This window comes from Myotis daubentonii, chromosome 2 (genome assembly GCF_963259705.1).
Source record: "Myotis daubentonii chromosome 2, mMyoDau2.1, whole genome shotgun sequence".
In the NCBI taxonomy this organism is placed as follows: domain Eukaryota; kingdom Metazoa; phylum Chordata; class Mammalia; order Chiroptera; family Vespertilionidae; genus Myotis; species Myotis daubentonii.
In genome coordinates, this window is record NC_081841.1 from 136,991,056 (window position 1) to 137,279,413 (window position 288,358).

General features: G+C 39.8%; 2 protein-coding genes and 1 pseudogene across 3 annotated transcripts; 2 read left to right on the plus strand and 1 right to left on the minus strand.

Annotated features, from left to right (window-relative positions):
• Positions 1-13,210: 13,210 nt before the first annotated feature.
• EPSTI1 (epithelial stromal interaction 1) lies at positions 13,211-130,117 on the plus strand. Of its 2 annotated transcripts, XM_059684709.1 has the most exons (12): positions 13,211-13,511; positions 36,302-36,360; positions 38,476-38,559; positions 43,452-43,525; positions 44,192-44,275; positions 58,229-58,302; positions 85,757-85,850; positions 93,336-93,368; positions 95,916-95,999; positions 117,888-117,961; positions 122,562-122,661; positions 129,551-130,117. In XM_059684709.1, the coding sequence occupies exons 1-12, from the start codon at positions 13,345-13,347 to the stop codon at positions 129,557-129,559; spliced, it is 936 nt and encodes a 311-aa protein (XP_059540692.1). In that variant the 5' UTR covers positions 13,211-13,344; the 3' UTR covers positions 129,560-130,117. The 2 variants fall into 2 exon arrangements, with proteins under 2 accessions (XP_059540692.1, XP_059540693.1); XM_059684710.1 differs by lacking the exon at positions 93,336-93,368 and having other exon boundaries at positions 129,551-130,114.
• LOC132225904 (COX assembly mitochondrial protein homolog) lies at positions 29,425-29,704 on the plus strand (annotated as a pseudogene).
• Positions 130,118-204,787: 74,670 nt separating the features above from the next.
• Positions 204,788-216,515, minus strand: FAM216B (family with sequence similarity 216 member B). The gene is made up of 3 exons (XM_059681077.1): positions 216,417-216,515; positions 213,800-213,920; positions 204,788-205,030 (listed from the first exon to the last, which is right to left on the minus strand). Exons 1-3 carry the CDS (start codon positions 216,513-216,515, stop codon positions 204,846-204,848), a joined length of 405 nt encoding a protein of 134 aa, XP_059537060.1. The 3' UTR covers positions 204,788-204,845.
• Between the last annotated feature and the right edge of the window lie 71,843 nt (positions 216,516-288,358).

Sequence of the window (288,358 nt, forward strand, 5' to 3'; positions counted from 1 at the left end):
GCCACCATCTTTGCAACAGTGTGAGGGCCAATTAGCATATTCCCTCTTTATTAGATAGGATTATTGACTATGCTAGAGGCCCGGTGTGCAGATTCGTACAGCAGTAGGGTCCTTCAGCCAGGCCTGCAGGGATTGGGCCGAAGCTGGCTCTCCTGAGTGGTCCCAGATTGCGAAAGGGTGCAGGCCAGGCCGAGGGACCCCAGCATTGCACAATTGGGGCCAGGGAGGAACCACAGGAGGACTCCAGGGTATGTCCGGCTCATCTCTCCCAGTCCCGATTGGCCAGACCTCAGCAGCAAGCTAACCTACTGGTTGGAGTGTCTGCCCCCTGGTGGTCACTGTGCATCATAGTGACTAGTCGAATGGTTGAAGGGTTGGAGGGACAATTAGAATATTAGGCTTTTATATAGATAGATTCCCAATGCTGTACTTTACATCCCTATGACTATTCTGCAGCTACCAATTTGTACTTCTTAATGCCTTCATCTTTTTCATCCATCTCTCAAATCTGCTCCCATCTGGCAACCATCACAATGTTCTATCTATGAGTTTGTTTCTGTTGTGCTTGTTAGTTTATTTTGTTTTTTTAGATTCCACATATAGGTGTAATCATTGCATTTGTCTTCCTCTGTCTGACTTATTTTACTCAGTACAAAACCCTCTAGGACCATCCACATTGCTGCAGATGACAGGATTTTATTCATTTTTATGGCTCAGTCATATTGCATTGTATATGTGCACCACTTCTTCTTATCCACTCATCTATTGATGGACACTTAGATTGCTTGTATAACTTGTCTATTGTAAATAATGCTGCAATGAACATATTGATGCATATGTTTCTTCAATTTCATGCTTATGTTTTTTTTGGATAAATACCAGAAGTGAAATTGCTGGATCCTTCTTTGTCTCTTATTATATAGCTTTTATCTATTTTATCTGATATAAGTATTGCTATCCCAGCTTTTGTTTGTTTGTTTGTTTCCACTTTCATAAAATATCGTTTCCTACCCCTTTAGTTTCAGTCGGTGTGTCTTTCAATCTGAAGTAAATATCTTGTAGACTGCATATGTAAGGTTCTTGTTTTTTGTGTTGTTGTTTTTTTTTAAATCTACTCAGCCTCCATATCTTTTGATTGGAACACTTAATCCATTTTCATTTAAAGTAATTGTTGATAGATATGTATTGATTGCCATTTGATTATTCATAGTTTTGATCTTTCTTTTTCTTCTTCTTCTTAAAGAAGATCCATTAACACTTCATATAATACTGGTTTGGTGCTGAACTTCTTTAGCTTTTTTTTTTTTCTGGGAAGTTCTTTATATGTTCTTTGATTCTAAATGATAGCTTTTCTGGGTAAAGTAATCTTGATTATATAGACCCTTGCTTTTCATCATTTTGAATATCTTGTGCCAATCTCTTCTGGCCTTCAAAGTTTCTGTTGAGAAAACAGTGAAAGGAACTCCCTTATAGTCAACTAACTGCTTTTTTCTTGCAGCTTTTAAGATTCTCTTTGATTTAATCTTTTGCATGTAAATTATGTGTCCTGAAGAGAGCCTCTTGAGTTTATCTTGTTTGGGACTCTCTGTGTGTGCTTCCTAGATTTGTATGTCTATTTCCTTCACCAGGTTAGGGATGTTTTCTGTCATTATTTTTTCAAATAGGTTTTCAATCCTTGCTCTCACTCTTCTCCTGATGTAAATGTTTGTACCCTTGAAATTGTCCAAGTGGTCCCTTATACTATCCTCATTTGTTTGGATTCTTTTTTCTTTTTGCTGTACTGATTAGATATTTTCTGCTTCCTTATCTTCCAAATCTCTGATTTGATCCTCTGCTTCATCTACTCAACTATTGATTCCCTTAAATGTATTCTTTATTTCAGTTAATGTATTCTTCATTTTTGACAAGTTCTTTTTTTAAGTTTTCTCTCTTTATTATATATATCTATACAATTTTATCACAATTATACAAATGAAGTTAGTGTGTGGGAAATTGAAATGAAACAGTATGGTAAAAATAGCAGAGAACTGAAAAATCTAAAAAGGAAGTACACCTAAATCATGAGAATTTGACATTCATTAGTGTTTCATCTTCAGTTTTGATTGATTCTTGATGCTTTCAAATTTCAAAACTAACTTTGAAATCAGGATGACTATTCTGAAGAGATTGCAGCACCAGCATTAAGATTTGTACATTCAGCTGGTTTGTGATTATGTTTCCTATCTTTTCGTTGAAGTTCTCACTAAGTTATCCACTCTTCCCCTAAATTGATTGAGCATCCTTATAACCAGTGTTTTGAACTCTGCATCTGGTAGACTGTCTTGTATCTTGTCTTCATTTTGTTTAGTTCTTTTTCTGGAGTTTTGTCCTGCCTTTTTTTTTTCCCATTTGGGACCTGTTTCTTTGTCTCTTCATTTTTGTCAACCTCCCTTGTTTGTTTCTATGTATTAGAACTCCTGGGCTTAGAGTGGCCTTATGTAGTAGGTGTCCTGTAGGCCCAATGGAAAAGCATCTCTGATTACCTGAGCTGGTCACTCCAGATGAGTCCCCCAGTGGGAAATAAACCCTCCTATTGTAGTTGAGCCTTGATTGCTGTTAGTATCTCAGTGGGATTGTTTACCCCCAGGCTGATTGGCTTCAAGGATTTGCTATGACCACCATGGAGGTTCAGATGGGTAGGGGCCAACACTATAGAACAGGACTTACATTATTGGGACTCTGGTACCTGGCATGAGCTACAAAAAGAACTTCAGATGGCTGCTTCTTATGCTGCGCTTAGATGTACCCAGAAGAGGCCAAGCTGTGAACCAAGGCCATCTGCCACGAGTGCTGGATCTGGGGCCACTTAGAGAGTACTATGGGGCATGTTGAGGCCAGAGGCTGCTTGTTTTTATTTGTTTGTTTGTTTGTTTTGGTGGGTTGTGTGCATGTGTCTATGTGTGTGTGTGTGTTTTCAACCACAGTTTATATTCAATACCATTCTGTACCAGTTTCAGATGTACATCAAATTGGTTGGACCATGAACTCTACAGAGTGTTCCCCTACTGCCCCAAGCTCTCATCTAGCCCTGTTATCTTGACATTATTGACTATATTATCCACACAGTAGATGGAATGTCTGTGGCTATTCTGCAACTACCAATTTGTACTGCTTAATCCTTTAATTTTTTTCACCCAGTCCTCGAACTTCCTTCCCGTCTGACAGTTGTCAGCCTGTTCTCTGTATCTATGAATCTGCTTCTACTTTGTTTGTTTATTTTGATCATTAGATTACACATATAAGTAAAATCATATGGTATTTGTTTTTCTCCGACTTGACTGCCTGCTTGTTTGAGAGATTTTAGGACAGTCTGAAGCATGAGTCATGACAGGCCATTTGTATGGAAAAGCCACTGGAAATGGCTTGGGTAGGCCCATAACTTGGGTTGGGTGAGTCTCCGGGTGGGGCAAATAGTGTGAGACAGTTTGATGGAGACTCAGATATGGTGTCAACCAGCTGGCTGGGTTGGGGTGGGCTCAGCAAAGGGACAATGCCAGCACTTCTATCTGGGAGAAATCCAGTCCCCCAGCTGTCACCCTGATGCCAGATAATTCAACTCCTCCAAGAATGTCCCCAGTGCTTTTTGAGCTGCTCTCCTAGCACTGGAGCTCCGAGCAAGTGACTCCAAGTAAGTCTGTGTATGGGCCCTTTAAGAGAAATGCCTGATTCTCCAGCTACACATCATTTCACATAGCCACATTCCCTGCCAGTCTTTACAGCCAGAAGCTATGGGGACTTCTCTTTCTGACATTGGAACCCTGTGCTGGTCTGTTATTGGGCTGGGATCTCTCACTCCTTAGCAGGAGCCTTCTCAATCAAGATACCTCTTCTGATCATTAACTACCACACACGGGTGTGGAACTTGCCCGTTGCATTTCTCTGCCTCGCTTACCAGTCTTAATGCAGCTTCTTCTTTATATCCTTAGTTGTAGAATTTTTTCAGCTAAATTTCAGGGCTCTGAATGATGGTTGTTCTGTAGTTTACTTGTAATTTCTATGTGGTTCTGGGAGGATTTGAGTACTGCATGTACCTACACTGCTATTTTGACCAGAACCTTCCTCAGTCTATTCTAAAGAGTCATTGGAGGCCACCTTGGAAGCCAGTTAACACAGTATGCCTCCTGGTCCTGAAAGACTCTTATCTCTCCCACATGCAAATATACTAACCTTCTCCCAAGGCTCCATGAGTCTCATCCTGTTAGAGCATCATCGAGGCTCCTCACATGTATCCAACATAAAATGATGAGATATGCATAGGACAACCAATATAGATACTATATTCAAAGGGGGGAAATGGGAGGCAAATAGGTGCCACTGTATAGCAATTCTGAAATCCATCAAGGTACAGACCGGCATTTCCTTGATTAGTACTCAGGGCCTGGGAATAATTCTTTGTGGCATTTGGTTACCAATCTGGGCTTTAAGTTCTGCCCTTTGAGTCATTTTTCTCCTTTCACGAAAGGTAGCCCCTTTGTGCAGTTGTACAGTTTTCTAGACTGATTTCTGTCAGTGCAGCTTTCTGTTTATTTTGTAATGTAGCACACTTTTATTCCAAACTGGTGGTGTTTCTACAAATACAATTCTCTTAAGAAGTCTGAGGGTACTTTTATGAATCTCATTTGAGTTTTTCTATTGAATAAAACACACCTAGACTTTTGTATACTTTGGGCTCCTGCTGACACTGTTGAAGGAAAGCTTCTGAAAATTTTATTCTTTGATTGATTCCCTGAGATACTTATTTCCTTATATCATTCTGTCTTAACAAATGAATTAGCAGCCACTTTTTTTTAGCTTCCTCTTTAGATAAGGCTTTCTTGATGGTGCTCTGAATTTATCTCTTCCAGAAGCTATTTTTTTTTAATTATTATTTTTAGCATAGTTTGCCACTTAGAGAAGTTGGGAACTTTTAAATGGAGTAAGTCTGGCTCTGTTTTAAAGAATAGTCTTTCATTTAGGTTATCCCTCCCCTTTCACATTTTATTACATGCAGCAAGCACAAATTAGGAAGGATCTTCAACATTCTGCCTGGAAATCTCTTTAGTTAGTTCACTCAGTTCATTAGGTACTCCTTCCTTCCTTCCTTCCTTCCTTCCTTCCTTCCTTCCTTCCTTCCTTCCTTCCTTCCTTCCTTCTTTCCTTCCTCCCTTTTCTTTTTCATTTTTCAAGTTATACTTTATTCTATTTTTTGTGTGATTTTTAAAAAAGTTTTACTTTTTAAAAAAATTTTATTTTCAATTACAGTTTACATTCAATATTATTTTGTATTAGTAGGTATTTTTCTATATTACCATAGGTAGTGTTGCTAACACAGATCCCTTACTCTTCAGTTCCTGATAAAATTTTCTCTAATCTTTCATGGGCAGCCCCCTCAAAGACTAATAGGTTTCTACTAACAATCTCTTTAATATTCTTAAACTTGTGTCAACATTATCCTCAAAGTTCTTCCTGCTTCTGCCCTCTGATCAGTTCCAAAGCCTAGCCCATATTTCTTTTTTCAAAAAATATTTATTTTTATTGATTTCAGAGAGGAAGGAAGAGTGAGAGAGAGATAGAAACATCAATGATGAAAGAGAATCATTGATTGGCTGCCTCTTGCAAGGCTCCTACTGGAGATCAAGCCTACAACCTGGGCATGTGCTCTGACCAGGAATCGAACCAGGATCTCTTGACTCATACATAAGTTGATGCTCAACCACTGAGCCACAACGACGGGTGCCCATATTTCTTTTTTGTTAGTCTGCACCACACTTCCAGGTTATAAAATCTTTCTTAGTTGTCTACTGCTACTTTACAATTTACTCCAGATTTGGGGTAGGAAACAAGAATCACGGGAGGTCATCTTGAAATCTGACTACCACAGAACTTGACAATATCTAACACACTACACATTGTACTTATTTACTTTGTTAATTACCCATCTAGAATGAAAGCTTCATTGTGTCAGAGCTTTTTGATGGGTTTATTCACTACTATAGCCCCAGTGCCTGGAACAGTGCCTGGTATATTCTAGGTATTCAATGAATATGTTTTAAATGACTGAATTAAGATTATATTTCTTGGCCTTTATGTAATTAGTTTGGCCATGTAAATTTTGACCAGTGAAATGTGATCAAAAGTGATGAGTGCAATCTCTAGGTTGTGCACTTAAAGAAAATGGACTTGTCTTCCAGCTTCCTTTTCTCCCTGCTCATTTGCTAGATTATTTATACATTAGGTGCAAATAAGGGAAACACCCTAGAGAAGTAACAATAACATATGGAAGCCTGGACCCTTGACACCAAACAGTCACTATGCTAGCCATGGCCTGCATATGCCAGGAGTGGTAACAGAGAAAATTTCCAAGCTGCTTAAACCACAGTCACTATGAGTCTCTGCCATTGTAGATTAGTTACACATATAGTTTAAGTAGAATAAGTTACATAAGTGAGGGGGGCATAAATAGAAATACAATAATACCTGAAAATAGCTCGAGAAACTAAAATAGTGGCCAACTAGTACCTAGAGAATAACAAATATAGGTCTCCTCATATATAATCTCACATTGTAGGGTATACTACAATTTATTCATCTATTGCTGATAGGCATGTGAGTAGTTTCTAGTTTTATACTCCTATGAATTAATGCTCATATAAACATTATTGCGCATGACTTGGTGAACACATTTACTGTGGATTGGCTGGATATGTAAAGGTTCAGCTTTAGAAGATTGTGCCCAACAGTTTTCCAAAAAGGCTGCACTGCTTTACAAGCCCTCTAGCAGACCACAGAATTTTACTTGTTTTCTTCTCTTTCACTTTATACATTCTGTTAAGTGTGTAAAGGTATCTCATTGCAATTTGCATTTCCCCCATGACAAATGAAGTGGAGCTCCTTTTTATATATTTATTAGCCACTTAAATATTTTTCTTTCTGTAAAGTTCTTGTCCAGCTATTTTGCCCAGTTCAATTTATTTTTTTGAGTTTAAATAATAATGATTACTATGTTCATTGAGTATACCATGTTGGTTATGTGCTACTAAGCAGTTTGTACTTAATGTATACAACAACAGTATTCAATAGGTCTTATTACTCTTATTCCCATCTTACAGTTGAAGACTGAGCCCCTGAAATGTTCAGTAATTCACCCAAATTATCAGTTGTAAGTTGTAGAGCCAAGATCTAAACATAGGCCTATATGTCAGCCTAAAGTTTGAATGGCAAACCCTTGGTAGAAAACATACAACTCACTCCCTTTCCATAGATTGCAAGTAACTTCATTATCTTAACAATTTTAAGGGATTCTCTTACTGGCATCGTAAGAAAAGTAGCCACATAGTTGATGGGCTGCTGAGGACTACTCAGAAGAATCTAGAACTCTAGCCTATGGTGTCTGTGGGGGAATTCCCACCCTAATCACACTCCTGGAGGCATTCAAAGGCCATGGGAATTTCAATATGACTCCTTCCCCAAGTCAAATGAAGTAGAACCCCAGGTTTTAGTAGTAGAAATGAAACTCTTGTCAGCTTCCAGAAGATATTAGGGTTGAAACAGTGTTCCAAAATGTCTATGGAGTGCTCAGTGCCTTCTAGTTATGCCCAAAGAATCCCAGCTTCCCTGGGGACTGCACTCCTAGGTATTTATATGTTGGTAGGAGGAACTATAAATATTGCGCTTTTTTTCTATTCCGAAATGGATTTCAAGAAAAAACACACTAAGGATATAACTCTGTAATGTTTTAGCAATTGAAAGCCAAGAGCTGCTGAAATTGAAGTTAAGAACTCTTTTAGGACAAATTTAAGTATTATTAGAAAACATATATAAAGCTCTCCCATTTCTTGGCATCAAGGTACAATTTATGATCCACTTTCACATGTTATCTCATTTGGTGCTCACAGACCCCTACAGGGAAATTGGACAGGTGGTGTTATTATGATTAATATTTCCATCTCACAAATGAAGCCACCAGAGCTCAGAGAGTTTCAGTGGTTGCCTGAGCTCACAAAACTCTTAAATGGCTCTTCCAGGGCTCAAGGTCAGGTCTACCTTTTTCTTCTACACCACATATTCTCTTACATACCTGGTGACATTTAGAAAAGACTGAATGCTCACAAAAGAGTTGGCTTAGAGATAAAACATCACAACAATTAGGAGTTCCCTAAGAGGGGGAATTTTTGGAAAAGGCACAGTGGTTGGGTAAAACATGAGCAGCACTGTGGAGAGTTTTTGTTTGACTCATTTATCACCGCTAAAGAAACCATTCAGGGGAATCTGACAGTCTTCAGAAGTTTTTCCAAACTCAAGGGAAATTTCTTTTATCCCTGCAGCCAGCAGAGATCTGTGACAGCAACTCCGCAGTGCTAGAACCCAGAGATGGAAGCATCTGTCTATCCCTCAGATGTGAATTTACAAACAAAGAGATTGAGTCACCTTCCAGAGTATAGGAAGTATCATTGGAAGCACATTTCTACATTCGTCATGTCCCCAAGTGACAGTACACATTGTCATCAGGAAAATAGAGGGAACAAATGGACATCTTAAGTAGAATTCTTTATCCAATGCTATAAAGCTTACTATTTTAGCACTATTAAAGAAAAAAATTCTAACCAAATTAGTGTTCGCTATTTATGAAAATTTGACAAAATCATTTGATCATGTAATTATGGAGAAGAATATTGCAATGTTAATGTTGATTCGATAGGTTTAGAAACTTTGACATACTGTTTTGGAAAATAATATATGGCTGCTCATTGTGAAACTTGTAATAAATGAAAAGCATTCCAAATCCTGAATTTTTTTAAAAATATATTTGTCAAAATGATCTTTCAAAATGTGAATTTGGACTCAGACCTAAATTCAAGTTCTGGCTCTGCCACTAATTTGTTAGACAATGCTGGCAAGTCACTTGACTTTGATCAGTTTTTGATTTTCCATGTCTAAGATGAGTAGCTAGATGAACTTAAACATGGATTTAGAATAACCAGGTTCTGTCTGTTTCCCATTTTGGCTGTAGGGTCTGAAAGAGTGAGTGGCATGTGCTTATCATTCACTAAATATTTCTTGCATGAATTTAAGGAGACTTATAGTTATAGTATCCCAAGGTTTTATGTTATAAATTTGAAGAATTTCTAAAGAATATGAAATTTTCAAGATACAAATATGCACACACACATACACAAACACTTAAAATTAGACGATGTCAAGTATTAGGGGAATTTTACTTTACTCCTTTGTTAGAAGAGGAAAAAAAGCTTTAAAATAACTGCTATCCTTAATCTGCTGGATTAGTCTAACTTTTCACTGCAGAATCAAATTTAAGGAGGCATGACTTAGAATTCTCAGAAACTGTTTTCATTGAGATACTTCATTCATACTAATGAAGGAGTAATTTAAGGCAAATAATATACATTTACTTCCTTGAAAGATAAGACACACTTGGATATGTTAACCTTAGACCAAACTGATAAAAGTTTGTTTGTTTTTGTTTTGTTTGTTTGTTTATTTATTTATTTTTATTTTAGCTTAGCTCACTGGGCTAGCTGAAATTGGTCATTGTTGTCCTGAATACATTGTAGCCATTTTCCATCAATGTCTCATTTTACACTTTCCTTTGCACATCTTTTTAAATCATTTTCTTTAAAAAAATGTTTTTATTGATTTTTAGAGAGAGAGGAAAGGAAAGACATAGAGAAAAATATCGATGAGGGATTGGAGCCTGCAACCTGGGCATGTGCCCTGATCAAGAATTGAACCAGGGAACTCTTGGTTCATGGACTGACGCTCAACCACTGCACCACATTGGCCAGGCTTTGAATCCTTTTCACTCAGCTTCCCTCTTCCTTAACCAAATTGTTTTTGCTCAGATTACACTCCTTTACCTAAAGGAATGAATACATGGTTAATTCCTAAAGGTAGTTATAACTTAAAAGAAAACCAGTTCTTAAACTAATCTCCAATTGACCAAATTTCAGGCAATTTAACAATCTCACTGGATTACAGGTGTTTCTCATATCCCATATAACATTTAGGCAATAGTCTGCTACAGTGGCTCTTCAAACTTGTGAAGCCATGCAACGCCTGTTTTAAACAAAACCAGGCAGTAGTCTAGTTGATAGAGGAGATTCAGATTAAAGTACTTTGGTGGAAGCAGGGGTGGGAATCCAGAACCTTCCCCACTCATTCTACTTCTTTCTCAGCCATTGCTGTATAGTGCTCCCCCTCCCCACCACCCCAACAACTCTGGTAAAAGGCCAGCCTGTGCTCTCACATCAATGCACACACCAAGTGAGAGAATGGGTGAGTGATATGTAAGTAGGCAACTTTCCATCAGCCTAAAGGACACTTTAGATGCCTACTGCAATAATAAATCACATTCACATTTTTTATCACTTTGAGAATGTGGTGAAAGGAGAAGTGAACAGAATAAGCAACTTAGTTTTTGCCTATTATTCTCTATTTCTGTCTTATGTTTTCAAGTTTGGTGTATTACATGGTTGTGTTGTAAGATAAATATGGACAACTAAGTGTATTCCTGAAGTCAGTGATACTATTACTAGCTCCTTTAATATGAATGGTTTTCCCTTAATTTGGGTTTTCCCTTACCGGTATTTTGAATTTAATCCAACCACCAAAGCAATTGCAAAACTTCCAGTGGTGTTTTCCCAGCAGTAAAGATTTTGAAGATGGCCTCCGGAAAGACCACCCCGATCCAGTTCTTTTACATTTCTCACCCTGCAGGCACCTCTAACCTAATAGTTTCCAAACCGAACTCTTTCATCTTCCCCCAAAACCTGTCCCTCCTCTTGGTTCTGCCAATGATCCATTCACAAAACTAAAACTTTAAAAGCGCCATAAAGACAGCACCATTAAATTATAGGGGCTCTAATATAGGCATATTAGCTGTCAATCAGAATTTTTCACTTCAGCACCATTGATGTTTGAGGCAGGAGGATTCTCTGTTGTGGGGGCTGCCCGGTGCATTGTGGGTGTTTCACAGCATTCCCAGCAGTCTCCTCTAGGCTGCTGGAAAGTTACCCACTTATATATCACTCACCCATTCTCTCACATGGTGAGTACATTGATGTGAGAGCACGGGCTAACCTTTTACCAGGCTTCTTGGGGGGCGAGTGGCAGGGGGGGGGGCAATATACAGCAATGGCTGGGGAAAGAAGTAGGGTGAGTGGGGAAGTAGGGTGAGTGAAGCAGCCTGACCTCCAACCCCTTCTAGGCTTCAGGATAGAAAATGCTTCCAGGCATTGTCAAATGTCTGCTGGAGACAAAATAAACTCTATTTGAGAACCACTAATGTGGATTGTGTCTTTATTCTTCACAGTACCCAACAAAGGAAGTATTGTAACTTCATTCCACATTATAGAGATGTGGAAACTGGGTCTCTAAGAAATTAAGAGACTTAGCCTTGGTCATGTGTCTAGCATGTGGCAAAGCTGGATCAAAGTACTGTACAAATGGTCTCCCCTTCCCTCTGGGCCTCTGTTGCTCAGTTCTCCTTTGCATCTACTTTTTTCTTTTCTTTTTATTTTTTTATTTAATTGTGCTAATTTTTTGCTGGGAATGTCTTGATTTTGCCCCATTCTTTCTATTTCCCTTAGCCCAGACCTGTATTTTTATTACCTAGATTACAATAACTGGGCTCTTTATTTATCTCCCAGATTTCACTTTTAGTTTCAATCTCCCTTTTACATTGCTAGCAGACAGATATTATTACATAGCTGCCCCATTGAAAACCTTCCCTGTCTTCCACAGTGCCTATAGCAGTGGTCTTAAAGGCAGTGCTGGCACCAGCAGCATCCCCTGGAATCTTGTTAGAAATGCAAATCCTTGGGCCTCATCCCAAACCTACTGAATCAAAAACTCAAGGGTTAGGGCCCAGAAGTCTGTTATAACACACCCTCCAGGTGGTTCTGATGCTTGTCAAAGTTTGAGAACCCCTGGCCTACTTGATAGAGCTCTAATGCCTTAAGTGCCATGCAAACCTTTGACTTCCTCCCTCCCTTCCTACCACCCCCCCGCCCCGCCCGCCCTGCCCCCTGTTCCTTGCCACTACCTTCTCTCCTCCTGTCCTACCCATACATTTACCCTGCCTGTGCTTCAATTTCATTCTGTCATCAGCTATCAAACATGTATTTCTATTCTAAGCACCATAATATAACAAGGCAATCCAGCTCCTGAATGGCTTGCAGCTGTGCTGGGGTGCTCCAGCTACACTACTCACGTGGAGTTAGGTATACATCCTGCCATTTTAAGCCACAACCCTCTGCCATTGTGTCTCTTTCCTGGTGAACTCCTATGTCTTTCATGGCTCATTCTCAAATGTCCCTTTTTCTTGAATTACTCAGGCTAATCCACCGTTTCCTTGAGCGCTCACTAGCTTCACCACATCCTCTTGTTATTTCACTTGTTCCCTGGTGGCATTAGCTTCTGTTTGCCTGTCCCCTAGAATACAGGTTATGTGAGGGAAGAGCCTCCTCTCATCTGTGTATAGCCAGCTTTATGACCAGGGTGATCAATGCAGCACACATCAGAATTCTCTGAGAGCTTCGTAAAAATGCCTCAATGTCTACAGGTGCAGAATCTTGCAAATCCATATGTTAAAAAATCCCCACACCGTAGTTGAATCACTGCACAATGTCTTGCACAGAGCAGGTAGCGAATCAACATTTATTGATGTCTAATCAATTACTTAGCAAGCTTGCCTGGAGAATCATCTCTGCCCTACCCCTCAGCTTGCTTTTCCCATTGTGTGTTTTCTCTGCTTTTGATTTCAGTTTCCATTTCCTTTAACTTCCAAGTACTTGCACAACAACCAAAGAGCAGCCACCACTGATACAGAGGCAAATCTTTGCTTAGATGATTGTAAATACTGACCTAATTTCCGGCATCTCAAGGTCTGCAGTCTCAAATACCCAGCAGTAACCTCAAATTAGGGTAACCTGTTTAATAGTCCCTCAAGTATCTCAGGATTCTAGCCACCTTGCGGCTACTCACTCACAGACGAGTTACCTTTATTACCCTTTCAGGTTGGTTGTGAGACTTTAACCAGACTCCCCCATAGAGGCCAAGTCAGCTCAACTCAGCACCCGGGGCGGGCGCGGCCAGAGCTGGTACCTGTGATAAGTAAGGTTGGGGGTGCCAGACTGGAGCACGAAAGGGGAAGGAAATCCCCGGGGCGGGCGCAGTTTGCAGCTGGTAGCAAGAAATCGAAACTCAGCTGTTAAAACCGCTGCCCCTGCTCTTCGGAATCGCAGCTCGAGACTCGCTTAGCGTCCCGGCACGCATCCCTCCTGCAGCGGGCCGGCCGCGGACGGAGCCATGTACACCCACAGCCGGGAGCTGGGCACCTCCCCCGCCTCCCGCCCGGCCCGGGACCCCTCTGTGCGGCGTCGGGAGCCGGACCTGCTGCCAGGCCCGCGGCAGGTTTTGGAGTCGACTCCGGAGTCCCCTTCGCGGGACGGACCGGGGCAGGCGGACCGGGGGCTGTAAGTATTTCACAACACCCCTTGGAGGGCGGAGGGGGCAGGAACCTGACCCCAAACTTACCCACCGCAGACACCTACCTTCTTCATCAGTACAGTTTGAAACCACAGGGGCCCAATAACAGGGCTTTTGAGAGAAAGGAAGTTCATTTGCCTAAACAAAAGCACATGTAAATGGAATGTGTGAGTTCTTTACATATTTATCTGAGCCCCTATTCCTTCCAAGACCAACAGTCTCCTGATTCTGGCGACTGGCTCCAGGATTGAAATACTGGGCGTGGAAAAACTGCCTTGGCTTCTTCCTAATTTCCAGGTATCTTCGGAACTCATACTCGTTAGAAAAAAATGTCTTACTGTATCAAACATCGGTGCCCTAAATGCTGTCTCCACATCAGCTGCAAGGTCAGGGAGAAAGGGGCATGCGCTAGGGGGTTGCTCCAAATGCTGCCTCCCAACGAAACTCGAAACTCGCAGATAAATTAGCCACGTAGGACCAGAGGAGTTGAGGGAGAGAGTGCGGAAGTGACTGCAGTTCCTGTCCCTGACATTGATAAGTGCTCTTCATATTTACTCTTGATCTTTGGTTCAGGGACTGCAGTTGGTATCCTGGAAACATTTGTTATGCAAAGTGTCAGCGGTTCTCTCTTTCTGCCCAATAAAATGAGCTTCTGTAACTCAACAGTATGATTTGTAAAGACATTATTGCTTTTGAAGTGCTGCCTCTGTGAATTGGAACTGTCCAAATGGCTTCATTGCTAGTTCCCTCTTTTCATCAACTTACGACTGCTGGTTGCTAAGGAACAACATATAACCTTATGACCAATAAGCAGATTTTCTTTCATCCCTTAACTTTAGGGAGAATTCCTAAGTACCAGGCTTTTAATATTATTCAGTTTAGGGTTAACCTTAGTTGAGGTAGATGAGCTAGGTGGTTTCAATGCGAGATTGCTACATTTTTCTCCTCAAATAGAAGCTCATTAATTTCAAGTAACCCATATCTCCTTAAGCTGTAGCATTTAATGTATCAGAGGTCATGGGCATTTAGTTTCAGGTTGATGATAAATACCCTCTACATGCTTCATTTTCTATTAAAAATCATCTACTTAGGTACAAAGCAAATAAATATCCAGTAAAATATTGGGTGTTGATGGCCTTATGTTCATTGAACATGTTTATTGACCAAGTGCTATGCTCTTATCCTGAGGTGGAGTGTTTGTGCCTTGTAAAAGGATACTGACTTAAAACACCCACATATAAATATAAATAAATAGGTTTTAAGGTAGTCTCTTAAAATGATTCCTGAGGACCGTTACTAGTAGACTCCAAGGCAAGGCTGAGTTCTTGACTGTATTTGGATTTAAATAGTTGCAAGTATATTTACTAATTCATATTGGCTTTCCCACTTATTTTTAGTTGGTAATTTTATCTTGTCTTTAAATATCATAAGCTAGCTACACAGAACTAAAGAGAAAAAAGTTCCCACAAACTTCTAACCCAAAATAATTTTTTACCCTTCCTTTCAGTAGTTTGCTTGTTTGTAAACATCTTACTCACTTATTCATAGCTACATAAGTATAAGACTAGGGCCTGGGTTTTTCTGGAAGGGATTGTTACCTCGCTTTACCCAATTCTCGGCAATAGGCTCTTACCTGTGATCGTAACATAGGCAGGCTCACTTCTTTCAGGTACTTGAACTACACCTGGAAGTGGCCTTTTGATGCTGTTTGAACAAAAGACTTAGTGAAAATGAACCCATACTTTGGAATTTTACTAAACAGTTAACTTTAACATATGTATGTACAAATTCAGTTTACCTTAACATATTTGTAGCCTGCTTTATACTACAGGAGTTTAAGAATTGTAGAGAGTTAGAGATGAGCAGTATTAATAGCAAACACATGTTGTGCTTAGTATGTGAAAGTGCATGACATATATTAACTCTTTCAGTCCTCACGGCAACCCTATAATAAGAGAGGATTTCTAACTCTGGATATTTAATTAAAAATATAGGGACAGATAACTACTCAGCAAAAGACAGGCACTAAGAAGCTTATAGTCTAACTGTTGGGGCAGACACTTATCAGATAATTACATGAATAATTCTTTGCATGTGTTATAAAGGAAATCCAGGGCCTGAGCTAGACTTGGGAGCAGTAGGTGATGTTTCATTGGCAAGTCCACAGTATAATTAGGAGTTGTGTGGGGTTTTTTTTCTTACTAATAGTCATTCCAACAACAAATAACTACAATTCAATTCAATCCTGACTCTAACTGCTCAGAGTTAGAACAGATGCCACAAATTAAGGGTTTACTGCCCTAAGTCTGCCCCCACTTTAGGAGCAAGCCACAAGTGGGGTCCCCGGGCTACCAACATTTCTTCCCAGCTGACTACAAATTTGGGGTTCCCATCACTTTTCTCTACCTCTAGGTTCAATAATTCACTAGAATGAATTACAGAAATCATGGAAACTACAATATTTATGATTACAGTTTTATTATAAAGCATATAACTCAGGAACAGTCAAATGGAAGAGATTCATGGGGCAAATATATGTACAGCTTCTATACCTTCTCGGGGTGGGTCACCCTCCTAGCACCTTGTGTGTTCAAGCTCCCCAAGCCTCATTTTTCATTCAAGAATTTTTATTCAGGCTCCACTGCAGCATGACTGATTGATTATATCAGTGGGTAGTGTGATTGAGCTCAATGCCCCAGAGGTGGAGGTGGGGTGGGGAGTGGACTTGGAACTTCTAACTGTTAAATCACATGTTTGGTTTTTCTGGCAAACAGCTCCCATCCTGAAGCTATTTAGAAGCCCCCACCAGGAGTCATCTATTCATTAGCATATAATCCAGGCTTTTGTTAACGTGAAAAAAACACACATTCAAACCCGTAAATAATTTTTGTGAGTTTATTTGAGTCAATCTGTTGACAATTGCCGGGAAGCAGAACGCTGAGATAATGCTCCAGAGAATGACAGGTTACATCTATATTTATACATTGCAATCAAAGGAAGGATGTAGGTGGGTTACATGAAATCCATTGGTGATAGACTAGAGAGGTGGGAGAAAGGAAAGTGGGGGTGGGGGTGGGGGGTATGGGGGGAACCCCTGGGATTGGATAAAAAGTAAAATGATAGACACATACTTAGGTGGGTGCAGGAACAATTAACATGACAACAATGAAGGAATTTGTGGTATCTGTCCTGGAGTCCAGGCACATTAGGTTGTGCCCCAAGAGGTCCAGCAAAAGGGAAGTTACAAGTTACCCAGACATTTCAAGGGTGTGTTATTTTAGATGCAAAAAGACAGATAGGCTCAGTTAAGGTAAAGGTTGACCTTGTCAGTGAAGATCCCGGCCTAGAATGTTACTACCCACCATAACTGCTTTGAGTTAAAGCTTACTTTCAGACCATCCTTTGTGGTTACTTTAGGGCTCTGAGTTTGCAAGACTGCCATGCAGACCTCCCCTGAGCTGTCAGGTTAGCATGTGGCCCCTTTCGTCCACACTTTTATCATTTGTAATTCCAATGATTTTAGGAGCTCTGTGCCAGGAACCAGGAACAAAGACTAAAATATTTATTTATTTTTATTAACAACAGGAGTTTAAGTAGCTTCTGTGACAGCCAGGGAAGCTTGCTATGCAGGTCCCCATCAAAAGGACTTACTGTGAAGGGCATAGCCAATTGACAGCCTCTGCCACCACCCTTTTGGATCCATTACATCAGTGGTTCTCAACCTTCCTAATGCCACGACCCTTTAATACAGTTCCTCATGTTGTGGTGACCCCCAACCATAAAATTATTTTTGTTGCTACTTCATAACTGTAATTTTGCTACTATTATGAATCGTAATGTAAATATCTGATATGCAGGATGTATTTTCATTGTTACAAACTGAACATAATTAAAGCATAGTGATTAATGACAAAAACAATATGTAATTATATATGTAATTATCTATATGTTTTCCGATGGTCTTAGGTGACCCCTGTGAAGGGGTCATTCAACCCCCAAAGAGGTCGCGACCCACAGGTTGAGAACCGCTGCATTACACCCTTTGCCCTGAGAGCACACTTATTCTGCACTCTTCCCAGCCAGTGACTGAGCATTCCAGGGTATTAGTAACAGCCCATTCCTGCCCATGTGGAACTCCTCTATTGGTCAGCTTTTGCCAGAAGACTCACCATTGACCTACCCAAGATCCTCAGAACTGTATAGCAGCAGTGTGAGGCTCTTCTCAATCTCCCCTCTCTCCTTTCATAGATGTTAGACCTGCTCATGTTCTCAAGGCTTTCCCTGCCTTCTCCTGCTTATTCCCCTTTTATCTTTCACAGGCATCCCCGCCCTCCCCCCCCCCCCCCCCGGAAATCTCTCATGTCTAATCCCATCTTGATGTATCTTTGATGTCGGCTTCTGGGAGAACCCAAGCAGACAGAGTCTTTAAGATGCACCTACCCCTGACCACACAGCTTCCACACTGTGTCTGATGGACTGCTTTATATGTGTACTGGGGAAACCCACTCCTTTTTCTCATTTCCTGCCTTGGAACTCAGGGGACATTCCCTAGCTTTCTTTAATTTCAGTACCTGTTTTTGGTTAATCCTCACCCGAGGATATTTTATCTCATAGATTTTTTGGAGAGAGTGGAAAGAAGGGGGAAAGAAAGAGAGAAACATTGATGTGAGAGATAATCTACTGGTTGCCTCCTGCATGTGCCCTGATCAGGGCTGGGGATTGAGCCTGCAACTGAGGTATGTGCTCTTGACTGGAATCGCACCTGTGACCCTTCAGTCCATGGGCCGATGCTCTACCCACTGAGTAACCTAACTAGGGCCAACACTTTACACAGCTCATTGTGCTGCTGGAAAGGAAATAACCCTGGTAACTAATACTCTAACCAATGAGCCACACAAGCCAGGGCTCTCATGGATGTTTCTATCTCTCTGTCTCCCTTCTTCGCTCTCTAAAATCAATAAAAACATTTTAAACTAGCCACATAAAATAGTCTTAGAGTTCAAGCTTCTACAAATTTATGAGAGTCAATAAGAACCGTTTACTGTTTCTCCTTCACTGCAATGCTCCAGATTTCTCTACAGCCTCTTCATATGACTGAGAGAATAAGCTTTGCCTATAGATGCTAAGTAGCATAAAAGCATCAGGTTATCCCTTTTCCCTGGGAATGGAGAGCTGAATAATGCCAGTGTTCCTTTAGTGCTCTGAAACAATAATACACAAGGAGAGAAACATCTGTGATTGGTTCTGATGAGTACACTTCTTCTTCTTTTTTTAAATCCTCACCTGAGGATATGTTTTCATGAATTTTCAGAGACAGGAAAGGAGAGAGAAAAAAAACATTGGTCAGTTTCCGCCCATACACACCCTGACCAGGGATTGAACCCACAACCTAGGTATGTGCCCTGAGTTGAATCAAACCTGCAACCTTTTGGTTTAGGGCACAACACTCCAACCAACGAAGCCACCCCGCCAGCTGAAGAGTACTCTTCTAGATGGCTCAATATAGGTGGCTATTTATTAGGGGGCTATTTAACCCAGTCTCCACGTAGGACTCATAAGTATTCAGGAAGTTTGTAAGATAACAGGTAGTATTTAACAATACTATTTAATGATTTTCGAACTTTATGATAATGATATGGCTCAACGATTACCAGACTCTACTACCAAACTAATCAGTGGAGCTCTGCCTGTTTAACTTATTTTTGAAATGAGAAATGCGACAAAGCATTGCGATACTGTGGTAGCATAGAGTGAATTAGCAGTGACCTGAAATAGTTAAACTGAGTACCTTGAAATGAGTTGCAACCTGAAAGAGTTAAACTGAGAGACTAAAAACCAAAATAACAATCAATAACGTAAACTTTTATGTCTGGAACTCTTAATCATGTGCTAGACCTTGTGCTAATCATATTATATACTTTTTTAAATTTTTCTCTTCACAATAAAGACATTGTTACTTTTTAGATGAATAAACTGAGTTTTGAGAGATTAATTGATGTCCCAAGTCTCAGAACCAGCATTCAAACAGGAGTCCACCCACCACAGGCTGGATCCTGAACATGTTGTAGAGCTGGAGAAAGGAGTGAAGTGCAACTAGTTAATTTCCTATCAATTGTCATATGTTCACATCAAGAAAATAGAACTCTTATAGGCTAGGGGTGCTATAGAAACAGTAATGTGACGTTTGTTTACAGCTTTACAATGATTTGGGTAGAGAAGCAGTTTATAAGAGCAAATTTTCTGTGGGATTCTTGCTGTATGTGGTAAATTCTTGACATTTTTTCTTTTTCTTCATTAAAAATAAATTTCCCTTTAGTGGGTTACTACCTACAGTTTGAAAAGCACAGTTCTATGCATGGCAGAAGAGATTATTGGAGTGAATGGAAATAAAAGCCATTTTTGTTTGATTAGATCAAATTTACTTTCCTGTTTATGCGGGAGGGTAGAAATCATGGTCCTGCTTAGAATGAATTTCCAACTCTCTTGCACTAGATTCCACTCCTCAGTATGGTATGAAATTGCAGCCTGCCAAGTCTTAGGGAGTAATCATTTTTATTCAAATACAATATCACCAAAAATGAGTGGGCATTTCTCACAAAGCCTTTGACAGCTGAAACAGTGAAACAATAAATCAACAGGATGATGAAAGCTTGAAAATATGTAACACCTATAATAATCAGTAGATGTGTAGCAGAAATGAGAAAAAGAGAAACAGTTCAATTACACAGTAGGTTGCTTACTTCAAAGTCAGTACAGTGCTGTAAGGTTACACATATTGTTAAGGTTAATTGCATCTATTCAGAGTGTATTTGAATCTGAAACAAAAGCTTTACAGGAAAAAAAAAATCAAAGGCAGAAGACCGCATTTGAAGTGTCTGTTGTATATCAGAGAATCAACAGATGATGGTTCCTTTGTTCTGTAATGTTTGTAATCCCCCCACCCCCATATAAACACTTAAAAGGCAATCCATTACAGTCTTGAAAAACTGAAGACATCTGCCATCATTAAAACTCTAGGGCTAGTATTGCCCAGTGATTGTTTTACTATGGAACCAGTGAGAGCAGAAATTCTGTGCTACCTAATCTTGTAAGAAAATGTGAGCCCTAAATCTTTAAATGTATTTTTCATTTCAAAATCTTTGGAATACTTTTTTCTTGATTATAGAAGTGAAGTCATATCTGCATGTTACAATCACTCAAACATTGTAAAAATAATATAAAGTCCTCTGCAATTCTAATCCTTAGAAATCAACACTTCAAACATTTTCATACAAAGACATTTTTATTTTTAATGTGTAGGTTGTGCTTTTTGACTCTTTTATGCCAAGTAGGAAGTCTTAGGACCATTATACCCTTTGATTTCTACTGCCAATAGGAGGTGACAGGTATAAGAAGATATGTTCCCTTTATAATCTTTATTTTAAAATGTGATTGCTCTATATCATATAGGCAGATACTGTTTTTTACATTGGTTTATTGTTTATTTGCACGAGGAAACAACTCTAGTTCTAACAGTAGAATCTTGGATAATATCTCCTATGTGGTACTATTTCCAAAAATGTTTAACCTAAATATTTAATTGTGTGGGAAATCATTTCTCAAATTCAGATTGTGAGGCATTTTATAAATTCTGTAAGACAATTTACCTGGTGTATTGGTCAGGGTTTTTCAGCAAAATGGAACTAATAGTGTATATATATATATATATATATATATATATATATATATATATATATACATACATACTAGGGGCCCGGTGCACGAAATTCGTGCACTGGGTGTGTGTGGGGGGGGAGTGTCCCTCAGCCCAGCCTGCCCCCTCTCACATACTGGGAGCCCTCAGGCGTTAACCCCCATCACCCTCCAATCGCAGGATCGGCCCCTTGCCCAGGCCTGATGTCTCATTTCCCCCCATCACTGGTTCTGCCCCCAGTCCAGGCCTGATGCCTCTGGCCCAGGCATCAGGCCTGGGCAGGGGACCCCCAGACCCCTCCGATTGCTGGCTCTGCCCCTTGCCCAGGCCTGATGACTCAGCCAGAGGCGTAGACCCCCATCACCCTCTGATCACCTGATCGGCCCCTTGCCCAGGCCTGACGCCTCCGCCAGAGGTGTCAGGCTTGGACAGGGGACCCCCATGTCCCCCTGATCACTGGCTCTGGCCCCCGCTCAGGCCTGAGGCCTCTGGCCCAGGAATCATGCCTGGGCAGGGGACCCCCATCTCCCTCTGATCGCTTGCTCCACCCCCCGCCTAAGCCTGATGCCTCTGACCCAGGCTTCAGACCTGGGCAAGAGGACCATCATATCCCCCCAATCCCCGGCTCAGCCCTCCGCCCAGGCCTGATGGCTCGGCCAGAGGAGTTGACCCTCATCACCCTCCGATCACCAATCACCGGATCGGCCCCTTGACCAGGCCTGAGGCCTCCGGCAGAGGTGTCAGGCCTGGGCAGGGGACCCCCAGCTCCCCGCGGTTGCAGGCTCCGCCCCTGCCCAGGCCTAAGGCCTCTGGCTGAGGCTTCCGGCCCGAGCAGCGGGGACCCGCAGCTGCAGCGGCCCCGCGATCATGGGCTCCACTTTAGGCCCAGGCAAGGGACCCCTAGCTCCCGGGACTGCCAGCTTCGACCGTGTCCAGCTCCCATCGCTGGCTCCACCCCTACTTCCTGCTATCACTGGCCAGGGAGGCAAAGGCGCCTGATTCTCCGATGATGGCTGGGGGGCAGGGCAAAGGCGACCTTTGCCCTGCCCCCCAGCTCTTGGCTCCCCCCTGGGTTTCAGATCACTGTCAGTGGCAGGGGGCTTCTTCCTGCTTTCCCTTTCGCCTCCCTGCATTGTGCCTACATATGCAAATTAGCCGCCATCTTGTTGGCAGTTAACTGCCAATCATAGTTGGCAGTTAATTTGCATATAGCCCTGATTAGCCAATGAAAAGGGTATCGTCGTACGCCAATTACCATTTTTCTCTTTTATTAGTGTAGATATATATATATACATACACACACACACACATTCATACTAGAGGCCCGGTGCACAAAAATTTGTGCACTTGGGGGGGTCTCTCAGCCTGGCCTGTGCCCTCTCTCAGTCTGGGACCCCTCAGAGGATGTCCACCTGCTGGTTTAGGCCTGCTCCCCGGGGGATTGGGCCTAAGCTGGCAGTCAGACATCCCTCTGGCAGCCCAAGAGCCCTCAGGGGATGTCCGCTTGCCAGCAGGGAGCAGGCCTAAGCTTCAGTTGGACATCCTTAGTGCTGCTGAGGAGGCAGGAGAGGCTCCCGCCATCACCACTGTGCTGGCAGCCATCAGCCTGGCTTGTGGCTGAGCAGAGCTCCCCCTGTGGGAGTGCACTGACCACCAGGAGGCAGCTCCTGTGTTAAGCATCTGCCTCCTGGTGGTCAGTGTGTGTCATAGTGATCACTGATTCCCAGTCGCTCTGCTGTTAGGGTCAGTTTGCATATTACCCTTTTATTATATAGGATAGAGGCCTGGTGCATGGGTGGGGGCCGGCTGGTTTGCCTTGAAGGGTGTCCTGGATCAGGGTGGGGGTCCCGCTGGGGTGCCTGGCCAGCCTGGGTGAGGGGCTGATGGCTGTTTTCAGGCTGGTCACAGCCCCTTCAGGGTGGGGGGCCCTACTGGGGTGCCTGGCCACCCTGGGTGAGGGGCTGATGGCCATTTTCAGGCTGGCCACAGCCGTGGGCTGGAAGCAGGTATCTGGGATTTATTTATCTTCTATAATTGAAACTTTGTAGCCTTGAGTGGAGTTCAGGGCCGGCAGGGCAGGTGGGAAGCTTGGCTTCCTCCATTAATGGGGGCAACCCAAGCCTCCTGTTTGCTCCAGCTCTGTGGCCGCCGCCATCTTAGTTGGGTTAATTTGCATATTTGCTCCTGATTGGTTGATGGGTGTGGCTGGTCGGCATGGCTTGTGGTGTAGCAGAGGTACGGTCAATTTGCATGTTTCTCTTTGATTAGAAAAAAAATATATATATGATTTATTGTAAGGTGTTGGCTCAGTGATGGAGGCTAAGAAGTCCCACGACCTGCCATCTGCAGGCGGAAGACCCAGGAAGGTGCAAGGCGCAAGCTTGAAGGCATAAATGCCAGAGAATGAAGGTGCCTCCCACTCCAAGTCTCAAGGCTCAAGAGCCTAGAGCAGTGGTCGGCAAACTCATTAGTGAACAGAGCCAAATATCAACAGTACAATGATTGAAATTTCTTTTGAGAGCCAAATTTTTTAAACTTAAACTATATAGGTAGGTACATTGTTATTAACTTAATTAGGGTACTCCTAAGGCTTAGGAAGAGCCACACTCAAGAGGCCAAAGAGCCGCATTTGGCTTGCGAGCTGCTGTTTGTCGACCACGGGCCTAGAGCACTGAGGGTGGGTGAGGATCTTTGTGTCAGCTCGACAGGCAGGCAGAATGGTTTCCACCTTCCTCTGCCTTTTATTTTTTCTATCCCTGAAGGCCCTCAGTGGATTGGATGACGTCTACCCAAATTAAAGAGGGGCGTTTACTTTACTCAGTTTATCAGTTCAAATGGTTATATCTTCCAGGTAAATCCTCACAGACACATGTGACCCAGTTAAGTTGACATATAAAATTAATTATTACACCTGTACTCTTCAAAAATAAAAGTGATTAGATTGTAGGAGTCTAAAAGGCATGCCAAACCATAGGAGTGCATATTTCATGATTGGATCTGGGATGCAGTAGGAGTAGGGAAGAATATAAAAAAAATTGGAGCAAGTTAGAAATTTAAATATAGACTGAATACTAAAATTCCTGGGGTATGATAGTTCTATCATGTTTAAGGAGAACTCTTTGTTCCCAGGAGATGCATGCTGAAGTATTTAGGGGTGATGTGTCATGACTCTGCAACTTACAATCATATGGTTCAGGAAAAAAAAAAAAACAAATGAAGAAGAGGAAAGAGAAAAAGCAATGTAACAAAACATTAACAATTGGTAAATATAGATAATAGATATGAGTTTTTATTTTCCACAATACTTTAATTTTGCTTATAGGCTTAAAATTTAAGATTAAAAGGTGGGGGAAAGTAACTTAGATAATATCCTAAAGTTCATGGTACCTCTCCCTCTTTTGCCATTATTCTTTTGGAATCTGGATAAGTTAAAAGAAGGGTTGTCATGGAGCTGTATATTTAAAATTTGTACAGTTTACCCTGGGATCAGAACTGTGCTATTTTAAAAAATATATATTTTTATTGATTTTTAGAGAGAGAGAGAGAGGAAGGGAGAGGGAGAGAGAAACATTAATTGCCTGCCTCTTGCACACCCCTCACTGGAGATTGAGCTCACAACCCGGGCATGTGTCCTGACCAGGAATCAAACTGGCAACTTTATGGTGCACATGGCAATGCCCAACCAACTAAGCCACACTGGCCAGGGCAGAATCATACTATTTTTTATAGTAGAAAATTGTTTAATAATCTTTAATGAGATATTATTTATCAATACCATTTTGTTTCAGTGATTCTTATTACTCCTGGGACACAACAAAGAAAAGGAAAGAATCAGGAAACAGGATATAGATGTGAGAGTGAAGAGCCAGACCTAGGGATGTAAAAAAATAATCTTAAAAACTATATATATAAAACCCTAATATGCAAATAGACCGAACAGCTGAACAACCAAATAACCGGTCATTATGATGTGTGTTGACCACCAGAGAGCACGTGCAGAACATGGCGGGCGTCAGCCGTGGCGGGATGGTGGAGCAGGGGTGCCAGACCAAGGCAGGGCACCGGTTGCTGTCATCAGGGCAAGCCTCTGGTGGTTACTGAAAATTCTTTGCTCACATGCACCATGGTCCCACCTGGCATGCGCACCCACTGCCAGCACTGGAGCTGCCACTCGCACCTGCTGCCATCGACTTCCCCACTCACACCTGCCATTAGCGGGGCCAACACCATCAGCGCATGGGAGTGCGCGGCAGTGGGAGCAGGGCTGCCGGCAGACAAGGGACTGGGGGCTGCAGTGGGAGGGGTTGGGCAGGGGCATGGAGGATGGGCCAAGACTCACCACTGTGCCCACTGCAGCCTTGTGGCCCACAATTCCTTTCAAAGTGCATGAATTCATGCACTGGGCCCCTAGTATTACATATATTGTAGAAGAAGAAGCAAAGGATCAGTCACAGCATGAAAAAGGAGATGTATTAGGTGATTCAGGTCCAGGGTCTATACCAGGGGTGGGCAAACTTTTTGACTCGAGGGCACAATGGGTTCTTAAATTGGACTCTGAAGAAGAAGGAGCTGCGGCCGTGTTTCCTGACGTTGCCATGTTAACACTGCTGCTGGTGAAAGAGCGGAGGGGAGAGCAAGAGCACCCTCCGCTCTTTTGGCTCCGCAGGCCAGATAGAACAGCCGAACAGGCCGGATCCGGCCCGCAGGCCGTAGTTTGCCCATGGCTGGTCTATACTGTATCTATAATAATAAAGGCATAATATGCTAATTAGACCGGACAGCCAAACTACCTTCGAGACATCATTCCAGATGTCCTTCTGGATGAAGCTGTGGTGGTGGGGGCCAAGGCAGAGGCAGTTAGGGGTGATCAGGCAAGCAGGCGAGTGGTTAGGGGCGATCAGGCAGGCAGGCAGCGAGCAGTTAGGGGTTATTGGGCAGGTAGGCAGAGTGGTTAAGGGTAATGAGGCAGGCATGCAGAGTGGTTAGGGGCGATAAGGCAGGCAGTCAGAGTGGTTAGGTGCGATCAGGCAGGCAGGCGAGTGGTTAGGGGTGATGAGGCAGGCAGGCAGAGTGGTTAGGGGCAATGAGGCAGGCAGGCGAGTGGTTGGGTCTATCAGGCAGGCAGGCGAGCAGTTAGGGGCGATGAGGCAGGCAGGTGAGTGGTTAGGGGTGACCAGGCAGGCAGGCGAGTGGTTGGGGGCAATCAGGCAGGCAAGAGAGTGGTTAGGGGTGATCAGGCAGGCAGGTGAGTGGTTAGGGGCAATCAGGCAGGAAAGCAGTTATGAGCCAGTGGTTCCGAATTGTGAGAGGGATGTTCGACTTCTGGTTTAGGCCTGATCCCTGCAGCAGTCGGACATCCCCTGAGAAGTCCCAGATTGCAAGAGGGTGCAGGCCGGGCTGAGGAACACCCCTCCCCCATGCATGAATTTCACGCACCAGGCCTCTCGTGTATAAAATAAAAGTCTATTAAATTATATATGTTATATATAATGATTATAATTACATACAATAGAACTTATATCCTCAAATAGGTGTCTTAATAGATAGCTGTATTTATTTGTTTCTCTCCTATAAAGTAAGTCTGAAAATAGTAGTCTAGGGCTGATATAGTACAATTGGTAGGCAACCATAATAGAACATTTATTTCCAAGCACTGTTTTAGTTTAAGAATTGAGGAGTGTTAGGCATAAGAGCAGAAATTAATTATGTGATCACATTGTCTCTGGATTTTGGAAATGTAAATGGGATATTTAAATGTAATCCATATTCCTGTAGAGGACTGATTTTAGAGAACTATTCGAGTTTTCTTCTAGATATTGTGCTATGCAAAGCTTTATGTTTTACACTTTGTACATCCTGCAAGATTGTTTATAATAGTTAACAATTGACACAACTGAAATGGTAAAGTGAATAATTATGTTATGATACATCTATGTCATGAAATATTATGAAGCCATTTAATATTAAGCTTGTTGCATGTATAATTGGGAAACCACTTATAAATGAAAGCAGAATATAGAATTGAACTTAAGATTTGATTACAACTGTACAATAACTTGTACAGAATATGGATTGGGCTGAAATGTACCCAAATAAAACTGTAATTGAGATCTCTAAGGGGTGGGATTATGAGTGACTTTTAAATGTTTTAAGAATATGCATTATTTTCTATGAGCTTATGTTTCTTTTTTAAAAAAATATGTTTTTATTAATTTCAAAGAGAGGAAGGGAGATGGAGAGAGAGATAGAAACATCAACGATGAGAGAGAATCATCAGAATTATCCATCAGCTGCCTCCTGCATGCCCCTTATTAGGGATTGAGCCTGAAATCCAGGCATGTGCCCTGACCCCTGACTGGGAATTGAACCATGACCTCCTGGCTCATGGATTGACACTCAACTACTGAGCCACACCACTGGGTCATATGTTTCTTTTAAAATCAGAAATAAATGATGAATATCATTTTAAAATGTTCTATGCAAAAATTAGATATAATTTTCTATGTCTTGAAGTTCCAATTTTTTCCTTTAAGTTACAGATAAAATTGAGGAGCTTTGCTTTAAGTTATAGATAACCTTGAGGAGGCTATAATGTAATTTGCATACATAATTAGATCATAGCCTTTTACTATAATAAAAAAGAAAATATATAGCCCAGGTTTTTATGGAAATGCCAATTTCCTTTTCATTCAGCTATCCTTAAAAAGAATGTTAATCCTGCCCTGACTGGTTTGGCTCAGTGGATAGAGCATCGGCCTGCGGACTGAAGGGTCCCAGGTTCGATTCCGGCCAAGGGCATGTACCTTGGTTGCGGGCACATCCCCACTGGGGAGTGTGCAGGAGGCAGCTGATTGATGTTTCTCTCTCATCGATGTTTCTAACTCTTTATCCCTTTCCCCTCCTCCCTGTAAAAAATCAATAAAATATATTTTAAAAAAAAGAATGTTAATCCTAAATATTCTGTTGGAAAAGACAGCCTTTCTTAGACTTCTTTCACTTTGATATGTCTTTCTGGGTGTGTGCCAGGACTGCATCCCTGACCTTTATTTATTTATTTATTTATTTATTTATTTATTTATTATTATTATTATTATTATTATTATTCTTTTTACAGAGAGGAAGGGAGAGGAATAGAGAGTTAGAAACGTCGATGAGAGAGAAACATCAATCAGCTGCCTCCTGCACACTCCCCAGTGGGGGTGTGCCCGCAACCAAGGTACATGCCCTTGACCGGAATTGAACCCAGGACCCTTGAGTCCGCAGGCTGATACTCTATCCACTGAGCCAAACCGGTTAGGGCTCCTGACCATTTTTTAATCTGAACAATTTCTCGGAGTTGTTATGCAGCTGGGAACTTTGAAAGATGAACCATACTATTCCCCAGGACAAGGACCAGTCTTGCTTACTTAGTTGGTATATAAATGGTAGATCCCCCAACTCAGTTTTCCTCAGCTGTAACGCAATCACAATGTTGCCTCCGTAAGACTTGGGGCCAGAGAGAACAAATGTAAATATGCTGGTGTTCATGTTGCCTGCTATGCCATGAGTATTAAGGTCCTTTGTTTCTGACCTAGGAGTCTCATGACTTCTGCCAGCATCCCAGTTAGTTTTTTGGGTTAAGATTATTTTGTCAGTAAGGTCAAATCAAATCTCCAGACCTATATTGATATATTCTGAAAATATGGATTTCTTGTAGTTATTTATACTGAGGGAGCAAGTTTATGCATTTTGCAAGTATAACTATCAGTTGGTCCCCATCTCTACTTCCATCCTTGATTGGCTTCTGATGTCTAAAAGATGATGAATCTCTATAATATTGTATTTTATATACATTCTTTTTATCCTTAGAGTGAATCTTTCTTTTTTTTTCATAGCTTTTATCACTTATGTGTTTTAAGTGAAGAAATTTGACATTGTTCAGATCCACCCTGTAAAATTGTGCAGGCTGCTAACTGCACAAACTTGCTTGGCTAGGGTGGTAATTTGGAGCTGAAATACTGTTGACCCTTCAAGAAGAAATCCACATAAAACTTTTGACTCTATAGTCAGCCCTGTGCATTCATGGATTCAACCAATCATGGACCAAAAAACAGTATTTTCGGCCTTTCTTTGTCACCGAGATGGCACTTGACCTGGTAGGATAAATCCTGAGAAGTGTGTTTGCTGGGTCACATGAGAAGCATCTCAGTCATGTCAAAAAATATATTTTGATATCTAAAATAATGAGAGAAAAGGCCCAAGAGAGATGTTCTGAAGAAGTTCAAGATTTGACCAAATGTTGCAAGGAGTGTGAAATCCTATGGTAGTAAAATGTTGGAAAGAAATTCTGCATTGAAAGGATGTCTAGTGGCTTACTGTAATGATCCTGCCTTTTATGAGGAATGCAAAATGGAATACCTTAAGGAAAGGGAAGAATTCAGAAAAACTGGCATTCCTACGAAGAAAAGGCTACAGAAATGTGCAACAAGCATGTCGGCAAATATTTAAATGATAGATACCCAGTATCTCTGTTCATAGAAACTATAATTACCTAAAATAATGGACACAAGGAAGTGTGCTTGCTTTGTTCTAAATTATGAACATATTATTTTAATCTGAAATAAAGATTTTCTAGTTAAAGCAAAACAAAACAAACAACAACAGCAGTCTTTTCAGTTAGAGGTGGGGTTCCATGCTTGGGAGTGCAAAAATACTGTTTTTTATCTGTGATTGGTTGAATTTGTGGATGCCAAGGGCTGACTGTTTTTATTGAAAAACAACAGTAACGACAACCATATATAAGTTGGCCCATGCAGTTCAAACCATTGTTGCTCAAGGTTCAACTGTACACCAAACCCTGTGTGCGACATATTTTTCTCATTTGTCTAAGTTTACTGTGTCTCATGAAGCCATGGACCTGCATAGGAGCCCTGCTATGGATATGTCTCTGTGTGTGGACTTCTTTCTAGTTTCCACAAAGGCACCCCATCTACAGAAGCTCTGATGGCCTGATGATCCCTTGTTTGTTTATCTTTTCCCTTTGGGTATCTATTCAGCTCTTGAACAGAAGCTGTGAGTTATAGAACTAACCAGCTTCACGTCAGCCTCTTGGGTGTGCAGACAATGTTTTCGACTCTGTGCCTTCTGAAACCAAAGAGCATTCATGAGTCCTTCCACACGGGTGATGTGGAGTGCTGGATCAGGGCTGGTGTAACAGACTTAGGGGTCAAGGATGATTTACTCGGCCTGATCTTGTTATTTTATGTTTCTTTTGGGAATATGATGTGCTTATAAAAGAACTTTTGGAAGCCTGAATGCTTCAAGTTTTGACTGATGCTGGCTAAAAACAGTAAGGTTCAGATTCCTGTATTGAAGATCATTTAGTAAAAACCAATATGGAAAGCCTTATCTAGAAAATAAGTCTCTATCCAGTACCTTTGATTAACCAAATCCTTCTTTTTTACAATTTCATCCAAGGATAAGATTTTCTTAAACTATGAAAACCTCAAACCAATTGTGTATAGGACAGCAGGCTATGTCTATTCATCTGTGTGAAATTATGTTTGTAACACAGTCTTCTACCTCTTTCTGAATTTTTGCTCTTGGCTGTGTGTGTGTGTGTGTGTGTGTGTGTGTGTGTGTGTGTGTGTGTTTAAGTCACCCAGTATTGTTCTTAATTAGAAATTTAAATTACATCTGCAGTTTCTACACACCAGGATATATATTTATGTAATACTGTTAGACAGCCAGGATATTTTTCATAATTTCAACATGACATTTTTTCATAGAGTGCTTATTGATGAGGCTTCATAAAAATTGTGCAAGAATGTATGCAGGAGAAGCAGTTGTGTAGCTCAGGAGAGACCTCACAAAGAAAACATTTCTTGAATATATTTATTTATTTTTTTATGGTGCAGGAAAAAATTTTTTCTTTTGTGCTATTCTTTTAGATATTCTCCCTTAATATATGTCACTGATATGTGCTGTTGGAAAGTGAAAACAACCTTACAAATTGAGAAATTCCATTAAATTTCAATGAGGTAATTAAGGAAACTCATTTTCAAAGATATACATTTATTTCAGTAGCTTGAATGTTGCTTAATCAGGAAATGACCGGAATACTAAACACTGAAAGGTTGGTTGTGCTTGTGTAGATCAGTCGCTTCGAGAGTCAGACGGTTGAAAGGGATGACATGGAGGTTAAAACAGCAGAGGCCCTTGTTGTGGGTGGAAACTAATTGGCTGAAAGCATGAATAAGTTATATGTTATTCATGTCAAGGAAAAGCTAGGAGAAAAGGGATGAATATTTGTATCTACCAAGGCATTACGCTCTGCCATATGATATAAAAAAATAAAAAGCAGATCCTTAGATTTATGCTCTTCTTCCTATAGGAAGTAAGAGGAACAGAAGCTCAATTCATCGGCAGTGCTTTCTTCTGAATAATACGTTTTAGACTTGGCATTTTCAGCCAATAAAATATTACTAAGACGGTTGCTAAGAAATTCACTAACATAAAACATTTATTACTAGGACCATTGTCCTTGATCCTGGGATTATGTTTAAGTGCTTTCAATTAAAAACCTCTGATTTGTGGCTAGACAATTCTTTTCCTCTTTTCACAGCCCTCTACCATGTCTGGGTATCTGTAGCCTACACATTGGCCACAGATTGACCATAGTCCTACTTCTAAGACTAAAGATTCTAATATGATGTTATTAGACTTGAACTTAATCAGATTAGATATTGTAGAATGAAATCTTTAAAAATCATATTAATTTTACTTCCCAAATATTTTGCAAAATTTTTATGAGAGAGACCCATGGAGCTTGGAAAATTCTCTACGAAGCTGCTCTTAGCAAACAAACTTTTTTTGTTGTTGCCATTTTTAGAGCCTATCTTTTAAGCCTCAATTTGCTATTCTTCTCTGCAGTTTTCTACCCCTCTGGGATCTCTGACTCTCCTCCACCTTGGATCTCTCACTACTTCTTTCATCTCACTTTGATGGTTGTTTGGATATCCTTATGGTGTGTTCTCGTGGTTTCATTAATTGTTCTTGACTAAAGCATAAGCTCTGTTAAAGTGGTTGGCGTTTGTGTTTTGGTATTGTCCCTAACACGACAAGTCTATAGGTGCTCAGTTAAATTAAGTACACTACTTTGTTTGGAAATCTATCAAGAGGCTGAAGTTATGCTTTCTACATTGAGCTGAAGAGTTAGCTGCACACACCTGACCGGTCTGAGTCAAAAGTCCTGGGTTTGCATCTCTGCACTATTGCTTAAATAACCCGTGCTCTTTAACATATGGTCTTTATCAGTGGTTTCTTCATCCCTAAAATCCTTTTAGTGCAGATGTTCAAAGTTAGCTTGACTGATCTATAGCAGTGGCTCTCAAAGTGTGGTCCCTAGACCGAGAACACCAGCATGACCCAGAACTGTTAAAAATGCAAGTTATCAGACCCCACCCCAGACCTACTGAATCAGAAACTCTGCACTTTAACAAATCTTCCAGGTGATTCTGCTGTGCACTAAAGTTTAAGTATGACTGATTTGCAGTATAGTCAAATCCCTGGTATGATGAGAAGCTCCGTACTACAATCTTAATGAACATTGAGGATTGTGCCATCATTTCATGGTTGGTGTATAAATCCATTATGTCATGTTTCATCTTTAAGACTCTGCAGAATGGCTCACTTTTGTGTCATATTCAAGTCCGCAAGGTACTATCCACAGAATTGTAGCTCTCAGGCTCCTATAAAGTGTTGGCAATTGAGGAGTGAAAAATCTTTCTTAGGGTGAACAAAGAATATGCTGTGGACAAGGGATTAATTTTCAGCAGCAGCAGCAGCCTCCTAATTTTGTATTCATAACATTGCATGTATGCTAGGCTACACATGCAACATCTGCTGATATACATTAGGTAATTGGGCATCCAGCAGCCCCATTTGTATGCAAAGGTGGTTGCACACCTCCACTTACAAGTCTAAAATTAAAGGCCAGTTTGAAGCTGGCTGAAGGCTCGCTGCTAGGAACAGAAATAGATAAGGAAGAAATGGCTTCTGTTAATCAGTGCTTTTGGCCTCTCCTGTTCAATCTTTGCTAATTTGTCCTTTGAAATTGTACATTCTGTGTTGAAGAGAGAGACTTCTAAGATTACCTGTTTTTGTTGTTTTTCTTTAAAGAAAACCTACATTTATAAACTGGTTGTGTTTACACATAGCATTTTCCCTAACACTGTAACCACATGTATGCTACAGTCTGTTGCTGCGCTATATTTTTGCTATATGAACTACTCGTGCTCTTGTGGAACCACATGGATCATCTCAAAGAAGAGACACCCAGCACAGACTCACAGACTGGGTGTTGGCATAATTTCATTTTAATTCAGCCCACATCCGTCAAGTAGCTACATTGTATTAGCGTTTTGCCAGAGGCTGGGCATAAACATATCAATCAAGCAGTTTTTGCCCTCAAAAGCTCACAATATTTTAACATCTTCTTGATATCCCAGAGTTGAATATTTTTGCATAAATGAAGTCTTCTCTGATAATCTCATGAATTGAAGTGACTCCTTACTTCTCTGAGCTCCTGATTATGCTCAACCAGTGTCCCAAGAAGAATGAGGGATCCATGCCTGAAAGACTCAGAGTTCAAGCACAAGACTGTGGCCAGTGACCACTGAGATGGGTCATCAAGAAGAGATGGCTGCACTAATTCACGCCCTTATGTTCATTACAATGTTATTTACAGTAGCCAAGATTTGGAAGCAGTCCAAGTGCACATTAGAGGATGAGTGGGTAAAAAAGCTGTTGTACATTTACACAGTGGAATGCTACTCGGCAGTAAAAAAGAAGGAAATCTTACCTTTTGCAATAGCATAGATGGACATGGAGAGTATTATGCTAAGCAAAATAAGCCAGTCACAGAAAGACAAGTACCATATGATTTCACTTACATGTGAAATCTAATGAATAAAACATACTAACAACAAACTAGTAACAGGCTTATAGATACATAGACAGACAGCTGTCAGAGGGGAGTTGAGTTGAAGGGCTCAGTAAAAAAGGTGAAGGGATTAAGCAAAAATTAAAAATGAAAAAACAAAACCCTCATAGACACAGACAACAATATGGTGATTACCAGAGGGAAAGGGGGTGAGGAGTGGTAGAAGATGATAAAGAGGGGGGATAAATGATGATAAAAGGAGACTTGACTTGGGGTGGTGAACACAATACAATATACAAATGGTGTATTATAGGATGTACACTTGAAACCTATGTAATTTTATTAACCAACGTCACCCCAATCTAATCTAATAAAAGAGAAACATGCTAAGCCCCAAGCCACGTCCACCAGCCAATCAGAGCGACTATATGCAAATTAACCCAACCAAGATGGCGGCCAGTAGCCACTGAGCTGGAGCGAACAGGAGGCTTGGTTGCCCCAGTGATGGAGGAAGCCAAGCCTCCCGCCTGCCCTGGTGGCTGCAGCCTCCACTCAAGGCAACAAAGTTTCAATTATAGAAGATAAATAAATCCCAGATACCTGCTTTTAGCCAGCCTCCACTGGGAGCTTGGGTGGCTGGGGGCCATGGTCAGCCTGCAAACAGCCACCAGCCCCTCATCCAGGATGGCCACACACTCATAGGGTGAGGGTCCCCGCTGGGGGGCTTAGCCAGCCTGCAAATGGCCCTCAGCCCCTCACCCAGGATGGCCAGGCACCCCAGTGGGGACCCCCACCCTGAAGGGGCTGTGGCCAGCCTGCAAACAGCCATCAGCTCCTCACCCAGGCTGGCCAGGCACCCCAGTAGGGACCCCCACCCTGAAGGGGTGTGACCAGCCTGAAAATGGCCCTCAGCCCTTCACCCAGGCTGGCCAGGCAACCCAGTGGGACCCCCACCCTGATCCAGGACACCCTTCAAGGCAAACCAGCCGGCCCCCAACCCATGCACCAGGCCTCTATCCTATATAATAAAAGGGTAATATGCAAATTGACCCTAACAGCAGAGCAACTGGGAATCATTGGTCACTATGACACACATTGACCACCAGGGGGCAGATGCTCAATGCAGGAGCTGCCCCCTGGTGGTCAGTGTGCTCCCACAGGGGGAGCTCTACTCAGCCACAAGCCAGGCTGACGACTGCCAGTACAGCAATGGTGGTGGGAGCCTCTCCTGCCTCCTCAGCAGTGCTAAGGATGTCCAACTGCAGCTTAGGCCTGCTCCCTGCTGGCAAGTGGACATCCCCAAGAGTTTCCGGGCTGCCAGACGGATGCCTGACTGCCAGGGAGCGGTCCTAAGCCAGCAGAAGGACATCCTTCGAGGGGTTCCCAGACTGGGAGAGGGCACAGGCCGGGCTGAGGAATCCCCCTGAGTGCACAAATTTTTGTGGACCGGGCCTCAAGTCATAATAATAAAAGGCTAGAGGCATCATGACCAAAATGACCAAACAACTGGTCACCATGAAGTGCGTGGAGCACCTCTCGGTCCCTCCCCCATGGCCCACAGGCTCCAATCACAGCAAGGCTGGCAGCTGGTGGGCAGGTGGGGCAGCAGGTGGGTGGGACAATAAGGCAGGTGTGGCAAGACGAGAATGGGTAGGTGGGGCACGACTGTGGCAGGGTGGCGGGTGGGTGGGGCTGCATGATTTCGTGTGCTGGGCCTCTAGGAAATTCAATAAAATTAATGTTAAAAGAGATGGCTGCATTGCAAATGGCCCATATTCACAGTTTGTGGGAACAAAGAATGCATGAGTGTTTCTTTTCCTCCCAATATGGGCCAGTCGTGTGGACAAGGATGCCCATCTAAAGCCACCTCAAAGAGATTTGCTCATGAGCATCACCAGGAGGAGCGGTGGGTCCCTGCAAATAGAGTTTACCAGGAGCCAACAGCGAAGCAGTCACTTGTCACTCTGCATTTGTTTTCCTTTGACAACAAGATTGTAAAGCTTCTGGAGAACAGACCTGGGTCTTAATAGGAAGAGTACCTTCCAAAGCACATATTTGATGGTGATGATAGTAAATAGTGTATCAGCAGGAAAAATGTTTGGTGGTTTATAGGCATTAGTAGTTTCTCATGATAATAAACAATTTTTCCCTCTTCATTCTAGCATAGGTGCCTACACCTTGATAGCACCAAATGAAAACCGAAGAAAGCAGTTACAAAGGAGTATGTATATTTATTTAACATTCAGAAAGCTTCTCATGTTCTTATAGAGTATAATTGATTTGTTTTGGTCTAAAGTATTTTTATTTTCTGATTTGAATGTACTCACTAGATTTCATCAATTTTTTTTCTTTAACTTTAGCAGTTTTAATTCTACCTTTTAAAATTATATACTGTTAATGCTTCTAAACTTGTTTCTCTAGGTTAAAAGCAGAACTCATTGCATGATTATAAATCTTAGATTTCTATTGAGCTTAAACAGTTTGCCAATAGACCTTTTTCTCATTCCTGTAAAGTTGGGCTGACTGCAGATATTTTTATAGGACTACTAGAGGCCCAATGCATGAAATTCGAGCAAGGGTAGGCCTTTGCAGCCCTGGCTGCCTCTTGGCCCCTGCCCCCTGCCTGCACCCACCTTGGCCTGGCACTGCTTGCGTCTGCCACCACACAAGTTCCCCAGTTCTGTGGAGCCTCCCGATTGATCGCCCCCACCAATCACCCCCCAGCTGGTGGCCTGGGCCTCCCTCTGTGGGGCTATCATGGGGCGATAGCGGGCCCCCCGACCAATTGCATTGCACCCACCTTGGCTGGCCTGGCACCAGTGCGTGTCATAGCATGGTCGTCCGGAAGGTTGTCCAGACGATCTTTCTGCTGTTCGGTCGTTGGGTCGATTTGCATATTGTGCTTTTATTATTACAGATGACTACTTTTGAGATAGACAAGTTGTATACGTAAAATAATTATGTACTTGAAATAACTTTTCTCTTTCTTGATATGTTTTATCCCTTCATAATGGAATTATTTTTAAGCTTCTGTGCTCCCATACTTTTGTAACTATCACAGTCTACTCTGTTATTTTTATTTGTGTAAAGTAAGTATATTCAATTCATATTGTTTATAGGTTCTGCAACTTCAAGTGAAACAATGTATAATAAAACCAATTTTACCATAGGCTACTTGATATAAACAAAAGCTAAGTTCCCATGGCATCTCATCAACATTATAATAAAACAACATATTGGAGGACCTGCTGTAGTTTAATTTTTTTTTTTTTTTTTAGATTACCGCATCTTTGAGGAAGGGACCACACTCTACTCATTTTTGTGGATATTAAGATATTTAATTGAATTGTACAGCAAAATAAGTGCTGTCATTTAAAATTATAGCATTATACACTCGAGTTGGAAGAAGAACTAAAATTTAGTTCACAAAGAAGTTACGAAACTTGTTCAAGTCAATTGTGGGACTATCTCCTTTATTAGATCTTTGTAGGAAATTTAATTTTATGATTAATGATGGACATAAGAGCACAACAGGAAAGCAAACTTGTGGTAAAACTGGAGGTTTCCTTTTAATAATCAGTGCAGAATATGACAAATGCTGCTATGTAGTGAGTGGGCACTGCCAACAGTTGACCAACAGAATTCCAAATGTTTTGGCATCTCACAAGCGTTTGATTTAAATACTTAAGTCTCAGTGTGCTCTGGATTTTTGAGGTGTTTCAGAAAGTTTTTTCTCTAATAGTTAAAAAATGTTATAAATGGACATTTGGAACCTTCAGGTCTAAGTGGAGATTCGGGCCTGCATTGGAAGTACTGAACGAGTATCTCTGGCGCCCCCTGCTGTCACTGAGTGTATTTTGGGGAATGAGCACTGCTCTCCCAAGTGCCAGAAACCAGAGCAGGGTTGCCCACCTGCAGTGCAGAGCTCTCACATTGTATAGTTGCAGTAAGATTTGGGAACACTTAAAATAAAGAATGTGGGCATCAGAATTACTTGGGAATATACATTTACCTATGTGTGAAAAGCTCTTATTGACATGATTATTCTAGTTTTGCACACATTCTCTAGAATGGGAAGAAAAATCTTTTATTTTAATAGGCGTTCAGGTTCTTTTCCATATTTGAACCTCCCATGCAGAGACATTGCCACAGGGGTGGGCTCAGGGTGACTTCAAGGGGTTAGTACTGAATGGTTTCTTCCTTTCCCGGATATCTCATCCACCCATGCCTGCATATATTTAATTGCCCTCTAATGGTTGTTTTGAATGCCTTAAAGGGACAAGTTTCCTTTTAACATTCTAATGATTGATGACTTTATATTTCTCACTTGGTTTAGTTGCTGAGAAAGAGCTGGAGAACCTGGAGAAGTGGAAGGAGCAACATAGAGCGAAGCCAGTTAACCTGGTACCAAGGAGGCTAGGTAAGCAAGCAAAGTGGTCATCTGGATAGAGGAGGACAGGGCATGTATCAATCCTGTTAGCACCTTGCCTAGGTCTGTCTTTCACTGTATCTTACAGGTGGTTGGGTCACTGTGCTTCTTGGAATGGACTGCATTTAAAATTGAAACAAATATGCAGATATATTGTTGTTTCTAATTTTCTGCAAGTAGCAAACATATGATGCCACACAGTTATGTGGGAATAAAGTGATGACTTAATTGCCAAACAATTTAGAGCCTCTTAGATGATCAACTCCGAAGAAATCTTACCTGGGGCGCTGCGTATGCCCCATCACAGCACTAGTCAGGATGGGAGTACAAGCTATCATAAGTATATGAATCGTGGCTCGATGCTAATGGGGAAAAATGAATGGAGAGTCAATTCCAAAACTAAGACAGGAGTAAGCTGGGGGCCCAGTGGTCGGCATAAAGGGAAGCATCCCTTCTGTTTGTATTCTACAGATAGAGACCTTTTGGTCTCTGACACATGCTGCCAGTGTGATGAATTGTCTTGGCTGCCTTTGCCAGTGTTTGAATCTTCCAATGGGGAGGCCACCTAATGGGAATCATTCAGTCCATTCTTCCCTTTTCTTTTCTAGCGGCAGCTAAGAACTTAGAGGGCTGGGTACAGTGTCCACAGATTTTGTTAATACAAATGTGTCAAGCAACAAGGGCCACTTATTGTCACAATAGTTTCAGAGAAATTTTTTTTCCAGGATATAGGTAAAAATAAGCTAATTTGGAAATCATTAATGGATGAAAGTAATCGTAACCATACCCCCACTATGTTTCATGAAAAAGGTTAATCTTAAGTGTAACCTGTACACTGAATAAGCCAGATGTGAGAGGTACAACCAGGAAACAGCTTTGTCCCTCCTAAGTGATGACCTCAAACCAGCTCTGTGGGACTAGTTTGTCCCTTTAATATTTGGATTAGATTGGCTCTTTTTGATCTTTCTCAACTAATAAAGTTGTTCAGCTAATTCTAGGTATAAAACAGTGTCATTTCAGTAATTAATCTTCAGTCCTAGCTACTGGGAAAAATTGTTACTAATAAAGATTAGAACTTCCTCCACGCTCAGCCCAGGTATATTTGGGGTAGAAAGATAGCAAAAGAATTGGGGCATAACGGAATTTTTCTCTCCAGACTGCCCTGTTTCCATATTCTGATCCCTCCAGAGTCAAAGGGAGAAGGGGAGGGAAGGGTGATAGGGGTCTATGGTGCACTGATCCTGGTTTCTTAGTCTTGGTATATACTTACTGTGCATCTCCCCCACTCCTCCCGGGGTCCTTGGAGTTCTTCAGATACCCTCCTTGCCTTCGTTCATCTTTGACCTAGATTTCCCTGGTAGAGATGATAAACGTTCCTTCTGTCACCGTGGCTTCACCATTGGCTCTTGGTAGGTAGACTCTCTCTGTAGGGCTGCATTTGTTTCTCCAGGTGGCTCACATGGGCAAGTCCCTTTAGGACAGCTTCAGGTGAACATTCTCCTTCATGACAACTCAGATTGGGAGTACAGGAAACAGAAACTCTTGGAAAACAGGCCATTTGCCATGCAGCCACCTCTTGTTGATGACCCATTGAGTAGACAACTGACAACAGCCTTTGGGCTCTGACTTTTCTAGGCATGGGTCCACTAGGTCCCGCAGTCTCTTGGGAAATGCATTCAGATCATCAAGTGATTTTTCATTCAATGTCTCTTGTTCATCTTTACGTGAAGAATCCTCCTTCCCCAAAGGCACAGAGAAGATGAATCCACAAAGACATCCTCTGATTTCTACCTCCCTTTGACGTATTCAACCTTTTTTATAGGCTGAAGGTAGTTGTTACTACAAGTTTTCTAAACTTGTTCAGTTACCTCCTTGAAGATCCTGCTTAGGGATCCAAGTACCTTGTTTTGGATTTTGGAATGGTTGGCTACTATTATCTTCAGACCTTAGTTAAAAAAGGTCAGAATCTCATTTTTGACATATCTAGAAATGGCCACAGATATCTGTGTGGAAAGAGGCTAGGGGGTAGAAAAAAAAAGTTCTAGAGTGTATTAAACTTTATGATGATTTTTGAACAAAACCTGTAAATGCTTTGTATATATCTGACTATCTTCATTTATTTTTATTCTTAGCTCTTCCCCTATTCCCCTACTCTTTAAAATATTGGCATAGTTTGAGGAGATTCTGAAAGTGGCTGAAACATTATATAAAAGCTTTAATAGCCCTCACTTTTTCTTTCCCTTTCCTCCATCCCCCACAACAAAGACGAAAGGGCCCAAACCAGACAGGCTTTACATATCTTTTGGGATTCAGATGAGAAGTCCCTATGGTGTCTTTATCAGTTCAATTATAAAAACAATTAGAGGCCCGGTGCACAAAAATTTGTGCACTCCCGGGGGGGGGGGGGGGGTTCCCTCAGCCCGGCCTGTGCCCTTTCGCAGTCTGGGACCCCTCGGGAGATAACGACCTGCTGGCTTAGGCCTGCTCCCTGGTGGCAGAGGGCAGGCCCAATCCCTAGGTGCAGCCCCTGGTCGGGCTCAGAGCAGGGCCGATTGGGGAGTTGGGGCGCTGCCCCCTGTCATGCACAGAGCAGGGTGGATTGGGATGTTGCGATGCCACCCTTAGTCACGCTCAGGGTAGGGCCGATTGGGGGGTTGGGGCACCGCCCCCTGTCACACTCAAGGCAGGGTCCATGGGGAGGTTGCGGCGCCACCCCCTGTCATGCACAGAGCAGGGCCAATCAGGGGGTTGGGGCGCTGCCCCCTGTCACGCACACAGCAGGGCCAATCAGGAGGTTGGGGCGTCACCCCCTGTCATGCACAGAGCAGGGCCCATCAGGGGGTTGAGGAGCTCTCCCTGTCACTCAGAGAGTAGGGCTGATAGGCGAGTTGGGGCACCATCCCCTGTCACACACAGAGCAGGGCGGATCAGCAGGTTGGGGCACCACCCTCTATCACCTACAGAGCAGGGCCAATCAGGGGGTTGGGGTGCCGCCACTGTCACACTCAGGGCAGGGCTGATGGGGAGGTTATGGCTCTACCCCGTCACACACAGAGCAGGGCCCATGGGAGGGCGGGAGGGGGGGCGTTGGGGCACCGCCCTCTATCACCCACAGAGCAGGGCCAATCAGGGCCCGTGGGGGGGGGGCGGTTGGGGTGCCGCACCCTGTCACACACAGAGCCGCAGGGCGATCAGGGGGTTTGGGCGCTGCCCCCTGTCATGCTGATCCCGGTGCCAGGAGGCCTCGCGGCTCCGCTGATCCCGGTGCTTGGAGGCATATTACCCTTTTACTATATAGGATAGAGGCCTGGTGCATGGGTGGGGGCCGGCTGGTTTGCCCTGAAGGGTGTCCTGGATCAGGGTGGGGGTCCCCACTGGCGTGCCTGGCCAGCCTGGGTGAGGGAATGATGGCTGTTTGCAGCTGGTCACACACCCTTCAGGGTGGGGGTCCCCACTGGGGTGCCTGGCCAGCCTGGGTGAGGGGCTGAGGGCTGTTTGCAGCTGGTCACACATCCTTCAGGGTGGGGGTCCCCACTGGGGTGCCTGGCCAGCCTGGGTGAGGGGATGATGGCTGTTTGCAGCTGGTCACACACCCTTTAGGGTGGGGGTCCCCACTGGGGTGCCTGGCCAGTCTGGGTGAGGAGCTGAGGGCTGTTTTCAGGCAAGGGGTGACTGAAGCTCCCAACTGCTCCCTTTTTCCTTTTTTTTTTTTTTTTAATTCTGGGCCAGCTTTAGCTTGAGGCTTGGCTCCAGCTCTTAGGCCTCCGCTGCCTTTGCATACAATGTTGCGATCCTGCTGGCTGAAGTCCAGCGGTATTTGTTACAATGTTTGAAACTGCAGGCTCAGAGGCCTGCAGTTGCAGGCAGGGAACGTTGGTTTCCTCCATCACTGAGGCAAGCAAGCCTCATGTTAGTTTCAAGCTGCCTGGCTGCTGGCCGCCATCTTGGCTGACAGTTAATTTGCATATCTCGCTGATTAGCCAATGAAAAGGGTAGTGGTCGTATGCCAATTACCATGTTTCTCTTTTATTAGTGTAGATGGTGATGCAATTTGTTTTAATGCATCTTCTGTGAGAGGGAATCAGAGAACTGACACATTTAGTGACCAAAACACCAGAGAATTATTTCGAAGGGATTTTTATAATACACATATTATGCTTGCATAAACACTAAGAAATCCTTAAATAGCAATTCTTACTAGTAGATGATTATCAAGCTGCATTCTGGCTCCTAATTATTTTAGGTTTAAAGAGGGAGCAGGCAAATAATCTAACATTCATATATTTTTCATGAATACCTACAGAAAGAACAATAAATAGTATAGATTGACAATCAATTACGAATAATAATATTTCTACTGTACTTTTAAAAACTGGGTTATAAAGACCCCATATTTGTTTAGTGGCAAGAGCCCTGAGGGTTTCCTGAGCTTTGCCACTTGAATCAGGACAATTGGGTCAGAAGAAGAAAAGCAAGTGAAGCATCATTGATAATAATCCTTATCATGGTTAAGAAATGGTCATACTTAAGCAGGAGGAATGTTCTAGAATTTCCAAAACAAGCAGTATTTCTTATTATTTAGTATGGAACTTGCGGCATGATTTCCATCTAAAGGAAAACTTGAATGTTGGCACAACTGGAAAACTCAAGTAGGATTGTCCTGTTCTTTTAGGAATATGGTCTATCTGTCTAGCTCTGTCTATCTTTTAAGTGATGGCCATTATTTAATGTCTTATTAAGAAAACTGGTTATGTCCTTATTTCTAGAGGTATAAAATGTTAAAGAAATTCATTGTGTAGTCATATCATGTATTAATTAGTTTTTGATGGCTGACATTTCAGGTTAACATTCAAGTTTCAACTTTGTGACTTTTTTTTCCTTAGGTGGAAGCCAATCAGAGGCTGAAGTGAGGCAGAAACAACAACTTCAACTGATGCAATCTAAATACCAGCAAAAGGTCAGAATCCATCTCTTTTAGTTTAATTTTGGCAAGGAATTTGAGCACCAGCACTTTCTAGTAACTATGAAATAACACAGTAACTTACCAGAAACATAAAACCTTTCAAGCAATTGCAAAAGGGAACTCTCAAAGGCAAAGAAATCAGGAGCCGAAGAGAGATACATCTAGAATTTCCATCCACGCCATACATTAGTCAACAGCACCCCTGGTTCAGGGATTTTTTTCCTAGTTTAACTCTACTGTGTTTTGAATATTTTGCTTTCAACAACATGGATTTGTTTACTGGATAGCAGTCATGAAAGTATTAAAAAAAGAAAATATTTAAGGCACTTAGTGATTTTTGACAAGGCACGTCTTGAGTTTTATAATCAGGGAAAATTATCTGCCCACCCTTTTTCCTCCCCAACCCAGATTGGGGAAGGCGGGGTGGTGGGAGAAGACAGACAGAGACCAAGGAAGAAATACAAAGAGAAATTTCATAGGCAGGAGAAGTAGCCTGGCCAGTCTCTGTGCTCTAAGTACTTGAAATACCAACCTATAATCATGGTGAGGTAGAGCACAAACAATACTGTAATTTGCCTTTCATCATAATTTTGTGTTCCAGAGATTCAGACTGAAAAATAGTAACTGTTTTCTGTCCTCTGTAATCTCAATACATTTTAGCTAAAAAGAGAAGAATCTATAAGAATCAAGAAGGAAGCTGAAGAAGCTGAAATCCAAAAAATGAAGGCAATTCAGAGAGAGAAGGTAAGATAGCGGGGAAGATGATTAGTTAATGTTGACTGAGGGTATTTTATGTGCCAGGTTCTCTTCTAGACATGGTCATGTACAAACTCATTTAATCCTCACAATACGGTAATCCTACGAAGTACACATTATTCTTATTAGCCAAGTTCACAAATGAGGAAACTGACACAGAGAGGGTAGATAATTTGCCCAGGGCTCACAGCTGGTAAATAGAAGTAGGATTCAAATCCAGGCGGATGGGCCTCAGAGCTAGAGTTCTTAGTCACAACACTATCTTGACTCTCAGGCAAGTGATCAAAGTAGTCACTGTATATTTGTCTATAAGCAAAGCAGTTAGTAATAATGGCAATTAGCAGTGGACCACCATATTTATATCCAAACTAGAGGCCTGGTGCATGAATTTGCGCACAGGTGGGGTCCCTCAGCCAGGCCAGTGATCAGGGCCAATTGGGACCAGCCGGGAGCAGGGGGTGTGGGGAGGGGACACGGGAGGTTGGCTGGCTGTGGGAGGTTGGCTGTGGGAGCGCACTGACCATCAGGGGGTAGCTCCTGCATTGAGCAGATGCCCCCTGGTGGTCAGTGCACATCATAGCTATGTCCAGTCATCCGGTCGTCCGGTTGTAATGGTAGCTTACACTTTTATATATATAGATACTGACTTTTCCAGGGTGAATGCCAAATAGGTGAACATACTCTCTTACTGATAGAAGAGAAAGTGTACATTTGCATTTCAGTATTAGGGATATGATCCAAACCTCAAAGTGTTTTTAGTGTTGATACTTATTCTGGGTTTGGGGAAATAAACCTCCTAAACTTGTTCATTTGCTAGAGAAGAAGGAAGAATGTAGTGTTATTCCCCCTTATGCCTGTCTCCTACTGTCATTCCTCACAAAGCCCTAAGGTGTAGTAGGTTTTAAGTGCTGAAGGTTTAGGGGAAAGGGGTTGACTCATGATACTGACTACCAAGTATAACACCTGCTGCGGGTGTAAGTCATGGAAGCACAAGCGCTATTCCTGCTGTCTGTGTCTCTCTCCCCCTCCTTCTTTTCTCTTTTTCTTTTAAAGATTGAGTGTTGGTCAAGATCTAAACCTGGTTACCAAACAATAAATATTTTTACCAGTTAGAGTTCATGAAGCCAAAAGCTGATGACTTAGAGAATGTGTGAGAGAATATGAGCCTTTTCTTCCCCTGAGGACCTTCTACCTGCTGGGGAGCAGACTGAGATTTTCTTGGAAGTGTCCTGTTGTGCTGTGTGACCTTGAGCATGCTGTACCCCTCCCTCAACTATTCCTGTAAAATGAGTCTATAAGCCCCACCTCCTCTTCTCCCAAGGCCCAGTAGCATCTGTAGATTTCAATGCTATATCTGTAGAGGTGTTGGCGCCGGGGAGGAGATAAGACTGGACTTATGCATGTGGAACTGTAGTGAAATGCTGGAGGTATAAGAAAAAAACATATAGGAACTTGGTTTACAAAATTTGATTCAGTAATCTATTTCCAACTGATCAGCCATTATACCTTCACTGAAAACATCTTTATTACAATAACATTTTTAACCCATCTTTCTCTTTCTACTTCTCTATTTCCTACTCTTTTTTTTATATCCAACTCCCCTCCCCAATTTCCTCCTTCAAAGGAAGGTTCACACACTGGTCTTGTGCTTGTAGAGGAGTGTCCCCTCACATAGAACAAGTCTATGTGCATTGCAGGCAGAACTAAAAAATCATTAAATCATTACCAGGAACTGAATGAAGAGATCCTGAAGAATTATTGTGTCGCAACCTCTTAACCTAAAAGTCATTTATTAGTTGTCATTTAATATTCAGAACCGACTGGCTTGTGGGTCATTTATAGCTCATTTCTTCACGGCTCAAGTAATGTATACAATTTAGAAATGTTAGTGGCTGAAATGGTTTCCTTTAAAATTGAGTAAAAGCAGCATTTTCCTACTTCCAAGTTATACCATAACACTAGCTGTCCAGCAATCACTAATTGTAGAAATTTTAATTGGGTTGGCTTTTATACTATGACTAGAGGCCCGGTACATGAAATTTGTGCACTGGAGGTTGTCCCTCAGCCCAGCCTGCACCCTCTCCAATCTGGGACCCCTCAGGGGACATCCCTCTCACAATCTGGGACTACTGGCTCCTAACTACTAGCCTGTCTGCCTGCCTGATCACCCCCTAACCACTCCCCTGCCGGCCTGATTGATGCCTAACTGCTCCCCTGCTGGCCTGATCACCCCCAACTGCTCTCCCCTGCAGCCTGATCACTCCCAACTGCCCTCCCCTGCCGGCCATCTTGTGACAATGTGGGGTGGCCATCTTGTGACAACATGGGGGTGGCCACCTTGTGACAATGTGGGGGTGGCCATGTTTTGACAACTTGGGGGTGGCCATCTTGTGATGATGTGGGGCGGCCATATTTTGACAATGTGGGGGTGGCCATCTTGAGATGTGAGGGCATGAGGGTTAATTTGCATATCACCTCTTTATTATATAGAATAACTGTAGTAATTATTAGTATAAATTTGCCTGAAAGTGTGAGAAGGGAAGACAAGAGTTGATATGTAGGTCCTTTCCATTCAAAATGTGGTCCCAACTAGCAGCACTGGCATCACTAGTGAGAAATGCAGAATCTCGAGCCCCACCCCAGACCCTCTGACTCAGGACCTGCACTTTCACAGGCTCTCCAGCTGATCCTCATGCACATAAACATTTGGGGAGCATTAATCTAAACTACCTTACAAGAGAATGAGCAGCACACCCAGGTCCTTGCACAGACTTGTTTTCCTGGCTAATTGGCCTAGTGTTTCTTGTTGTATATAAATCTGTGGCTTTCATACTGAATGTGAGCCTATTCAGCAGCTTGCCTCAGATGAAAGAAAAATGGACATTAGCCATCTAGAAATGGCGTACTTCACATTGCCGTGTGAAAATGGCCAAGGGAAGTGATAATGGCTGTACTTACGGAGCATTTGTTTTTAAAAATGCACAAAAAACACACTCCTAGACACCAGCCTGCAAAATACTGTCCTCCTCCCCTGGCAAATGGCTGCTGTCCAGGAACTCTGAGCCAAGTAGAATCCAAGAAGCCCATGGCCACCTGAAAGCCTCTAGCTTGGCCTCCGGTCTTCACACCCTTCCATTCCTCCTGGGTCTCTTTCTGATTGGTCAGCATCTGTGAGCGAATGAGGGGAGAGTAAACTGCAGTCTCTGCCAACACATGTGGGTGTCCTTTGGTCCTTAATAAGCACAGGGGTGTGATTGGCAGCCAGATCTTTAGCAAGTGGGCCCAGGTAGGTGGGGCCCAGGAGAAGTTAATTCTAAGGGTGAAGGGGGGACTTGCAGAGACGTTAGTATGCTTCAAACGCATGTTCCCTATACTAGAGTATGCTGGTGCTGTGTAGTCTTCCCAGGTGTGCTGGAGCCTCCTCGTTCTGGTTCAAGAGAGTGGATAGTTACATTCTCAGAATTTTTTTGAACTAGTGGGCTTTATATTGGGAGCTTGAAACTAACCATGTGGGAGTATTTTCACCACAAAAAAGCAGTAAATAACTTTTCTCAGACTTTCATAATGCCCACAATCCACCTGCCTTCCTCCTCCCTGCTAGAGCCAGTTGTTAAGTTTATCAGCACACCACTGCTTAGTCCTAAATGAAACAAGTTCTCTCTACCCTCCCCTACCACCCACATTTCAAAGCCAACTTTCAGAGGGCTAAGGAGGGCAAGGATTTTGTGAAGTATCTGCCACATTATGTGTCTAATACTTATTTATTTAACAATAGATTTAACCCATGTGGTAGGCAGGATATTGCCCCCTTCCTGTCCCTCCACATTCTGATCCCTGGAACCTAGGACTGTGTCATGTTACATAGCAAAAGGGGATTAAATTTGCAGGTGGAATTAATTTTGATAATTGACTTACCTTCAAATAGGGAGAGTATCCTGCTTTATCTAGGTAGGTCCAATGTAACCACGAGGGTCCTTAAATTGGAAGAGGGAAGCAGATGATTGAGAGCATGGAAGGAGGGGAGCAGAAGAAAGGTTTAGCCTGCCATTGCTGGCTCTAAAGAGGGAGGGAGAGTCTCTCTAAGAAGGTGGAAAAGGCAAGGAAACAGATTCTCCTTCAGAAGGAAGGCAGACCTGCAGGCAGCTTGATTTTAGCCCAGTGAGACCCATTTTGGACTTCTGACCTCTAGAACTGTATGATAGTATGATATTAATAATGTCTGTTACTTTAAGGCACTATTTGTGGTGAATTGTTCCAGCAGCAATAGGAAGTTAATACAACTCGTGTGGTTTTATAATGATGTATTAATGTCTCTTCCTGGAAATCTGTAAAGCAAGAGAAAATATCTCTAAAATATTTAGAGCATCAGAGTGGAAGAAAGTTATTAAAAATAATAAAACGGCAGCATACCAGATGCAACTGCTTTCTTTGCCACTGGATTTTACAGCACAAATAGACGAGTTTTCATAAATCCTCGCAGCAGCGTTTCACTAGAATTTAGTGCTGTGGGAGTGAACCTCCACCATGCTTTCCCCTCATGATAACCCCTCATTTTTCTCAACTTTTATATTGCCCACAAACTTAAAAGTGAAAATCTTTCAATTCTATGTAAAAGACACTCCCTACCTCCTGGGTTCATCTTATTCTGCCTTCAAGCTACTTGTGCTTGAAATAAATTATAAAGTGCTATATGGTTTACAAATACTTTCCCTTAATTCTCCAAACCTCTTGGGGTATCATAACCTCAAAAAGGGCAAGAAAACAGGGAGAGATCTTAGTGGCATCCAAAGCCTTTTCTTGTTCTTTCCAATAAACCATGAAGTCATATTTGGAGCACAGGAGGTCACAGTGTTTTATGAAGACAGTAGGAACTGTTATTATTTTTAATGCTATAAAGGGAACGCACCAGTAAAAAATAAGGTGTACATATCAGATGCAGAGATGCATGCATATACATATTTTTAAGGAACCACATTTGCTATTTATGTCTAGGAAACTAGTAGTCACAAGGGCTAAAGGTTTAAGAACCATTTTAGGGGTAAAATTCAAATTTAGAAAATTATTTTAACATTGTTTTTATAAACTAGGAAAACCAGCAGTTCCCAGAAATATGGTTCCTACATCATGTATTCCTTTGTGGTGCATTGGTGTGGACATTAAGCCTCTGGTTGTTGAAATTCTGTAGGACCCCATTAATTAACCTCATAGAGTTGGGATGTTAATATCTCTAAAATGCAGATATAGTACTAAGAGGGCAAGCTGTTAGCTTCTTTGTGCGTCCCTTTCCTTATCTGTACAATGGGTATAATAATAATAATGGGTATAATAATAATAATAATATAACAATGGGACCAGTTGGCTTAAAGGATACAATGACTAGCACTTAGTAAACACTCAATGAGGGTACTCTAACCTAATTAATTATGCCTGTGAAGATCCCACTACTAGGAATATAACCCAAAAGACTAGAAATATCAATCAGAAAGGATATATGCACCCCTATGTTCATAGCAGCACAATTTACAATAGCTAAGATTTGGAAACAGCCTAAGAGCCCATCAGCAGATGAATGGATTAATAGACTGTGGTACATCTACACAATGGAATACTACGCTGCTATAAAAAGGAAGGTATTCCTACCATTTGCAACAGCATGGATGGACCTGGAGAGCATTATGCTAAGTGAAATAAGCCAGTCAGAGAAAGATAAATATCACATGATCTCACTCATTTGTGGAATATAATGAACAACATAAATTGATGAACAAAAACAGATCCAGAAACAGAGAAGCATGGATCAGACTGTCAAACCTCAGAGGGAAGGCAGGAGAGGGTGGGGTGGGGAGAGGGGAGAGATCAACCAAAGGACTTGTATGCATGCATATAAGCATAACCAATGGACACAGACACTAGGGCGGTGAGGGCACAAGGTGGGGAGGAAATGGGAGGGGGGAATAAGGACACATATGTAATACCTTAATCAATAAAGAAAACAAATAAAAAGGAAAAAAACCCAGTGGTACATCTACACAATGGAATACTATGCTGCTATAAAAAAGAAAAACTCTTACCATTTGCAACAGCATGAATGGACCTGTAGAGCATTATGCTAAGTGAAATAAGCCAGTCAGAGAACAATAAATATCACATTATCTCACTCATTTGTGGAATATAATGAACAACATAAACTGATGAACAAAAATAGATCCAGAGACAGAGAAGCATCGAACAGACCGTCAAACCTCAGAGGAAAGGCAGGGGAGGGTGTGGGGAAGGGTAAGAGATCAACCAAAGGACTTGTATTACGTGCATATAAGCCTAACCAATGGACACAGATAGTAGGGGGGCAAGGGCACATGCTGGAGTGGGGGCAGCTAGGGAGAGGTCAATGGGGGAAAAAGGAGACATATGAAATACTTTCAACAATAAAAATTTTAAATTAAAAAAATAAAGAAGTGGTTTAACACTACAGCAGTTGACTTTAGTATATCAACCTCCTGTGTTGAACCTCATGTGAATTAATTGGCTCAAGTTTTTCATTTCCACCAAGCTCATGTGAATAAGGTTGCTGGAGAAAAGAAACAAATAAACAAAATACTCATGGATTTTTTTTTTCACACCAGACTTCTAGGCTTCCTTCTCATTTAGGTCTTTAACAATGCCTAATGCCTGGCATTTTTAGGTTTTTTTTTTTTTTTTTTTTTTGTTTTTTTTTTTTTACCAGTATTTATCTTTTTATTTTTATTTATTTATTTTTTTGAGAATGACTTGGGTAAGCTTTATTTTTTTTATTTTTTTTATTGCTTAAAGTATTACAAAGGGTATTACATATGTGTCCTTTTTTTTCCCCCACGCCCTTGACAGTCCCCTAGCCTCCCCTATCCCCCAGTGTCTTATGTCCATTGGTTATGCTTATATGCATGCATACAAATCCTTCGGTTGATCTCTTACCCCCCTCCCTCCTGCCCCCCAACCCTCCCTGGCCTAGGCTCATTTCTAATTACCAAGGTTTTTCTCCCTTTTTAAAAATCCTCTTTTTTCATGCTCATCTCATCACTTACCTTCTAGGAAGTAAAGGCCATCCGGTCATAAGTACCTTTATTTTTCCATTTTCTTACTCTTTGTTATTTCTACCCCTGCCTCATCTCAGGAGGAATAAGAAAGTGATTTTCCTTGCTGCTATAATGAATTCTGCCTCCCCGTGCTTACCATCTCATCTGCCCTTCCATCTTCTCAGGAACCTTGCTGCTCTATCAGTTAAGCCCCCCTTTCCCCTGTCACTTGTTTTTTTATTTATTTTTGGGATCTCAGAATAATTCAAGTCTCTCATCTTTAAAACAAAGTGTCTCTTTCTATTCTGTTTTGATTTCAACTCCTCTATCCCAATCACCAAGGCTCAACTTCTGAAAGCTTCTCTACCACATGTGGTTTCCACCTGCCAGTCTGTGGACTGACCCTAACAGTCACCTGTTAGTGTTCCCAGGTGATGCTGAGCTTAGCTGGCTCAGGAACTCAGCTTCTTTGAGTCTTCACCTTTACTTATCCCTTGGTGGGCTGAATTTACCTTCTGTCTCTAGTACTTCATTGGTATTTATCTAGTCAAGATCACCAATGGTGCTCTAATTTGAAAAACCCAATGGAAACTCTTTAATTTCCTAACTTATTTAAACTCTTTGTAATATTGTAATTATAAAATACTCTGTACTTTAAATTCCACCCCTCTAAAATGCTTCTGGATCCTTTTCTTTCACTTGTTTTTCTACTATTGTGGTTCCACCAGGTCCATCCCCTGATCTTCTCTAATGTACCTGTGCCTATGCCACCCTATCCTTAAGTGGAAATCCCTACATTTCCACATATAAGGATTTAGTTATTGCTTGTGCTGATGATTTCTGAACTCCATTATCTTCAGGCCAAACCATATTCTTGAATCCCAGGACCAGATATTTTACTGGATGCTTGATATTTCTCTCTAGTTGTTCTATAAGTATATCTCAAATCCAATAGCTTTAAAACTGACTTCATATATTCACTCTGATGCTCTTAAATGATATTCATCTGGTACTATTCCCTTTTCTTTACTCATCTTATATTAATACTAGAGGCCCGGGGTCCCTCAGCCTGGCCTGTGGGGATCAGGCCGAAACTAGCTCTCTGACATCCCCAGAGGGGTCCCAGATTTCAAGAGGGCAGTTCTCGAGTGACGCACCCTGGAATTGGGCTCCCTCTTCTCTGGTTCTGGGTGCGTCACCCGAGAACCGCAACTGCCAAATCACCGCAGCTCGGCAGTTCCTGTGTTGAGCATCTGCCCCCTGGTGGTCAGTGTGCATTATAGCTACCTGTTGGAGTGTCTGCCCTCTGGTGGTCATTGCACGTCATAGCTACCGGTTGGATGGTCAAATGGTTGGATGGTCGCTTAGGCTTTTATATATATAGATAGTCATACTTTATATTATTTCATTTTTTCCCTCATATTGTTTCTATCTACATTTTTTTTTTTTTTTTAGAGTTTGTCCTTTCTTTTCTATCCTGGCTGCCTTAATCTGGGACTCATTATTTATGGCCTGGATTACTGTGAAAGTCATTCTACTGGTTTATATATTTGTGGTCCATTCTCTGTGATGCTTTCAGAGTGAGCTGCGTAGTTTCCTGCTTAAAATAACATAATGGCTTATCTGCTTTTAATGAAGTTCAGACTTTTTTTTTTACTTGGCATACAAATCCCTCTATAATTATCCATTTTTACTTTCTCAACCTTATCTTTCACCCATCACATTACAAAAACCTTTAAATTTATCCAGGAGCACCTTGGAGTTCCCTGAACTGGCATATTCTCTCGTGCATTTGTACATTGAAAAGACTATAAACCAGTGGTTCTCAACCTTCTGGCCCTTTAAATACAGTTCCTCATGTTGTGACCCAACCATAAAATTATTTTTGTTGCTACTTCATAACTGTAATGTTGCTACTGTTATGAATCATAATGTAAATATCTGGTATGCAGGATGGTCTTAGGCGACCCCTGTGAAAGGGTCATTCGACCGCCAAAGGGGTCGCGACCCACAGGTTGAGAACCACTGCCTGTGGGAATGCCCTTTTTCTATTCAGGGCCACTCCCAGCCCAGCATTGCCTTTGTGCAAATTAGAAGTGATCCGCCTTCAGACAGTCAGGTCTGCAGGTGCTCAGATTGGTGATAGAAGGCACCTTTGTGAAAAATGGAAAGACACCTCTGCTGCACTGAAGCACCCCATGCTGTGGTGCTAGATGTGGTGAGTGTAAAGCTGCCTCTTTTTCAGCCTTTCCAACCTTCTCCACTTGGCCCCCTCAGACAGTGTGTAACCCATACAATAGAGTACAATAGCCCTACTCCCATCATCCCCTTCTCTTGGAAAGCTCTTGTTTGTTTAAGATTGGTCTCTATCAAGAATTTCTAGCTTTCATTAGACCCATGGTTCTCATCCTCTTATCCTATATAATAAAAGGCTAATATGCAAATCAACCGAACAGTGGAATGACCAGTTGCTATGATGTGCACTGACCACCAGGGGGAAGACGCTCAACACAGGAGCTGCCCCCTGATGGTCAGTGCGTCCCCACAGTGGGAGCACCACTCAGCCAGAAGCAGGCTCATGGCTGGTGAGCACAGCGGCAGTGGTGGGAGCCGCTGCTGCCTCCACAGCAGCGCTTAGGACCACTTGGGGGATTTCTGCCTGCTGGCTTAGGCCCATTCCCCGTCAGGCCTAAGCCGGCAGTCGGACATTTCCCAAGGGGTCCAGGACTGGGAGAAGGTGCAAGTCGGGCAGAGGGACCCCCCAGTGTGCAAATGTTGTGACCTGGGCCTCTGTATGATCACAAGTCCCTTGGGGAATCAGAAGAAGGCTATGAGCCCACTCTGTAAAAACGAGCATTCTCCTAACCCACAGTTCATCCATGCACCTGAGGTTAGAAAGCATATTCCGAGTGTTATTCAACTACATAGTAGTCCAGCATGGGGTCTGCTACTTAGTAGGCACTGAAAGCATGTTTTGGGAACTGTTGAAAGCATTTCCTGATGACCCACTTCTGTGCTTTTTCTATGTGTTTGTATTACATTATTTGTAAACCTCTATCTTCTCATGTATTTTACATACTGCCATCATTGCTTTCTTGTCTACGTCCCCAGCAACTTCTGAAATTTTTCAGAGTAGGCACTGTTCTGTTCATATCTGCATTCCCAGCATCTAACATAGTACAGGGATATAGGCATTTGGTAAGTGTTCGTTGAGATTCAGTGGTATTAAATGACTTATGGTCAGTGATAATGAACCTAAAACTGATTCCATAATTTTTTCTTCTGGATCTCATGTTCTTAGATATTTTACATTTCTGCATTTGTGTATATATGTGTAAATATTTTGGGGTGATTCCTCAACTCATTGTAAAACTGAAAGAAATAATCAGTCTAATGAGGTCCAAGTATTTGGGTACCTATACACTGGTAGGTATTGTATACAATTTTTCAAATACTTCGGTACTTTGCAAAATACTTCTCCTATAAACTTCTGAGGAGTAAACAGATCTTTTTTTAAAAAAATATATTTTATTGATTTTTTACAGAGAGGAAGGGAGAGGGATAGAGAGTCAGAAACATCGATGAGAGAGAAACATTGACCAGCTGCCTCCTGCACACCCCCCACTAGGGATGTGCCCGCAACCAAGATACATGCCCTTGACTGGAGTTGAACCTGGGACCCTTCAGTCCGCAGGCCGACACTCTATCCACTGAGCCAAACCGGTCAGGGCGACAGATCTTTGTTGGATGGAATTTAGCTACTGTTTTTTTTTGTGTGTGTGTGAGATGAATTCAATAATAATCTATTAATGAAGAGATTAAACAATTTTTAAATTTCTGATTTAGCTAAAGGAACCCAGCCTTGGTCTCTAGATGCTTGTGGTTCTTCTTCACTATTCTCAAAGTAGCATTGCCAATACTAGTTTAATCAATACCTACTGCTTGCTTGATGTCTTTTACCTTCCCCCCCCCCCCCTCAGAGATGTAGGAAGTTCATCACAATTGACCACTTTGGGTTTCATGAGTCAGGACTATTTTATAGATTGGGATCGTATTTATTCGGTTTTATAATTCTCTATTAGTTTTTTCCCTAGAACTATGTTTCATTAATAACCCAATTGCCTTGTATTATAATTGATTTGTATTGGCTGTAGTAAGTTTCCTTTGTTTTTTTTCTGAAACTGAAATCATCCACTTCACCTTTTAAAATGGGACTAGTAAATTGTTCTGCGTGAATGAAGAGTTTTATGGAAATGAACAATATGAATATTTCTACCTCTTTGAAAGGTGAAGCCAAACTGACGTTGGGGTTTGGAAGTGATGATTTCTATCAGTTCCCTTTTCCAGGTCCTGCTGCTGGGCAAACCCAACTCTTTATATTAAAGCAAACACAGCTGCTCACGTCTCCCTTGGATTCATTTAAAACTTCAAGTCTCTCCTGTGTTATAGAACTTGTTTCAACTCCCTATTAACTTTGTTGTCTAGGAATTTTACTTGTTCATAGGCAAGATTTTTTTTTTATTGCTTAAAGTATTACAAAGGGTATTACATATGTGTCCTTTCCCTCCCCCCCGCCCTTGACAGTCCCCTAGCCTCCCCTATCCCCCAGTGTCTTATGTCCATTGGTTATGCTTATATGCATGCATACAAGTCCTTAGGTTGATCTCTTACCCCCCTCCCTCCTGCCCCCCAACCCTCCCCGGCCTTCCCACTGCAGTTTGACAGTCTGTTTGAGGCAGCTCTGCCTCTGTATCTATTATTGTTCAAAAGTTTATAATGGTCTCTATTATCCATGAATGAGTGAGATCATGTGGTATTTTTCCTTCATTGACTGGCTTATTTCACTTAGCATAATGCTCTCCAGTTCCATCCATGCCGTTGCAAATGGTAAGAGTTCCTTCCTTTTTACAGCAGCATAGTATTCCATCATGTAGATGTACCACAGTTTTCTAATCCATTCATCTACTGATGGGCACTTAGGCTGTTTCCAGATCTTAGCTATGGTGAATTGTGCTGCTATGAACAAAGGGGTGCATATATCCTTTCTGATTGGTGCTTCTGGTTTCTTGGGATATATTCCTAGAAGTGGGATCACAGGGTCAAATGGGAGTTCCATTTTCAGTTTTTTGAGGAAACTCCATACTGTCTTCCATAGTGGCTGCACCAGTCTGCATTCCCACCAGCAGTGCACAAGTGTTCAATAGGCAAGATATTTTTTTAAAGACAGTTGTGTCATAGCAACCAAAAACAACAACAGTTCTTAGTTATTTAAGTTGGATTAAAAATGTCAGAGCCATAGTGACAATAATATCAAATATAAAGTTCTTTGTCTCTAGACTCTCCAAGCAACCACTTTATTTATTTACTAGGGGCCCAGTGCACGAATTTGTGTACCTTGAAAGGAACTGTGGGTTGTGAGGCAGCGGTAGCACAGGGGCGGGTCTTGGCCCATCTTCTGTGCCCCTGTCTGGCTCCTCCCGCTGCAGTGCCCCCATCCTCTGTCTGCTGGCAGCTCCATTCCCTCCACCGCCGCTCCCACGTGCTGCAGGTGCCAGCCCTGCTCACACCTGCTGACTGCACAGAGTGACTGGGGCCGATGCCAGCAGTGGTTGCAAGCGGGGCTGGCACCGTCAGCAGGTGTGAGTGGCAGGTGCTGCCCCGATCACCCCTCAGGAGCAGGGAGAGGTAGAGAAGCCCTCAGGGATGATCAGGGCTGGCAACTGCTGCTCACACTGCTGATGGTGCCGAGTGATCGGGACTGGCACCAGGCACTGGCAGTGGTTGTGAGCGGCGGCTCCGGCGCTGGCAGCGGGTGAGAGCACCAAGTGGGACTGCAGCATGGGAGCAAAGGATTTTCAGTAACCATCAGAGGCTCACCCCGATGACAGCGACTGGTGCCTGCCTTGGTCTGGCACCCCTGCTCACCTGCTCCACCATCCCTCCATGGCCGACACCCGCCATGTTCCACACATGCCCCCTGGTGGCCAGCGCACATCATAGTGATGGGTTGTTCGGTTGTTCCAGTTGTTCTGCTGTTCGGTCTATTTGCGTATTAGCCTTTATTATATAGGATTTATTTATTTATTTATTTATTTATTTATTTATTTATTTATTTATTTATGTTTAATTTTTTATTGATATCAGAGATAAGGGGGAAGAAGAGAGAGATAGAAACATCAATGATGAGAGAGAATCATTGATCGGCTGCCTCCTGCACACTCCACACTGGGGATCAAGGCTGCAACCCAGGCATGTGCCCTGATTGGGAATCAAACTGTGGCCTCCTGGTTCATGGGTTGATGCTGAACCAGTGAGCCACACTGGCCAGGTACCAAACAACCAGTTTATAAAAAGAATTCGTTTCTATTTAAGTGATGGCTTTTTAATGGCATTTTTTCTGTTGAGTCTCTCAGCAGCTTTAAGTGTCTGATTCTAAGTCAGAAGGGAGTTGGGTTGACTCACTGAAAATCTTTTTCTGAATGTTTTAGTATATGTAAATGTTGTCTGAACTATTTAACCAATTATTATAATTTTAATTTAACATACTTGGTGTGGAAATTTCATGTTTCCCTTAGAACATTTTAAAAACACTGCTTAAAATATAAATGTTGTTGTCATTTAAACTAAGGAATAAAAATTTGAAATACTGATTGTGTAATTATACCAATCAGGTTGAAAGAGGGGGAGCCAATGAAAGAACTGGCTTCTCCTGGCTTTCAGTGTAGTACCCATGGGCCGTAGGAGGGATGCCATCTTGGAAGCCCTGGTAGTACCGTATTAGACTATTGAGGCCGCTAAAGCCTAATGATTTTGGCCACTGGGTAACGTGAACATCATGATTCTGTTTAAGTTTCTCTAATAGATTACATTTTTATATTTATAATTTCAGAGCAAAAAACTAGAGGAGAATAAAAGACTTCAAGAAAACCTCAGAAGAGAAGCATTTAGAGAGGATCAGCAATAGTAAGTTTATGCTTTCAGAACTTTGTGCCTTTATGACCATATTATTCATTCTGCTAGGTGGTGGTAACTTTTCAAAACATCTGGTATTTGATTATTGGCTGTTATATTAATTATGTAATTGAACTTCTTCATTATGTAAGCGAGGTCCTAAGGTTGGAAATATCTATACTCACCAAAGTATTAAAAAATACTACTAAAAAGTAGTCATTTGATTAGAAATATTACTGCTAACGCTAAGGAATTCTTCATTATAAATAACTTGGAGGGCTTTATTTTTTGGTGACTTGGGGTACTTCTGATTATATTGAATTCCAAGACACTGACATAAGGAAGCGGGTGTTTGAAAAAAAGAACCAACACAGAATCTAAACTAACTAGGCATTTATCTGATGGATTGAGGACTATCACACATGGGTATTTTTGTAGACAAGAATTGAGAAATTAATTAGCAATTATTGGCAAAACTGCCAATTGGTGGTCATACACTAAGGTACTTTTTCCGGTGTGATTTGTGAATAACAGCAGCTAACACGTACAGGACTACTAACTACTGTGCTGTATGATGTAGATAATCTACTCTGTTATATAGGCTTTAAAGATAGGCTTGTATGCTAACTCTATGTAGTTAGGTTACCTGCATACTGCTTAAAAGAGTAGACAAAACCAAAGGAACATATTTCCTTTGGTTAATGCCAAATGTGGTAGAATTCAAACCAAGCTGATCTGGGTTCAAAGTCCTAGTGCTGTTTCCAAGATAGGACCCTGGACAAAACTACTAAACCTCTTTGAACTTCATTTGAAAAAAATTAAGTAGGTTTGATAATCTCCCTACATAGGCCTATCTGTGAGGATTAAATAAAATATCTTCTGTAAAGGGCATAAAAGTGCCTGTATATTTTAGGGACTTGAAACTTTTTATAGAGGTCCTTGTTGAATGGGATCAGACAACTTTGATTTTGCCAGGACTGTGCAGAGATTTTTGGCCCATGAGACCTAGTCATTGGCCTAGTACACTTTTACATGGATTGCTCTCTGACTCCCTCCTCTCTTCTCTTCCCATCATTGTACCTCCTTTGCAGAATTTAAGGTTATTCTGGTGTTGGGGTGAGCATATATAACACCCTAAATCATGCTGCTCTTATAAGTACAGCGTGTTCTTGTTTTCTCATTTCACTGAAATTATTCTGCCTCTACGGTAAGCAGCTCCTCCTTGCTTTAAGACTCAAGAGGTAGGAACTGGGAAAGAACATTGTCAGTGTTTCACTTTGCCCCTAAGCAAGTTAGGTACTTGGCCTCCAGTACCCAGGCTAGAAAATGAGTGGGGGATGAAATGGGGTTGGGTGGAAGTACTAATGAATGACATTATCTTCTCTAAGTTAAAATAGGCATTGCCGCCTTAGCCGGTTTGGCTCAGTGGATAGAGCGTCGGCCTGCAGACTGAAAGGTCCCAGGTTCGATTCCGGTCAAGGGCACATGCCTGGGTTGCGAGCTCGATCCTCAGTGGGGGGCGTGCAGAAGGTAGCCAATCAATGATTCTCTCTCATCATTGATGTTTCTATCTCTCTCTCCCCCTCCCTTCCTTTCTGAAATCAATAAAAATGTATTTAAAAAAATAAAAAATAAAATAAAATAAAATAGGCATTGTCCTCATTTGAGACATAGAATTCACACCTTGTCTTTCCCTACTCTTCTTCTAAGGTAGGCATGTGGGGTGAGGGAGCTGGTAGAAAGCTAAACACCAGAAATTTTCTGTCTTAGAGAGATGGCAGGAGAGAGGCAATAAATGAAGGGCTCTATTATTGAGCTCTATTTATGGGTAGAGAATAGATGAGAGTTGTAGCCTAGAGATACAATAAGAACAAATATATTTATCCTGTGGCATCCTAGTTTTACACTAGAAAAAGGGGAGGCCTGCTTACCAATGTGGGGTTGTAGGTAAGGACTGGGAAGTTGAATGAGTCCTTTTCCTAGAGAGTTTTAACATGGTAAGGTGAAGGATGAGCGATAGTTTCAAAGGACATGGAGACTGTGTCACCCAATTCCTTTCTTTCATAGTCTTCCAGCTTCTTGAATTTGCTTTACTGAATGCCAGAGATCAATCATCCTTTTTCTTTGAAGAAAAATGTTATACCTGCAGCCACCTCACAACCATCAGTGGAGCTGAATTCAATTACACGCACATTTCACTCTTGATCTTTCTTCTGCTTATTGTGAGAGTCCCAGTTAACCAAGGAAAAGAGAAGTTGGCTAAAAATGTGAAGTATCTCAAATTGATTTTTAAAGCCTATTGAGAAGCACAAGGAGTGTATATTTATAAGTTTTTTAAAGAGTATTTTTAACTATTTTGACATTAAAAAGACCAATAGTTCATGAAAGGGATGACTATTATAATAACTAAAAATATGAAAGGGACTTCTTAGAAAAGATGGAAACTCTGTATGAGAAATCTTGGTAATACCTTCTTAGAGTCAGTTTGTGGGGAAAATTTGTCTAGGAGAGCTGTTAGAATTTTAATAGTGCAGAGATTTCATCTGCTGTTCTTCATCTTTCCCCCCACCTTTCTACCCCAAAATTAGATTCTCATAAAACTGTCAAACCAAAAAACACAAAGTAGAAACACAAGTAAGAAATTCTTTCAAACTAGTCAATACCTCATGTCCTTACCATTTTCAGTGTGCTGTGATATGTGGTTCAAATAGCAAACAAGGAACGTTTTTGTTGTTGTCCTTGTTTTTTCTGTAGAGAAGGGTGATCATGGACTTGAGAAGACTGTAAATCCAAGTTGCTAGCGAAAAAGCTCATGATGGCATCTTGGGGCACCACCACGGGAATCTTAATGTGCTCTTTCTTAACACCTTGTTCCTGACTTCGTTCATTTGCTCCTGATTATTTTTAGTGTTGTCAATTATTTAGCTAACAGGCAGAAAACTAGGCTTTTATTGACATCCAAAGGGACTCTCCTGAGTGTAATAATGAAGGCAGTTTATTGAATGCCTGTGAGGTTGCTTTCTAATTGTATGCATTAATCTGCCCAGGCAAGCTGGCTGAAAATACCCCAGCAGATTGCACGTGCAGATGGAGCACACAGGATGGTTTTTATGAAAAGACCTCTGGAATGTACTTCTGCAGTACTCTCCTTTCCTTAAAAATCAAATGACTGTGAAAATTTCAATTGGCAGCTGAGAACAGACCAGATTAATGGTGCATTAAGTCTGCTACTGTGGCTGGGACAAACTCAAATTTCACAATTTAGCATTAGTTCTAAGATTCGTGAGCATGAAAGTGAAGGGTAGAAATTGACATTTAACCTTGGTGTAGTTTTCACTATTATTTTTACTCTCTGTATATATTTACTACTTATAAAAGGTCAAATGTGGTACTTTTCAGCATGGCCTTTTCTATTATCAGTATTACTAGATTTAAGGTTTTGAAGCAACAGTTAATGAAACTTTTGTTGTGGATCTTTTTTTATATATCAAGGGAGGATATTGTGATTTAGGTTATTTAAAACATTAAGTAAAACCTTAGTGTTAAAAGTTTTAAATGGAATTTATATTGAGGATTAGAGTCATCTTTTAATCATTTTTTGATGGATGTAGAGAAAGTTTAAATTTTGAGCCTATTTAACCAATAGTGGGGTCTCAGGTAGGATTTGTGGGGAGTAGTCAGATGCATTTTGTATGTGAGTGTTAGGAAAAACAATGTTTTCTTAGGGATTTGCTGAAAACATGAGAATTGTGCATCTTTTAAAATGTTAATTCACATCTAATAACCATTAAATGTAATAGGTTATACATTTGTGTAGTTTTTTTGCAAGTATAAAGTACTGCCCTGGGCAGGTGGCTCAATTAGTTGGAGCATTGTCCCATACACCAAAAGGTTGTGGGTTGGATTCCTGGCTAAGGCACATACCTAGGCTGTGGGTTCCATCCCCGGTCAGAGTGCATGTGAGAGGCAACTGATAGATGTTTCTCTCTCTCTCCCTTTCTCTCTCTAAAATCAATAAACATATCCTTGGGTGAGGTTTTTTGCTTTTTGTTTTTTAAGTGCTTGGCTTAGTTAATTTAAATAACCAAAGTAATAATAAGCTGCTGCTGTATCATTAGGGACCTGTGGAGTGTCAGGTATACTATGCATAACATATATATTTTTCATTCAATTTTTAGATTAGCCCTACTAGGGCTATATCATCTTTATTTTACAGGTAGAGGATTGGGTAATTTAAATTGCTCAAAGTCGCAGAGACAGTAAGCAATGTAGCCAAATCTTGGTCTAGAGAGGTGAAGGGTTAGGGAAGAGAGGTAATAACATCTGCCCAGGGTGGGGCGATAAGCACTGTAGCCACATGAGGGACCTGTGGAGAAGACTTTAGGGTAGGTCAGTGCAGAGAGAAAAACTTGGGCAAAGTTGACTTCTGTTTCTTCCTACCAAGATCTAAATTTTATCTAGCCAAAGGAAAACTGAAGAAGCATGTCTTTTCTGATTTTTCTTATATGTAAATAAAATCCTCTTCCAGATCCAACTGGGTTAGTACCACAACTAAACTTACTTGTAGGACACATGAGTTTTTGTGACTTCCCTGCCTATGCTCTACTCCTAGGTACAGTTTCCAATATTTCTAGGGGGGAAGGAGCTCAGTTCTTAAAAGCCAAGTTTGAAAAAATCTTGGAATTGAGCTCATTTCAAAATAGTTCCTATTTCTAAACTGCCAAGTACCCCCTTGTGCTGAGCCTGTGGATTGTAATGTGGGAAGTTTTCTGCCATTGGAGCCATGCATTTCTTTTATTTCCATTTGAATAATAGTGTGATTAATTCCTAGGAGGCACATCTTCATCTATTTTAGTTTCTTAGAGCAGAGGAGCTAGACAGGTCTGCTGAATATGCATAACTAGGCCTCAAGTTTGCCTTCTAGTATGCTCACAAACTTCTAATGCCTTTCATGGGAGCTTCCAAAAGACACTTAAGGGCTAAATTGATCCCTTATCCATATGGTAGGCTTAAATCCAACCTCACATTTTATAATCCAAGTAAGGTGAATCAAAAGTCATGCTTTTCATAACTATCTTATGCTAATGAAGTGAACTTATAGATACAAGAATTTTCTATTTTGCTCAGTATAAGACTGAACTTTTTATGGGAAATCTGATCTGCGAGAGTCTCTGCCTCCTGAATGTTAAATCATGTTGATGGTAAGATAGTATCAAAATTTTCACCCACTCTCAGTCTTCCTGCTAATGTCCTAGTGCACCTGACCTCATTTTCATTCTGCTGCCACCACCTTCACATAGGTATTTATCACATGCCGCTTGCATTGTGGCTTCTGTGTCCTCGTCATCCTTTGGACTACGGGAACAGAGTCAGAACTGTCATCGTCAAGAGTCTCCTCCTCTTCTCATGATTGTCTTAAATGTTTTGTCAGATTTCATTCCCTAAAGCACAACTTTGGTCATGTCCCTACCCTACTCTAAAAGCCTCGATTATTTCCCATTGCTCATAAAATGAATTCTCAATGCCTTAGCCCCACGTGGGCCACCTTAGTAAGAAGATGTCATGGTCACTGTAGTAAAGATGTATTAGAAATGACTGATAAGACAGAGCTGGCCCTGGGTCAGGCGATGTGGAGGGAGGGTTTGAGGCAGCAGGGCTTTGCTCAGGAAGCAAGGGTAATTCTCTTTTGGTATCTTAATCAATTTTACCTAAAGGGAGGGGGAAGACGTGAGTGAGATTAATTCTGTAATTGATACAGAGGCAGTAGTCACTCATATTAGTCAGAATTTTGGGGTGTTCGGTCACTATTGTGGTTAAGAAAGGTTCATTTTGTTGTTGTTGTTGTTTTTTTGTTGCTCGCTCAGACATGTGATGGAATAGTCTTATTTTTCTCATGACCCATCACAGTCACAGAGTAACCTCTTTGGATGTTGCTATTGTATGAAATTACTTTCAACAGGAGAGCATGAGGGCCAAGCTCTGAGTGCCTGGCTGTCAGGGATTGTTTCTGTCTTTCTCAGTATGTAGTGAATAAATGGTAAAAGATAAAAGTTTATTTCAAAATTATTTCACTTAATTATCTCATCACTGGAACCTGGTATCAGTGCTACCCCCTTGGGAGGGCAGATCTGGGATTAGACTGCCTATTTGGGTTCAAATTTTAACCTCTCTGCTTACTAGTTGAAGAACATTATTTAACTTCTGTGAACCTCTGTTTCCTCTTGTTTAGCATGGGGTGAGGCTAGAAATTGTTGCTAGTGCAAAAGAAGGTTAATCAATATAACCCATGTTAGAAATCTAGCATAGTGCTTGGAGGGCAAAGTGAAGAGAAGTATGAAGGGATCCAAACAGGCCAGCAGAGGAAGTGAGAGAGAGGGATCAGCTGACTCTGGCCCTTGCCCCCAAGGACAGAGCCTAAGAACTTGTGGACACAAGATCATTCACTAAGAAGGCCCCGGGGCACTGAAAGTGCTCCTGATAAACATACTGTCCCTGGGGAAATATGTTTCCCCCTGCCCCCAACACAAGCTATCTGCATCACCACGTTTATCAGTTGTATGTGAGTTCTAAGATCCTTACTGAAAAACAAACAAACAAAAATACCACAAAAGGAACTCTGGTCAAACAAATAATGCATCCAAGAAGGAGGAGGAGATAACATACCAGAACAATTCTGAACAAAAAAGGCAGTGACAGTTCTGACCAGTGTTGCTCAGAGGTTGGAGCATCTGCCCGCACACTGAAGTATGGAGGGTATGATTCCAGGTCCAGGGCACCTACCTGGGTTGCAGATTTCATCCCCAGCCCAGGTTGGGGTGCACACAGGAAGCAACCAATCGATGTGTCTCTCTTTTTCTCTCTCTCCCTCCTTGCCTCTTTTTCACTCTCTCCAAAAATCAGTAGAAGAAATATCCTTGAGTGAGGATTAACAATAAAAAATAGTGATTAAAAAAAGAAAGACAGCAACATTTATGGTCAAGTATATGATTGTTTTATATATTTTTTTAAAAAAAATTAAGAATCAAGATTAGGTAAAATTAAAATCATGGAAGATTTTAGTCCTAGAAGAGGCAGAAGGAAGAGAGGGGCATAGAAAGTAAATATTTGTTTCTTTGCATGAATGAATGCTTGTAAATTGTAGATATTGATATAAAAACATATATAATTACGTATTTTTATGTTTAATTATATATGTATAAACAGGATATATAAAATAAAGACTTTAGGAGAAAAAATACAACAAATGAAAATTTGATCATTACAACAAAGGCAACAAGGTGGGTGGACCTTTTATACGCAATAGTCAACAATCACATAAAAGGCATATAGGCTAGCTTTCTTGTTAAAAGAAAAGCTCTTAGATTACATTAAATAAAACTAGCTATATGCATAGAAAATAAATATCTAGCTATAAGCTATGATAGGAGTTATATATAAAACAAAATAGTTGAAAATAAAGGTATGGTCCCTATGTTCATAGCAGTGCTATTTACAATGGCTAAGATCTGGAAGCAGGCCAAGTGCTCATCAGTAGATGAATGGATAAAAACAGCTGTGGTACATTGACACCATAGAATACTATGTAGCAGTAAAAAAAGAAAATGATCTCTTACCCTTTGAGACAGCATGGAGGGACCTGGAGAGTACTGTGCTAAGTGAAATAAGACAGTCAGAGAAAGACAAGTATCACATGATGTCACTCATATGTGGACAAAATGCAAAATAGATCCAGAGACATTGAAGCATGGGACAGACTGTGGAACCTCAGAGGGAAGGCTGGTGTGGGTGGGTGGGAAGAGATCAACCGAAGAACTTGTGTGCATATATATGCATAAACCATGGACACAAATAATAGTGTGGGGAAGGTGGGATAGATGGGGTCAAAGGGAAAAAAGGGGACATATATAATACTTTCAATAATAAAGATTAAAAATAATAATAAGTAACACACTAAAAAAAGGTATGGAATATATATCCATAAATGCTAACAAAAGGAGGCAGATGTAGCAATATTAATGAGACAAAATTGAATTCAAGGTGAAAAGCAATAGGATAAAGGATATTTTATGTAGATAAAATATATAATCCAAAAGATAATGTGAATTATAAATCTTTATCAATATAGATTTTAAATATATAAAATAAAACTGCTGAAGTCTATAATATAGATGGGTTTTCCAGATTTCCCTTTTATTTAACTAATTCTCCATAGAAATAAATAGATTAAAATGAATTAAAAGGAATTGCTTAAGGAATATGTGATTTAAATAACAATAATTCCACAGTATTAGGTAGACACAGTTACAGTGTTGTAACCAGTATGTGAAAATGCATATTCCTTACAAATACCGACTTAACTACCATACTACCATTGGCCATAACTAAGTCCTCAGACTCTCTTTAAATCCCAGAAAAAAACCCAAATCCTAGAAAGTCACCATTCTTAAGAAAAAATGTAATAAAATTAGATATTATGCAATAAGAAATTTAACTCTATCCACTTAAAATATTTTTTGAATTACCTTCTGAAATGAGCTTTAGGGTAAAAAAAAAAAATGAAACCAAAAATTAAATTACAAATTACTTCGATATAAAAGAATATAAAATTTAAAATATCCCATGCTAAAGTGATAGACTGTGGCTATAAAGTGATTTACAAAAAGTAGGTTTTTAAAAGTATTTAGTAAAAATGAGAATAAAAGAAAAAGCTCTTTACTAAAATAGCATTATAACCATAAAATAAATACAAATAAATAAAAGGAAGGAATAAATAGAGAAATTTTTAAAAACATGATGAAATAGAAACATTTTTATGATCTATAAATTAAACTAAGCTTTTTGTTTCTTTGTTTGTTTTGAAAATTCTGATAGAAGAAACAAATTTTGATTTATCTGAGTAAGGGATAGAGAAGAATTCCAAAGACACAAAAGGAAGCATAACCAAGATTCTGGAAGAGAAAAATACTATGCTCATTTCTAACTGTTTAATTAGGAAATGTGGGTGCAAAAATTATTTCCTGGAAAAATATATACAACTAGATTTGATGTCTGATTACAATAAAAACTATAAATGGAAGAGAAAATGTAGTTTGACCCTACCTAAAAAAGATGCTAGACCAGTTGGTTTTATCCGTGAGTTCTACCAAACCTTCAAAGAAAGTGATAGATTTTGTTTGAAATCATAAAGAAGGCAGCTTTCCAGTGTAGTCTGGAACAGGATGGCATGAGTGCTTGCTGTTACTGACCCTGATTTTTAGATAGATAATTAGAGACAGTTTCTATTTCTAAGAATGAAATAAAGAACTAAATATTGGAAAAGAAGAAAGTGCCTCTGATTTTCTTTCTAAAACTATCCCAAAGGGATCAACTAAAGAATTATTAAAACTAATACAAATAATTCAACTCAAATGAATTAATCTCAACTTATATTCAGACATTTCTGTCTTTCCTATATGCCATAAAAAGTCCATTATGAAATGTAATTGAAAGAAAAATTTTATTTACAATAACCATGCACACTATAAGACAGGGGCATATAAGTCTAATACATAATGCATATAAAATAAAATACCTAAAAGAAGGTGAAAATAAATATATACCATCTATTTACTATAAAGGGTGGATCAAATCAAGGATGATATTTCCCTTCTTGTTAATGTTTAAATTAAACAGGACTTCTTGTGGAATTTGATAAACCACTTTTAAAGAGAAAATATTCAAAAATAGACAAACTTAAACATGAAAAATTGAAGTGACATGAGAGAGGCTTGTTGTACTAGGTGTTATATATGCTGTATAAAGATATGATAGTAACAAAGTGTTCTTGGCATTGTAATAAGTAGATTTATTAAATGAGAGTCTATAAACAGACCCCAACAATGGGAATTTAGTATTTAAGTTATTGTTAAAAGGTCAAATCCATTTCAAAAGGACTGACAATTTGACAAGTTGTATTGAGTCAACACAATCAAATATAATGAAGAATGTGTAGAAACTTTTTGCTAAGCCTTATCTATAACTCAGAAGCCATAAAGAAAAAGTACAGATTTGACTATAGAATAACTTAGGATAGACATCACAGTGAACAAGGGTACAAGTAAGTGATTGACTAGGAGAAAATATTTGCCTCAAAAGTAATAGACAAAGGCTTACTTTCACAAAGAACTTTTACAAATTAATAAAGAAAAAGACAACTCTAGAAACCTTGGCAAAGGGCTTGAAAAAGCAGTTAAGAGAGAATAAATATAAATCAATGAAAATATTCAGCCTCACCAATTACCAGAGAAACACAAATACAATTTTTATTTCTTTACACTGACAAAAACACAAATGAGTTGGTAATAGTTAGCATTAGGAAATATGGTTTCATTTATTCAACAATGAGCACCTGGCATGTGGTTAGCACTGCATTAGCTTAGTAGGTTCTAGGCGTGTGTTGTGAATAGAGAAAACATGGCTCCATGATCAAATGTGGAAATTCTGATAATAAACAAGCTAACAAAGAAATACACAGCATAACAGACTATGATAATTCCTATGAGGAAGCATAGTGGTAGAGATCAAGAACAATGGGACCGGGAAGGGAGAATCTCTGTAGGATGATAGGGAAGTCCTAACTCTGAGAAAATGGCATTTGAACTGGAGGTAGAAGCATGAGAAGGGACCAACCATGCTGAGAATCAAGGAAGGGAGCACTGGGCAGAGGCACCAGAGGAAAGCTGGTGCCGGCAGCCAGGGGAAGGAAGGCCTACTCTTGTACGAATTTTGTGCATCGGGCCTCTAATATTTCATAACCTGAAAGAAAGTTGGCATATGTGAGTTGAAGTGGGAAAAGAAAAGAGAAAACATGAAGTTGACAACTTAGAAAGGTGTCAGACATCATTCAGGCTGTGGTGCAGGGTTGAGCCTAGATTTTATTCAAGCCACAAGGATAAACCTTCAGAAGCTTTTTATTCTTTTAAAAGAAATGACTACTCTATTTTGCTGTGTTGAGAATAGGTTTGAGGAGACAAAAATGAAAATGGAGGAGCCAGTACAGGCATAGCTTGTTCTATTGTGCTTTCCTTTATTGCATTTCACATATATTGCGTTTTCATCAACATTCAGGCAAGACCCTCCACCAACAAAAAGATTACAACTTGCTGAAGATTATGGTTAGCATTTTTTAGGAATAAAGCATTTTTAAATCCAGGTATGCACTTGTTTTATTTTTTAATCCTCACCTGAGGATATGCTTTTATTGATTTTTAGAGAGAGAGAAAGGGAGAGAGAGGAAACATCGATGTGAGAGAGGAACATCATCAGTTGCCTTCTATACACACCCCTACCAGGGATCTAACCTACAACCTAGGTATGTGCCCTGACCAGAAATCAAACCCATAATCTTTTTGTGCACAAGACAATGGCCCAACCATCTGAGCCACTGGTCCAGGGCTGCACATTTAAAAAAATATTTTTATTGATTTCAGAGAGGAACAGAGAGGGAGAGAGATAGAAACATCAATGATGAGAAAGAATCATTGGTGGGCTGCCTCCTACATGACACCACTGGGGATAGAGCCCAAAACCTGGGCATGTGCCCTGACTGGGAATTGAACCATGACCTCCTGATTCCTTGGTCGACATCCAACCACTGAGCTACACCGGCTCAGCTGGCTGAAAATTTTTTATACATAATGCTATTGCACACATAATAATCTGCAGTATAATGTAAACATAACTTTTATAAGCACTTGAGAGCCAAAATAGTTTGCCTAACTCACTTTATTGTGGTGGTTTGGAACCAAACTCACAATATCTCTAAGGTATGCCTGTACAAACATCCCTGCAGTAGTCAGGTAAGAGTTGGCGGTAGTTCAGATTAGGGCAATGTCAATGCGGAGAAGAGTAATACAGCAGTCTCTCCTTATCTTCAGTTTTTCTTTCCTGCAATTTTGGAACCATGGTCCAAATTTTCAGAAATAAACAATTTGTGAGTTTTAAATTGCACACCATTCTGAGTAGCGGGATGAAATTTGGTATTATCCTGTTTCATTTGGCCTTAGATGTGAATCATCCCTTTGTCCAGCATATTCATGCTGATTATGTTACCTGCCCATTAATCACTTAATAGCTGTATAGATGATCAGAGAGAGACCACATTCATGTAACTTATATTATACTATAGTATATTTTATAATAGTTCTATTTTATTATTAGTTATTGTTTTTTAATCTTTTACTGTGCCTAATTTATAAGTTAAACTTTATTGCAGGTATGTATGTTCAGGAACAAACATAGTATGTGTGAAGTTGATAGTATCCATAGCTTCAGGCATCCATTGAGGATCTTGGAATATCCCCCATGGATTGGGGGGGGGGGGCGCTATGGTGTATTTTGCATGAAAATCAATAAGACATTTTTGAGGATGAGGAAGAAGGAAGAATCACAGATAACTCCTAAATTTCTGATTTGATGTACTGGATGTATAATGGTGCCGTGTGCTGAGATGAGGACTATTAGAAGATCAAGTTTTGGGAAGAAAAATATCAAAGGTTTGCCCTTGTCAGTTGGTTGGGCATCTTCCCATACACCGAAAGGTTGCTGGTTGCTGGTTCCATTCCCAGTCAGGGTACATGCCCGGGTTATGGCTAGAAGGTGTGCAGGAGGCAGCCAATCATGTGATGCTCTCACATTGATATTTCTATCTTCTCCCTTCCTCTCTCTCTAAAAATCAATAAAGTATTCTTTTAAAAAGAGAAACATGTCAAAAATTTGCTTTTTAAGATGCTACATTTGAGATGCCAGGGAGATAGCAAATGGGAAGTTGTACATATGAATTTGGTGCTTGGGTGAGTAGGTAAGTGGGAGGTAGAAGTTTAGAAATTCTGAGCATGTAAATATAAAGCCATGAAAATGAATAAAATCACTTAAGCTGTGGTACATATATATAATGGAGTATTACTTAGCCATAAAGAAAATAAATCTTGCCATTTGGGACAATATAAGTATTATCCTATCTAATAAAAGAGAAACATGGTAATTGGCGTACGACTGCTACCCTTCCCATTGGCTAATAAGGGTGATATGCAAATTAACTGCCAGACAAGATGGCGGCCGGCAGCCAGGCAGCTTGAAACTAACATGAGGCTTGCTTGCTTCAGTGACAGAGGACTCCAACGTTCCCCGCCTGCCTTGCCGGCCTCTGAGCCTGCAGTTTCAAACATTGTAACAAATATAGAAGCTAAACAAAACCCCAGAAACCTGCTTTCAGCGAGCCAGGATCTCAGAGCTGGAGTTATACATTGTTTCGATTATAGAACCCAAACAAACCAGATACCTGCTTTCAGCAGCGGAGGCCTAAGAGCTGGATCCTCAGAGCTAAAGCTGGCCCAGAATAAAAAAGAAAAAAAAAGAAAAAAAGGAGCAGTTGGGAGCTTCCATCACCCGCCAGCCTGAAAACAGCCCTCAGCCCCTCACCCAGACTGGCCAGGCACCCCAGTGGGGACACCCACCCTGATCCAGGACACCCTTCAGGGCAAACCAACAGGCCCCCACCCGTGCACCAGGCCTCTATCCTATATAGTAAAAGGGTAATATGCCTCCCAGCACCGGGATCAGCGGAGCCTCGAGGCCTCCCGGCACCGGGATCAGCATGACAGGGGGCAGTGCCCAAACCCCCTGATCGCCCTGCGGCTCTGTGTGTGACAGTGGGTGGGGCCACAACCTCCCTATCAGCCCTGCTCTGTTCGTGACAGGGGAAGGCGCCCCAACCCCCTGATCAGCCCTGCTCTGTGCCTGATAGGGGGGAGCTCCTCAGCCCCCTGATCGCCCTGCGGCTCTGTGTGTGACAGGCTGCGGCACCCCAACCCCCCCACACCCACACGGGCCCTGCTCTGTGTGTGACGGGGTAGAGCCATAACCTCCCCATCGGCCCTGCCCTGAGTGTGACAGGGTGCAGCACCCCAACCCCCTGATCTGCCCTGCTCTGTGTGTGACAGGGGGCGGTGCCCCAACTCCCCTATTGGCCCTACTCTGTGAGTGACAGGGGGGAGCTCCCCAACCCCCTGATCGGCCCTGCTCTGTGTGTGACAGGGGGAGCTCCCCAACCCCCTTATGGGCCCTGCTCTGTGAGTGACAGGGGGTGGTGCCACAACCTCCCCATCGACCCTGCCTTGAGTGTGACAGGGGGTGGTGCCCCAACCCCCCAATCAACCCTACCCTGAGCGTGACTGAGGGTGGCATTGCAACCTCCCGATCTGCCCTGCTCTGTGCATGACAGGGGCGGTGCCCCAACTCCTCAATCGGCCCTGCTCTGAGCCCGACCAGGGGCTGCACCTAGGGATTGGGCCTGCCCTGTGCCACCTGGGAGCAGGCCTAAGCCAGCAGGTCGTTATCTCCCGAGGGGTCCCAGACTGCGGAGGGCACAGGCCGGGCTGAGGAAACCTCCTTCCCCTGAGTGCACAAATTTTTGTGCACCGGGCCTCTAGTAGTAAATAAAATAAAATAAGATAGACAGAAAAAGACAAATATCATAGTATTTTGCTTATATGTATCATCTAAAAACAAAATAAATGAATGAAAGAGAAACAAACTCATAGATACAGAGAACAAACTGATGGTTTCCAGATAGAAGGGAGGTTGAGGGAATGGGTAAAATAGGTGAAAGGGATTAATAAGTACAAATTGCCAGTTATAAAAATAGTAATGGGCCGAAACCGGTTTGGCTCAGTGGATGGAGCGTCGGCCTGTGGACTGAAAGGTCCCAGGTTCAATTCCGGTCAAGGGCATGTACCTGGGTTGCGGGCACACCCCCAGTAGGAGATGTGCAGGAGGTGGCTGATCGATCTTTCTCTCCCATCGATGTTTCTGACTCTCTATCTCTCTCCCTTCCTCTCTGTAAAAAAAAATCAATAAAATATATTAAAAAAATAGTTATGGGAATATAGTCAATATAGTACAACACAGGGAATATAGTCAATATATTGTAAATCCTATGTATTATGCCAGATGGGTGCTATACTTATTGTGGTGACCATGTCATAAGGTGTATGTATACTTGGCTAATCGCTATATTGTATACCTGAAACTAATATGATATTGTATATTAGCTATAGTTGAAAAAAGTTGTTTTAGTATTTAAAAAAGAAAAGAAGAAGTTGTGAATTTAAGAGGCCCACCAAGTGCAGAGGAGTTCCACAAATTAGAGTTTAGATAGATATGAAAGAACAACTGAGAGGTAGGGTAAATGAAGAGTGTGGTGTCATGGAAATCAAGACAGATGTGTTTCCAAAATGAGAGATGAGTCAATTCTCCATGGCCACTGAAAGGTCATAGGAGAAGAGGACCAGTGAATATAGCTGTAAGGATGTCATTTGTGATCCTGACAGGAATAACTTGGGCATGATGGTGGGGATGGAACCTTATTAGAACAGATTCAGAAGTAGAAGGAGATATGGAAATAGAGATGGCATTTATCAACTAACTATTGTTTTAAGTAATCTGAGAAGGTGGGCAATGAAATGAGGCAGCAGCTGGATGGGGTTGTGGGATCAAGGGAATTTCCTTTTCTTTTTTCTTTTTTTTTACTTTTTCAATTGAATTTATTGGGGTGACATTGGTTAATAAAATTATATATGTTCAGGTACAATTCTATAATACACTATCTGTATATTATATTATGTGTTCAACACCCAAAATCAAGAAGGCAGAGTTTTCTTACACCGGGTGTGCATGGTACTGATAGAAATAAATCAGTAGAGGAGGGAGAGGCTGGACAGAATGGAAATGGCAGAAGTAATAAAGACCTTGAAAAGATATGTGTGGATATGTTCCTGTGCATATGCAATCAGTGGATTAGCTAACAGTTAAAAAGAGATCACTTCCCTCACTTTCAGGGAGGAAGTACTCTTTTATACTTGTGTTTTTAAAAGAAAATGGATGCAGAAACAGGGAGACTTGAAGACTTGGTTTGGGGAAGATAAAAGACCGTGCTTTCGTTGTTCTCACTGACGTATGAGGGGATTGTCAGATGAGAGTACATTGTCAGGTGGAACAGATACGATATTGAGTAGAATTCATAAGTGAAATAGAATATAATTATTGGGTGAAGCTGGAGTTCATGAATTTCATGTGAAAACAATTTGCCACAGTACTTCTCCACCCCGCTTCATACCTATCATGCCAAACTCCTGCTACGTTATTTTCCCCAAGTTTGATTCACTTGCTTTGGGGCAAACCCAGAGGAGGCAGGCCGGAAGCCGGTCCATCCTTGCTGCTTGACACAGTCGCTGCAGGAAAGAAACATCTGCACAGCATATGTTTCAAGGGACCTGGCGTATATAGCATATTGTTCTTAATATGTTTGCTCCCCTTAGCGCTGTGTGTTTTAACCAAGGTCACCTCTCTGAGAAAGGTTGTTTCCCCAGGTAGGGATTTTTCCCTGAAGTCAGGGAGGGGATAAAACTCCTTAACTAAGTGCCAGGCGGGTAGTTAATCACTTTAACTACAAACAATCATGCTTAAGCTAAATAATCTTTACTCCCTGGAATGGAGATAAGAAACGCCCTAACCTTTGCAATAGAAATTGACAGGATTAAAATCAACTGGTATAAATAAGGATGTAACAAGACAATAAAAAGCAGAACTTTGCTGGAGATCCAGACCAGAACTTGGCTGGCGATCCTGGCTAGAGATCCTGGCTAGGCTGCTGATCAACTGAACGCTGTCTCCATGTCATTCCTTCTTCACCGACTCCGTCCACGCCTTTGGGGACCCCTGGACCCGCTGGGGTTGGACCTCAGCAGAGGCAGACAATTGACTTTATCTGGTTTGTTTTTTTTTCCAGGCAAATATGATAGAGAGAGAGAAAAGAGGGAGAGAATTGAAGGCATTTGTAAAGGAAAGATTGTGAGAATGGACTACACTATCTAAATTGTACAATGGGTAAAGAAAGGTGGGAAAGAGGAGGAAACAATGGTTTGGAAAATTGTTGTGGTGAGGTGTTTGTATAAAGAACATGAATGCTAGGAAGTTCTGTCCAAGAGAAGGATTTTTCACTGTATATTTTGCAGGGAGGACATTTGTTAAAGACAGAGAAGTCTATGGTGTGACCTCTAGGAGTGTGGCTCAGGCAAAGTGAAGAGCTATTAAAGATGAGGCTATCAGGACATAGCCTAGGGCTGACAGGCAGGAGGAGGTGGAGCATGTCCCTGTTGATGACTGTAAAGACAGAGGGGAAGTAGGAACAGTAGTTGACCAGATGGTTGGGAGATGACAACAGCAAAGAGGATGGTGCATACTGATGTCTGGAATGATATAGGCACATACATTTTTTGCAGGTGATGGGGGAACAAGTAATGGTGTAGAAGCAGCATGGGGAGCAAATAGGATGTCTGCTTCACCTGTAGGCACTGAGGAATATGTGTAGCGTGAGAAGAAAATAGCTCCTTTTAGGGAACTATTTTAAGGAGATTTTTCTCTTTTACTTTTGGAATAATTTTCTGCTTAGAGAAAAGTTGCTAAATAGTACAGTGTTTTCCAGTAAACTTTTCACCTAGCTTCCCCTAATGTTATTATCTTATGTAACCATAGTACAATTATAAAAACCAGGAAATTATCATTGGTAAAACATTGCAAACTACAGGCTTTATTAGAATTTCACCAATTTCTCCCCAGAGCTCTTTTCCTATTTCAGGATCCAATTCAGGAGCACATAATATATGTAGTGGCCATGACTCAGTCTCCTCCAATTTATGACATTTTTTCCTCATCTTCTAATCTTTTGTGACCTTGACACTCTGGTTAGTTACTTTGTAGAATGTACCTCAAATTCGGGTTTGTCTAATGTGTTCTCATGATTAGATTGAGGTTTAAAATTTCAGAACACTAAGAAGTGATTCTGTGTCCTCAGTATCATATCAGAGGGTACGTGATGTTAATATCCTTATTACTGGTGATGTTAACTTTGTTTGGTTAAGGCACTCTCTATTGTAACATTTTTGTTTTTCCCTTTGTAATTGATACTTTGTAATTGGGGAAGATACTTTAAGACTATTATTATTATTCTAATATCCTGTTATCCTCAAACTTTTCTCTATGGATTTTAGCATCCATAAGATCTTGCCTGCAACAATTTTTATCTTAGAGTTTGCCTAATAGTGATTTTGTATTTTAGGAAGACTTTCTGAAATGAGATTGGGATATAGAATTGTTGGCTCTTTTCATATCAAGAGTTTGCTGTCCCTGTGGAAGAATTTGGGAGGGTAGATGAGGGTGTGGACTACAGAATGGCAAATGTATGAGGTGGTACACAATAGAAAGACAGTGATGATGGGTGAGGTGGGACACTTGGAGGTGATTGAGATAAGCAGAAATGTGTGGGACAGGATGGGATTAATACTCAGAGGAGGCAGGCTGTGGTTCTGAATTGTACTTTCATATAGTTAATTTTTGGTGAGAATATAAATTTGTATAGAACAGCTTGGCACTCACCATCATGCATAGCTTAAACATATGCATATATTTATAAGTACATCTACTAGAAGACAATTCTATTTATAGGTATATATCCTAGAAAATTACTCATACATGTTCACAAAGATGTATATACCAGAATATATTTTTGGAAACAATATAACTATCCATTAGTAGGAGTGTTTTAAATATATTGTTTTTATCCATATTATAGAATGCTATACAGCTGCCAAATCAATAAGGTAGCTTATAGTACAGCCGTGGGCAAACTACGGCCCGCAGGCCGGATCCGGCATGTTTGAAATGAATAAAACTAAAAAAAAAAAAAAGACCGTACCCTTTTATGTAATGATGTTTACTTTGAATTTATATTAGTTCACACAAACACTCCATCCATGCTTTGGTTCTGGCCCTCCGGTCCAGTTTAAGAACCCATTGTGGCTCTCGAGTCAAAAAGTTTGCCCACCCCTGTTATAGAGTAACTAGAGGCCCGGTGCACAAAAATTTGTGCACCCGGGGGGGGGGGTCCCCTCAGCTTGGCCTGTGCCCTCTCGCAGTCTGGGACACCTCGGGAGATAACGATCTGCTGTCTTAGGCCCGCTCCCGGGTGGCAGAGGGCAGGCCCAATCCCTAGGTGCAGCCCCTGGTTGGGCTCAGAGCAGGGCTGATTGGGAAGTTGGGGTGCCGCCCCCTGTCGTGCACAGAGCAGGGCGGATCGGGAGGTTGCAATGCCACCCTCAGTCACGCTCAGGGTAGGGCTGATTGGGGGGTTGGGGCACTGCCCCCTGTCACACTCAAGGCAGGGTCGATGGGGAGGTTGCGGTGCCACCCCCTATCACGCACAGAGCAGGGCCCATCAGGGGGTTGGGGAGCTCCCCCCTGTCACACACAGAGCAGGGCCCATCAGGGGGTTGAGGAGCTCCCCCCCTGTCACTCACAGAGTAAGGCCAATAGGGGAGTTGGGGCACCGACCCCTGTCACACTCAGGGCAGGGCCGATGGGGAGGTTATGGCTTTACCCCGTCTCTGTGTGTGACCGGGGGGCGGTTGGGGCACTGCCCTCTATCACCCACAGAGCAGGGCTGATCAGGGGGTTGGGGCGCCGCCACTGTCAAACTCAGGGCAGGGCCAATGGGGAGGTTATGGCTCTACCCCGTCACACACAGAGCAGGGCCTATGCAGGGGGGTGGTGGGGGGGGTTGGGGTGCCGCACCCTGTCACACACAGAGCCGCAGGGCGATCAGGGGGTTTGGGCACTGCCCCCTGTCACGCTGATCCCGGTGCCGGGAGGAATGTTACCCTTTTACTATATAGGATAGAGGCCTATATACGGGTGGGGGCCAGCTGGTTTGCCCTGAAGGGTGTCCTGGATCAGGGTGGGGGTCCCCACTGGGGTGCCTGGCCAGCCTGGATGAGGGGATGATGGCTGTTTGCAGCTGGTCACACACCCTTCAGGGTGGGGGTCCCCACTGGGGTGCCTGGCCAGTCTGGGTGAGGGGCTGAGGGCTGTTTTCAGGCTGGCAGGTGACTGAAGCTCCCAACCACTCCTTTTTTTCTTTTTTTTTTTTTATTCTGGACCAGCTTTAGCTCTGAGGCTTGGCTCCAGCTCTTAGGCCTCAGCTGCTGAAAGCAGGTATCTGGTTTGTTTGGGTTCTGTAATCGAAACACTGTTTCAACTCCAGCTCTGATATCCCGGCTGGCTGAAAGCAGGTTTCTGGGGTTTTGTTTAGCTTCTATATTTGTAACAGTGTTTCAAACTGCAAGCTCAGAGGCCGGCAGCGACAGGTGGGAAACATTGGAGTCCTCCGTCACTGAAGCAAGCAAGCCTCATGTTCGCTTCAAGCTGCCTGGCTGCCGGCGGCCATCTTGGCTGGCAGTTAATTTGCATATCGCCCTGATTAGCCAATGGGAAGGGTAGCGGAGGTATGGCTAATTACCATGTTTCTCTTTTATTAGATAGGATGTGGGAAAATCTCAAGGATTTTGTTAAATAAAAAAGCAGTTTTGCAGAACCAAAAAATTATGGTATGCCAGTTATGAAAAAAATTCTATTAGGGTAGAAAAGGCTGTGGCTTAAAAAGAAACACATTGAATTTTAAGTAACTTAAGTAGCAAGAGGTTTATGTCTTTCTTGTGGGATGGTCCAAGAACAGTGTTTGAGCCAGCAGCTGGCTTTCTCTCCTCCCCAGGCAATAAGCAACTTAAAGTGCAAGTAACTTCCAAGCTCATTTTAGGAGCTGCCATCAGACAGAAGGTGGGAACAGCTTTAAGAATCATGGGTAAGTTACTGATGTGTGTCACTTCAGGGTTGGCTTATACTTCTGCTTACATTTCATTAGCTAGAATTTAGATAGGAGGCCACATATAATTGCAAGGGAGGCTGGGAAATGTAGTTCAGTTATATGTCCAGGAAGTTGAAAAATACATTTTGGAGAACAGTCTCTGCTTTACCTTATTTACTTCTGCCCCCATTCCAAAAGTGAAACACCATTCATCATTCTTAATAGATTCTTGACAATTAATGGAAGACAGTCTGGAGGAATACATACCTGACAAGTCATGGTATTCACCTCTGGGGAAAGGAGGAAGGTTGAGAGGGATGTTAGTAGAACTTTCACTTTTTATTCTTTACACTTTCCTATTCCTATTTTCTGACTCCATAATTATATTTAGGAATTACTTTTGTGATTAAAAATTAAAGCATTAAAGTCCAATTAAACAAGGGGGAAAGAATTATTTAAAGTACTATGATTAAGTATACAACTTAGCTCTCCCAATGTTACTACCTCACATTTATGTCATGTTTCATACCTCTCATTCTTGTGATCTTTTAAATGGAACTCATGTATCTATTCATTTTCTCTCACCTTGCTAACTAAGGTCTTTTGTTCACATCCAGTATATGAAACTGACATAGGCAAAGTAGTACCTATTTAGATTATTCTATAACATGTATTTTAAAATATAAAGCAGAGACTGAGGGAATTATTTTTTACCTGCATGAATGCATGTGCAAGTGTAAGAAGGGTTATTGTTCACCTAAACCTCATGGTGGCAAAGTTCATGTTTGTGAAGCTATGCAAAATACAGGAAGAATGTACTGTTTGATAATACTTACACGGAAGATTCCTAAGACATGCTGAGGTTTTGTTTTGAAATGTATTGTATGATAAGAATTATTCATAAATCAGAACAATGTGGACCTGAGGTACTTATGCATATTAAATATCCATATGTACTACCATAATAGTTCTCAGGATCGCCAGGAGTGCTTTTAAAAAACATTCCCAGATCTCACTGCAGACATTGAATTAGAAAGACCAAGTCTGGAGTCCAGTGACATCTCAGAAGCGCCACGGATGATTCTCATGCTGCCAGCCCCCCAAAAGTCTTCCTCCTGGTGTTTTGGACATTATTGTTCTTTGGAACCCAGAATGGCATATGCTGAGCCTTACGCTAGTAAACACCACAGTTATTATTAGTGAGGTTAAATATCTTTTCACATGGTTATTGCTCATGAGAAGCAATTAAGTATAGTGACCAAAAGCATGGACTCTGGAGCCAGTCTGCCCAGATCTGATCCTGGCTGTGACATTTAATTTATTATGTGTATTGTATGATTTTGAGCATTATATTAGTACCTTCACAAGGTTGTCATGAAGTTAATGTGTATAATGTGATTATAACAGGCTTGACACATAATAAGCACCATACACATCCTAAGCTATTATTGTTGTTGTTTTTATTACTGCTAGTAATTGGGCTTCTTCCTCTGTGAATTCGGTTTCTACCTTTTGCCCACTTTTCTATTGGTCATCTTTTTCTAATTAATTTATTAGATCTTTATATATTGTTCACATTAATAATTTTATTATTTTTATTTGTTTATAAATATTTTGGGAGTTTTTGCATTTCATAGTGTCCCACCATTTCTTTTCATGATTAACACAAATATTTTCATGCAGTTATAAACTATAAATGAAATAATATTCTTTAGTGATTGAAATAAATATGAAATATGCTATTAGCTGATATACATAAACCAGTATAGCAACTATCTCTTCAATACTAGAAACCAACCTTGCTTGTCTTTTCCTTTTTTTAAAATGAATATAAAGAATATGTAATTAAGAAATGCACAAGCCTGGACATGCAGAAATAAAATCACCTGCTCACAGACAGGTGGCCTTTGGGGCCACATTTGACCTACAGAGTTTTTGTGTGTGTTGTTTGTTTGTTTTTGTTTTTTGCTTGGCACAGTGTTAGCCCACAGTGTTTCAAAAATTTTTGTTTTAATTGCCAACCTATTTCACATTAAAAGTTGTTAGCATTTTTATTCTACCTACAAAAACTAGGATCTGGCAATGCCGGCTGTGTCCCCCTGGGGCAGTGACAGCCTGGAGCTGAGTAGCAGATGACCCCTTTCTAGGGAAAATCATGCTCTAGTTTGTTAAAATCCTCTCTTCTCTCTCTGGTCGCTCCAACACTGACCTGAGTGGCAGCTGCTATTTATCATTGAGTCCGAGCTCCTGTGCCTCACTCCTGGCCCACTTCACTCCCTTACATCCCCTGGCCACACCCTGCAGACTTCTGAGGCACTTGAGATGAAAGAAGGTAAAAATGCCCCATCTACTCCTAACAAGACAGAAGTACCAGGGTTTGTAACTGGCTTTTTTTTTCCCCCAGAGAGGGAGCTTTTCTAATTACGACTGTTTAGCTTTAACATTTTTATTAGAAATTTTTTATGTGCCCAGTTGTGGTGCAAAGTTGCCAGATAAACAGAGCAGCTAGAGAAAGGTGCTTAGCCCTGAGGTGTGGAGTGTGGCAGGTGCCTGACTCATAACCTCCTAAAGGTCTAAGTTAATTTTTTATTCCTTCTTGAACACTAAAACCCTAATGTTCTTTTCTAACCACAAAAAAATAGCCTTATAGGAATTGTCTTTTGCAATTCTGTTCTAGTCAAATGATCCACAGACACACAATCCACACTCTGTGGCCTTTTCTATATTTTTTGTCCTTTCAAAAAGGTCAAAATTTTTTTCATTGATGAATCTCCATTAACAGATTTTACATCTTATGGAATACTAGAGGCCCGGTGCATGGACGAGGGGATAACAACACATATGTAATACCTTAATCAATAAAGAAAAGAAAAGAAAATTTTTTAAAAATCACATTTTCTTCTTGGAAAAAACACCACCACCACACCAAAACATAATCACAAAACTTCTCACACTTAGAAAAAGTCAACAATTCCTTAATATCATTAAATGTTTAAATGTCTAAAAGTCATCCTATCTAATAATAGACAAACATGGTAATTAACTGTTCCTCCAACACGCTTCCCATTGGCTAATCAGGGTGATATGCAAATTAACTGACAATCAAGATGGTGGTTAACCGCCAATAAAGATGTCGGCTAATTTGCATACTACAGGCAGGGCGGGACAGCGCCATCCCGCCTGCCCCCCTGCCATTCGGGCCAGCTATCTGCAACTGGGGTGGCAGGCAGCCCATATGGGACCTGACCCAGGGCTGGCCAGCGGGACCACAGCGATCCGCCACCGGGCACGCCCCCAAATGGACCTGTCACAGGGATGCGTGGCTGGCAGGTCCTAATGCACCGATCCGCCACTGGCCATGCCCACAACCGGCCTTCCTGTGGGGATCCCGGCTTGCCAGGAGCTAATGCACCAATTGCCACTGGCCACGCCCACAAACGGCCTTCCCATGGGGATCCCGGGTTGGCAGGTGCTAATGCACCGATCAGACACCAGCTGCGCCCACAAACGGCCTTCCCGTGGGGATCCTTGGCTGACAGGTGCTAATGCACCGATCAGACACCGGCTGCGCCCACAAACGGCCTTCCCGTGGGGATCCTTGGCTGACAGGTGCTAATGCACCCATCGTCACTGGCCACGCCCACAAACGGCCTTCCTGTGGGGATCCCGGGTTGGCAGGTGCTAATGCACCAATCCGCCAATGGCCACGCCCACAAACGGCCCTCCACAGGGATTCATGGCTGGCAGGTGGTAATGCACCCATCTGCCACCGGCTACGCCCACAAACAGCCCTCCCGCGGGGGTCCCAGGTTGGCGGGTGCTAATGCACCGATCTGCCAACATGCACACCCGGGCCGCCTTTGCCCTGCGCATACTATGCAGCTGGGAGAGTGGAGTGGGACCACTGGGAGCAGGGCGGGAACTGCCCAGGGTTTGCGTCAGGCAGCCCAGAGTGAAGTGCGAACTATCCCAACAGGTAGCTGCTTGCTCATTCACTTACTCGCTCATTCATTCACTCATTCACTCACTCAGCAAACCCTCTCAGGTCCCTGACACCAGGCCAGGCACTGAAGGTGAAGTAGGATAAGACAGAGCTATGACCTCAAGATGTTAGTAATTCAGCAGGGCGAAGCAGGCACATGAACGAGGCAGTTGTATGCACAGATGCACTGTACTGGTTCAGTGAGGGCTGTAACTAACACCTACTTTGTTCTCTTGATAAAATGGGGCCTCGGGAGCCAGGCCACCCCAAGCCTGTAGGCCTGTGCCTAGGCCAGGAGTGGCCGGGGTCCCGGAACATGACAGAGGGTGCAGGTCGGGCTGAGGGGTCTGGCCCCACCTCTCACCCTCACCCCCGAGTGCACAAATTTTTGTGCACTGGGCTACTAGTATATATATATATATATATATATATATATATATATATATATATATATATATATATATGACTTTAAAGTTTGTGCTGGGGTTGTCTCTTTCACAGGCAACCAGTAGGGGGAAAATGTATGGAGGTGCATGCCTGGGAAGTTTACAGTTATTTGGTCCTGGAAGTGGTGGTGTGCATCACTTCCTTTCACTTTCCATTGGTCAACACTCAACCACCTGACACTGTACTAATAGTAGAACAATACCAGTTAGTTTGGTAACTTGGAACTTGTCTTGTTTGCATAGTTACTTACTTGGGAGTAATCCACACTCTCCAGAGATTTCTCACATTTCTGTGACAGTCCTGTGGCCCTGTCATTGTGATTTAATCTTGTGGCACAAGTGGGGAGGTGACATTGGCACAAGGGCCAACCTGGTGGTTAGATACCCAGCAAGCTTCGTGCTGGAATTGGCAGATAAAATGTAACCATCAGAACACAGTGCAGGGCTGCCAGTCAACTTGATCTGATGTTTCTTCCTTGCTTGTCATGGTGTTTCTTTTTCACTGCTTTCTCCTGTGGTTTGCACTCAGCTAACGATATTCAGAAATCTCATCCAAACTTGTAGCAACTCTCTTCTCTTTATACTTTTGACTGATGATTTCATAAAGCTCCAGACACTGGGGCAGCTCCCAGACTCTGAGACTTCATTAGTCTCCTTGTCTACTCTTGGCAAGATAAGCAATCCTAGACAAATAGGAAGGCTGCTTGTCTCAACTGCCGAAGCCTTATGTTTGTTAGGGTTATGTACATTATTGAACTTTGAGCTCTTTCTTTCCCAGCTCAAGCTTCTGAACTTGTTCAAATGACATGCTCTACTCAAATAATTATTTGAAATGATGTTGGCATCTCTGTTTAATTTCTAATTCCTTGTTTTGATTTTCAGCCCACTAGATATCATTCATTTTTGCCAGGCCATTTGTGTTTTCTCTGATGTCCATGCCCTAAGTGCTTGGTGAATTGGATCTTAGCATTAGACCTAAAATATTCGGGGAAAGCAGAGGGATACCAGAAGGAAGGAAGCAGATAGGGAGCAGGCAGGAAAGATCTGATGCACTATACATCAGGCCTTGATGAGATATTTTGTTGCGAATATGGAATAAAGGGGTAACAAATCCCATAGATAATATGGGGAAGGGACAAAGGAATGTAAATAAATCAATGGTAGGTAGAATGGTAGGTAGGATCAATGGCCAGTTATGGAAGTAAGGGCCAGGAAACAATTTCAGTATTCTATGAGTGATGTACATGAGAGGCAAAATCAGGGTGATGGTTTGAATTTTCTCCCCATTACCATTGATCCCCTCTATGTCCTCTTCCACTTCCACGCATTCACACTCAAACCCTCCCGCCCCAATCACCACACTGTTATTCATATCCATGAGTTTTCTCTGCCTTTTTTTCTTTTTTGCTATATCCCTTTCCCCACCTCCAGCCCCTGAGCTGTCTGCCCGCTCTCAATGTATGAGTATGTCTCTATTTTGCTTGGTAGTTTCGTTTATTCATTAGCTTCCACATGTAAGTGAAATCATGTGGTATTTGTTTTCTCTGACCAGCTTATTTCGCTGAGCATAATGTTCTCCAGATCTATCCATGCTGTCAAAGAACCTCTCACTTACTCTGAGGACATGTCTAGGCCAATCTTTCATGTCAGAAATGCAGACCAGAACCACAGCACTTCTTACAAATCAACTGCAAGTGTGTGTGTGTGTGTGTGTGTGTGTGTGTGTGTGTGTGTGTGTGTAAACAGAGGATCTATTTCCACTTTCAGAATCCCAAAGAGGTCCATGATCGATAAATGGCTAAGAGTTACTGGATTAGAGGGTCTGTGCATCCTGAAAGTAGTTAAAACCATGCTGGAAATGAGATGACCAGGGAAAAGAAGGTGAAGGGCTCATGTAAAACCAGTGTGAAATGAGATATTATGAGGGATTAATGTTTCATTTCATAGTGAAGTCTGAGTGTCAAGCTTTAAATGTGCAGATAGGAAATTAGGGCCCCGTACTTTAGAATCTGAGAGAGCATTTATTTCCATGTCAAAGTACCGGAAGTAGAAAAATAAAATCATAGGTTCAGAATCTATTCCTATAGGTTCAGTTTTAGGACTTATACTTTTCAAACTAATGTTCTTCAATAATGCAGTTTTGTAATAGCATTTTGTTTTGATTTTCTACTGCACTCAAACTGTTCTACCTATGACACTTTTAGGTATCACCTAATACAAGCCTAGGCTAGTTTCCAAAGGCACAATAAATAATGATGTTTCTATTTTTATGAAGACACTAACACTGACTTGTGTTTCTGCTAGCAAAACTGCTGAGTTCTTGAGCAGACTGGAGACAGAGTTGCCAAACAGAAGTACCTATCCAACTGCTTGCCATAACCTACAATCTTCAGCTTGGGTAAGTGGAATGCCATGCAGGATGCTGTCTGGCATTGCAAAAGAGGCATTTAGTGAATGAAGATTAAGAGCATAGATTGACCTGTGAAACATAGAATATTGGAACTAAAGGCAGATGGCCTAATCTGAAACGTCAATTGTTGCAAGAAAACAGTGCACTTATTACCTATACTATGGGCACCTGGACTAAGTATACATCAGCCTTATAAAAGCCTTTGATCTCACCCAGTCATCCAATCATCTACCCATCTCTCAAAGTTTTTTGTTTTGTTTATATACAGTCTACTGAGTGTCTACAATTTATGCCTAGAAGGACCTTAGTCAGGTGAAGAGAAAATCATTGAATGCAAAGTAGTGAGTGTAGAGCATATAACAATTAGAAAGCTGAAGTTTTAAGATAAGTCAATAAAGTGAAGAGTCATTCCAGGTGTCAAGTGAAATTAATCCAAACAGAAGCAAGAATTAAGGTATAATATCAAGAAAAGGCATGGTTGTGTTAGGGAAGAGGAGTTTTGTGTAGCTGCAGTCTACGAGAGTACAAGTCTAGAAGAGCTGCAGTCTAGCAGGCTGGGGAGGTAGGCAGGGCCCATGAGCAGAGTTTCTCCACAGTGGCATTCTGGGTGCGATGGTTCATTGTGTGAGCTGTCTTGGACACTACAGGATGTTCAGCATTCCTGACCCCTAGGCACAAAATACTACTACCATCCCCTAGACATTGAGACATCCAGAAATGCCCCACACAGGAAGCTGGTGGTACTCCTGGTGGAACACCACTGCAGAAATATTCATGTCACATTGGAGAACTTGGATCTCATTCCATGAGGACTAAAGCTTTAAACAAGGAGGGTTCAAGGTCAGATATGTACTTTAGCTGAATCATACTGGTAACCATGTGAAGGATGGATCTAAAGAAATAGGAAGGCAGAGAGGCCTCTGAGAGTCTTCTGTATTAGTCTAGATGAGGAATGATGAAGACTTGAAGTAGAGTGGTGGGTGAGAGGATGGAGATGAGAGTGAAGTCAGAGAACTGCTTAGCAGGTGAAATTGGCAGGGCTTGGATATTGACTGGCTAATTGTGGACAACAAAGTAAGTGTAATTAAGGATGAGTCTGGGAAAGGGTTATAGTTCAAAGAAAAGATGGGTTTAAGTTTTAAAAGGTCATTGTTTCCAGAATTTGGGCAGGTAAATAATGCATTGTTAGAGAAACCTGATCTTCATCTTCTCACCCACCCCCTTTCTGGTTAGTGACCACATTTTAAAAATGCCAGGAACACATTATGACACTCCTTGGGAAAAGGCCATTTTACTCTTTCCCATTAACCTTTGTTTGATTGTTATTTTTTTTCTGTTGCTAATGTGATGTTTCAAAGTGCAAATTTGCTAGTGTGGGCTCCTCAAGTCATATCAAATCTGTCATCCTCTCCCCTCATTGCAGGGCTCTGGGGGAGAGGGCTGAGAGGCTGTGGGTAGTAGAGTTAAATCCTGTGGAGGGGCAGTCGTTGGCATCTGTCCAGACACCCTGTGGCAGTGAGGCAGGGGAGGGAAAACAGGAGTGTGGAGCCTTACCAAGTGGGTATTTAGCTGTGAGGCGGTCTTGGTTTCAGAGCTTCCTGACCCCTATGGTTTGAAACACCTGGCGGAGCACTGTGTGTGCTTGTTCTGTTGATTTTGGCTCAATTCTTCAATTTAACAAGAGCATCCTGAATTTTAAAACTGTTGTCCAAAGTATCAGTAATGTTTTGTCATCCAGAGCCTCATGTTTTGTGTATTGATGAGTGCATTAGTCACACGGTCCTGAGAAAATTGTCTTTCTTATGCTATTTACAAGTGGATCTGTCACGGGCAGGTAGGAATTTAATACATTACTATAGAATTATGTCAGGGAAAAAGACTGCAAGAAAATTCCTTTAGATGTTATACAAGAGAATTTCAGACAAAAGGTTGCACAGTAAATTGTTTCCAGGCTCTGGTTTGATGTCCCCTGCTTCCTCCTCTTCTAAAGAGAATAATAATTGTTAAAACTCTCATCCTGTTGTTCCACTGTCCAGTGGCCTCTATATCTTTAAAGATAAAGTCAAAATACCGTAACTTAATCAAAAAGCCCTACCTGCTTTCTGCTCTCTTCCCTTCCTACCCGGCTCTCTCTGCAGTCCTAAAATCTAGGTCTTTGTCACTCCTGGTATGGTCCATGGACCATGAGCATCACCTGGAGCTTATAGAAATCTAGACAAATCTCAAGCCCCACTGCAGACCTAAATCAGAACCTGCATTTTTAACACGGTCTGTGGGTGGCTTGTGTGCACATTAATGCTTGCGGAGCACTTTCTCAATCACTTATGTCTTTATGGCCATATATTTTCACTACTTTAAACACTGAATGAAGCTTGGTTACTTTAATTTTTATCCATGTGTCACGTTCTTTAAAAAGTCAACACTTAAGGGTATATGTCCCCTGTTAGGCCTTCAATCCTACTTTCACTCCAACACTTTAAACTCTGTATTAATTTCCAATTGCTTATAAAATAAGTCAAGAAATTTAATGTGAGGCATGGTGACTATAGTGAATACTCTGTCATATATTTGGAAGTTGCTAAAGAATAGATCTTAAAAGTTCACATCACAAGAAGATGTTTTATAACAATGTATGGTGACAGATGGATGTGAATTAGACTTACTGTGGAGATTATTTCCCAATATATACAAATATTGAATTATTATGTTGTAGACCTGAAACTAATATGATGTGATATGTCAATTATAACTCAATAAAAAATTTTCCATTGTTGCAGTAACAAATTACTGTATGTTAGTGGCTAAAAAACAACACACATTTATTGTGACAGTCCTGGAATCAGAAGTCAGAAATGAGTATGAATCATTGTCAGCAGGGCAGGTTCCTCCGGCGACTTTAGCCAGGAATCTGGTCCGTGCTCTTCCAGCTTCTCTTGGTCACCACCATCCTTTGGCTCCTCAGCATGTGGCTACATCACTCTGATCTCTGCTTCCATTCCCACGTCACCTGCTCTGCACTATTTTACTTTGCTTTCCTCTTAAAGGGCCCTTGTGATTATATTAGGCCCACCTGGATCATCCAGGCTCATCGCCTCATCTCAAGACCCATAATTTCTGCAAATTCCCTTTTGCCATAGAAGGTAATATTCACAGCTTCCAGAGATTAGGACATGGACATTATTCATCCCACCATATTCCCCTAGCTGTTTCTTTTGTTATTTGACTCTATATATCTGTTAATATGTATATTGCTATCTCATGACCAATCAATTTTCATTCTTAATAATAATTTATTTCCCCTATTCTCATAATATAACTATTCAGTATTTCATGTGTTCCCTTATTAGGACGATGTAAATATATTCTCGCTGCCAAGCCAGTTACATTTTCTCTTTTTAAAAATTTCGCTTTATCTTTGCATTTTCTTAGTTTCCTTTGAACATTTGAATGCCTTCAGTTCTTGTTCTGAAACTTTCCTTTCACAGAATTCTCAGCCTTGTCTGCACATTGGAGTCACCTGGGGGGCTTTAAAATTCACTGATGTGTTGGTCATACCCTCAGAGATTGTTGCTCCGTGGCCCTGACTTCAGGGCTTTTAAAGTTCCCCAGGTGATTCTAATGTGCAGTCAATGATAAGAATCACTGCTTTAAAGTCACCTGGGGCAGCAGTCGCCAACCTGTGATCCATGGACCACTGGTGGTCCGTGAGATCCGAAAGGTGGGCAACCGCTGATCTGAGGAGTTACTGCTATTGCTTTCCTAGGTCGGGTCCCCCGGTTTCTGGGTCTCATCTACATTCTTGCTTTATTTTGTTTGTTTTGGTAGATATTATTTAGTATCTTCTTAAGAGAAGATGCATGTTCAGGTCCTTGCATGTCTGAAATTATCTTTATTCACCCCTCATTCTTAGCTTGCAATTTTCTGGTAAGAATTCCAGATTGGAAATAGTTTTCCTTCAGAATTTTGAAGGCATTGCTCTTCTAACCTTGAGTATTAGTTCCTGGGAACTCCAAGGCCATCCCAATATCAGTCCTCACAAGCAGGTTTTCCCCTACTTTTCTTGGAAACACTTTAATATCTTATTTTTTTTCCTGGTATTCTGCAATTTCATAGAGATTTGTCTTAGCGCGGGATCATTTTTATTCCTTTTAAAGAATAAAGGAAACTCATTTCTAGTTCTAAACGATTTTCTTGTGTTATTTCTTTGATTTATTTATCTTCATTTTCTCTTAATGGAATTTTTATTATTCAAAACCTAGGCCTCCTAGATTTATCTTCTAACATTTTGTAAAAAATATCTTTCTCCTCTAATTTATCTTTGACTAATTCCCTCCTCCTCTTCTTGGCATATTGAGTTAGAAAAAACCCCAGTTCTTTCTCTTCCTTGTGTCTCATTTGCTCTTACACCACCACACTCTCAATGCTTCTGACCCCAGACGTGTAGGTTTTTTCTCTCACAGTAAGCAATGCTGGGACACCAGCTAGGTGCCCTACAATTAAACGCAACTGTGACACTACCTACCTGGATATAGTGTTAATTCCCACAGGTTAAGGGCTCAGTCCTACAAGCCTGCCTCCACTTCAGGTGCCAGTTGCAACTAGTAGGGCTCCAGGTTCCTCACAACTTTGGTCCAGCATGGCTACAAATTGGAGGTTCCTTGAGCTTGCTTAATTTGCTACTGCAGCTTGCAGAACTCCAGTTAACACATTTTCCTGTTAATTAAGGATATAATAAAAATAAACAGCCCGATGAAGAGATACATAGGAAAGGTCTGGGAGGGTCCTGAACACAGGAGCTTCGGTTCCCATGGAGTTGGGGTGTGGCTACCCTCCTGGTATATGGATATGTTCGCCTACCTAGAAGTTCCCGAATCCCCTTGCTTTTGAGATTTTTAGAGAGGCTTCCCCACATAGGTGCCGGGGTCCAACCCCAGCAGGTCCAGGGGTCCCCAAAGGTGTGGACGGAGTCGGCGAAGAAGGAATGACACGGAGACAGTGTTCAGTTGATCAGCAGCCTAGCCAGGATCTCCAGCCAGGATCTCCAGCCAAGTTCTGGTCTCGATCTCCAGAGAGGTTCTGCTTAGGATCTCCAGCCAGGTTCTGTCCAGGTTCTAGTCAGGTTCAGTCACCAGGTTCTAGTCAGGTTCTCTTGCCAATTTCTGTAGTCAGGTTCAGTCCAGGATCTTTTGCCATGTTCTCTCCAGCGAAGTCCCTCCATCTCCTGGTTCCCTGTAGGTTCTGTCTCTCTTGGTCCTGTCTTCTGAGTTCTGACTTCTAAGTTCTGTGTTCTAAGTTCTGTCTGTTGTTGTCTTGTTTCATCTGTATTTATACCAGTTGATTCTAATCCTGTCAATCTCTATTCCAAAGGTTAGGGCGTTTCTCATCTCCATTCCAGGGAGTAAAGATTATGTAGCTTAAGCATGATTGTTCGTAGTTAAAGTGATTAATTACCCACCTGGCACTTACTTAAAGGGTTTTATTCCCTCCCTAACTTCAGGGGAAAATCCCTACCTGGGGAAACAACCTTTCTCAGAGAGGAGACCTTGGTTAAAACACAGCGCCAAGAAGGTGAGCAAACATATTAAGAACCGTATGCCATATATGCCAGGTCCCTTGAAACAGCAAGGATGGACCGGCTCCTGGCACATAGGCATTCCCAATTTAGTAGATCCATATCCAGCTCCTCTGCCTTCTCTTAAGGACAGGGGGAGGTGGGACTGAAGATTCCAAGCTTCTAATTATGGCTTGGTTTCTCTGGTGACCAGCCTCCACCCGGAGCCCTCCCAGAGTTGCCTCATTAGAACAAAAGATGCTCCTACTGCTCTTATCACTTAGAAAACTATAATGATTTTAGGAGCTCTGTTTAAGAAATTTGGAGCAGATATAAGAAAATACATGTGAGATAAGAAAAAAATATATTATCTTCTAAATATTTTACTGGTTTGTCTTTTGTGGAGGGAGAGGAGATATTTTTAATCGCCAAGAGCTTCTTTTTCTGCATTACTATTTAAAAATAATATTTTCTTGTTTCATGGATAAAATATCCACTTTCTGCCTCTCAGAGGAAAGTGCAGAGAGCATGAGCGGCTCACTGCTCAGTATGCTGGATTTCACAGAATCATTTCATTCTCAACGAGGTATCTGACCACTGCTGCCTCGGTTCCAGGCCTGCCTTGCTTAGTTCATGCAGAGAATACACTTTTGATTTCCTGTCAGGATTGCGAGAATGAGTACATGAATTTTCAGGTGGGAGCAGGCATAGGCATCTTCCCAGCATCCTTCAACCTTCCCTAATAACTGGTCCAGATACTGGCTCCTCACATCGATCTATGGAGAAGACTGGCTCCTTATGGGTGTCCTCTATCCCCGGCCAGCAAGTCTTCAGCCATGCTCTCGTCCGCTCTTAGTCACTTACCATTTCTCCATCTACTCTGTCTTTATAGATTGTTGTCTGGGACTACAGCTGTCTCTCAGTTTTCAAAGACAGAGTTTGTTTGCTTTATTTCCTCTTCTATTTAGGGTAATTTTTGAGAGAAGAAAGGAGCATAAACATTTTTATTCCACCATCTTGAAACAGGAATTTAATGCTTGTCATGGGGTGAATTGTGTCCTCCTCACCCCCCAATTTAAATTTAAAACCTCAAGCACCTCAGAATGTGACATAATTTGGATATTGGGCCTTTACAGTGGTAATCTAGTGAAAGTGAGGTCATGAGGGTGGGTTCTAATTCAATAGTAGAGGTGGCCTTCTAAAGGGGGAAATTTGGCCGTGGAGACGGGCACAGAGGGAAGATGATGTAAAGGACACAGGGAGAAGACACATCTCCAAGCCAAAGGGAGAGGCCTAGATCCTTACCTCATGCAACCAACCTTGCAGATACCTTGGTTTTGGACTTCCGGCCTCTAAAACTGGGAGACACCAAATTTTTATTGTTTAAGCCACCCAGACTATGATACTTTGTCATGGCAGCCCTAGAAAACCAATACAATGTTATTTTCCATTTGTTCAAATTCCCTTCCCCCCACTCAGTCTTATTCTAATTCACTCTTTAAGACACAACTTAGTGTCATCTACTTTGAGAAGGTGTCCTTGATCCAGTTTAATTAAATGTCCTTCTTTATAGCTTCCTCTTTCACAATACCTATCATGATGTACTATAATGATTGATCTTGTCTGACTTCCACCCTAGGCTTTAAACACTTGAGGTCTGGGATTATGTCTTAACCATAGTGCTTGCACATACGAGGATTAAATATTGTTTACTGAATACCTATATTATAAGCATAGCTTTGGGAGAGGATGAGTCAAACTGTGTATTGTAGTTGAGTAACAAAAATTTAAGTTTTAATATTACGTTAAATTCATATTTAATGTTAGAAAAAATATCTGAATACAATGATATAGAAATTTCTGGGATTTAAAGCTAAGAAAAAATAGTGATCAAAACTGATTCCTCCCTTGTTTTTGAACAGAAACTTCCTGTCCTGCCTAGGGATCACAGCTGGGTAAGCACGCATGAGGATTACAAGTAACTTTGAAGTCTTCATAGTTAAGGTGCCAGGTGACTTCCCAGTTTTAAATGACACTTTATGTGTCTAACCATTTTTTTTTTCTGAATCCAAAACCAGGAGCCATATTCTGGTAAATGAACAAGTGGTTAAGTGTGTTTTTTTGTTTATTTTAAATATATTTTTATTGATTTTTGAAGGGAATGGAATGAGGAGGGATAGAGAAATAGAAACATCAACGAGAGAGGAACATCATGCATTGGCTGCCTCCTGAGTGCACCCCTACTGGGGATTGAGCACACAACCTGGGGAATGTGCCCTGGCCGGAAATCAAACCGGCGACCTCTTATCAATGCTCAACCACTGGGCCACACCAGCTGGGCATCAAGTGGTTAAGTTTCAAAGGAAGGTATACAAACAGAATTTAGATTTCCCACTCAAATCATAATATCTGTTTTAACTAAACATTTTACTCCTTCTTTTAATCTCTTGAGTAGATGTACTCCCTTATCCCCTCCCCTCAGCCCTGTTAGGTTTTCTGTGGAATATTTGTGATGAGGACTAGCTTTCTCTAAAAAGAAGAACCACTCCCACCTTCTGCTTATCACAGTCCCCTGGTGTTTAGGAGACATACAAGAGAAAGTCATAGGATGTTTGCCCATCTGATGTAGCAGGTTTGCATATACAAGGGCTTTCTGAACACATCCAGAGTGCCACTATTCTAATTAGTAGTGTTTTAGATGATACAATCCCGCTCTGGCAAGTATGTCTTCTTATTTGATGCAATATGGGTTCTATAGTGACAGATATGGGGGAATGAATTAAGAAGTGCTTGAGAAAAATTATAGTAAGGGGGAAGGGGGGCCCAGCCTACATAAGCTTTATGGATTGTTAGTCCAAAGAACAAGTCCTGAAATATGCAGCCTGCTGCCATGATGCTGCTGGTGCTTTTATGAGAAAAATGAAATTTCCTGCACATTAGCTTACCAGGCTGGCCTCTCTGCCTTACAGAGGCTGGGCTACAAATCAATGTGTGAGAGAGAAAGTATATGACCAATGAACAGACAGAACACTTGATATCTCATAAATTCCAGAGTATACGGTCTCGATGCCAGTGTGTGGAAGGAAGCCTGACGTGGTGGGTCCGTGGGCCTACAGACACCCTGCTGTGGGTGCTGGCTCTCCTAAGGCTCGCCAGGGGGTGCTAATTCAGCCAGATTTACGACTTCTGTGCTCCTTAACAGGCCTTGTGTTTCTGCTCAGAAATAGAAATATGCTTCAGGTACAGACTGGGGATGCAAAGACTTAGAAAGAAATACATCTCTGGAATCCTGTGGTAGCAGTTGCCAGTTGACAGGCTTTTTAACAGGATCCATTAATGAGCAGTAGACATGCCAGTGCTTCTAAACTCAGCGTCACTATGGCTTGTCTCTGATATTAACTAATCAGCTGGTTGGAATATTCTTGAAAAATATTTAACTTTCTTCTATTTCAAAGCCTTCTCATTAGAAAAAATATACACTTTGTTGACTATCTCTGAGGGGATGTATGTATATATGTATGTGTGAATTTGTTTTGCGTGGGGTAATTTTGAGAAATAGAAGTTTAGTTTGAGCTGAGGAAAGTCATAGGGAATAGGCTAGGGAGGATAATTGGAAGCCATCTGATCGTAACATGAATGTCAGACCAAAGAGGTTAGACAGCCGTGAGTTATATGTCTCTGAAAGGGGTGATATTTACTTTTGGCAATGACTAAGAATTCGACAAGAAGGCTGTGCCCCAGCCTCTGTTGCTCAAAAAGAAAAATGGTCCCTTATCTTTGCATCTAGTTACATTTCATGGTGGACAATTTCTCTCTTTTTTTCATTCCCTTAGTAGTAGCAGTTTTCAGGAAAAGTGGCCCAACACAGTTCTTGGTTAGCAGTTCTAAAGAAGCAATACAGATTTTTTTTTTAATTTTTATTTCTGCAACAACTTTTTCTCCCTTAACTTTCTAACAGGAAGGTGTAGCATTATTCACTTTCACAAAAGTGTTCTCAATGATTTATTAGCTGAGTTTCACAACTGTTCATTGAGAAAGCGAATTTGCCATTTTGAAACTTTAAATAAATTATTTTCTTTTACATTCTTTTTCTATCTCCCTTTCACCCTTGCAACTTTCTTTTTTTAATTTTTATTAAATTTATTGGGGTGACATTGGTTAAAAAGGTTATGTAGGTTTCAAGTGTAGATTTCTATCTGACATCATCTATATATTGCATTGTGTGCCCACCACCTAAAGTCAAATTTGAGGGGATATTTTTAAAACCCAAATTAAACAAGTATTTAGATCATATAAAATGTGCTTATACTAGCATTCTTTTTTATATATCCCAAGGGACATCTTCAGACACACACATAAATAATTCAATAGTTAAGTCTATATGAAGAGTTTGCTGAATGCTTAGTACAAAAGTTGAGTTATTAAAACCAGGTCCATGGTAGGCAGACTAGTATATTGTGGCGATGCTTTTTCTTCTGAATTTTCCCCCAATATCTTTACAGGCCAGAAGACAGGCTTATAAGGATTCTCTAAAGGAAGAAGAAAATCGAAAACTACAGAGGATGAAGGAAGAACAACACCAGAAGGTATTCCCAAGACCCTACTGGTCATTGCTAATTATTATTGACTTCTGACAATAGATCATTTCAAAGGGTTTCTGAACAGAAATATTTATATACATGAAAATCTTGAAAAATAACACAATCATTAATACTGAAAGGTGGATGTGGGGATGTTTTAAGAGTATGGTGGTGTGGTGGTGTGGTGGCTAATGCTAGTAAAATCTATCAGGATACTTTATCTCACAGGGCTACAGTGTGTCTGCTATAATTGATACCAGCAGTTCATGGAGATGATGGAACACTTGTGAAATTCTCACTTACAGAACATAACCAATGACACTGATATTTAAAAAAAATGATTTTAGAAATAGAGGAAAGAAGGGAGAGAAAACAACAACATCAATGTGAGAGAAAAACATTGATCTGCATGCGCCCTATCTGGGGATCAAACTCACAACCTGGATATGTGGCCTGACTGGGAATTGAACCTGGAACCTTTTGCTGTATGGGATGACACTCTAACCTACTGAACCACACTAGCCAGGGCAATATTGACAGTTTTTAAACTGAAGATATACATACGGTATTACAAATAGTGTCCAGATAATTTTATAATGCACAGCAGAGTAGGTATACACATTCATGAAAATGGCTTGAATATTCACTTAAAATGCACATATAATAAAACACAGAGATACTCTACACATGTATACAAATATGTGAGGCAGTCCAAAATTTTTGAGCCATAGGAATAAAGTGCAATGAATGCAGAACATCCTAAGAAGAGTGGTGGAAAGGGCAATCCTCATTAGAATATGAAATCTCTGGCATGGTCACTGGAAACATCCAGTGTTCGGACTTGATGGTCAACCCTGCCTTTGATACATAGGCTTTGAAGGCCAGCAGCTCCTCAGCATGGGCTCAGAAGGACCAGGAACACCAGTGGTGAGCTCCAAGGTGCCACTGCATTCCAGATCCTTTAAAAAAGCAAAATAAATTATTCAGCTAGTTGGAGACCATTATCTTCCCCATAATTCTTATTTTCCAACTTTTATTCTTACCGTATTGGTGATTGGTATATCCTATCACTTCTTCCAGGATATCTCTCAAATCCATTTCTTCAATTATACAATGAACTTGGATTCCTATTTTGATTTCCTTAATTTGGTTTAATTTGTTTCCATCCTTGTATCTTTACCACACAAAATAATTTATTATAGTAATTGTGTGTGAAAATCACATTATGAAATAGACTATATGTACTAATTATTGTTGCTATAATTTGACTCCTTCCAACAGTGATCAATCCCTTACTCATTCGGTTTCACCCACCTCTTTTGTGTCACTGACCTCTTTTGTGCATGGTACGCAGTAATTAAATTGTTGAAAGAATAATGTAAATTGTAAATTTAGCTTCTATATAAGCTATGAAGAAACCATAAAACTTTTTTATTCCCTAATGTTTTTTTTAAAAAACCCAAACATATTTTTCTTTTGACAAAGGTCATATTGAAATGCACAATAAAATAAGCAACATTATAGTAATACTAGAGGCCAGGTGCACAGATTCATGCACCCGAGGAGTCCTTTGGCCTGGCCTGCAGGGATTGGGCCGAAACCAACTCTCTGACATCCCCTGAGGGGTCCTAGGTTGCGAGAGGGCAGTTCTCAGGTGATGCACCCCAGAATTGGGCTCCCTCCTCTCTGGTTCCAGGTGCGTCACCCAAGAACTGCAGCTGCCAAGTCACTGCAGCTCAGCAGCTCCTGCATTGAGCATCTGTCCTCTGTTGGTCAGCGCACATAATAGCTACTGGTCGGCTGGTCTCTTAGGCTTTTATATATATAGACTAGAGGCCTGGTGCACAAAAATTTGTGCACTTGGGGGGGAAGGAGGGTCCCTCAGCCCGGCCTGTGCCCTCTCGCAGTCTGGGACCCTTCGGGAGATAACGACCTGCTGGCTTAGGCCTGCTCCCGGGTGGCAGAGGGCAGGCCAAATCCCTAGGTGCAGCCCCTGGTCGGGCTCAAAGCAGGGCCGATTGGGGACTTGGGGCACCGCCCCCTGTCATGCACAGAGCAGGGCGGATCAGGGGGTTGGGGCGCTGCCCTCTAGCACCCACAGAGCAGGGCCGATCAGGGGGTTGGGGCGCCACCATTGTCACACTCAGAGCAGGGCTGATGGGGAGGTTATGGCTCAACCCCGTCACACACAGAGCAGGGCCGATCAGGGGGTTGGGGCACTGCCCCCTGTCACACACAGAGCCGCAGGGCGACCAGGGGATTTGGGCGCTGCCCCCTGTCACACTAATCCCGGTGCCAGGAGGCCTCTCGGCTCCGCTGATCCCGGTGCTGGGAGGCATATTACCCTTTTACTATATAGGATAGAGGCCTGGTGCACGTGTGGGGGCCTGCTGGTTTTCCCTGAAGGGTGTCCTGGATCAGGGTGGGGGTCCCCACTGGGTTGCCTGGCCAGTCTGGGTGAGAGGCTGAGGGCTGTTTTCAGGCTGACGGTTGACGGAAGCTCCCAACCACTCCTTTTTTTCTTTTTTCTTTTTTTTTTTTTTATTCTGGGCCAACTTTAGCTTTGAGGCTTGGCTCCAGCTCTTAGGTCTCTGCTGCTGAAAGCAGGTTTCTGGCCTTTGTTTACCTTCTGTATTTGAAACAATTTTGCTATCCTGCTGGCTGAAGCCCGGTGACTAAAGCAGGTTTCTGGGGTTTTGTTTAGCTTCTATATTTGTAACATAGTTGCTTAGAGTTGCAGCTCAGAGGCCTGCAGCGGCAGGCGGGGAACGTTGGAGTCTTCTGTCACTGAAGCAAGCAAGCCTCATGTTTGCTTTAAGCTGCCTGGCTGCCGGCCACCATCTTGGCTGGCAGTTAATTTGCATATTGCCCTGATTAGCCAATGGGAAGGGTAGCGGTCGTATGCTAATTACCATGTTTCTCTTTTATTAGATAGGGTATAAATTCTAGTAGTTAGCAAGTGAAAGCTAACTAATATTTTCAATGCCTGTCAAGTGATACAAAAGTGTTCATCTGTTTCTGTGATCTTTTAACTTAGTAACAAGTTCTGAAGTTGGAGCAGAGGAGAGTGTTATAAAGTCAGTGTACATATGATTTATTTTAAAGTAACTTCTAGTGAATTTTAAATAGTTTTTTTATACAGTTTAGTGTATATTTTTGGAATGTGAAAACCATTAAAAATAGAACATTTTATAAAGAGAATGCTCAACAGATTAGAAAATTAGATCTGGGATTTAATTTTCAGGTTGAACAATTATTTTAAACAGTAAAAATTAAACTTTTTATTTCTTAATCTTGTTTTTTCTTCTGGAGTTAGACAAATATTGATACATACATATTTTTCTGGTTCTTGATTGAACATATATTTTTCTTTGACATAAACTTTTTCTTTACTTACTGTTGCTTTCAGTCAAATGAATAATGTTAGCACATAGATAATTCCATCATTAGGGATTTAAATAACGGTAGAATGCATAAGGGTATTCATCATATTTTTGTTCAATCTGTTGTTAAAAAATGTTCACTAAAGGTGTTCCCTGATTGGTACAATCTGTCATTCCTTATCACATCAATGATTTAGCTTAAGAAATTATGAAAAATCATGTCTATGGTAAGAAGATACAGAAAACAACACATTTATATCATTGCATCTATTCATTTGTCTGTTCATCCCATTCATTTAACAAATATTTATTGAATACCTGCTCTGGAGTAACTTGCAAATAGATCATCTAGGGTAAGTTGAGGTTACAGCACATTTATTTGGTTCTCTATGTCCCTTACTTGCACATTTTCCCATTACTCTAATCTCTGGGGACAGTAGATTCTTTCTTACGCTTATATGTGATTAAGTTGCCTCTTCTAGAAATGTATTTATAATTCCCCTTTTCCCTCTATACCTTCAACATATTTTTATCCACTGACTGATACTTGTATTTTTCTAACTAATATGCTCACTCTTGCTATTTTAAAATGAAGAAACCAACAAACCCCTTTCTTGATTCTGTTATCCTCACATATGTATATCACCTATTCTATTTCCACCAAAGTAATAAAAATAAAGACAAAGGCAATCTTACTGTAATCATATCTTTATTACCTACTTCATCCTTAATTCTTTATGTTCTGGTTTATATTCAGTGAAAAATCTGGTTTATATGCTTACTAGAACAACTCTCTAAAGATAAAATCCCTTCTGAACATTCAATTCAGTGGACTTTTCGGACTTCCTGTAACTCTGTAACAGTATCTAACACCACTTTAAAGCTTTCCTTTTCTGGCTTTTTATACTGCATTATTTTGATTGAATCACCTCAGAATAATCTATTTCTGTATTCATTCACCTATCTATCCATTCATTCATTCTATCAACAAACATATATTGAACTCCCATTATATGTGCTGAGCCTTGTGTAGAATGCTAGAGCTTCAATTAAGAACAGATAGTCTCCACATACAAACATTAACTCAAAATGGATCAAAGATCTAATTATAAGACCTGAAACAATCCTATATAATAAAACCCTAATATGCAAATCAACCAAAAGACAGAAAGATGGGCAGAATGACTGGTTGCTATGATTCACACTGACCACTGAGAGGGAGGTGATCTGTGGCAGTGATTGGGGGCAAGACTGGCCAGGGGCAGCGCCAGGCCATCAGCCAAGGCAGGTGCCAACCAGGTCCCCCCCGCCCTTCCCGATTGCCCTGCCTGCCGGTCTCTTCACAGATCGGCACTGATCGCTGTCCAGGCCTAGTGACCTACCCTGTATATTGGGAACAGTCTCTTAGATTTAAAAATTAAAACCTGACAAGGCTATTCTAACACTGAAAAAACAGGATGATGCAGCGATGACATGCATGGACTCTGGCCTGCACATTTTGTGGTCAGCCCTTATTCTGACACTTATAACTGTGTGACAAAGCCAGTTACCTAATTTCTCTCTGCTTCAGTTTTTCCACCCATAGGATGGGGAAAATGGTACTACTGCCTCAGAAGGATCATGTTATGTACTACTTTTTATAATCAGGGCAAAAAAATGTAGCTGCCCTTACAACAGCAAGATGTCTTTCACCTGTATGAAAAGTATGGTCACTGGTGCATGCAGCATCCAGGATTGCAAGAGGGATGTCCAACTGCTGGTTAGGCACATGCCAGGCTGAGAAATCCCTCCCAACCCCCAGGTTTGTGCACCAGGCCTCTAGTAAACTATATAAAAGAAAACATAGGTACTAAACTTATAAACCTTGGTTGTAGAGAAGATTTTATGAATTTGACCCTAAAGGCAAGGGAAATAAAGGCAAAAATAAATGAATGGGATTATATCAAACTAAAAAGCTTCTACACAGCAAAAGAAACTACCAACAAAATAAAAAGGCAACCAACCAAATAGGAGAAGATATTTGCAAACAACAGCTCTGAAAAGGGGTTCAATATCCAAAATACAGGGTAGGGCAAAAGTAGATTTTGTATGCAAATAATACAATAATAATACAAGAATAAATTCTGTGTTTTGCATACTCAGAATTGTAAACCTACACCCTGCCACACCCTGTATATAAAGAACACATAAATCTCAACACCAAACAAACAGATGGCTTGAGAACTTTGAACAGACACTTCTCCCAAGAAGACATACAAATGGCCAACAGATATATGAAAATATGCTCAACTTCACTAACTATTAGGGAAATGCTAATCAAAAACTACAATGAAATACAACCTCACACCTGTTAGAATGGCTGTTATTAACAAGCAAGTAATAAGTGTTGGAAAGGTCTAATAAATTACCTAACACTACAACTAAAAAGAATTAGAAAGAGAACAACAAGAAAGCCCAGAGTAAGTAGAAGGAAAGAAATAATAAAGATCAGAGTAGAAATACTTTACATGGAAACAAAAATAACACAAGCCCAGTTGGTGTTGCTCAGTGGTTGAGCAATGACCTATGAAACAGGAGGTCATGGCTTGATTCCCAGTCAAGGCACATGCCTGGGTTAGGCTCGATCCCCAGTGGGAGGCATGGAGGAGGCAGTTGATCAAAATTCTCTCTCATCATTGATTTTTCTACCTCTCTCTCTCTTCTTCCTCTCTGAAATCAACAAAAATATATTTTAAATAAAGCAATACAAAAGATCAATAAATCCAAGAGCTGGTTCTTTGAAAAGATAAACAAAATTGATGAACCTTTAGCCAGACCCATCAAGAAAAAGAGAGAGGACCCAAATAAATAAAATTAGAAATGAAATAGGTGAGGTTACAACTGACAGCACAGAAATACAAAGGCTTGTAAGAAAATACTTTGAATGACTATATGCCAATAAGCTGGACAACCTGGATGAAATTGACAAATTCCTAGAAAAATACAATCTTCCAAAACTGAATCAGGAAGAAACAGAAAGCCTGAATAGGCCAATAAAAATTGATGAAATTGAAGCAGTAATTAAAAAACAAACAAACCTCCCGGCAAACAAAAGTCCTGGTCCAGATGGCTTCACGAGGGAGTTTTACCAAACATTCAAATAACTAACACCTATCCTCCTCAAACTATTCCAAAAAATCCAAGGAAAAGGAATACTTCCAAGATATTTTCACAAATCCTGTATTATCCTAATCCCAAAACCAGATTGATTATTGCAGGCCAATATTCCTGATTAACCCAGATGCTAAAATCTTCAACAAAATATATTAAAAAGGCCATGTTCCATGACCAAGTGGGATTTATTCCAGGAATGAAAGGCTGATATAATATTGCCAAATCAATAAATGTGATACATCACATAAATAAATTGAAAGACGAAAATCATATGGTCATATTAATAGATACAGAAAAAGCATTTGACAAAATCCAACACACATTTTAAATTAAAACTCTCAGCAAAGTGGGAATAGAGGGGTCATACCTCAACATAATAAAGGTCATCTATGACAATCCTACAGCCAACATCATACTCAATGGGCAAAAACTAAGACCATTCCCCTAAGAACAGGAACAAGATACTGATGTCTGCTTTCACCACTCTTTTTCAACATAGTACTGGAAATCCACAGTGATCAGACAAGAAGAAAAAATAAAAGGCATCAAAATTGGAAAGGAGAAGTAAAACTGTCATTATTCATAGATGACATGATATTATACATATAAAACCCTAAAGACTCCACCAAAAAACTACTAGATTTAATAAATGAATTTGGCAATGGAGCAGGATACAAAATTAACACCATTTTTTATACACCAATAACAATCTTTCAGGAAAAGAAACTTAAAAAATCTCATTTACCACTGCAACAAAAGTTAAGATACTTTGGAATAAAATTAATCAAGGAGTTAAAAGTGCTTTATTAGGAAAACTGCAGAAGGTTGAAAAAGAGGCAGAAGATATAAACAAGTGGAGGAATATACCATGATCATTAATTGTTAGAATTAACATCATTAAAATGTCCATACTGTCCAAAGTAATTTATAGATTCAATGCAATCCTATTAAAATACCAATGGCATATTTCAGATATCTAGAACAAATACTTCAAAAACTTATATGGCACCAAAAAAAAAAAAAAGACTCTGAATAGCTGCAGCAATCTTGAGAAATAAGAACAAAATACCAGATATCAAGCTATACTACAAGCCACTGTACTCAAAATAGCCTGGTATTGGCACAAGAACAGGCATATTTATCAATGGAACAGAACAGAGACCCCAGAAATTGACCCAAGCCATTACGCTCAATTAATATTTGACAATGGAGGCAAGAGTATACCATGTAGTAAAGACAGTCTCTTCAATAAATGGTGTTGGGAAAATTGGCCAGATACCTGAGAAAAAAGAAACTAGACCACCAACTTACACCATACACAAAAATAAACTCAAAATAAATAAAAGACTTAAATGTAAGTCACAAAATCATAAAAATCCTAGAAAAAAACATGGAAAGAAAAATATCAGCTATCTCATGTAGCAAAATTTTCTAAGACACATCACCAAGGGCAAGAGAAACAAAGGAAAAATAAACAAATGGGACTGCATCAAATTAAAAAGCTTCTGCACAGCAAAATGCCAACAACAAACAAACCAAAAGAAAACACAAAAACAAAAAACACAAACAACAATAACAAAAAAAAACCACACAGCATCAAAATGAAAAGGGAACCCACTGTATGGGAGATCATATTTGGCAATGATACATCTGATAAGGGGTTAATTTTCAAAATATATAAAATACTCACACAACTCAACATAAGGAAGACAAACAACCCAATTAATAAATGGGCAAAGGACCTGAATAGACACTTCTCCAAAGAGGACATACAGATGGCCAAGAGATATGAAAAAATGCTCAGCATCTCTAATTATCAGAGTGATCCAAATTAGAACAACGAGATACCACATCATACCTGCCAGAATGGCTATCATCAATAAATCAACAAACAACAAGAGCAGGTGAGGATGTGGTAAAAAAGGAGCCTTAGTACACTGTCGGTAAGAATGCAGACTGGTACAAGCATTATGGAAAAGTATAGATTTTTTTAAAAAGAAAAGAAAAAAGGAATTGCCATTTGACCCAATGATCCCACTTCTGGGAATATATCATAAGAATCCCGAAACACCAATCAGAAAGAATAAATGCACACCTATGTTCATAGCAGTGCAATTTACCATAGCTAAAATCTGGAAACTGCCCAAGTGCCCATCAGTAGATGAGTGGATAAAAAACCATGATACTTTTACGCAATGGATTACTATGCAGCTGTAAAAAAGAAGGATCTCTTACCCTTTGAGACCGCATGGAGGGACCTGGAGCGTATTATGCTAAGTGAAATAAGCCAGTTACTGAAAGAAAAGTATCACACGATCTCACTTATATGTGGAATCTAATGAACAAAATAAACTGATGAACAAAATAGATTCAGAGACATTGAAGCATGGAACAGACTGATGTGTTTCAGAGGGAAAGGGTTGTGGGGGGGGGAGGCAGGAAGAGATTAACTAAAGAACCTATATGCATAACCCATGAACAGACACTAGTGCAGTGAAGGCCTAGGGAGGGTGCAGGAGTGAGGTAGAGGGGGTCAAATGAGGAGGGGGGGGGGGAGAGGGACATCTGTAATACTTTCAACAATAAAGATAAATTTAAAAAATAAGAAAGACAAGTGTTGGAGAGGTTGTGGAGAAAAGGGAGCCCTCATTCAGTGCTGGTTGGAATGTAAACTGGTACAGAATAGAGTTACTGGAATAAGAATAGAGTTGCTGCCCTGGCCCCAGTGTTGATCAGGGTTAGAGCATAAGCCCACGAACTGAGGGGTCTCAGATTCAATTCCAAGTCAAGGGCAGGTACCTGGGTTGCACATTCCATCCCAGGCCCCTATTGGGGCTTGTGCAGGAGGCAACCAATAGATGTGTCTCTCTTGCATCAATGTTTCTATCTATATCTATATCTATCTATCTATCTATCTATCTATCTATCTATCTATCTATCTACCTATCTATCTATCTCTCTGTCTCTCCTTTTCTCTCTCGCTTCCACTCTCTCTAAATCAAATCAAAACAAACAAACAAACAAACAAACAAACAAAAAACAATGGAAAAATATTCTAGGGTGAGGATTAACAACAACAAAAGAATAGAGTTACTATATGACCCAGAAACCCCTCTTCTGGGTATCTACTGAAAAATTTGAAAACATTTATGTGCAAAGATATGTGCACCCCCTATGTTCATTGCAGCATTATTTACCGTGGCCAAGACATGGAAGCAACAAAAGTGTCCTTCACTAGACAATTGGATAAAGAAGATGTGGTTCATATATAATGAAATACTACTCAGCCATAAGGAAAGATTAAATACTGCCATTTGTAACAACATAGGTGAATCTTGAGAATAACATGCTAAATGAAATAAGCCAGACAAAAAAGTTAGGAACCATATGATTTCACTCATATGTAGGATATAAAACTGAAAGCTACAAATGAACAAATAAGAAAATTAAATAAACAAAAAAGTCATAGACACAGACAATACAGTGGTTACCAGAGGGAAAGGGGTTTGGGAGTTAGTGAAGGGTAAAGGGGGTCAAGTATATGGGAATAAAAGATGATTTGACTTTGGGTGGTGGGCATATAATGCAATATATAGATCATATATCATAGAAATGTGCACTTAAAACCTATATAATCTTATTAACCAATGTCAGTCCAATAAATTTAATTAAAAAAAAATAAAAACAAACAACCAGAATAGAGGAGGTTCCTGCCCTCCTGAAGTTTACTTTTTAATGAAGGATAGAGACAATTAAAAAGAGATGAAATAAAACATTGCACTTTTAATTCCATAGCAATTAATCACTTTGCAATAATTCTGCAAAAGAAATAAATTGTGTCTTGTGATAACTTTAGAGTAGTGTATAAACTATTGTAGGTTGCCTAGCTTTCTCTTAAAATCCTATTTTTTTGTTCATGTATCCATCCTAGTTAGCATGACCTGTGTTTCAGAGAAGACAGACACCACCCAAGTCCCAGGGATCCAACCCCATTGGAATTCCAGTTTCCTTGACTGTGATTGGTTCAGCCATGATAAGGGAAGTAATTCCAACCAATGAAATTTATTGGAAGCCTGCCCTTTCAGTACAAATTTTTTTTTTAAATGTATTTTATTGATTTTTTACAGACAGGAAGGGAGAGAGATAGAGAGTTAGAAACATCGATGGGAGAGAAACATCGATCAGCTGCCTCCTGCACATCTCCCACTGGGGATGTGCCCGCAACCCAGGTACATGCCCTTGACCGGAATTGAACCTGGGACCTTTCAGTCCGCAGGCCGACGCTCTATCCACTGAGCCAAACCGGTTTTGGCCAGTACAAATTTTTATGAATATGAAATATACTACTTTTCCCATTTAAAGATTTTCAGCTGGATTTCTTTTTGTCTTTCTATTTTATCTGACTCCAGGATTTTCTCTGCTAGCTTATTTTATTAGAATGTATGTGACAATTTTGATTTCCATCACTTAATATTAACCTCTCTGTGTCACTTGGCTTAAATTAAATTTCAAGTGACAAAAATGGCTGATTTTTTCCCCCTAATTTTACAGTCTCTTAATAGGTAAATTTTATAAAGTCTCATTTATTGTGACTACCAGTATATTTACACATATTCTTGCTACATAATTTATTCTTTAACTATGTATTTTGGTTTTTATTTTCTTGGTTCCTTGAATTTTCTCTGTTCCACTTATTTTCTTTTGCTATTTTCTCTCACCTCACCTCCTCATGATAATAAATTTCAGTGTTTGTGTTTTTAATCTCGTATGACCTATTTAATCTTAAAATATATATTTCCAGTTCCAGAAAATTTCTATTTTCTTTTTACATTTCTTCCTGTATATTGTCTCTGGTCCCCATTTCTGGGATAGGTATCAAATAGACTTTGGACATTGTAGATCTGTTTTCTATATCTCTTCATTGTTTTCCTTACACTTCCTGTTTCCTTGGATTTTTCATTACATTCTGGGAGAAACCTGTAGATAGATCATCCTGCTTACTAAATAATTTCATATAGTCTCATTCATCTTATTTGGCACATGTATTGAATTTGTTTATTTACCATTATTGCTGATTTACTTTTTCATAGCAATGTTCTGCATTATGAGTTCAATATTCATCCTGATTTCTTTATTCATAGTAATTATACGGACATTACATTTTCTATTTACTATTTCCATTTTAAGTTTTATTTCTCATGGTTTTCTTTTTTGCTGTTGTTGTCATTTTAATTCATCTTTATTGTTGAAATTATTACAACTATCCCCTTTGAGTTTTTTTCCCATTGACCCACTCCACTCTGTACCTGCCCCTCCCAAGCCTTCACCACACTATTGTCTGTGTCCTTGGGCTATGAATATGTGCATATAAGTTTCCCAGTTAATCTCTCCCCACCCTCCATGCCCTCTGAAATTTGTCAGTCTGTTCCATAGTTGTATGTCTCTGGATCTATTTTGTTCATCCATTTATTTTGTTCGTTAGATTCCACATATGAGTGATAATCATGTTCTCATGGTTTTCTTAAATGTTTGGTGATTCTTGGTTATTGTCTAATAGTTCTTTGGGCGTTCTGCTAAGTGAGGTATGCAAGAGCTTGTCTTCTGGATATGGCAGCCTCTTGTTTTCCTGTAGTCACTAGGTTCCTGGGACATTGTCCTCTTTCTCTGAGCACAGACATCCCTTCTCCATTCATTGTTCACCTTGTGGGCCATGTCAGTGCTATCTCACGTGTAGTGTAGAGTGAAGAGAGCCCACTGCTAAACTGCTTTCAGTGAAGTTCTCCAGCTGATCATCTAAAAAACCACATCATTTGGAGCTCATTTGGAAGCACTGCTAACTCAGCAGCAGTTTATCCCACATATTTGTTTCTCGGTACAATTTGTCCTGTCTCCTTTCTATCTTTCAGGGATTAAAAAAAAACTTCTGGTAGGCTGATTCCACTCACTGGTTTTTGCATGGTTATTGATTTTATATAGTCATTTGAAAAATATAAATAAGCCAAAAAATAAAAAATATTATAGAACTCATAACAAATTATTGTGAGGGCACCATATGAAGAATGTGTGCAAAGCTGTAGTCTGAGACATTGTATTCAGAAAGATCATAATTTTAAATCAAATCAGTACTAAAAAAAGAAATGGATTAAATATCCAGTCCAATAATTTAGAACAGGAACAACAAACAGTTACTGAAAGAAGTAATTAAGATAAGAACAGAAATTAATAACAAAACTTCAAGAAACAGCTGTTATAAAAATCCAACAGTTTGTTTTTTGATAAGGTCAACAAAATGAGCAAGTCACTGGCAATTCTAATTAATAAAAGATTAATAAAAATGCAAATACACAACATTAGAAATGAGGGACTGAAACCATAGATTTATAAAATATTTAACTCTATATGACTATAGATAATACTATGCTAACAAGTTAAATATGTGAATTAAGTAAATTATTTTATAAGAACATATAAAACTCCAAAATAACTCAAATAATTAAAATATATAAAAACAAATAAAAATGCAAGTAATTTCTAAAGTTTTCTGAGAATTACGTTTCCCTAACAAGCTAAACCTGGGTCATTTTACAGTCAAGTTCATTGGAATTTACAAGGAACAGATTTTTTTCCTATGCTTTACAAATTGTTTTATGGGGAGGAAAAGACAAAATAATTTAGAATCAATATTATTTAGCTATCATCCCCATGATGTCACAACCAGATAAAGGGAGAAACTTATAGAGAATAACAGAAAAAAATTAATTAATGGTACTTTTCTCTTAATTTATTATAGTAAAGTAAGGTTTATTCGAGGAATGCAAAGATCACTAACTATATAACTTTTTATATCTTATTGCAATAAGATAGGTCATGAGAGAAAAAAGTATTTGACTACCTCTTTAATTGTAAAAAAAGATTTTGATAAATTTTAACCTGTACTATCAATTTAAAAAAACTAGTGAATTAGGAATAAAAACTTTTCTTAGCATTCATATAGTCTTCCAATCCAATAACCAACAGTGGACTCAGTGGTGAAACTAGAACAGTGGATAACACAAGACTAACTGCAGCACCTCCACACAGCCAGTATTGTTCTGGAAATTCAAACTCTCAAAATTATTTGACGAAAAAAATCTTTTCAGCTAAAAAAAAACCCTCTTAATATAAAATGGAACAAAGTTGAGGAAATGTTTTAGCCAACTTGATAAGATAAAAATTAGAAAGGAGCTTTTCTAGTTATTGGAACTAAGTATAGTTATCTATGGATGAGAGCCATTTGCTTGCACAATCCAAGAGAATCAACTGAAAAGTGATTAGAACAAATGGAGTTAAATAAGCAGGAGTTGGTTATAAAATATATATACAAAAATCAACAACTTTCTCACATATCAGCAAAAATTAATTAGACAGGAGAAACCAAGATGGCGGCACAGGTAAACACCGGAGATTGCTGCCTTGCACAACCACTTCAAAAATACAACTAAAAGACAGAAAGGACATCACCCAGAACCACAGGAAGGCTGGCTGAGGGGAAATTCTACAACTAGAAGGAAAGAGAAAAGCATACTGAGACTCAGAGGAAGTGCGGTGCTGAAGTAAAATACAAAGGTGCAGAGGTGCGTGCAGAGCGGGCTGGCTGCTGAGGGCACGGTTGTCTGTTTCAATTGGGAGGGAGTCTCAGGCTCTGGGCTCCAGTTCCAGGTGAGTCTCTGGGGACCCTGACTCAAATGGGAGAAGCAGGACTGTCTGGCATTGGTCGGAACTCGAGGGCAGCTTTCTCTCTGAGGTACTTGCAGTGGTTGCTGGGACACTGAGAGGCAGAGCCTCTGGGGACAGGACTGAGAGCAGCCATAACTGTTCACTCCGCCAGCCCTGTTGATCCCCTGGGACCCGCCCTGCCGGAGCCTTGCACGCAGGCATTTGCTGGTTAGCCTCAGGGAGAGGCTAGATTAGCACCACCCTAGAGATCCAGGACAGAAGTTCTCCCACTGCAGACACAGCTGATTCTCACAGTCAATTGGCCTGGAGGTCAAATCCCTCCCAGTGTTACCTACAACAATCAAGGCTTAGCTACAACAAGACTGCACAAAAAGACCACAAGGGGGTGCACCAAGAGTGTCTACCTCAGGTAATTGGGACATTTAGCACAGAAAGCCACTCTATCGACACAGCGAAGCATGAAAAATGCCGAGACAAAGAAACAGGACACAAATGACAGAAATGGAGGAAAGCAGGCTGCTGGATATAGAATTCAAAACCACACTTTTGAGGTCTTTCAAGAGTCTTCTAGAGACTGCCGAGAAACCTAATGAGATGTACAAGAAATCTAATGAGACCCTCGATGTTGTGATAAAGGACCAACTAGAAATTAAGCATACACTGACTGAAATAAAGAATATTATACAGACTCCCAACAGCAGACCAGAGGATCGCAAGATTCAAGTCAAAGATTTGAAATACGAAGAAGCAAAAAACACCCAACCAGAAAAGCAAAATGAAAAAAGAATCCGAAAATACTAAGATAGTGTAAGGAGCCTCTGGGACAGCTTCAAGCGTACCAATATCCAAATTATAGGGGTGCCAGAAGATGAGAGAGAGCAAGATATTGAAAACCTATTTGAAGAAATAATGACAGAAAACTTCTCCTACCTGGTGAAAGAAATAGACTTACAAGTCCTGGGAGCACAGAGAACCCCAAACAAAAGGAATCCAAAGAGGACCACACCAAGACACATCATCATTAAAATGCCAAGAGCAAAAGACAAAGAGAGAATCTTAAAAGCAGCAAGAGAAAGAAACTCAGTTGCCTACAAGGGAATACCCATATGACTGTCAGCTGATTTCTCAACAGAAACTTTGCAGGCCAGAAGGGAGTGGCAAGAAATATTCAAAGTGATGAATACGAAGAACCTGCAACCAAGATTACTTTATCCAGCAAAGCTATCATTCAGAATTGAAGGTCAGATAAAAAGCTTCACAGATAAGGAAAAGCTAAAGGAGTTCATCACCACCAAACCAGTATTATATGAAATGCTGAAAGGTATCCTTTAAGAAGAGGAAGAAGAAGAAAAAGGTAAAGATACAAATTATGAACAACAAATACGCATCTATCAACAAGTGAATCTAAGAATCAAGTGAATAAATAATCTGATGGACAGAATGAACTGGTGATTATAATAGAATCAGGGACATAGAAAGGGAATGGACTGACTATTCTTGGGGGGGAAAGGGGTGTGGGGGATGTGGGAAGAGACTGGACAAACATCGTGCACCTATGGATGAGGACAGTGGGTGGGGAGTGAGGGCAGAGGGTGGGGTGGGAACTGGGAGGAGGGGAGTTATGGGGGGGAAAAAGAGGAACAAATGTAATAATCTGAACAATAAAGATTTAATTAAAAAAATTAATTAGACAATATAATGGGATAGAAAGATCTCATGAAAAAGCCACTATGTAAAAATTTGCCTAAAACAAAAGAAAACAAAACCCCTGAAGTTTCCTGCAATCCATGACTGTCAATTTGAATAAAGTAAAGATGGATGATGCACCAGAGTGGTAAAATTCAATATTATAATTACTACAGTTCTATCCAAATTAACTTGTGAGTTTAATGCAAATCCAATAAAAATTTCAATGGAATTTGAGGCAATTTGAAAAAATCTTTCTACATTTCAACTGGGAGAATAATCATGAGATTATAAACAAGAGGCTTTTGAAAAATATGGATAATAATTTGTGTGTTTGCTGGGGCGAACAGACCTGACATGATTAGCTATTAAAGTATTTCACACTTCCCTGTACTGCTTCTGGTGAGAGGTGAACTGAAGGGCTTTTTGACAACATCAAATTCTGAAGCATTTCCTAAAAGTATTAGATCTTAAAGATGTATGTTTATTCTGAGGAATTAATGAGGTATCACATAAGATGCATGTACAAGGTGGTTTATTTTTTAAAATGATAGTAAGTGGAAAGTTTGAAACCATTTGGTCAGCAATAGAGGATTTAGAGATGACATGTGGAATATTGTGCAGCAATTAATGCCATGTTTTAGTGACATGGGAATATGCCCACCTATATTAAAATGAAAAAATAAAATAAAAATTCTGGGGGAGTTTGGAAATCTACCTCTTCTTACTGAACTGGTATAAATTACTTCATCTCTAAGCTTCATTTGTATGTCTGATAGTGATGTTATTACCTCATGACATCACTTCTAGAGTTATATGAGAGAAAGTATGTATAGAATTTCTACTAATGCCTAGCACATGGTAGCTCTGTAGATATGACCTGAAGTGATGGTAAAGTATAATCTATGTGTATAAATTAAGACATAAAGGAAGTTTGATGACATGTTAAAGAGCTTATCTCTGGGTAGAGAGTTTTTAATGAGTGATTACTGTTTACTTTTATAGTTATTATACTTTATACATTTTCCCTGCCGTGTGCGCGACCCGGGGAGGCGGGGCAGGCACCGAGGGATCGGGCCTGCCATCTGCCACCCGGGGAGCAGGCCTAAGCCAGCAGGTGGTTATCTCCCGAGGGGTCCCAGACTGTGAGAGGGCACAAGTGGGGCTGAAGGACACCCCCACCTCCCCTCCCCGCCAGTGCACAAATTTTTGTGCACCAGGCCTCTAGTCCTATATAATAAAAGGCTAATATGCAAATTGATGGAACAGCAGAATGATCGGTTGCTATGATGCGCACTAATCACCAGAGGGCAGACTCTCAACACAGGAGCTGTCCCCTGGTGGTCAGTGTGTTCCCACAGGGGGAGCACCGCTCAGACAGAAGCCAGCCTCTTCCACCCCCTGGGGGAGTGGGCCTAAGCCGGTAGGAGGACATCTCCCGAGGGGTCCTGGACCATGAGAGGTTGCAGGCCCAGCTGAGGGACCCCTCTCCCCCAGGGTATGAATGTTGTGTACTGGGCCTCTAGTATATTATAGATGCTAATTTTGACTCTCCTACTTTACCCATTAGTATTTATTTTCTTTGATTTGGTAGATCTTCCTAGTTTGGGGGGTAGTTTCTAATTTTTCTCATAGCCAAGGACACCTTTGTCCTTCTGGGTGAAGGCATTACTGTGGGGAGCAGCAGAACCTAGACTTCTCTAAACTGTCTCCTCTCCCCTCAAAACTCTCCTCTATTTAAAAAACAACAACAAAACATTCAAAGGAGGAGTTCTTTAACTCCCTGTCTCCACTGTCCTTTTCCCCTTGTAGAGTTGAGAGGACATCCTCTCCTGGGAGAAGTGTGTCCTTCCCGGGTGATGACACTTTAATGCTTACATAAAGCATCAAGCTGAACCATATCAGAACACGCCTCGCTGGGATTCAGACATAATTATAAAATGACCCTATCCTGGTCTTCAATTACTGCACCACAGCCTTGCTGTGGAGCATGCCTTTCACTCTAGCTAGCCTCATCTGGTTTCTCAAGCGTCCAGCCCTGCACACACCTGTCTGTTGTATATTTAACCTTTGGGTAAATGGGAACACAGAAGCGATTTCTACAACTTCTAGCAGGAAATGGTGACCCCTTTACTTCTTGCTGTCAGCTGGGGCCCCAGCACTGACTCTTGGTGCCCACCTGCAGCTCCCCTGCACAGCTGCCTTTCCTCTGGCGAGGGCAGCCCCCGCGGGGCACACACAGGCAGCAGCAACAGTTGCAGTGTTGTCCTCATTTACCACATACTACTGGCCAATGTTTACAGGAAGGTTGGTGTTTGGCATCTCCAGGATGATATTCTGCTTATCAAATTAAGTACTCTCTTTGAGTGGCACCCCTTCTGAAGGTAGGGAGTTGTGTAGAGCAGTGAGAAGACTCTCTTTCTTCTGGAAGTCTTCAGGGGCACACTTAAAATATCAAGCAACACACAAAAACATTTGCTCCTTATTTCTCTTGTTTGTCTTCCTTCATATTCCTGTGTCACACTGCTTGAAATTGTGTTCAGCAATGCATTTCTTTCTGTCTTATATCGTGGTTGTTTCTGGGTCTGTCTCCCTCACTAAACTGTGATTTCCTTCAGGGTGGAGTTGTGTGTATTTGCATCTGTACCTTTAGCATGAACCTAGGTGTCTGAAAATGACTGGTGCTTATCAAGTGTGTGTAGAATGGGAAAGGACTTGACAGTGTCTCGGATGCTGTATGTCATGTCCCTCCTGCTCAGAGCATTTTGATTTTCTTAATGTCCAAAGCTCAGTCCTTGGAACAGAAACAACTTATTTTGTATCTGTCCAACCAGGTAGTGCAGTTCTGTATGAGAATCCAGTAAATGAACCAGAAATATGCTCATAAGGCATGTGAATGCATCTGTAGAGGCAATTCAGCAGAACAAATCCATTAGTTGAAATTATCCTTCATGGTACCAAACGAAAGCCACCCTGTCCCTAGTAAATGTGCTTTGCTAGTTGTAGATTAATAATCCTGAGTGCAGCAGATCCACAGCTTCTCCTTCTGCCATCTGGAGCAATGTTCTTGCATGACGAGGACGCATCAGCTCCCCATCCGCATTTCTCTCCTGCCCTGGGTGTTTTCCCGGCACCCGCCCTTGGCCTCTGTCACAGGGTAGTACTGCACGCCTCTCTCTCCAGTCCTCTTTTTTCCTCCCTGACAGTTCTTAGCATCATAATGCAGTGCTTTGGTCTTTTACATCTTTAAGTATTAAACACAATCCTTGTTAGGATTTTTAAACAAAGGAAAGCATAAAGAAACAGAAATGGTGTCCCACACAGATAAACCTCTGTTGATAGTATGAGGAACTACTATATTCATGTGGTTTCAAGAGATAAAATGATATATGATGTTTAAATTTCCTACCCTGCCCATCTACCTTCCATGTTTCTTTCCCCAGTGGTAATTCCAGTTAATATGTTAGGTGTGTTTTCCCATAAATATGTTTTAAATATGCACACCAACATTAAACTTGAAATGGATTTATGTGTATCTTTTCTGTTTACATAAAACAATCCCAAGAAAGCTGCTCTGAATCTATCTTTTATCATTTAATATATTGTATATTATTTATATGTCTCTATTGCTGCCTCCTCTCTCCCCATCTACCTTATTTTTATAACTGATGCATAGTATCCCAGTGTGTGGATGGTCTAAGTTATTGCACCAGTTCCTTATTAATGGGTATTATGACTTGTACTTGAATTTTTACTATTTTAGTAGTACAACTGTGATGGTCTTTATACAGACATCTTTGAACACTTCTTCAAAGGATGTGTACATTTTACATGTTGATGTTATTGCTATATTGTCCTCCAAAGACCTTTCTTGAGCCTCTATCTAAAATAGTAACTGAGCCACTGAGCCTCACGTGGCTGGGTTGATTGACACATCTTCCAGAATAGGGAAAAGGCTGTGGGCTTAATTCCCCGTCAGGGCACATACCTAGGTTGCTGGTTTGATCTCTGGTGGGGTGTGTGCAACCAATAGATGTTTTTCTCTCACATCGATGTTTCCCTCTCTCACCTCCTACCTCAAATCAATAAACATCCTCTGGTGAGGATAAGAGAGAAAGGCATAAGCCAATAAGAACAAACAGTTCAGGAAACTGCCATAAAGAAAAGATATCAGCAATTTTGGAAGCTGAAACCTAGAGAAGGAAAAGTCAGAACTCATTTGCAAGAAGTAATCCCAAGGCAAGTCAGGAATTATAGGCACCTGGCACCTCTGATGGCTGGCATTGAAAAGAGGAGGGTGAATTGGATGTCTAAAAGAGGAGCTCCTCCCACCACATTGTAAGTTAAAAAAATATATAGAGAGAGAATTGTAAGGGTGAGGAAGGAGTATGGTGATGTACTGGGAGGGAAAGTTGGGGTTCGGATGGAGGTAGTAATAGAGCCATAAATCTTCCTCCATAGTAGGAATTCAAAAGATGATACAATTGAAAAATAAGAGATAGAAGAATATGCATGCGATTAAAGAGGTAATTGAACATGAAACCATCCACAGTACTGAAGTGATTGTGGGGGCCAGGGTGAGGACTGTAGTAGTACTGTAACCTGGCAGACTTTTAAAAGTATGTACATATATTATAGTGACAGAAATTAAGATGAAAGAGCCTTTAAGCTACTGTGTAAAAGTAAGTCTCCCTAGGACAAGAGTTGGCATTTGGTATTTCGTGAATGTGTGTGGAATGGTTGAATGAATATCATTCAATTATTTAGAAAACTCTTTAATTTTCCCTTATTGTCGGTGATATATTGGAATTAGAATTAAATAATCTACTTTAAGGATTGATGAGTAATGTATTTGTAATATCACCATATAAGAAACCAGTTTTTTTATTTTGGGAGCTATAGAATGTTGGAAGATCTTTGAATAAAGTTTTAAAAAGATGTAAATTTGGACTTTGAACTTATTATATACTTTTCATCAAGGAAATTTGGAGGTTAAAAAATACATGTTGAAGGGGACTGTCTAGGGCGGGGGGGATAAAATGGATACATATGTAATACCCTTTGTAATACTTTAAGCAATAAAAAAAAAAAATACATGTTGGTATATGTTTATCAAAACATGGCAGTATTTTCTATACCAGACAATCTCTCTGGCTCAGGCACTAACATAGGACAGGAGCTTATAATCCTTCCCTGTGCCTTTTTTTTTGAAATGAGGTTAAAACTCAGTCTACCTCCAGGTAGGTAGTTGAGTATTAGAGAAACCCTGGCACGTAGTTCTTTGGATTAATACTGTAAATATAATAACTGAGTTTGGAAATTGTACCTCTTGCAAGAGGATAATCAGAATGTCAGAAGCTAGAGATTAAGTTGTAGTAAGGTGATCTCCTTTTCAAAGCACAGTATCTCCTACAGAAAGTTCAAAGTTCTAATATTAGAAGTAACTTGTCAATGATAGGTTGAGTGATTATTCTCTAGGATGGATAACATTTTACTAATGGAATTGCACTATAGAATTGAATCCAATATTTATTTGTAAGTTCCTTCAGCTTTGTTAGGAAAGAAATGCTAGAGAAATGACCAATAAATAGTATTGTATGGCATTATTTAAGGAAAAAAATTGATTTCTTTTACTTTGTAAGACACAGGTAAGTTTGACTCACATTGTGATTCCCTCTGTGTGTGTTGTAATATCTTGATCTAATATCTCGAACATGCACATTTGGCTTTTTAATCTCACTATTTTATACTTGGAGAGCTATTGTTTGATTAAAGCATAATTATTTTTTGCTACCTAGTCATATAAGAAAATACTTTCACATGGAAATGGTACTTAAATAAAAGTTTCAAAAATGAAATATTGCATCTGCTAAGGTTAAACATGTAATTGATTTGGCTGTCTTCTGTGTAACCAAGTGAATTGAAAACCATATTTTAAAACTTTTCTTGTTCCTAGAGTGAATTACTGGAATTTAAGCGACAACAACAGGAGGAAGAAAGAATCAGAACCCAGCAGGATGAGCACAGGAGGTATAAATGGCTCATAGTTTAGCATCTTTGGTTAAAAACATTACCTATAAATTGCTTGCAATGTTTTAGGCAAGCACTATAGTAATATTGAATGCAGTTTTGAAATGCATATTATCTTTTATGTGAGGATGACAGCTGCTACACATTTGTGTACGTACACATACAATACCCATTTTTTGTTCTGGATAGGTGGCATATATTTACACTAGAAAGCTGAATTGTGCTTTCAAGCTATATGTTTATTTAGATTATATTTCATTTGCTTACCATGGAAGAAAGTATATTTTTTGAGATGATGCATGGTCATTTGTAGTATTGATGGTGAAATACCTATCCTTGAATACAAAAGCTTGGACAAAAACTGACATAAAGTTATTTTATATTGACTAACATATTAGGAAAAAACTTAAAATAGAACCAGTAAGGACTTTTTAATAGTGTAGGTATTCTCTATACAGTACCCATTAAAATATCATGTTGGTGTTGGGACAGTGTTAATAGCCACCATATCTGTCATTATTGTGTTATTTTCCTGAGGGGCACTTGGGTTATTGGAGTTTATTGCAATGAGCTTGAGTGTCTTGGAATAATTTAATGCAAAGGCTCTCATGATTTAAAGGAGTAAATTCTTCTTTTGAAACTTAGTAGCTTCTTTTATATGTTTAAATTCTCCCACTAAGGTGTATTTTTAACTGTGGCAGTTTCATTTTGTAAATGAGACTTTAAAAGGTATTAAGAGAAGCTTCCAATACTGTAGCCACTGTGGATGGTGCGCCTATCCTTTTGACTGGATTATGTTGCTTCTGTCGTACAGTCAAAATAATTGTAAAATGTCAAATGTGAATCCATGCATTCTCCTCTGCTTATAATAAGACATCAAAACTCTGATATATTGGTTAGACTATTTTGTTGGGTAAGGGGACACCATTACTGCTGCCTATTTTTATAAAATAGGCCACAAATTAGTTTAGTCTTTTATAGGTTAATCTCATTTTTCTCTTTAAACATCTTTCTATTAAAAAACCTGATATTATATAACACCAGTTGTTAGTATAACCAGTTATTTTTTTGGATTTTTGAGGATTAATTGGGTTGTAAAGCTTTAAGCATCTTAAAGATAGCAGTATGTCACATTAATAAATGCTGTTGCTAAGAAATTAATCTTCAATAGGCATCCAATAAAAATGCAAGTTATTTGATTAGAGGTGGAAAGGATTACTTTTTTTTTTTCTTTTTTGTTATGGGAACCTTGATCCTCATTCTTTAGATTTAGTTCCATACCGCTGACTACTTAAATATTGAGGGGTATTCATTTTCTACATCTTATTTTCTCTTTCAATTGATTCTAGTTAAGTGTGGATCTAAATTCAATCCATGAAGAAATATCTCTGAATAATAAACTTAATAATCAGTTTAGAAATAATTGATTGAGTCTTCAACCACATTTTTAAAATATTCTGAATCAATTTCTGAAAATAGTTGATATTAATTTTGTCTTTTAGAGTTTATGGTGAGCTTTTCCATGTTATCATATGAAAATACTCATTTAGTAATGTCTTTATGAATAAAATAGCTGTGCTCATTCCTGCCGTGGACAGCAACACAAGCTGCATGGTCTGTGTGGAGGGGACATGTTAGCTTTTCTCCATGGGCATTCATTCTATTAGAGTAAAAAAGACAATGTGCTTTCTACTGTTTAGAAGTTCACAAAAAAGCCAAAACTCAGGCCTGACTTTAATAATAGAAAGCTTGTGGGATTCCTCACAGGCTTTCAATGAATCCTGTCATGATTGGGCTTGAGTGCACGTACCTGCATCTGATTCGGTGTAACTTTTTGAGTAAGAGAGGGAAGTTTAAACTCCAGAGAGAAAAGATGGAGACCATGGAGGTCAAGGACTTGAAAGGAACTGGACTGTAAGCTGAAAACTGGAATGAACTGAATTGATTTATTGAAACTTGAACCATCCTTGAATGACATTTTTTTTTTTTTTATCAAATTTAACCCTGAGAAGAAAATCTAGAGCATGAGTTTGAGAGCAATAAAATGTATGCACTTTCTAACATTAGTAAATAAAAATATATACTGGTACTTTTTTTTTCCTATTTGAATTCTCAATAGAAATTGAGAAAAATAATATCTTTACCACCCGTGATCTCTGGTTGACTGCCTCTGCTGTCCTAGTAACAGGTGCTCAATTGCATCACTTTGCATGGATGACAAGCCATCAGTCTGCACAGTGCTTGAACGAAGTGAGAGCAGTGGACAGTGAGCAGTTTTGCAGCCTGCCTTCACCACCATTGGTAGTTTCATGATGCAGCTGCAGCCACAGAAGCAGGCATAGATGAGGACCATGCACCTGGATAAATTATTCATTTACCTTTAACATATTAGAGCATGTGAAAGCTTTGTTCTCAGCACTGGGAATAGACTAAGCAAGGCAGAGGTCCCTGACTGCTTGGAAATTACAATCTGGAGGAAAGAAATAGAAGTCAACAATTTAACAGTAAGATTACTTTACACAATGATGCATACCATGAGGACCACACCGTAGTGTGATGTTGGAGAGATTGGAGGTGATAATTCCTCAAAAGAGAGGTGACATCACAGGACAAGAGCTAGTCATGCAGAGACAAAACATATGGATGCCCCATATTCAGGCATAGGAGCAAATGCAAAGGTCCTAAAGGGGGAATGAGCTTGGACTTTTTGAGTTCCCAATCACTGGAAGAGAATAATATAAAATAGGGTAGAAAACATAGGCAGGAGCCAGAAGATACAAGATTTTTTAAGCCAGTGATTTTATTTTAAGACTAATGGAAAGTCACAGGACGGTTTTAAGCAAAAGGAAGGCATGATCCCTTTTATGATTTAGTAAGCTGGTTATATGGAGAATGGATCACAGAGGGCAGGAGTAGAAGCAGAAGCAGGGTGAGAGAGGATAGTGGTTTGGACTAGAATAGTGGTCACGGAAGAAATGGGTGAATTCTGGATGTGTTTAGTGGGTAGAGCCAACAGTCCTTCTAGTGGTTTGGATATGGGGTGGGATGGGGATGTTGACAGAAAGCCCATCTTTGTTACTGGCAAAAAGACTGGATAAAAACAGTCCTAGGTGCCTGTGCAGGCCAGAATATCATTGGTTGTGTTGTTTAAAGGGGAGCAGGGGAAGCTTTCATTTTCTTAATATGTGCATCTCCAGCTCAGTAAGATACTATTCGATCTGTGTGCTGAGAGGTCCTGTAAAGGTGATTTAAACTTGAGCTCTGCAGTGAGCCAGGCTTTCCAGAATATGACTTGGGTAGATATTATGGTGAAAAGAAAAAACTTTTCTAATAACTAAGATGTAACCAGTGCTTGGTGGGACTTGAAGTTGTTGAGAAAAAAGCAACCTAATAATCCAGAGATCCAACTGGGTCAACATGCAGTTGGCATTTTAGCTAGTTAGCCCTGAGCAAGCACAGACAAGTAACCCTCCCCAACCCACCCCAAGAGGCCAGCCTCTGACTTTGCCACCCTGCAGTCATCATCTTCAAAGTTCCCAAACCTCCCACAGTCATGGACTTACAGCACCCACCATGTCCACATTCTCCTAATCTTCATGACAGAAAAGGAGGTTATTGTGATGGGCCAATCTGCCTTTCCTCCCATAAATATGAATTGAGTAGCTGCTATGCACCAGGCATTGTGTTGCTAACAAGAAGCTTATAGTCTTAATGACACTATTCCTCAGTAATTTGCTGACCAGGGTACCTGTCACAATGTTTCTCCAGCCATCACCTCCCTGATTCAACTCATCCATACCAAGGCAACTCAGAACAGGATGTTGTCTTTAATTTATTTTTTTTTAATTAAAAAATTTTTTAATTACATTTTTTAGTAGAGCAGGAATATCCAAGCCCATGAAACAAATATTTAGAATGATTATTTGTAAAGTGAACAACCAGGTAACCAGCTCTAGAAATAGAATATAACTATTACCCTACAGTTAACTTATATTCTGACCTTTATGGAAACCACTTGCCTTTCTTCATGATTTTGCCTCCTATGTGTTAAATTTAATTTCTGGAATTGGTTGCTGCAAGCATGTCTGAACATCAGTGAAAGATGTACCCATTCCCTCTTGAAAGTTCGGGTTCCCCCTTTCCCATACACTTGTCCCATTTTTCTTCTATTTTTCACTTGTGGGATTTACGTTAGCAAGACTGACAATGGGGTAAGGGCATATGGGAGGGATGTCTTTCTTGCAACAACTGTGTCGCAGAGCTATTTTGATTTCTCTTCATGTTTTAGTTTTTGTGAGTTCTATCTTTTCCCAGTCTCTGGGGCCAAGAAAGATCTTGATGAACTGGTAGAAGATGGACCAGTGAAACTGAAATTAAGAACTGTGTCCCTCTGGCCTGAGCCACAACTGGCACCAGGTCCAGCAAAGGGCTGTTAACAGCATGGCATGTGGTTAATGTGAAAAGAAGTTTCTGTAGATTTCTTCTAAACTGAAGGGAGGAAGCAATCCCCATGGGCAGTCATACAGCACAATAGGCTCTCAAAAATCGCTCAACCCTGCAGCAAGCTTTTTACTTACACACATTTTTCATTGTTTTAAAGGGTAAATAATGCTTTTCTGGACCGACTCCAAGGCAGAAGTCAACCAGGTGGCCTGGAGCACTTTGGAGGCTATTGGAATATGAATGGTGGTAACAGCTGGGTGAGTTTTTCGTTTTCTCTTTAAAAATATCTTTCAAATTTGAAGGATAAAAACAATGAGAATTTAAAAAATATGCTGTGGCCTTCTCCCCAGATATTTTTTTGTGCACTGTTCAGCTGTGTGATGGGCAGTCAGCCAGGGTGATTGCTGCAAATTCCACAATAGCCTCCGAGAGAGGGAGAAAGTCCTGACTTCAGCTCTGGCCAATTACAATAAAAAATGACACCTGCCTTGTTCTCACCCTGATTGCCTGGACTTCAGGCTTTTTATCACCCCTGGCCCAGACCCACAACACAAACAAATGAACTTTTTGTCTCAGGAAGATTTTAACTGAAATATGGTTATACAAATAGTAAGCATTCTCCAGTAATACAGTTTTTCAGTGAAACTAGCATATCAAAGAAACTAAAGTTTATTTTTTCACTGTAAAATGATGTTTTTAAAAACCCTACAGCAAAAGGCACTTTTTGCAAATGAAATGTCCTTATAGATTTCTGTGAAGAAAACCTTGCCACTTGTAATACGTATTTAATGTGTTTTGTGTGCACCATATATTATTAAACCAGCACCAGGACTTTGGAATGCTGGACTACATATGTTTATGGGGTTTACAATGTGTATAGAACCAAAACTAACTACACTAAGCTTAACAAGTACAATTTAATTGAAGCCCAGATACATATGTATCTATTTTTTTTAAAGGAACAGATAGAAATCTTTAAACTGGTAAAATACAGCAAAATAATCAAGTGCTTGCTGTAATGGGGTGACCCGCGGAGATGACCACCAGGACTCAGATCAAAATTTAGGAGCCTTTATTAAGCTGGCCAGCGACTACAGTTACAGCACCCTGCCAAAGCAGAGGCTGAACTGAAGCGCTAACTGCAGGAGTTACAGCGTTTTTATTTGCAAAAACCACAAAGTTACAAAACCTTAGTTCCTGACACAGTACAGCATCATTACAGTGATTACCTTCCTATCTATGTGTTCTAGGAACAGAGAGCACAGCATGCTGGGAAGGGGCCATGAGACCATATCTCAAGGCCTGGCCTGATGTCAGCACATTCCTATCTATGTGTTTTAGGAACAGAAAGCAGAGAGCGCCCCATCTGGCCCAAGCGCCAGATATGCAGCCCAGCACACTTGCTGACTTGGAAACTCTAGAGAAGATCCCTCTTTAATGAATACCTGATGGACAAAAGATCATTTTGAAAAGATAAGCTGTTAGGAATGTTACATACATGTTTTCTTAAAAAGCATCTAGTAGTTAAAATTGATAGATAGATTTCAAAAACGTATATATAGTGAAGAGAGCTGAAATCAGGCAAATTTGCAGAGAATGCATAGCAGTTGTATCTATTTACCCATAATGTATGCTCATGTGTATCACTGTAGCATTCAGAAAAGAGGTAATATGGAAGAGAGAAAATAATCTAAACACACTGTTTTTGCATCATGTGTTGCAATTTACAAACTATTGACTTCTACAAATATGTGAGGAGGAATCATGTGGAAAATGGGGCACAGTGAGTTTAAGACATTATCCACGTTCATGGAATTTATGTTATGAAACGTGATTGAAACTCAGGTTTTTTTTTTTTTCTATTTGAAACTCAGATTTTGGATAGGACTTAGAAACTTGCTGCAGATTTTCTCCTCTACTCAACCATTCCCCAAATTTAGAAAGAACCTAGAAAAATAGCTGAGATTGAGGGGAAGATGATGGGAAAGTAAATTAATGCTGCATGGGCTGCTCCTAAGAGAATAAGCATTGGGCTTACCAATGACTATTGATAGGCCTTCTGTAAGTGAGCTATGAACCTTTGCTTAAGTTCCTCACTGATTAAAAAGCTAGGAACACACCCTGGTCGGTGTTGCTCAGGGGTGGAGTGCCGAACCACGAGGAAGGGTTGTGCGTTTGATTCCAGTCAAGGGCATGTACCTGGGTTACAGGTTTGTTCCCCAGTCCCGGTTGGGGCACATGGATGTTTTTTCAGTGGGGCAGGCATATCCAAGTCCAAAATGGTTATTGGCTCTTCCCACATCCGAAAGAAATGTGACAGAAAGGTGAGAACTTCCTCAGGCTCCCAGCTCTAACTCCACCTGCCCTTCCTTTGGACCACTTTCTGTCTTCTCCACTGTCTGGGCAACAGTCATCAGGTGTTCCATCTCAACCAAAAAATTTCCATCAGCATAAAACATTAATAAATTATATTGTTAACACCTTTCCTCTTGATATTTCTTTGTTCCCCTTTAAAGCAACACTTTAAGAGGTGTCTATCATTGCTGTCTCTAATTTCTCTCCTCCCACTTCTCTTATACCCACTCTAATCAGGTTTTAGACTTTACCAATCCAACAAAAATGCTCTTGTCATGGTCATTAACAATGTCCACATTGCAAAATTCAATGTTTATTTCTCAAACTTTATTTTTTGACCTGTCAGCATCATTCGTCATGGCGAATCACTTCCTCCTTTTTGAAACTTTCTTTACTTGGCTTCTGGGACCCTATGCTCTCCTGGGTTCCTACCTATTTCGTCAGCCAAATCTTTCATTCTCCTTTGCTGAATTCTTGCATCTTTTTGTCCTCTCAACATTGGAGTGCCTCAGGGATCTACTGTGGACCACCTTCTGAACTTTATGTTTATTTAATATCTTGGTGGCCTCATTTATTTTCATAATATTACACATACTACATGCTTATTATTCCCAAATTTTAATTTCCAGCCTACACCTCTTCCTTCAAACTCTAGTCTTGTATATCCATTTATCTACCCAACATCTCTACTTGCATATCTAATATATATTTCAACCTTAACATATCTAAAACTTAACATTTAATCCCTTTACCTTAATGTTCTCTCGGCACTTTTTTCTGTTTGCATAGTGATGCAGCCCATTTCTCATATCCCCCCCACAGATGATACAGCAGGAAATATTCTTGAATCTTCCTTCAAAATATATCCAACCCAACAGCTTCTCACCACTTTCACCACTATCATCCTGCTTCCAACCTCTATCCATGCTCATCTAGATTCTTGAAATAGTCTCTCGGTGGTTTCATTGCTTCCACATTTCACCATCTAGAGTCTGTTCTCTATATGAGAATGACCCCTTTGAAACAGATCAGATCCCGTCACTCTTCTGCTTAAAGCTCTCCAATGTGGCTCCCAAGACTCTCCTAATGTCTTGGAATAAAAGCCAAAGTCCTTACAGGAACCTACCAGGTGCTACATGATCTAGACTCCACTTTACCCTCTGGTGCTCTCCTACGCTGCCTTTCCTCATTCTTCCTAGGCAGGCTTCCTTCTTGCTGTTCTTTGAAAAGTTGAGAACCTAGTGCTCTCACCTTATGGCCTTCACATTGGCTGCTCCACTCTTCTCCAAAGTATCCATATTAATTGTTCTCCTTCATGTATTTCTTGAATTCCACCTCAGTGAGGATTCTTTATTCGTTTATTTAGTGCTGCCACCTGTGCCTTTACACCTTTTTCCCATAGCATTCTGTCATTTCTAACATAATTTTCCAACATCATTAATTTATGTGTTGTTGGATATTTACTCTCACTCTCTCCCTGTGGTGATTTATGTTCCATATGCCATCAGAGCAGGGCCCTTTGGTTGTATTCCAAACATAAAACAGTGACTAGAACTTACCACATGCGCAAGGAAACAGGTGGCTGTGATTGAGGGTCAACAAAACAACAAAGATTTCGAACTAAATGATGTGATATAGTAAATTGCATTTTAAAAAGCTATGTATTAAACATTTGATGAAATAAATGTTGGATTTAAGACAATGAGCCAAAACAAGAGACAATGCCAACCAAGCAGATTTGAAAAAAGAACAAAACAACTTTTAAGAACAAAAAACATAGTCTTTGAAATTAAAGCACTCAGTGAACTTATCATAATAAAAGGAAAACAAATTAAGAACTAAACCATAATACTATTTCTCATCTATTATTTGGCGACTCTCCCCGTCCCCAGATCAAAGATTGACAATATATTCTGTTCTCTCACGCATTGTTGGTACAAATTCAAAATGATGCAAACACTATGTAGGTTAATTTATTACTGTCTTCCCATAAAATAGACATATTATAGCAGTTCTACTAAATTTTCTAGGAACAGATGATTTCAAATGTCTGAAAAGATTTTGCAGATAAATGAAAAGGAGGAAATATTCCCCAAAACTATTAAGCAGGTAAATGTAACTTTCAATCAAATTCTGGCAAAGACTATACAAAAAAAAAAATGATAGAACAGTCTCACTTATAAACATGGATTTAAAAAATCACAAAATTTCGATGGATTAATAGTGAAGTTTTTAAAAGGGATAATTTGCCCTTATCAAATTGAATTTATTAAAAAATGCAAACTTAGCTTATCATAAACAACTAAACAATATAAAAATAAAATAAACAACAAAAATTCACCTCATAAATTAGAAAAAACACCATATAATCAATCACATCAATAGTTACTGAGAAAGCATTTGATAAATTTCAATACTTATTATGGTAAAAACTTCAAGAAAACTAGGAATGAGTCACCAAAAATCTATAATAAAGTATATCAATAATATTTTTATATCATACTAAGGATTGAAAAAAGTTTATAAATCACAGATGATACAGAATATTGACACTGATAATATCCATTGATCTTATTTAGTTTTTCCCAGTTTTAGTTTGTTGTGTGTGTCTCTCTCTGTGTGTGTACTTAGTTCTATCACATATGTAGGTCCCTGTATCCACCAGAGTAGGGAAGATTCTAAACAATTCTATCAACACAATAGTCTTTCTCAATATTAGCATTTTATAACCACACTTATCTCCTTTTTTAGAATGAGTACCCATACACAACTACTGGGAACTACAAGACTGTCTTCATTTCTAAAATTTATCATTTCAAAAATATTAATATAAATGGAATCATATAGTATGTAAATTTGGGGATTGGCTTTCTTTCACTTGAAATAATTCCATGGAGCCCTAGCCAGTTTGGCTCAGTGGATAGAGCATTGGCCTGTGGACTGAAGGGTTCCAGGTTCGATTCTGGCCAAGAGCACATGCCTGGGTTGCAGGCTCAATCCCCAGTGGACATGCAGGAGGCAGCCTATCAGTATTCTCTCTCATCATTGATGTTTCTCTCTCTCTATCCCTTTCCCTTCCTCTCTAAAATCAATAAAAATTTATATATATATATATATATATATATATATATATATATATATATAATAATTCCATGGAAATCCACCAAAGTTTTATCATATGTCAAGAGTTTATTACTTTTTATTGGTGAGTAGTATTCCATAATATGGATATACCACAGTTTGTTTAACCATTGACCCATTTGAGGACATATGGGTTTTTCAGTTGCTGACTAGTACAAATAAAGGTGCTATGAGCAATTGTGGAAAATAAAATAATAAAATAAATAAACCACAGATGATACAATTATCTGCTTAGGAAATACAAAATATATACATCCAAATTTTTAGAGTAAATAGGAGCTCAGAAATGAATATTTTTTTAAATAAAAAGTCAACAAATGGTTAGTATGTAGAATATATTAAAAGTGTGTTACTTATTTAGAAGTTTATAGATGATGACTGAATTTCCCTGAGGAATGAGAGGAGGAAATAATGAAACCAGTAAAAAGACAAAGACAAAAGGAAAGGGAGAAGGCAGAAAATATCATGAAAACCAAGGAAAGAAAAAATAGTTTCTTGAAACATCATATAGACCAGTGATGGTGAACCTTTTGAGCTCGATGTGTCAGCATTTTGAAAAACCCTAACTTAACTCTGGTGCTGTGTCACATATAGAAATTTTTTGATATTTGCAACCATAGTAAAACAACGACTTATATTTTTGATATTTATTTTATATATTTAAATGCCATTTAACAAAAAAAATCAACCAAAAAAATTAGTTCGCGTGTCACTTCTGACACGCGTGTCATAGGTTCGCCATCACTGATGTAGACACTTAAGCAGCAGGCCTCTGATAAATGTATGCTGGTAGACCAATTAGATTGATCTTTATTTTGAAATATTTTAAAATTTAAATCACATTCTTCTCACATTACTTAATATATATTTATTATTTGATAATTTAAAATTCCTCTTGTATTAAGAAATGCACTTTTTTTTGAGTTCTCTATTAGTATTCATGATACACCTAGGGTGGGACATTTAAAGAAACACTTCAAGTGATCTTTTCTCTGATACCAGTAGGCGAGACCCTTTTGAATATGATAAAAATTCTAAATCCTTTGCCTTCAAGGACAGTTAAGTATTTGCCATGACCTATGAGACAACCTGAGATTTTAGTGTCCCAGAGTGTTAGAACAGTGCTAGTCTGAATCCCAGCTATAACTTGGTCCAACTCTCTGGATGGCTTGGTGGAGATTTCTTGACCTTTGCACACAGTTGGCAGGGAGGGGACTCATTTAATCAATCCCCTTTCTCATAGTCTTCTTAGAAGTCACCTTCCTACTGCCTAATACCATGCAAATATACTCCATATTTTTCCATTTAAATTGCTCTGCTCCACACTATTAATCCTGTCCTTGCTGTAACTGGAGGTGGGTGACAATATTTGTGAACATCATTATTTGGACCCATGTTAGCCTATCTCTAAGAACACAGACGATGAGCTATCACTCAACAAGCCATTACATTGTTGACAGAGACTATTTTGTGAATTGGATGAATGGGACTCTAAAATTAAGTCATTTCATTGGGACTTTAAATCATTAACAAATAGTCACCTAAGCCTGAGGTAGTAAGAGTATTCTTCATAGGAACTTTGTTGTGGTTTACAAAGGCTTTGAATTTTGTTTTGCTGCTTGTAGTAATTTTGTTTTCTTTTTCTTTCAGGATTTATGAGAAATGTTTACTTACATCCGACCTTTGTCAACTGACCTTGAAAACTGCCATGAGATGCTTTTTTAGAACTCGGTTTTATTCACCTTCAGTGCTTTTACCTCGGCTTCAACTGCCCGCCCACACAGCTGAGCTGCCGGGATGACAGGGTCTCCCTGTCATTGTTTATGTGTGTTTGCAGGAGCTGATTATTGAACTCATATTTAATCTCTACTGTCAGTGAAATGTTACACTATTTTTCTAATTGGTTTTGCCTCTTATTGGAAGTATAATTACAGCAATGTTAATAAGAGAGAAAATGAGAGGATCATTTGATGCTTTTAGGTTGCTGGGAGCTATGGGTGGGTGCTGTATGATTGTCTCTCTAAGCAGCTAATTCTCAGATCAGGTTTGGGGAAGCTTTGGCATCTTTTTTGGATTTTAATTCCTACTTTCTTAATTCATTGTATAAACATGAGTAAAAGACAAAAATAAATCTTTTAATCTCTTTTAAACAAATTTATAAATAAATTTTGAACTACCTTTGCATACATGGTTTGGTTTGCTTTTATTTTTAATGAAAAGCTCTTGAGTTTTTCTCTCTTGAGGGGGTCTCACTTTTATATTCTCCTTTATAATCCATATAGATAAAATATAATATCGTAATCACTATGAGATTGGCTTTGATCTTGAGCTATTTACTAATAACTGTTCCTCTGGTTTTTCAGAGTGGGATAGTTAATTTCCTGAAAGGCCAATGTTTTCCTAAAAAGCAACTAGACAAAAATGTTGACACCACATGTATGGTGTTTTGGACACTTGTCTTTGCTGTTTACAACCTATTTTCTATTGCTTAGTCAGCTTTAAAAAAAAAATCTTTATTGTTGAAAGTATTTCATATGTCCCCCTTTTCCTCTCATTGACCCCTTTTGGCCCACCTGCCCCGGGCCTTCACTACCCTACGTCTGTGTCCATGGGTTATGTATCTATGCATACAAGTTCTTTGGTTGATCACCTCCCCCTCCCCCACCCACCCCCACCTTCCCTCTGAGATTCCACAGTCTGTTCCATGCTTCTGTGTCTCTGGATCTATTTTGTTCATCAGTTTATTTTGTTCATTAAATTACACATGTGAGTGAGATCATGTGATACTTGTCTTTCTCTGACTTTCAGTCCGCTTTTTTATTCTACTTTACAACCTTGAACCAGTTTGTAGACCCCTAAAGTACAAAACCCCAAGAATATTGATTTTCCATGCGGTATATTCCAGCCCCCTCCATATTATATAGAGAAAACATTGCATTAAGTCTTGGAATGAAGGTTGGATAAATGAATAATTTTTGCAGCTGGATAACTAATAATACTTTGCAGCATTAAGAGATCTTTTGTGTGTTCCAATTGCTCTGTTGAAATTAACTTTCCATATCTCTGTATTCAGGGAAACATTGGGATTTGAGATTCTTGGGCCAAGACTAGGGAGCGGGAGCTCTCAGAAACAGGACAAGTTATAGAAAGGACCGCGTTCAGTGGGAGTGGTGGTAGCAGAGGACAGATGGTTCACAGCTAGTTTCTCTGGAGTAAACAATGCCGATGCCCGTGGTTTCCCTCTCTCCTGCCAGCTGAAGCCACGTTAGTGCTGTTGACACTAATATCAAATGTTTGGTCCATTTGAAATCCTTGCCAATTCCTTATCCTGGGTTGGAAGCGCCTCCTAACTGATTATAAATGTGTGACTGTTGTGGGCATTTTACTGTTGTGGCGTGTGGCCACCTCAGTCCTGCGCCTGCCAATCTGGCTGCCTCACAAGCCACTGTGGTGTTCAGGTGTTTGTGTCTAGGTTCAGCATTCCTTACTTACTGCTGTTTTCCTGTGTGCCACCAGGAACTATGTAAGGGAAAAGGATGCTTTCTTATTTCGGGGGCTCTTGGGAAAGTTGGAGTCAATTTCTCTTCCACCACCTGCTATATCCTGTGTTCCCTAACGAAGATATTTTGTTCAGGTATCCTTTTTCATTTTTAGAAACAGTTACATTGTGCTTCTATGGAGAATTATGACTTCATGGCCAAAATTATCTAGAATGTGAATGGGGTTGTAAACATCTTCCTTGAATAATTCTCTATGTAGGTGAAGTAACCAGAAAAGAATCAAGAGTTTTTTTGTGTGTAAGGGAGCGAACTATTTTGTTTTTCACATTTCATTTGCCCTGTTGAATCACTTAAAATAAAATTTGACTTGAGGGTAACTCTAGATAGGAACCCCAAATTCCAGTCACTATCTATCTCTATGCTTTTAAAGTTCTTTCTTTTTCTGAAAAAGAAAATATAAGCAAGACACATTGTTACAAAAGTAATAGATGTTTGTTATAGAAACACACAATGATAAATAATTAAAAGAAAAAACTAGTGATTTTTTCATTTTTTTTCTGTAGACAATCAGCATTAATATTTTGGTATGCATTCTTCTAGATATTTTTCTATCTGTATGTGTGTCAAAATCCCTGCAATAAAAATCATTATATACACTTTCTACTGATCAGATGAGGACAAACACCTAGAATTAGAACTTACAGTTCTAATTGAAAACCTGTTTAGAGGAATTTTGATATATATAGTCAAATTACTTCCTAAAAGATGTCACCAATATCTATTACCACCATAAGTATGCCCTACTCTCCCCAATACTATTAGTGGCTATGCTGAGTGAAAAATGTCATTTGGAGAAATTAGAAATACATAACCATAGAGATAGTGGATATAAGCTTAATCTTAATTTCTAGGATATTCAACAGATGGGTCATGATTAGTTGGACCTTTTCCTATGAAAGGGTGTGTTTGGAAGTGTGGCTGCCAGAGGAGGTAGCAGAGATGTGTTAGAACTGCTAATAGGGATAAGAAAATAGTAAAATTGTGGGTTTATTTATTTATTTATTTTTACTTAGTGAGCTGGAGCATATAGTAGCTAGCTCTTTGCCGACGTGCATGAAATAAGATTGAAGTACCAGTAATCTATAATTCATGTATATGATGAAAAAGTATGCCTTTCAGTTACTGTAGGATTACAGAGAAAGTCTGTTAGGCATTTTTTTCAGGAAGAGGCTCTGTGTTGAAACGCTTTCCTTTTTAAATATTTCATTGTTTAACAATGGAGTTTAAAACGGATCATAAAAAGAGAATTTATTTTCTCTCATAATTATATGCCCAAAGTAAGGGTTTTCATAGGCATAGCAAGGCAAATGGAGGGAAATTGTATTACATTTATTGCCATGCCATTGTGCCACCTGCTGGGGCAGAGGACACCAGGAGACCTGTGCTGCGACAGTCACATCCCCTAGGAGGCTGATTATTACAAGCCCCTTGCTTTGCTGCTCAGAGCTGGATGCAAGTGCCCATCGCCTCCCTCCTATATCCTCCCCCGCAGAGCACTGCCTATAGCTGTGCTGTATGATTTGTTCAGTCATCAGAGGGAAGACATTTTATTCTACACAAAATGTTATATGAGTGATCAACATTGGATTACTAACTGATTAGACATTTTAATTTATATATTTTAGAAACCATAATAGTTCCAAAAAGGATCAGAAATTGTGCTTTAATAATGAGATAGAACAGATAAGAGAGAAATATTTGAAATCAGACATTATGAACTAGGAGAAATCAGAAATAAAAATTTAAACATAACATTTTTATTCTTCTCTGTTTTGAATATGCACTATGGAGGCACAAAGATAAGTGGCACAGTTCCTGTCCTTAGGGAACAGAGCGATCAGGATTGCAATAAACAATCCCTCTATCCCAATGGATGGTAATGTTTGTATCTTGCTTATGCCCACATCATGCACAGATCAGCAGAAAATTCTGCTTATCCTTGTCGCTCAAGAACCCAGGCTGATGGGTGCTCAGTTTCTTCTTGTGTTTTCCATATAGCAAGGGGGGAAGATAGTGGCAGTATCTTACACTGGGTGATTAAATGCTTTCACCTTGGAAATGGCACATGCTATTTCTGTTTATATTTTATTGGCCAGGACAAATCACATGACTATCTCTCACTATAAAGGGAAATAGAATTCTACAATTTTCCCAGAAGAGAATTGGAATATTTGTAAATAGCCCTAAGGACTACCCCCAAGAATGTATTTCTAGGTTAAAGAATCAAGACACAGGCACATAAAAGCTTAAGATTAAAGATGCACATATAAATTCAAACAATAGTAGAAGCCCAGTTCAGTTCAAAATTTATTAAGGGGATAACATATCCCAGCCACTGTGCTAGGCATGGAGACTACAAAGATGTGAAAATCTGCCACAAAAGAATTCTATTTTAGGATAGGGATATACACAGAGATAACCTAAGAGAAATATGACACAGCAATGAGGTAAGAGATGTAAAACACAGACTGATCACATGGGGCTTTGGGCCATATCAAGTAGCTTGGACCTTTGAAGGGTTTGAGCAGGGAATGGACCTGATTAGATTTTTGTTTTAAATAAATCATGAGTAATCCATGGAAGATGGATCTAAGGAAGGCAGGGCCAGAGACAGAGCAGCTAGTTGGAGGTGATCACATCAGTCCTAGTGACCCAAGGTGAGAGTTCTAAGCGAGAGTGTTGGGCGGAGATGGGGAGAACAGAATGAACATGTGGAGTTCTTAGGATATAACAAAGCAGGACTTTCATAAGTGACTGAATGTAGATGGAGAGTGACATGTCAGATATGAGTTTCATATTTCTAGCCTGGCTGAGTGTACTGATGGTGATGTGACCACAAAGACAAAGTCTGTGGCATTTCAAAGAAAGGGGAGCCCTGGTGTGGTCAATAGAGAGTTTCAAAGACTGTTGATATAAACTCAGGAAAAGTGAAATAGGTTATTTCTGGGCATCCTCTGATCGAACCAGAGTGAGAATGCAGATTCGTGTCCATGTACTACTGGACCAGCCCAATGTCAAAAGAGGCGAGTGTCCGAGGCTGTGGCCTGCTGAGATGGAATTTAGTTTGCAGGAGTTTGTTAGGAAGTGCTCTTGGGATCACCAGCTCTGGAAGGAAAAGGAGGAGGACTGTGCAGAAGGAGAAGCTGGCCTGTGAGGCAGCCTCGACACAGGCCAACTCCACGGGGAACTCGGAAGCTTGGCAAGGGGGCCAGACCTTTGTGACTCCGCAGATACTAGTCATTGGACATAGGTACGCTGGGAAGAGGTTGTAGCATGGTTGAGATGACACTTTATCTGAAGTGATTCTGATGAGAGTTGACAGCTGGGGTTTTCTGCCAGAAGCCTTTCTAGGCAGCTGGGAGACAAGTCCTTCAGTCCTGATGGGGCTCTGAGCGTCACATTATAGCAGCACACTTCTACTTCCTGTGAAGTCTATTAAGTCCATCCTAGCAAACGCTAATGCCATGCATATCATCATCATCATCATCATCATCATCATCATCATAACAATAAAATAATACATGACTTAAAGATTTTTGAATAAATACTGAAAAAATTAAGAGCTCAGACAACAGTTATAAACAAAGACTGCCTCCAGGCAAATCAGAAAAAAAAAAAGGTCACCTTCTCAATAGTGGTTTTCAAGGCAAGATTTCTAGGAAAAAAGAACAACTTACATTTGATGGCCCTGAAGGTAAGATGCTGATTCAGTAATCTTTTGAGCTGACTTACTTGAATTATCACTTGAGCTTCACTCAAATGCCAAAGGATTTAAGTAGATTATTTAACCCATTTTTTTTTTTCTAGAGTGTAGTTTGGCAGCGCTGTTTTATTTTCCAGTGTCTTCTTTCATGTTCAGCAGACTGCATTTAATCACTGTGCCTGCTGCCCTGTCCCGATCTCTCAGCAGACGCCCCTGCCATCCAGGGCTCTCTGGCTGCAGGTTCCAGCATGCTCCATGCCTGATTATTTTGGCTCCCACCCTGCACACAGCCATGCTTTTTTTTTTTTTTTTTTAGCTGTGAGCAGAGAATTTTTCACAATTATAAAACAAAGAAACTCACCCACACCAATCCTTACGAAGAGCCCAGGGAGCCCATGCTATTCCAAATGAGGTGCTTCTGCCAAAAGAGCACAGGAAAGCAACTGTGGCTACAAGAGAGGCTGCTGCCTTTTTTTTTTCATTATGAACTCAAACCAGGGTTGAGAGGAGGTTAAAATACCTTTATTTAGCTTTCAATCATCGTCACAGCTGGCTCCCAGTGCTGTGGACTTGTGAGGGAGGGAGACACAGAAGGAGCTCCGCACTATCATCAGCCCCTCTTAGCCCCTGTCATGGAGTCTCTGTGGATCAGGGCTCATTTGTCTTACCGGTCCTACTACCCAGGAGAGCGTCCAGTTCATGGCGGGTGCTCAGAAGTGTGTGCTTTTGTTTTAGGAATGTTTTCCTCTGCTGACTGTGTGGCAGGATAGTAATAAGCTAGGAAAATTCCCGGACAAGTGGAATGGGGAAACTGAGACAAGAAAATTAAATAAGGCCAAACAGTTTGGGCAGCTTATAGCCAGCCTGTGAATCACAAGACCTTATCTTTCCCAGTCAAGGTACTTGAGAGCAAATGGTTTATACCTCTCCTCACTAATCAGGGAATACATAGCTTAAATCACCCTGGCCTGGGAAAAAAAAGAACAAAGACCCCATTCATGCCAATTGTGCCAGCTAAACCGAAGGACAGATGAAGTCTGGAGATCAAATAACAAAAAAACCAAAAACATTTGGATGGTATCACTTGAGGCAGGGAATACTAGGCAGGAAAAATACCTGCTAGGGCAGGAGGAGGGAAAGGCAGAAAAAAAGAGGGAGTTTATCTCACCAACTGAACAAAGAAGTCAGCAGTCTTGGGATCTTCCAAGATAAAATCACCAGATGTTCCCAGAATTTATGAGAACGTTCTGGGAAAAGCCACAACAATGTAAAAGAGATACCTTGAAATCTAGTCTATCCAGCAGGGGAACCTTGAAACCTTTGGGGGGGGGGTGCAGGGGGAGGAGTATAAAACCCTTAAACCCCCACCTGGCAGGACACTCAGACTATATATGTTGCCCACTTGTTCTTTATGCCAAGTGTATTGTTTTTTTTTCAATCCTCACCCAATGATATTGTTTTCCATTGATTTTTAAACAGAACAGAGCAGAGAGGAGAGAGAGAGAGAGAGAGAGAGAGAGAGAGAGAGAGAGAGAGAGAGAGAGAGAAAGAGAGAGAGAGAGAGAGAGAGAGAGAGAGAGAGAGAGAGAGAAACATTGATATGAGAGAGACACATCAATTGGTTGCTTCCTGCATGCACCAGGGGCCAGGGATCGAACCTGCAACCAAGATATGTGCTCTTGATCGGAAATCAAACTTGCAACCCTATGGTCTGTGGGCTGATGCTCTAACCACTGCTCACCAACCAAGGAATATCAAGTTTATTCTTAGTAAATTCACTTGTTTTGCTTCAATGCTGCTTTCTTTCACTTGTCTGAATTCTTTCTTGAGACTGTGACAAGACCTGAGAGTGGAGAGCTCCCTCCAATTCTGATGGCTTTCTGACAAGAGATATAGCTTGCACAAAGAAAGAGTAAAATAAGTGTGGAAAGGCTAAGGAGTTACAAATGTTTTTCATCCCACACTGCACATTTCTCTACCCCCATCACCCAAAGCACAATACCCTTTTTCTAACATTGTATCTTGCAACCTAGTGGAAATCTCCCATCATCATGTATCTACCTTAGGGGAATATTCTGTCTAAATTTGTTTGGACATGTATTCATACTTGGACCAAAATGTATAGAGTCCTGTCATTAAGAAGACCTAACTATTGCCTTTTCACAATTCTCTACTTCTTGTCATCCTGTGAGATGTATGTTGAATATATTTTTCTATTCTTCATGTTTCTTAATCCCTCCTGCATAATTTACATTTCTTTGTAGTTGATTGTGCTGCATTTTGTGTATTTTTTAAATGTATTTGTAGTGTACTTATTTTCTCTTGAGCTGGTTACATCTGCTATAACCTACTTATTGAACTTTTAAATGAAAAATTTTTTGAAATAATTTATTAAAATGTAAACTTGTCCCTAAAACATTTTGCTGTGTTATAAAAACACATCAAATAGCATGAAAATTACCCTCTTAGCAAATTTTAAAGTATATAGCATTGTTAACTACAGGCAAAAAGTTGTATAGCAGATACAACTAGAACTATTTTATCTTGCATAACTGAAATTCTATGCCCAGTGAATAGTAATTCCCCATTTCCTCTCTCCACATAGAAGCAGCCACTATTCTACTTTCCACTTCTCTGGTTTTGAAAACTTTAGATATCTCATATAAGTGGAATTATGTAGTATATGTCTTTTGGTGACTGGCTTATTTCACTTAGCATTATGACCTCAAGGTTCATCCATGCTGTAGCAGATGACAGGATTTCCTTCCTTTGAAATACCATTGTAGAGATATACCACATTTTCTTTATTCATTCACCTGTTGTTGGGATACTTAGGGTGTTTCCACCTATTGGCCATTGTGCATAATATTGCTGGGGATAAGGACACATATGTAATAACTTAATCAATAAAGAAATTTTAAAAAATTAAAAATTAAAAAATAAGGACAATCCAAGTCCAAGAGAAGGAGAGAGAAAGAGAGAGAGAGAGAGAGAGAGAGAGAGAGAACAGATACCCTGAGATCCTGATTTCCTTTATTTTTTAAATAAATATCAGAAATGGTATTTCTGGATTCTTTGATATGCTGGTTCTTTTGGTACTACTATTTTTAATATTTTGAAGAGACTATACTGTTTTTCACAGTGACTGCACCAAATTACACTTCTTCCAATAGTGCATAGGGTTCCAATTTCTCAACATCCTTGCCAATGCTTCTATTTTCTGTTATTTTGTGTGTGGGTTTTTTTTTAGAATGTCCATTTTAACAGGTTTGAGGTGATACCTCATTGTGGCTTGATTTGCATTTCTTCAATGATTAGCAACATTGAACATCTTTTCATATGCCTGTAGGTATTTATATGCCACCTTGGGAGAAGTGTCTACTTAAGTCCTTTGCCCACTTTTAAATTAGGTTATTTGTTTTCTGCTATTGAATTGTGGATGTTTGTTAATATTTTGGATATTAAGTTCTTATCAGTTAGATGGTTTACAAATAGCTTTTCCCATTCTGTGGCTTACGTTTTTACTCTGTTGATTGTTTCCTTTCTGTGCAGATTTTTAGTTACATGTAATCCTACATCTATTTTTCCTTTTGTTGCCAAATCCAAGAAATCATTATTAGCACAAATGTTATAAATATTTTCTTTATGTTTTCTTCTAGGAGTTTTATCATTTCGGGTCTTATATTTAAGTCTGTAATCCATTTTGTGTTTATTTATGTGCATGGTGTAATATAAGGGTCTACTTTTATTATTTTGCATGCAGATATGCCATTTCCCCAGAACCATTTTTTGAAGATACTATCCTTTCTTCATTGTGTAGTCTTGACACCTTTATCAAATATCATATGACCACATATGCATGGATTTATTTCTGAGATTTCTATTTTGTGTCTTTATGCCAGTGCCATACTATTTTGATTACTGTAGCTTTGTAATATGTCTTGAAGTCAGAAATGTGAGGCCTCCCACTTCATTTTTTCTCAAAATTGTTTTGGAATAATAATTTTTAAAATGTGTTTTGTTTTAATTTTTCTTCTTTTTCTAGAGCCCAGCTCTTTTCTTTTAGTTTCTATCCTTATTTTATAATCTCTTTAGGACTTTTTTTAATTAACTACTCTAGAACTTGTGGTGTTAAACCTACTGATGACTATTTCTACTGATTTTCTTTCAAGTGGTTTCATTTCTTGTGTGGTCTGTAATATTTTACTGTAAGTTCCTGTTTAACTGGAGTTGGTTTTTCTATGTAAGCCATGCACTTCTTTGTAGCCCAGTTTTGCATGTTTATTTGCTTGGGCGTCAGGGATTCACTAGTACTAAAGCAGTTTTTATAATCTCTTAATTTGCATTTGTTATACTCATTGGGCATTGTAGCTTCTAATATCATGTCTCTGTGGGGTTTCAATTTCATGAAAAATTAAACTCATTTTCCACACAGATTCCCAGCAATCTGCAAACTTTCTATATATTCCATTCCCTGAGTTGTGGATGGAGTTTTTCTTGTCCTCTTTATCCGACAGGAAAGTCCTTTCAGGAATTTGACTCTATGCAGATTCATATTTTCAGCTTCCTGCCTCATACTGCCCCAGAGCCTGATCTCCTTTCCTACCTGCAAGGCAGAGTCTCTGACGTTAGCATCCAGGGTTGATACTGACACCTGTGAACCATCTCATCAGATGTCAAAATTACCACTCTCAGAATTCTTTCCATCATCCTGGTTTCTTATGGTTTTTCTCCATTCTTTGTTCTCTGCTTCTTTCATTTTCTCCTTCCATCCCTTCCTTCCTTCTTCCTAGTTGACCATGTATTCTGTATTATTGCTCTATGCTTCCACCTAGCATTCATGTGTTTTTTTTCTTTCTTTAAAATTTATCTTTATTGTTGCAAGTATTACAGATGTCTCTTTTCCCCTCCATTGACCCTCTCCACTCCGCCCCCCGCCCCCCCATAGCCTTCACTGCACAAATTGTCTGTGTCCATGGGTTATGCATATATGCATATAAGTTCTTTGGTTAACCTCTTCCTGCCCCCCTCACTCCTTCCACCTGAGATTCATCAGTCTGTCCCATTCTTCCATGTCTCGATCTATTTTGTTCATCACTTTATTTTTTTATTAGATTCTATTTTAGTGAGATCATGTGATATTTGTCTTTCTCTGACTGGTTTATTTCACTTAGCATAATACCCTCCAAGTGCATCCATGCTATCTCAATGGATAAGAGATCCTTCTTTTTTTATAGCTTCATAGTATTCCATTGTGTAAATATACCACATCTTTTTTATTTACTCATCTGCTGATGGGCACTTGGGCACTGCTATGAACGTAGGGGTGCATATATATTTTCTTATTGGTGTTTCAGAATTCTTAGTATTTTCAATATAAGCAATGGTATCTATGTGTGGTGGTGATGGTGGTAGAAGGATTCAAATGAATTTAGTTCATGTTTCCCAAGAAACTTGAGTGATATTTTAAAAATGAAATAGATCTTGTTACTCCCCAGGTTAAAGTTTGCCAATATTTTGCTATTGCACTTAGATAAAATAAATTCCAAGCTCCTTATTTTGGTTTAAAATATTCTATATGAGTTGACTCTTATCTCCCTTTGTAACCAGAGCTCAAGGTACATTCCGCTTCATTCAAATCAGTCTTTTTACTTGCCTGACAGCCATTGTTCTAACTCTTCCTCTGCATAGAATGTCTGGTCCCTAGATCTTTGCATGGACATCTCCATCCAGACATCCAAATAACAGAATCAAACCTTCCTAAAAAAATGGTTTCCTTGACTGCTCCTTCCCTCTCATATCACCCCATTTCACAGTCTTCATGACACTTATCAGTATGTTAATTACTATTTTTAATTTACACGTTTATCTCTTTATTGTTAACTAGAGGCCCGATGCATGAAATTCATGCAAGAGTAGGCTTTCCTTCCCCTGGCTGCCGACACCGAGTTCCCTCTGGCACCTGGGATCTGGGCTTTCCCCCAGCCACAGGCAGGCATCCAGGACCCAGCTTTGTTTGGAAGGACGGAAGGACTTCCAGAAGGATGTCTGGTCTAATTAGCACATTACGCTTTTATTATTATAGATTAGGAAGCCAGTCTAAGTGATTGCTGCTGGAGAAGGAAAGAAATAATCAAGGATGAATCCTAGATCTGGGGCTTGAGCAAGTGAGTAGGAATAAAATCAAGAGTTCTGTATTAAAAATGCTTATGTTTGAGGTTCCATTCTTCATCCTGAGGGATAAATCAAGCAAGAAGTTGGTATAAAAGTCTGGAACTTAAGCACAAGTTAGGGACAGAGATATAAGTTTGAACATCATTAGCATATAGATAATATTTAAAACCATATGAATAGATAATGTTACCCAGGGCAATACAGAGAGTTGCTAGAAAAGAGAAGGTAATACATATTCTGAAACAATTAATTGGTGTGGTGTTGTCAGGGAACACCATTCAATACTTTATTTGATTAGCTTAACTCTTGCTTTTGTCAGACAGCGGTTTGCTGCACAGAATCTCTAGTGATGAAATTTCAGAGCAGGAGAAATAAACTTCCTCCACTCTCTCCCCAACAAGACTTGATTACCCCAAACAAATGTACACAAGGATTTCATGAATATTGATTCTTTCGTTCTTTTCCATAGGGATGGATGTGAGGGGTTTTAACAGAGATGACACATGGGTATTATTCAATACAGTTATGTTAGAAATCTTTGGGACGCTTTTTCTTGGCAGTCCCCCTGAAGGCTACTAGGAAGGTCCAGAAGAGAATTTTCTTCCCTCTTTAGTTTGGGGAGAATAAATTATTGAGCAACTTATTTGTACTTCAGAGGAGCAGGGCAATATTGTTAAATTTCTTCAGACAATTTAGTTCAAGGTGGGAATTAGGGGCTCAGATATTTTGAGATATGCAATAAGATTGAAAAACAATCAGCTGTGGTCCTGGTAATAGAATGAACAGGCTCTCTGTCTGCTTTGACTTCCTTGAGCCACAGATCACCACCTCACTTTTAAATCTAACTTGCGTACTGTTCTAGTTGCCTTCTACACTTATTTAGGCTATAAAAGGTTTATCTAGAGATATAATCTTTTGTGTGCAGATTATGTGCCTATCCCTGTGCAATATATCCTTGCCTTTGCTTTATGATTTCAGTCTAAACAAAATTAAAGGTTCATAATCACCCTTATTCAGGAAGCAATGATGGGTATCTTAAAATTTATATTTTAATTAATCTTTTGTCAAGAATAGGACTGAAATTCCAAATGAGGTGCATTTTCTATAATGCATGTAGTGCCCCATCCTGAAATAACGATTGTTTTTGTCATTATGATATCCTGGGAAGACTGTTGGAAATTAAACAATAAAAAACATGTGTTTGTACATGACATTTCATTTTTGGATAACCAGCAACCACAATTCCCAGGCATTGGGATTAGTGTATTCATCTCCATAGGTTTCCAGAAATGAAATGAAATGTCACCTAAGCAGTAGACACACTTCATTGCTATTACACCCCAAACTTTCCTCCAGTAAAATATTTTATTAAAATTAAATGAAAAACCAAAACCTGCACCGTGGTTGTTCAAGCAGATTTAATAGGCTTTAGGATAGAGCACACCCCTGACAATTCTTCAGTGGATATTTTATTATGCACAAGACAGTTGTTTGAAGAATATTATATGATTTTTTCCCTCATCTTTTGGCTGTGTGTTGGATCAATTAAATTGCAACTTTTAAATTTCTGCTTAAAATATCTGAGAAAATGGCTTTTGTTTTTACTTATAGGTGCAGTATGTACTTCCTAAAAATATTTTCCCACTCGCTGAATCATCCTCTTCTTTCTTATCTAGTTGTTCATTTAGCAAATATTTATTTATGTGCTGTATCTCTGCGTCCACTCTTAAGGTGACTATTGTGAGCAAGACAGTCAAGGTCTCTAGGTCCTTATGGAGTTTATAATTTAGCCAAATCGACAGATAACAACAAAAACAATAGCAACAACAGTACCTTCTCATACTTATTAAATATTTACTATTTGCCAGATACTGTCCTAAGTGAGATTCTATATTAAATAATTTAACCATTACAATAAGATGTGAGGTCTTATGAGATAGGTTCCATTATTATCCCCACTGTATGGAAAAGGAAACAGAGGCACAGGGAAGTTTAAAATATATTACCCAAGGTTACACAGCTAGGAAGTGGTACAACAACATAGTGAGTGTTGTGATGTGGGATATTGTAAAAACAGAAAGTAGAGGCTCCTAAATTGGTGTCTTAGTCAGCTGGGGTTGCTATAACAAAATGCTAGAGACTGAGGGCTTAGACAATAGACTTTTATCATTGTGTCCTCACATATGGGGAGAGAGCAAAATCTCTGGTATCTCTTTGTACAAGAGCACTAGTCTCATCATGAGGGTTCCCTCCTCATGACCTCATTTAAACCCAGTTACCTCCCAAAGACCCCATCTCAAAATAATATCACATTGGAGGCTTCAACATTTGAATGGGGTGGGGGAGGGCGATAATTCAGTCTATAGCACCCAAGTTTTAGAAATTTTCCAGGTCAAGGATTACAAAGCCCTTTCTAGATCAGAAATAATAACTAATGAATATGAATGACACTTTAGAAAAATGTATCTCTACTATATCCCAACAGCATCACAATAGATTATTATGTGACCATGAGCTTTTTAAGTCTTTTAAGTCTTGGTTTTCTCATCAATAATTTGGGAGGAAAGTTATACTGTTATACTTACGTATATATAGCAATTTTAGATGAGAATGGTCTATATTTCCATAAATGAATGCATATGTGAGTGGTGATGTGTTCATATGTGTTTGGGGGATGGGTCAGCAACCTTTTTTGGCATATTACATGTGCAGCACTTTACTTTCAAAAGCACTCTCTAAAGTAGATGTATATTATCTTGTCTGATCTCATTTTTACATGTGTAGAAATTGAGGCCCAGAGGTCAAATTTCTTCTCCAGGGTCATGCAGTTGGTATGTGGCTAAGCAAGGGAAGGCTTCCTGGGTCAGTGCTTTCCAACTCTTTGGTGCCAATAATGCCTGTTATGTCTGATACGTGGGCTTTGAGAAAGATAGTTATTCTCTTCTGTATGCTCAGCTGACATTTCATTTTGTTTCCTTGCTATGCATGGCTACAGCACAGTGGGGAGTGTTTCAGTGCATTTTTGAAGTATTGATCTCCAGTCAGTCCCATTCCAAATGCTACCACACACCCATTTCTATTTGCCCCACTTCAGCTCATGACATGATGCTACCCAAAGCTCCTGGTTTCTTCTTGCTCAGCTAATGTACAGATTTGCATTACTTTACTATAGTTACCAGGGCTACTGCTAGGAAAAAAGCTGAGTTTTAGAAATGTGAGGAGATTTTGCTTTTTTTTAAACTTAAAAACAATCTGCTTTAAACATGTAGAAATGCATGCATTTATATTATTTCATGTAAATCCACACATTGGGTCATATCAAAATGCCTTTTTTAAGTGAAATATTTTTCTTTATTTAATTATCTACTATTTCCCCACCCATATCACTCTCCACCCCTAGCTAGTCCATGTTTCTAATCTAGAGTGTGCCCTTTGAAATAATTCTCAGTGCTCATAAAGTCATATGTAAACATACATATATGTATATATATGTTACATAGTTATATGAGATTATATGTATGTGTGTGTGTATTTTACAAAAACAGATCATTGTTTTACAAAACTATGTTCATATTATTACTGTTTTTCAGTGTATACTTTACTTCATCTTACTTTTTTCTTTCTTTTTTTTAATATATATTATTGATTTTTTACAGAGAGGAAGGGAGAGAGATAGAGAGTCAGAAACATCGATGAGAGAGAAACATCGATCAGCTGCCTCCTGCACATCTCCTACTGGGGATGTGCCCGCAACCCAGGTTCATGCCCTTGTCCGGAATCGAACCTGGGACCTTTCAGTCCACAGGCCAATGCTCTATCCACTGAGCCAAACTGGTTTCGGCTCATCTTGCTTTTTTCACTCAATAAGAAATCATGGAATTGCTCCAGGTCAACTAGCAGAACTCTAAGTTATTCTTTTATTATGTTTAAATTAAAAATGGAATATTGAAAACATATACAAAGCTGAAAAAAATAATATGATGTGTAGGGTGCGGCTATAGGGTTAAGCCTGGGACTGACCTGTTGGCAAAGCCACAAACAAGTCCCAGCTTAGAGGGCACAGCCCTCATAGCATAATTAGGCTTGACCTTATGCAGCTCCCTAGATCTTATCTGGGGAGCTAATGGGCTGAGGGAGATGCAGCAAGTGCTGCCAAAACAAGTGAAACTCACAAGAACATTGTAACTATGGTGACCACTACCTTGTTTACCTCTGGCTATAAAATAAAGGCTCAGCTTGCTGTCTGGATCTCTGTCTGTGGAAGATCCACCTAGACCCAGCTTATTCTCTCTGTCTTTTCTTCATCCTTCACCACTCCCCCCCCCACCCCCCCTCAGGCTTGCCAAACCCTTGGCTGAGCTGGCTTGGCACAATCATGAATCACTATTACCCATCACCTGGCTTTAACAATTACAGGCATTCTGTCAATCTTCTTTCATCTATTCCACCTGACTTTTTAAATTTTTCCTCTATTTTTTGCTGGAGTATTTTTTAAACAAGAAGTTTTTTTAAACAATAAGGCAATTGACTTGAAGGAAAAACTCTCTAGAATTCATTTCTTTTAGAGTAATTTATCCCAACCTACATGCAACTGCTACGTTCAAAAAAGTTATAAAACTGTCCTTGTTTTTACAATGATAAATGAAAAGCATTAAAATTCTCCAAAGGGATGTGAGGACCTGGCACCTCTCTTGTGAAGTTGTGAAGTGGCAGCCGAGGAGGGACTGAGTGCTCGCCTACGAAAAGCCCAAGGAAGGAGTCAAGACTGAGATCAACAATCATATTAATTTGAAGGCGGCGGGCAGGATGGTTCCCGGTGCAGCTGAAGATGGAGAGGCATGCAGCTCTTCGCAAACTAATGAAAGCCTATTGTGAAGGGCAGGGTCTGTCCGTGAGGCAGGTCAGATTCTGATCTGACGGGCAGCCAGTCACTGACACAGACACACCTGCGCAGCTGGAAATGCGGTGAAGATCCCGCTGGTGAGTTCAGGCAGCACCAGGTGTCTACTAAAAGGGGAACCTGCTACTTACCCAGAACTCTGTTCCTCCAGACCAAGAAGAATTCCCAGTTAGAAAACCGCCATTTGGCCGCACAAGCCCAGACAGTGTAGTTCTCTCTATTCTTTCATTTCCTCCTTCCCCTTTCCTTTATTGCACATTAAGTACTCTGCGCACAAGCATTTTCATTTTTTAAAAGAAATGACTAGTGGTATATTTTGATGGACATCAAATGGAGCTGGGAAGGGGGAAAACACTGGTTTTGTAAGAATGGCCGTTTTCCCCATTGGTGGCATGCTCATGCAGCTCTTACCTTTATTTTTCCAGTAAGTTATTTTGTTGGAATATGTAAAGCAAACCCCAGACTTCATGTTATTTTTATCCAGTAAACACTTCAGTATGTATCGCTAACAGATAGAGATTTTAAAAAACATAACAGTAATTCCATTATCACTTCAAACAAAATTTATAATAGTTCTTTAAAATCATGTAATATCTTGTCCATATTCAAATCCCATTGATTGCCTCAAAAATGTCTTTTTTATGGTTGGTTTGTTTTATGATGATTCAAATGCCAAACATTGCATTTTCCTGATAAGTCTTATAAGTCCCTTTTAAATTTACAGATTTGAATGCCTTTTAAATGTCTCTATTTATTAAAGACACTAGGTTATTTTCCTTGTAGGATTTCCCACCTTCTAGATTTGGCTTATTGTATCCTTATGGTGTCATTTAACACATTCTCTACCCTGTGTTTTCTTTACATACTCAGTTGAATATAGAAGATTGACTGGATTCAGGTTCAATTCTTTTAGCAAGAATATTCACTAGCTGCTATTGTTTATTTCCTTTTGCATCACCTTGGGAAAAACTGAACGTTAGTTTTCCCACTTTCAGTGACATTGAGATTGATCAGTGGGTTGAGGTATGGTCAGTTTCATTTCCTTAATATAAACTTCCTCATCAACATTTCCCTAAAGGTTTAGCATTCAGTATTGGACATTATCTACATTGATTATTTCACTCAGAGTTGAAAAATGATAATTTTATTAATCTATTATTGCTCTTTATTTATTAGCTAGAATTCTTCCATGAAGAACTCTCCCTTGTCCATCAATGGTAATCCCGAAAAGCAGTTTGTATAGGAAAGGCAGAATAAAGGCTTGATTCTTTTCTTGTCTTTGTCAATTTTCTGAATAATGAATTGGTGCTGTAATAGCACCCAGTAATAATCAATTACATTTTTGGACTCATAGATTTTTATATCTATTTTTTAGTTTATTGAAGTTATTGTGTGATTTGATGCTTAAAAGGTCTCATCCTTGGCCAATGGAAACCTCTTAGACTTTTGTTTTCTTTTGACAAAATCCCAGTAGTTTCACCTGCTTTCTGGCACAATAAGACACGCTTGACTTACCCAGTACATTTTTTTACACCAGACCTAGATTGAATTGTTTCTCCAAGGAGGAATGGTCCCTTTAATTGGGAAATGATGTTTAGAGAGCATAATCTTGATTCTGGAAGTTAATTTATTATTTTTTTATGGCTGTATGGTACTCTATGACATTCCATGATATATTTAACTATTCCTCATTACTGGCATTCACTTTACTCCCAATTTTGCCAGATTCTGCCTTTCACTTGTAAAGGCATATAGAAGAAATGAGAAAATTGTTCACCAACTTGCTATGGCCCTTGTTTTACTAACAGAAATTGTAAGATTAAAAAGCAGGATAGTTGGAATTCTTAATAGAAATTTTGATAACTCAACAGTTCTTGAGGACAAAAGGAAAATAAAACTCCTTCAGAAAGATCTACAATTTCTCCTCTGCTTCCTGGAGATGATCTTTAACAAATGAAAAGCTGATACTCTTCCCTCCTTTCATCCCTTGGTTGGAGAAGAATTTTCCTTCTCTCCCTTGATGATCTTAGAGGAAACTTATTTTCTAAAGGTGCTTCTGGCAAAGGGATGCACACTAAGCTCTCCAAGGCCTGTAGCAGCTTGGACCTCTCATCCATTCTCTATAAGTTTGGATAGAGATGCAGCTGTGTGCCATATTGGCAGCACATTTTATTCTCACAGAGGGCACTCTGGCTTTCTTGATTCTATATTTCATTTCTTTGCCAATCATCAGATGGGTGCAATAGAGGAAACAAAATTTATGGAGATCTTTCAGCTCTGTGAGTAGCAATAACCATTTCTGGCTGGCTACAAAGTTCCCCAGATGCACCATGCTATATATAACCCTGACTTCCTAGTTCATTGTAAATTCAAAACACTATATAAACTCTGCAAACTTCTCAGTATCTACATAAAAAGCTCCTAGTAACACTCTTAAAGTTGATAATGATTATAAACTTTACAAAAAACTTTTATTGTAGTGCAATACATATTAGAGAAAAGTATGCATAAGTGTACAACTTGATGAATTTCTACAAACTAAACACATAACCAGCATTTGGATCAATCCTATATAATAATAGAGGAATATGCAAATTATCCAGGATGCCCTTCACGACTGCTCAGCAGGAGGCATGCACAGCAGGAGCGGGTAGGCGGAGACTGCCATCACCAGGAGGGCCTCTTCAAGGCCTGCCTGAGGCAGCCCCGAGCGGAGGTGCCCCCCTGTGGTCCAACCCCGAGGCCACCTGGCCCAGGAGCAGCCCCTGGTGGAGGCGCCCCAGTGCTGCCCGGCCCAGAGGCCGCCTGGCCAGGGGCGGCCCCCGGCACAGGCGGCCACCAGCGGAGGTGGCCACTAGCTGAGGCACGTGCAGGCCCGCTGTGCCAGTCACTCCCCTGACACCCTCTTCAACGTGTAAGAAGAATCAAATAAACCAATACAACACCCCCCCCCCCCCCCCCCCCCGCAACTAGAGATCTGGGACTGAGGGGCCTCCCGCCCAGGCATTGCATACCTGCTTCCCACCCACTGCATCCAAATGGACAGGTTGCAGGGGTGGGCAAACTTTCTGGCTGAGGGCCACAATGGGTTCTTAAACTGGACCGGAGGGCCGGAACAAAAGCATGGATGGAGTGTTTGTGTGGACTAATATAAATTCAAAGTAAACCTCATTACATAAAAGGGTACGGTCTTTTTTTTTTTTTTTTTTTTTTTTAGTTTTATTCATTTCAAACGGGCCGGATCTGGCCCGCGGGCTGTAGTTTGCCCACGGCTGGGTTAGGGGGTTAAGGGGAGGAGGAGGAATCTTGCAGGAAGGGGATCCCCGGAACCGCACCCCTGCCCTCCCTCCAGACCTGATCTCTGGGAGCACAGGGCCTGACCCCGCCCCCAGCAGATTTGCATATCCCAGACCCTCGGTGCTTCCAGGCACTGGGCATTCCTGCATCTTCCCTGCCTCCCAGCCGCTGACCCTCACTGTCTCCTACCCCAGAAGCACTCTGTCCTCCCCAGCTTTTAGTCTTTATAGCCTAAATGCATGGCAGGCATAGTTGCTTCTCCATGGATTTTATTTGTTAAGAACCCAGCAAAGTCGCTTAGCAAATGAGCTGCTCAGACTTCATCAGGGACAATGAATGACACACTTTACTTGGCTTTGATAGCACAGCAATCTTATTCTTTTATTTTTATAAAATAGATTTTTATTGATTTCAGAGAGGAAGGGAGAGGGAGAGAGATAGAAACATCAATGATGAGAGAGAATCATAGATTGTCTGCCTACTGCATGCACCCCACTGGGGATCGAGCCCACAATCCAGCCACGTGCCCTTGACCAGAATTGAACCTGGAACCCTTCAGTCCTCAGGCTGAAGCTCTAGCCACCGAGCTTGGACATTATCTTGGTCAGTTTCTCTATTCTTTCATTTCCTCCTTCCCCTTTCCTTTATTGTACATTAAGTACTCTATGTACAGCTAGGGCAAGCAATCTTATTCTTACAGACTTGATTTTTGTCATAAACAAGTGCATTTGAATCATATCAAACCAATATACATTTTTTAATGAAATGTCTCTTCATTTCTACTAATGCAATTTTACCTTAAAGCTTATGCTGTATAATCTATACTAATAAAAGGGTAATATGCTAATTAGACCAGACGTCTTCTGGACATCCTTCTGCACAAAGCCACAGTGGGGGGGGGGGGGGGGGCAAAGCAGAGGTGGTTAAGGGAGACCAGACTGGCAGGGGAGGGCAGTTAGGGGCAACCAGGCCAGCAGGCAGAGGCGGCTAGGGGTGGTCAATCAGGCAGGCAGGTGAGCAGTTAGGAGCCAGCAGTCCCGGATTGCAAGAGGGATATCCCCTGAGGGGTCCAGGATTGGAGAGGGTGCAGGCCTGGCTGAGGGACACCCCCTCGCACAAATTTCGTGCACCGGGCCGCTAGTAAATAATATATTATAGGCACCCCAGAAGCATCTTTGTTATTGATTGATTTTTTAATGTTAAAAATTTTTAATCATTTTAATTATTTTTAAAAATTTTTCTTTATTGATTAAGGTATTACATATGTGTCTTTATCCCCCGATTGCCCCCCCCACCCCCACACTCATGCCCTCATGCCCCCTAACTGTGTCCATTGGTTATGCTTATATGCATGCATACAAGTCCTTCGGTTGATCTCTTACCCTTACCCCCTACCTTCCCTCCGAGGTTTGACGGTCTGATTGATGCTTCTCTGTCTCTGGGTGTGTTTTTGTTCATCAGTTTATGTTGTTCATTATATTCCACAATTCAGTGAGATCATGTGATATTTATCTTACTCTGACTGGTTTATTTTGCTTAGCATAATGCTCTCCAGTTCCATCCATGCTGTTTCAAATGGTAAGAATTCTTCTTTTTACAGCAGCATAGTATTCCATTGTATAGATGTACCACAGTTTTTTAATCTACTTTTCTGCTGATGGGCACTTAGGCTGTTTCCAAATCTTAGCTATTGTAAATTGTGCTGCTATGAACTTAGGGATGCATGTATCCTTTCTGACTGGTGTTTCTAGTTTCTTGGGATATATTCTTAGAAGTGGGATCCCTGGGTCAAATGGGAGTTCTATTTTTAGTTTTTTGAGGAAACACCAGACTGTTCTCCACAGTGGCTGCACCAGTCTGCATTCCCACCAGCAGTGCACAAGGATTCCTCTTTTTCTCTGAATCCTTGCTAGCACTTGTCATTTGTTGATTTGTTGATGATAACTATTCTGACAGGTGTGAGATGGTACCTCAATGTCGTTTTTATTTGCATCTCTTGGATGATTAGTGACTTTGAACATGTTTTCATATGTCTCTTGGCCCTTCCTTATATCCTCTTTTGAAAAGTATCTATTTAGGTCTGTTGCCCATTTTTTGATTGGGTTGTTTATCTTTCTTTTGTTAAGTTGGATGAGTTCCCTGTACTAAATGTTGGAGATTAAACCCTTATTGGTGATTTATTCCAGGGATGCAAGGATGGTACAATATCCACAAATCAATTAATGTGATACATCACATAAACATATTGAGAGATAAAAGTCACATAGTCATATCAACTGATTCAGAAAACACATTTGAAAAAATCCAACACCCTTTCCTGATAAAAACCCTCAGCAAAATGGGAATAGAGGGATCATACCTCAACATAATAAAAGCATGACAAACCTACAGCCAACATCATACTCAATGGGCAAAAACTAAAACCATTTCACCTAAGAATAGGAATGAGACAGGGATGCCCACTTTCACAACTCCTGTTCAACATAGTAGTGGAAGTTCTAGCAATAGCAATTAGACAAGAAGAAGAAATAAAAGGTATTCAATTTGGAAAAGAAGATGTAAAATTGTCATTGTTTGCAGATGACATAATACTGTGCATGAAAAATCCTAAAGACTCCATCAAAAAATTATTAGACTTAGTAAATGAATTCAGCAATGTAGCAGGATACAATATTAATGCCAAGAAATCTATGGCATTTTTATTGATTGATTTTTGAGAAAGAGAGAGAGACATTGATTTGTTGCTCTACTCATTAATGCATTCATTGGCTGCTTCTTATATGTGCCCTGATCCAGGATCAAACCTGCAACTTTGGTATATTGGGATAATGCTCTAACCCAGTGGTCAGCAAACTCATTAGTCAACAAAGCCAAATATCAACAGTACACAATTGAAATTTCTTTTGAGAGCCAAATTTTTAAACTTAAACTATATAGGTAGGTACATTGTTATTAACCTAATTAGGGTACTCCTAAGTTGGCCTTTGCTAAAAACGTCCTCAATCTGATTGAGGTACCTTCGCTGAGGTTGACCCCTTCCAACTCTGCCATCCACACTGGTCTTGTATACTTGTTTCATCTATCTTTTGCCACCTGCGCGCGATTTGCGGACGCAACTAGCACTAACCACTGTACAATGAGACTGCTGACTGACTGGCTCACTCAACTGGTGCATGAATCGCGCATGCCTCCCCTGCGCTGCGTCTCCCATCGCCCAACCAACCAACACCCCCCACTTCTTCTAATGCCACTTCAAAATAGACTCGCCCAAGCCGAAAACCGACTTCTGCGCATGGGCCACGAAGTTTCAATCGCACTATACTGCACGCCTGCATGTGGTATTTTGTGGAAGAGCCACACTCAAGGGGCCAAAGAGCCGCATGTGGCTCGCGAGCCGCAGTTTGCCGACCACTGCTCTAACCAACTGAGGTACCTGGTCAGGGCCCCAGAAGCCTCTTGATGCTCCTTTCAGTGTCTCCTCTTCTATCTCCAAAGACAACTACTATCACTCTTTTGCATCTGGCTTAGTTCTCTAAACATTTCTGACATCCAGCCATATGAATATGTGTAATTGTAGGTTGTATATTCTAATTGTCTTATAGGATTATATTGTGTGTCTCTGCTATGAGTTATTTATTCATTCTCTGTTGATGAGAATTTGGGTAGTTTTGGGCTCTTACAAGTAATGTTGCTATCAACATTCTAGTACATGCCTTTGCTGTGCAAACATGTGGATTTCTGTTGGATATACACCTAGAAATGGATTTATGGTCATAGTGTATGCAGTATGCTATGCTTTATTAGATAATGCCAAGTAGTTTTCCAAAGTGAAAATAAAATAAGATTGTACCAATTCAAATACCCACCAGTAGGTGTTAAACCTCACCAATACTTGATATTTTTCATTTATATGTATATACTTTTGATTTGAAAGATTTACAGAGTGGACTTTCTCATACCAGCCTCTAAGTTCTGTCTAATCTATCTATCTATCTATCTATCTATCTATCTATCTATCTATTCATCTAGATTAGACTGTGCCGGGAGCCGGTCCATCCTTGCTGTTTCAAGGGACCTGGCATATATAGCATACGGTTCTTAATATGTTTGCTCCCCTTAGCACTGTGTGTTTTAACCAAGGTCACCTCTCCGAGAAAGGTTGTTTCCCCAGGTAGGAATTTTTCCCTGAAGTCAGGGAGGGGATGCCTCTCCTAGAAAGGTTGTTTCCCCAGGTAGGAATTTTTCCCTGAAGTCAGGGAGGGGATGAAACTCCTTAACTAAGTGCCAGGCGGGTAGTTAATCACTACAAACAATCATGCTTAAGCTACATAATCTTTACTCCCTGGAATGGAGATAAGAAACGCCCTAACCTTTGTAATAGAGATTGATAGGATTGGAATCAACTGGTATAAATACAGATGTAACTAGACAGCAAGAGACAGAAGAACACAGAACTTAGAACACAGAACTTAAGAAGAGAGCCAAGAAGACAGAACCTACACAGAACCTACAGACAGAAGAACTTCGCTGGAGAGAACATGGCAAAAGATCCTGGACTGAACCTGACTACAGAAATTGGCAAGAGAACCTGGCTAGAACCTGGTGACTGAACCTGGCTGGAGAACCTGGACAGAACCTGGCTGGAGAACCTAGCAAGGGAACATGGCCACAGAACCTGGCTGGAGATCCGAAGCAGAACCTTTCTGGAGATCCAGACCAGAACTTGGCTGGAGATCCTGGCTGGATATCCTGGCTAGGCTGCTGATCAACTGAACGCTATCTCTGTATCGTTCCTTCTTCGCCGACTCCGTCCACACCTTAGGGGACCCCTGGACCTGCTGGGGTTGGACCCCGGCAAGACTGGCCTTCTGGCAACATCCTAATTTACTTCATTGATGATAGAGAATGGATCAGATGGATACATACAGATTTACATATAATCATGGAGAAGAAGCCTATGAGTTCAGTGACTTTGGAGTAGTCAACTGTTTACTCCTGATGTTTATTATCATATACATTTTATAACAAAAATAAAGACAGTGAAAAATTATCATTCACAATCCATAACTGGATCATGCATAACACTAATAAATTTTCAGTTCCCTTGTTCACAAACATATCTAAATTTTATATGGTTGTAATCATAATGTATACATAATTTGATATTGTGCTTTTTTAACTGAATGTTATATCTATAACTCTGTCTCATGTTGTTTCAATATTTCTTTATTATATTTTTAGGTTGTTTCCAAAGTTTTACTATTCTAAAGAGGTCTGTACAAAATATCTTCACCAACTTACCTTTCCTTTTACTTAAAAAATTAATCTTTTAGTCAAGTCTCTTTCCACCACCATTTATCACCCCTTTGCCCTCTTCCACCACCCCCATCTCCTTTTCCCTCTAGCAATCACCATATGGTGTTTTTTTTTGCTTAATCCCTTTACTTTTTTCACCGAACCCCCCGGCCCCCTATCCCCTGACAGCTGTCAGCCTGTTCTCTGTATCTATGAATCTGTTTATATTTTGTTAATCAGTTTATTTTGTTCATTAGATTCCACATATAAGTGAAATCATATGGCATACATGTATGCCTTCTTGTAACTGGCTTATTTCACTTAGCATAATACTCTCCAGGTCCATCCAAGCTGTTGCAAAAAGTAAGATTTCCTTCTTTTTTATGGCCAAGTAGTATTCCATTGTGTAAATGTACCACAACCTTTTTATCCACTCATCTACTGATGGACCTTTGGGCTGCTTCCAAATCTTGGCTATTGTAAATAATGCTGCAAGGAATAGAGAGGTGCATATATCTTTCAAATTAGTGTTTTGTGTTTCTTTGGATATATTCCTAGAAGTGGAATCACTGACTCATAAGGCAGTTTTATTTTTAATTTTTTGAGGAAACTCTAAACTGTTTTCCACAGTGCCCCAATTTTTGGGTACTGAATGCACAATGCAGTATGCAAATGATGTGTTATGAAGATGTACACTTGAAACCTGTATGCTTTTATTAACCAATGTCACCCCAATAAATTAAATTTAAAAAGGAAAAAAATAGAAATAAAATTTACCTTGAAGATACACCTTCACCAGTACAAAAATACATATGAACAAGGTACATCACTGTTTGTAATGAAAAAATACTGAGGAAAAACACTCAGAGGTGATTGGTTGCATAAACTATGATACATTCACACAATGACATACTATGCAACTGTAAATAAAAACTAAAGAATATGTGAAAAAGCATAAAATAAAAAATTAATCATTTACTTTAAATTTCTAAGAGTGTGATTACTGAGTAGAAAATTTATGGCTCACTTTTTGGCTCTTAATTTATCATGTATCTTTCTTCCTGAAAGTTTTTCCACAATTTATACCAGTGGAATCCACTTCTTGAAAAACACAAGAGCTTAGATTTACTTACAACAACAAATACTTTGTTAGTTCATGAGCAAATAAAATATATAGCATGTATTAAAAGTAAATTCCTTGCATTTGGAAGATTTAAAAGTTCTTTATTAGTTTTATTTGTACCAAATCTGGAATCCAAGTTTCTACCAGAAGGTCAATAGATAAACAAATAGTGCTACAACCATACAATGGAATAGTATTTAGCAATTAAAAGGAAGGAATCGTTGACACATGTGACAACATAGATGAATCACAATATAATTATGCTGAGTGAAAGAAACCAGTCAAAAAAGATTACTTACTGTGTGATTCCACCACACATAGAAGACTCTGTAAAATAAGGACTAATCATAGTGATAGAAAGCAAATCAGTGGTTTCTTGGGGACATAACGGGGGGGGGGGGTGTAGGGAGGAGCAAGAAGGAGGGATTACAAAGGAGCACCTGGAAATTTATTGGGGTGATGGATATATTTACTATCTTGATTGGGGTGATACTTTCATGAGTATATACATATGTTAAAACTTAACATTTACACTGTAAATATGTGCAGTTTATTATATATAATTATACCTCAAGCTGATTCAAAAAGTAAAATGCCTTGCCCAATATTTCCTTGGAGATCAATGAGGAGCATGAGTTGCTATTAATTTATTATTATTATGTATTATTGTCAGTTTAAAGGACACAATTAAACCCATTATACAACATAATAATAGCAAAACAAAGCAACTCATGTCTCTCATTTTTTATCCCCCCAAAACATATGTTCAAGTCCTAACCCCCACTGACTATGAATGTGATCTTATTTGAAAACATGGACTTTGCAAATGTAATCAATTTAAGATGAAGTCATTCTGGAATAGCATTGGCCCCAAATCAGATGATTGGTGTTTTTATAAGAGAGGAGGATGCACAAACAAGACACATAGAGAGCACTCCATGTGCAGATGGAGGCAGAGTTGGGAGTGATGTTGCTACAAGCCAAAGCACACCAAGGACTTTTGGGAACCACCAGAAGCTAGGAAGAGGCAAGGGAGGATTCCTCCCTAGGGCTTTCAGAGTGGGGATGGGGGTGGACTTGCTGACACCTAGATTTCAGACTTATAGCCTCTAGAACTGTGAGAGAATAAATGTGTTTTTTGAAATTATCAGAAGTGATCATTTGTTACATCAAGCCTTTGGGAACTAATGTTCTTTTATCAATTAGTTTACTGTGATTTTTTTTTTTAAAGTAGGTAATACCCAGGGGAAAATACAAGGTAGAAAATTTGTATTTTAAAAAATGGATTCACTTTTGTTTTCTCCTTGTTTCTGTTTGCTGTCCTGAAGCCAATATGTTAACATCATGATTTTATATTAATATAGGAAGATAGTTGTTATCAAAGTGTTATCTGTGGATGCCTGGTGATTCCTGAGATATCCCAATGGGTCTGTGAGGTCAAAATTATCCTAAATTTTGCTTTTCTTTTCACTGTTTTAACATTTGCAGTGAGAGTGCAAAAGCAATGGTAGGTAAAACTGCTGACATCTTAGCAAAAATCAAGGCAGTATCACCAACTGCACTGGTAGCCATTTTATTCTTGAGTACATGCCTTTTTAACAATCTATGTTATGAGATGGGAAGTACAAATACAGGCTTTCTGTTATATACAGAAGTGCAAAAAAACTCACAACACCTGTATGGTTGAGTTATGAACTGAACCAGAAGCTTTTCCCATGAATATCAGTTTTATTTGATAGACAGGTTATTCAGATTATTCAGACTTGAATAATTGGCAACATGCCTTTTCATGCCCAGAGATACTCTTTCAAAGACAACAATCTTAGAGATTCCATTTTCTTTACCAAGAATGACGTCCTGTAAAAGTTTAAGCACAGGTCAGGCTCAGGAAGTCATAGGGATTCGTTTAAGACATGGTAGAAACCAGGCTCGCTTACCTTCCCACTACCTTCCCATTCCACTAAGCAAGACAGATGGCTATCCATATTTCATGCATCCTCTCCTTGAATCAGAGTTAATGCTGCAAAAGAAAGAAATTCCAGGTAGAAAAACTGTCAAGTCAGATATTACACAGCCACTTAATTTTTATTTTGTAATTTTCACAATCTGAGCAACCAAGTAGAATACATAAAGGAGACACTGGAATGTGGCATAATAAAATTCATTTGATCAGGAATACAGGCATCCATGTTCTTATCTCCAGCTCAGCTTTTATTTATTATTTTTCTCTCTCTTTCACTTTTAATGTCAACTGTCTTCTGGGTTCAGCACTCACTTTGACAAAAGCTACATTTAGTTGCAAATTGAAACATGGTGCATAGCTGCTATGATTAAGGAATTCAGAATCTTATCAAATATATAGTGCCTTGAGGGCAAAAGGAAATGCTGAGGGAAAAACATTTCAATATTGCAATGTACAGATGAATGCCTGAAGTAAATATTAACTGTTATTTCTGCAAACTTTCCCACTGTTTCATATACTTCATTTCCCCCCCATTTGTGAATCTACAATGTATTTGGGCAACATTATGGGCTTCTGCTCATGATGAGTCTTCTCTGCAGGCGCTGGGTCAGTGTTTGCAGCTCAGCTGGCTGGTGCCAGAGTAGAGAGCTCCTCTGATTTGATTCCACCCCAGGCAATGAAGGATTTTCAAGGTTTTTCTCTTAATATTTGGCTTTACTTGATAATCCTAGAGCATGCTGGGAAATCTCAGCAAGAGAAAAAATTTAGTAACAACAGGGAGGCCTGCTTGGAGAGTTGTGGGTAAGTATGAAAACTTGTGAGTCTAACTACTAATGGCTCTTAAATATTCTGCTTTTCATAAGGTTTTCTTTCTTTCTTTTTTTTTTTTTTTTTAAAAATGTGGGTTTTGGAGGACAGGGGGTTTTAGAAAATGCAGCCATCCCCAGAAAGACAAATGCATGATTGAGTCATTTTCCAAGAGAGAAGCCTCTAGTCAGTAAGGTATATAGAACCATATGGTCTAGCTTGCAATTTAGAATTTCAAAATACAGGAGTTGGCAAAGGGTTACATGGGTATTGGCCTCACATTTTTATCATTTTTCTTTCATATTTGTTGAGCATTGACATAGGGCTTGGCAGATGCAGGATAGAGGGCATGCTATCTACCTCTGATAAACATTGGAGAAAGGACTCAATTCAGAAATAAGCTTTGCAGCCCAGAAGGTGGCTAAATCCCAAAAGCTTGAAGGATTTTATTGTGCAAACCAATTTCTCATGTGTTTTCCTTTTTATTGTTTCTCCTTGTTTGTTGTTTGTCATTGTTTATATATGATCACTAAGACTGTCTTGGAAATGTTAGCAAAATGCAAGATTCTTATTTGGTCTGGGTGCTCCAAATGTGAACTGGCACCAAAGAGGCAGTGGTGAGGATGGGCCTTTGCACTGTGCACTGGGGGAGAGATTTCATTGACTGGGTAATAAGACTTTGAGGGAGTCTGTACTTAGAAACAGCCTTTCTGAACATGCAGCAAGTGTGTGAGCTAGCTGCTCTGGACATGGAGGGAATCCAGCCAGAGGTGATCTGTGTACAACATGTCCCATAGAAGTATAAGAAGGCTTCCTCATGACCTTGTACACATAGGGCTAATAGATGTGACAGCTAGAATGACTTTGGGGAGCTCTATCTGCTGGAAATAACTTCACCTTAACTTAACTGAATTAAATTTACTTTATTAGGTTCCTATTAAGAAAATTGCATGAGGCTTGAATGTAATTAATTCTTGTGATTTAGACAATATTAGCCTCATTTTAAATTTTAGGAAAGAGAATTATGACAGTAAGTGGTTTATCCAAGTTCATACAATTGATTCTTCTTGCCAGGTTATCTTCATTTTGAAAACAGAGATGACTTTCTGTAACAACAACAAATCAATCTCTAGCCCTGATTAGTGAGTCTATAGCTTTCTTTTTTAAAAACATATTTTTTTTCTAGAGTGCTTTTAGGTTCACCACAAAATCGAAAGGATACAGAGATTTGCCACATTCATCCTGCCTCTCACACATGCATAGCGTCCTCCATTGTTAGCATACCCTCCAGAGTGGTACATTTGTTACAATTGATGAACCTACATTAACACATCATTATCACTCGAAGTCCATAGTTTACACTAGGGTTCACTCTAGGTATGGTACTTTCTATGGGTTTGGACAAATGTATTATGATACAGATCCATTATTATGGTATCATATAGAGTACTTTCACTGCTCTAAAAATCTTTTGTGGCGTAGCTGGTTTGGCTCACTGGATAGAACGTTGGCCTGTGGACTGAAGGGTCTCAGGTTCAATTCCAGTTAAGGGCATGTACCTTGGTTGCGGGCACATCCCCAGTAGAGGGTGTGCAAGAGGCAGCTGGTCGATGCTTCTCTCTCATCGATGTTTCTAACTCTCTATCCCTCTCCCTTCCTCTCGGTAAAAAAAAAAAAATCAATAAAATACATATTTAAAAATCTTTTGTGCCCTTCTTATTCATCTCTTCCTACTGCCTTCACCATTCCACACCTGGCAACCATGATCTGTCTCCATTGTTTCACCTTTTCTAGAATGTCATATAGTTGGAATCATTAGATGTATCCTTTTCAGATTGACTACTTCCACTTAGTAATAGGCTTTTAAAGCTCACCCATATCTTTCCATGGCTTCATAGCTCATTTCTTTTTAGTGTTAATTAATATCCTATTGTCTGGATGTACCACAGTTTATTTTTCCATTCACCTACTAAAGAACATCTTGGTTGCTTCCAAGTTTTAGCAACCTTGAACAAAGCTGCTGTAAACATCCACATGCAGGTTTTTGGTGGACTTAAGTTTTAAACTCCATTGGGAGCACAGTTGATGGATCTTATGGTGAGACTATGTTTAGTTTTATAAGAAACCGCCAAACTGTCTTCCAAAATGGCTGTACCACTTTGCATTCCCACCAGCAACTAATGAGAGTTTCTGTTACTTCACATTCTCACCAACATTTGGTGTTGTCACTTTAGGATTTTGGCTGCTCTAAAATTTGTTTAGTGATTTCACTGTTGTTTTAATTTTCATTTCTCTGATGACATATGATGTGAAGCATCTTTTTGTATGCTTATTTGTCATCTGTATATCTTCTTTGCTGAAGTGTCTATTAAGGTCTTTGCTCATTTTTTAATTGGGTTGTTCATTCTCTTGTAGTTAGTTTTAAGAATTTTTAAAATAAATTTTGTATAACAGTTCTTTTTTTGTTGTTAATCCTCACCCAATTCATTGATTTTTAGGGAGAGTGGAAGAGACAAGGAAAGACAGAGAGAAACATCGATGTGTTTAGGGACCAGAACAGAACTCAGAATCCTTTGGTCTGCAGGCCGATGCTCTATCCACTGGGCAAAAACAGCTAGGGCTGGATAACAGTTCTTTATCAGATATGTCTTTTGCAACTATTGTCTCTGTGGCTTGTTTCCTCATTCTGTTGACACAGAGCAGTTTTAAATTATAATTTTATTTCTTTGTTTTTAAGGGGATTGATTTTCTACTTCCTTAGGTTGGGCTCAGTTTATTTATATTCAGCCTTTCTTTTTCTCTAATAAAATTACTTATGACTACAAATGTTACTTCAAGTACCTCAAATTTTGATAGGTATTATTTTTGTAATTGTTTTAAATTTTTAGTACAGTTTCTCCATTGACTAATGAATTATTTAGAAGTATATTTTAATTTTTTAAATACTTGGACTTTAAAAATGTTTCTATCATTGATTTCTCATTTAATATTAAAATCAGAGAATGTAGATTATGATAGAATTTTTTGTAATTTATTCAGACTTTCCCTATGTGGTCAGTTTTCATAGATAGTTTGTGTACACTTGAACAGAATATTTATTCTCTAGCTATGTTCCATAAATATATGAATGTTTATTAATATGTATGTTAATGTAGGAATTATTAATTGTATTCTTCAAATATTCTAAAGATTTACTGATTCTTTGCTTGCTTCATCTCTAAATTACTGAGAGAGTGTCTTAAAATCTACTACGGTTGTTAATTTTCCCCTTTCATTCTATAACTTTTTGTTGTATATATGTGAAGGTATTTTATTGTGTGCATACAGTTTTATAATTTTTACAGTTATCTGGAGAATTAACTTTTTATTAATATGTATAAGCCCTCTCAATTAATATAATGATTTTCCCCCTAAAAGCTTATTTTTGGCTTGATATTATTTTAACTACACCATGTTTTTTGTTTAGTACATGCTTAATGTGTAATTTTTCTATACTTTTAATTTTTCTGTGGATTTTTGTTTTAGATGTTACATTTGTAAATTTTGTTTTAAAAGTGACTATTTAAAAAATTATAGTTTAACATTTTTTATTTTTTAGTTGGGCAATTGAATCCATTTTCATATACTTAGATCTATATTTTTTTGGTCCTTTTTTGTGATTTTTGTTTGACCAAACTCATTTTGTGTAGTAATAAGTTTGAGCTTTTCCCCTTAAGGCAGTGGTTCTCAACCTTGGCTGCACATTAGAATCACCAGGGAATCTTTTTAAAATCCTGATTTCTGGGCCTCATCCTCCGGAAATTCTGTTTCTTTGTTATGGGGTGGGGCCACAACATTAGTAAGAATTAGTAACATTATAAGAATCTATAAATTCAAACAGCCTGATTTTTCTTATGGATTCTATGAAATTTCAAGATAATCTTTCCTTCCACCTTAGCTCACTTCAGCAGCTTTCTAGACCCAGTGTTATGTTACACTGTCCACGACGTAAAACTTTCCCAGTCATGTGGAGGCTTCTGATAAGAGCTCTGAGCTTGAACATACCATGAGATTCACATTAAGGTGGCTTCAGTCTCCTAGTTTTTCAAGTGTAGGTGATTAATGTTTTGATAGAGTAAGCTGCAAAATCGGTTTTCAAATTGAAATGTACATATTTTAAAAGTAAAAATCCTTTTAAATTAGCAAAATCTGCAATTCTAGGTCCTAAATGAAAAGGCTGAATTTCACTGTGTTTCACGGGTAATCTAAGTTACCAAAATAGGATGCTGATTGTTGATGTCCCTTCTGTTGTAGGATCACCTCTATTTTATATTAGGACTAGTGTACCAGTGCACTAAATTCGTGTACTGGCCGGGGGGTCCCCGAGCCTGGTCTCTGCCCTGTCACAGTGTGGGAGCCCCATGATCAATCGCCCCAAAGAGGTAGGCCCTGCCCGCCCATCCGGGGCTCCTCGATGGATTGCCCCGAAGAGGTAGGCCAGAGCCGTGGACCCCCAGGCCTCTGTGCCACATGGGGACCCGCCAGACCCACCTTCTCTGTGCTGCGCAGAGTCCCGGAACCCACACTCCTGGCATCGCGGAGCTGGGAGGAGGTGGGACTCCCAGGCAGGCTCTGTGCCATGCACGCATCATCAAGCCCAGCCCCACCAACCTGAACATGCCCACTGTGCACGCAGCCATCTTGTGATGGTGTGAGGGCATCACATGTGAAGGCGTGACAACTACTTAGCCTTTTATTAGTAAGGATGGGAAGAGGGTATGGCCTGTGAGATATATCAGTTAAAAGATATTGCTTTTAACTGGTCTTCTTACTTCTAATCTTGTTCTGGCTAATTTATGTACATATTGCCATTGGAATAATTTTTAAGTCAGTTGAATCTTACAGATAAGGTAATAACTTAATAGTTTGTATTAAAAACTATTTCCCAGTCCAATCCCCACCTGTCATTCTGATCTCACCTCCAGTCCTTCATTGCTACCTCCAAACACCCCATTCACACACACAGGAAGTTTTAGCCACACATGGTATCTGCTCGCTCTTCTTTTGCACATGCTATTGACACTGCATGAAATACTCAGGACTCTGTTTCTAACTTTATGATCTCAAGACCCAGATTAAATATCATGTTTTCTTTTGAGCCATATGGAACCTACCTCCTATAGCTGCTCCCTCCTCTGGCTCCCAAAGCACATTAGAAATTCATCATTTGATGGAATTTACCAATCATAGTCTTGTATTACATAAGTTCAAAATATTGCAGCAGTGAACATTCACAAGAATAGCTACACAGGGATTAACGTTTCTTTTTCAATTTACCGTCATTGTTTTTGTCACTTCCAATCTTGCTTCTACTTGGCTCTGGGGTGAAAAGAACAAAGAATAGAATTACTGGCGGGGAGCCATAGACTTAAGTAAATAAGGGAGAAGGTAAAGATGACTAGTACTAAGGAGTTACAGCAAGGAGAACAGAGGGGGTGTCTATCTGGGCCTGCTGTTCTCAAGTGGCCACCTGTATCAAGGGGATGCACAGGAAGTAGGTGTATGTGAACCAAAGATTCCCAGCATAAAACACAGTGTGCTTAAGTCTAAGAAAAACCAGGATTATATTAAGCATGTGAAAAAACAATTCCTTCCTCAAGTGTTGATATTTCTACAAACCTCACATTAAAAGATTCATTCAGTTTTTACTTAAAATTTGTATAAGTGTAATCAAAATTTTGCTAATCAAATTTTTTTTAAAAACATATTTTATTGATTTTTTCCAGAGAGGAAGGGAGAGGGATAGAGAATTAGAAACATTGATGAGAGAGAAACATCGACCAGCTGCCTCCTGCACACCTCCTACTGGGGATGTGCCCGCAACCAACGTACATGCCCTTGACCGGAATCGAACCTGGGACCCTTCAGTCCACAAGCCGACACTCTATCCACTGAGCTAAACCGGCTAGGGCAAACCAAAATTTTTAAAAGATGAGCTGTTCAAGGCTATAGAGTAGTCTGGTAATAATAGGAACAGCTGCCATTTTTTCAATGTCTATTAAATCCCAAGCACCGTGAGGGATGCTTCATAATTATATTTTATTTTTATATATTTCATTTTATTTAATCTGCACCAAACACTGGTAAGAATTTAGAACTGATGCCCAAGCCGCAAAATAACTTGTTCAATGTCACCCAGTTTGTGACTAGAGTGAAAATTAGAATTCCAGTCTTTCTGCCTCCAGGCACATGCTCATTCTATCATACTAGGTTGCCTCACCCAGTAACTTCTGAGAAATATCATCTGTGAAGAAATAAAGAGGCTCTCAAAAACTGGGCCTGCAAACAAACACCTATAACTCAACAGCAAACAATTCTACTAGTTAAAGAAAATGTATTTCAGAAGTCAATTTGGCATCCCTAAACACAGGCCTACCACACAGAATAACTGCAAACATACTTGAAATAAATGATCCGATGTAGTTATCTCTTGAGGGTTTTCCATCCCCGTCCAGCCCTACAGGAGGCTCTGACATCAGGCCAAGGGCACCATGTGAAAGTTGTGACCTGACACCTGTGCACGACTCTATCCCATATCACATCTTCTCCCTGCTTCTCTTGACTTCCTATTTCCTGTCCCTGTGCCTGGTCACACATTCCATGTACAACTTTCTTTATTGCATTCTAACACACTTCACTCGCTGCCTTACACAGGGATCTATGCCATCTTGGCATAGACTTGGTGATTCCCCTGACCTCTAGTTGGCAGTGCAGACCCAGATGACCTGGACAGATATGCCTGTAATCTGTTTATCTGAGAGTGATTGGAAGACTTCTATCCAGATGACATTGGCTTATAAAATATTTGAGTTGAATGAATCAGGACCGTTGGTGAGCGGGGCCTTGCATCTGCACTTGAGCCAGTTTTCTCACTGATTCTCATGTGACCAGTGTTTGAAAAGCGCTGCCCTAAGTTTGATGTGACCCCTAGGCATCCCTGTCATTTTTGTTTTCCTCTGCATGACACCCCACATGAGAGGACTCCTGGCCTGACCCAAACACACCGTTACTCTGTTCCATTAGTGTGTTTAGCTGCAGGTTGTTTATATTGTTTGGGCCTTTTAGAAAATGATATCCTGAGAGTGACCGCCTACCCTTTGCAATCAAAAATGTAATTTTTTTCTTTACTTCAAACATAACCTATGTTTCCCCAAAGCCTCACTTGTTTGTGGGTACAAATAAACCACACCTATCTAATACAAGACCTCAATTCCCTGCAAAATTCTCCCTGAGTATTTCTGAGCGGTTTGGGAGGTGCCTTGCAGGTGCTCTCAACCCCGCATCTCCACGCTGTGCTGCTGGTCAATATGTGTAGCTTTTGAAGCCATTTAGGTTATGCCTCTGCATGAATCTAAGGCTGGTGGCCTCCCTGTAGACTAGAGATCTCCCTCTGCTCTCATAGCCTCAAAGGGAAACTAGGAGCGGGGCGGTGCTCCCAGGCATCCTGACCATGATGGAGCCACTCTGCTTGGCATAGAGGTGAGGAGGATGCTGTTTGCCTTTACTCTGTGTTGTATTTATTTTTTCCATCTAAGCATCACTTTTACTCTCCTGGGTCTTCAAAGTCCCTTATGAAACCATTTCATTCTATTTTTGAGTGTAGCTCCTCTCTCCAACAACCCAGACAAACACTAGCCTGTATTTCCAGCCCAGTCACGTCCCTGAATGCCCAGTAGTAAACTGTATACCCCAAACAAAATCTCTGTGGAAAATCTACTCCTTATAGACTCTCTTACAAGCTCATCACACATCTCAATCATGTCTGAATCAGTGTTTAGTTAGGTTAGGACTCTTCCCGCTACCCAACACGCATGTGCTATGTTTCTGATTCCCATGATTCCAGTTTGAGAGCCACTATAAAGAATACCCTATGAATAGCTTTAAACAAACTTAGAATGTAGGATAGGCTGTCAGAGTGAGAGAGCCCAAACCATACTGATCCTGCAAAGTACTTATTTTCCCTTTACAATAGGACAACTGATATTTAATTGGAGGATAGGAAAAAAGAGAGAGAACTGAACCACAAGCAGAATTCAGCATTCTAAATGGAACACATTCTTCCCCACCTTCTTGTTCTTTTACCATACAGTGCCAGCTGCCACCAAAAACTGTTTCTAAACCAATTACCTTTTCTTTATCAGAAGGGAGGATAAAATCTTAACAAAGGAACAGATGAGTGCATTGCCATCGGTTCTCATGATTCCATAACTGCTTTAGAAAGGAAGTTGCATCTTTGCAGAATTATTATCAATCAGCCTTTATTGCTTCAGCTTTCTTTATTGCATTCTAACACACAAAGTAATGAAAACATATAATAAAGAGAATAAAACACGCAATGCATCACTGTGCAGATATTGCAATCATAGCAAATCCAATGTAAATGCCCTGTGGGGAATACTTGAGCCTTCCAATACATTGCTAATAGTTTGCATGATACTACATCACATTATTTATCTACTAAACCTGTCATGCTCTGCTAAATATCATGCCAACACCAACCCCAAATAGCACTGCTTCTTCCCATCCTCCAAACGGAAGGCATATTTCTTTGCTGTCACTCGTTTTAATGTTTTCAAAGAGTCGCTCCAGCTCCTGAATAATTAATGCATAACGATTGCTAAGCTACGGGTAGTTTACTATTCTAGCCCCTCTGGTCTTAGCAATGTTGCTTGCTTTAATATGCACTTCGAATTGGAACCAAGAGGTAGTAAAAGTCATTAAGACAGCATGAAGCTCAGTCAATAATGATTTACAGAGTTTGAAAGCATCTCGAATTTTTCATTCTTGGCTCTCAAGCCCCATCTGCTGCTCATTTCTGACGTGGTCTCCCTTTTGCCAATGCTTCTCTGATGACAGGGTTTCCACTTACTTAAAAGTGTCAACACTCAAGAGTTCAGATCAAGTATACACTTCCTCTGCAGTATTTCCAACTCTGGAAAAACATTGGCAATGATTAAATACACTTGGAATATTTTTTGTCAAATATACACGTCAAGCAGCTTCACGATCTCACACAGTATGGGTGCTTACAGTAAATTTTAAATAATAATAGTTACAAGGGTGATTCACCCTAAGGACCATAGAAGGGACTTAAAAAGCTAGCTGAGAGGGCTTTAGAGAGAAGGAGCAGGAACTTTCTCATGTTGAGGATGCAGAGTAAGAACATGAAGACTGGTGCTGCTATGTGCTGTTTGTGGTTTCTGCTCAATGAGATTCCTACAGATCAACTCAGACTTTAATGATCCCCATGTGCTATAAGCTGTTTCATCTCAAATGGCAGAGGTGGGTTATTTTAGTGCCCTTGCCTGTGACCTGGAATGATCAAATGCTCCAGAAGTATCTAATGAGAAGACATGCTATGGCAGGGTCAATTCCCCTTGGGTGGGCATCAGAAAAGAACTGATGCTTTGTTGCTTCTGGAAGGCCAATGACTCAAACTTTATTCTCCCGTTGTTTGGTCTGGGGATGAACATACATTATGCAATAGAAAATGAGTCAAAATATGTATGGGATGGTGGTAAATAAAATAATATGTTGTAAACACCATGCCATGTTAACCAAATTAACCATTTACAGCTTAATTGCTCAGTATCTGCTCTTGTAGAATATTATGTCTTTCCCTTCCTTTGGGAGTCCCTCAAATGTCCCCACTAAATAAAAAAATTAGAAATAAATATATGAAGGCCTTGAATCTAGTTCAAAAGATTGAAAAAAAGATCTGAATTTGCTTATGGTAGGAGATAGTGTTAATTCTTTAAGGTGGTTCAGAAAAGTGAACCCTGGTGACCTATATGTTAGCAGAAGTCTAAAAGGTCCAACTTTCTATTTCCTCTTCACCCAGCAGACCAAACCTTATGTACTGTAAGTGGTGCTTTGCCCTTTCCAGCTCTTTAAACTGTTGCTAGATCTGGCATTGGGTTAAATGAATGAGACCCCTGTCATTGGTAGAGTAAATGGAAGTGAGACTAAATGTGTGCATTGCTCCATAACTGCGATTGGTTTGCTAATGAATCATTTGTCAGAGAAGGACGGTGTGGAAGAGAAATATCTGCAGAATGACCTAAGAAGCCCCCACAGTATGTTTGTAATTAAATACCAGTCTGAATATCAAAATCTCTGAGTACTTTGGAGAAACAAGACACTGACTACAAATCACCCCATTAAGTCAGACTCCTCCACAGCTTACAATGTGCAGTGCAGCCACTGGATGCATTGTTGGTCTAATGGTTGGTTGCTGATTGCTATAATACAAGAGTTGGGGTGAAGGTATTCAGGGAATCTCAGGCGAGGACACAAAATGCTTTGGTTCTGCCCTAGGGACTCTCCTTACCCCATTGCTCTACCCCTCCAGGTGGCAGGGCCTCACTCTCTTTCCAGTTGTTTGTGGTTACTTTTCCTTGTGACCCAAGCCATTGAAGGGGTGTGTGTATGTGTGTGTGTGTGTGTGTGTGTGTGTGTGTGTGTGTGTGTATGGGGTGGGGGTGGGGGAAGTTACTACCCATATCAGGTGATTTGAATGGAACTGAGAAAAGGTCAAATGAGCTTCACTCCTGCTTGTCAGCTGTGACCTGAGTGCTGGCTCTGCCGCCATGAAGCTCCCAGGTGGTAAAGCCAGACAGCCTCTCAATGGTCCCCCATTTCTGCACAGCTCTCTCCTCTTCCTTTCTCCCAAGAATTGAAATCATTCCCTGGACTGAGTGACACAGGGGGTCCAAAGATACTGTTTTTCCAGATCTGTACCTACACTTTAGCTTGTCAAATATGAGCGGTATCTTTAACCCTATTGTTCTCTCTCCTCTGCTTTAATACTTCAAAGCCTTACGTTGGAGGAGACACCTTGTGGAGCATATAAAGAAATTCCAAGGAGGGAGAAAGTTGATGTAGAAGGGAGATTGAACACAGTTAAAAGTAAAAATAATGTTACTCTGCTGTAATTATTACCAGATATGCAAATAACTTTCTAAAGTTTGTGTGACCATGGGTAAGTCATTTAACCTCTCTGTACCTCCTTTTTTTGTCATTTGAAACAGGTATAACAATTGCACCTAACTCCTAACATTTTGAGTGTTGAAAGATGTAATACATATAAAGTACTTCATGTAGTACTGGGCATGTCACATAGAGATTGGTAGGTCGCCGAAGGAGGAACGCACGAGGCCAGAGTGGTGAGGGATTGTGAATTTATTTGATCATCCACACACCAGGTGTCTGAGCCTGGATGGCTCCAGCACTCAGTGAGGAGAGTCCACAGCTTTTTAAAAGACTTTTGGCAGGATTTTTCTGGGCGGAGACTTCTTTATGCATACCCGGAGGGGAGAGAATGGAATGTGGTCACCACAAGTGAAATGTGGTCTTCAGCAAAGGGAATGTCCATAGTGAAATAACCTGAAAAGCCAGTTCCCCTGAGAAGGGTATCAACTCAATTGCTCCATCAGACCTAACAGAGATACGCTTAATGTAAAAGAGTGAGCCATTCTTACCACTTTAGAGGGCTGTAAAATTAATACAACTTCCGAAAGCTCCTAGTCATGGTCAGGGATCAGGTCATATTCTGTGAAACAGAATATGGGATTTAATGTTGGGATTTAAAGTCAGAGGACCTGGATTTGAATCCTGGTTGAATCTCTTACTATTACTTGACTTTAGACCAATTTACCCAATATGTTTGTTTCCTGTGCTGGACAAATTATCACAGACTCTGTGGCTTAAAACAACAGAAATTTATTCTACAGTTCTAGAGGCTAAACATTCCAAATCTGTTCCGCTGACCCTAAATCAAGGTGTCAACAGGGCTGCGCCTCTCGGAAAGCTCTAGGGGAGAATCTACTTCTTGCCTCTTCCAGTTTCTGGTGGCTACTGATATTTCTTTTTAAAAAATATGTTTTTATTGACCTTTTTAAAGAGAGAGAGAAAGGGAGAGGAAGAGAGAGAAAAAAACATCAATGTAGGAGAGAAAAATCATTGGTTGCCTCATGCATGCACCCTAACCAGGTATGCAACCTGGATATGTGCCTGGACCAGAAATTGAACCAGCAACCTTTTGGCACAACAAACGATGCTCAAGCAACTGAACCACAATGGCCAGGACACTGCCAGCATTTCTTGGTTTGTGGCAGCAACACTCCAATTTCTGGCTCCATGATCACATTGCTTCTTCGTGTGTGTGTGTGTGGGGGGGGGAGGGGAGCGTGTGTGTGTGTGTATGTGTGTGTGTGTATGGGTGTGTGTGTGTGTGTGTGTGTGTGTGTGTGTGTAACCTCCCTCTGCTTCCAGTTTATAAGAACCTTTGTGATTGTATTTAGATCCCACTGGATAATCCAGAATAATCTCTCCATCTCACACCCTTAATTTAATCACATCTACAAACATGTTTTTTTCCTCATAAGGTAACATTTATAGGTTCCAGGGATTAGGACCTGATATTTTTGCAAGGCCCTTACTCTGCCTGATACCCCTGACTTCTATTAATATAGCTATTTAATCTGTAAAATGGGAATAATTATACCTAACTCACAGGTTATTGAGAGGATTTATTCTGTAATGTGAAAATTCCTCATTAAGGCTAATGTGCTATACAATAACTGCTGAGAGAGATTTTCAAAAACCCATTTAGACTATCGGAGCTGCAATATGCATCCCATGGTCCTGTGGCAAGGTGTAGCACACAGTCTTATGTCTTCGAAATGGTGTCAGGATAAAGTTGATAATCATAAGAAGCTGTCAGCTTTTGCTCATTTCAAATACCACAGGCCTACTCTTTACTGGATACTCTTCTGAGGAATGAAATGACAAAGATAAAAAAGCCATGACCCCGAGGAACTTGATTCCTGATCTATACCATTTGGTGTGCACAGAAATAGAGTTTGGGAACATTGTGATAGGTGGAATGATAGGATGATGCTGTGGTATGGAGCGGGCATGGCAGAGGCCAGGGCTTCTCCTCTTTATGGGTGGAAGTACGGGGAACACTCATCTTGTCTATAGATCTGGTCCCCCTGGGTTGCTTCATAGTCACAAGTCCAACAGATCATTCCTATGCCCTTTGGCTCTTGGATTTTGGAAGGGAATGGATGGCAATGTTGTGGAATGGGGTAAAGGCATGGACTTTGCTGCTTGACTTTTTTCCAAAGCTCGGGGGTCGCAGAGAGTTGTATTAAGGAGATGCTTTCAATATAGCACAAAGAGCCCAGGAAGGCTCTCTGTTCTTTTCTTCCACTTTCCAATTTAAACATGCCTGAATATGTAATCATTAAACCAAATAAATTATGAAATACCCAGTGACAGCTGGTGGGTTTGATGGAGCTGGCCCTGGAAATAGATTTGTAATTCTGTTGTGTTGATGGGAAGGAAGATGTTGATCAGTATGTTCCTAATTCATTTTCATGCTAGCAAAGGCTGCAGCCTCATGATTTCCTGTCAGATCCCTTGTTCAGCTTGCAATAGAGGTAGGCATGGAAATGTGTCATTCATACCTATTGGGAATAAATGTTGTTTTCTCTCCCAAATGTATTGTTTCAGCACTCTAATTATTATATGAGAGCTGACAATTAGAGTTCTGGTTTCAGAGAAGCTGATAAATTATGCGGATCCTATTGAAGAGACAGGGCATATTTATCAAAAGGTAACAATTCCTGGCAGAATATTCAAAAATAGCAACTGAATGGCTCAGCCAAGGAGTTTTAAAGACACTTGAAAGAGGGTGGTGTTTGGGGGAAGCCTCCATTGAAGAGGTGGGCCCAGAGCTGAGAGTGTTGGCAGTCCCCGGAACGTAGTAAGAGTGGCAGGAATGTGCTGATGTGCTTAGGGCAGTGATTTTCAATCTTGGAATGCCACAAGAATTTTTAAAACATGCAATACCTGACTATTCAATCAGGAGCTCTGACCTCTTTTTTCCTTAGATAGTCAAATAAAAAAGAATGACAAGAGCCAATGCAACAATAACTTTCCAATGTGAATGTGGTCTTGAACCATAAATATGTAGGTCATAAAATAGAGTTGAATCTTATTAGTCATGTTGCATAATAAGATTGTGTCTGATTGGTTAATTCTTGGTACCAGACATCCTTATATATAAGTATAGGCACCCAATTTTTTAAAAATTCAATTTGGAGCAAAAAGTGAAGTTAATTACTTTTTTTTTGGTAAATCAATCAATTTGAATATTTTTTGCCAACCCTTTGATTGGCTTGCAATATTTCTGTTGAGAAATCAGCTGACAGTTGTATGGGTGCTCCCTTCTACATAACTAACTGTTTTTCTTTGGCTGTTTGTAAGATTCTCTCTTTGTCTTTAACTCTTGGAATTTTAATTGTGATGTGTCTTGGTCTGGGCCTCTTTGGGTTCATCTTGTTTGGGACTCTGCTTCCTGGACTTGTATATTTATTTCCTTCACCAGGTTAGGGAAATTTTCTGTCATTATTTTTTTCAAATAGGATTTCAATTTCTTGCTCTCTGTCATGTTGATATGCTTGAACTTGTCCCAGAAGCTCCTTACACTATTCTCATTTTTTTTAATTCTTTTTTTCCTGTTTGGATTAGCCATTTTCTTTTTCCTTATTTATTCCAAATTGTTTATTTGATTCTCTGCTTCATCTACTCAACTGTTAATTCCGTGTAACTTATTCTTCTTTCAGTTAGTGTTTCCTTCATTTTTGACTGCATCTTTTTAAAATGGTTTCTATGTCATTTTTTATGCAGTTTAAGTTCTCACTAAGCTCCTTGAGCATCCTTATAGCCATTGTTTTGAACTCCAAATCTGGTAGTTTGCTTGCTGACATTTCACTTAGTTCTTTTCCTAGAGATTTCTCCTGTTCTTCCACTTGAGAACTGTTTCTTTGTCTCCAAATTGTTGTTGCTTCCCTGTGTTTGTTTCTATATATTAGGTAGAGCCACTACATCTCCCAAACTTGATAGAGTGGCCTTATGTGGTAGGTGTTTTGTAGGGCCCAGTAACAGCCTCCCCAGTCACCTGAGCTGGGCACTTCAGGTGCGACCCCTGTGTGGGCCATGTGCACTATTCTGTTGTATTTGAGCTTTGGTTGCTGTTAGCACATCACTGGGAGGGATTTATTCCCAGGACAATCAGCTGTAAGGACCAGCTATGACTACAGTAAAGGTGCTACTGTGGAGGGGCTGATCTTATGGAGCAGGACTTGCTTCATGGGGCTTTGGTTCCCACTGAGTCTGCCCCTTAAATATGTTGCTCATGGAAGGGTTAGGGTTGTAATCTTTTGTGATCTGAAGCTGTCCACTGGGTGCACTGGCTCTGGGGCCTCCTGGGAGGTGCAAGGTTAACCACCACTTGTGCTTTGCCTGGGGCCACTGAGCTCAAGCCACAGAACAATCTATAGATGGCTGCTACTTGTGTTGAGCTTGGAGGTGCCCTGGAGATGCCAAGCTGCTAACAAAAACTAGCCACTAGTGCTGGGCCTGGGGCTACTTAGCAAGAGATACAGGGTACACAGAGGCCAGATGCTGCTTGTTTGATATATTTTAGGAAAGCCTAGAGCATGAGGCAAAGCAGGCCAATTATATGGAAAAGTCACTAAAAATGTCTGGGGTGGGCCAGAATGTTGGGTGGGGCAGGGTCTCAGGCAATCATCAGGATGGGGCCAACAGTGCTAACCAGGTTGATTGAGACTCAGACATGGTGCCTGCCTGCTGGCTCTGCAGGGACTGGGCTCAGTAAAAATCAATGGTCTCTGCCAGGACTTCTGTCTGGAATAAAACTGCCCCTCCAGCCTTCACTCTGATGCCAGACAATTCAGTTCCTTTCTACATGCCCCTGGCTCCTTTCAAGCTGCTGTCTCAGCACTGGATCTCAGGGCAAGTGAGTCTGAGTAAATCCTTGCATGGCCCCTTTAAGAGGAACTGCCTGGGACTTCAGCAGCACTCTGTCTCACTCAGCCATAATCACCATGGTTTTTACAACCAGAAGTTTTGGCAACTTCTCTTCCTGGCAACAGAACCCTGGCCTAGGAGTTCTGATGTGGGACCAGGATGCCTTGCTGCTCAGCAGGGACCTCCACAGCCAAGATATTCCTCCTGATTTTTATCTGTCACATGTGGGTGTGGAACCAGCCTGTTTTCAGTCTCTGCCTTTCCTAACAGTCTCAATGTGGCTTCTTCTTTACTATGAATACATAGTTGTAGCACTTCTATTCAGATAGATTTCAAGTGGTTGTGAGTTATGGTTATTCTGTAATTTAGTTGTAATTTTGATGTGGTTGTGGAAGGTTTCAAGTACCATGGTTACCTCTGCCACCATCTTGACCAGAACTTAAGGGCATTTCAAAAACTTGCATTATATAGTCTTTATTTGATTATTATTTTATATGAAACTAGAGGCCAGGTGCATGAAATTCATGCACTCGTGGTGGGGGGGGGGCGGGTTCCTCAGCCTGAGCATCCTTAGTGCTGCTGCAGAGGTAAGAGAGGCTCCTGCAACCACTGCTATGCTCACCAGCCATGAGCCCAGCTCAGGGCTTCTGGCTGAGCAGCGCTCCCTCTGTGGGAGCACACTGACCACCAGGGGGCAGTTCCTGCATTGAACGTATGCTCCCTGGTGGTCAGTGCACGTCATAGCAACCAGTTGTTCTGCCATTTGGTCAATTTGCATATTAGCCTTTTATTATATAGGATTAGCATAGGTCAAATAGAGCTGTTTATTCTTTTTGCTTACTCTTGTTTATGGTGGCCTATTTCCTCATATTTTGTAATGCTTTTTAAAAATTGAATTTATTGAAGTAACATTGGTTAACAAAATTATACAGGTTTCAGGTGCACATTTCCACAACCCATCATCTGTACACTGTATTGTGTGTTCACCACCCCAAGTCAAATATCTTTCCATCACCAATTATCCCTCTTATACCTTCTTCCACTTACCCCATCACTCCAATAATTCTTAATCTGTAAAAATTCAAAGAACTCTAGTCTGAGTGACTCTGGGGCATTTCCTATCTGTGAGCATTCAAAGTTAATTTGTCTCCATGGCTCTTACTTTTTCCCTGACTTATCTTTTAATTATCTAGTTCTTTCTTAAACTATTTCTACTCTTCTATTACACCTATACATTAAGTTAATTTCACTTTTAGAATTCTTTCTTTTTCATTTTTGAGTTCTCTGCTGAAATTCTCAATCTCATCCTCTTAAACATATTAAGTATAATTATTTTAAAATAGCTCTGATAATTCCATTATGATTTCACTATTGATCTGTTTATATTACATTTTATTTCCCTTTAATTTGGTTTACATTATCTGTCTTTGTGTGTGCTGGTTATTTTTTATTTAGCACTAATCTTTACTTATAAAAATTACAGAAATAATTTGGGGCCTAGGGTAATTTTATCTTCCCCCAGAGAAGATCTACATTGGTTTCTGGCAGAAGAGCAGGGATGTCAGCCATCCCAGACCACCCTGATTCAATTTCAGAGTTTCAGATGACTCAATGCTGGGCTTAAATCCATATGAGGTCCAGTTTATTCTTAAGTCATCTTTATTTGCAGAGTCTATTCATTTTGTGAATATACAAGTCCCCTCCTTTGGTTCCCAGACTCCAATAAATATGTTTCTACCCCACAAGGTTGCCAGAGCTCTACTCATCTTCTCAGCTGTGTCTTTTAATAGCAGCAGATAGCCCTAAAGAGAAAGCATCTCCAAATGTGTGCCTCACTTAGTGGGGTTTCTGTTTTCTCCAGACCTTGCTATTTAATTCCTCATTGCCCGGTAAGTTCTCTGAATACTTTTAGCATATATGCATTATATGTTTTCAAATTTTCTAGTTGTCCTCAGTGGGAGAGTTGGTTTTAATGACCTACTCTGTCATTATCAAAAGGAATTTTTTTTTTTAACTTTAAAACATGTTTTAAGGTCTACAGGAAATGTTTTCTGCCAACTTATTATGTCTTTGAACTCATGATAACTAAAATCATGTTAATAATAGTCCTAAGATGGACAGAGTATGAAATAACGTCTAATGGTCTGAACAATTAGCAAATTAAGAAGCTACCAATAGGTAGCTACATGAAATCTGTAGAGAATTCTAAGAAATTTCTGAACAAAATGAAACAAACATTTTAAAGAAAAGAGATAAACGTGAACATAACAAAAGACATCAATAAATTTTCTGAAGAACAACATAAAACCAAGATAAAATTACAATAAACTTCCAATTTTTAAAACTATTAGTACTGTTGAAAACTCCTAGGGTTAATACTGGATAAAACTTTAAAACGATAGTACAACTAACTATAACTTTGGAAGTGTAATTTTAGAAAACTTTTTTCCAAGAGAATTTCTTAATTTTTTGCTAAAATCTGTTCCAGATTTTCCACCAGTTCTCCATCAATATTGGTGGTTATCTAATATGCTAGTTTACTTTGTCTGCTTTTGTCTGGCTACTGATTCCCTTAAGTGTATTTTTATATAAATATGATATAATATATATATGTGTACTGCTATAAATACAATGTGCATTTTTATAAATAAATTAATTGCATTATATATAAATACTCTATATAAGTATTTTATATAAATACTATAAGTACATAGCATTTATATAAAATGCAATTTTAAAATATATATATATATATATACATATATATATATATATATATATATATATATATATATATATATATATATTTAACTATAATTTCCTCAACAGTTGAATCAGATTGTGAGCTTTCTAGCTCAGCTTACAATTAGTAGGAGGTAGTAGAAGGCACAGCAATGCTATTCCTGTGGACCATCAGTCAACAAACTGACCTTGGAGAGGAAGCTTCCTTATAGTTGGGTCTCCTTGGGTCACAAGTATAAAGATGGGAGTCATTTGGCCCACCTGCAATTTTCCCTTCCAGTTCCACTGGAAACGGAGTCACAGGCCACCAGCAGCTAAGATATCTCAGAGAACTATAAAATATCAGACTTAGACCTTGGAATGAAAGAGAAGGAAGCCCTTGAGACCATGTTTAATTATTTTGCTCTCATCAGAGAAGTGGAGTTTAATGCCAGCTCTCTGCCCCAGACTTCCTGGGAGCAACCTCAGCCTCAGAGGCACTCCTTCGGCTCTGGCTGCTTTCTTACCCCGCAAGGGGAGTTTCTCTGAAGTCCCTTTCTTTTCAGAATCCTATTCTCTTTTGTGAGTCTATTTTTATGGTCCCAGCACTTTATCTCTTCATAAAATGTGAAGAACACTGGTGTTCTTCATTTTCCAACAATATGATAAAGATGATGACAGCAATAATAATGACAATAACAATAGCTGGATCTAGTTATTGAGCACTTAATAAATGGCACCTATATCACCATATGGCTTATATATACTGCTTCATTTAACTCCTTTAAAAATTTATAAAATAGTTTTTATTTCTCTTTATGACTATGAAAATTGAGGCTTAAGAAGGTAAGGATCTGTAGTTAGTAAGTAGCAGTGCTAGGATTTTAACCATTCAAAGAACACCTCTTATTATTCTAGTACATTTTCCAAGTGAAAATTATGTACATATGTTGTGATAAATAATTTTTGACTTATATATTTATTTTTGTAATAGTATTTCAAGTAACACACTTAGTATTATATTTAACTAACCATTTAAAGAATCAAAGCCCAAAATGTAAAGACAATCTTAAAAATTTAGCATCCATTATTGCAAGACTTTCAATTTCTTCTCTACGACTAACTAGCTATAGAAACTTGAGAAAAATACATGACATTTCCAAAGGTCTGTTTCTCAAATGTATAATGAATGGAATGACTTGGATTGTCTCTCTCTTCTTGAAATCAAAGATTTTTTGCATTTAAAAAATCATATAAGTCAAATGACTTTCAAAAACACATTTTAAGAAAGTTACATTTTAATCTCTTTACTCAAGTAGAACTGCCCCCTTTATTTTTAAGTCATATTTTAAATACACATAGAGTGCTTTAAACAAGATACAAATTTTCTTATATAGATAACATTCAATTTTGGATGTTGGGGAAAATGTGTGTGGCAGACACTATTAGCTGCTTTCCTTCTATTTATTCGCCTTTTTACCTCACGACAGAAACTTATTTATTTATTTATAATTAACATATAACTCAGTGTAAGTTTAAGGTGTACAACATGTGGTTTGATACGTTATATATTGCAATATGATTGTCACTATAGTATTAGCTAACAGCTCCATCACATCATGCAATTATTATTTCTTTTTTGTGGTGAGAACAATTAAGATCTAGTTGCTTAGCAACTCTCAAGTATATGATGCAGTATTGTTAACTATAAACACAATGCTGTGCATTAGATCCCCAGAACTTATCTTCTAACTGTAAATTTGTACCCTTTGACCCCATGTCCCCAATTCCCCCACCCCTCAGGCCCTGGTAACCACTATTCTGCTCTCCATTAATAAAATGAATTTACTTCAGCATGGCAATGTGCCCAGCTATAAATTTTAGCTTCATCATCACACATCAAAGGGATGAGCATGTGGCATATTAGTACTGGGCAATAAAATATAAAGTGACACTTTCTGGGAAGAGTTTGCTTTCCTGATTTAGATACCTCTCATTCTTCCTTCTTCCTCCTTGAAATGCTGACACAGGTTTACAGAGCAGCAGCCCTCTTGCAACAAGTAGACAAAAGCTACATGCTAAGAATGGCCGGGCAAAAAGAAAGAAGTCCGATCCTGATGGCAGTGCTGACAGGATAGTCGACTTCCAGATTTTTCTGTTACATGAGTGAATAAACCACCATATTCTAAGTCATCAATATAGGGTTTTACTGCCAAATGAGTTCATAACTGATAAAGCAGGTATTGATTTTAGTCTACAACCTTACAATGAAATATGAAGTACATTCCTTTTTTGTTCTCAATCAAATTTAATCTGCTCTGGGTGTCCACCTACCTGGTGGGTGGGAAATTCGTCCTGTCATTTTTGTGATTCTCTTTCTGTCCTCTCAATAACTCCAGACATATGGGGCACTTAAAAACACAAACATGGGCAAAAAGCCAGATCCTTAGTCCACAATGGCTACACTCACTCAACATTTATTTAGTTGAGTGAGTTTATTTGACAAGAGCTATATAAAGAAAGGGAATACACAATGAATATACCTTTAGCTACAAATGTGTTGTTGAGTACTTGTCTCCAGGCAGATTTGGAGATACCCACCATATCCACAGACTTACTCCCAGAATTCTTGGCCCTGGATTTCCTCACCAAGGTGCAGAGCCCTGGATTCAGGTATCCTTCCTTCAGTCTCTAATCTGGGTCTCCGCCACTAGTGGAAATATATAAAATTATATCCCTATACTTGTTCTCAGGACTCTTAACCTTCTCTGGGTTCTAGAAGCTTCTGCTTGGTCCAAGTCAAACAGTCCCTACCACTCCTCCCTCTATAGAAGTAGCACACTCAATTCTTAACATAATAGCAAACACTTTTGTGTTATCCCACACAAAACTGAGGAAACTGAGGCACAGATGTCAAAGCTAAGATCACTCAGCTAGTAAGTATCAACTGCAGAATCTGGGTGCAGATGGCCTGGCTTTAGTCCCTCCTCCTAACCACTATAATCTGCTACTCTCTGCCTGTAACACAAAACTCTTCACTTCTGCTCAGCCCTGGATATGAGCAAACATGCCCAACTCTTAAAAATACATCATACCTTTTTCCTGGGTGCAATAGAAGAAGGGGTATTAACTCTCAGTATTTTTTGTAAGAACTTAGTCTGTTATAGAGCAAATAAAAAAGAATATGTTGCTTTTAAAAATTGTGTTAACTTAAGCTCCCTGTGTCTTAGTTTTCTCATATTAAATTGGGATTAAACTATGACTTTGCCTCTATATTTTACCTCATCAATATTCAGTGGCAGGATAAAGAAAGTATTGCCTAAGAAGGTGCTTGAAATCTTCAGAAAAACCAGTGATGTTATAAAAAGAAAATTGATACAACAGCCGATACCATAACTGGTAAAAGATGCTCCATATTCAGTTCTTAGTAAAATATATTTCAATCTAGAAGAAAATCGGGATTCTGCCAACTGTTATTAGTGCTTGCCTGCCTCTTAATTGAAGCACACTCTTGGAAAATGTTGTATATATAATGGAGAAATATTATGCATTCAACATAAGAATAAGTATTTTTGAGTGGGTTAGACCCAGGGATTCCCCCCCCCACACACTTTTCAGTCATTCCACCATCTTTCTGGTTTATCAGCTCCTTTCTCTTTGCTAAGCAGTAATGGTAATGCATACATTTGCCTTTTCCAGTAAATCATCCTTTTATAATTTGGCTTTCTTTCAATCTCAGATTCCCATCAGAAGGGTTTTACCTCGAGGCATATTGCAACCAATTTCCCTCATAATTAATGCCATATCTGCCTCAGAGTCCATTTCAACTCCCGAATGAAAATTGATGAGGCAGCCAACCACAAGTAAGGCTCACATACCACTGATTAAACTATCAGTCTAGTTTCTAGGCTATCACATTATAGTGCTGGATCATAACCAGAGGGTGAATTTTCTGATCTTTTGCAATGTATATTGCTTACAGTAAGTGTCCATAAATTGCCATTAGCAGATGAGGAGAGGGATTGTATATATCCCCTTTCAAATTCTACCAGAAAGACTAATGATTAAAGAGGTTTGTGTTACAGGGACTAAGATTGCACAGCACATGAAAAAAAATGTGTCTAGATTTGATAAAATGAGCCACAAACTGTGACAAAAACCTCTAGGAAAAAAACTACCACTTAAGTGTTTCTCATTTAGGTGGAGTGTAGATGGCTGAATCAGATAGCTGCATAGCTCCTAGCAAACATGGGGACCAAATTGTCTCCCCACTAGCCTTCAATTTCAGAGGTCAGAGAGGGAATGCAATTGAAGGTTGATATATGAGGAACTATTCACCAAATGGTGAGAGGTGAGATCAAGCATTCGTTCACTCATTTATTTCATTCATTAATTCACCCACTCATTTAACATTTATTTACCTATTTTCCAGGTACTGTGTGAAGAATGGGTACACAATGAAAAAGATATCAGCTCTGTCCTGGTGGAGCTGGTCCTTGAAGTGGAGAGGTGGAAGGGGACAGATAAGTAAGCAGATTATTCAATACAGGGTATTAAATGCTATGGGAGAAGTAAGCATGTGGTACTAGTCAAGTACGCAGGGGTGTGTGTGTGTGTGTGTGTGTGTGTGTGTGTGTGTGTGTGTGTGTGTAGGGGAGAGAAGGGGTGGTGGTTATAAAGGTTTCCTAGAGGATTCACTAGAACGCTCAATAGATGAAGATAGGTAGACAGGTAAGAATCAGGGCAGGACAGGGCATTCAGGCAGTGAAAGCAATTTAAGCCAAGTGAGTGGAGAGAGAGCATGACTTGTTTGCTAACTTTGAAAAGTTAATCAGGGCTGCAGCAAGGTGTGAGGAGAGTTTTGTCAAGGAAAAATAAAGACTAGAGGAAGGCTGCCAAATGTTCTTCCCTAAAATGTGGGAACAGAGTGGAAATGGGTGCGATTATGAAAACATATGTGCAAGTGTGAGTACATATATAAATCTATATATATAAAAGGCTAATAAATCTATATCTACACTAATAAAAGAGAAAAATGGTAATTGGCGTACGACGATACCCTTTTCATTGGCTAATCAGGGCTATATGCAAATTAACTGCCAACTAAGATTGGCAGTTAACTGCCAACTAAGATTGGCAGTTAACTGCCAACAAGATGGCGGTTAATTTGCATATGTAGGCACAATGCAGGGAGGCGAAAGGGAAAGCAGGAAGAAGCCCCCTGCCACTGACAGTGATCGGAAACCCAGGGGGGAGCTAAGAGCTGGGCGGCAGGGCAAAGGCGGCCCTGGGGCCGCCTTTGCCCTGCCCCCCAGCCATGATCAGAGAATCAGGCGCCTTTTCCGCCCTGGCCAGTGATAGCAGGAAGTAGGGGTGGACCCAGCGATGGGAGCTGGGCACGGTCGAAGCTGGCAGTCCCGGGAGCTAGGGGCCCCTTGCCTGGGCCTAAAGCGAAGCCCATGATTGTGGGGCCGCTGCAGCTGTGGGTCCCCGCTGCCCGGGCCGGACGCCTCAGCCAGAGGCATCCTGCAGGGGCAGGGGCGGAGCCCACGCGATCGCGGCCCCCCCGCCCCCGCTGCCACTGCAGGTCCCCGCTGCCCGGGCCGGACGCCTAGGCCAGAGGTGTCACGCCTGGGCAAGGGGCCGATCCTGTGATTGGAGGGTGATGGGGGTCAACGCCTGAGGGCTCCCAGTATGTGAGCAGGGGCAGGCTGGGCTGAGGGACACCCCCCCACACACACACACACCCAGTGCACGAATTTCGTGCACTGGGCCCCTAGTATATATATAAAAGGCTAAGAGACCATCTGACCAGCCAACCAGCTCATGATGCACATTGACCACCAGGGGGCAGACGCTCAACGCAGGAGCTGCCGAGCTGCAGTGACTTGGCAGTGGCAGTTCTTGGGTGACACACCCCAGAACCAGAGAGGAGGGAGCCTGATTCCAGGGTGCATCACCCAAGAACTGCCCTCTCGCAATCTGGGACCCCTGTGGGGATGTCTGAGAGCCAGTTTTGGCCCAATCACTGCAAGCTGGGCCGAGAGACCCCACCTGCCAGAGAGACTCTGCTCACTCCTCAGATGCCCTTTGAGCTGCAGTGCCACCTCAGGTGCAGCCGACCAGGGAGGGACTGCAGGAGATTGGCTCCAGGGCGTGTCTGGCCCTTCTTGCCCAGTCCAGCCCCGCGGCTACTTTCTAATTAATTTCCTTTCAATTTGCACGAATCCGTGCACTGGGGCACTAGTATATTGATAAAGGTATTTCATATTTCATTAGTAATGTGTGCATGTGGAGTACATCTCCTCTGACATATTTATTATTTTTTTTATTTTTTATTTAATATATTTTATTGATTCTATTAGAGAAAGTAAGAGAAAGGGATAGAGAAATAGAAACTTCACATTGATGAGAGAGAAACATTGATTGGCTGCCTCCAGCCTGCAACCTGGGCATGTGCTCTGGCGGGACTCAAACCCTGACCTCCTGGTTCATGTGCCAATGCTCAACCACTGAGCAACACCAGCCGAGCTTGACACATTTTTAAAAAAAGCAATTTTAAAGATTAAATTCAGGACAATAGTAGCTATAAAACCTACCCCCAAACGACTGTTTTTTATACTCTCAAGCAGAATGCTTTATGTCCAATTTGATCTGACTTTGTTTTATCTCACTAATATCTGTAGCCGGTCTCTGAAGTAGTAGCAGAGCTGATACAAAAAATCTCAGAGCTCTTTCCTATTAAAGAACAACCGGCACTTAGTGGAGGCTTAAATCACTTTGATTTACTGAATTAAGAAGTTTTTCTGCCCACATTTCAAAGACTTGGCCACCTGGTCCAACTTTTCAGCTGCCCAGAACCACTGAGTAACACAGCTTTTAAATTGTTGTCATGATTCCAAGGAGGGACCACATATGGCCAGCTTGTCAGGGTATGTCCCACAGAATCAGTGGATAGTCAAAAAAGGACCCGGCTTAAAAAAATTAATTAAATTTAAAAATATATACAGTGGGGCCTTGACTTAAGAGTGTCCCGACTAACAAGTTTTTTGAGATACCAGCTGTCTCTCGGCAGATTTTTTGCATTGAGCTGACAGAGTAATTTGAGTTAACAAGCTCCTTAATGAGCTCGGCCCCACTGTAGGCTAAACAAACAGCTAAAGTACTATTGGCTATGCTTACACTTTTTAATAAGCTAATACGTTTTCATAATTCATCTTAGGTAACAAAACTATTTGTTTCAAAAATGGTAAGGTAATTTTCTAGCTATTAGAATTCCTCAAACTAACTGATGACGATGACAGGAGTTACATGCCCAAGACAAATCCTAAGAGGAACACAAACAGAATCAAATGGAGGGATTTGGCTTCACCCAAGTTCCTCTGAACTAGAAATTTCTAAAGGTGTTTTGAGTGGCATACTGCTCTGTGTGCATTTTTAACTTTAAGGACATCATAGTGTTGGAAGAGATTCAAAGAAGGATAATAAAACCCTTATGGGGCTGCCTTACGAAAGTGGGCGAGCCGCCTGAGAGAACAGAGCTGTTGAGTCAGCCCTTGCTGAGGAAGCAGTCACACTAGGACACCCTATCCAGGGGACAAAGGCTTAGACCATTATTCATTATCCTGGCTGACCTTGAGGCAGCCAGCCTGCCTTTGAGGGGCCTGCTCAGAGCACAGAGACCTGCAGTGTGGTTTCTTCAAAGAGGGTTTAACTGCCCGTTTGCCATGGACTTTGCCTGCTCCTTCCTTCCCATTTGGCCCTCAAACAATTGTAAGAGGAGGGAAGTCTCAGGATCTAGATCCTGATCGAGAGTAGATTAATGACTGCCATGACCGCTTCAGGACAAGGTGCACCCTCCCATATGCAGTGGATCCCAGACCACCTGCTGAGAAGGAGAAAGCTGAACTCTTCACAACAGCTGAGTCCATCACTACAAGATTTCAAAGCTCCAGAAATAGAATAAAAATTTTTTGTTTGTTTGCTTTAATTGTGAGGATTCTGATCTCATCTCCACTGAGGATCACAAAGAAAGCTTCCAGAGAGGCATAAGGTTAGGGATAATTTGCATAATATTGGTCAGTTGGGGAAAGGCTTTATTTCATTAGATTTATTTAATAATCATTGAGGGCTGGATATCATGCAGAACTTGGAGGGGATTGTACAGAGAAACTAAAAAATAAGCTTAACTTAACTTGTTCCTTAAGGTGCCCTAAACCTGAAGCTGTTTATGCAAGAACAGAATTAGATTCATCAACATGTACGTGATTCTCCCTTTGAAAAGTATGTTAACCATTTTATGTAAGACATGGCATTTCATGCAGGTTCACTTATTTGCATATTTGTTATTTTATTTGCATGTATTTTACTGTGCTGTGCTCTGAAAATACATTCACTTATTTCTATTCCCTTTTTAAAATTCCTTACACCCTCTACAGTCCTTTGATACTGTAGACCAAATATTAAGGAAAACATCCTTGTTAAAAAGAAAGACAATGATGGAACTTATATATGCAATCTACCAATAAAACTGTTTTTTCTTCCTTTAAAAACTTGGTGTGGTGAAGGCCTGTAGGGTAGGGGAGGGTAGGCTAGTAGGGGTCAATGCAGGAAAAAGAGGGCATATGTAATACTTTCAACAATAAAGATTAAAAAAAAATACCACTGGTGGATATCCTTCTCTCTATTTCCCTTTTCTATTTCCACTGTATCTGGCCTTTTTCACCTCTAATTGATCTCCTGGACTTCACTCAAAATCATCCAGTTCAATCTATCCCCTGTGTCCTGAGTACTTTCCATAACACACCACTTGATTAATGTTCAGTGGCCTTCATAATGATGTAATAGCATTTTTATATTATTAGGTTCCTCATATTCTGTCAGTATTTATCACCTTCTCCACTTTACCACTAAAATGAAATGTTTTTTCCAACTCTGCTGCTCCTCTTCTTCCATTTTCTAAGAAGTATCATGTCCTCACCAGCTTACTTCCTTGTTGGGACAATGAGGAACGTAAAGGAGGATAAGGCATGTATCAGAAGGGCTGGAGAGTTTCTATTTTATTTTTCTTTTGTGGAAAAGAATAAAGAACAAGAATGGAATGAAGCAGGAGGGAGAAGAAAGACGGGATTTTGAGAAAGGTTGAAGTTTTAGAGAAAGTCATGAAAGTTAATAGAGGTGGGCTGAGGCCAGATTCTGGGAGAGGAAATCTAACTATTAAAGGAAAAATAAGGGAGAAGCTGGGTAGAGCAGTTAGAACATTGGATTGACTGCTTTAACAGTGACTAAAATACCAGTGGTATAAAAAAGATGAAAGGCTTATTTCTCTCACAAAAAAGTCTGGATTGAAAGCAGTCCAGGAGGATAAAGTTGCTCTATGAAGGTGAAAGGGGGTCTAAGTTTCTTTTATCTTGTTGCTTCCACAGGATTGTCCTTGTCTGTGTGATCAAAGTTGGTTTATTGCTTTACATCTATGTTCTAGCTCAAGCAGTGGTTCTCAACCTTCCTAATGCCAGGACCCCTTAATACAGTTCCTCATGTTGTGGTGACCCCAACCATAAAATTATTTTTGTTGTTACTTCATAACTGTAATTTTGCTACTGTTATGAATCATAATGTAAATATCTGATATGCAGGATGTATTTTCATTGTTCACGACCCACAGGTTGAGAACCACTGCTGAGAGGGAGGAAAGAAAAAGCAAGGGTGCTGAGTTTTAAGAGCAGAGACTATGAACTGTGCACAATACTCTGTTTATATTCCATTTGCCAGAACACTGTGGCCATACCTAGCTGCAAGGGAGGCTGTGTAATGTAGTCTCTAGGTGGGAAGTCCTGTGTCAGCCACAACTTGAGGGAATAAGTTACTGAAAGAAAGAAGGGAACACTATAAACTGAGGGACAATTAGTTTCTGCACTCATAATTAAATACCATAGTTAAATAATCAGAAATCCTAAATAAGTAAGCTTGAGTAGATTTATGCAGTTTGAGGGCTAATCTGAGTTCAGATTGCAGAAGTAAAGTGTGTTGGTTTTTGAGGAAAGGAAGAGAATAGCAAAGGAAAGTGTAGGGGGTGACTGTATATTGGATATGATTGACTCTAACGTTCACTACTCTGGCCCATAAGTGTGTGTCAGCAGATGTTTTCTGTAAAGAGTCAGTTTGCAAATATTGTAGACTTTGTGGGCCATATAGTCTCTGCTGAATCTATTCAACTCTGCTGTTGGAGCATAAAAGCAGCCTAAACAATATGTAAGCAAATAGGTGTGGTTATTTCCCAATAAAATGTTATTTTTAAAAGACAGGCTGTGGGACAGATTTGACTTTGATAACCCTGTTGTAGTCTCTTGACTTAGAAGTACAGTCCTCTCGCCCTGCCTGTGTGGCTCAGTGGCTGAGTGTCAACCCATGAACCATGAGGTCATGGTTTGATTCCTGGTCAGGGCACATGCCCTATTTGTGGCTGGATATCCAGTAGGGGGAGTGTAGGAGGCAGCCTATCAATGATTCTTTCTCATCACTGGTGTTTCTTTCCCTCTGTCTCTCTCTCTGAAATCAATTAAAAAACACACACATATTTTTTAAAAAGTACAGTCCTCTGAATCTAATATCTGACCTCCCTAGGAATTACATTTCCATCTACCATTCACTAATCAATTAATTAATTTAACTGAGTGTGTTCTATGCTAAGCACACCAATACAAAAGAAAGTGAAACATAGTGTCTGCAATATAGGGAAGTTATTTTATGAAGGAGGTATACACAGAAGTAATTTCAAAGCATCATGGTCATTTCTATACTAGATGTGTGGGTCAGATTCTATAGGAATACAAGGGAAGGATGGCAAAATCAGCCTAGGGGTCAGGAAGCTCAAAGGCAAGGCTTATAGTGGGGTCTGAGGATGAATGGAAGATGCCTGGTTCACCAACGAGGGGAGGAAACTTAAGGGGAGGAAACATTATGTGCATAAAAATGGGAAACGAGAGAGTTTGGAACACTATAAGTGTTCAAGGAGGGGGGAGGTAAATGCTTAGAAGTTAGATTATAAAAGTCCACTAACAAGTCATTCTAAATAATTTTGTTTTATATTTTAAGTAGTGGGGAACCACTGAGAAAAAATTGAATTGACAGTGACATTATCAGAGTTGAGCGTTAGAGAGATCCCTCCTGCCAAAATGTGTACCACAGAGGAGAGTGAAACTAGATCAGGGAAGCCAGTAAGAATTATCATATGCTTAGGTGAGGGGGAAGAAGGGCCTGAAATTAGTTATCAGTGGTGGGAAGTGAAAGAAAGAAATGAACTCAAGATATGCACTTGACATGCCTGTAGAAAATCTAAGTGGAGTCTATGATGCGGATGGATGCTTATATCTGTTGCTTGGGAGAGAATTAGGATTAATACTGCAGATCTAATCAACTAAGATGCTTCAGAGGTAATTATTTACACTCTGTTACATTCTGAAAAACACAAGTTACAAGACCAAAGTGGGAAATACGTAAATAAGGGGAAATTCAAAATATGGGGGTGAAATATGAAATCAAACCCAAATCTGCCTATATAACAGTAGACTTCAAATTTTACCCTGAAATTTCTTGTGACCAACAGAAAGAATGAGAGTTGCTTGAGTAATGCTATCTATAGGATAAACAATTACTATTTAGGAGAAACCAGTTGGTCTTGGTACTAAAATTTGACTTTCCTGTGAGCAACTTCTCCAACAACATCCCCATAAAAAAAATAAAAGGACTTTCACTGTTTTTTTTTTTTTTTTCTCCTTTGGCTCTCAAAAGGGTCACACTGAAACAAAGTTGAACAAGGGCAGTTTTATTTGGTTCAGTCATTCGCAAGTCATCTGTCAGCTCCATAAAGTCCCTAGGTCAATTAACTCCAAGGGCTGTGCAGAGAGAGATCTGAACCGGGCAGACATTCTGGTTCCTAGGGCAGGCAACACCAAGTAAATAATGGCCTTACATACTGCTGTCTTAAAGGACAATTTTTCTTCTCTTATTTTATGGATCTTACTTAACTTTTTTCTTTATATGTATACATATAAGAGATTTCTCTGAAGCAGGTTAACAATGTAGTGAAGGCATGTTTAAGGTCACTAGATTTAGGCCAGAAAAAGCTTTTCTTGTTCAAAATGTTACCAAGAGATGGGCAGAACACCGTTGCGATGAGCCGTGATGTGGAACATGGGAATGGACTTGTGCTGAACTTTTATCATCCAGGAATGTTGCCGTCACTGAGAAAAGGTGAGTGAACAGAGTGTGAAACAGAGAGGAGCAGCTACTAAAAGAGGACACATGTTTGTCAATTTTCTTCTCAGAGGAGCATCTCTCAGAGTATGCTTCATCATCTTGACTATCCAGATTTTATTCTTGACATCTAACAATTAGATTACCTATGCACACAGAATATCCTTCATGGATTGCAGTGACTTGTGTGCTTATAATTATTCCTCAACCTTTTATAATTGGGGAATCCTGGGAACTGAGCTGGAGAAGGGAAGCAAAGGAGTTGGATGGGTATAAACAGAAAATGATGCTGAGGGTGGGACATATGAATGTAACAGAGATTTACTCCACTCACATCTGACTTAGGTGCCTAGTTCTTTCCTCATAACATTTTTATTACCATTTATTAAAAAAATTATAAACTTACATCTAGAATTATGTTAAAGTCTTTTATAAACTAAATAGACAGAAAGAAAAGTGATCAAAACAAATATGTGTTATTACAAATCGTTACGAGCAAACTCTTAGGAACTACCACACAAAGAAATAAGATATTGACAGAATTCCATAAACATCCCCTACATACCCACATGTCCCTTTTTATCACTAGCTCCCCCATCCCAGGGTAGTCATGAATGGTAGTCACTATGTATCCCTAAATACTGATATTTTAAATTTTCCATGAAAAGAATCATATATATTTGATTTTTTCCACTCAGTGTTATGTTTTTATAATTTATCTGTGGTGTTGTATGCTATAATTCATCCATTTTCATTGCTGTGCAATATCCCACTTCTGAACAAACCCAAATTATTTCATTACTGATAGACATTTGGGTTGTTTCCAGTTTGGAGCTCCCCTTACCCCTTAGCATATCACTCCTATTGCTCTTCTTTTGTCATGTATTTTTCAAAATATAGTAATATTGGAAAGAGGAGACGATGTTTATTTTAATTACTGAGAGTCATTACAAAGGTTTTCTGGAAAATTACCTTCAACAAACTTATTTGACCAAACTTACTTTTGATTAAGTGTGTGAATATATATATATATATATATATATATATATATATATATATGACAGTAAATAGTAAAACACTAAAACATACTCAGTATTAATTGTTCTGCTACCACAATTATACATTTAAAACCCAACGAGTTAGCTAACATTAATATAAGCATACAATGTCAATCATTGTATGATAATCCTCCCAAAGCACCACATAGTAAGAACCATTATTATCATCATTTTGTAGATGAGGACACTAAGGCACAGAGCTGGAGTCCTTCACATGCACCCACATAGCTGTTAAGTGCTATATCTAGAATTCAATACAGATGATCAGACTCCATAATTATGCTATAAACTATTGCATAAAGTACCTTTTAAAAAATATGTGTTTAGTGATTTCAGAGAGAAGAAGTTCTGAGAGAGAGGTAGAAACATCAATGAGCGAGAACCATTGATTGGCTGCTTCCTGCACACCTCCTACTGGCAATCAAGCCTGAAACCCTGGCATGTGCCCTGACCTGGAATCAAACTGGAAACCTCTTGGTTGCATGAAGTACCTTAACTAAAAACAAACATGGGGGGGGGGTGGCGGGGAGGAGGTAGAACTTACACTTCTGATCAGGTTATTTTTGCAAGATCATATGATGTTTAGTTCTGATTTAAAAAACTGTAATGTCTCTACAGCCACAAAAATCCGTGTTAGGGCAAAAGAAGGATGTGTAGGTGGACTCCTCTGCAACTTGTTAGGACTCTTCATTTTTTGTTCCCCCACTGGACTGAGTCCTGTACAGGTAGAGGGGCTATGCAAGATGAACTCATTGAGCAAACTACAGCCACGATTCCCCACCACCTGAGGAAAAGGTCTCTTTGAGCTTGGTCAGGCAGTCAGGGACACAAAGCTACAAGGTAAACAGCAAAGACAACCTAAGTAGAGGCATTTCACTTCATACAAAATCTTCAGTGTCTTTCATTGGACCTGCCTCCTCAGCAGCACGCAAGAAATGCCTGGTGAATCAATTAGAAGAAAAATATGAAGCCGGTTTGACTGGTTTACGAAATTGAATCTTTTTGCTGTTATTGAGAATAATTAGAATGTCATTCTGAGCAAAACTCTGATTTCCGTGTTTCCCTCCTCTTGAGTAATATTTTATTTTTTGGAACCTTCCGTGGGCATGCTCATAAACAGTGCTGTGCGTGGTGAGCTCTGCCAAAGCATTTGTTGCGGGGGTAGAGACACAGCCATGAATGTGTGGCGTTGCGTTCTTGCCTCCAAAAGCATAGGCAGCCAATTATCTCCTCTCTTTTCTTCAATTGAATATCTTGTTCAAAAGAGTGCTGTTAATATGATTTATCACAATAAACAGCATGGTTCCTGCTTTAATTGATTTATCTTTTTCTCCATATAAAAATGTCTATCTCTGTTCTGCACCAACTTTTATTATTCTGCCCCTTGTCCTCCATATCTTTGGTGGCTTTGATAATTTCTACAGGAATTAGATTTTTTTTATACAGCCTGCATCTTAAATCATTCTTTTTTTTTCACTTTAAAGTGCTGACTATAATTATCCCTTACATTTACTGAAATTAGCATGGGTTTTAAACCATTCGTCAAAAAAAGAAGAGGCTTTAAAAAAAAAAAAGCCTTCTGCTTTTCTTTGTGGATGAAAGAGTTGACATTTTGCTAAGAAATTTTTATCTAACTTTAATTCTCTAGCTTTAATGTATTCTTCACAGTTATAAATGGAATGGTTTGTCCTAAATGGAAGTGCGTCTATAGTAGCATAGCTATATCCAGTCTTTAAAATGGATCATTTCATTTCACACATTCCATAGACTCTTGAATTTCACCTTTACTCATTTCAACTTCTTTACTAAAAATGACTCTATTGCTCCAAATTCCTACAGCAATGGATTGGATATATATGATTGTAGTAGCAATTGTTCATAAGGACATATTTTATAAATGTACTAATAGAGTAATAAAATATATTGCAATAACAATATGCTCTGCCTGGTAAAATTTCATCATGAGACTCCATTAACACATTCAGCTGGTGTCAGCTTTTGAAAATGCCTTTCATTGTGGTGGAAGGGAAATACTCTTTATAAATGAATAGAGACAATGGGATTCAAATAGGAATTTCTAGGACGATCAAGTAAAATTTTAAAAAATACAGAAACATGAATGGATACTGACCAAGCATTTTTGATGTTGCTCGAAACTCTGGGTCCATTCTGCAACTTCCTATACTCTCGTAACAGTCTTTCACCCCTGACAGTCTAGCTGCTGCCCTTTTGCCTGAATTACACTGCTTTTGACTGGCAACCCCAATGACTATATCTTAATTTTAATTTCCCCCCTGCAGTCATTAGCCCTTTCTTTTCTTCAATTTCCCTCTTTTCTTGACCTCTGCAAGGCTGGCTCTCCTACCTGCCTGAATGATCTCTTTCTAGCAGGCCGCTCTCTTCATGGGCTTCATGCTGCATAGGCTGTCCATTCCTCAGGCTCTATTCCTGACTCTGTTCTTGCACCCCTCTCCTTCCTTTCCTTAGGAATCTCCCTGCCTCTTCACCACATCTGGGGCCCACCATTTCCTCCATGCCTTTGCCTGTGAAATGCAGAGATCTCAACCTTAACTTGTCTAAAAGTAGGACAATATTTCACAGTCCCCCAGATCAGCTCTTCTGAGGGCCATTTGCCCTGTGCTTTTTACTAGGTTCCCTCTGTGATCCCTTGGTTTCTTCTATCCTATCAAGTAAGATCCTTCTGTTACCAGGTCTTTTGCTTTTGTTCCCTGCATTTCATTTCTGAGTTCAGTCCTCCCATTTCTGTTCCTGTAATATTGGAACAGATGTTTGAATTGTTCCCTCGTTCTTAACCTCTTCTCTGACTCATCCTGCTCAGTGTCAATGTAAGAAGCATCCAAACCTGCAGAGAATATTTATGAATTTATTTGAGCAAAACTGACAGTTGCCTGAAAGCAACATTTCAATGGATTGAGAAAATGCTCTGTAGAATGGCAGTTTTGCAATTTATTTTATATACTAGAATCAAAGGAGGAGATGAAAGGGAGATTACATGAAATTCATTGGTGGTAGATTAGGGAGGTAGGAGAAAGCAAAGCAGGGAAATATCTGGGATTGTATAAAAAGTAAAATTGAGAGATACATAGTTCTTTTACATTGGTGGGCACAGGATAGTTAACAATGACCATTTACGGCACATAGAGGTGGTGTTTGAGGAATAAGATAACAATGCAGCATTCTGTGGTCTTGTGCTCTGGTGGGAGATTGTTCCTGCAGCAGTTGGAAAAAGGGGGTTACTCTGACATTCCAAGGGTTTGTTTCTTAGATGGAAAAAGACAGTAGACAGGCTTAATTAAGGTAAAGATTGACACTTGTCAAGGAAGCTAAAGGCCCAGAATGTGACTACTCACCATGACTTGCTTTTTAGTTAGGAATTTTTATGTTTAGACCATTTGTGTGATTACTTTTGGTTTCTGAGTTTATAGTAGCCACCATGTGGGCCTCCTCAAGTTTGCCAGCTTGAGTATGTGGTCCCTTTTTTTTCTACATCAGTATTGGAAATCTGTCCTCCTAACATGTTCTCAGGCCAAGCTCCTACTAAAAACAGCTCCAGTGATACCCTATTATCTGCCAATTAAAGTTTATTCAAGTTTCTCCATGACCAAGCTATGATTTATCCCTAAACTTATTTCTCATTACTTGTGCCAATATGCTCTTCTTACACATTATTGCTTGTAAACATAATAATTAATAAATATTATTCCCACTAGTTCTCAGATACTGCAAATATGTGAACATATGAATGACTAAATAGCATGAGAAAAACCACTTAATATAGCCCATCTCACCAGGAGATACTTAATCATAAAATTATTATATATATGTGTATATATATATATATATATATATATATATATATATATATATCCCTAATATGGAAATAGACCAAATGGCAGAACAACCAAACAACCAGTTACTATGGGGTGCACTGACCACGGGGGGTGCGCACAGAACATGGCGGGCATTGGCAGCAGGTGGCAGAACACATATATGGTGGGCATCAGCCGTGGTGGGATGGTGGAGCAAGTTAGTGGGGGAGCCAGACCAAAGTGGGGCACCAGTTGCTGTCATTGGGGTGAGCCTCTGGTGATTATAGAAAATCCTTTGTTCCCATGCATCGCAGTCCCTCTGGGCACTCACACCTGCTGCCGGCACTGGCCCCACTTGCACCCGCTGATGGCACCGAGTGATTGGGGCCGGGGCTAGGTGGAGGCACGGAGGATGGGCTGAGACCTGCCTGGTGCCTCGCAGTCCACAGTTCCTTTCAAGGTACACAAATTTGTGCAATGGGCCCTAGTTTTAAAATTATATGTAAGGTTTTAAAAAAGTTCTTTGTTTCAACTAGTGGGACCTCAGTTCTTGAACTTAATTCATTTTAGAAGGCTGTTCAAAGATGAAAACATTTTTTTCTTATTAGAAATAATGTAAATTGAATTAATCAGTTCCAGACCTTCAAATGATTCCCTGTTTTAATCTTTCTTATATAGAGTATATGCCAAATCTATAAATAAACACTTTAAAAACAAAAAGGACATGAAATGTAAATGAAAATTTAACAAAAAGAAATATATAGCAAAAAAATGAAAATTTAATAAAAATATAAGCAGCAACAAGAATATGAAAATATTCACAGCATAATATCCTGAGATATTAACAGTGGTAAACTGACTCATACTTCCATATTCTCTCCTTTGTTGCCTGAGAGATTCATGACTGATTATGCAGGCATCAGCATGAAAAGATTGTTGGGTACAGAAGTGAATTGTTCGAGATGGGAGATGTTCGAGAAACGAGGTTTACCTATATATTAGTTATCTTAAAAATTAAGCTACATTCTAACGTGAATTTCTTTTTTGGCTGTATGCCTGTGATATCGTGATTTATAATAAGAAACATATATTTGGTAGAAGCTCTGTTTCTAGCACAGAGCTCCTAAAACCCTTGGAATTTCTGGTGATGAGAGTGATCAAGGTGTTTTTGCCTATGTTAATGACATGATTTTTGGAAAGCTCTTATGGAGCTAGTGGAGCCAGCCAAGCAATTAGAGCACTGGAACTGAGAGTTTCAACACCACCCCTCCCACTGGCTTCTCCTGAAGTGGGGAAGAGGGGCTGAAGATTGAGTCCAGTCACCAATGGCCAGTGATTTAATCAGTCATGCCTACTAAAGAAGGCCTCCATACAAACCAAAAAAACATGGTGAACACGTAGATGTAGGGACATCTGAAGAAGACGTGGAGCTCTGAGCCCCTCCCATATACCTTGCTCTACACATCTCTTCAATATGACTGTTCTGGATTATGTTCTTTTATAATAAACCAGTAAGCTAGTAAATTTTGCTGAGTTCTGTGAGCTGCTATAGTAAATTAACCGAACACAGAAAGTGGGTGGTGGGAACCTCTGATTTATAGCCAGTTGTCCAAAAGCAAAGGTGACAACCTGGGCTTGCAATTGGCATCTAAAATGGGGACAAGTCTTGTGGGATGACACCCTTAACCTTGGAATCGGATAGTAACTCTAAGCAGATAGTGTTAGAATTGAGTTAAATTTTCTGGTGTCCAAGAATTGCTTGGTGAGGAGAAAACACCCACACACATTAGAACTGCAAGCAGAATCAGAAAACCCTTCTGCTTTTTGTAGAAAAGAACCTGACAGTTTGAACCTCAACACCCAACTTTCTCTTCCCAAAATTAAAGGTCATTTAACTTTTTGATCTTATCTCCTTGTCTGGCTTCATGCATTTCTTGGCTGATATTTTCATCATCCTGGTCACAATGCATTTGACGTACCTCTCAGCTTTTTAAGCTCTCCAACCCTTTTGTTAGGAAATGGAGCCACATTTACTCCCTGCCTTCCACACACCATCTGACTCACAAGTAGCCTCCCCCGTCTTCTCCAACCTCTTTTTCTCTACCCAAGTTTAGATGTGCTTCAACACCCCCCCTAACTTATGGGCCTTTACCTTCTGATCTTTCCTTATTTACATAAATATACAACACAGCACATACTATAACAGCTTATTATATTTAAATAAGTAATAGGTAAGAGTTCAATTTTATTTGACACTGGAAATAAAAGTTTTGTTTGGCATCAAAAATAAATGTAGATAGTCCTCAAATCTGGACCCAACCCAGATATGCTTTCCCTGGACCAGGTACTTTCCCCATATGTCTTGTGAAGCATTTTTCTCTTCCCAATTCTTCTCTGTATTTTTTTAAGATTTTTAATTGATTTTTAGAGAGAGATGAAGGGAGAGGGAAAGAGAGAAACATGTGAGAGGAAAACATTCATTGGCTGCTCCCTGCACACCCACTACTAGGGATCGAGCCCCAAACCCAGCATGTGCCCTGGCCGGGAATCAAACCTGCAACCGCTAGGTACACAGGACGACTCCCACCCAACCAGCTGAGCCACACGGACCATGACTCTTCTCTGTCTTTTATGCCTGTTCTAGTCTGAGTCTTCCCATCAACATCTCTAATTGTCTGACAAATAAATACATAGAAAGCACATGCTCCTCCACCAGGCTGAAGCTCTCTTAGGGCCGAGCTCTCACTGCTTGCTATGATTTTTCTTTTCTTATACAAGCTGGGTTTCAGAAACATCACAGACTTTCAATGGTAACTTGTTAAGTCATTTTGATCATCCTTCCAGACTCATTACATTATTTCTAAAGTAGGAAATTTCTTTCTCTAGAACTCTCTGTTTATAAATAGGAACTCATCTCCTCTCAGGTCTGCCATGCGTCATGAGCCAGGGGGAAGCTTGGGAACTCCCACCATGTACCATCTGAATGTTTGGCTCAGTTACAGTTGGGTAAATTGCTTCTGACTCCACACCTAAGCTGTGATTTCCAGTAGCTATACTAGTAGGGATTTTCTCTACTTCTGATCTGATTGAATTCACTGTGTAACGGGTGTGGTGTGATAGCCCTAATGTGGAGAAAATAAGGGGAAATTCTCTGGAGGTAGACAGGGATTGATTTCCAACATAGGGATTGATTACACTTCAGGCAACCGACTGTAATTTAGAGGGAAAGCAGAGTCAATGAGGCCAATGTAATGGTTTCCTCTACAAGCACTGATGTAATTAGTAACCGATTTTAATTGAAAAGGTGCAGAAACTCTTGGACATGTTCCTATCACTTTCATCACAAACTAGGAAATGGGAGGGAAAGGCAAGCCAGGATTCATTTTGGTGAAATTGTAATGTATAGTTAGTAATACCTAGTCTAGGAAAAATAAATCATTTTAGTAGATTCATGTACTGTTTTAACAAATCATTGGTTTGACCTAGCTTGTAATAAGAACAATAAGCAGTATATTTACATGGGTTATTGAACATTTTTAAGGAGATACTTCTACCCCAATAGCCTCTCCATCATGAAGTCTTTGCTCCTAAATTTTGGCCAAAGTTGCCAAACAGAAATTCATCTTATTAGGGTTAAAGCATCATAACTACTGAAATCATTCCTTAAATGCAAATGGTTGTCACTTTAGAAAATGCAAGTATCACCTGGGATGCTACCCCTCAGATTCTAGTGCCCTGGGTCTAGGAGGGGACCCAATAGCTTGCATTTTCCTTAAGCATCCTCAGTGAACCTGGCATATGAATTGTATTTTGATAGATATTGCTCTCTCTCTATAGATTACATATGAACTAGATATCAATTATTAAATGTTTTAGGCTTATCTAGAATAATTCCCCCCCCCCCAACAGCTGTTGGAGGATTGGAACACAAAAGAACTAAGTTTCAAAAGAGGGTTATGGCAAGGAGAATGTGTCCAGCATGGGGCAGGTATCTGAGAAGACAGGCTCAGACTGGGTATTGAGTCAGGGAGCCTGGATAAGGTGATTATAAGTCAGCATAGGGGGTTGGATGCTTGTGGCAGACAGCAGGACAAAGACTAAAGTGCAGGAATGAGGTATCTAGGGAGGGACTGCATTGGGTTCACTCTCAAAGTCATGCAATAATGAGTGTTTCCTACTCTTTCGCACCCTAGGTGCCTTACTCTTCTTACCTTAGTTGTGACTTTGGTAGATAGCTTCTGAAATGGCTCCCAATGATCCCCACCTTCTGCTATTTATTCCCTTGGGAAATCCACTACTTTTGTGTGTGGGTTGGACCTAGTGACTTGTTTCTAATGAGTAGAACATAGCAAAGATGATGGATGTCACTTCCAAGATTAGGTTATGTAAAGCTGTGACTTTCACCTCTATCTCTCTTTTGATTTCTAACTTTGATGAAGCCAATCCCCATGTATGAGCTGCCCTATTGAGAGGCCTATGTGGCAGGGAACTGAAGGTGACCACCAGACAACAGCCAGTAAGGCACTGAACACTTGGTCCAATAGTTCCCAAGGAACTAAATTCTGCCAACAAGCATAAGAGTGAGGTTGGAAATGGATTCTTCTCTATTTGAATCTACAGATAAGACCACCGAAATCAAGCTGACATTTTGACTGTGGCCTATAAGTAATCTTGAGTCAGAAGCCCCAGCTAAGCCATGCTCAGATTCCTGACCACAGAAACTGTGAGACAGTCAACATTGTTTTAAGTCACTAAGTTTCAGAGGAACATTTTATGCAACAATAGATAACTAATACAATACATAGAGATTTTTGGGGGAGCGCGGGAAATGGTTATCTGTTGGTTGTGAGAAGTTACTAAGGACACACTGAACCCACATAACAGCTCTGTCCAGGGGTGGTTCCTCCTGCAGGTGCTGTTTCTTTTCTTCTTCACCTCTTTAAAATCCTTCCTTCCCCCCCCTCCCCAAATAAGCTATACAGTTGCCTTATCAAGGTTGATTACTAAATTTTGAAAATTCTGTTAAATTTCCAAGATTATTGCCATTGCAACCCCCAATTTATAATGACCACCTTCTCTGAAATTTGCCATGGTTCCAAGTAAGGTGACTATAATTAATAGTGGCAATATTTTTCACCCATCCAAGTTTACTCCTGCTCAGAGGCCACAGTCACTAGAATACAAAAAAAAAAAAAAAAGGAAAGAAAAGAAATGTCTGATATTGCAAGGATGTGGAATAACTAGAACTCTTATAATTGCTAGTGGGAATGCAAAATGGTGTGGCCACTTTGGAAAACACTAAAGTAGTATCTTATAAAGTTAAACCTAAGAGTCAATAATTGTACTTCTAGGTATCTATCTAAGAGAAATAAAAACTTCAGACAAATGTTTACATTAAAATGTTTATAGCAGCTTTATCAATAATAGTCCAAAGTTAGACAACCTAAATGTTCATCAATTAGTAAGTGGATAAGCAAACTATGGTATATCTATACAATGAAGTGCTACTTGGCAATGAAAAGGACCAAACTACTAATACAGGGTGGGGCAAAAGTAGGTTTACAGTTATAAGTATGCAAAACAGAATTTATTCTTATATTTATCAATTATTGTATTATTTTCCACATGAACAACCATAAATTTACTTTTGCCCCACCCTGTATATGCAACATGATGAACCACAGTAGTGTTATGATTGGTGAGAGAAGCAAGACACAAAAGACTATATAATGTTGTTTCAATTATGTAAAATTCTAGAAAGGCAAAACTATAGTGATAGAAAGAAAAGAAGTGATTTCCCTGGGAGAAGAACATTTTCTACACAAGGACACAAGGAAAAATTTTCAATAATGGAAACATTCTATATCATGATCATGATAGTGGTGACATGACTATACATATTTGACAAGAGTCATTGAACTTTAATTAAGTACATTTGTTGCATATAAATTATACCTCAATAAAATTGTATTAAAAATGCTAAGTGGCCACATAAAATAAAGAATTGTAGTAAAGTTCTACTTCTTGTTTTTATAATCATGATATCCACTATTCATTTCAAATCTATTATTTAAATGCAAGAATATATAGTACCACAATGGTTGGAGATCTGTGAGCTGATACCATATAGGTTGGGAGTTCCCAGAATTACTTTCCATAAAGAATAAAATGATTATTAAAAGGAAAGCAATGAAAATTCACTACTTTAACATTTACATATAGACTATTAAAATTAATAGTAACCTCCACATTTGTTTAGAACTTAGACCAACAAAATATTTTTGGGAAAGGAGTATTTTATCACTGGTATTATTTAGAATCATTGCTGGCTTGTGGAGATGACAGAAAGAAGACCAACTTTTAGCTTTATTATTGTTTTTAAATTATTGACAGACAGTGCACCCCTATGGTCTGCAACTGAGATGGACTACTACTCCTGTCACCTGTTCTTGATAAATTACTGGTAATTTTCATCGGTAGCTGTGACTGCCTGGAACCCTGGAATGATATCACAAACTCAGACGACAGTCTGAATTGCAGAGTCTTTGAACACTTTATTATTATTCAACCAGTTTTATTGATTAACTACCACAAACCAGACACTATTCCAGGTTCTAGTAATTTCAAGTGAAATGGTCACTGATCTCAAGAACTTTCTGATGATGTCTATTGACATTGTGAAAGCAAGCAATATAGTCTCCAATAGATCAAAGTAGTAGATTTTTCTAAAAGTAACAGGCTGTCTTCGGTTCCCCATTGATCATCTTTCTCAGTGCCCTCTCACATGAGCATCTTTCTTCTGGCACCATAATCAATCATATTCTTTATAAGTTTTGGTCTGGGGCTTAAGAGGAAGGGTGTTATCTTTTCTGATGGGAGAGTCAACAGGTGGAACTTTCTGGGCCAACTTAGATCTATTTGTCCTTCTTATGGGCCTGTGACATTCACCTGCCAATTAGCTTTTAAATCTTCTATCAGAAAAAAGAAGTTGCTTCTGAGATTTGGGATTCAGGGATGCAGCTCAGAATCATAAGTGACCTCCTTGATATCCCGCATCACTAGCTAAAGTTTACACAGCAAATATCTGTGACAATAATAAAAAAAAGTCTAAGATAAAAGTGCATGCAAGAAGTTTAAAGGGATAAAAGTCCCATCATGGAAAGAATGGGAGGTCAGAATGGGCCAATTTTGGTATGCCACCACCTCTGTTCCTTAGGAGGGCTGCCTTACAGCTCACCCTGTGCCGTTTGATATTTTGTTCTTTTAAATCTACCTAATGATTCTTGACTTAGAATTGTAAAGCTATTAGAGTATCTGAGTCAGGGCCAGCATATGTAGAGGTCAAGACAATTTTTTTTAATTTATCATTATTATTAAAAGTATTACAGATGTTTCACCCTCACCCCCCAGGCCTTCACTGCACTACTGTCTGTGTCCATGGGTTATGCACACATGCATATAAGCTCTTTGGTTAATCCCTTCCTGCTCTCCCCATCCCCCTTCCCTCTGAGAAGAAGATTCTTTATGATTAAGTTAATGAACCTAGTGAGGTCAGCATTGGCTTTCCAAAATCTTTCTGTCAGACTTGAAGTTGGCCAACCATCCTCTTGTTTTTCCTAAAGAAAACTCAGATAAGGTCTCAGAACCAGTATTAGAAGTTTTCAGAATCTCATGACAACTTTTATATTCTCTATGTTAATGGTTACAGAGAGATGGTCATGATCATCAGTGAGGTTTGATGTAGTCAAATTTGTTTATTCTGTTTGTTTTTCTTGTTCTAGGAGACATATCAGAAAAAAATGTTGCTATGAGAAATGTTCTAGATTTAACTGCCTATGCTTACTTCTAGGATTTTTATGGATTTGAGTCTTACATTGAAGTCTTTAATCCATTCTGAGTTTATTCTTATGTGTGGTGTGAGAAGGTGGTGTGGATTCATTTTTTGCAGGTACCTGTCCAATGTCCCCACTTCCGTTTATTGAATAAACTGCCATTACCCCCTTGTATGTTCTTGCCTCCCTTCTCAAATATTAATTGACCATAAAGGCATGGGTTTATTTCTGGGCTGTCTATTCTGTTCCATTGATCTGTATGTCTGTTTTCATGCCAGTGCCATGCTGTTTTGATTACTATGGCATTGTAGTATAATCTGATATCAAGTAGCGTAATTCCTCCAACTTTGTTCTTTCTCCAGATTGCTGTGGTCTTTTGTGGTTCCATATACATTTTTGGAATATTTTTCTAGTTCTGTGAAATATGTCATTGGTATCTTGATAGGAATTGTATTGAATCCATAGATTGCTTTAAGTAGTATGCACATCTTAATGATATTAATTCTTTTTATTCATGAACACAGTATATACTTTCACTTATTTGTATCTTCTTCAATTTAATTCTTCATTGTCTTATAGTTTTCCACATATAGGTCTTTGATATCATTGGTTAATTTTATTCCTAGGAGTGCTTTTTTATACAATTGTAAATGGGGTTGTTTTCCTTTCTGATAGTTCAATATTGGTGTATACAAATGCAACTGATTTGTAGATATTTATTTTGTATCCTGCTACTTTACTGAATTCATTTGCCAACTCTAGTAGTTTTTTGGTGGAATCTTTGGAGTTCTCTACATAAGTATCATGTCAGTTTTGCTTCTCCATTTCTGATTTAGATGCCTTGTCTGACAGCTAGCTAGGACTATGTTTAATAAGAGTGGTGAAAGCAGACACCCTTGTTTATTCCAGATATTAAGAAAACAATTTTATATTTTGCCCATTGAGTATGATGTTGGCTGTGGGTTTGTCATATATGGTCTATATTATGTTGAGGTATGTTCCCTCTCTACCCACTTTGATGAGTGTTTTTATCATAGATGGGTATTGGATTTTATAAAATGTTTTTCTGCATCTATTGATATGATCAAGTTATTTTTATCCTTCATTTTGTTTAAGTGGCATATCACATTATTGATTTGTGGCTATTGTTCTTGATTCTCCAGGATAATTCCCACTTGATCATGGTATATGATCATTTTAATGTATTGCTGGATCTGGTTTGCTAATATTTTATTAAGGATTTTAGCATCTATGTTCATGAGGAATATGGCCTATAATTTTTTTTTTCTTTGTGGTGTCTTTATCTGGTTTTGGAATTAGGATAACGCTGGCTTCATAGAATCAGCTTGGAAGTCTTCCCTCTTCTTGAACTTTTTGGAATAGTTTGAGAAGAATAGGTATTAGTTCTTAAATGTTTGGAAAAATTTACCTGTGAAGTCCAGGACTTTTTGTAAATTACTGTTTTGATTTTTTGAAGTTGTAGTTGTATTATTCAGATTTTATAATTCTTCCTGAGTCAATATTGGAAGTTTGTATGTTTCTATGAATTTATCCATTTCATCCAGATTGTCCAATTTATTGACATATAGTTGTTCATAATATTTTCTTACAATCTTTTGCATTTTTGTGGTATCAGTTCTTACTTCTCTTTCATTTCTGATTTATTTATTTGGGTCCTCTTTTTTCTTAATGAGTCTGGTTAAGGGTTTGTCAGTTTTGTTTATCTTTTCAAAGAATCAGTTGTTATCTCACTTTTTGCTTGTTTGTATAGTCTTATGTGCTTTATTTAAAACCATAAAGGCAGTGGAAAAATTAGACTTAAAATTTGTGTTTTGAAGTTATTCCTTTTTCTGCATGAGTGTATCTTGATTCGCATGGGGGAGATGTGTGCCTGAATTCTCTTACTCATGCCAAGGTCAATTACAGCATATAGAATAAACCCAGATGTAGCAGGTTGATAAGTCTAAGTTTCAAGATAATTCTAAGGGATTGTTAAGTCAGGCAAGATCCAGAAGATTTGGGGCCAAGTTGATTGCTGTTGCTTGACGGGGAAGAAGAGAGACATGGAAATGCACAGTCCAGTTGTGGCTGTGAAGATATGGCTTCGGAAGCCCTGCATGCTCAGTGCTAACTCTGTCTTTGTTTGGGTGTTTTCAATATGTGCAGTGGGTAGCTTTCAAGGGATGGGCACCCAGTGATAGAAGATCTGGCACCCTCTGATGACTTTTCTCCTTTCACTCTTCTTGGGACTTCTCTGGGAGGTTCTAATTCAAAAGAAGCTTTTACTTTGAAGCTTCAAAAGTCATTTTACTCTATAAATTATATGTGGAGTGAAAGGCTTATTTACTCTTAGCTCCATTAAACCTCTCAACTTTTTCTTGTTGGTAAAATTTATGTGCATGGAAGAAAGATTATTTTTATTTGTGGTTTTGTATTACAAGTTTTTATTTATGCTCATTCAACAAATATGCACTAAGCACTCACTAGATGCCAGGGTACGTGAGCAAACTGCCTGTGAGAGCTGTGTAAAGTCATGGTTCCCAAAGGATCAGAGCCCCGCGCTTTTGGTCCTGGGTGGAGCCACAGACACAGGGAGTGCTGATAGACATGTTCTTGTCATGACCGAAGCCCTTCCGGAGACGGTTCTTTGAGGAGCTCCCTTGGCCGAGGCTTTCCTGGTTGAATCTCTAAGTACAGCAGCACAAGCCAAGGCCTCCTTTTGAGTTATATAACCTGGAGGGGGCGGGAAGGGAAGTGAGAGAGACTCTAAGGTCAACAATTTCACAAAACAAATAAGCAAACAACACTGCAAATATTCACAGATTCACAAAATGATATATGCACCCCTAAGTTCAGTGCAGCATTATTCACAGTGGCTAAGACTTGGAAACAGCCAAAGTGCCGTGCGATAGAAGACTAGATAAAGAAGATGTACTATATATACACAATGGAGTACTACTCAGCCATAAGAAAAGATGAAATAGCGTCATTTACAACAACATGGATGGACCTTGAGAACATTATGCAAAATGAAATGTCAGACAGAACAACCTAAGTACTATATGATTTCACTCATATGTGAAATATAAAACTGAAACTTATGAACACAAACAGCAGTGTGGTGGTTGGCAGAGGGACAGGGTGGGGGAAGAAAGGGGCCCTAATATGAGACAACAGGAGAAGATTTGACTTTGGGTGGTGGGCATATGGCCCTATGTACAGATTTTGTAAATTAGTGATCCACACAAGAAACCTATATGTTCATGATGACTAATGTCACCCCAATAAAATGTAATTAAAAACAAAAACACTAACCTCTTTCAGATGTACCATTGTTGAATATGTTCTCCCATACAATGAGTTTTCTTTTCATTTTGTTGATGGTTTCTTTTGCTATGTAGAAGCTTTTAATTTTGATATAGTCCCTTTTTTTCCCCTTTGTTTCCCTTGCCCTAGAAGACGTATTGGTGTAAAAACTGCTATGAGATGTCTGAGATTTTACCAACTATGTTTTCTACTAGGATTTTTATAGTTTCACAACTTACATTTAAGTTTTTATCCATTTTGAGTTTATTCTTGGGTATGGTGTAAGTTAGTGGTCTAGTTTTATCTTTCTTTCTTTCTTTCTTTCTTTCTTTCTTTCTTTCTTTCTTTCTTTCTTTCTTTCTTTCTTTCTTTCTTTTTTGCATGTACCTGTCTAATTTTCCCAAAACCATTTTTGAAGAAATTATCTATTCTACCTTGTATGCTCTTGCCTCCTTGGTCAAATATTAATTGACTGTATTGGTGTGAGTTGATTTCTGGGGTCTCTGATTTATATGCCTGTTCTTGTGCCAATACCAGGCTGCTTTGATTATAATACCTTTGTAGCATAACTTGATATCTGGTATTGCGATCCCTCCAACTTTGTTTTTCTTTCTCAAGAATGCTGAGGCTATTTAGGGTCCTTTTTGGTTCAATATAAATTTTTGGGATATTCTAGATCTGTGAAATATGCTATCATTTTAATAGGGATTACATTGAATCTGTAGATTACTTTGGGTAGTACCCATATTTTAACAATGTTAAAAATTCATTCTGCAAACCACCCACACAATCATCTGGCTAAGACCACTTTTAATAATGCTTTTAAAATATTTTAATGTAGATGGAAATTTTAAAAATCTGGAGTAGCAATGCTTATATTGAACAAAACAAACTTTAAAACAGGTTATATAAGAGACAAGAAAGGTCACTACGTAATGATAGAAGTAGAAATCCAACAAGACAATATAATCTTGTAAACATTTATGCACCCAACATATGAGCACCTAAATATATAAAGCAAATCTTGATGGACATAAAAGGAGAAATCAGTGGTCATAGTAAAAAATGTTAGCAATCTGATATCAATGGATAGATCTTCCAGAAAAAAAACCAACAAGGAAACAGTGGCCTTAACAGTCACACTAGATCAGATGGATCGAATAGATATCTTCTGAGCATTTCACCTCAAGGCAGCAGAATATACATTCTTTTAAAGTGCACATGGAGCATATTATACGATAGACCATATGTTAGGACACAAAACAAGTCTCAATACATTTAAAAAGATTGAAATCATATCAAGCATCTTCTCTGACCATAGTGGTATGAAACTAAAAATCAATCACAGGAAAAAAAACAAACACACACACACAAAAAAAAAACCACACCTGAAAAACACATGAAGACATGGAGGCTAAATAACATGTTACTAAACAATGAACAGATTAACCATGAGATTAAGGAAAAAATATCTTTTGATTTTGAAACAAATAAAATTGAGAACACAACAACCCAAAATCTATGGGTCACAGCAAAAGTATTTTTAAGAGGGACATTCTTAGCAATATGGGCCTACCTGAACAAGAAAAATCTCAAAAAATACATAACTTTACACTTAAAGGAACTAGAGAAAGAACAACTAACAAAGTCCAAAGTGAGTAGAAGGGACAAATTTATAAAGACCAGAGAAGAAATAAACAAAATTGAGAAAAAAACAAACAAACGAAAACCAACAACTTTAAAGATCAAGGGAACCAAGAGCTGGTTCTTTGAAAAGATAAGATTGACACACCTTTAACCAGACTCATGAAGAAAAAAGAGAGAGGACCCAAATAAATAAATAAATAAATCAGAAATGAAAGAGGAGAAGTAACAACTGATTCCACAGGGATTGTAAGAAAATATTACGAATAACTATATGCCAACAAATTGGACAATTTGGATGAAATGGTGAAATTCCTAGAAACATACAAACTTCTAAAACTGACTCAGGAAGAATCAGAAAATCTGAATTAACCAGTGACAACTAAAAAAATCAAGGAGTAATATAAAACAAACAAACTCTTAAAACAAAAGTCCTAGGCTGAACGGTTTCACAGGTAAATTTTCCCAAATATTCAAGAGGAACTAACATCTATTCTTCTCAAACTATTCCAAAAAGTTCAAGAAGAAGGAAGACTCCCAAGCTGATTCAATGAAGCCAGCGTTATCCTAATTCCAAAACCAGATAAAGACACCACAAAGAAAAATATTATATAGGCCAATATACTTCATGAACATAGATGCTAAAATCCTCAACAAAATATTAGCAAACCAGATCCAGCTATACATCAAAATGATCAGACACCATGAGCAAGTGGGATTTATTCTGGAGAGTCAAGTTTGGTATAATATCCACAAATCAATAATGTGATATGCTACATAAACAAAATGAAGGATAAAAATAACTTGATCATATCAATAGATGCAGAAAACCATTTTATAAAATCCAGTACCCATCTATGATAAAAACTCTCATCAAAGTGAGAAGAGAGGGAGCATACCTCAACATAATAAAGGCTATATATGACAAACACACAGCTAATATCATACTCAACCGGTAAAACTAAAAGCATTTCACTTAAGAATGGGGAAAAAACAGGATGTCTGCTTTCACCACTCTTATTCAACATAGTACCAGAAGACATAGCCACAGCTCTCAGCAAGTAGAAGAAATCACAGGTATTCAAATTGGAATGGAAGAAGTAAAACTCTCATTATTTGCAGAAGACATGATACTCTATATAGAGAACCTTAAAGATTCTACCTAAAAATGACTAGAGTTCATAAATGAATTCAGTAAAGTAGCAGAATACAAAATAAATATCAGTTCCATTTGTATACACCACTAATGAGCTATCAAAAAGGGAAACAAAGAAAATAACTCCATTTACAATTGCACCAAAGAAATACCTAGGAATAAATTTAACCAAGGACATAAAACACTTGTACTGAAGAATAAAATCGAAGAAAATATAAGTAAGTGGAAGCATATACCATTACATGAATAAAAAGAATTAACATAATTAAAATGTTCATACTACCCAAAACAATCTATAGATTCAATACAATTTCTATCAAGATACCAATGACATATATCACAGAACTGGATAAGAAACTCCAAAAATGTATATGGAACCACAAAAGAAAAAAACGAATAGCCACAGCAACCTGGAGGAAAAAAAGAACAAAGTTGGAGGAATTATGCCACCTGATATGACTATACTACAATGCCATCTTAATCAAACAGCATGGTACTGGCTTGAAATCAGACATATAGATCAACAGAACAGAATAGAGTGCCTAGAAATAAACCCAAACCTTTATGGTCAATTAACATTTGAAAAAGGAAGCAAGAACATACAATGGGGTAAAAACAGTTTATTCAATAATTGGTGTTGGGAAATTGGACAGATACATGCAAAAGGAATGAAACTAGACCACCTTCCTTCACCACACACAAGAATAAACTCAAAATGGATTAAAGACTTAAATATAAGACTGGAAATTATAAAAATCCTAGAAGAAAACATAGGCAGAAAAATCTTGTATATTTCTCATAGCATTATTTTTCCAGCATATCTCCTTGAGTAAAAGAAACAAAAATAAAAATAAATTAATGGGACTATATCACTTTTGCACAGCAGAGGAAAGCATCTACAGCATGAAAAGACTACCCACTAAAGGGGAGAACATACTCAATAATGATACATCTGATAAGGGGTTAATATCCCCCCAACACAAACCAATTTTAAAAATTGGCAAAGGACCTAAATAGACACTTCTCTAAGGAGGACATACAGATGGCCAATAGACATATGAAAAGTTGCTCAAGTCATTATCATCATACAAATGCAAATTAAAACAGAAATGAGATTACCTCACATATGTCAAAATGGCTATCATCAATAAATCAACAAAAATTGTTGGTGAGGATGTGGAGAAAAGGGAACCCTCAGACACTGTTGGTGAGAATGCAGGTTGGTGCAGCTACTGTGGAAAGCAGCGTGGAGTTACATTAAAACTTGAACTGCCTTGTTACAGAAAAACCAGACAAGAACCAAACTCTGAGAGTTTGGAGTTACACTTTATTCACCGCGGTGGGTTTAGGGAAATGAATCCAAATTTTAAGCAAAGCTACCAGAAGAACTTCCCTTTTTATGGAAGAGCCAGCCCTTTGTGTGCTTGCTGGCGGCGGCCATGAAAACTACACAGTTCTATCCAATTAAAAAATGCACCTGGCATGGCATTGGGTGCATCCTGTCTCTGGCCTACAAGGTCAGACAGCTAAGTTTATTCAAGCAGGCTAGAAAGCAAAGTTTTTTTTGTTTTTGTTTATTTGTTTGTTTTTTTGTTTGTTTGTTTTTTCAGAATAAGAAGCCGTCCAAAGAATAGCAGAGAATTCCAAACAGTAGTTTTACAGAAAAGGGTTTTCCTTCACAGCCTTATGACCCAGTGATTCCATTTTTCAGAATATATCTAAAGAAACCCAAAACACTAATATGAAAAAATATATGCATCCCTGTGTTCATTGCAGTGTTATTTACAATAGCCAAGTTTTGCAAACAGCCCAAGTGTCCATCAAGACTACTTGTTGGTAAAAAAGAAGGAAATCTTGCCCTTTGCAACATCATGGATGGACCTGGAGAGTATTATGCTAAGTGAAATAAGCCAGTCAGAGAAAACAAATACCATATGATTTCATTTATATGGAATCTAATGAATAAAACAAACAAACATACAAACAAACAAAATAGAGACTCATAGATACAGAGAACAGACTTACAGCTGTCAGAAAGGAGGGTGGTTTGGGGTCTGGGTGAAAAAGTTGGAGTTAAATGAAAGACAAACAAACAAACAAAACCTCATAGACACAGACAACAGTGTGGTGACTACCACAGGGAAAGGTGGTGGTGGGAGGTATGAGAGGATAAAGTGGGGATAAATGGTAATGGAAAGAGACATGCCTTCGAGTGGTGAACACACACTACACTATACAGATGACGTATATAAATTTTTTAACCAACGTAACCCAAACATTTTTCAATAAAAAATAAAACATAATAAAATAACTAAATGATAATGCTTTTTAAAAATGCAGATTTCTAGTTCTACTCCAAAGACCTTTCAAATCAGAAACTTAGAAAGTTAGACCTGACATTTTGCATTTTATTAACATACAGAGGTGAAGTTTACATGCAGTAAACTGAATATTCTGCCTCTCTGGTTCACTGGCTTTTAAGTAGTTTTACTATGCAAACAAAATTACTAGACGATGTTTCAGCAATGCTTCTAACAATCATTGGGACCAGCTGAATCCTGGCTCTTCCATTTATTAGTTGCATTACCCGGGTCAAATTTTTTAACTTATCTATGTCTCAATATTCTCTTCTGTAAAATGTGGGTAATAAAGGCATCTACCACGTAAACATGTTTAAGTTTTAAACAAGGTAACACATGCAAAGTGCTTAGAATAGTAGTTTGTACATAGGAAGTCCTAAAAACAGATAGCTACTCTTATTGTTTTTGTTATTAAATCACTTGGGGAAAAAACCATCTTTTTCTTTTGTGCAAATATAGAAACAACAGTATAACTAGATGTGCTAATGCCAAGTGAGTAGTTTTGTTACAGGCACCCCAAACACCAGGAAAGGTGTTACGGGACAGGCCCCTGAATTGAAGGGAGAGAGCTGTCCGCTCATGAATGAAAGGGCGAGTCGTTGCGGGGCCTACGTGGGCCGGCCACCGGGCCCCATGAGGCACAGCCTGACCACGCTGCTGGCGGCCTCGGGCACTGACTCCCCAGCCCACAGCGGGAGCCCGGCGCAGGCCGCCACCCGCCCGCCGCCCCTGGACTGGACCCACGCGGCAGCAGCAGCAGCGGGGCAGGTTGCGTGCCCTCGCCCGAGGAGACGGAGGAGGAGGTGATCGCCGGCGCCCCCGGGGACGAGACGGAGGACGTGGACTTCCTGTCTGGGCTGGAACTGGTCGATCTGCTGGACCCCCAGCAACCGGATTGGCCCCTGGAGCCCGGGCTCAGCTCGCCCTGGGGGGGAGCTAGGACTGCGCCCTCCATCTTGCCCTGGGTCCTCCATTTTTGGGGCAGCCGCCATGTGCTCAGGAGAGTACCTTCTTCCCGGAAGCCCAGGCCCCTGCTGGCCACGCCTGGGATTTCTTTAAACTAACCAATGACAATCAAGGGACGTGCGCGCCATAGAGATGACCACATCCTGTGTAACAAGACCCAACTCGCGCCTGGCCAATCGGCGGGGCCCACAGTCCCCTCCCCTGCCCTTACTATAAAACCCACAATCCCATCAGGCCTCGCTTTCTCAGCCACTGGGCTTACCGTTGCATCAGTGAGTGTGGTCGGGGAGCCGAACTAGTTTGAAATGAAGGACTCTTTGCTTTTGCATCGGACTGGCTGGCTCCCTGGTGGGCTTTTTGGGAACCTTGAAATCTGGGCACAACACTGGGTTCTTGTCTTCTGGTATGAGTTCAAATGAGTGACTCCAGATTAATTGTGTTACAGTGAATTTATTAAGAAAGTAAAGCATGCAAATTTGTTAAAGAAGTAAGGCAAGCATAACTATCATCTGGCATGAAGCACAGATGGATTCTCTGCTCATCTGAGGAGTGAGTGTGGTGGGGAAGGGAGGTGCCTGCCTCATATACTTTTCTCTCTATAGATTTTAAATTTCCTATGCTAGATATCCAGGTATAGGTTAACTCTGAAGGTCTCTTTCCCATTTACTTTGTTATGGTTTTTCCAGGATGTATGAGAAGCACTTGGTAATTAAATCCTCTGAGACTGCTGGCTTCTCTGTTTAAACAGTGAGATGAGATAAGACTGTATTCTTTCTTCCTCTTGGCTTTTAGTTAGTTTCAGAGTGATTTAAGCTATGTATTCTCTAGGTGCATTAAGATTCCTCTTCCTCTTCCCCCTCTCCTTCCCACTCCTTTCTTAATTCTTTTAGTTAGTGAGGAGGGGTGTTTAGCCATTTGCTCTCAAGTGTCCTTGGTTGGGGAAGATAATGGCTTGTTATTTACAAGCTACCTGCAAGCCCCCCAAACTGTTGGGCCTTTTGTAATTTTCTTGTCTCAGTTTCCCTATTCCACTTGCTTAAGAGTTTTCTTAGCTTCTCACTATCCTGTAACCTTTTAGAATAAACAAACAAACAAACAAACAAACAAATAAAACTCTATGGGAGTTAGGAGAAGAGTGTAATAGAGGGGAGCTGAAGACAAAATATTTTTGAGAAGAAAAGAGATTTAACAGCAATTACACCTTTCTGTAGGTTGTTGTTTATGATCTCTAAGGTCTTTCACAACCATTGTTTCACTTGTGCTTATGAAATCCCATGAGGTTCATAGATGAAGAGAGTCAGTGGAGCAGAGGGACGACAATGCATGAGTTTTGTAGGTGATCGTCCTAACTGACATGCGCTCTCTGGGTTATCTTGATCAAGTTTTGTAACCTGCGGAGCTACAGTTTCCCACAACTGTTAAGTGGGAAGAAAATGAGAAAGTACATGTAGAGCTCCAAGCACAATATCTGGAACATGGTAAATGCTCAACAATATAAATATTCCTGTTTTGAGTAAACCAAGTCTCTGAATTTATGCAACCAGCAAGGGGCTGAGCTGTGGTTTAAGCCTAGCCAGTGGTCAGCAAACTCGTTAGTCAACAGAGCCAAATATCAACAGTACGATGATTGAAATTTCTTTTGAGAACCAAATTTTTTTAAACTTAAACTATATAGGTAGGTACATTGTTATTAACTTAATTAGGGTACTCCTAAGGCTTAGGAAGAGCCACACTCAAGGGGCCAAAGAGCCCTGTGTGGCTCGCGAGCCACAGTTTGCTGACCAGGGCTAGACCATCTGCCTGAGGCTATGGCTGTTTCTACTAGATCAAGTTCCTATAAATCTCAGAGAACTATCATCTTATAATAATCCATCCTCTTTAAACCCTCTTAATTTACCCATAGAAACTTTCTTTCTATTGTCAGGTATAACTTTTTGTAAACTATATTGGTAAAATAGCTTGCTGGAAGAGAACATTCTACTTGAAATTTTTTCAGGAAACTTGACTTCTGGCTGCAGTGTACTAGTCCCTTCCTGAGGTGCGTGATGCAGGTCAAGTAGTTAAACTCACCAAGCAGCTGCTGGTGCTGAAGGGTGTGAATATAGCGGGTCTTCAGGGCCTCCCACTGGGGCCTGGAGTTGTAAATCTTCATGATGCTGTAAAAGTAGCGCTGCTGCCCTCGAGTCAGGTCCTATCAAAGCACAGCAAGTGATTTTGATGAGTTGGTGGAGTTTATAGAATTAAGAGTTGATGTGTGCAAAGCTGGCTTTCCTTCAAATAAGATGCCTCTCTCTCTCTTTCTCTCACTCTGACCATATATATAAAACAATTGGAAAAATAGCAATTGGGGAGTTTCCTTCCTTAGTTTAATTAAACAATCTTCCACTGGCCTGTGTAAAGGTGAAATGCCTAAGTAAGATTCTAGTAAGTAGGTCAAAATGTTGGGCTGAGGAAGTTCCAAGGATTTTTTTAGTTTGAATTCATTTATTATAGTCCTTTTTGAGGAAGGTAGGCTGTGAGAATCTACACAGGTCCTGAAGTATGCCAGGCATCTGGATGGGTAAAAGGAGAACTTTCCACTGAGAGTTGTCAGTGAGCAGGGGAAATAAGCAGATGAAGAGATGGGCAATGTGATAAGGGTTCAACAGGGAAAAAACAAACTGCCTGCAGCAGTCAAGGAAACTTTCTAAATGAGATGATTGACATATCTAGTCTTTAGGGTGAGCAGGAAGTCCTCAAAGGGACCAGAATCCTGGTTCTAAAAGTCATCACCGTCACCTGGTACTTGTTAGAAATGCAGGTTCTCAGGCCCCACCCCAGACCTATAGATTCAGAAATTCTGGGGGTGGGGCCCAGCACTCTGACTTTAACAAGTCCTCTGAGTAATTTTGATACATGCACACTAATATTTGAGAACCACTGACTAGAAGAAAATGAAGGGCTAATGAGAAGGAGAGAGTGGTACAATTTTTCTTATAGGACACAATATATCTGGATATGCTGGGAAGCAGACTTTTCCTTTACTTCAATTGGAACATGGAGTCTGAGCTGGAAAAGGCTGTAGAGTTAGGCAGGGGAAGATCATGGAAAACTTTTATGCTTCATTATTACCTTTAAAAAAATGAGGAACCATTGAAGGTCTTATTTAAGGCAGTGACTCTCAACAGAAGTAATTTTGACCCTCAAGAGACATTTGGCAATGTCCGGAAATTTTTGGTTGTCACAAATGGTGAGAGGGAGGAGAGATGCTACTGGCATTCATTGAGTAGAGGCCAGGGATGCTACTGAACATCCTCAGTGCATGAGACAGCCTCCAGCTCTTATGACAAAAAATTATCCAACCCAAAATGTCACACCTTAAGCTGATCAGATTTGCATTTTAGAAAGCTCATTCTGGCCCTGCTGTGGAGAACAAGTTTAAAGGAGGACAGACCATTGGCATGGAGACCATTAAGAAGGCTGCCACATATGCTAGGGAGGAACAAAATAGGTCTGGGCATCAATTACTATGATACACCAAATATTTCTTACATGCTTATTATATGCAGATGGGAAAACTGAGATAGAGGCATCAACATTCTAGAAAAATCAAGATAAAATAAGTTCACCCAGACCAAAAAAATTCAAAACAGTGACAGAATTTTAAAAACTAGTTGAAATTGCTGTAATAAATCCAAACTTAAGATAATTATTTATAAAAATAAAGTGACTTTTATCTATTAGAAATTTTATATGGAGTTGAAATATTTGTTAGAAAATTTGTATGCAGTCAGTTTCGTTTTGTTTTAGGTCCAGAGTGAAAGTAGCAAAACCAAGTACTTCACAATTTGAGACTTCATTTCAACTTCACAGTTTCTAAATTAGGTGTTTTACAAGATAATATATTTGAAGAAGAAAATGGATTCCTAATTTAGCCTTTTTAAATGATTGACAACAATATAAGATGAAAAACCCAAGCCAATTTCAAGAGCAAACTCCAAAATGCAATGAAAGTTTCCATTATATAAAGATAAAACCTTAAAAGTTATGGTTTTATTTAATAAGATGAAAAAGTCTACTTATTTTTCTTACTAGAACTATCAACTTCAAAATAAGAAGTAACAGTAACTTTCTAATATTCTTATCCAGTTGCTTAATCCTCCTTAAGAAGATGGCAGAGAACTGAAATGTTTAATAAGAGTATTTATGAGAATGGCTTTAACTAATTTTGAAAGGAACTAACATGGCTTTCTAGCTAGGAGCAAGAGTGTAGTCAACCAGCAAGTTTACCATGACTGGATGGGTGTAGGGTTAAATTTCCATACTCATTTATTCTGTCACATGCAGTCAACATGCTCTGAAGGCCTACATTGGGCTCAATGTTTTCCTAAATCAGTGATGGCGAACCTGTTGAGCATTTTGAAAAACTCTAACTTAACTCTGGTGCCGTGTCACATATAGAAATTTTTTGATATTTGCAACCATAGAAAAACAAAGATGTATATTTTTGATATTTATTTTATATATTTAAATGCCATTTAACAAAGAAAAATCAACCAAAATAATGAGTTCGCGTGTCACCTCTGACAGGCGTGTCATAGGTTCGCCATCACTGTCCTAACTGCTAGGTAAACAAAGACATGGAAATTCCTCAGGCCTTGAAAAAGATACAGACAAGGTCTAGTCATCTGTGAATAACATGCTGTACCTTCATTAATGAAGTGTCAAAGGCAGAGGGAGGGACTCGAATGCAAGGAATCTGCGGCACTTTCTGAAGCTTTTGCTGTCTTTTCCATTTTTCTCCCATTCTTTATCCTGTAACTCCAAGGAACAACAAAGCATAGCATAAAACTGTACTTGTTTAACCAATTTTGAGAATATACCTAAGTAAATAAGTAAGCAATTAAATAAATAAATAAAAAATATTATGTATTTCAAAGGAGAAGAAATTTTCTCACATGTTTCAAAGTAAGGGACCTCATCAGTCTGCTTTAGTTCTGTGCTTTTCCCTATTCTCATTCATATATATATATATATATATATATATGTATATATATATATATATATATATATATATATACATATATATATATATATATTTTTTTTAATTGACTTTTTGAGAGAGAGGAAAGAAGAGAGAGGAAATATTGATTTGTTGTTCCACTTATTTATGCATTAGTTGGTTGATTTTGGTATGTGCCCTGACCAGGGATCAGGGATCAAATGCACAAAATTAGCATATTGGGATGATGCTCTAACCAATTGAACTACCAGGGCTAAATTCTCATACCTTTTTTTATGGGAAGACTAATTCAGAGCCCTATGTTTCTCTGCTTAACTATGTTTGAAGCAAGTGGGTTGTAGAGCCATACCACGTCAGAGTAGTTACTTCTTGAAATTTTCAAATAATATTTTCTCTGATTCTAAAATTAATGACTGTTATTATGGAAAATTCATAAATAATTAAAATTTGAAGAAAATAACATCATCCATAATCTAACTGTTCATAACTACTGTTGGCATTTGATATCCTTTTATGAATTTTTCTGGGTACATTGTGTGATTTTAGAAAAGGGAGATCATATCCTATGTGTTATGACTTTCCCAGCTCCTTAATTATCCTTTAAAATATGATTCTTAGCCTGGCCAGTGTGGCTCAGTGGTTGAGCATCAACCTATGAACCAGGAGGTCACACTTCGATTCCTGGTCAGAGCACATGCCAAGGTTGTGGGCTTAGTCCCCAGTAGGGGGCATGTAGGAAGCAGCCGATCGATGATTCTTCTCATCATTGATACTTCTATCTCTCTCCGTCTCTGAAATCAATAAAAATATAGTTTAAAAAATAAAAATCAATAAAATATGGTTTTTAGTGGTAGTATAGTATACCTTTATATCATTCTCCATTTCTTACAGATTTAGATTTGCAATTTTATAGCATCACTAGAGGCCCAGTGTATGAAATTCATGCATGGGGGGGTCCCCTCAGCTCAGCCTGCACCCTCTCCAATCCAGGACTGCTGGCTCCTAACCGCTCACCTGCCTGCCTACCTGATCGCCCCTAACTGCCCCCCTTGCCAGCCTGATCACCTCTAACTGTCTCTGCCTACTGGCCTGATCACCCAGAACTGCCCCTCTGCCAGTCTGATCACCTCTAACTGCCCCCCCCTGCCGGCCTGGTCGCCCCTAACTGTCCCTCTGCCAGCCTGGTCACCCCTAACTGCCCCCCCTGCTGACCTGGTCTCCCCCAACTGCCCTCCCCTGCTGGCCTGGTTGCCTCTAACTGTCCCCCCTGCTGGCCTGGCTTCCCCCAACTACCCACCTGCTGGCCTGATCACCCCTAAATGCCCCCCCTGCCAGCCTGGTCACTCCTTCCTAACCCCCTCCAGCCTAGTCACCCCCAACTTCTCCCCCCCACTTGCCTGGTAGCCCCCCCAGGCTCCCCCTGAAGGCTTGGTTGTTCCTCACTGCCCACCCCTGCTGGCCTGGTCACCCCCAACTGCCTCCCCATGCCAGCCTGGTTGCCCCTCACTACCCCCCTTGCCGGCCTGGTTACCCCACACGGCCTGCTGTTTGGTTGTTGTGTGAGGGTATCACAACCAATTTGCATATTACCCTTTTATTAGTATAGATACTAAAAAGCAGTTATTAAGCCTAGTGACATTATTTGCCACTTGCCTGACAAAGATACAAAATGAAGTCACACCTGCTTATGATTAAGTCTCCTTTCCATGTAATTTAGGATTTAGAATCTGAGGAGTATCCTATCTAATAAAAGAGAAACATGGTAATTGGCATACAACCGCTACCTTTCCCATTGACTAATCAGGGCAATATGCCAATTAACTGCCAGCCAAGATGGCAGCCGGCAGCCAGGCAGCTTGAAACTAACATGAAGCTTGCTTGCTTCAGTGACGGAGGACTCCAATGTTCCCCGCCTGCTGCTGCAGGCCTCTGAGCTGCAAGCAACTATGTAACAAACATAGAAGCTAAACAAAACCCCAGAAACCTGCCGGGCTTCAGCCAGCAGGATTGCAACATTGTAAGCAAAGGCCAGAAACCTACTTTCAGCAGCGGAGGCCTAAGAGCTGGAGCCAAGCCTCAAAGCTAAAGCTGGCCCAGAATAAAAAGAAAAAAAGAAAAAAAAGGAGCGGTTGGGAGCTTCAGTCACCCCCAGCCTGAAAACAGCCCTCAGCTCCTCACCCAGACTGGCCAGGCACCCCAGTGGGGACCCCCACACTGAAGGGTGTGTGACCAGCTGCAAACAGCCATCATCCCCTCACCCAGGCTGGCCAGGCACCCCAGTGGGGACCCCTACCCTGATCCAGGACACCCTTCAGGGAAAACCAGCCGGCACCCACTCATGCACCAGGCCTCTATCCTATATAGTAAAAGGGTAATATGCCTCCCCGCACTAGGATCAGCGGAGCCACGAGGCCTCCCAGCACCGGGATCAGCGTGACAGGGTGCGGCGCCCCAACCCCCTGATCAGCCCTGCTCTGTGTGTGACAGGGCGCAACGCCCCAACCATCACCCCCCCCCCCGCCACGGGCCCTGCTCTGTGTGTGACGGGGTAGAGCCATAACCTCCCCATCGGCCCTGCCCTGAGTGTGAGAGTGGCGGCACCCCAACCCCCTGATTGGCCCTGCCCTGTGGGTGATAGAGGACGGCGCCCCAACCCCCTGATGGGCCCTGCTCTGTGAGTGACAGGGGGAAATGCCCCAACCCCCTGATTGGCCCTGCTCTGTGCGTGACAGGGGGTGGCGCTGCAACCTCCCCACGGACCCTGCCTTGAGTGTGACAGCGGATGGTGCCCCAACCCCCCAATCAGCCCTACCCTGTGCGTGACTGAGGATGGAATCACAACCTCCCGATCACCCTGCTCTGTGCATGACAGGGGGCGGCGCCCCAACTCCCCAATCAGCCCTGCTCTGAGCCCGACCAGGGGCTGCACCTAGGGATTGGGCCTGCCCTCTGCCACCCGGGAGCAGGCCTAAGCCAGCAGGTCATTATCTCCCAAGGGGTCCCAGACTGCGAGAGGGCACAGGCTGGGCTGAGGGACCCCCCTTCCCCCCTGAGTGCACAAATTTTTGTGCACTGGGCCTCTAGTATAATAATTAAAAAGTTAACAATTAAAGAAGAATTGACATATTGGACTATGGTTGTTGAGGCACAGAATGGAAACCCTGAGCATTTCCCCTCTCTTCACAATTTTGCCCTTGGCAACAATACCTACCTCCTCAGGTTGTTTGATTAACTGAGATCGTGACTATAAAACATTCTCCCTCTCCTCTCCTCACATGTGCACGCATGACTACACACTTACGAAGTATTTTAACATGTCAGAACACTCTGGCTCTGAGTTCACAGAGCTCAGGCTCAGATATTCCAAAAGAGAAACGTATAAGGAAAACATTAGTCAGCATCTCCTTGTATCTTGTTTCCATGATAAGAACTTATAAATTAAACTATAAATATTTTATTTACTACTGTTTTTCTTCAGCATGCACTCCAGAAACCATGCCAACTAAGATATACACTTTTAATATTCTTTCCACACTCTTTCCTGTACTCAAATCATCTCAATATCCCTTCTCCCACTTTCCAGATCTGTAGAACAAAGCATAAATATTTTTCTAAGCTTGAAAGATTTCTTTTTTTCTTAAATAGCATAAAAAATGACTGATGATATTGCTCATGGCAAAAATTTATGTGTGCTTTTCTTGAACTATTGCTGAGAAAATCCATCTTACCTATTCAAATGGTCTGTAACTGATAAAGTTTGTTTAAAATGCTTGGGAATTCAGGAGGAAAAAGTTACAAAATAACATATCTGAAACAAAAAGACATGTTTTCTTAAAAGGAACTTACCCTGTATTGTAGTCTCCCCCTTTTTAAAAGCTTTTATTCATATTCCACATGATTTTTTTCAAGGTCCCTTTCTTCTTGCAGTGGTGGGGGTGAAAATTCAATCTGTTGATAAGCCAATATCCAAGCAACATCATGTGATGAAGCAAAGAGCTGGTGGAATTTGGCCTCATGCCTTTTTCTGCCTCTGGACAACATTAAACTACACAGTTTAATCTTTTTTCTTCCAAATTTAGTGTCCAATCAAGTGTCAACTTCTAAATGTATCATATCTGTACTATATGCAGACATAGGGGTGAAAAGTTAATGGATACAGAGAAACTGAATGTTAAAGGTCAAGTAATCCATTGGAACAATAGGCAATTACAGGAATATTTCCCAGATTTGGAGTTGATAGCCTGTATACCCATTGCTCAGAATAATGAAGGAACCTAAATATAGAGGTTCAGGCATTAATTTGACTGTGGTAAGCTATGGAATTGTCACATAGTACAAGGTAATGTTCCTTTCTTAATTTTTGGACAAGTATGATATTTTCCATATTTGAACTTAGAGTCTACATATGATGATAGTGAGTCTATGGCACAAGATTCTTTTTTAAAAAAAATATTTTATTGATTTTTTTATAGAGAGGAAGGGAGAGGGATAGAGAGTTAGAAACATCAATGAGAGAGAACCATCGATCAGCTGCCTCCTGCACACCCCCCACTGGGGACGTGCCCGCAACCACAGCACATGCCCCCGACTGGAATCAAACCCGGAACCCCTCAGTCCACAGGCTTATGCTCTATCCACTGAGCCAAACCAGTCAAGGCTGGCACAAGATTCCTGCCACACTGATGTTTTCAGCAAAAGTCACACATTTTAACCTGATTCATGAGGACAATCCTATTTTTTCCTCTGTGCTAGCATTATTACTACAGACTTTCCTTCTTGAGAATGCTCTTTCTTAATGCCAGCTGTATCTGCAAAGATAAAAAGTCCTTAGAGAAAATAGAAAAATACCAAAATAAAATCACAAATTAAAAATTCTTGGAGGCTAAGAGGAAGAAAAACACAGGGAGATATGAGTTATGAATTACAAAGCTTAAAGAATAAAGGACTCAACAGACACACAAAGTTTGCATTTTTAAAATTATTTAAATGCAAATTTTCTGGGGAATAAACATAACTCAAACAAGAGTCTATAAATGCCAGTAACTACCACAAAACCTCTCATTGTATATGAGAGGTTGGTGATTCTCTCCTGAGAGATAAAGAAAAGTTGCATGTAGAATCAACATTGTCAATTGAGTATTCCTTTAATGTTTTTCCAGCATATGATGAAATGCCTTCTGGGGTATAACATACTAGTATATGCTGACTGTTACTCACACATGCTAATTCATAACACCATGCATCAATCTCTGCCCAATCAGAAAAGCAGAAACAGATCTAGGTGTTCAATAGAGAGGGGATTTGATGTAAGGAATCTGCTACAAAAATTATTGGAATGGGCTAGAGGAGCAAAACAAGAAAGATTAGCTGATGCAAAGATTGGCTATTACACTCAAGTGTGATCTCGCCTAGAGCTGGAAAACAAAAGGGAAAATGATTTACCCAGAGTCTATAAACACTGTGTCCTGAGCCTGCTTCTGTTGGGACACTACTGCCTGAGCAGCAACTCAGGACATGCTAGTCACCATCCACCCTTGCTTCTACGTTCTTTCCAAAACTGCTAATGTTACAGTTGTGATACCACTGTCACTGCCCCTGCTGCTGCTATTGCTGATGTGCTTGATGGTGCTGCCACTGCCACAGATGTAAGAAGAAACCATGAAAATGGCTTCTTCTTGTATCCAGGTTTCCATTCCCTACCTCCCAGTGGATACCAGCTGGCGAGGGATTTTGCAAAATGTATCTTGCAGCCTTCCCACTACTATGGTAAAGAGTTAAATATAAAGCTGAGAGATAATGAGCACTATCCAACACATGGGGATACCATCAACTAAAATCTGAGAGGTACATCTGAGACGTATGAAGTCAGGCAGAAGACCAAAGGAGTTAAGCAAGCAGTTAATATTTGCTTATACCACTGAAGTTTGGAATTTTATAAGACAATACAAAATAAAAGATAATTAACTAACTCTATAGATGTTGTCAAAGAATGAAATATGCATTTTTGGATAATAGCTTGATTTAATAATGATAAAACAATGTATATCATCAGTTTTAAACAAAATAAATTGTCCTCATAAAAAGTTGCTATCTAGACTTTTCAAAAGAATTTAAAAAAATAGAATAGAAAGACCCATCACCTAATTACTATAGAGAATGAAATGTTAACTATTAGTGGAAAAGGTACATACTATTTTATAGTTGAAACATTGGTAAAGCAATGGGATCCAATGTTTAAAACATGGGTAATAAAATGTTTTCATAGACTAGCAGAGTAAATGTAATCTTATGGGCATTAGCAAGTGAGGAAGAGACAGCCATAATAGGAATTCAAAATGAGGTTAAACCCTAATTCAAAGAATCTTTAGAACATGAGGCATAGTATTACAGTACATCATGGGGATGAATTCTTCGCTTGAAAACCATGGGTCCAATGAAAAAGATGAAGCAATTGAGAGTACAGACCCGTCATTTCAAAATAGTACAGTATAGGGAATATAGTCAAAACTATTGTAATAATTACGCATGATGCCAGGTAGATACTGGAAATACCAGGAGGAACACTTTGTAATGAAGCATCCATTTTATATAAAACTGCTTTTGAAATTTTAACCTTGCTATCTGGCTTCTGTCTTAAATAAAAAGGAAAATAAGACGACTCCCATTCCAGAGAGGCCGTAAACTATGCCCCAGAGTTGTCAGTGCTGACACGAGGGCAGGCCTTGAGATATGGTCGCATGGCCCCTTCCCAGCACGCAGGCCTTCTTTCTCAGAAGGCCCGGAAGTCTCATTCCAAATTTTTGAGACAAAGGACTGGAAAAAGTATAAATAAAGAGAGTTTCCTCCATATTGGAGGCCCAGAATTTGAGACATATTTTTCCATGGGCCTGCGCAGAATTTAATAATAAAATGTAACTCCCTTTCTCTAAGCGTGGCTTGGTTTTTCTCCAGTCTTCTGCAACAGTAAAGTTTATGATTGTCTAACTAATAAAAATAATATTGAATATAAACTATAATTGGAATTAAAAACAAAAATCATGAACCCAAGAAAAAATTATCTGCTCATGTCCTCCTCCAGGATCTCCTTAGCTTCAGAACTTTCCATGGGGATAATTCTGCCAAGCACAACCCTTGACTGCCCCAAGCTCTCAGAGGGCCTCAGTGAACAATAATGAAGTGAAGAAAGTGTCCATTTCCACTCTGTGTTGCTGTTTATCACATGGACTCCGGAGTATCTCCACTCAGAGTCTTGCATAGTCTTTGTTGGACTCTATCAGAGGGCTACATAGTCCATTGGCCTCAATCTTGTTTGATGGAAGGTTGGAGTAAGGGTTGATTATTCTTCGATTATCCTGTTTGTTTTTTCCCCCTCCAATCTCCTCACAGAAAACTCCTATTTCTTCAAGATCCTAAAACAAAAGTTCTCACATATACCAATACCTTAGTAATGTCTAGTCTCAAAAACAAGAAAAAGTAGACCTCCAATTTGGTCTCTAAAAGCCACTTCAGTGAGTGGAAACTATTTTGGACACTTAGAAGCAGTGATTATCAGCAAAGAAAAAGCTGTATATGGTCATACTGGCATATAGGGGTGGGAAAAAATAGGCTTACAATTGTTCATATGGAAAATAAAACAATAATAAATAAAATAAAAGAATAAACTTTCATGTACTCACAACTGTAAACCTACTTTTGCCCACCCCTGTATATGCTAAGGACTTTGGAAAAAGAGATCTAAAAAAAGGTCAGGATTTCAAAAAAAATCTAAAGTGGAGTATAACTAAGGAGGAAATGTCCAGAGGTTTAATTTTTGACTCTATAACCCTAAATAAACTCTATGGAAGAAAGAGGTAAGATAACAAAAGGAACTAAAGTAGGTACACTGAGAGTTCACATACAATTCTATACTTGAGGCCAGGGTATTTTTAAAAATTGTAAGAATTTAGAAAAATGTATTTTTCTTTAGGAATTAGGAACAGTTTTCTAAAAATAGATACTATGCATAGCTATTAAGTAGTAGAGCCAGGACTCAAACTCATGGTTACCTGAAGTCTGTGATTTCTCCTTTAGGACTCTGGAACTGAAAGGGAACTCAAGCAACAAATACATTGCTATATAAAAAAATTATCCCTCCTATGTGGATAATAGCTACAAATAGACGAAATTCATACATCTTGAATCCTTCTGTCCTTGGGGTATGTCTTGTTCCCATCTGAAATACTTATTGGTGAAAGGGGAAGCTTCTGTTTCACAAAGATTTACAGTCATAATTCTGAAGCAGGATATTAGTCATTAATTAAACAGGATATTAGCAAGATAACAAGTCACTGACCTTCTAATAAGGCTCCAGGGAAGGCTCCTTGCAAATGGGTCTCTACCAGGCCAGTCCCATCAGTCCTCAAAGCTGCCCTGGCATTTTGAATTCACAGAGGATACGGGTCTGAAGCTTAGGTCCTTGCCAATGAAAATACTTTCCATATGCATTCTGATTTTTTTAAAAAGGGGATTCAATAAAAGTACCATCTTCCACTAGACAATGGATTAGCAATATAACTTTAACAATGCTTTGAAGCACATATTATGACTATATCTGTTCTGCCTATGAGGAAATGGAGGCAAAAGGTGGTTAAACAACCTATACACATTCCCACTGCTGAGAAGTGGTAGAACTTGAACCTGAACCAGGAATCTCCTTGGCATCTGTGCTTTTAGTGACACTAGTTTATCCCTGAAGTGAGGAGTCAGTGGAAAGGGCTTTTCTCACCTCCTTTTCCCTTTTGCACAGGAATATCACTTTTATATATTTTTTGGCCCAGACATGGTAAGGAGACAGGGAGGGTCATAAGAATCCACGAAGGATGGAAAAATAGAAAAGGTTGAAGAAGTAACCTCTGTTGCACATGGAATATTTCAAGGAAGATTGTAAACCTACTCCCCACCCCTGTTTAGGGGTGAAGGGAATGAAGCTCTGTGGCCATCAGTGTGGTTATGGGGTCTACAGTTCCTGGGAAGGATATCCTAAATGCTTGGGTATCCATTGAATTAGCAGGTTATGCTGACTGAATGAATCAGAAAACTAACAAACAATATAATATGTAACATCTGGTAACTAACCAGAAATAATTCTTAGAATTGTCATATATGTTAACTTATATTATAAAAACGAAAATCTTAGAGTTAAGTCATTCTAGGTTTCAATGTTGGTATATATCACATAGGACACATTCAGTGGCATATTACAGAAATGCCAAACAAATCATGGTTTAAACAAATAGCATTTATTCTTGTCACTTTCACTAAGTGAAGCAAGATAGTGGTGGCATTGGGTCAGTGACTCTGTGCTGGTGTCTCTTGGCCTTCTCCTCATGGTCATAAGCTGGCTACTTCAATCAAAGTCAAGATGTGGCACTAAGCCGAGAGTTTATCTTCATGCACCTTTCCCTTAGCAGACAGGAACACTTTCTCCCAGATGTTACTCAGCTGCTTTTAACTAATGTTTCATAAGCAAAGTATATCAGTTAGTCATTGCTGTTACTGCTGAACAAACAACCACAAATCAACTCAGGGACATACAGTAATGCACATTTACTTCTCCTTCATATATTTTCAGGTCAGCTGGGAGGTCGGCCCTGTTACAGGCTGCAAGCTGGCAGGTCAGGCAGGAAAGCTTCTCCTGCATCTCTCATTGTTAAGAGACCTGAGCTACCCAAGGGCATATATCACTGTGGCCAAGGTCAGAAGCTCCCAGAGAGGGAAGCCTTGGCATGGAATTGGCACACTCTTACTGCTGCTACCTTCCAAGTCCAAAATCAATGGGGCAGGAAAGGATATTCTCTTCAGGGAGGTCATGAGGAAGGAGTAAATATTAGCTGAAAGGTAATACAATCTACCACAAAAGGATTGGATCTAGGCCAACTTCTAGACCAAGGACAAGGCTGACCTTCTGGGAAGCTAAAGGATATTTATCCAATCTTAAATTTGGAGAGCTGCTATCCAGAAAGAAAGAGATAAATGGCTTTAGATAGGTCAGGAACAGTGACAACAGGGTCTGCTGCAAGGTGGGGATTTTACCCAGAAGGAATTTTTATATAGTTCTATTTACCTCTTACGCTATCAAAACATTAAGATGTAGTGTATTTAAACAGATAATTATCTTTTTATGCTTCACACCTCAAGGGACAGAGAATAAGATGAGAAAGAGAACTACTATTTATTATGTGTCTAATATATGCTAGAAACTGTGCTAGGAAGATAAAGTAGACTATTTTATTTAATTTTAATAATGCTTTGAGATAAATATTGTTATAACAGTTTATGAAGGAAAAAATTGAGGCTTTGAGAAGTAAGTTGACTATATATATTATACAAGGTAGAGGCAAGATTTAATATAAGTTTGTCTGAAACGAAGGCATTTTTAAAAAACTGAATACACTAGCATTTTATTTTATTTTTATTGAATTTATTGGGGTGACATTGGTTAATAAAATTATATAGGTTTCAAGTGTACAATTCTATAATACATCCTTTGCATATTGCATTGTGTATTCACTACCCAAAGTCAAGTCTCTTTCTGTCACCATTTACCCGCCCCCCCCCTTCGTCCTCTTCCACCTCCCCCAACACCCTTTCCCTTTGGGAATCACCATCCTGTTGTCTGTGTCTGAGTTTTTATTACACTGCTTAATTCGTTCACCTTTTTTACCCAATCCCCCTAACTCTACCCCTCTGGCAGCTGTCAATCTGTTCTTTCTATCTAGGAGTCTATTTCTATTCTGTTCATTAGATGCCACTTACTGTGAAATCATATATTTGTCATTCTCTGACTGGCTTATTTTACTTAGCATAATATTCTCCAGGTCCATCCATGTTGCTGCAAAAGGTGTGATTTTCTTCTTTTTTTATAGCTGAGAAGTATTTCATTGTATATATGTACCATATCTACTCATCTAGTGATGCACACTTGGACTGCTTCCAAATTTGTGGTATTGTAAATAACACTGCAATGAGCATAGAGGTGCATATATTCTTTCAAATTAGTGTTTCAGGTTTCTTCTGATACATTCCCACAAGTGCAATTGCTGGGTCAAAAGGCAGCTCCATTTTTAATTTTTTGAGGAAACTTCATATTGTTTTCCAAAGTGGCTGTACCAATCTGTATTCCCACCAACAGTACATGAGGGTTCTCTTTTCTCCACATCCTCACCAACATTTGTTGTTTGTTGATTTATTGATGATAGCCATTCTGACAGGTGTGAAATGATATCTTATTATAATTTTTATTTGCATTTGTCAGCTGATTAGTGGCATGAATCATCCTTTCATATGTCTATTGGCCATCTGTCTGTCTTTTATGGAGAAGTGTCTATTCAGGTCTTTGCCCATTTTGTAATTGAATTATTTTTGTGTGTGTTGAGTTGTCTGAGTTCTTTATAAATTTGGGATATTAACCCCTTATCAGATGTAATATTGGCAAATATGTTCTCCCATTCCGTGTGTTGTCTTTTAATTTTATTGATGGTTCCCTGTGCTGTGCAAAAAAAGTTTTAGTTTGATGCCTGCCAGCAGCCAGAGGGAAGCCTGGGTCCAGGTGCCAGAGGGCAGCCAGTGCCAACAACCAGGGGAGGGAAGGCCTACTCTTGCAAGAATTCTGTACATCAGATCTCTAGTATATATATATAAAAGCCCAGTGACTGGAATGGCAGAATGAATGGAATGACCGGAACGACCGAACGACCAGTGGCTATGATCTGGGCCCCAATCAGCCACCTGATCTGGGTTGCAATCACCCCCACCCCCGATTGGCCCGTAACACCCTGATCATCCAGCCAACTGCCCAGGGGCCCTCCCCCCAACTGGCCTGGCTGATGTACCCCAATCGGAGCAGGCTGGCCATACCCCACCTGTGCACAAATTTGTGCACCAGGCCTCTAGTTGGTGTATAAAGATGAAACTGATCTCTGGATATTTATTTTGTATCCTGCTATTTTACTGAATTCATTTATCACTTCTAGTAGTCTTTTGGTGGAATCTTTGGGGTTCTCTATATACAGTATCATGTCATCTACAAACTAGAGGCCCAGTGCACGAAATTCATGTGGGGGGAGGGGGGGTGGCCCTCAACCTGGCCTGCACCCTCCCCAATCTGAGACATCCCTCTAACAATCCGGGACCACTAGCTCCTTACCACTTACCTGCCTGCCAGTCTGATTGCCCCCTAACCACTCACCTGCTGGCCTGATTGATGCTTAACTGCTCCCCTGTCAGCCTGATCGTCCCCACCTGCCCTCCCCTACTGGCCTGATTGCCCACAACTGCCTGCCCCTGACAGCCTGATTGTCCCCAACTGCCCTCCCCACTGACCTCACCGCTCACAACTGCCATCCCCTGCCATGACCCGCCTCCTCTGTGCAAGGCAGTGGAGACGCTGAGACTGGCCTCCTCCATGCCACACAGAGCCACGGGACCCCCAGGCCTCACCATAGGGAGAAGCCACTAGGCTCTGTCTCCACTGTGCGCATGGCCATCTAGTGGTGGCCGTCTTGTTACAGCCGTCTTGTGGCAATGTCACACAAGGTGTGACGCCACCTAGGCTTTTATTAAATAGGATAATGAGAGTTTTACTTCCCTCTTTTCAACTTGGATACCTTTTATTATTTCTTCTTGTCTCATTGCTGTGACTAGGACTTCCAGTACTATGTTGAATAAAAGTGGCAAAAGTGGATATCCCTGTTTTGTTCCTGATCTTAAGGGAAACAATTTTAGTTTTTTTCCCATGAAGATGATGTTGGCTGTAGGTTTTCATATCTGGCTTTTACTATTTTGAGGTATGTTCCCTCTATTTCCACTTGGCTGAGAGTTTTTATCATAAATGGGTACTGGATTTTATCAAATGCTGTTTCTGTACCTACTGACTTTATTATCCTTCATTATGTTTATGTCATCTATCACATTTATTGATTTATGCACATTCTACCATCCTTGCATCCCTGGGATAAATTTCACTTGATCATGGTATATGATATTTTAAAAGTTTTCTGGATTCAATTTGCTAATATTTTGTTGAGAATTTTAGCATCTATGTGCATTAGGGATATAATTTCTTTTCTTTGTAGTGTATTTATCTGGTTTTGGAATAAGAATAATGCTGGCCTCACAAAAATAAGTTTGGGAGTCTTCCCTCCTCTAGAATTTTTTGGAATAGTTGGAGAAAGATAAGTCTTAATTTATTTGAATTTTTACTGAAATTCACCTGTGAAGGCATCCAATTCAGGACTTTCTTTTGTTGGGAGGGGTTTTTTAATTCTTTTTTATTATTGCTTCATTTTCTCTAGTTGTAATCTGTCTATTTAGATTCTCTGATTCTTCTTGATTCAGTTTTGGAACATAGTATGTTTCTAGGAATTTATCCATTTCTTCCAGATTGTCTAATCTCTTCCATATAGTTGTTCACAACATTTTCTTCCAATCCTTTGTATTTCATTGATGTCTCTTGTTACTTCTCTTTCAATTTTTATTTTATTTACTTGGAGCCTCTCCCTTTTTTCTTGATGAATCTGATTAAATGTAGGTTGATCTTATTTATCTATTCAAACAACCAACTCTTGGTTTCATTGATCTTTTGTATTGTTTTTTTTAGACTCTATTTTATTTATTTATGCTCTGATCTCTATTTTTTCCCTTCTATTCACTTTGGGCTTTGTTTGTTGTTCTTTTTCTAGTTCCTTTAAGTATAAAGTTTGATTGTTTACTTTAAAATTTTCTTGTTTCATGCGGGAGACCTGTAATGCTATGAATTTCCCTCTTAAAAATCCTTTTGCTGTGTCCCATAGATTTGGGGTTATTGTGTTCTCATCTTCATTTGTTTCAAGGTATGTTATTATTTCTTCCTTAATCGCATTTTAAATGTGTGTATTGTTTAGTAACATGTTATTTAGCCTCCATGTTTTTCTCTTGTGATTGATTTCTAGTGTCATACCACTATGGTCAGAGAAGATGCCTGATATGATTTCAGTCTTCTTAAGTTTACTGAACCATGCTTTGTGTTCTAATATACGGTCTTTCCCAGAAAATGTTTCATGTGTACTTGAAAATAATGTATATTCTGTGCTTTGGCATGAAATGTTCTCAAGATATCAACTAAGAACTTGTGTGTCAAGTTCTATCACTTAAGGCTGGTGTTTTCTTGCTGATTTTCTGTCTGGAATATCTATCTATTGATATCAATAGAATACTAAAATTCCCTAATATGAATGTATTATAGTTGATCTTTCCTTTTATGTCTATCAAGATTTGCTATATATATTTAGGTGCTCCTATGTTGGATGCATAATTGTTTACAAGGGTTATATTCTCTTTTTGGAGTGATCTGTTTATCATTATGTAGTAAACTTCTTTGTCTCTTATTACATATAACCTTTGTTTTATTTTTTTATTTTTTTATTTTTTTACATATGTATCCATTTTATTCCCCCGCCCTAGACAGTCCCCTAGCCTCCCCTATCCCCCACTGTCTTATGTCCATTGGTTATGCTTATATGCATGCATACAAGTCCTTTAGTTGATCTCTTACCCCCCTACCTCCTGCCCCCCAACCCTCCCCGGCCTTCCTGCTGCAGTTTGACAATCTGTTTGAGGCAGCTCTGCCTCTGTATCTATTATTGTTCAAAAGTTTATAATGGTCTCTATTTTCCATGAATGAGTGAGATCATGTGGTACTTTTCCTTCATTGATTGGCTTATTTCACTTAGCATAATGCTCTCCAGTTCCATCCATGCCGTTGCAAATGGTAAGAGTTCCTTCCTTTTTACAGCAGCATAGTATTCCATCGTGTAGATGTACCACAGTTTTCTAATCCATTCATCTACTGATGGGCACTTAGGCTGTTTCCAGATCTTAGCTATGGTGAATTGTGCTGCTATGAACATAGGGGTGCATATATCCTTTCTGATTGGTGTTTCTGGTTTCTTGGGATATATTCCTAGAAGTGGGATCACAGGGTCAAATGGGAGTTCCATTTTCAGTTTTTTAAGGAAACTCCATACTGTCTTCCATAGTGGCTGCACCAGTCTGCATTCCCACCAGCAGTGCACAAGTGTTCCTTTTTCTCCACATCCTCTCCAGCACTTGTCGTTTGTTGATTTGTTGATGATAGCCAGTCTGACAGGTGTGAGATGGTACCTCATTGCTGTTTTGATTTGCATCTCTCGGATGATTAGTGACTTTGAGCATGTTTTCATATGTCTCTTGGCTTTCTGAATGTCCTCTTTTGAAAGGTGTCTATTTAGGTCCTTTGCCCATTTTTTGATTGGATTGTTTATCTTCCTTTTGTTAAGTTGTATGAGTTCCCTATAAATTTTGGAGATTAGGCCCTTATCAGATATGACATTGGCAGATATGTTTTCCCACACAGTGGGTTTTCTCATTGTTTTGAACCTTTGTTTTAAAGTCTATTTTGTCAGATATCAGTATTGCTACCCCAGCTTTTTTTTCATTTCCATTTTCATAAATATTTTTTTACATCTCTGTATTTTTAGTCTGTGTGTATCTTTTGTTCTGGCATGGGTCTCTTGTAGACAGCTTATATAAGGGTCTTGTTCTCTTATCTATTCCGTTACCTTATGTGTTTTGATTAGAACATTTAAGTCATTTACATTTAAAGTGGCTATTGATAGGTCTGAATTTATTGCCATTTTATTCTTTTATTCCTATACTAGAGGCCTAGTGCACAAAATTTGTGCACTTGGGTGGGGGGAGTCCCTCAGCCTGGTCTGTGCCCTCTCGCAGTCCAGGAGCCTTCAGGGGATGTCTGATGGCTTGATGTCTGAAGCCATGAGTCGGGCATCCTTAGTGCTGCTGTGGAGATGGCAGAGGCCCCTGCCACTGCTGCTGCACTCATCAGACATGAACCCAGCTCAGGGCTTCTGGCTGAGTGGCACCCCCCCCTGTGGGAGCGCACTGACCACCTAGGGGCAGCTCCTGTGTTGAGTATCTGCCCCCCTGGTGGTCAGTGCACGTCATAGCAACTGCTTGTTCTGTTATTTGGTCAATTTGCATATTAGCCTTTTATTATATAGGACTAGGGGCCCGGTGCATGAAATTCGTGCACTGGGTTGGGGGGGGGAGTGTCCCTCAGCCCAGCCTGCCCCCTCTCACATACTGGGAGCCCTCAGGCGTTGACCCCCATCACCCTCCAATCGCAGGATCGGCCCCTTGCCCAGGCCTGACGCCTCTGACAGAGGTGTCAGGCCTGGGCAGGGGACCCTCATTTCCACCCATCACTGGTTCTGCCCCCAGCCCAGGCCTGATGCCTCTGGCCCAGGCATCAGCCCTGGGCAGGGGACCCCCAGACACTCCGATTGCTGGCTCTGCCCCTTGCCCAGGCCTGATGCCTCGGCCAGAGGCGTAGACCCCCATCACCCTCCAATCGCCTGATCAGCCCCTTGCCCAGGCCTGACGCCTCCGCCAGAGGTGTCAGGCTTGGACAGGGGACCCCCATCTCCCCCCGATCACTGGCTCTGGCCCCCGCCCAGGCCTGAGGCCTCTGGCCCAGGAATCATGCCTGGGCAGGGGACCCCCATCTCCCTCTGATCGCTTGCTCCACCCCCGCCCAAGCCTGACGCCTCTGACCCAGGCTTCAGGCCTGGGCAAGGGGACCACCATATCCCCCCCTGTCATTTTTTTTTAGTTTTATTTTTTTCTTTATTGATTAAGGTATTACATATGTATCCTTATCCACCATCTTTGCCCCCCCACCCCCCTCATTCATGCCCTCACCCCCCTGGTGTCTGTGTCCATTGGCTAGGCTTATATGCATGCATACAGGTCCGTTGGTTAATCTCTCCCCCTTACCCTCAACCTAGTTTGCTGTCATTATATCTTCAAATAGGTTCTTGATCTTTTGTTGTCTCTCTCCTCTTCTGGTAGCCCTATAACAGTGATGGCGAACCTATGGCATTCATGTCAGAGGTGACATGTGAACTCATTTTGGGTGACACGCATCGACAGAGACAAAAAATTGCATAATTCAAATATTTGTCTCTTGCAATGGCCAGAGTTGGGCATCACTCGAGTAATATTATTACTCATGTTACTCATGATCAATAATGCAATTCTAAAACTGGATGTAAACATGTACATCGGTGTTGCATAGAAAAGATACATAGTGAAAACATCCAAGATACATTGTTCCAATATTGACATTAATATAAAAAGGTTAAGAATTGCACTATAAAGAGATTAATCTTTACTCGTGACATTTTATTTTTACTCGAGTGACAAAATGCCCAATTCTGGAAACGGCCTCATTATTGTCAACATGTGCCTCGGGTAAGCTTCCCGTGCGTTCGGGTGCATTCGGCAAACGGACGCATTTGATCGCCATGTTCGTTAGGAGACGGGAGTGGGAGGGTTAGAAGAAAAAGATATACAGTGCAACAGTGCCCGATGAGACATTCTGCATGTCAGATAATTGATTACAGCACCATGTATTTGTTGGTTATACATACTATCATTAAATTGTTTTGCACCAGGAGCCAGTGCAACAACACTGCAAAAAGCTAATAGGTAAGAAACCTATATACCTTATAGAAAAAATGCCATGTTTTATATTTATTTATTTTTGCAGCCTTGTGATGGAGAATCAAAAAAATAAAAAAAACAAGATTGAATGATAAAGGAAGTGGAAGTAGCAGTAGCTGACACTTTCAAGACATATGGAGCAAGATGTACGGGATTGCCGACAGAAACAACAGATCAGTGTGCATACTGTGTAATGAAATGGTAGTAAGCAGAATGTGGAATGTAAAGAGACATTTTGAAACTAATCATTGTCAGCTCTTGAAAAAAAGTATTGATGAAAGGAAGGAATACATTTCTAGGCATCTATACCTTTATAAAAGTCAATCAAATTCCATCATTAAATTTGTAAGATGCTCTACAAATTTAACATCAGCAAGGAAAAGCCCTCAGTGATGGAGAATTTATTAAGGAAACATTTCTAAGATGTGCACCAGCTCTATTTCATGATATGAAAAATAAAATGATATTATTAAAAGAATTTCTGAGTTACCACTCAGTAGAAATACTATCAAAGACAGAATAATAGATCTTAAAAAAAACGTACATCAATTAAAAAAAGACTTAAATAGTTGTAAATATTTTTCAATTTCTCTTGATGAAACTACTGATGTCACATCAAATGCTTGGTTGGCCATTATTGCTAGATATTCTGATGGTCTCACAATGAGAGAAGAGTTGATAAAGTTATAATCAATGCCAATAAGTACATCAGGAAACGAAATATGTAAGGTTGTTATAAAAACATTCAGTGACCTAAACATTGATATCTCTAAAATTGTGTCAGTCACGACAGATGGGGCACCAAATATGGTGGGGAAAATGTGGGATTCCTGAAATTGTTTATGGAAGCTATTAGACATCCACTTGTACCTTTTCATTGCATTATCCATCAGGAGGTGTTGTGTGCCAAATCGGGATTCTCAGAATTGAATGATTTAATGTCAGTTGTAACAAAAATTGTGAATTTTATAGCTTCTCGACCCCTTCACAAGTGAGAATTTTCTGCACTTTTACAGGAAGTTGATTCAACCGACAGCAGACTACTGATGTTCAATAATGTGAGATGGCTGAGTCGAGGTAAAGTACTTGAGTGATTTGTGGAGGGCTTTGAAGAAATTATGGTATTTATTGAGAAGAAGGATCTGGCAAACTTTCCTCAGATCAATGATCATAAGTGGGTCAGCAATTTGATGTTTTTTACAGATCTCTCTGTTCATATGAATGAACTGAACTTAAACTTACAAGGTTTTGGCAAAAGTATTGATGTTATGTTTGGATACATCAAATCTTTTGAAAGTAAACTTAAAATTTTCAAGTGAGATATTGAAACTAAAACTTGCAAGTATTTTCCTCAGATAAAAAAGTATTCTGAGAAGGCCACTACAATGAGTGTAATGGAGTCCATACTTATGTACCAGAATATAGTAAACTCATTATTTGAACAGTTCAGCGAAAGATTCGACCAATTTAGAAGCCTAGAACAGACCATTAAAATAATTAAGTATCCGGATGTAGTTGTTTACACTACTTTGGAATTAAAGGATTTCCAATGGATGCAAATTGAAGATTTAGAGATGCAACTTGCAGATTTTCAAGGTAGCATTTGGACTCATGTGCTTGTCAACTTAAGGTCGAAACTTGAAAATCTGGAACGAAATTGTTTGAATAATGAAGAAGAGTGCAACTATGAACAAGAAATTTTGAGTGCTTGGAACAGAGTACCTGACACTTTTAGCGACATAAAAAATCTAGCGATGGCTTTGCTAACAATTCTTTCATCAACATATTTTTGTGAGACTTTGTTCTCAGCATTAAATAATATTAAAGCAAACAAAGGAAACCGGCTAACAGATGAAGTTAGTGGCGCTTGCTTGGCCTTGAAGTGCACCAAGTATGAACCTGCAATCGAAGAATTAGCAGACAAACTTTAGCACAAAAAAAGTCACTAATTTCTAGTTTTTGTACCATTTGATTATCATTGTTTTTATTATTATTTTTTCCTAAATGTATATTGTTTTTCTGTTTTTGTTATTTTATACATATTTTTGGTTGATTTTTTTCTTTGTTAAATGACATTTAAATATATAAAATAAATATCAAAAATATAACTTTTTTTTACTATGGTTGCAAATTTAAAAAGAAATTATGAATATTTCTATATGTGACATGGCACCAGAATTAAGTTAGGGTTTTTCAAAATTTTGACACGCCAAGCTCAAAGGGTTCGCCATCACTGCCCTATAATGTTGCTCTTCATGTTGTGCCAGAAAAATCTTAAGCTTCTCCTTTTTTAAACTTTTTTTTTCTTCCCTGATTGGGTGTTTTCCACTATCTTGTCTTCAAAATTGCTGATTCAATCATCTGCTTCATTCAACCTACTGCTTATTCCTTCTCATGTATTCTTCATTACCGATATTGTATTTTTTATTTCTGACTGGTCATTTTTAATGGTTTCTTTGTCTTTTTTATGCTTGCTATCTCTGTTGAAGATCTCACTAAGTTCCTTGAGCATCCATACAACCGTTTTTTGTTTTTTTTTAAATCTACATATGGTGAATTGCCTGTCTCTATTTTATTTAGCTCTTTTGCTGGAGATTTCTTCTGTTCTTTCATTGGTGGCATGTTTCTTTGTTTCCTCATCCTGGCTGCCTCTTTGTGTTTGTTTCTATGTACCAGGTAGATCTTCTATGGCCCTCAGTCTTGGCAGGGTGGCCTTATGCAGTAGGTGTCCTCCAGTACCCAGTGGTGCAGTCTCCTTGATCACCTGAGTTGGATGCTCCAGAAATGTCCCTTGTGAGGGTTATGTGAGCCCTCCTGTAGGATTTGAGTCTTGGTTGCTATTGCCCTATTCATGCGTGGGATTGACTCTCATGTTAGCTTACTGTGAGGATCAACCCTGACCTCAGTATATGAGCTACAGGTGCTGAGCACACTAAATGGAATTTGCTTCAGCAGAGTCCCAGCCTAAGTCAGGGACCATCTTCTACTTGTGAGGCTAATTGGATCCTTCTCTGATATTGTCTGTAGCTGGCCACTTGGTGTGATGGTTCTGAGGCCTCTTGGGTGGACTCTAGTGCAGGTCAGTGTTAGATGCTGCTTGAAACTAAGGCTTTTATTTTATATATTGTACTTTGATTTTTTTAGTACATTTTGTTCAAGTTGTTTAAGAGTTATTTCTAAAATATCTAAAATATCCCTTCTCATAGAAGAAACTTAATTATCCTCAGACAGGATAATTTGTTATACGTGTGAAATTAACAATTCTGTCTCTCTAAGTCATTTCCTCTCCAGATTAAAAATAGTTCCTTCAGAAATTTTTATTATATGTGTAAGCTCTGTAATAGTTCAATTTTTCAAAAGGCTGCCAGGTAGTCAGATGTAGAAGAAGTCTTAGCTAAAACAACCAAGACAAACAGCCTGCTGATTACTCTTATAATCAGTCTATGTAATATTTAATTAAAGAATGTAATTACAATAACAAGTACAATAAAATAAAGAGGTTTGGGAGTATACCCGCAGTATGAAACATACAGTACAACTGAGGATACCATTAGTTAATCAAGATACTTCAAAAAAATGAAATTAGATTATAGTCCTTTGACAAATGTTTCCCAGAATCACGAGTAATGGCCAAAGAAAATCCCTTGCAGCCCAAAGTAGATGTCGTACAGATGCTCCTCAATTACTGGTGGAGTTACTTCTGGATAACCTGGCAGTGAATAGAAAATATTGTTAAGAAGAAAATGCATTTAATATATCTAACCTATTGAACATCATAGCTTAGCTTGGCCTACTTTCAACATGCTCGGAATACTTACATTAGCCTACAGTTGGGCAAAATTTTCTAACACAATGAATACACAGTAGAAAGGGGTTGTTCGCCCTCATGGTTGCATGGCTGACTGGTAACTGTGGCTCACTGCCACTGCTCAGCAGCGCAGCCATAGCATATGGCTAGCTCGGGAAAAAATAGAAACCCAAAGTACAGTTTCTCTATAGAATTTATATTGCTTTCACACCATCATAATGTTCAAAAGCCACTACTTGAACCATTATAAATCAGGGACCACCTATAGACTGAAATCCATTTTGCACTTGAATTCCCTACCAGGCTGTTGCTTATTTTTCTTCTTTTCCACTTTTGCTGGGTCTTCTTCTGCTACTGTGTCCTTTATTTGGGCCCTTCAAATATTTATCAGTTATGCAATATAAACCCGAAGAAGAGTAGCTTAATGAATCACAGCTTTATTTTTCTCACAGGTTACAAGAAAGAGCTATTATCCTTGCTTACTTTTCTTGTGTTACTGCATTTGGATCTAGTAATCCCATTCCAAATGGCTCAGTTGGTGAAGCTAATCTGCAAATCTATTATGATATTGCCTCTTATAGTTGCCCCTCCATCTTCTTTCTAGCACTCTGCTCTTTAACTATTGTCACAATCATCAAAACTCTGGCTTTCTGCTCCATTTAATGTTGGAGATTAGGCCTGTGAGCATCATCTTTAGCCATTCCAAATGCACAGGTAATGGTACCATCTCTGGTTTGATAGTTTGTGTACACTTAGGAGCCAGGCTCCATAATTAGTTTGAGATCAAGTTAAAGACTATAAAGCCCAGAGATGAAAATTTCAGATTCTTGAATCAGAAAAACTTGGGTTTGCAGAATAGTTCCACAATATTCTATCTGCACAATACTAGGGTTTTTGTTGTTGTTGTTGTATTTTTAAAAAACATTAAATAAGATAATGAAGCTTGAGATATAGCTAGTGCTTGATCTACGGTAAACTTGCATAGTGCTTAAGTGTCAAACTAAAGTGTAAGAATTTTGCAGGTATTATCTTGTCTAATCCTCATATCAACCCCATGAGCTAAATATTATTAGTCCTATTTAGTAGATAATCTGAGACGTAAAGAGGTTTAATGGCTCAGTCAGTCACATAGCTATATAGTCATATAGCTATTAAGTGGTAACCTCGGGATTTAAACACAGATTAGTTATTTCAGAGTTTGTCCTGCTTACCACATGTAATGCTGCCTCTATATTGGTAGCTCTTACTATGAGTGTTATTGCTCTTACCTGCATAATCTTCATAGAGGGAAGAAGGAAAAAGACTGATGTTCCCTTTTTTGCATGAGGTCATTCTTTTCTCTTTCTTTTACCACCAACTTACACTCTCCTTTTATCTCTCCTGTGCAGAAGACAAATCGTACACTCTTCCTTCTGCTTTGCCACTCATGCCCATCTCCCCCCTTCACCCTACCTCACTAGAAACTGCCCCTGTCACTCTATACCAGGCTCCTTGTGGTTTCTAAACTTCCTAACTCTCACTATGCAGTTATGGACTACCTTAGTTTGTCATCAGCCTTTAAAAACATTTCTGCCTGAACTAGATACCATGTGAATGATCAGAGTAGACTCTGATAAGCCTAGTTACTTCCTATAACCTGACTGTTATACTTCTCTTTATATTGCCCTAAAGAGTGTTGATTCCCTTAGAAGTATAGTGAAAAAAAATAAAGGACAGCAGATATTTGGAGATCTGGGTTGAGGGTGAGTTGTAACTTTAAATAGCATGGTCAAGGTACCTCACTGAACCAACATCCTTTGAGCAAAGACTTGAAGGAAGTGGAAAGTGAGCCAAACTTTCATTATTGACATTGATTATAATCTCTTCTTCCATTTTGTATGCATAGGCTCTTATGTTCTGAATCAATTTAGAAAAAAAAGTGTTACATTTTATCCCTCCAATATTCCATTAACTACCCACCCCCCCCCCCCGCCACCCCCAGGCTTCTCTCAACTTTTTTTTAGTCAGGGTCTAAGATCTACTGTGTCCAAGTCATAATTTCAGCTATACAGTGATCCTTTCTTGGCACATAGTAGGCGCTTAACAAATATTTAGTAAATGAATCAATAAATGAACAAAGGCCACTAGCTCATAATAGAAGGTGGAAACTGATTTTGTTTTATTTATCTATGCTTTAAAATATATTTGTATTGATTTTAGAAAGGATAGGAGAGGGAGAGAGAGATAGAAACATCAATGATGAGAATCATTGATTGGCTGCCTCCTGTACACCCCACACTGGGGATCGAGCTGCAACCGAGGCATATGCCCTGACCAGGAATTGAACCATGGCCTCCTGGTTCATGGTTGATGTTCAACCACTGAGCCACGCTGGCCAGGCATGGAAACTGATTTTGAAGACTTCGGGTATATATTCCCTTGAATGGAATCATTTGAAGAAGCCCTTATGCAAGGCTTGAAGGCAGACTGGTAGAATAGCAGGTGGTGGATTTGTTATTTGGGCCGAAGTTTTCCTTATGCTGTGCCTTGAGAACTGCCTTTCGCTAGATAGCCATATAGTAGCTCACTCCATGAGCTGCCCCTGAACTTGGGAAAACTGTGTACTCAGACATTGATTCTGTGAGAATAGGAAGTGGAAAAATCAACCTTGAGGTATTTTTTTCCATTTAGCTTTCAATCTTCTGAGTGAACTCTGCTGCCTTTCACCACAAAACAAACAGCAAGCAGTTTTTCCCAGGGTCCCACATCTTGGGCGGGCTAAACACAAAAGGCCTTTGCCAAAGTCCCTGCACTGAGTGTGCTGTTTTTAAGGAAAGAAAAACAGAAATTCACAAACCATGGAATTCTGACATAACATGTAGGAAAAACTTTCTGGGCCATCATTTTTCCTTGGCTTGAAATATGCAAATGTGGAAATCAAATGTAATCTATATTTGTAAACATAGGTAATGAACAAAAGAAGCTTAGGAGACGGGTGACGTTATGTTACAGTTTATTGTCCCACTTTGGACACTTTTGACAGTGAAAGGGTCTCTATTAATCATCACACTGGGAAAACAGGCATAATCCAAAACCTTCTCAGACAAATCAGCATATATGGTGACCCTTTGTAAAAGAAAAGTACTGTGAAAAAAAGTGTACAGAGAAGTATTGTTAAAATTTAATATTTCCCTCTACTGTCCATTTTACACACCTTTGATACTGTCATCCCTATTCATAGGATCACCAAATCAAAGAATTTTGAGACTTAAATTGGGATTTCAGGTCATCTACTAGCCCATGGACTAGCAGCATTGGCATCATCTGGAAATTGTTAAGAAATGCAGAATCTTAGGCCCCCACTCAGACCAATTGAATCAGAATCTGCATTTTAAAAGATCCCACGGAGACTCATATACATATGAAAGTTTGAGGAGCACCAATTAAAGCCTTTTTACAAATACAGTAGATCTTCAAATAATGTGATTTTGTTCACTAATTGCATCGTTATAACATTGATGAGATGCCATAGGAACTTAACTCTTTGATTTTATTATTTGCTGTTTCACTTAAAATCACAAAACGTATTGACAACATTAAGTGATGACTTCTGTAAAGAAACTGAGGCTCAGGAAGGTTAAAAATATTCATACAAGTCCACTGGTTATATATATATATATATATCCAGGACAATATATTCAATCTTTTTACCAAGCTAGTTTTCCTTCCAATAAGCAATGGTTCTTTCCTGTCTGAAAAGCCCAGATTCTGGCAGAGCAGACTGAATTCTAGTCCTTGTTTCACCTCAAATTTAGAAAAGTCACTGCATTCAGTTTCCTTATCAGTAAAATGAGGGAATTTAATTATATGGGCCACTAAGTTTCCCTTCATGTTCTGAAGTTCTCTAATTCTGTGAATTGCCAAACATCTGGGAAGTCAAAAGCTAAATAAGAAGAGTTGAAAAAAACACCATGTAGTATAAGTGTCCTGATTAATGCCTTTCATGAAGACCTGTTGTTAGCAATGAAAAACCAGAGGGCATTTCGGGAGGTAGAATGGCAAAAGCAGATGTTTGATTGGAGGAAGTATGTTTGGGGACACTGGAGAGAGGTGGTGTAGAATGTTTAAGAAATGGGAAAAAATATATAAGGCATCTTTAAGCATGTTCATAGTAAATTTAGATCATGGCAAACAAAATAACCTCTAAGTCAATAAAATTTTTCCTCCGTGAGAGGTAGCTTGTACATTCACTGTTTCTGAGACTTTCCCTTCTCTACGGTGGACACCTGTAAGTGTGGGGACTATAATGGTTGATTTTATTTGTCAACTTGGCTAAGCTATCAAATTTGGTCAAACACAAGAATAGATGTTGCTATGAAAGTATTTTTTTAAATGTGATTAACATTTACAGTTAGCAAATATAAAGTATAACAGATTATTCTCAATGATGTGGGTGGATCTCTCTCAATCGATTGAAGGCCTTAAGAGCAAAGGCTGATGTTTCCTGAAGGAGGAATTTTGCCTCAAGACTACAATATAGAAACCCTACACAGGTCTCCAGTCAGCAGGTCTATCCTGTACATTTTGGACTCAAGAATTAACAGCAGCTCTTGGCTGAATTTCCAGCTTGCTAGACCGACCTGCCAATTTCAGGCTTGCTAGCTTTTATAACTGCATGAGCCAGGTCCTTAAAATAAGTAAACCTCTCTCTGTCTCTCTCCTCTTTCTCCACACACACATTCTACTTTCTTATTGATTCTGTTTCTTAACAGAGCTCTGCCTAATATAGTCAGTATCCACAGATTTCTCTCAACTCTTATTTAACCAGAAATGAATTGGCAGTCAGACTTTAGGGGATCTACTGATAAGTGTGAAAAATACAAAAAAATCTTTATTCCTAAGTTGTTTGCCTGAAGAAAGCAGGGTTCATTTCTGATTCATCAACCTATCTTCAATGCCTAAGACTGTGCCTAGCACAGAGGCCAAGGAGGAGCTCAATAAATGTTTGTGTATGAATTCACATGACAGTAATATTTTATCTGTGTAAAAAGACAGGTTTAGGCTACATTATCAATTGATTAATACTTTGGCAAGCAAACAATAAACTATTTACAATAGCTGTAAAGGAAGTCATTTTTTTTTTTAGAGGGAGTTGAATTGAAATCTAATGTAGTCTCTTAGTAAGCTTTGAATTTTTGAGAGTTTGGGAGAGGGAAATGGAATACCCAGGTTTTCTCTTGATACCACAGACTTTGTTGACAGAAAGTCTGGATTCTAATCCCAGCCTTGCCATTTGGCATCTGTGTGACCTTGAGAAAGTTACCTAAACTCTCTTAATCTCAGTTTATCTCAATGAAAAATGGAAATAGAAATGTGCCTGCCTCAAAGGTTAAGCGAGTTAATACAAATAAAATACAGTTGGTCCCTGACTTAGGCTGGTTCAACTTATGATTTTTCTTTTTTTCTTCACATTTAAAAAAAAATTTGACTATATTGTTAAAGGTATTATAGATGTCTCCTTTTTCCCCCCATTGGCCCCCTCCAACCCACACCTGTCCTCACTGCCTCCCAGGCATTCACTACACTATTGCCTGTGTCCATAGGCTATGTATAGATAGATGCATATAAGTTCTTTGGTTAATCACTCCCTACCCACCCCCACCTTTACTCTGAGATTCACAAGTCTGTTCCATGCTTCTATGCCTCTGGATCTATTTTGTTCATCAGTTTATTTGGTTCATTTGATTCCACATATGAGTGAGATCATGTTATACTTGTCTTTCTCTGACTGGCTTATTTCACTTAGCATAATACTCTCCAGGTCCCTCCATGCTGTCTCAAAGGGTAAGAGGACTTTATTTTTTTTATAGCTGCATAGTATTCCGTGGTGTAAATGTACCACATCTTCTTTATCCACTCATCTACTGATGGTCACTTGGGCTGTTTCCAGATCTTAGCTATTATAATTGTGCTGTTATGAACATAGGGGTGAATATATTCTTTCTGATTAGTGTTTTGGGTTTCTTAGTATATATTCCTATAAGTGGGACCACTGGGTCAAGTGGAATTCCATATTTAATTTTTTTGAGGAAACCCCATATTGTTTCCATAGTGGCTGCACCAATCTGCATTCCCACCAGCAGTGTATTAGGGTTTTCTCTTCTCTACATCCTCTCCAGCACTTGTCATTTGTTGATTTGTTGATCGTAGCCATTCTAACAGGTGTGAGGTGATATCTCATTGTAGTTTTCATTTGCATCTCTCTGATGATTAGTGACTGAGCATTTTTTCATATGTCTCTTGGCCATCTGTATGTTCCCTTTGGAGAAGTGTCTATTTAGGTCCTTTGCCCATTTTTTAATTGGATTGTTTGTCTTCCTTTTGTTAAGTTGTATGTGTTTCTTATGTATTTTGGATATTAACCACTTGTCAGATATATCATTGGCAAATATGTTCTCCCATACATATAGTGTGCTCCCTTTTCATTTTGTTGATTTTTTTTTTTTGCTGTACAGAAGCTTTTTATTTTGATTTAGTCCCATTTGCTTATTTTTTCCTTTGTTTCCCTTGCCCTAGGACAGTGATGTTGAACCTATGATACGCGTGTCAGAGGTGACACGCAAACTCATTTTTTTGGTTGATTTTTCTGTTAAATGGCATTTAAATATATAAAATAAATATCAAAAATATAAATCTTTGTTTTACTATGGTTGCAAATACCAAAAAATTTCTATATGTGACACGGCACTAGTGTTACATTAGGGTTTTTCAAAATGCTGACACGCCGAGCTCAAAAGGTTCATCATCACTGCCCTAGGAGATGTATCAGCAAACATATTACTATGAGAGATGTCTGAGATTTTGTTGTCTATGACTTCTTCTTGTAACTTACATAAGTATTTTATCCATTTTGAGCTTATTCTTATGTATTGTGTAAGTGGGTGGTCTAGTTTCATTTTTTTGTATATACCTGTCCAATTTTCCCAATACCATTTTTTAAAGAGATTATCTTTACTCCATTGAATGCTCTTGCCTCCTTTGTCAAATATTAATTGAGCATAATGGATTGGGTTGATTCCTGGATTATTTGTTCTATTCTATTTATCTATATGCCTGTTCTTGTGCCAGTACCAGGCAGTTTTGAGAAGCGTGGCTTTGTAGTATAACTTGGTTTCTGGTATTGTGGTTCCTCCAACTTTGTTCTTCTTCCTCAAGATTGCTGCAGCAATTTGGGGTCTTTTTGGTTCCGGATAAATTTTGGAGTATTTATTCTAGATCTGTGAAATATGCTGTTGGTATTTTAATAGGGATTACATTGAGCTTATAGATTTCTTTGGGTAATATGGATATTTTAATGATGTAATTCTACCAATCCATGAACATGGTATATTCTTCCACTTGTTTATATCTCCCTCTATCTCTTTTTTCAACATCCTGTACTTTTCCTAGTACAGGTCTTTTACCTCCTTGGTTAAGTTTATTCCTAAGTATCTTAATTTTTTGTTGCAATGGTAAGTGGGATTTTTCTACTTTATGATGGTACAAGAGCAATACCCATTCAGTAGAAATTGGACTTGGAATTTTGAATTTTGATCTTTTCCTGTGTTAAAAATATGAGGTACAGTACTCCCCTGTGATGCTAGGCAGAGACAGTGAGATGAGTTGCCTACCTATAGGCTAATGTAAGTGTTCTGAGAACATTTAAGGTAGGCTAGGGAAAGCTATGGTATTTGGTAGGTTAGGTGTATTCAATGCATTTTGACTTATGATATTTTCAACTTACAGTGGGTTTATAAGGACATAACCCCATCATAAGCTGAGAATCATCTATACTCAAAATAGTACCTGGTATCTAGTAAGCACAATAAGGGTGTTGGCTGTCATTACTCTCATCCTCTTCTATTTGATGATGAATATTCATTGTCAGCAACTGTACTAAGTGCTAAATATTTTAAACCGGCAAAAGGGCAGCCTTTGAGGAGATCAATCAGACCAAATACCTCAATACACCATGGTGAATGTGCAAAAAGTTAAAGTGCTTGAAAATACAGAAGGCAGATTATTATCTGAACCAAATAGCCCATGAGGGCTTTGTGGAGGAGGTAAATTTTAAGCTAAATTTTGAAAGATGAGTATGAGTTCTCAAGACAAAGCATTGACAAGGCATTTCTGGTGGAGGAAGTAACATACACAAAAGCATAAGACAAGGTTGGGAAATGATGAATTTGTTTTGAACCTGAGAAATGTCTAAGAAGAAGTACTTAGTAGGTAAAATGACAAGCAGGTATAGAGATCTGGAGAAGGGAAAGGCTGGAGGATTAATCTGGAAGTCACAATGTCAGAAAATTTGTCACAGCAGCTCTGAGCTACGTGAAAGAATGACCGTGTGGGTGAGAGAATATGAGAGTCAGAGAACCATGGTGTTGAAGGAGTAGGTTTGGGGGTGACATACTTGAAACAGAACTAGTTAAAGAGGTACAGAGGAGACAGAAGAGAATGGTGTGGTGGAAGCCAAAAAAGAAGAGCATTCCAAAAATGAAGGCATGCTAATTTCTTTCTGTCACTATGATTTCTTAATGGAATTTATTAAAATACATGGTCTTTTGTTTCTGCTTCTTTCAATTAGTATAGTGATTTCAAGGGTCATCTACATGTAGCATGTGTCAGAACTTCATTCTTTCTGTCTGTATGGCTGAATAATTTTCCGTTGGGTGAGTATTACACATTTTGTTTACCCATTCATCATCTGATGGTCGTTGTTGTTTCCTCTTTTTGTATGTTATGAAAGCTGCTGCTATGGATATTCATGTACAAGTTTTTACGTGAACATATGTTTTTTGAATTAAATTTATTGGGACACTGATTAACAAAATTATAGTTTCAGGTGCACAATTCTACAACATATCATCTGTACACTGTAATGTGTATTCACCATCCCAATCAAGTCTCTGTCCATCATCCTTTTTCCCCCTACCCTCCTCCTCCTTCCCCTAATCTCTTCCCCCAAGGCAATCACCACACTACTGTCCATGAGTTTTTTCTCTTTTTATTCCCTTTATTGCACAATCCTTTCACTCATCCCTACTAAGATCCTCCCTCTCTGACAGCTATCAGCCTGCTCTCTATCTATGAGTTTGTCTCTATTTTGCTTATTAGTTCATTTTGTTCATTGGATTCCACATATGAGTGAAATCATATTGTACTTGTCTTTCCATGACTGTTTTATTTCACTCAGCATAATGCTCTTCAGGTCTATCCATGATGTCATAAGAGGTAAGATTTCCTTTTTTTATGGCCGAGTAGTATTTCACTGTGTAAATGTACCATGGCTTTTTTTTTTTTCCACTCATCTATTCTCTTGGGTCCAACAATTGGAAATTACCTAAATAGTAGATAATAAAATTATATGTGACCACCCAAGGTACATTATTGAATAAACAATTTTTCTAACTAAAAGCAAACAAAGATGAATAAATATGAAAAAATAATAATAAAGGGATAATAGGAGGACAATTATTGTTTCATGTCTTCCCTTCTCCCCAAAAGCAAGTACCAATAGGCAGATGCCTTGAAAACAATCAAAAGGGGATGTACCTGTTTGCTTGTGTTAAAAGGAAAAAAGAGCTAAAACAACCTCACCAATTACGTCACTAAAGGTAATCTTATTTCATCTCTTTGTGGAGTTTTCCATGAATATACAATAAATATAACTGCCAGTAACTATGGGAATTTAGTCAAAGAAGGAAGTATTTGCTGTTCTAGAACTTGTGTGGGCACAATTTAAAAATAAAGAATGAAAACATCTGTGAATGCTCTTGAAGAATTTCCAGTGCTTTCAGTCCCAGGATACCATCCAAAAAATTGTTATAAATCTTAGTTTTGTCCCTGCAGACTCATCTGTTCCCAGAGGAGCTCTCCCATTTATCTGTCTTCCTTTTGTTTTGTGAAAAATTCTCCCAAACAAATTTTTCAATCTGTAACAATGGTGGCCTCCAATGAGCCTGTTCCCCGGTGTTCACACCTTGGAGGTCCTCTCCTCTGGAATCTGAATTTCTCTGGCCAATAGAGTGTGGCCACCATGGAGGTGACGCTGTGCCAGTCTTTGCCTAACCCTTAAGAAGGCCTGGCAGCTTCTGCCTTTGTGCTCCCAGGAGACGAAGCCACCAAGTAAGAATCTGGCTACCCAGCTGAACCCAGTCCAGTCCTGAATCCTACCCCCAAAATTGGTTATTGTGTCTTAGGCCACCACACTTTGAGATAGTGTCCTATACAGCAATAGATAACCAAAACAAATAATGGGTTCCTTTTCCTGAGAAAGAAAGGTGTAAAAAATTTTGAGGAAATTTAAATGACCTTACCTCAAAGGGATAAGAACAAACTTCTTCATGTTTCAAATTAGCCCTTTCATAATCTACCCTTTCCTCTCACAAGTAGAGAGACTGAGATTGTTAAAAGCTAAGTGAAGCAATGTACTTACAATGGCCTTGGTTTCCTTCAGCCCACATAAATCCATCAAGGCAGCAGCCCCACTCTGTAAAAGCTGTAGGCCCCTAATTTCTCTCTCCATCTGCTGTTTTCATGTGTGTGCTTGCTGAGAAGTATATTCAGACACATACCAGTATTCATTCCTTAGAAAGTTCCTTTATCTTTCCAGCTTTAACATTCCCCTGGAACCTACGCTCCTCAGTGTCTCCTCTTGCTTTCTTTGAATCTTCTCTGTCCTGTGGGCCACTGCAGTCCCTGATTCTCTTAAATACTGGTTCTCCGAGTGCAGATCCTGGCCCAGTAACAACAGCATCACCTGGAATGTATTAGAAATGCAAATTTTGGATTCCACTTCAGATCTACCAGAGCAGAGACTCCAGGGATGGGGCATTTGGTCTGCTATGATGAGCCCTCCAGACAATTTCTAACATGGCTGCAGTTTGAAAACCACTGCCCTAGGACAGAGATCTGCAAACTTTTTTCTAAAAAGGGCTAGATAGTAAATATTTTAGGCTTTGAGGGCCAAATGCTAGTATTCAACTCTGCTGTTGCAACATGAAAGCAGTCACAGATAGCATATAAATGAATAAGTGAGCTGTGCTCTAATAAGATATTACCCGTGGGTACTAATATTTGGATTTCATAAAATGTTCATGTGTCACAAAATATCATTCTTTTTATTTTTTAACCATTTAAAAATGTGAAAATTATTCTTAGCTTGAAGGCTGAGCATGGCCCATGAGCCTTAATTTTTGCAAACCCCTACCCTGGAACATTCTGGTTTGCTCTTACTAGGGACACATTTGCTGAAGTATCCATCTTTAGTCCAGCAATGTTTTCCTTTTGAGGCTCCGATGTGGTGTCACACTCTCTGGGCCATTGATCTTCCCTGAGGCCACATCTTGAGGAAATGGCTGCATTTCAGATGCTGGGTCAGACTGTGAAATGGTTTGTAGGTAGCCCCTCAGCCAGGACCCTCCATGTCCATCAGGAGAACTGACTCCACCTCAAGTCAGTCTGGATGGGAGTGGATTCAGGCCACGCTACTCCACTAGACCAGCAGTGTGGTCCATGCTAAGCTGGGCCCTCATTAGCCCAAATAAAGCAGAATTGTGGAGTAGAGATGGCCCTGCCAGAGTCAGCCTAGACAGGGATGATCATGGACCACAGCCTCTGGAGCTGTTCCCTCAGGAGTGGGTGTTCCTGGGTTTTGGGGGCAGCACTATTTGTGCAATGCTACTCCAAATCACACCTTCAGGGTGGTCCAGGGAGGGAGACCCATGAGTCTTGGCACAGCTGGGAGAGAAAGCACAGGGAACAGTGGGCTGGGAAGATAGCAAACATTAAAGTCTTCTAATTTTAAAAGAATAAAATAAAATAACACTGAGTCCTGCTGCTCTCTAGGATGTCCACACAGTTCCTGTCTCTTCCCTCCCCTCCCCCTCCCCGGGGAATGCACAGACACCTTAAAGGTGCTGGTGTTTATGACACCCTGGCCACCAGTAAACAGCTTCCCCCATCTTGCCCACTGCTCTGGGAATTGTAACGCTTCCAGGCTCTTGAGGTAAATGGAAAGCAGATGGAACTTTTTTTTTTTTTTGTGCTATTAAAAGAAGCAAAACATTTTAGGATTTCTTGTTACCTGGCAAGCTGCAGATTTTATTGCTGTTGTTGTTATATAAGTGAAACAGAAAAGTGTTCAGTGGGGGAATTTTTCTTCCTGTTCTGGAATCAGAATAGAATCCTTCTCCTGAAAAAGATCAGGAACCCAGTCCAAATGTCATCTTATTCAAGCTTCCCCATATGGAGCTGGTCCGGGCTGCAGCCTGTGCAGAGATGGCTTCCTAGCCAGTGACTGCAGCACACTGTGCGAGAGAAACATAGGGCCGGGCTGGTAGAACAGTTAGGACAATTGTCATCACTAGCAGTTACCATGGAATGGGCACCTGACACAAGAAATAATGAAATAGAGGTGCAGAGAGCTCAGGTAACTTGTTCAAGGTCACCCAGTTAAGTAGCCAAAACTGATTGCAGTTCCCGATATATTTGGCTCCATCTTCCTTCAATGGCTCCTGCAAACCTGCCAGCATCAGCTGATACCAGCACTTTTCCTAATATCAGCACTTCAGGGTACTAGTGCCGCCTATTGTTCTAAGCACCTTACATTATTAACTCATCTAATCCCCACCTTTAGGTAGTAGTCACCATTATTACCCAAATTAACATAAAAGGCAATTGAAATACCAAGAGGAAATCCCTCCTCACACACAGCTGGGGGGTTACTCAGTGGAATCTGAACCTCAGGCCCCTGGCTTTAGATGCTGCCCTCACTCCTGCACTGCGGGCTCTGGAGTGAGGGCAAGGCTGAGAATCCCTGCTTTGCACTTGCTGACCACGTGATCTTTGGAAGTTATCTAATATTTCACAACCTCAGGATTCTGATTTGTAACATGGGCCTAATACGGTTAATAGCGACAAGTAAGTCGATTGTCCCTTAAAAGCCTACTTACCAGGCAGGCTGTTATTGACTAGATATCACAGATCTAGAGTCCATTCAGACACATGGACTTTAAAATATATTTTAGTAATTTTTTTTTACTAAAAATATTTGTACAATATAGAATATTCAGTCAGAATGAAGAAGACAAGTCTCATAATCCCAGCAGTAAGAGATTAGCACTATGAACATTTTGGTATATAATCTTCTGAACTTTTTTTATGCATATGTATAGAATCATTTTCATAAAATTGAGACAATATTGTATTAAATTGTGTATTATGAACATATTTCTATACTGTTAAATATTCTTCTGTAATGTCATTTTAAAGAATATATACATTTTTACACTATAATTTTAAAAATCAATTCCCTATTGTTGGATATTCAAGTTGCTTTCAGTTTTCCCTGTCATATAATTAACACTTTGATGAAAATTCTTGCATTGAGTGGAAGACTACAGCCTTTCACATCATTTGGAATTTAAGCATCATATTTGAGATCTGCATTTGGGTTTCCTTCTGGGCACATATATACTATGCAACCATGAAAAAGTTACCCTTTTTGAGTCTGAGTTTTTCTCTTTGGTAAATGCAGATAATGATAATTACCTTGTGAAATGACTGAGAATTATATTGAGAGACTTCACACATACCCTCAGTATGCAACTGCCAGGTCAAATGAGATGCATATTTTCAAGACATAGGGTAAAATTGCTCTATTACCTTTCAGAAAGTTTGCGCTAATCATATTCTTGCCAGCAGTGTAAGACAGCAACCATTTCCTTGGAATCGTGACAACACTGTGTATTAACATAAAAATAAAACTTCACCAATTTGATTGACAAAAAATACTTCAGTGTTTCTTTAATTTGCATTTTTGATTATAGGGATTTTAAAATCAAGGTGTGCCTATATGAGGCATGTGGTGCCAATGAATGGGGAAAGAGAAGGCTGACAAGTGAGTAAAAATACTTGGAAATGCTTAGAATGAAAAATGGCAAAGAGCTCTAAAATATGCAGCTGATGGGAAGAGACAGGACTGGGAAGAATAACACTTCATAACCACATAAACTGTGCCTCCAGAGACCTGATCTCATATTTATAGGCAGTATTTTACACCGGGCTGTCTGGGAACTTGAGGCTGCCAAAATTCAATGCTCAGGCACTAAGTCTCACTTGGAGGACAGACAAGGGAAATGAACCTGTTCTTCCCAGGCTGGTTTGCAGCATACTTCCAAACTCCTCCAAGCCCTACGCCCTGTGTGGTGGGGATCAGTCCCCACAGCCTCGATGTGTGGTGCCCTCTGCTTCCCACTGTCATAGTCCTGGGGTGAAGAAGCAGCTGGCCAACACTTCCATCAGCTGACAATGCAATTCCCCTGGAAGCTGCCAATGAGAAAGGGCAAACCAACTGCTGTCAATTAAAGAGCAATAAAACACTGGGTCTTAGTTCTAGGCTCTTCTTCATGGCTTTATTCCAGCTCAGAGGAAAATACTAGTAAGTAAGCAAGATAGGGAAATGGAGCTGAATTCAGCTTTAAGACCCTATTTTACTAGATCTCTACGGTGGCACACACTCCCCCACACAAACAGTAATGAAAAGTATTTTCAACTTTGCAAATGCACCTATGGATTTATTTATTTCCTGGGGTCTTTTGCAGTGCACTGTTACTCTGACCTGGACCTAGGTCTGCATTTATTCACTCAGTCACACTTGACACTGTGGATACAGAGATATAGGAAAACAGCCTTGTCCTGAAGCTTCTCTCAGTGACCTGGGAAAATTCTTACCCATCTGCAAATGCTTCCAGCTCAGGGCTTTAAAAAAACCTGATAAGCACAATATTTCAAAAAGATTATATCTTTGGTATTGAAGTATGGTAACAACCATTTCAGGTGGAAACTGTAGTTTAACTCTAACCCTGTTGTTTGGCTTAACAATATAAAAGTTACTTTGATTTTCTAAATTGTATAAGTCATCCCATTCGATTGAATGCCTTATCGATTGAATGACTATTCCATTGATTGTTATCATACTGGTCTTAGAGAGCACATTCTTCTGTACCTGGGAAACAGGACAGCACAATTACCCTAAATTGTTTCAGTGGCCACAGGTGGTGCGTTCCAGCTGCCTCAGTGGTCCCGAGACCAGGACAGCACAATTATTCTAAATTGTCCTGACAACTCAGTTGTCGGGAGACCGAGGGCTCCAGATAATGTGTTTCTATCAACTCAGTGATCCAGAGACCCAAAACTGTAATTTAGATAACATGCCTAAGTTTAACCCAGGTTACCTAAGGACTCTAGATAATGTATTTCTGTCAATTCAGTGACCCCGAGACCCAAAACTCTAATTAACATGCTTAATTCTGCTTCTGTAATTTGCTTTTTTGTGAGCCAGGTGCCACATTCCAAACCCTGGGATGTAATCAATACCTTTGTGATTTTTGCCTATATAAGTCTGGTTTTGCCACGATCTTATTGCTATGAGATTTGGGGATGACCCCTCATAGTCCCGGATTGCAATAAATGTGACACTTTAATTCGACTTCTTGAGGCGTCCTTCTGTGATTCGCGGGGTACATTACAACAGTATCAGGTAACTAGTACCTTCCAGGTAACAAGTAGCTTGAAAGGCAATAGACAATGGGCTAGGTCAGGTACAGTCCCTGGTGGAACAGGGCTTTGCTGCTCTGAAAGCCACAAACCAGCAATGAGTTGTCCACACTGAACACATTTGCTGGCCAAGTCTCAGACCCAGAGAGCTGTTCAGCTGTGTGCTCCCCTGCTTCTCAGACCTTCACAAGATTGTTCTCTCTATCCCATGGATGGGGAGGACCTGATATTCTTATTGTCCGCCTTCTTTCTCCCAGGACACACCAGTATCTTTGAAGCTAGGAGAGAGCCAATAGAGTCCCTTAGATGCCACATTCCCCCTTCCTTGCTTTTCTCTACTGCCCTCAAAAAAATCTTGGACCCCTGCTTCCCCAAGGTTTACCCTATCTCGCTTCCTCAGTCATTGACACCTGCTTGTCACATTCTCTGTCTTGACACCTTCTCATTTGTCTCTAATAGCTAGTCAATTCTCATGTCTTTCTAAATATCTCTCAATTCTGATTATCTCTGAAGCAGGAATTTTGAGGGAACATAGGCAGGCTTAGGGATTTTTTAGAATTGGGGCCCATGGAAAAGTGTGGGCTGCAGACTGGGTGAAGGTACATTTCCATAACACCAGGAATCCATGTGCAGTTACATCTCCATAAGACAAGGGAGCAGCAACAGTTGCATTTACATAAGACAAGGGAACTGGAAGTAGCCAAGAAAGGTCCATATTTACAAAATAAAGAGAAGGAAACCCTTCATTCAGAAGGAGAAGAAAGCCCAGAGGGAATAGGAAAACAATAAGGAAGGAGGCAGGGAGAACCTCACATGTCCCATGTGAGGTTCAATCTTTGAGCCCAGGAGTTACTATAGTAACCAACTCCAAGGGGAATATTGACCAATCAGAGGGGATATCAAGACACAGGAACTGCAGCCTTTATAAGCCATGGGGAAAAAGAACTCAATGGGACTCTTTCCCCTCCCTACATGGGAGTCAGTTCTGTGGGACCCTTTCCCCCCTCCCTACATGGGAGTCTGTACTTGTTCTTCAATAAATCTCCTCCTTTGCTATACCACTTTCTGTCCATGGATTCATTCTTTGATTCCGGTGGACAAAGAATCCGGGTTCTAGTCCAAAAATTTGGTATCATCTCTATCTACCTCTGATCATCTCTATCTACCAATCTACCATTATCGCTCCCCAGGACTCTTGAAACGCAAGGTCTCCACATTTTTCAGTCTTGTTCCTCTTTGATTCATTCTCCCCACTAAACCTATAAGAACTCAAACTACTTCAATGGCTTCCCATTGCGTTGAGGAGAGTCACAAATCTCTAACCCACCCTTTTTGACCCTGGATCTTGCGCACAACTTTGGCTTCACCTCACCCCATCATTCCCTGGGTTTCTTCCACCCTGGCTATAATCATCTTTCAGTTTTTTTGTGTTTTTTTTAAAAATATATTTTATTGATTTTTTACAGAGAGGAAGGGAGAGAGAGATAGAGAGTTAGAAACATCGATGAGAGAGAAACATCGATCAGCTGCCTCCTGCACATCTCCCACTGGGGTGTGCCCACAACCCAGGTACATGCCCTTGACCGGAATCGAACCCAGGACCCCTCAGTCCACAGGCTGACGCTCTATCCACTGAGCCAAACCGGTTTCGGCTTGTTTTGTTTTTTTAAAATATTTACATTATGATTCATAACAGTAACAACATTACAGTTATGAAGTAGCAATGAAAATAATTTTATGGTTGGGTCACAACATGAGGAACTGTATTTTTTTTTATAAGTAACCATGTAATAATATGACTATTATGTTTATTTTCTAGTTATGATGCCAAATGATCTTAACTTTTATTTATTTATTTATTTTATTTTATTTTTTTAATAAAGTAATACAAAGGGTATTACATATGTGTCCATTCCCCCCCCCCCCGCCTAGACAGTCCCCTAACCTCCCCTATCCCCCAGAGTCTTATGTCCATTGGTTATGCTTATATGCATGCATACAAGTCCTTTGGTTGCTCTCAAACCATCTCTGTTCCTTTCTGCCTTTGGGCCTCTGTACTTCTGTTTCCCAGTCTAGACCACTTTCCCCATCCCCCACTGAATTCCTCTGAATCTCTTAGATCTCCACCCAAAGGTTACCTCCTCATAGATGTCATTCCTCCCCTCTGACTAGATCAGATGTCATGCATGTTCTTAGTTCTCCATGGAACTTTCCTTCATGGCATTTTCCACTTTAGATACATTTATATTTATGTAATTATTTAATTTATGTCGGTAGCCAATTAGACTCTAATATTCATGAATCAGAGACCATGGTATTCTTGCTCACCATTATATTTATAGCACATATTTGTATATAATAATCAGTAAATTATTTAATAAAAGGATGATGAAATGATTTAACAAAAAAAGTTAGCTTTTCAAGAAACCATAAGGTTTTTCCTCAGAAATAGACCATCTTTGTATGAGTCTTTCTGGTTTTGTCACATTGGGGTACTTTGGGTAATAGGATCAAGAAGGCCATTTATCCTTGGTGTTTCATGAATAGGGAGAACCATTTCAAAAATTTTATTCCTTTATCCTAATTTTGTAGATTATCATGGAAATTTAGGGTATGCGTAGTGTAGGGTGATAAAGTAAATGTGTCTAATTAAATTACTTCTTCCCCAACACCTCTTACCCTTGACCTACTCATCAGAGCTTGTCTCAGATGTATGCAGGCATCCTGTCAGGATTACAGGAATGTTTTCTTTTCTTGCCAACTCCACTCATTTGGTCATTATAAGGGTATTTCTTTCTTTGTCATTATTTTGATGGTTTTCAGTAGTACTGGTCTGGCATTCTATAGACTGCCCTTCAAGTTGTGTTTTTCTGATATTTTCTTTTTTAAAAAAAATATTGAAATATATTTGACATATAACTTCATGGAAGTGTAAAGTGTACACCTGTTGATTTGATATATTTAAGTATCACAATATGGTTGCCATTCTAGCTAGATAAAGGGTATACAGGAACCTCTGTAATATATTTGCAACTTTATAGTAACTATAAAATTATTATGGAATGTTTTTTAAAAGGCACGTACATGGGTAAGATTCAGCGAGGCAGCCAAGCCTTTTTAAGTGTTATGTTAGTTTTTTTACATTTGCACTATCCTAAGCAACTAAATAAAAGGAATTATTGTGTCCATGGAAAAGGCAAGCATATGCCCCTTTGAAAACAAACAATGTACATCTAATCAATTGGATGGCATTCTGCAAAATAGGAAAACATATGCTATTGTGGTGAATGTGTTAAAATAACCAACTATAGACAGTGTTGCTTCTCAAGCAGGTTGGGTTTCTTAATTGCAAGTTGCTATAGCTCTTTTCCTTTCTCAATTGTGAGCCTTTATCCTAATTGTCTCACAGACTTGCAGTGAGGCTGTTCATTACCATACACCATCATACTGTCTTGCCAACTGGTTCTTCTTGCACATGGCTGTGGGTTTGGTTTTGTTTTGTGTTTTTCATTGCATGTTTCACTGCTTAACTGCATTTTCTTCATATTCAATCCGAAGTCCTACCTCTCCCAGGTCCTTTGGCTGCAATAATCAGGTTATGTTGCTCTCTCTTCTCATTTGGAATGAAACTCACTCCTCTGAGTCTGTTTTCAGAAAAGTAGGTCAAAGTCATGAAGAATAGACTTCCTAAGTGGTGACTTTTTGGTTCATCATTAATCACTTCCTTTTGAACAATTGGGAAAATATATTTTATGTGTCTCTTGACAGGTTTCAAGCAAGATTCTCTGCTGAGTCCTATGAGGATATAGTTTATTTTATGACACTGGGAAAAAACACACCAAGTGTTCCATTTTTGAAATCTGAGCTTTTTCTTTTCATTTAAAAATCTTAATAGCTTCCACTTTTACCATTTTAATAAATACTGGGAAATGGTTCTGAGGAGTTTATTTGTATAGTTAGAAGAAGTAAGTGTGTTCCAGTGAGTGAGTAGGGATACAAAAGGGTGTTCCCAGTTCAACAGTGGGCAGTATTTTCTCAGAAATAATTTCTACCCATTAGTTCATATTTATTAAAACAGAGGTGGCACAGGGAAAGGTAATGAGGCATGTCAACCATTTAGCTTTAAATTGCTTTTATGTAATTGTAACCCAGCTCTACAAGATGAAAAATCACTTGGCCCATAGTAAAGAGATAGTCACATTACAAAAGAAAGATTCTAGAGCAGGGGTCTTCAAACTATGGCCCGCGGGCCACATGCAAATACAAATATTGCATTTGTTCCCGTTTTGTTTTTTTACTTCAAAATAAGATCTGTGCAGTGTGCATAGGAATTTGTTCATAGTTTTTTTTTAAACTATAGTCTGGCCCTCCAACGGTCTGAGGGACAGTGAACTGGCCCCCTGTTTAAAAAGTTTGAGGACCCCTGTTCTAGAGGGTAACCCAGGCTTGAAATGTAATTATTACCACAAGAGGTTTGAAGACTCAGGCAAAGATTTTGACTTGTAATCAGTCTAGAATCTTGCCTTGGTAGACCAGGTAGTTGTCCTACATCCTATCTAATAATAGACAAACATTGTAATTGACCGTACCTCCACTACACCTCCCATTGGCTAACCAGCGTGATATGCAAATTAACCGCAGACAAAGATGACAGCTAATTTGCATACTGCAGGCAGGGTGGTACACCGCAGCCGCCAGCACGAGAGCCACCATCCAGGCCCCGTGTGCGATGCCAGAAGCCTCCTGCCTTCCTCCTGTGATTGGATCTGATCTTGGGCCCCAGGCCAGCCCCAGAAGCTGCCCAAAAGCCGGTGTTCGAGGGGAGATGGGATTCCCTTACCAGGCCTGATGCCTCTGGCCCAGGCATCAGGCCTGGGCAAGGGGCCAATTCGGTGATCAGAGGGTGATGGGGGTCGATATCTCTGGCCGAGGCGTCAGGCCTGGGCAGGGGGCAGAGCCAGTGATGGGGGGGGAGATGTAGGTCCCCTGCGCAGGCCTGACACCTTGACGAGAGGCGTCAGGCCTAGGCAGGAGGGCCAAACCAGTGATCAGAGGGAGATGGGGGTCCAGAGGTGTCAGGCCTGGGTGAGGGGCGGAGCCGGTGATTGGGGGGAGATGGGGGTCCCCTGCCCAGGCCTGAAGCCTGGGCCAGAGGCATCAGGCCTGGGCTGGGGGGGCCAAGCCGGTGATTGGTGTGAACTACAGAGGAAACACCTTTTGTGACCGCTCATTGGCTAAGCTCCCTATATGCCACTGGTAATATTTTTAGTACCTTGGGTAATAAGAATCCAAAAAGGTGATCTAGGGTTTTTCACCACACTCCTGGCATAAAAAATGAAGTTCCACTGATGGAGGGCTAAGAAATGTCATATCCTGCCCTAGCTAGTTTGGCTCAGTGGATAATGCCTTGGCCTGCCGATGGCAGGGTCTGGGTTCAATTCTGACCAAGGGCATGTACCTAGATTGCAGGCTCCTCCCTGGCCGAGGCCCAGGTCAGGGCTCATGCAGGAGGCAACCAATCAAAGTGTTCCTCTCACTTTGATGTTTCTCTCTGTCTTTCCCTTTCTCTTCACATTCTCTAAAAATCAATGGAAACATATCCTCAGGTGAAGATAAAAAAAAAATAAAGAAATTATTATTATATGAAAGACACATCTTGAAAATGCCTAAAGAAAGTTGTCATTTTTTCATGGTGAAGGGACTGGAGTCCGTGTTGATGAAAAAACCTTGCTGGCTTCTGTGACTGGCAGTGGCTGCAGCAGCGGGGTGATGGGGCTGGTGCCTTCCCCTGATCTGCCTGGTCACCTTCCACAAAGGGAGACCAGACTGCGGTTTAGGCCCTATTCCCAAGGGAAGAAGGGAGCGGGCCTAAGCCATCACTAGGACACCCCCTGAGGGCTCCCAGAATGTGAGAGGGGGCAGGCTGGGCTGAAGAACACTGACCCTCCCCCCCCCAGTGCTAGGATTTCGTGCACCGGGCCACCAGTCTTTTAAGAATAGGGAATTCAGAAACAAGACAGAACACACTGACACAGTGCCCTTGATTTGGCATGTGGGATTTCAAACAGGACTGAGGTGGGCATACCGAAGTCTAGCTTCTACAGGGCAGCATAGGTATGAAGTGATGGACATCCACAGCTGAACTGTGTATATCTCCATTAGCAACCAGGCCCTTTGTACCAATGAAAACACCACCCAAACAGACAGAGCAGCTACTGCACAAAGGAGCCTATATGTACTCTTACTGTGGAGAGGTCCTTTTTTCACAATGTCGCCTTTCTAATCACCTCTTTACAGACAGAAAAGAGCATAATTCAGCCCTTCAAGAATACCCATGAGACTGCTTATGCAAGTTTGGGACACCATGGACAAGTATGTCTATTTCATTGTACTTGAGAAACCCATTCCAAAAAGATATTCCTTTTTATATTTTTAAAATTATTTATTGTGTAAAATCTCCTTTTTCCCCCATTGATCTCTCCCCAGCCACCCCCACACCCCAGCACATGCCCTCATCTCCTCCCTAGTGTCTGTGTCCATTGGTTATGCTTATATGCATGCATACAAGCCCTTTGGTTGATCTCTTACCGCTCCCCGCAACCCACCCCTTGCCTTGCCTCTGAGGTTTGATGGTCTGATGCTTGTATGTCTCTGGATCTATTTTTATTCATCAGTTTATGTTGTTAATTATATTCCATAAATGTATGAGATATGTATCTTTATTCAACTGGCTTATTTCACTTAGCATAATGCTCTCCATGTTCATCCATGCTGTTGCAAATGGTAAGAATTCCTTCTTTTTTACAGCAGTGTACTATTCCACTGTGTAGATGTACTACAGTTTTCTAATCCACTCATCTGCTGATGGGCACTTAGGCTGTTTCCAAATCTTAGCTATTGTAAATTGTGCTGCTATGAACATAGGGATGCAAATGTCCTTTCTGATTGGCATTTCTGGTTTCTTGGAATATATTCCTAAAGTGGGATTACTGGGTCAAATGGCAGTTCCATTTTAAAATTTTTTGAGGAAACTCCATACAGTTTTCCACAGTGGTTGCACCAGTCTGCATTCCCACCAGGAGTGCAAGATGGTTCCTTTTCTCCACATCCTTGCCAACATTTGTTGTTTGTTGATTTGTTCATGCTAGCCATTCTGACAGGTATGAGATGGTATCTCATTGTTGTTTTGATTTGCATCTCTTAGATGATTAGTGACTTGTAATCCTTAGTTTCCATTGCCCTAGGAACTGTATCATTAAAGATATTGCTAGGACATATGTCTATTTTGCTGCCTATGGATTCTTTTAAGATTTTTATGGTTTCCCTTTTTATGTTTAAATCCTTTATCAATTTTGAGTTTATTTTAGTGCATGGTGTAAGTTGATGATCTAGTTTCATTTTTTTTTTTTTTTTGGCATATATCTGTCAAATTTTCCCAAGACCATTTATTGAAGAGACTATCTTGACTCCATTCTATGCTCTCGCCTCCATTGTCAAATATTAATTGAGCATAATGGCTTGGGGCTAATTGTGGGTTCTCTGTTCTGTTCCATTGGTCTATATGTCTGTTCTTGTGCTAGTACCAGGGAGTTTTGAGAATAGTGGCTTTGTAATACAGCTTGATATCTGGTATTGTGATTCCTCCAACTTTGTTCTACTTTTTCAAGATTGCTGCAGCTATTTGTGGTCTTTTTTTATTCCATATACATTTTTGGAGAGTTTGTTCTAGGTCTGTGAAATATACTGTTGGTATTTTAATGGGAATTGCATTAAATCTATAGATTGGGTAGTGTGGAAATTTTAATGATGTTGATTCTATCAATCCATGAACATGATATATTCATTTGTTTATGTCTTCCTCTATCTCTTTTTTCCACATCCTGTAGTTTTCTGAGTACAGGTCTTTTACCTCCTTAGTTAAGTTTATTCCTAGGTATCTTAATTTTTTTTTTTTTTTTTTTGTGCAATGGTAAATGGGATTTTTTTTGTTGTTGTTTGTTTCTCTTTCTGTGAGTTCATTATTGGTGTATAAAAAAGCCATAGATTTCTGGTTGTCACATTGCCAAATTCATTTATTAAATCTAGTAGTTTATTGATGGCGTCTTTAGGTATTTCTATATACAATATCATATCGTCAGCAAATAATGAAAGTTTTGTTTCTTCTTTCACAATGTGGTTGCCTTTTATTTATTCTTGTTGTCTGATTGCTATGGCTAGCACTTCTAGTACTATGTTGGACAGGAGTGGTGACAGTGGGCATCCCTGTCTTGTTCCTGTTCTCAGGGGAAATGGTTTTAGTTTTTGCCCATTAATTATGATGTTGGCTGTGGGTTTGTCATATATGGCTTTTATTATGTTGAGGTATGATCCTTCTATTCCCACTTTGCTGAGAGTTTTTATCAACAAAGGATGTTGGATTTTGTAAAATGCTTTTTCTGCATCAATTGATATGATTTTTATCTCTCAAGTTGTTTATGTGATGTATCACGTTTATTGATTTGTGGATATTGTACCATCCATGCATCCCCGGGATAAATCCCACTTAGTCATGGTGTATGATCTTTCTAATGGATCCGATTTGCTAGAATTTTGTTGAGGATTTTAGCATCTAAGTTCATCAGGGATATTGACCTGTAATTGTCTTTCTTTATAGTGCCTTATCTGATTTTTGGATTAGGGTAAGACTGGCTTCATAGAAAGAGCTTGGAAGTGGTCCTTCCTCTTTAATTTTTTGAAATAGTCTGAGGAGGATAGGTTTTAGTTCTTTGAATGTTTGGTAAACCCCCCTGTAAAGCCATCTGGGCCAGGGCTTCTGTTTGCTGGAAGTTTTTTGATGACTGCTTCAATTTTCTCTATACGTATTGGCCTATTCAGATTTTTTTATTCTTCCTGATTGAGTTTTGGAAGGTTATATTTTTCTAGGAATATGTCCATTTCTTCTAGTTTGACCAGTTTGTTGGAATAGAGTTGATCATAGTATTTTTTAACAATCCTTTGTATTTCTGTGGAGTCCGCTGTTATTTACCTCTTTTGTTTCTGATTTTGTTTATTTGTGTCCTCTCTCTTTGCTTCTTGGTGAGCCTGGCTAGAGGTTCATCAATCTTGTTTATCCTTTCAAAGAACCAGCTCATGGTTTCATTGATCTTTCATGTTTTTTGGTGTTTTTGTTTTGTTTTGTATTGTTGTGTGTGTGTGTGTGTGGGGGGGGGGGTTGTCTCTATGTTATTTATTTCCACTCTGGCCTTTATTATTTCTTTCCTTCTGCTCACTCTAGGCCAGCGGTCTAACCTGTGGGTCACGACCCCTTTGGCGGTCGAACGACCCTTTCACAGGGGTTGCCTAAGACCATCCTGCATATCAGATATTTACATTACGATTCATAACAGTAGCAACATTACAGGTATGAAGTAGCAATGAAAATAATTTTATGGTTGGGTCACAATATGAGGAACTGTATTTAAAGGGCCAGACGTTTGAGAACCACTGCTATAGGCTTTTCTTGTTGCTCTCTTTTTATTTCTTTAAGATGTAGAGTTAGGTAATTTATTACCAGTTTTTCTTATTTTTCGAAGTATGCCTGTAATGCTATAAAGTTCCCTTTTAGGACTGCTTTATCTGTGTCCTATGGATTTTGGATAGTTGTGTTTTCATTGTCATTTGTTTCTAGGATGTTTTTTATTTCTTTTTTTTTCTTCTTCTTTGATCTCTTTGATAGCCCAATCATTGTTTAATAACATGCTATGTAGCCTCCAAGTGTTTGAATTTTTTTGATTGTTTTTATTGTAGTTGATTTCTGATATTATGCCATTGTGATCTGAGAAGATGCTTGATATGATTTAGATCTTCTTGAATTTGAAGAGACTATCTGCGTCCCAATATGTGGTCTATCTTTGAAAATGTCCTATGTGCACTTGAGAAGTATGTATATTCTGTAATTTTGGGGTGAAATGTTCTGAAGATGTCGATTAAGTCCATCTTATCTAGTGAGTAATTTAGGATTGCTGTTTTTTTGCTAATTTTTTGTCTAGAGAATTTATCCAGTGATGTCAATGGGGTATTAAAGTCCTTAGTATGATTGTATTGCTGTCAATCTCTCTCTTGATATCTTCCAGAAGTTTTTTTTTTTTAATGTATTTGGGTGCTCCTGCATTGGGTGCATATATGTTTATAAGGGTTATATTCTCTTGTTGTATCGATCCCTTTAGTATTATGTAGTGTCCCTCCTTATCTTTTGTTATGGCCTTCACTTTGAGGTCTATTCTGTCAGATATAAGTATTGCTACCCCAGCTTTTTTTTTTCCATTTGCCTGAAAAATATTTTTCCATCTCTTCATTTTTAGTCTGTGTGAGTTGCTTGTTTTGAGGTGGGTCCCTTGTTCTGAGGTGGGTCTCTTGTAGACAGCACATATATGGGTCATGTTTTCTTATCCATTCAGCCACTCTATGTCTTTTGATTGGAGCATTTAGTCCATTAACGTTTAAGGTTATTATTGATAGGTACTTGTTTGTAGCCATGTTTATTCTTTATGCCTGTGCTCTTTCCTCCCTTTCTATTTCTTCTTCTTACAACAGACCCTTTAGCATTTATTGCATTGCTGGCTCTCTAGGGATAAACTCCCTGAGCCTTTTTTTTTGTCTGAGAAGATCCTGATTTCCCCTTCAAGTTTGAATGATAGTCATGATGGATAGCGTATTCTTGGATTAAGTCTCTTGCTTTTCATCACTTTGTATACTTCATTCCATTCCCTTTTAGCCTGATGTGTTTCTGTTGAGAAATCATTTGCAAATCTAATAGGAGATCCTTTGTAGGTAACTTTCTGTCTCTCTCTCTTGCAGCCTTTTAAGATTCTCTCTTTGTCGTTAATGTTTGCCATTGTAATTACAACATGTCTTGGTGTGGGTCTTTTTGAGTTCATTTTGTTTGGGATTCTTTGTGCTTGTGTGCCTTTTTTCTTTCCCCAATCAGGCAAGTTTTCTGTCATTATTTCTTTAAATAGGTTTTCTAATCGTTGCTCCTCTTCTTGTCCTTCTGGCACCCCTATTATAAATATGTTACTTCATTTCATTTTGTCCCAAAGCTCCTTCAGGCTCTCCTCCTGCTTTCTAATTATTTTCTCCATCTGCTGTTCAGTTTGGGCATATTTCCCTGTGCTATCTTCTAACTCACTAATTCAGTCCTCCGTTTCTTCTAATCTACTGTTGAAACCTTCCATTGTGTTTTTTACTATAACTATATAATTCTTGATTTCCTCTATATTCTTACATAAGTCGTTGATTTTCTCATTTATCCAGTTTAGGAACTGTATGACCATTACTCTGAATTCTTTTTCTGACATATTGCATGCCTCCATTTCATTTCATTCCTTTTCTAGCAACTCCTTTTCTTTCCTATGGCGGTTGTTTCTCTGTCTCCCTATTTTTGCTCTCTTGGAAGGGTCCAGGCACTGAGATGCTCAGGACCTGGGACCGATGCCTTGGGCTTGGCAGGTGGAGGGGGGGGGGAGGTTTCAGTCTGAGGTTCACAGGCAGAATGCACGGGGCCAGGGGCCCACACTGTGGGCTTGGCAGACAAGGAGTGCAGTTTGAGACTCACTGGCAGGTTGCGCTGAGCCCGGGACCTACACAATGGGCCACCAGGAGGGAGGCGCACTCCAGGATCCACAGGAGCTTGTGTCCAGGGAGGATAGAGTCCTGGTGTCTGTGGGTCTGCAGCTGCAGTAGCAGGTCTTTGGCCAGAGTGCCTATAGGGTCTGGGGTGGTGTCTGAGGCCAGTCTGGATGGTAGAGAGACTGGGATTCTAGTCACAGAAGCTTTCCCCTCCAAGATGGCATGGTTTCTGTGCCAGAGCTGGCTGCCTGGGAGTGCTTGCAGCAGTAGCAGGGGCTCCCTGTCTAAGAGAGCCTAGCCTGCTGGCTGCCATCTTAACTCTGCTCCCAAGAAGAAATTCTTAATAATTCAAATATGGTCCAGGCCAAAACTAAGGAGAAGCAGGGAAAAAGAAGCTATGCCAATTCTTTTTTCAACCTCAAGTTTGAAAATGTTCCCTTATGTTTCATCTGTGCTCACATTCATTCATTTACTCATTCATTCACACATTTACTAACCAGGAACCAGAGCCTATGCCAAGTATTGGCATTATAATGGTGAATGCTACATGTGAACATGTCACAGGATGAAGAGAAGGTGAGCAGGAGTATCCTCATTATTGATTCTGCTTCCTCTTGAAGATTTCTTTTAAAATAATATCACTACAACTGCAGTCGTTTTCTGGAAGTAACTTGTTAGTTAACTGAATGAGGAAATGTTATTGTTATTCTAGAGTAGTGATGGCGAACCTTTTGAGCTCGGCGTGTCAGCATTTTGAAAAACCCTAACTTAACTCTGGTGCCATGTCACATCTAGAATTTTTTTGATATTTGCACCCATAGTAAAACAAAGACTTATATTTTTTATATTTATTTTATATATTTAAATGCCATTTAACAAAGAAAAATCAACCCAAAAAATGAGTTCGCATGTCACCTCTGACGCGCGTGTCATAGGTTCACCATCACTGTTCTAGAGCGTCAAGCTCTGTTGAGACACACACTGAACAAGTGCCATACCAGCAACTTGCCCCAAGAGTTGAACGGTCATGGTTGCTCAACTGAGGGCAACTGCTCTCTGAGGAAGAGTTCTGATATAAATCTCTGCAGGGATAGTTCCTGGTATCAATGATGGGGAAAGGAGCCATCTGACCAACCTGTATTACCAAAGGAAAATCCTGAGGGAATTCACCACAGTCCTCTGTGACTGATGGATGGACAAAAGAGGCAGAAAGCAAGTAGGCAAGGCTATGGATGCTCTTTTAAATCAAACAAAATAACTGCCAGACCTTAGAGCTTCTCTTGCTGCTCAACATTCATGACGGTGTAACAAAGGGGAGGAGAAGGCTGATTATTTGATGCGTGCGTCACAGAGATGTAGGTGGCTCTGCTGGATGATGGAAGCCCAGAGAGCAGGAGAGAACGAAGGGTATGTGCTTTGAATGTAACTTAGCATTTGAATGTAATTTAGTATTTCATGTTAAATTTATAAGAAGAAACACCAGAATTGTGATAAAGTCAAGTAAAACTATAGCAAATGACACTCTGGTAATAAGTCCTGCTCAAAATACCACACTCTGTTTTTGTTTTTGTTTTTTACAAAGTCCTCACCCAAACACATGACAAAAGACAAGACTCCTGTCAACAATTTCTTCTCTAAGTGAGAACGTGGGATAGGAAAAATATGTTCAATGATATGGTTCTCTCAGTTGTGTTTTTCAGTTAAAATTCTGTCTTAAACTTCAATAGGCACCACTATTTGTTCTAGTGTGGCTGAACACAATGGAAAATAATAGCCACTTCCTCGTACAAAAGGTTTCTGAAAGGTTCTTGGTCATTACTTACCTTTATCGAGGGGAAAAGCTTCAAAAGGAGTCTGGGAAAGTGTAATTGAAGAAGCTGTGTGTATGAGCTTTCGCCTCCATGAGGGAGTTTGCTATTCCTTTCCTGCACATGACCACTTGAAGAACCTGTAATCTTTCTCTCTCTTCCCTCAAGAGTTGCAGACAGAGATATTGGCACCATGTACAAGAGTTACATCATGTAGTTTGTAGTTTTGTAGGCTATCGTGGGATATGAAATACTCTAAACCTCATTTTTTGGTCATCTCACAAAAGTATTTTATTCAGGTGAGATTCCTATTTCATAGAGAATGACCTCCCTAGGCTTCTATCTCAGGCTTCACACCTAGACAATCACCCAAAACCTCACTATGTGTAATTCATAGTCTCTATTTTGATCAACCCCCCTCCCAGTGGCATACAAAGGACCCCACAACCACCCCAGTCCCCAATTCTGGGAGCAACAGTCACCAAACATCATATTGACAGAGGTGGGTGTCCTGAGATGGTTTTGACAGAGCTCTGTGCATCTTTCACTTAGGAAATCCTTGGTCCCTCCTTTCCATCTGTGTGATACTAGAGACTTAATAGTCTGAGAAAATAACTTTAGCTTTTTTCCTGACCTTTGGATCCCCTTTCCATGATCTGAGTCTGTAGAACCAACAAAAGAGCCATGAGCAGCCCCTGGAAAGCAAGTTGGATGAAGCAGCTGGGAACTTCCTCCAGTCAAAGAAGCCAAGATGCTTTTGAATACAGAGACCACACAGCTGCATTAACATCTTCCCCCAGGCCAGGTAAAATTGGGTGTGACAGTAGAGAAGGCTGTTTTATCGCCCCTCCATCCCTAACAGCCTGTGTTTGGTCTTCACTGCATGCAGAGGGAGATTAGGATATGGGGGTTAGGAGTTTTCAAAGTTTAAGAACCATGAAGATAATTTAGTGTAGTTGTTTTCAAATGCCCTTTAGCTATGAAACCCTTTGTTCAGGAAAATCATCCTGAAAGTACATTACTGAAAACAGAGAAAGGTAGATGTGTTGTGATTAAAGGAGTAATGGGACAAGTCCTGGACCCTTTCATTTAGACTCAACTCTGATCTTCCAGCACTACATGGTCTAGTATGGAAGTCAATGGCCACATGGGACTATTTACAGTTTACTTATATAAAATTTAAAATTCATTTTCTCAGTTATAATAGGCAAATGTCAGCACCCAATAGCGACTTGTGACAAGTGGCTACCGCCTGGACAGCGTGGATGTAGAACATTTCCATCATAGAAGGAAGTTCTATTGAACAAAAGTGCATTGAACAGCACTGCTCTAGAGTCGAGATCTCTAGGAGGCTGCAGAACTTCTAGGACTGGGAAACACAGTGAGAAAACCCCTGGTGTATTGGACACCTGAGCAGGAAGAGAAATCCAAAGTGGTGGTGTGATCTGCCAACCACATGGCTGATTATTGAGCACTATCTCCACCTCAAGTCTTATAACCCACTTTTGCCTGCACCCAACCTTTAACCTCACTGCTCTCTGTTGCCTCCCCAGGATTCACTATCCACAACCTTAACCCTTTCTCTGACATCTTTGCAGTTTAAAGAGTAGGAATCCAGGTCCCAGGCATATTTGAGGTTTGGAAAGATAATTTAAGTTTTTTACATGCTTAATCAACTTCAGGCTGACATTGAAACTCACATCAGGTCCAAGCAGATGTGAAGCGAAATCCTGCCAATTAGTGAGAAGCTAATTAATGTTTCTTTGCCACATATACTCTGGCAGGATCTAAAAAGTGCTGTTTTGCTCAGAGCTGCAGGATTGCTTGCTATGGAAACAATGCATAATTATAATGTTGATTTCTTGACTCTGTTCACAAGCTGGCAGTGAAGGACAGAACTTGCCAGCAGTCACCCCTGCAGTTAGAAAGGAAAGGAATTAGAAAATAGAAAGATACTTTAATTAGTGAACTGAGACATTTTGGATTCTCTGCTTTTCATAGAATAAGCATATTTTATCTTGTATAACATCTAATTCGGGGACTACAAAGTGATTTCCTAATTACATCTTGTTATTTTCAGTCTAAGTGTTATTGTTATTATTACTTGCAGTACACGGAAGTTCAGATGAGGGGTCTATTATAGATGAGGTTCTTCAAAAATAGAGCATCCTCCAGGATCTGGTAACTGGCTGTGCTTTTTCTAAGGGCTAGGAACTTGCCCAGTTTGACTTCATTTTTGATACTTTTCCCTTCCTGCCCAATCACCTGTGGCTGCCATAAGAAAGGGTAATTTATAGGGAGATGCCCTAAATATGGCCAAGCCAGAAATGGCATCTCCATGTATCCAACCAGCCAACATCTCCAGCCGGTAGCCACTTTAGCAGATAGGATATATGAACTAAATCTCAGGCACAGTGATAGGCACAAAGGCAGTTATATAATGAGGAAACCAGTATTTAATAATGAGAACTGACTCCTGAATAAGCAGTTACAATCTGGCTTAGTGTTTGTGATGAAAGCAATTGTTAAGAGTGATGGTAGTGCTGAGAAAACTTTCACTCCCATCACTACACTGAAATTGTTCTGACATCATGCCACTGACCCTCTGTATGTGTTATTTCCTTGGCATCTTCACCTGTCTAGATAATTTTCATTCATTCATCAAAGTTCAATTGAGGTCACCTTTATCTGTGATCCTTTCTGACCATACCACCTTCCCAAAGTTAAGCAGAATTGGATGCATTATCCTCACTACCCTTAGGGCAGCTCATACATTTCTCTATTCAGTACATCACATTGTTTTGTAATTATTTGTTTATGTTTCTATTACCCCCTTAGAATATGACCTTAACCCCTCTCAGATCCAATTTCTTCATCTATTCAACGGAACAATGTGAGCGAGGAGAGTATACTAGTTCTAAAATAAATGGTGACTAATAATACTGTATAAATAAATAGATGAATGAGATAGAGAATGTGATGTATGACTTCGGTCGTGAAAAATGAAAAGAAAGATGCCAGGTGGAGATATATATTAATTTTAGTGACACCTTCCTTACAGTTTGCAATAAATCTAAAACTGGGAACTAGTTTGTTGAAAGTTCATAATTCACATACTGGGTATCTTTTAATTTTATTTATTTATTTATTTATTTATTTATTTATTTATTATATATTTTATTGATTTTTTACAGAGAGGGAGAAGGATAGAGAGTTAGAAACATCGATGAGAGGGAAACATCGATCAGCTACCTCCTGCACACCCCCTACTGGAGATGTGCCCGCAACCAAGGTACATGCCCTTGACTGGAATCAAACTTGGGACCTTTCAGTCTGCAGGCCGATGCTCTACCCACTGAGCCAAACCGGTTAGGGCTAATTTTACTTATTCATTCACTTTTTCACTAAGTATTTATCATAAACATATACCTGAAATGTTTTGGAAATTTTTGGAAAAGGAAGGACAAAGAACCCTCTCTTGAATATTTTGAAGTTAAAGACACATAAAATAGTTAACTCTGCAGACAGTTAACTAGTAAATGCAGAAATTAAGAACATATATGAAGGACATATATAATGAATGCAATAGTTGTTCAAAGAATGTAGATTTTGTTTTGGTTTTGATTGGGGAAATTTCTCAAAAAGGTGAGGCTTGAATGGGCCTATAAATATAGGTACTATGTGGAAGGAGTTGTTGGTAAGGGTTCTCCAGCTGTGGTAGGCCAGGAGGACAAGAACAGAGGGGGCATGGACAAGGTAGATTCGGGAGACAGCAAGGAACCCATCTAGCTAAAGCAGAGGACTTGCAGTGAAGAATTGCAAGAGATAAAATTTATCCATTTTTCTATGGCACTTACTGAATTCTTACTATGTGCCTGCTATGTGTTCTAGGCATGGGGAGTATAATAATAGACACTATGTAGTGCTGATTACAAATAACTTATGTTCTAGTGGGCAAGATAAGCAATAAAAACATAGAAACTATAAATGTATAAAATATCATGAGGTGGTGAGTGCCATGAAGGAAAATAAAGTAGGAAATAAGGAAGAGAGAATTTCTGGGGAATGAGGACAAGGAAGTCTTCTCTGATGATGTGGCATTTAATCAGAGACCTGGATGGAAAAAGCCAAAGTTATCCCAGTAGAGAGGACATCAAGTGCTAAAGCTCTGAAGGAGTAGCATACTTGCTGCATTTCAAGAAAATAAAGAGGCCAACCAGGCATAGTGAGCAAGGAGAAGGGTATGAGAGTATGATATCAGAGAGGTAGGCAGGGCTAACTCAAACAGAACTGGATAAGCCACTATAATGACTTTGGGTTTTACTCCAAGTGTACTTTGAAGCCATTCAAGCTTGGGGTATGAATAAAGTAACTATATTTTAAAAGGATCATTTTGACTGATGTGTGAAGTACAGATAGTAAGGGAGTGATCACAGTGTACTAAATACTATTGTGTTTCACAATTTTTAACTAATTTAACCCCAACAAAACTCTATGAGGAATTTACTATTATAATCCCCACCTTCCGGATGAGGAAACTGAAGCTCACAGAGGTGGAGCGAAGCTGTGATTTGAGTTCATGTTCCACCCACTTCCCTAAACTGCCTCTAGTTTCCATCTAGGGCTAGGCTTATACTAGGTGTAGTAGTGGAGATGGCAAGGAAGGGTTGAATTTTGCATGTATTTTAAAGGTAGAGGCAACGGGATTTGTTGATAGATTAGACATAGGGGATCAGAGAAAAAACAAGAATCTGAAAAATGTTGACTGTGTTACTGCATGTTGGTAATTTTGAGATGGAAACACTGAGGGAAAATCAAGTTTGGGACAGGGAAGAAATAAAGGGTTCAATTTTAATGAAATTTAGTTGCTGAAGACATCTTGTTAAAGATGACCAGGAGCAGGCTGGTTATCAAAGTATAGACTTCAGGGGAGAGGTTGGTGCTAGAGATGATTTTGTCATCTTTTCATGTAAATGGTACTTTAAGCCAGAAGGTTAAATGGAATCATTTAGATAATGAATATAAAAAGAAAAAAGTTGAAAACCTGGGGCACTCTAACAAGCACAAAAGAGGAAAAGAAATGAATATTAAATTTGGCAATGTGGAGATGGACAGTGACATTGACAATAGCCATTTGAGTGGAGTGAAGACAGATGTTTGATTGAACTGGGTTCAAAAGATAATAATTGGGCCCTAGACGGTTTGCTCAGTGGATAGAGCATCAGCCTGCAGACCGAAGCGTCCCAGGTTCGATTCCAGTTGAGGTCACATAACTCGTTTGCAGGCTCCTCCCTGACCAGGGCCCTGGTCAGGGCACATGCAGAGGCAACCAATCAATATGTTTCTTTCATGTGGATATTTCTCTCTATCATTCCCTCTCTCTTCCACACTCTCTAAAAATCAATGGAAAAAATATCTTCAGGTGAGGATTAAAAAGAGAGAGAGAGAGAATAATTGGTACTTTTTTGAGAACAGTTTATCAATAACTACTAAAGTTAGAAATGAAGTTACCCTAATGATCCACCAATTCCACTCCTAAACATACAACTTAGAGAAGTCTTTTCACCTGTAATAGCAAAGTTAATTGTAATAGTCAACATAAATACCTGTCAATAGAAAAATGAATAAATTAATTTTGGTGTATTTATAAAGGAGAATACTGTATATCAGCTTGAACTACTATGTGTACCGGTTAATAATGCGAATTTTGTAATCAAAGAAAACATGATAATTTCAAGAGAAACATCAAAAGTGCTTTATTCAAAGTAATGTCCATCGCTAGCTACACATTTCCCCTATCTTTCAGGTAATTTGTGGATAATGTCCCAATAGAACTTTTCTTGTTTTGAGGCAAACCATTTAGAGACCCAATTTTCCACTTCTTTGGATGTTTTGAAGGCCTGCTCAGAAAGTGCATGTGCCATCCATCTGAACAAGTGGTAATCTGAAGAATCTGAAGGAGAAAGGTCTGGTGAATATAGCGGGTGGGTTAATACTTCCCAGGCAAGATCTTTTAACGTATATTTAACTGGTTTTGAAGAGTGTGCTGGTGTGTTATCATGAAGCAAAATTACTTTGCTGCGTCTTCTGGCACATTCTGGTCATTTTATGATCAAAGTGTGGTTCATATTGGTTATTTGTTGTCGGTAGCGATCAGTATTAATGGTTTCGCCTGGTTTTAGAAGCTCATAATACATCACACCTTCCTCATCTCACCAAACACAGAGCATTGTCTTCTTTCCGAAGCGATTTGGCCTTGCAGTCAATGTTTATGGTTGACCTGGATCAACCCAGGATTTTGTGCATTTGGGATTTTCACAATAAATCCACTTTTCATCATCCATCACAATTTGATGCAAAAAAGTCTTTCATGCCATTGAAGCAACATTATACTGATGACTTTTTGGTTTTCCATTTGTCTTTTGTTCAGTTGATGTGGCACCCATTTTCCTTCCTTTAAAATCTTTCCCATTGCTTGTAAATAATTGGAAATTGTTTGCTGAGCAATGTTTAATCTTTCTGCAAGTAGTTTTTGAGTTTGAAACGCATCTTTATCCAGTAATGCTTGTAATTGTTGGTCTTCAAACTTTTTCGGTTGACCTGGACATTCTTTGTGTTTTACATCGAAATCATCGTTTTTAAAGCGTTTAAACCAGCGTTCACAAGTATCTTGAGATGGAGAATGTTCACCATAAGCTTCCCAAAATATACAATAACTTTTTCTTCAAAATAAAGTAATGAATTAAAACTTCCCACAAATGCTCTTTTTTTGCATAAAATTCAACATTTTTAAGCATAAAAATATCTATGATGTTAACACCTTCAGCAAATTTGACATATGAAGTTTTAAAGCTTGCTGTTAAAACAACAAAATAGCATACATATAAAATCGTGTATATATATATATCAACATATGTGTAACCCCATCTATGGAAAAAATCCGCATTATTAACTATTACATCTAGTACAAGCATTGGATGAAGATGCATGTCAAACTCAAAAACAACTTGTAGAAAGATTAAACATTGCTCAGCAAACAATTTCCAATTATTTACAAGCAATGGGAAAGATTTTAAAGGAAGGAAAATGGGTGCCACATCAACTGAACAAAAGACAAATGGACAACCAAAAAGTCATCAGTATAATGTTGCTTCAACGGCATGAAAGACTTTTTTGCATCAAATTGTGATGGATGATGAAAAGTGGATTTATTTTGAGAATCTCAAATGCACAAAATCCTGGGTTGATCCAGGTCAACCATAAACATTGACTGCAAGGCCAAATCGCTTCGGAAAGAAGACAATGCTCTGTGTTTGGTGGGATCAGGAAGGTGTGATGTATTATGAGCTTCTAAAACCAGGTGAAACCATTAATACTGATTGCCACCGACAACAAATAACCAATTTGAACCACACTTTGATCATAAAATGACCAGAATGTGCCAGAAGACGCAGCAAAGTAATTTTGCTTCATGATATAACACCAGCACACACTTCAAAACCAGTTAAATATACGTTAAAAGTTCTTGCCTGGGAAGTATTAACCCACCCGCCATATTCACCAGACCTTGCTCCTTCAGATTACCACTTGTTCAGATGGATGGCACATGCACTTTCTGAGCAGGGCTTCAAAACATCCCAAGAAGTGGAAAATTGGGTCTCTAAATGGTTTGTCTCAAAACAAGAAAACGCCTTAACTGGTTTGGCTCAGTGGATAAAGCGTCTGCCTGCAGACTGAAGGGTCCCAGGTTCGATTCCGGTCAAGGGCATGTACCTTGGATGCGGGTGCATTCCCAGTAGTGGGTATGCAGGAGGCAGCTGATCGATGTTTCTCTCTCATCGATGTTTCTAACTCTCTATCACTCTGCCTTCCTCTCTGTAAAAAAAATCAATAAAATATATTTTTTAAAAAATAAAAGTTCTATTGGGACGTTATCCACAAATTACCTGAAAGATAGGGGAAATGTGTAGCTAGCAATGGACAATACTTTGAATAAAGCACTTTTGATGTTTCTCTTGAAATCGTGTTTTCTTTGATTACAAAATCCACCATTATTAACCGGTACACGTAGTATTGTATTGTGTGTTCACCACCCAAAGTCAAGTCCCTTTCTATCAACATTTCCCCCCTTTACCCTTTCCTTCCTCCGTCATCCCCCTTCTCTATTGTAATCACCATACCATTGTCTGTGTCTATGAGTTTATTCATTTTTATTTTTACTTAATCCCTTCACCTTTTTCACCCAGCCTCCAACCCCCTCCCCTCTGACAGCTGTCAGTCTGTTTTCTGTATCTCTGAGTCTGTTTCTATTTATTTTGTTTGTTTGTTTGTTTGTTTTATTCATTAGTTTCCACACATAAGTGAAGTAATATGATATTTGTCTTTATATGACTGGATTATTTTACTTAGCATAATGCTATCCAGGTCCATCCATGCTGTTGCAAAAGGTAAGATTTCCTCTCTTTTTTAGAGCCTAGGAGTATCCATTGTGTAAATGTATCACAGCTTTTTTATCCACTCTCCTACCAATGGGCACTTGGGCAACTTCTAAATCTTGGCTATTGTAAATAACATTGCAATGAACATAGGGGTGCATATATATTATTTCAATTTTGTGTTTTGCGTTTCTTTGGCTATATTCCCAGAAATGGATTTGCTGGATCATAAGGCAGTTCCATTTTTAACTTTTTGCAGAAACTCCATGCTGTTTTCCATAGTGGCTGTATTCCCACCAACAGTGCATAAAGTTCCCTTTTCTCCACATCCTTGCCAACACTTATTGATTGTTGATTTATTGTTGATAGCCATTCTGAAAGGTGTAAGGTGATATCTCATTTTGCTTTTAATTTGTATATCTCTGATGATTAGTGACATGGAGCATCTTTTAATGTCTTCTGGCCATCTGTAATCCTCTTTGGAGAAGTGGCTGTTTAGAACCTTTGGGTTATTTGTACTTTTGATGTTGAGTTTTCTGAGTTCTTTATAAATTTTCAATATTAACCCTTTATTAGATCTATCATTGGTGAGCATGTTCTCCTGTTCAGTAGGTTGTCTTTTCATGTTGTTGAAAAGACATTTTAGTTTGATGTAGTCCCATTTGTTTATTTTTTCTTTTGTTTCCCTTGCCCAAGGAGATATATCCAAAAACATATTGCTATGAGAAATGTCTAAGATCTTACTACCTATGTTTTCTTCTAGGATTTTTATGGTTTTGAGTCTAACATTTAAATATTTAATCCATTTTTAGTTTATTCTTGTGCATGCTGTAAGAAGTTTCATTTTTTGCATATATCTGTTCAGTTTTTAAATACTATTTATTGAATAGACTGTCTTTACTCCATTGTATGTTCTTGCCTCCTTTATGAAATATTAATGGACCATGAAAGATGAGTTTTATTTCTGGGCTCTTTATTCCATTACATTTATCTATATGTGTGATTTTATGCCAATACCATGCTGTTTTGATTACTATGACCTTGTAGTACTAGTATAGTTTGATATCAAGTAGCATGATTCCTCCATAAGCTAGATTCTCTATACATAGATGTTTGCTGTGTTATACTTTGTTTCTCTTAAATGTCATAAACATTTCATGATATTTTTTAGAGAGAGAATTGGTAGAGAGCTGAAAACAGATCAGTCTTTTGAGGAGTTTGCTGTAAAGAAAGATATAGGGTGTAGTTAAAGAGATGAAAACTTTGATCTGCGAAGTTAGTATATATTGGGGCCTGTTTGCCTACTGGTGATAGTGATCCAGTACAGATGAAATAACCAATGATATAGGAGAATAAGGAAAGAATTCCAGAATTGTCTTTGAATAAATACAGCAAAGAGGAGAGGTTGGTATTACAGCGAAGCACTGTGAAAGAGATTAGGTTGGAGGGTTGGAGAACTGGTAGTGGGAGGTCAGGGAGGTTCTATTTTATTGTTTCTATTTTTTTTATTATTATTACGGAGTATTATTTTTTTAGTGAGATAAAAAGTAAACTCAGCACCTGGTCATGAGGAAAAGGAAAGAGTGTTGGCAGCATGGGAGAAGTTCCTAGGAAGAATAGAAAATGAACTAAGGAACTGTAGTAGGATGGCTGCACAGCACTAAGGGCCTGCATGAGAGTTGAATCATCACTTTAAAGTGAACCCAGTCCTCATTGGGTATGTGCTTCTTCTCCAGCCACATTCAGCTTTCCAGGTGCATGCTTGCAGTAGGGGGAGAGTTGAGTTTCACAAGAGTTGGGTATTTTCCAGGTAAACTTGATAAATGGGAAGAAGAACAAGGGAGTTGAGAGCACAGGCAAGATAGTGATTATAATGATAAATCATGAAATTTAAGCTAGGTAAGAAGGGAAACTCATGGAACATGATATTGAAATGTTGGAGGTTGTATAGTAGTTGTCATAGATAATATTTAGGGTTTCCATGGGAGTGGGTAGTTCAGATGAGGTGGGAGACAAGATCACTGGGAAAAAAGGCCATGAAATTACAAGGACAGCAGATGGACTTCCTACACAGATATTAAAATCACCAATATGGTGATAAGAATAATGGGGCAAAGAAAGATAATAAGCCAACAATGAAAGGGGGGTATTGCTGAGATGTCAATAACTGCAACAAAGAGGAATAGTTGGATTGACTAACTTGATGGCATAATTTTTAAAGGGCTTAGGGAGAGGTTGTGATAATGTGAAGGCTGACTAACCCACAAGGTGCAAGACACACACTGTTTAAGATCTTGAAAATATTTTCAAGTTTTAAAACCAAAATAAAATTTTAACATATTAATGAATATATAATATCTATCCTAGATTATCTTCATCTTTACATCAACACAGTCATAACATGTTATTATCATATAGGACGTATATATTTATTTTATGGAGGAAGAGGTCCATGAAGGCAAAGTGCTCAGGACTCATGAAATTCATAATGTAGAGCTATAGAGCAGAGGGAGAAACAATTGTCTACAGTGGCAATGAACCAGCATAGAGCACACCTTTCCAGGCTCAAGATTGTGAGAGGTATGAAAACGAATAGCCTTCACTTGAGAGGATATCCTTTAGTGGTCATTCATTCACTCATTCATTAATTTTCCTGGCTGAATATTAGGACCACTTGGAGAAGTTTTAAAAGTCCGGCCTGAGCAATATGGCTCAGTGGTTGACATCAACCTATGAACCAGGAGGTCACGGTTGGATTCCCAGTCAGGACACATGACCTGGTTGTGGGCTTAATCCCCAGTGTGGGGCGTGCAGGAGGCAACCAATCAATGATTCTCTCATTGTTGATGTTTCTATCTCTCTCTCCCTCTCCCTTCCTCTCTGACATCAATAAAAAATATTTTTAAATCCCTGATGCCCAGAGTCTACTCTAAACCAATTAAATTAGAATTTCTGAGGGTTAACTAAGCATTAATACTTTTTTAAAGCTCCCAAAATAATTTCAATGCATAGCTAAGACTGTCAGCAGTGAAAGGGGCGAAAAAAGAAAAGGTGAAGAGAATTTGCAAAGGCGAGGTTAAAGCTATGGCAGATTTCACTGATTGCAGAAATGCATTTCATTGGGCATACTGAAAGTTTGAGTTGTTGAAAAGAAGTAGACATTTCAATCAGATTAGGTGGTAAGCAGGGCTCCAGATGGATAAGTCTAGGCAGTCATGGATGATGTGTTTCAGGTTTTGAGGGGTGACTGCAATGAGCAAGGATATCATATGAGGAATGATGAGATTGGTACTGACGCTTTCTCAATGGAGGCAGCCAATTAGCTCTAATTGCCACATTTTCTTGCCTGGTCTGTTATGCCATTTGTAGTAAGTGGAGACCAACCAGGACAGAGAAGCTAAGGTCTCGCCTCAAACATATGATGTGCTATAGGCATCCTGCAATCCTCCATGGTGCTGTTGAAGCCACAAAAACACCAGCTTGTCAGAAGGATAGGACAGACTCTCCAAGGGCCTGAGTGTACACCTGAGAAATGCAAGCTCTATCCTGCAGGTAATGGTAAGTGATGGAATGGGAAGAGCCTATGTGCTGCCACATTTCAAATGCCAAAACACCCAGCCGGACTGTGTAAGGGTTTTTATGATTATTTATTTGATTCACTACTCAGACTTGGTCAAGGTGGTATTCTTTTTTAATACATCTATATATATAAAAGTCAAGCAACTGGAATGACTGGAACAAACAGAATGGCTGGTCGCTGTGATGCACACTGTGGCTGGCCAACTGGCCCAATGGGGTTGGGGCTGGCCAGCCAACCTCCTGCGGTCCCTTCCCCCAACTGGCCCCATCTCCAATTGCCCCCCTCCCAACCCTGATCAGGGGTGGGGCCAGCTGGCCAACCTCCCACAACCCCTCCCTCCCGCCAGCCCTGATCAGGGCAGGCCGGCAGGACCCCACCCATGCACAAATTTGTTCCCTGAGCCTCTAGTTAAGTAATAAATTCATGGTGAAGATTTCAAAGGGAAAATGCAGCTGCTAGTAAGAAAGACATCAACCTATAAAGCAATAGAGCAAGATTTAGTTTTTCACCATCAGTGGGCATGGGTGCTCAAAACCTAAAATACCATCTATAAAGATAAACAGTTCCCATTTTATACTACTGAATTTATATTCTTGGAGTGGTCCAAATAAAAAGGTGATATGGGGAAAAGAATAATGGCCACAAAGACATCCATGTCCCAATCCCATATGGAAAAAGGGGCTTTGCAGAGCTAATTAGATACGGAGATAATTCTTCATTGTTGAGATGGACTCTAAATACAATCACAAGTGTCCTTGTGAAAGGGAGACAGGGATGATTTAACTACAGGAGAGGAGAAGGCAACGTGACCACAGAAGTAGAGATTGGAGTGATGCAACCACAAGCCAAAGAATGCCGGCAATACTCTGGTTTCTCTTCAGATCACACAAATCTTTCTCCTTTTCCAAAGAATGCTGGCAGATGCTAGAGGCTGGAGGAGACAGGAATGGATGGATTCTCTCCTGGCACCTCCAGATGGAACCAGTCCTGCCAACATATTTTCTAAAATATATTTTATTGTTGTTGTTTTTTGTACAGGGAGGAAGGAAGAGGGATAGAGAGTTAGAAACATCGATGAGAGGGAAACATCGATCAGCTGCCTCCTGCACACCTCCTACTGGGAATGTGCCCCTCAACCGAGGTACATGCCCTTGACCAGAATCAAACCTGGGACCTTTCGGTCAACAGGCTGATGCTCTATCCACTGAGCCAAACCAGTTAAGGCAGTCCTGCCAACATCTTGATTTTTGCTCCATGGAACTCATTTTGGACTTCTGGTCTTCAGTACTGCAAGAGAATACATTTGTGTTGTATTAAATCACTAAGATTGTGATAATTTGTTCCATCCTCAATAAGAAACTAATACAGGGAGATTGCAGGGAGTTTGATTTATTTTTCCACTTGGCAAAATGAGAAAATAAAATTATTATTACATAATCAATACATCTACTCAAAGCAAACAGAATTCCAATTCTTCTGAAGAAAAGAAAGTTAGGAAGTCTGTGGGATACAAGATCATGGGCTTGGAAGTCAGGCCCCTGGGGTTCCAATTCCTGCACATACAGGCACACAGGCTGGGAGCGAGGACAAGTTCACACCCCTCTCTAGCTTCATTTCCTCACCTGTAAGGTGGAGAAGGTAATATATCTATATCACAGCACAGTGTTTGGCACAGCAGAGACAATCACTAAATATGTGCTGCTATTGTACCTTTTTCCTGCCTTCCCTTTCACCCAAGCACCTGGATAAACAGTAGATCTTCCTTGCATAAATGAAAACCAGACAAGGCTATGGGCAGAAATAACTGACACACAAGCACAGGGAAAACCTTTGGTTCAAATGTTATTCATTGAAGAATGAATAAAAAGAACGAACAAAGAAAAAAAATTGATTAAAGAGGCTCCTAGTAACAAATTGTCCACATCTCCAAGGGCTCTTTTCTGAGAGTTATAGACCAAACAATGAGTCATTTTCTGTTTGTTCAGAAACAGAAATTGAATACACTAAGATGAGACATAGCTATATTGTATCTTCCTTTAATGCTAAGAAAATGAAATTCAATGAGACTTTATTATATATCATTTATGTCATCAGCCATCTAATTACCACTGAGGAAAAAAAGTCTCTAATCACCAGGGTTTCTTTGGTTTGCCCTTAATGTCTTTATTCCATGAAGCACACATGAAAGAGCTGGCCAGATTGCTCAATGCTCTGCTCGGAACTAAACCACAACCCCCCCCCCCCGACTCCACCCCCACCATTTTCACCTTTGAACTGAGATTTGCTTTGTTCTTCCAGATAAAATTGACTTTTATTTCTGGGGTTGTGCCTCTTCAATGAACATGCCATGTCTGTGAATTTCAATGAACTGAAGCTTGGACGTACATACTAATGAACTTGCTATCTGCTAATTATCTTCTATTTTAGGCTCTGGTTGGCGGTTACAGAGAATTACATTAAGACAGAAGACTATTATTGGACTATAGATAATTAACTGAAATTTAAAAAATTTTAAACATATAAGTTATTTATATATTGTGTATTTGAAATATACTGATTATATGTAAATCATTGTGTAAATACCAGTTATGTGTGACTTCATACAGAGAAAATTTACATGTATAAATATATAGATATTTAAAGTTGTATATTAATATTACAGTATTCTGTTTGGGTGGTTGATTTCCATCTGTAGTTCTTTGGGCTCTGAGGACTATTAAAAAATAATCCCAGGTAATGTTCAGTGAATAAAAGAGAGGACCAGCCCTAACCAGTTTGGCTCAGTCGATAGAGCGTCAGCCTGTGGACTGAAGGGTCCCAGGTTCGATTCTGATCAAGGGCATGTACCTCGGTTGCGGGTACATCCCCGTAGGGGATGTGCAGGAGGCAGCTGATTGATGTTTTTCTCTCATCGATGTTTCTAATTCTCTATCCCTCACCCTTTCTCTCTGTAAAAAATCAATAAAATATATTTTTTAAAAAAGAGAGGACCAGGTTGTTAGGTGGGTCCTAACTTTTCTAATCGCGTGGTCAAGTGATCCCTGGAGAATTGGTGGCAGGGAAGAGAATCATTCCAGTGTGCTGTAAAGGCTAAGCCTTCTGGGCCTCCACAATGCAACTACATGTCTCCATCTGGGAGAAAAAGTGGGTTTAGAGAGAAAAGCTCCCTATGTCTCACAAGGTTATTTTAAGTGTTAATGCACTTAGACCAATTTCTGACATCTAGCAAGGACTCAATAAACAACTCATTTAACAAATTCTTATTTATTGTGTACTACATACCAATAGTGACTAAGGGCAGGCAAGATCCCTGCTCTCTGGAGTTCTACAATCTAGTGGTGAGAAGCCATGCTGTAAATAACAAGTAAACGGATTGTTCCAGTGTCATAAATGCTAGAGAGAGAAAAAAGCAATGTCATACAAATGAATATAATGGCAGTTGGGAGGAAGTGAAGGGAAGTGATAGTTTAAATAAGACAGTCAAGGAGGGTTTCTCTGAGATGAGGGTATGTGAGGTCACACCTGAAGGAGAGAAGGCCCAGCCACATGAAGGGCTGGAGGAAAAGCATTCCAGAGAGAGGGACAAGTGCAGAGGCTTAATGTTGGAAGGAGTATCAGGAGCTAAGAGGGCAGAGGATTAGTCAGTAGCCCTGAGTATGCAGAGCCTTGTATGCTGTGGTAAATAATCTGGATTTAACTTTAAATCAATGAGAAGCTATTGAGAAGTTTTAAGAAAATCCAGAAAAATTAACTGACTTAGCTTTTAATACAATCTCTTTGCCAACTGTGTATAGAAAATGGATTTTAGTGTTCCAATCATGAAATTGATAATCCAAGAAAGAGATGACAGATATTAGGCTGGGGAGTAGCCATGGAGATGTACAGAAGTGAACAGCTTTGAGATATGTTTTAGGAGTGAAATCAACATGGGGTTGAGGCCTGGGTCTTGGGAAACACTAGGGAACATTGGGCAATAAGTACATTGGAGTGGGGTGTGGGAGGAATTACAAAGAGTTTTATTTAAGACATGTTAAGTTTCAGATACAATAACACAGGCAAATAGGCAGCTGGATATACAGGACTGGGGCTCAGGGCAAAAGTCAAGGATGACGTGATATGGATTTGGGTGCCAGGAGCGTTTAAGTGCTACTCAAAGCTCTACAAAGGATAAGACTAGTTAGGGAGAGAGTGTAGGTAGAGAAGAGAAGGCCTAGGACCAGACTCTGTAATACTTCAAGAATTAGGGGCTGAATGAAAAAGAAAGAACCAGCAAAGGAGCCTGGTAACGAGTCTCCAGAATGGCAGGAGAAAACCCAGGGAGAAAAATGCTTCAAGAAGAAAGGAATGATTGCGTTCAATGTTGTAAAGATGTAAAGTGCCATGGAACAGAGAAGGGACTATTAGATTTGGCAGGTTGGGAGTCTATGTAAGTCAATTAAAATGGCAGAACTTCAAGGGCTCCGGCATGTTTTCTTCTTCATTCTTCCCTGACTCCTCAGAGATGTCATGTCCCAGGTTAGAGTCACTTCTACAAACTTGCAGCAGAATAAAGAAGCACATGGAGTACAGGCAGAACAGAGTAGAAGCTAGTTCACAGCTGACATCACAAAATTAAAATATAAACCTTTGTTGCTGTAGGCCACCAAGATTTGGAGGTTGTTTGCAATCACAACATAACTTTGTGGTGAGTGCTATTATAAAAAAAAAATTAGCTACTAAAATCCATAGCACACATAATATTTAATAGAGAATTAACCTTATTATTTTATTATTATTATTATTTTTTTTTCTGTCTTTATTTAAAATTTTGAAACTTTGTTCATCTTGAATTTATTTTTAGTATATTTTTTATTGATTAAGATATTACATATGTGTCCTTATCCCCACGTTACCCCCTACCCCACCTCCCCCCGCTCATGCCCTCACCCCCCCCCCCCCCCCGTTGTCCGTGTCCATTGGTTAGGCCTATATGCTTGCATATAAGTCCTTTGGTTGATCTTTCCCCCTTACCCCGACCCTCCCCTACCTCCCCTCCAAGGCCCGACAGTCCAATCAATGCCTCTCCATCTCTGGATCAGTCCTTGTTCATCAGTTTATGTTGTTCATTATATTCCACAAATGAGTGAGATCATGTGGTATTTATCCACTCTCCAGTTCCATCCATGCTGTGGCAAATGGTAAGAGTTCCTTTTTCTTCTTCCTCTTCTTAAAGAATACCTTTCAGCATTTCATATAATGCTGGTTTGGTGGTGATGAACTCCTTTAGCTTTTTCTTATCTGTGAAGCTCTTTATCTCACCTTCTATTCTGAATGATAGCTTTGCTGGATAAAGTAATCTTGGTTGTAGGTTCTTGCTATTCATCACTTTGAATATTTCTTGCCACTCTCTTCTGGCCTGCATGGTTTCTGTTGAGAAATCAGCTGACAGTCGTATGGGTACTCCCTTGTAGGTAACTGACTTTCTTTCTCTTGCTGCTTTTAAGATTCTCTCTTTGTCTTTTGCTCTTGGCATTTTAATTATGATGTGTCTTGGTGTAGTCCTCTTTGGGTTCCTTTTGTTTGGGGTTCTCCGCACTTCCTGGACTTGTAAGTCTATTTCTTTCACCAGGTAGGGGAAGTTTTCTGTCATTATTTCTTCAAATAGGTTTTCAATATCTTGCCCTCTCTCTTCTTCTGGTACCCCTATAATTCTGATGTTGGTATGCTTGAAGTTGTCCCAGAGGCTCCTTACACTATCTTCATATTTTTGGAATCTTTTTGCTTTTTTCTTTTTCGGTTGGGTATTTTTTGTTTCTTTGTATTTCAAATCTTTGACTTGATTCTTGGGATCCTCTTGTCTGCTGTTGGATCTCTGAATATTATTCTTTATTTCAGTGAGTGAATGCTTAATTTCTAGTTGGTCCTTTTTCATATCCTCGAGGGTCTCACTAGATTTCTTGAGGGTCTCACTAAATTTATCGGCTGTTTCCATAAAATTCTTGAAAAACCTTATAAACGTGGTTTTGAACTCTATATCCAGTCATTTTATTTCCTCCATTTCTGTCATTTATGACCTGTTTCTTTGTCTCCGCATTTTTTATGCTTCCCTGTGTTGGTAGAGTGGTTTTGTGTGCTAGGTGTCCTGTAGGGCCCAGTGGCTCAGCCTCCCCAGTTACCTGAGATGGACACTCTTGGTGCACCCCCTTGTGGGCTTTGTGCACAGTCTTGTTGTAGTTAAGCCTTGATTGTTGAAGGATCACTGGGAGGAATTGACCTCCAGGCCAATTGGCAGTGAGAATCAGCTGTGTCTGCAGTGGGAGAACTTCTGTGCTGAAGACACCCTTCTGGGACAAGACTTGCTTCAGTGGGGCTTTGGTGCTCACTGGGTCTGCCCCCTGGGTGTGTCCCTTATGGATCTGAGGAGTTGTAATCTGGATGATCCCCCTCTGACCTCTGGGTACACTGGCTCTTGGAGGTTACCCAGCAGGAGTATGAAGAGAACTGCAGATTCCCCTTCCTTTTTTGGAGTTTGGAGGTGCCCAGATGAGGCCCAGCTGTGAAGCAATGCAAGCTGCTGTTCGGCCTTGGGCCTTCTCTTGGAAATTCTGGGTCTGTGGCCCAGCTGCAATTTGTTAGGTAATTTTCAGATTGCAAAGGGCCAGGGCATTCATATGCAAAAGCCTCTGCCGCAGCCTGGGTGGGACGGGGTCTCAGGGAATCAAAGGGCTGAGCAAGGAACTATGGTGGATTCTCAGCCCTGCCCTAAGGGGCCGCGCGGGTCTCAGTGTCCGGACAATCCAATTGCTGCAAACACCTCTGAGGGAAAGCCGCCCTCGAGTTCTGAGTTCTGCCCGCTGCCAGACAGTCCAGTTTCTCCCCATATGAGTTCTGGGTCCCCAGAGACTTCCCGGAACCGGAGGTCAGAGCAGTTGGGAGCTTTTGACTCCCTCCCGTTTCAAAAAGACAGCCGCGTCCTCAGGTACCAGCCCCTTTCCCCGTGCGCACGAGCCTCCGTACCTTTGCACTTTACTTCCGCAGCTCCTGACCCTCAATGTGCTTTTCTCCTTCCTTCTAGTTGTAGAATGTCCACTCCGCCAGCCTTCCTGTAAGTTCTGGATGATGTCCGTTTTGTCTGTTTATTGTGTTTTGAAGTTGTTGTAGGAGGCAGCAATTTCGGTGTTTCCCTATGCCGCCATCTTAGTTTCTCCCCCTAACCTTATTATTTTAAATCAGGAACAAGACAACGATGCCTTGATTCAACATTGTGCAGTAAAAATAAAATAAAAGATAAGAATTATTTATTAAATGGCCAACCTTTTATTTGTAGATAATATGATTATCTGATTAAAAAAACCCAAAATAGAAACAATTCTATAAAACAGAGCACTTATTATAAGTACCAACAAAATCATAATGCATCATCCTAACTGGTTTGGCTCAGCGGATAGAGCGTCGGCCTGTGGACTCAAGGGTCCCAGGTTCGATTCTGGTCAAGGGCATGTGCCTTGGTTGCGGGCACATCCCCAGTGGGAGGTGTGCAGGAGGCAGCTGGTCGATGTTTCTCTCTCATCGATGTTTCTAACTCTCTATCCCTCTCTTTCCTCTCTGTAAAAAAATCAATAAAATATATATTTTAAAAAATCATAATGCATCAAATAACAAATCTAACAATATATATGCAAAACTTCTTTGAAAAAAATTGCAAACATTATTTAAAGACACTAAAGAAGACCTAAATAAATGGAGTATATACCTACATCTATATTTGTATAAAGTATTGTGGATACAAGGACTCAGTATATTAAAAATGATGTCATTTTCCCGCAAACTGGTCTACAAATTACATGCAATTCCACTTACATTTGATCCAGAGTCTTCTGATGAACTTAATAAACAGATGCTAAATTTATATGGAAAAGCAAAGCATAAGAATGAGACATTTCTATAGAAGATGAATAAGATGAAGGGTACTCTTATCAGTTTATTATTCCTCTGTATTTATTATAATTAGTTTTGATTAATTAAGTGAGTATAATGTCGTATAGAAATATAAAATAAATTGATGGATCAGCACAGAACATGCATAAATAGGCCCACACATGGAATGAAATTGAATATATGACTGAAGTGGCATTGCAGAACAGTGACAAAACACTAGGTTATTCAATAAATGATGCTATGAATATTTGTTTGTCACATAGACAACAACTACTGAAAAAGCATACACAAAAATAAATTTGATGGAGTAAAGACTTAAATATAGAAACAGCAAGCTTAAGATTTTGGATGAAAATATAGGATAAAATTTCCATGATATCATATAGGAAAAATAATTTTTAAAAAGATCCCCAAATCACAAACCATAATGAAAATATCAGTGAATTTGAATTAAAATTAATAACATCTGTTAATCAAAAGACTCCTAAATGTAAAAATAAGCAATAAAGAAAAGACCTTCTCTCCCAAAAGGTGGTGATAAAATACATGAATCAACACTTCATTCACAAAAGAACCCAAATAGCTAGTAAACAATATAAAAATGTTTAATCTCTTTAATAATGAGGACATTGTAAATTACAACTATAGTTACATTTTTATGCTTACTTGTTGGTAAGCATGGAGATCAATGGGAAATATTTTACATATAGTAATTTCCTATAACAACTTGGAAAAAAATAACTTTGTTCTTAGTGAAGTAAAAAATATGCATACCCTATGCAAGAAATCACACACACATACACATTTGTACACACATATAAACCCTAAAAAATCCCCTCGCTCAGGGACATCTGGAGATATGCACAACAATGTCCATATAAGCTTTATTTGTATTGACCTACAGCCGTTAACACAGATGAAGCCCCCAAACGAAACGTTTAAGGAAAGAAGCCATATGGGGGATATAAGTAATGTGGTTTACATATAGATAAAAAAACATAACAAAAATTTACCATAGATGACTGGGGATAGCCAGGGCTGACTATAAAATTTGTAGGGCCCCGTGCAAAGTAAAAATGTGGGATCTCTTGTTCAAAGAACAGAAAAAAGGCTTTTCCTTTCTGTGGTAGTTTCTCTGTCCATCTGTTGTGGTGTTTATACAAAAGAAAAAGCTGAGCTCTCCCTATGCTGAGTACACACACGCATGGGGAACTGCAGGCCCTCACAGGGTCCTGGAGCCCACCCCCGCCCTCGTCCCACACCAGCAGGGTAGTGGGAGCTGAGAACCCATCCCAGGAAGGTAGGAGGAGACAGGA

Bases quoted from the DNA above. Each gene is read 5' to 3' on its own strand.
- EPSTI1 (XM_059684709.1), top strand. From the start codon at position 13,345: ATGTACACCCACAGCCGGGAGCTGGGCACCTCCCCCGCCTCCCGCCCG. The intron at 93,369-95,915 runs GTAAGCACGCAT...ATATCTTTACAG, and splicing joins TGCCTAGGGATCACAGCTGG to GCCAGAAGACAGGCTTATAA. The intron at 117,962-122,561 runs GTATAAATGGCT...ATTGTTTTAAAG, and splicing joins CAGCAGGATGAGCACAGGAG to GGTAAATAATGCTTTTCTGG.
- FAM216B (XM_059681077.1), bottom strand. From the start codon at position 216,515: ATGGGAGAAAAATGGAAAAGACAGCAAAAGCTTCAGAAAGTGCCGCAG. The intron at 213,921-216,416 runs GTACAGCATGTT...GTGCTTTGATAG, and splicing joins TTGACACTTCATTAATGAAG to GACCTGACTCGAGGGCAGCA. The intron at 205,031-213,799 runs GTGAGTTTAACT...CGCCCCCTCCAG, and splicing joins TCAGCACCAGCAGCTGCTTG to GTTATATAACTCAAAAGGAG.